This window comes from Ursus americanus, chromosome X (genome assembly GCF_024610735.1).
Source record: "Ursus americanus isolate L20-20 chromosome X, mUrsAme1.1.p, whole genome shotgun sequence".
NCBI lineage: Eukaryota > Metazoa > Chordata > Mammalia > Carnivora > Ursidae > Ursus > Ursus americanus.
In genome coordinates, this window is record NC_142164.1 from 55,819,613 (window position 1) to 56,107,970 (window position 288,358).

Sequence of the window (288,358 nt, forward strand, 5' to 3'; positions counted from 1 at the left end):
CACTCGATTCTGGCCTGCACATTCTTTGCTGAAAAATCAGCTGATAGTCTTATGGGGTTTCCCTTGTATGTAGCTTTTTTCTCCCCTTTTCTCTCACTGATTTTTAAATTCTCTCTTTATCACTACTTTTTCTTAAAGTTTTTGTTTAAATTCCAGTTAGGTAACATAGAGTGTAATATTAATTTCGTAGTGTTCTTATGTTCTTTCATAATATTGAAAGTGATTCAACATTTTCATACAACACTTTCACATTATCATAACAAATTCACTCCTTAAGCCCCACAAATCATTCTACCCACATCCCCTTTGGTAACCATTAGTTTGTCCTCAATAGTTTAGAGTCTGTTTCTTGGTTTACTTCTCTCTCTTTTCTCCCCCGTGCTCATTTGTTTTGTTTCTTAAATTCCACGTATGAGTGAAATCATATAGTATTTGTTTTTCTCTGACTGACATATTTCACTTAGCATAATACTCTTTAGCTCTATCCACGTTGTTGCACATGGCAAAATTTCATTCTCTTTTATGGCTGAGAAATATTCCATTGAAGATATATATAATCTTTATCCATTCATCATTTGATGGACACTTGGGTTGTTTCCATAATTTGATTATAGATAATGCTGCTGTCATCATTGTGGTGCAAGTATCCATTTGAATTCGTATATTTAGTAGTGCAATTGCTGGATTATAGGGTAGTTCTATTTTTAACTTTCTGAGGAACCTCCATATTGTTTTCCACAGTGGCTGCCTGAGTTCACATTCCCACCAACAGTGTAAGAGGGTTCCTCTTTCTCCACATCTTCATGCACACCTGTTGTTCTTGTGTTGTCATTTTTTGTCATTCTGACTGGTGTGAGGTGTTATCTCATTGACTTGCATATCCCTGATGGTGAGTGGTGTTGAACATCTTTTCATGTGTCTGTGGGTTATCTGTGTATCTTCTATAGAAAAACGTCTATTCATTACACAAAGAAATAGAAAAAGATTCCATGGTCATGGAATGGATTAGGGGAGAACAAATATTGTTAAAATATATATACTACCCAAAGCAATCTACACAGTTAATGCAATCCCTATCAGAATACCACTAGAATTTTTCATAGAGCTAGAACAAACAACTCAAAAATGTGTATGGAACCACAAAAGGTCATGAATATCCAAAGCAACATTGAGAAAGAAATGTAAAAGTGGAGGTCACAATTCTGGACATATTAAAAATCTGTAGTATTCAAGAGAGTATGGTACTGGCACAAAAAGAAATAGACATATAGATCTATAGAACAGAAAAGAAAATCCAGAAACAAACTCTCAACTATATAGTCAATTAATCTTTGACAAAGCAGGAAAGAATATCCAATGGAAAAAAGACAGTCTCTTCAACAAAAGGAGTTGGAAAAACTGGACAGTGACATGCAAAAGAATGAAACTGGACCACTTTGTTACACTGTACCCAAAAATAAATTAAAAATGGCTGAAAGACCTAAAAGTGAGACAGGAAACCATTAAAATCCTAGAGGAGAACACAAGCTGTAGCCTCTTTGACATTGGTCATAACAACTCCTTTCTAGATATGTCTCCTGAGGCAAGGGAAACAAAAACAAAAATAAACTATTGGGACTCATCAAAATAAAAAGCTTCTGCACAGCAGAGGAAATAATCAACAAAACTGAAAGGCAACCTATGGAATGGAAGAAGATATTTGCAAATGCATATCTCACAAAGGATTAATATTGAAAATATGTTAAGTTCTTCTAAAACTCAACACCCAAAAAATGAATGATCTTATTAAAAATGAGCAGAAGACATGAAGAGACAATGTTCTTTATCACTACTTTTTGCCACTTTCATTATTATGTGTCTTGGTGTGGACCTCCTTGGGTTGATTTTCTTTGGGTCTCCTTTTGCCTCCTGGATCTGAGTGTCTATTTCCTTTCCCAAGTTTGGGAAGATTTCAGCTATCATTTCTTTCTTCACATACATTTCCTACCTCTTTTTCTCTCCCTTCTCCTTCTGGGAGAAGTCACTGAGTTTCCTTAACCTATTCTCATTTTTTATTATTCTTTTTTTGTTTTTCCTGTTCAGCGTCATTGCTCTCCATTAACCTCATTTACTGCTCCTTAATCCAATCTTCTGCTTCCTGTAGTCTACTATTTATATCCTTTAGTGTGCTTTTAATTTTAGTTATTGAGTTCTTCATCTCTAACTGGTTATTTTTAAATTTTCTTTTTTTGTTGTTGTTGCAGGTCTCACTGAGATCCTCTACCTTTTCTCAATTTCAGTATCTTTATGACCAATACTATGGATTCTCTATGAGGCATATTCCTTATCTCAGTTTCATTTAGCTCTTTTGCTTTGATTTGTCCTGTTCTTTCATTTGGGACATGTTCCTCTGTCTCCTCATTTGTCTAACTCTCTGTGTCTGTTTCTATGTATTAGGAAAGTCAGCTACATCTCCTGATCTTGAATGTAGTAGCCTTATGAAGAAGGCTTGAAGTGCCCTGTAGTACAATGTCCCATGCTCCCCAGAAGCAGGCACTTCAGAGGCATCTCCTCTCTATGTTGCATCTGCCATACTATTGAGGCTGATTCATATTTGCCTTCAGCCCAGTAGTCTGCAATGTTTCTTTTTGCTATTGTGGGCAGAGTTTTGTCACTGTGCTGTTAAGGGGCCAGTCTGGCACTGTCTTGGGCTTATGTAACATCAGACCAGATGCTTTCCCTCAGCCTGTTTGCCAGAACTATGGTTGGACAAACTGTAGGTGATTTCCTTGTGTTGTCCCCTTAGAGGCTTTCATTGGTGGACAGGGACTAGAATCAGACGAGATATCTGTCCTTTTGGGGTTACAGTGAGTCCAAACTGCAGGGTTCTTTATTTGTGCTGCCCTCTGTGAGGTTTTTTTGGGTTTTTTTTGTTTTGTTTTTTTGTTTTTTTGTTTTTTTTTTTTTTGGTGGTCAGGACCGGCAGTCAGATCAGACGTCTGTCTCCAGGCCATGGTGGAAGCTACAGTGGAAATAGCGTGTGTGGTTTCTAGAAGCAAGATCACGGAAGAGTAGGGGACCTAGTTTCATCTGGTCCCTTGAATTTAGCTAGATGACTATCAAATCATTCTGGACACCCATGAATTTAACCTGAGATGTAAGAAAAGAATTGCTGGAATTCTACAAGTAGAAAAGTGACCACATTTTGCAAGGTAGGAGGTGCAAAGAAGTGAATCTGAGGGGAGATATCAGAAGATAAATAGTGGGGGTAGGGAGCCTCTGGAAGCTTGCTACAGGAAAATGACATAGCCTCAGAAAACAAAAGTGGAACCCTTAGAAATCTGCTCCAGTGAGAGATATCCCTGCCTGAAAGGCGCTCACTTGGTGAAGAGGGGCTGAATCCTAGGTGGGACAGTGTGGTCTCAGGATCCCCAGAACCACAGAAAAATGGGGGAATCTGAGCTGGTAGAGTTCCCCAGCATTGGAGCTGGGAAACTGGCTCAGGTCAGTGAGCTCAGGATAGGGCTCTCAGCTTGGTTAACCATAAACAGTGAGCTGTGGCCACATCGGGTGACCACTCTCCCACTCTGCAAAGGACAGGAATGCAGCGACCCTCCATCTTCCCCTAAGAGGATCAGTGTGGGTGCACACCACAGGAGTCTGCAGAGTTTGGCACACACAAAAGTGAAGACCACTTATCCCTGAGGGGTTACTGAAGAGAGGGGGACCACAGTCTCTTGGCTCTGGAGCTGGAAATCAGGGTATGGCAATTTTTTATTTCAATCCTCTAAAGAGCCATGGAAAGCCTTCAGGAAACAAAAGCCACACAGGCAACCAAAACAAGCTTGCACTGAGCCAGGCCCCCTGGCAAGGGGTGGTGCAACACAGCCCAGGCAAAGACACCTGAGAATCAGTGCAACAGGCCCCTCCGCTAAAGACCAACTAGAAGAACAGTTGAACAGCAAGTTTATGGTCCACATAGGACTGTAAAACTCCAGCTCTAGGGGCGCCTGGGTGGCACAGTGGTTAAGCGTCTGCCTTCGGCTCAGGGCGTGATCCTGGCGTTATGGGATTGGGCCCCACATCAGGCTCCTCCGTTATGAGCCTGCTTCTTCCTGTCCCACTCCCCCTGGTTGTGTTCCCTCTCTCACTGGCTGTCTCTATCTCTGTCAAATAAATAAATAAAATCTTAAAAAAAAAAAAAACTCCAGCTCTAGGGGAAAATAGTATATAGAATTCAAGGTTTTTTTCTCATGATTCGATAATCTTTCAGTTTAAAATTTTTCATTTATTTCTTTTCTTTTTTTTTCCTTTTCAACTGGTTTCTTATTTTATCAACTCTTTTTTCATAAGTCTTTTTTTACCTTCATTTTTTACATTTACATTTTATAGATATATTCTTCATTCTTGGCTTCCTTTCACTCTATTCAATTTTATTTTGTATATATAAGTTCCTCTTTCTTTACAATTTTGGGGTTCAGTGTCTTCTAACACACAGACCAAAATACACTCAGGACCAAGTGAATCACCCTGTTTTGTCCAACCTGTGAGATTATATTCTCTATCCCCCTTTTTTCTTTTTTCCTTTGTTTTTCCTTCTCTTTCCTTTTCTTTTCTGGTTTCTGACATCTTCAGATTTATCTAGTGCATATTTCGTTTGGGTTGTGGTGGATATTTTTGATAGTGCTCACTCATTCATCCATTCTTCTCTGGGCAAAATGACTAGAAGGAAGAATTCACAACAAAAGAAAGAACCAGAGGTAATATTCTCTGCCACAGATCTAATCAATGTGAATATAAGTAAATTGTCACATATGGAATTCAGGATAATGATTAAAAGTTACTAGCTGAGCTTGAAAAAAAGCATAAAAGACACTAGAGAACATTCAAATGCAGAAATGAGATCTAAGGGGCACCTGGGTTGCTCAGTCAGTTAAGTGTCTACCTTGGTTCAAGTCATGATCCCAGGGTCCTGGGATTGAGTTCTACATTGGGCTCCTTGCTCAGTAGGGAGCCTACTTGTACTGCTGCCTGCTCCTCCCCCTGCTTGTGCTATCTCTCTCTCAAATAAATAAATAAATAAATAAATAAATAAATAAAATCTTTAAAAAAAGAAAGAAAAGAAATGAGATTTAATGAGGCTGAAATTAAAAATGCTCTGAGATGCAGTCTAAATTGGAATCTTTAACAACTAGGGTAAATGAAACAGAAGAGAGAGTAAGTGAAATAGAAGACAAGTTGATGGAAAGCAAAGAAGCTGAGGAAAAGAGAGAAAAACAGCTAATGAACTATGAGGGGATATTTTGAGAAATTAACAATGCCATGAAATGAAGAAAATATTCAAATTATTGGGGTCCTTGAAGGAGAAGAAAGTGAGAGAGGGCCAGAAAGTATATTTGAGTAAATCATAGTTGAGAACTTCCTTAATCTGGGAAGGAAACAGACATTCATGTCCAAGAGGTAAGGAGGACATCTCCCCAAATCAACAAAAATAAACCAATATACCAACATATAGTAGTGAGGCTTGCAAAGTTCAGAGATAAAGAGAAAATCCTGAAGGCAGCTGAAGACAAAAGTTTCTTAATCTACAGAGGTAGGAACATTAGACTGACATCAAACCTATCCCCAAAGACCTGGCAGGCCAGAAAGGGCTGCCATGATATATTCAGGGAACTAAATGAGAAGAGTATACAGCCAAAAATACTTTATCCAGCAAGGCTGTCATTCAGTAATGGAAGGAGAGATAAAAAATTTCCAGGGTAGACAGAAACTGAAAGATTACGTGACCACCAAAATAGCCCTGCAAGTAATATTAAGTAATATTAAGGGAGATCCTGTAAGTAAAGAGAGAGCCCAAAAGTAACAAACCAAAAAGAAACAGAGACAATGTATAGGAACAGGGTTTTTAAAGGTAATAAAATGGCACAAAATTCATATCCTTCAATACTTATTCTGAATATAAATGGGTTAATGCTCCAACCAAAAGACACAGGGTATCAGATTGGATAAAAAAGCAGGACCCATTAATATGCTGTCTACATGAGACTCATTTTACACCCAAAGATACCTCCAGATTGAAAGTGAGGGGATGGAGAATGATTTATCATGTTAATGGATCTAAAAAAAAAAGTTGGAGTAGCAATCCGGATATCAGACAAGTTGCATTTTAAACCAAGGACTGTGGTAAGGGATGAAGAGGGACACTATATCATTATTAAAGTGTCTATCCAACAAGAAAATTTAACAATTATAAATATTTATGCTCCTAACTTTGTAGCCCCCAATTATATCAATCAGTTAATAATGAAAGTAAAGAAACACACTGATAATAATACAATAATACCAGGGAACTTCAACAACCCACACACAGCAATGGACAGATCATCTAACCAGAAGAACAATAAGGTAACAAGGGCTTTGAATGAAACCTTGGACTGGAAGGACTTCACAGATATATAAAGAGCAATCCACCCTAAGGCAATAGAATACACATTCTTCTTGACTGCACCTGGAACATTTTCCAGAATAGATCGCATATTGGGTCACAAATGAAGTCTCAAACAGTATGGAGGTTCCTCAAGAAGTTAAAAATAGAGCTACCTTATGACCCACCAATTTCACTACTGTATTTACCCTACAGATACAAATGAAGTGATCCGAAGGGGCACCTGCATCCCAATGTACATAGGAGTAATGTCCACAGTAGCCAAAATGTGAAAAAAGCTGAGATGTCCATTGACAGATGAATGTATAAAGATTATATATATATATATATATATATATATATATATATATATATATATATTACTCATCCATCAGACAGGACAAATACATACCATTTACATCGACATGGATGGAACTGGAGGGTATTATCCTTAGTGAAATAAGTCAGACAGAAAAGACAATTATCATATGGTTTCACTCATATGTTGAATATAAGACACAGCATATAGGATCATAGGGGAAGGTAGGGAAAACTGACTGGGATGTCATCAAAGAAGGAGAAAAACCATGAGAGACTTTTAACTATAGGAAACAAACTGAGGGTTGTTGGAGGTGAGGTGGCTGGGGGATGGGGTAATTGAGTGATAGGCATTAAAGAGGGCCTGTGACGTAATGAGTACTGGGTGTTATATGCAAATGATAAATTATTGACACAACATCTGAAACTAATGATGTACTATATATTGGCTAATTCAATTTAAATTAAAAATTAAAAAGAAGAAATAAGAAATAGCGTGTGTGGGTATCCTCCCCTCCTTCCAGGTCAAGAGTCACTTTGGAGTTGTGCTGGCTACTTTCTGGAGCTGCTTGCAGGATGAGATCTACAGCCACTTTGAAGGGACTTCTGCTGAGTGAGGTGGTTTGATGTGACAAACCAGAGAAGAGCATAAAGGTGGAGTACATGTTGATAACAAGGAATGAGCTGGTCTCCTTGCAGAATAAGATCTGGAACAGCTTTGGAGGGAGCCCTGCTGAGTGGGGCAGGTTGGGTGGGGAAGTAAGGTAGAGAACATACAGAGAGGGCATGCTGTTATCAAGCTAGGTGGCCAGTGTGAGTGCTTGTGCCAGTTCATGTAGTTGTCCAGATATCTAGACTGGGGGCTAAGGAGAAAAATGGTGCCTGCCAGCTCTTTTGTTCTTGGAGAACTCTTATAAAGATCCTTGCCCCTCTGGCACATATTCTGAGATTAGTAAATGAATCTTCCCGTATACCCCAAGCAGTTTTCAAACTATTGCTTGTATGCTGTATCTCCTGGGTTGTTTGTTACACTGTTTCCTTAAGGATACGGACTGTTTTCTACAGCCCCAGGCTCTTCCAGAACCAAGCCTACTGATTTTCAAACTTGCCAGTGTTAATTCCCACTTACTGTAACAACTCAGAAAGTTAAGAACCTGTGGTTTTCAAAGCCAGATTTTTTGGGGATTTATCTTCCCAGTGCAAATCTCCTGTGCTTGGGGTGCCTGGTGTGTTATCTGTTCCTCCCCCTTCTTTGTGCTGTGTCCCTCCATTCTGTGGTTAGTCTTGAAGATTTGTTTGGTACTAGACAGTGTCTTTGCCTTTCCTACCATTTTTTAATACAGCCTACTCTCTATAACTATGTACAGTCTGTTCTGGTAGTCTTTGGGTCTATTCCTGGGTTAGTTACACTGATGGGGGTGCTATCTATGTGCATGAATGGGATGAGGTAAGCTTAGGATCTCCTTATTCTGCCATCATCCCCTGAAGTCTAATAAATTGGTAATTTTAGACTGTGGTAATTCCAATGGATCAGTGGAACAAGATTATATAAGCTGAAGACTGAATAAGTTGTGGGGACATTAAACCTATGAGTGTAGAAAACTCTTTAAAGAAACTTGCTTATTGGGGGAAGAGTTAAGATGACAGAGGAGTAGGGGACCCTAAGTTTGTCTGGTCCCTCCAATTCAGCTAGATTGTTTTTAAGTCTTTCTGAACACCTAAGAAATCAATCAGAGATCTGAGAAAAGAAATGCTTCAATTCTACAAGTAGAAAATCAACCACTTTTTGGAAGGTAGGGGGTGTAGAGACTTGAATCTGGGGTGATATATCTGAGGCTATGGCAGAGGGGAGGGAGCCTTCTTAAAGAGGCTACCACAAAGTATTATAAGCAGCAGAGTGCAAAATCAGTACTTTTAGAAGTCTGCTACAGTGGGGTTCATCCTTGGCATAAAGGTGCTCAGGTGGCAAAATGAGGCAGAATACCAGGTGTGACATCACGGTCTCAGGATACCTAGGTTCTCAAGAAGAATGGCTGGTGCGTGAGTGCAGGAGAGTTCTCAGACATAGGAGTGGGAGGCTGGCTGAGAACAGTGAGTCTAGGTGCCAGCTTTCTGCACTATGTTGCTATAAACTTTAAACCACTGCGTGGTTGTGGGACCACTTTCCTGGGAGGGGTCCAGCAAAAGGCAGAAGCTGGTGAGACCCCACTCCCTCATGAAGGAGGAGCAGCATGGGTCCAAACCACAGGAATCCTAAAATTTGGAGTTTTAATACTCAGTAGTATGCCTGAGACAAAAACACTCCAACACAGGCCATGTGTACAAAGAGTTTTGGTGGAAACCAGGGAGACAAGAGTGATTGACAGCTTTTCCATGAGGGATCACTGAAGATTGGGGTGTGTGAACTTTCAGCTCTGGGGCTAGGGAGCAGGTTGCAACCATATTCAACCAGCCCATGGGTGCTGAAAACTTTCAGGGAGAGAAAGAGTGCCACATGGTGGAATCCAGAGCCACTTACATGGAGCCCTACCTCTGCAAGGGAGGCACATTTGTGGTAGGGGAAGTGCACCTGAGAATCAGCACAACAGGCCTTTTCCCCAGAAGACCAGCAGGAACAACTGGCTAGCACCAAGTTTACTGATCATAGAGGGCTGAAAAGCTTTACCTCTTCAGGAAAACAGTGTATAGCATTCTTTGTTTTGTTTTTTAATTCTTTAGTCTTTATTAAATTTTCAGTTATTTTCTTATTTTTTCAAATCTTTTTATTTATTAATTTTAATTTTTATGTATATATGTATTAATTTTTGTTTCTTTCATTTTATTTTATTTTAATATATATGTTTTACATTCTTTCTTATTTGGGGATCTAGTTTCTATTAAGAAGCAACCAAAGTACATCCAGGATCTAGGTTTTTCTTTTGCTTTGGTTTTGCTTCTGTTTTGTTTTGGTTTTGGTTTGTTTTTCTGTTGTCTTTGTTGTTATTGTTGCCTTTTCTCCTTCTTTTCTTTTCTGGACAAAATAATGAGATGGAAAAATTCACCCCAAAAGAAAAAAGGAGATAGTACTCACTGCCAAGGATTTAATCAATAGGAATATAAGTAAAATGTCTGAACTAGAATTTAAAACAACAATTATAAAGATACTAGCTGGGCTTAAAAAAAGATAGAAGACACTAGAGAATCCCTTACTGTAGAAATAAAAGAACTAAAATCTGGTCAGGGCAAAATTTTAAAATGCTATTACCAAGATACAGTCCCAAGGGGAGCCTATAAAAATGAGGATGAATAAAGCAGAAGAGGGAACCAGTGATACAGAAAATAAAATAATGGAAAATAAGGAAACTGAAAAGAAGAGAGAAAGAAAACTGTTAGATTATGAAGGAACATATACGGAGCTCAGTGATTATATAAAGTGAAATAATATCCATATAACAGGGGTCCCAGAAGATGAGAAGCAGGAGAAAGAGGCAGAAGGCTTACTGGAACAAATTATACTTGAGAAGTTTCCTAATCTGGGGAAGGAAACAGCATTCAAGTCCAGGAGGCACAGTGAACCCTCCTCAAAATCAATAAAAAATAGGTGAACATCTTGACGTATAATAGTGAAACCTGCAAATTTCACAGATAAAGAGAAAATCCTAAAAGCAGCTTGGGACAAGAGGTCCTTAACTTTCAAGGGTAGACACATAAGGCTAGCAGCAGACCTGTCCACAGAGACCTGGCAGGCCAGAAAAGACTGGCATGACATATTCCACATGCTGAATGGGAAAAATATGCGGCCAAGAATTCTTTATCCAACAAGACTATCATTCAGAATAGAAGGAGAAATAAGGAGTTGCCAGGACAAACAAATCTAAAGGAATTTGTGAACTAGCCCTGTAAGAAATATTAAAGTGGATCCTTTGAAGGAAAACAGAACCTCAAAGTAAGATAGACCAGAAAGGAACAAAGAGAATCTACAGGAACAATGACTTTACAGATAATACAATGGCTCTAAATTCATATCTATCAATAATTACTCTGAATGTAAATGGACTAAATACTCCAATCAAAAGACATAGGGTATCAGATTGGATAAAAAACAAGACCAACTGATATGCTGCCTACAAAGACTCATTTTAGACACAAAGACACCTCCAGATCAAAGTAAGGGGATGGAGAACCATTTATCATAATAAAGGACTTCAAAAGAAAGCTGGAGTAGCCATTCTTCTATTAGACACAGTGGATTTTAAAACAAAGACTATAATTAGAGATGAAGAAGAACACTATATCATAAAAAAGGTTCTATCCAACAGGAATATATAACAATTGTAAATATATATGCTGCTAACTTGGGAACAGCCAAATATGGAAACCAATTAATAACAAAAATAAGGAAACTCATTGATAATAATACAATAATAGTAGGGTATTTTAACATCCCACTCACAGCAATGACATCTAAGTAGAGGGTCATTCAAGGAATTTGAATCACACTGGACCAGATGGACTTCAGGTATATTCAGAGTATTTCATCCTAAAGCAGCAGAATACACATTCTTTTTGAGTGCACATGGAACATTCTCCAGAATAGATCACATACTGGGTCACAAATCAGATCTCAACTGATACAAAAAGATTGAGATCATATCAAATGTATTTTCAGATCACAATGTTATAAAACTTGAGGTCAACCACAAGAAAAAATTGGGAAGGACCACAAATACGTGGAGGTTAAAGTACATCATACTGAGGAATGAATGGGCCAACCAGGAAATTACAGAACAATTGAAAAATACATAGAAGGAAAGGAAAATGAAAACATGAGTTTGGAACCTTTGGGACATAGCAAAGGTAGTCCTAAGAGGGAAGTATATATTGCAATACAAGCCTTCCTCAAGAAACAAGAAAAGTCTCAAATACACAACCAAACCTTGCACTTAAAGAAGCTGGAAAAAGAACAGCAAATAAAGCATAAACCCAGCAAGGTAAGAGAAATAATAAAGTTTAGAGCAGAAATTATGATATAGAAATCAAAATAACAGTAGAACAGATTAATGAAACTAGGACCTTATTCTTTGAAAGAGTTAATAAGATTGATAACCACTAGCCAGACTTATCAAAAAGAAAAGAGAAAAGGCTCAAATAAGAAAAAAAAAAAAACCATGAACAAAAGAGGAAAGATCACAACCAACACCAAATAAATACAAAAAATTATATGAGAATATTATGAGCAATTATATGCCAACAAATTAGGCAATGTGGAAGAAATGGATACATTCCTAGAAACAGATAAACTACCAAAACTGAAACAGGAAGAAAGAGAAAATCTGAACACACCCATAATCAGCAAAGAATCTGAATCAGTAATCAAAAAATCTCCCAACAAAGAAGAGTCCAGGGCCAGAGGGCTTCCCGGGGTAATCTACCAAATATTTAAAGAATTAATACCTATTCTTTTGAAACGGTTCCAAAAAAATAGATATGGGAACAAAACTTCCAAATTCATCCTATGAGGCAAGTGTTACCTTGATTCCAAAACCAAAGACCCCACCAAAAAGAAGAATTACAGACCAATAACCCTCATGAACAAGGATGCCAAAATTCTCATCAAGATACTAGATAATAGGATCCAGGGGCGCCTGGGTGGCACAGCGGTTAAGCATCTGCCTTCGGCTCAGGGCGTGATCCCGGCATTATGGGATCGAGCCCCACGTTAGGCTCCTCCACTATGAGCCTGCTTCTTCCTCTCCCACTCCCCCTGCTTGTGTTCCCTCTCTCGCTGGCTGTCTCTATCTCTGTCGAATAAATAAATAAAATCTTAAAAAAAAAAGATACTAGATAATAGGATCCAACAGTACATCAAAAGGATTCTTCACCACGACCAAGTGGGATTTATTCCTGGGCTACATGGGTGGTTCAACATCCCCAAATCAATGTGATACACCCCATTAATAAAAGAAAGGACAAGAATCATATGCTCCTATTAATAGATGTATAAAAAGTATTCGACAAAATACAGCATCCTTCCTTCATAAAAACTCTCCACCATGTAGGGATAGAAGGAACATACCTCAATATTTAAAAAAAGCTATATATGAAAGACCCACTGTGGATATCATTCTTAATGAGGAAAGACTGAGTGCTTTTCCCCTAAGGTCAGGAACAAAATAGGGATGTCCACTCTCACCACTGTTGTTCAAAATAGTACTAGAAATCATAGCCTAAACGAGCAGACTACAAAAAGAAATGAACAGCATTCAAATCAAGAAAGAAGACGTCAAACTTTCACTCTTGGCAGATGACATGATACTTTATGTAGAAAACCCAAAAAACTCCACCCAAAAATTTCTAGATCTCATACAAGAATTCAGCAAAGTTGCAGGATATAAAATGAATGCCCAGAAGTAATTTGCATTTTTATACAACAGTGAAGCAGCAGAAAGGGAAATCAAGGAATTGATCCCATTTACAATTGCACCCCAAACCATAAGATTCCTAGGAATAAACCTAACCAAAGAGGCAAAGGATCTATACTCAGAAAACTACAGAACACTCGTGAAAGAAATTGAGGAAGACAGTAAGGCATGGGAAAATATTCCATGTTCCTGGATTGGAAAAACAAATATTGTTAAAACAAATATTATCTATGCTATCCAAGGCAATTTACACATTCAGTGCAATCCCTATCAAAGTACCATCAGCGTTTTTCAGAGCTGGAAAAAACCTAAACTTTGTATGAAACTAGAAGAGACCCTGAATAGCCAATGTAATGTTGAAAAAGAAAACCAAAACTGAAATGGTCAAGAGAATATAGTACTGGCACAAAAACAGACACATAGATCAATAGAACAGGATAGAGAATCCAGAAATGGTCCCTCAACTCTATAATCAACTAGTCTTTGACAAAGAGGGAAAGAATATCCAATGAAAAACAGAACAGTTTCTTCAACAAACGGTGTTGGGAAAATTGGCAGCCACATGCAGAAGAATGAAACTGGACCACTTTCTTACACAATGCACAAAAATAAACTCAAAATGGATGAAAGATCTAAATGTGAGACTGGAATCCATCAGAATCCTAAAGAAGAATGCAGGAAGCAACCTCTTTAACCTCAGTTGTAGCAACTTCTTGCTAGACACATCTCCAAAGGCAAGGGAAACAAAAGCAAAAATGAACTATTGGGACTTCGTTGGGGTAAAAAGCTTTTGCACAGCAAGGGAAACAGTCAACAAAGCTAAAAGGCAGTCTACAGAATGGGAGAAGATATTTGCAAATGACTTATCAGATAAAGGGCTGGTATCCAAAATCTATAAATAACTTATCAAACTCAACATTCAAAAAAAATCCAGTCGAGAAGTGGGTAGAAGACATGAACAGACATTTCTCCAATGGCTAACAGACACTTGAAAAAATGCTCAAAATCACTAGGCATCAGGGAAATAGTAATCAAAACCACATTGAGATACCACCTCACACCTGTCAGAATGGCTAAAATTAACAAGACAGGAAATAGCAGATATTGGCCAGGATGTGGAGAAAGTGCACCGCTCTTACACTAATGGTGGGAATGCAAACGTATGCAGCCACTCTGGAAAACAGTAGAGGGGTTTCTCAAAAAGTTAAAAATACAACTCCCCCCGACCCAGCAATTGCACTCATAGGTATTTATCCAAAGGATACAAACAATATTTTTAGGGGCACATGCACCCCAATGTTTATAGCAGCAATGCCCACAATAGCCAAAATATGGAAAGAGACCAGATGTCCATGGGCAGATGAATGGATAAAGAAGATATGGTATATATTCATGTATATGTACATATATGTATACATACACACACGAATATTACTCAGCCATCAAAAAGGATGAAATCTTGCCATCTGCATTGATGTAGATGGAACTAAAGTGTATCATGCTAAGCAAAATAAGTTATTTAATAAACAACAAATACCATATGATTTTACTCATATGCGGAATTTATGAAACAAAACAGATGAACATAAGGGAAGGGAAGGAAAAATAGATTAAGACAAAACAGAGAGGGAGACAAACCATAAGAGAATCTTAACTGTAGGAAACAAACTGAGGGATGCTGGAGGGGGCGGTGGGTGAGGGGATATGGTAATTGGTGATGGGTATTAAGGAGTGCACTTGATGTAATGAGCACTGGGTGTTGTATGCAACTGATGAATCATTAAATTCTCCCCCTGAAACTAATAAGTATATGTTACCTATATGAATAACCTATATGTTACCTAAATTGAATTTTAATAAAAAATAAAAAAAGATGAAATTATAAATGTAGGAAAAATATAAAAATCCAACTTTGTGAATGCTTATTATATGCCAGGCTTTGCACTATTTTAAAAATTGTTTAGTGTTTTTAATAAATGAAAAACTCACCTTGTAAAGAAAAGAAAGTTGGTTATTATGTAGATGGAGATCATAGTGCAATAACCAGAGGAGGCATCAGATTAAAAGAAACCATGTTTGTTTGTTTGTTTGTTTGTTTGTTTAATATAGAGACTTAAGCATGTTTCAGTGTTATTGGGAAGAACTTGTAGGGAGGTAAAGGTTTAAGATATATAGGAGAGAGAAAGAGAAAGTGAGTTTAGGATGGGGTACTTGATGGCGTGGTAACCCTGAAATATCAGGAAACAGTAATATCAAGAACATATATTACGTGGAGGTATTAAGCTTAGACCACAGGTGTGTCACCTCTTCCATTGTGATAGAAGGGGAAGAGGAGAAACTGAGTACCAAGCAAGTATGCTTTTAGCTAGCATGGCAGAAAATTTAAGGAGTTCTCATAAGATGGTTTGAATTTCACCACATAGCAGAAAGTGAGATTATCTGAAGAGACCATAGAACAATGGGGAGCTACTTCTTAATGGGTACAGACTGTTTGGGGGGATGAAAAATTCTGGGAAAGATGGTGATAGTTGCACAACATTGTAAGCGCACTTAATACCACTTAATTGCACATTTAAAGATATAAAATGGTTTAAAAAAACTAAAAAAAAAGAAACAATGGAGCAGAGAGGTGGTGGTGGTAGGAGAGTAGAGGTTTGAAATGCCTATTGAAAGAGAGGGAGATAGGAAGATGACTGGACGGCATTGAAAGCAAGTAGAGATTAAAGAACAAGAATTTGCATTAGACCAATTTATAATTTTCTGTAATAACGTTCAGGAGTTCAATATAGTAAGGCCAAAGAGGTGGACATTTGAATAGATATATCTTTGGAATTTATCATGTGGATGCTACATAAGGACAATGAATAAGAAAGGTGATGGAATTGACAAGAGAATAATTGAAGTGATAAAAATGAAATCTAGGCTGGATTAAACAGTTAAGATAGGGATAGTCTCTTGACTATTCTACTTTTCCCCTCATTGTATTTTCAGGGGAGTTGTAGTTCAAGAAAGCAGGCAGGCAGTGGAATTATTCAGTTTCTTTAGTCACCTTTATTGCATAGCATAGCCACTGGATATGCTGTATAGCCTTATCATAAGAACAAAGACAGAAATTGTTTCTTGAATAGAAATAAATGTTATACCTAAGATACTAAAGCTTTGAAACTAAGATTTTAATGGGAAGAGCTTGGCAAATCAGAGTGGCCAATATGTAAGAATCTTGTATAGCAGAGTAAGTATTATAGCAAAAGTGTAATTTTTAGACCTAGATTCTGGAGATATGAGGCAAAGTGCTGGTGGTAGTTTTGTATGTTGCTCCAGCTCTGGCTTGGCTGGGTATGTCCAGTTGACATAAAGGCATAAGAACAGTGGGAAAAGTAGAATTTGATAGGACTTGGTGGAAGATATAATAAAATGGGTCAAAGAAAGTGATGATTCATAGATGGTAGAATGTTACAGTTGAGAGAAAGAAAGAGGGTGAAAGATAGGAAAGGTAGAGTTATGGGGAAGATATGTGAGTTCTGTTTTGGACTTGAGGAATCTGTAGTAATGATTAACAATCGTGTAAACATTTCCAGTAATAAGTTGGAGACTAGATGTTGCCTGAAGTTCTCACTTTAGCTATCATCAACACAGATGTGATAGAAGCCATGAAAATAAATGAAATTTCTAAGGTAAAGAATGAGAAAAAGACAAAGGGCATTAAAAACTAAGTCCACAGAAAGATGTAGAAGAAAGAATAGCCAGTGAAATAAATAAAGAATGAGTATATGAAGGAAAGGCAAATAATCAAGATAGATACTGTTATGGAGGAAAGGGAAGAAAGAATCTCAAGATGGAGGTGATGGGCTACAATGTGCTGTGGAGAGATAATATGGATTTCCTAAAAAGTGAACCCTGAGAAAGCAGTTGTCTTAGTTTAGTGTAAGTAAAAATTGAAGTGGTATAAATAGGGAAGAGGTTACTTAGACAAAGGTAAAAGCTTATGTGGACCATTTGAAAAGTTTGAGAATAAATGGGGAAAATAAAAGAGGTAGTAGCTAGAGGGAGCAATATGATTACATAATAGTTGTTTTCCAGGTGGGTTTACCTATGCTTCCAGAAATTTGTTAAGGAATAAAATATTTGATTATTTTTATATGCATGTTCTGGTTATAAAATCTAGTTATTCAGTAAATCCATCAAGCCATCAACCAATGTACAAAGCCAATAGATCTTCAGTTGGTTGTGCATTGGTACTAGAATATTAATGCTACAGACATGTCTGTTCGTGTTTTAACATTTATAGTATACCCTGACAATATTTTTCCTTAATTGGATTTTTAGAATGCATTCACAAGAGTTTATATGGCAGTATAGATGATTAGATTATAAATACACAGCTAAGTTTGGGAATTTGGAATACTAATGGTATTTAATGTTTAGAAATAACAGTTCCAAGGCTTAATTCGTAGGATTTGTTTTATTGGTCCTAATTTCTGAACCCAAGAAGGCAAAAATCTGCATCAATTTTTATAAACATAGTTTATCAATAAATAGTTCAGCTCTGTAAATATATTTTGAGGCTGAATAGAGAAGCTATATTATTTTGTTTTATTGTTCAGTCAGAGTAGGATAGTGGAGAAAGTGATGAGTAGCCACTCTGTTGGAAATTAGCTTTTGTTTTTGTGTCTCATTCTTCATTGTGTTTTTCCTTTACCAGAGTGATGGGTAGTGGAAAAGGCACAGCCTTTGGGCTCAGATTTCAATTTCATTGTGAGCTATGCTGCTAATTAGTGGGACACTTAACCTCTCTAAACCTGTTTTCTTACCTGCAAAATAGTAATGATATTTATTTTGTTGAGTTTTCAGCATTTAATGAGGTAACTTATGTAAAGCGTCTAGCGCATTGCCTGCCCTCAATTTTTTTTTTATTTTCTTCTTACAGTTTCTTCTTCAAACTTAACTACTCTTGTCTATAAAATTGGGTGCTATTTTCATTGTTTTATTCATATCAGCTATAATGCTTATAGCCAATTATTAATTCAGTCCAGGGTCACTAACAATCATGAATTTGATGGTCTTGGTAGTTGATTCTAATAGCTAATGTAAGGAAATGTTTTCAAAGTGTACCTTTGAAGGATAAGAAAAAGGACAACGTCATATAGTAGTCATAATATTTACTTCTAACAAGACAAAAATCTTTTTTTTCTATCACATTACATTGTTGGAGCAAGTTGAAAAGGAAGGAGATAGAGACACATTAGGCTGTTGGAGAGAAATGTTCTGTCACTTATCCATTCTTTACAATAAAGATCTGCCTTTTCAGTAATACACTTTGAAATACTCATCTCTAAATGTTTCTTTTTAAAAGGGATAAAACCTGTTTTTCAATCTAGTTATTTGGTGGTATTTAAGTAAAAATAAAAATAGAATATTTTTAAATATTTGAATAAAATTTAATAATTGATAATAGCCCATCTCTAATTCAATACCAGCTGCCTCAAATCTTTTTTAGAAGTAGGTGTGGTATATAAAGTATCATGTCATCTGGAACACTACATCAAAAATTAATGATGTACTGTATGGTGACTAACATAACATAATAAAAAAATTTAAAAAAAAGAAGTAGGTGGGTAAAAATTATAAATAAATAAAATAAAATTTCAGTTGAGCTATCCTCTGTCCTACATAAATCCAAGTGCTTAAAATTGCAAATTAACTTTACCTGGATCTATACTAAAGAAACTAAAGTACTAAGTATCTTTTCAATTGGCAAATATTTTTAATCTTCCCCAACCCTTAATACTTTGGTGTAATCTATTTTAAGTTTACCACAAACTTACATTAACATAGTAATACACTGGTTTATTATAACTTAATATGTATTGAATGTTAATGACATAGTAGACACAGTCCAAGGCAATTACTCGTGTTGATTATTTGTAGCATCTAAATTTTGTAAAATAAGAGACTAATTATTGATAGAAAGGTTATGACCAGTTGGCTGGTGGTGCAGAAGGCCTGAACTGAGGTGAAAGAGTATATATTTTTTAATGATTTTTTATTATATTATGTTAGTCACCATACAGTACATCCCTGGTTTCCGATGTAAGGCTCGATGATTCATTAGTTGTGTATAACACCCAGTGCACCATGCAATACGTGCCCTCCTTACTACCCATCACCAGCCTATCCCATCCCCCCACCCCCTCCCCTCTGAAGCCCTCAGTTTGTTTCTCATAGTCCATAGTCTCTCATGTTTCATTCCCCCTTCTGATTACCCCCTTCTTTATCCCTTTCTTCCCCTATCGATCATCTTAGTTCTTATGTTCCATAGATGAGAGAAATCATATGATAGTTGTCTTTCTCTGCTTGACTTATTTCACTTAGCATTATCTCCTCCAGTGCCGTCCATGTTGTAGCAAATGTTGAGAACTCGTTCTTTCTTATAGCTGAGTAATATTCCATTGTATATATGGACCACAACTTCTTAATCCAGTCATCTGTTGAAGGGCATCTTGGCTCCTTCCATGATTTAGCTATTGTGGACATTGCTGCTATGAACATTGGGGTGCATATGGCCCTTCTCTTCACTACGTCTGTATCTTTGGGGTAAATACCCAGTAGTGCAATGGCTGGTTCATAGGGTAGCTCAATTTTTAACTTTTTAAGGGACCTCCACACTGTTTTCCAGAGTGGCTGTACCAACTCGCATTCCCACCAACAATGTAGGAGGGATCCCCTTTCTCCACATCCTCTCCAACAATTGTTGTTTCTTGCCTTGTCTATTTTTGCCATTCTAGCTGGCGTAAGGTGGTATCTCAGTGTGGTTTTGATTTGAATTTCCCTGATGGCTAATGATTTTGAACATTTTTTCATGTGTCTGTTAGCCATTTGTATGTCTTCATTGGAAAAGTGTCTGTTCATATCTTCTGCCCATTTTTTGATGTGTTTATTTGTTTCTCGTGTATTGAGTTTGAGAACTTCTTTGTAGATCTTGGATACCAGTCCTTTATCTGTAGTGTCATTTGCAAATATCTTCTCCCATTCCGTGGGCTGCCTCTTAGTTTTTCTGACTGTTTCCTTGGCTGTGCAGAAACTTTTTATCTTGATGAAGTCCCATAAATTCATTTTATCTTTTGTTTCTTTTGCCTTTGGGGATGTGTCATGAAAAAGGTTGCTTTGGCCGATGTCGTAGAGGTTGTTGCCTATGTTCTCCTCTAGAATTTTGATGGATTCCTGTCTCACATAGAGGTCTTTCATCCATTTGGAGTTTATTTTTGTGTATGGTGTGAGATAGTGGTCAAGTTTCATTCTCTTGCATGTAGCTGTCCAATTTTCCCAGCACCATTTATTGAAGAGACTGTCTTTTTCCCACTGGATGTTTTTTCCTGCTTTATCAAATATTAGTTGCCCAAAGAGCCGAGGGTCCATTTCTGGGCTCTCTATTCTGTTCCATTGGTCTATGTGTCTGTTTTTGTGCCAGTACCATGCTGTCTTTGTGATCACAGCTTTGTAGTACAGCTCGAAATCCAGCATTGTGATGCCCCCAGCTTTGTTTTTCCTTTTCAACAGTTCCTTGGAGATTCGGGGCCTTTTCTGGTTCCATACAAATTTAAGGACTGTTTGTTCCAGTTCTTTGAAAAATGTCCTCGCTATTTTGATCGGGATAGCATTGAAAGTGTAGATTGCTCTGGGTAGCATGGACATTTTAACTATGTTAATTCTTCTGATCCATGAGCATGGAATATCTTTCCATCTTTTTATGTCTTCCTCAATGTCTTTCAAGAGTGATTTATAGTTTCTAGAATCTAGGTCCTTTACGTCTCTGGTTAAGTTAATTCCAAGGTAACGTATGGTTTTTGGTGCTATTGTAAATGGGATGGATTCCCTAATTTCTCTTTCTTCGTTCTCGTTATTCGTGTATAGAAATGCAACTGATTTCTGAGCATTTATTGTGTATCCTGCCACGTTACTGAATTGCTCTATAACTTCTAATAGTTTGGGAGTGGCTTCTTTTGGGTTTTCCATATAGAGTATCATGTCATCTGCAAAGAGAGACATTTTGACTTCTTCTTTGCCGATTTGAATACCTTTGATCCCTTTTTGTAGTCTGATTGCTGTTGCAAGGACTTCTAGTACTATGTTGAATAATAGTGGCGAGAGTGGGCATCCTTGTCGAGTTCCTGATCTTAAGGGAAAGGCTTCCAGCTTTTCCCAATTGAAAATAATATTTGCAGTAGGCTTTTCATAGATGGCTTTTATGAGATTGAGAAATGTACCTTCTATTCCTACACTCTGAAGGGTTTTAATCAGGAAAGGATGCTGTATTTTGTCAGATGCTTTTTCGGCATCGATTGAGAGGATCATATGGTTCCTGAGTCTTTTCTTGTTGATATGATGTATCACGCTGATTGATTCACGAATATTGAACCATGCTTGCATCCCAGGTATGAATCCCACTTGATCGTGATGGATAATCCTTTTAATGTACTGTTGGATTCTATTAGCAAGTATCTTGTTGAGGATTTTGGCATCCATATTCATTAGGGAGATTGGTCTGTAATTCTCCTTTTTGAGGGGGTCTTTGCCTGGTTTGGGGATCAAGGTAATATTGGCCTCATAGAATGAGTTTGGTAGCTTTCCTTCTGTTTCTATTTTTTGAAATAGCTTTAGGAGAATAGGTATTATTTCTTCTTTGAATGTTTGGTAGAGTTCCCCAGGAAAACCGTCCGGGCCTGGAGTTTTGTTATTTGGAAGGTTGTTTATCACTGACTCAATTTCTTCATAATTAATTGGCCTGTTTAAGGAATCAATTTCTTCTGGTTTCAATCTTGGTAGTTTATAGGTTTCCAGGAAGGATTCCATCTCTTCCAGATTGCTTAGTTTATTGGCATATAGCTGTTGATAAAAATTTCTAATAATCCTTCCAATTTCAATGGTGCTCGTCGTGACCTCTCCTTTTTCATTCATAATTTTAATAATCTGGGTCCTTTCTCTTTTCTTTTGGATAAGTCTTGCCAGTGGTCTGTCAATTTTATTGATTCTCTCAAAGAACCAGCTTCTAGTCCTGTTGATCTGCTCTACTGTACTTCTGGTTTCTGCTTGATTGATTTCAGCTCTAATTTTGGTCAACTGCTTCCTCGTGCGTGGATTAGGCCTGTCCCTCTGTTGCTGTTCCAGCTTCTTGAGGTGAGAATATAAAAACTGCATTTTAGATTTTTCTATTCTTTTGAGTGAGGCTTGGATGGCTATGTATTTTCCCCTTAGGACTGCCTTTGCAGTATCCCATAGGTTTTGGACTGTTGTATTTTCATTCTCATTGGTCTCCATAAATTGTTTAATTTGATTTTTGATTTCCTGGTTTATCGAGTCAGTCCTGAGCAGGATGGTTCTTAGTCTCCAAGTGTTTGAGTTTCTTCCAAGTTTTTCCTTGTGGTTGAGTTCCAATTTCAGAGCGTTGTGTTGTGAGAATATGCAGGGGATAATTTCAATCTTTTGGTATCGGTTGAGACCTGTTTTGTGTCCCAGAACATGGTCTATTCGTGAGAATGTTCCATGGGCATTAGAATAGAATGAGTATTCTTTGGTTCTGGAGTGTAGTCTTCTATATATATCTATGAGGTCCAACTCGTCGAGTATGGCATTCAAAGCCTTTGATTCTTTGCTTAGTTTTTGCCAGGGTGTTCTGTCTATTTCTGATAGTGGAGTGTTGAGGTCCCCCACTATTAATGTATTTTTATTTATATGTCTCTTTATTCTGGTTAAGAGTTGGCTTGTGTATCTTGCTGCTCACCTGTTGGGGGCATATATATTTATAATTGTCATATCCACTTGTTGAATACTTCCCTTAAGAATAATATAGTGCCCTTCTGCATCTCTAACTATAGTCTGTAGTTTAAAATCCAATTTATCTGCTATGAGAATTGCTACCCCAGCTTTCTTTTGAGGTCCATTTGCGTGAAAGATGGTACTCCATCCCCTTACTCTCAGTCTGCATGCATCTTTGGGTTCGAAATGAGTCTCTTGTAGACAGCAAATGGATGGGTCATTTCTTTTTATCCAATCTGCAACCCTGTGGCGTTTTATGGGATGGTTCAAACCATTTACATTAAGACTGATTACTGAGAGATATGATTTTAATAATGCCATGTTGCCAGTAAAGTTTTTGTTTGTATTGGCTGTGACTTTCTGTTCTGTATCACTCTTGGGGCCTTTTTACTTTTATAGAACCCCCCGTAATATCTCCTGTAGGGCTGGTTTCGTGGTTACAAAATTGGTTAGTGACTGGCGATTCTGAAATGTCTTTATTTCTCCATCAATTCTGATTGACAGCCTTGCTGGATAAAGGATCCTTGGCTGCATGTTTTTCTCTGAAAGAGCTTTAAATATGCTCCCCCAACCCTTTCTCTCATTCCAGGTCTGTGTAGACAGGTCTGACGTAATTCTGATGCCTTTGCCTTGGTACGTGAGAAATTTCTTTGCCCTGGCCGCTTTCAATACTGTATCCTTGGATCTAATATTTGCGAATATGCACTATGACGTGACGTGGCGTAGGTCTGTCGTGGTTGAGCTTGGGAGGGGTCCTCTCTGCCTCTTGGACACGAATGTTTGTTTCCCTCGCTAGATTAGGGAAGTTTTCAGCTACAATTTGTTCAAATATCTCTTCTAGACCTCTGTTTTTCTCCACCCCCTCGGGGATGCCGATGATTCTAACATTGGATCGTTTCATTGAGTCAGTAATCTCCCGTAACCTACATTCGTGGGCGTGGATTTTTTTAAGACCATCTTCTATTTTCATTTTTTCCTCTATTAACCCATCCTCCAATTCACTAACCCGTTCCTCTGCTTCTGCGACCCTGGCCATCAGAGCCTCTAGTTTTGCCTGCATTTGGCTCATAGAATTTTTAATTTCTGCCAGATTCGCTCTCATTTCTGTCCTTAGGGATTCTATATTCTCAGTAACCTTTTCGTTAATAGTTTTTTCAATTCTACTCATCATTTTGACCATCGTTACTCTGAATTCCATTTTTGATAATTTGGTTACATCCATATCCATTATTTCTGTGGCAGAGGCCACAGACTCACTGTCTTTTCTTTGCTGAGGGGGGCTTCTCCTTCTTGTCATTCTGATGAGGAGAGGTTGCGGGGTTTCCAGAGCCCAAATTATTGACTGGGTCCCAGGCCGTGCCCCTTGTTTTATAGGGATCTTAGGGATGTGGGCTTCTTCTTTAAATATTTTATTTATTTATTTATGTGGCAGCCAACCAGCGAGAGAGGGAACACAAGCAGGGGAGTGGGAGAGGAAGAAGCAGGCTCCCAGTGGAGGAGCCCGATGAGGGACTCCTTTCCGGAACGCTGGCATCACTCCCTAAGCCGAAGACAGGCGCTCAATGACTGCGCCACCCAGGCGCTTGAGTTGTGGGCTTCTTGATTTTTCAGCCTGCCTTCTGTGTTCTGGGGGAGGGGCCTGCCGCGCCGATACTCAGGCAACCCTGTTTGGGTAGAGTCTCCGTGTCCCCTGCGAGGGGGGATGGCGATGGGCACTCCCTGAGCCGGTATTTCCAGGCTTTTGTTCTCTGGTGGCTTTCCCTGGCAGTTTGCTGTGCCTCTTCTGAGAGTCAGAGCAGCAGCGGCCGAATTTCAGCCTCTGTCACAGAACAGAGGGATTGCAGCCCGTTCTCTACTAATGTTCTGGCCACTTTAACTCTGTTACTGTTGGTGCTGCTCAACCCTGCAGCGTCCCAGGATGTGCGCCCCACACCCGGCGTCCCAGCCCTCACTTCCAGAGCCGGCGCGTCTCTGTCCTTTGTGTTTCTAATGCCGCCAGCCGCCAGCCGCCAGCCTCCCCGCGCACGCTCCGGGAAGCTCCCGGTCTCAGTCTGGATCCAGTGAGCGCACCAGGATTCCGGTGTTCTGCGAGATGCCTGGTGGCGCACGCACCCAGCTCACGGTCTCAGTCTGCTGTTTTGCGGGTGCCATCCGTGAGCCCCGCCTGCTCTCCCGTGCAAGTGGCTACCACTTCCCGGTGCCCGAACGCGGCAGCTCCCTCCCCCTTCCATTTATCTTCCGATATCTGTGCACAGTTTCATGGCTCCCCGCTTCGTACCTCAATACTCAGCGCTGGAGATGTTCATTTGTAGAGATCCAGATGCGTCTTCCTGCATCTCAGGCTGGTTCCATGGTTGTTTAGGCTGGTCTGGTACCTATCCAGCTCGACTCGGAGGACCGGCTGAAAACGGTGTCTCCTACTCCTCCGCCATCTTAACTCCTCTCGCGAAAGAGTATATTTATGACAAGAACTGCCCATGGATAAAAACAGTTCTGAAATGGGAATGCCAGGAATTTAAGTGAGAAAGAGTAAGTGAAGATCCTGGGAGAAAATAGAGGGAAAGAGAATAACTCAGCCCATTTTCTCCTTCCATACCTGAGGGATATGTAAAGGTAGGTTCTGTAGGGTGTGGAGACCCACTCAACCTTTGTTCTACATTCTCTTCCTCTTGTCCAAGACAAAGAGTTGACCGAAAAAGTTCCATTATTTTTAAAAATTATTGTTGTGGTCAGTGTAAAATTCTGCACTCCAAGAGAGCAAGAGTGAGGGTAAGATTTATTCTGTAAGTTTTCCCCCCATTCCTTCCCCTCTTCATCCCCATTTATTGAATTGCCATATTTCTCTGCTCCACTGTTGCTCCACCCCAAGTCACATGTTTGTTGTTTTTTGGTTTTTTTTTTTTTTAGTCCGTACTCCAGGCATAACACACTTAGAGACAGTATCCACTGTGATGCATAATGAGTTCTAGAAGGACACATTGTGGAGCTTCTGGCTGCAGGGACGACTCCAATTTGAGCCTGTGCTGTTGTCTTTCATTCTTCAAAAATCAGCAGAAATATGAGAATCAGGTAAGAGCTTCCAGTAACAAGTCTTTGGTTTTATTATGCTATGATTAAGGGGCAGAAGAGTGAGAAATGTTGAATGTCTTAGTGTCTTGACTGTATGTGGATCTACTCAATAGGTGTATCTTGTTTGAAGCTTTCTCTAAGAAATTATACCAGTCCAAAGAATTCTGCCTTTGTTCATGTGGGGGATTAGGGAGGTGGGATAAGATTGGGATTCCAAACAACTTTGACAAGCTGGAGTTGGTAAATAAATAAATAAATAAATAAACAAACAAGATTAGATCTATTAAAGACAAGTTCAATTAAGGAGGAATACCAGATTACAGAAATGAGTACAAGATGGCACTAGATTGGTCATGTATAAGTATAGCAAATAATGACCTTGGCACTGTGGGAGTTGTAGGCCAAAAATGCCAGTAATAGAACGCCATATGGTTGAAAATGGTAAATATTAACTCATATATAGATATATAGATATAGATATATTAATAACATGAAGAGACTGAGATATAATCTTCTTGGTATATTCTGAATTAGGTTTTTATCATGTCTTCCATTATAGATGAGATGTAGAGTATTTAGAGAAGGGCCTGGGTAATCTAGCCAAAGTGATTCTTTTGAAAGATTTAGAAAATTTCCCTATAATAGAATCCTTAAGAGAACTGAAGGGTTAATTTAACCACAAGTCTAAAATAGCTGGAAAGATACCATATAAAAAGCTGAAGGGATGGATTGGGCAGCTGTTCAATATATCCACTCAAGTCAGACCAGAAGAGATGAGCTTTAATTATAGTGTGGCAAATCAGAAGTTTGCTTTGATGTAACCCCTCTCCTCATTTCACAGTACGGAAAAGTAAAATTCTTTAGAAGTAAAGATAGATTTAAAATTTTCCCTTTAACATTTCTCTGAATAGGGCAAACAGCTAACTTTATGAAATGATTCTTTCAGATTGGCCACATGGCAAATGGATCTATTAGCAGATTTTTATAAAGCCTTTTAAGTAATAGAAATCTGTTAAAGTTTATTCACCTTGGTTTCAACAGTTCAAAGGGGAAAATTAGATTTCTAAACATTCATTTTGTTTCTCATTATAATTATGGTAGCATTTGCCCTCGGGGTGTCTTAAATAGCTTCATAGATGTTATGATTTGCCAGACCTCTTGTACCAACCTTTATTTCCACTTTTCAGTGTACCTACACATTTGACATTTGTTTATTCTGACTTCCTAGGCTGTGTGTTAGCAACAACAACAAAAAATTGTATATGTGAAAATATTTCTATTTAATCATCATATTTCTAGTTTATCAGATTATTCTAGTTATTACTTAGTTTCTACTTTTAGAATTTTTCTCCATGCCCAAAGTAGATGTTTGTGAATATTGGCTGAGATAAAGTGAGGTGCTAAGCTGCCCCTCAACTCATTTTTTATTATGTAATTACATAAATTCTCATAGCATAAAGTTATTTAAAGAGATAAATGAAAAATTGGAGAAAAGTAATAATTTTTAATGTGCTGCTAACTCACTGAGTGTATACTATTGGGCACTGTGGTAGGCATGCTAAAGGAATATTTATTTTTCCTTATTCCAATTTCACCATAGCTATATCTAAATGCACCAAGGTTGGATAACCAAATAACTGGTCATCTCAGGCAATTAACAACTTGTTTGGAATTAAAGATACCTAACACTGGTTTTGACTAATTTTTTCACTGAAATTTTCAGTGGAAATTTTTGTCAATTCATTGTGTCACCCAATGTGGAGAATTGCAGCAATTCTCCACACGATTTAAACAAAAAGATGGCCTCTTTGACTTCAATTATAGTACCTGAATTTTTTTTTAAGCAGGCAGAACTTTGAACTTTACTTGCCATAATACATTTGTTATAATATAGACTTTTTTTCATAATAATATTTTTATTATATTATACTATTCACCATACAGTACATCCCTGGTTTTTTATGTAAAGTTCGATGATTCATTAGTTGCGTATAATGTTTTAAACAAAATGTGAATTTGCTTGAAAACTGGAAAGAGTGTTGGTGTTAAACATTTGCAAATATAAATTGTGTTCAGAAAGCTGCCTAGATACTCAACTTCTGAGTTGGTTAATATGTGTCTGAACATTAATTGCAGTAGTGCTAACTAATGCAGTGCATAGTGTACTGAGTCTTGATAAGAAAGTCATTGTTTGAAGACAAATAGAAATCCAAATTATCTTTGTGAAAACAAGTTTACTAGGAAAGGAGAAAAGATGACAGAGATTATAAGCTGTCTCTTGTAGTTACAGGTGTGGTATTGTACCAAAAATGTGTAAGGAAAATAGAGATTCTAAAATTCACGTGTGAAGTAGCAGCAAGTCAAATTCAGAGTGTACTAAAAAGTGACTACAAACAGTAGTGGCTGAATAGTTAGAGAATCTTTCCTTCTCTACAAACATTCATCTTTACTTCAACATCAGTTAATCAAAACTATGAGCAGAAGGAAGGCAATAATAGTCTTTTATTGCTGAACAGTGCTTTAAAGCAATAGAAAATGCAATATAATTAATTTATCATTATTACCTAGCAAGTCAGAAAAACAGGAAAGTAAATCAACCTAGATAATGTGACTATAGAACAAATTGTAGATTCAAGAAATTTGGAATTTTGAAATTGAAGTCACCTGTATAATCACAAAACACAGACCACAAGACTATTTGAATTTTGCCCCAGTGTGAATAATATAAATTAGTAACAGAATGGACATACATTTGCAATAATTAACCATTAATATGGCATCCTCCATCCCCATCTCCCCCAACTTCAAATGCTAGTAGGCATTTTCATACATTATTGTCTATAATCCTCACAACTACTCTACAAGACGGGTTTAATTACATAAATTCAAAAATTGAGGAAATGGAAGAGAGTTTAAGTAACTCTCCCAAGGTCACAAAGCTAATATTTGGTACAAGCCATAATTAAAATCCAAGTCTGTAAGATGGTATATCACACTGCTACTTGTTGGTGAGCAGAAGGATATATAGAGAAGTAGCCATTAAAACAATTCTTGGTGAATATATGTAACATTTAGAAATACATTTATTGTGTTATGAAGGTTTATTTGGAATCCAATTGTAATATTGCTAGCTGAATGATTTTACGCAAATCATTTTAATCTGGGCCCACTTTTCATCATTTATAGAAAATAATGTAAATCTATAAGGCCTTTCCTTGGCACTTCCATCTATATAATGTTTATGATTTAATCAAAGCCTTTCTGCTTTCAAGATAGTAGGAGACATAGACATGTACACAGATAAGTACAATAAGAGAGATATGTACAAGTTAAAGAGGTAACACAAAGGATCGATATTTATTCTTCCGAACATTTACTGAGAATTTATTGTATGCTAGGCACTGTGCTGGATGATAGTGTTATATAGTGGTGAGATAAATCAGACGTGTTTATGCCATTTTATAGCTTGAATTTTAGTGGGAAAATCAGATAATAATAAAATAATCTCAAAAATATGTGATGTTATCAGGACAAAAAGGGGAAGAATTTGACCTAATCTGTTATGAAGGCTTCAGAGAAGAGGGATTGTTTCAATAGGCTATGACAGAAACTTAGGGGTCATTTGAGTAGCTAAGGAGGAGAAGTGGGAGGTACAGAAATGGCTTATACAAAGACACATAAGCTTAAGCAGTATGGCATAGTTAGAGAAATATAAGACATAAATGGAGATTTATCAGAAGATAAGGCTAGAAAGATATACCACTACCAGTTTATAGCAGGACTTTAATACTAAGTTTAGATTTAATCTTAATGTAATGGGCAGTCACTGAAGACTTTCAAGCCAGAAGATGACATAATTAGGTATATGTGTTAGGAAGATCATCTCACTTTTCCTTCAAAGTCCAACTTAAATCTTAAATTCTAAAAAGGCTTCTTAGGTTTTCTCAACATAACAAGAATGAATCTTTTCATTTTCCACAGCATAAAATCTACTTTCTATCAATATTACTGACATATGAGTCTGTCTCCCACATTAGTTTGCAAACTTCTGAAGGTCAGGATTTGTCTTGGTCTTCTCTATAACACATCTGGGGGGAAAGATGCATGTGGGGAGGCAGAGAGAGATGAAAAGAGAAAATTCTCAGAAGCTTTAGAAGCTATACTCCCAGCACAGATTCAGGAAGCAAGTTAAGAAGACTTCTTGGAAGCTCTTAAAATAGTCTAGGTGAAAAAATGGTGAGTAACTGAACTGGGACCAGTAAAAGGAGGAATGGAGAGGAGAGAACAGATCTAAGAGATTCATTCATGCATGCATTAGTTCTTTCACAAATATTTATTGAGCACCTTCTATGTGCCAGAAACCAATTTAGCTATTGAAGATACAGCATTGAATAAGGCAGATATAGTTCCTGCCCAAAGAAGTTGGATGCAGTATAATAAGGTGATTCAAAGCACTGGCTATGTAATTGCTCAAATTAGAACCCAGGTTCTACTACTCCTTAGTTGTACAACCTAGGACAAGTTACTTAACATTTCGAAGCTTCCTCATCTATTAAATAGAGATACAAATGTCACCTGCATTATAGCAAATTCTCAACAGATGTTAGTAAAAATTATTATTAATAACTGATACAAAAGTGAAATAGAGTGCTTTGAAAGTGCTTTGGAAGTGTCAGGAGATTCTAACCTAGTGGAAGGAGTGGAGTCAGAAAAATACTTCTTAAGGAAAGGAAGGAGGCAGTTATATTAGGAACCCACAGATGAATAGAAATTAGCTAAGCAAAATTTGAGGCATGGGGAAGAAGGTGGGAAAAAGGTCAGTGTAGCTAGAATTTAGTAGTAAAATGAAACTGGAGACATACATAAAGCCTGATAGGCCACTGAAAGGAGTTTGAATTTTATTTTTAAGGACATTGAAGGTCCAGTGAATATTATCAAGAAAAGAGATAGGTGTTATTTGCACAGAACTGACCAAACTTGCCAACTGGATGTTGGAATGAGGACAATGAAGGAGTTAAAATAACTACAATGTTTCTAGCACAAATGACTATGCAAGATGAGATCATTAACAGAGCTAGAGCACACAAGACCAGTAGTAGGATTTTTATGAAGGTGAAATAATTAATTTGGTTTGTGACTCATTGAATTTGAGATGACTGAGAAATTTTATGCAAAGATGTTTAGCAGGCATTTAGAGATCATATTTAGAGCCCAGGACAGTGGTCTGACTGAAGATATTGATTTAGATGTTATCAACAGGATGGTTAAAGCCATGGGAGTGGATGATTGATGGGGATTGATAAAGAGAGGGAAATGAAAGGAAAAAATGTCCATATTTTAGAGGTTCTCAGAAAAAGAGGGGTTATCAGAGAAGATTGAGGAAGCGTCAGAAGTTTATAATGGAACCTAAAGGATATATTGGGAGAGAAGCTAATATGAAATATAGTAAAGCACAAACATATTTTATCGTCTTTCAGACACAATTGGAAATGGATTATCCTGTCGAATGCTTGGTGCGAGCATTTTGGCATAAACGTTTATAATACATTTTACCTTGATGAAATCTGTAATCTCCAGTTGTCTTTCAAAAGTCATCCCAGCTCCAAACTCACCTTTCATTTGTTCTATTCTGGGAAATTACCATTAATTCTTGAGCAAATAATTTATCTCAATTGAGTGCTAAATATTGCTAATTTCTATCATTTAACCACCTGGATAATTATACGTGGATGGAAGAACACAGGGAAAGGGTAGAACAGGAGATCTACCAAAGAAAATAGTCAAATTGTCAGAGTAAATTTTATGGTCATAGACAGAAACAATGGCGTACTTTTCAGAAACATTATGTACAATGCATTCGAAAGCATACACACACACACACATACATACATACATACAAAGCCACCTTTTGCTCCAACATGAAGAAACTATATTTAGTTTCTGCAAAGCAACAGGATTTCTCATGGCTAAGGACTTTTGCACATGCTGTTTCCTTTGCCTAGATTATCCTTATCTCCACTAATTTTCCTTTCACCCTCCTCTCTCTCCTTCATACTCAGGTCACACACACACCATGTCAAGCACATCCCCATTTCCCCTTAAAGACTTAGTGGAGAGAAAAGCTGTGGTGCTGTGGAGGGGAGGGAGCCCTTTGTATGGAGCAGAGTCAGGGAGAGAGGAGAGAGCAGGAGAGAGAGCGACACATTATGGTTCATGCAAGAGGCCATGGTGTGGGGATCCTCTGGATCACACCTGGAGAGAATGCTCCCCTTCCTGGAGTACATTTGGAAGAGGGTATATTGCCTCTCCAAGGATGAAAGGCCTACCAGGTGCCATTGAGTGGCCGTTCAACAGCAAGGGACAGAGGCACATGCAAAGAGTAGATAACCTGGTCACAGCTTCCCACTGTGCTTCACCATAGACTCCTGGCACCTGTATGGCTGTGTGACTGCTTTTTGGAACAGAACTGTGCTGGGCTCCATGCTGCAAGGCTCTTCTCCAAGGGAGGGAAGGAGTCCACACCTTGCCAGTCCTTTAAGATTTAGAGTTTTGAATCCTGTCTACCGGCCAGAGATAAAACACAGTAATACTGTGGCATTGATGTGTTGACAGCCTGGGCACAGACAGGTTGCGGGCAGGGATCTGACAAAAGCCTGGGACACAGGTGGGGAGATTGTTTGCATTTCTGTAAGAGCCTCCTGAACAGCAGTGGTGGCGAGTTCCCCTCCCTGGGGACAAGAAGGCAAGGTGATGCCATCTTCCACATCCTCCAGCCCCCCAACACCCCGCCCACCAGCACAGTCTGACTTCAGAGAGAAACACAGTGCATTCAGTGGAGGCTGAGTCACTTACACTGAACCCACTCCCCCACCCCCCTGAGCCCCGCAGGGGCTTCTTTATGATGGCAGGTCTGACTGTGAGCCACCACAGCAGGCCTCTCCCTCAGAAGACCAACACAGGTCCCCTCATGTACTAAATCTACTGACCATAGAGTGCTCCAAAGGGTCAGTTTCAGTTCTGGTGGAAATAGAACCAGGCTTTCTTTTTCCTTTTTTCTTTTCTTTTATTATTTTATTTTATTTTTTATTTTTATTATTTTATTTATTATTTATTTTTTTAAAACTTGGAATCAGGCTTATAATTTCTTCTCGTTTGCTGTTTTTTTTAAAATTTTATAATAATATTTTTTATTATATTATGTTAGTCACCATACAATACATCCCTGGTTTTTGATGTAAAGTTCCATGATTCATTAGTTGCGTGTAACACCCAGTACACCATGCAATACATGCCCTCCTTACTGCCCATCACCAGCCTATCCCATTCCCCCACCCCCTCCCCTCTGAAGCCCTCAGTTTGTTTCCCAGAGTCCATAGTCTGTCCTGCTTCATTCCCCCTTCTGATTAATCCCCCTTTCTTCATCCCTTTCTTCTCCTACCGATCTTCCTGCTAAGATTCTTATGTTTCATAGATGAGTGAAACCATATGATAATTGTCTTTCTCTGCTTGACATATTTCACTTAGCATTATCTCCTCCAGTGCCGTCCATGTTGCAGCAAATGTTGAGAAATCGTTCTTTTTGATAGCTGAGTAATATTCCATTGCATATATGGACCACATCTTCTTAATCCAGTCATCTGTTGAAGGGCATCTCTAAGTACCAGTCTAATTTAAGGAACACTTTCTCCCATGACAATGTTAAATATTTTATTTTTAAAATAGACTATTTAAAGAATAATTTTAAGTGCATAGCAAATTAGGGAGATTATACAGAGATTTCCCGTATGTCTCTTTCTTGTATATATGCACAGCCTCCCCAACTATCAACATTCCATATCAGAGTGGTACGGTTTTTACAATTGATGCATGTACACTTAAACAGCATCATCACCAAAAGCCCACGGTTTACTTTAAGGCTTACTCTTGGTATTATACATTCCATTGGTTTTGACAAATCTATAATGGCCTATATCTGCAATTGTAGGATCACTAGAGAATAGTTTCCCTATCCTAAAATGCCTCTGTGCTCCTCCTTTTCATCCTTCCCTATCCATTAATCCCTGATAACCATTGATCTTTTTATTGTCTTCATTAATTTACATTTTCCAGACTGCCATATAATTGGTATTATTTAATATATAACTCTTTCAGATTGGCTTCTTTCACTTAGTAATATGTATTTGAGATTCTTCTATATCTTCATGGCTTGATAGTTTAATTCTTTTTTCTTTTTTTTAAATTTTTAAAATAGACTTTTAGGGGCCCTTAGGTGGCTCAGTCAGTTAAGCATCCAACTCTTGTTTTCAGCTCAAGTCATGATCTCATGATCTCATTGGTCCTGAGATTGAGCCCCACAACAGGCTCAGTGGGGAGTCTTGATGATTCTCTCCCTCTGCCCCTCCCTGACTCATGCTTGTGCTCTCTCTCCAAAATAATAAATAAATAAATAAATCGTTAAAAATAAAATGAAATAAAATAAAATACTTTTATTTTTATAGCAGTTTTAAGTTCACTGCATCATTAAACAGAAAATACAGAGAGTTCTTATATATGCCCTGTGCATACATGTACAGCCTCCTGTACTATGAACATCCTATACCAGTTTTGTACATTTTTTACAATCAATGAATCTTTTTTTAGATTCCTGTGCAGTTAATATGCAGTATTATACTAGTTTCAGGTATACAATATAGTGATTCAATATTTCCATATATTACTCAGTGATCATCAAGATAAATGCACTCTTGATCCCCTTCACCCATTTCACCCACCCTGCCACCTACCTCCCTTCTGGTAACCATCTATTCTCTACAGTCAAGAGTCTGTTCCTTGTTTTGCCCTTTCTCTTTTTTTCCTTTTTTAATTTTTTTGTTTTGTTTCTAAATTCTGCGCATAAGGGAAATCACATGATATTTGTGTTTCTCAGACTGGAACTGGCTTATTTCACTTACCATTATATTCTCAGGATCCATTCATAAACTTAACCAAAGAGGTAAAAGATCTGTACTCTAAAAACTATAAAAGACTGATGAAAGAAATTCAAGATGACACAAACTGGAAAAACGTTCTATGCTCATGGATTGTAAGAACAAATATTGTTAAAAGTAATCTACACATGTAATGCAATCTCTATTGAAATACCAACAGTACTTTTCACAGAACTAGAACAAAAATCCTTAAATTTATATAGAACAACAAAAGGCCTTGAATAGACAAAGCAACCTTGAGAACGAAAAGCAAAGCTGGAGACATCACAGTTCTGGACTTCAAGCTATATTACAAAGCTGTATTCATCATTAATTGGATCCTTTTATTTTCTGTTGAGGTTACAGAATTCTTTATACATTCCGGGTATAAGGATTTTGTCATATATGTGATTTCCAAATATTTTCCCCAATTTTAGCTTATATTTTCATACTCTTGATAAGATATTTGCAGAACAAAATATTTTACTTTTGATGAGATCTAATTTATCAATTTATTGTTACCTGGATCATGGCTTTGGTTTCATATTTAAGAACTCTTCACCTAAGACTTGAGATGCTAAGTCAAAGATTTTTCCTGTTTATTTTTAAAAGTTTTACAGTTTTTCCTTTTATTTTACTTTTTCAAGTTTTATTTATTTATTTATTTATTTATTTATTTATTTATTTATTTATTTATTTAGAGAGCATGAGCAGTGGGAAGGGCAAAGGAGAGAGGGAGAGAGAGAAGCTCAAGCAGATTCTGTGCTGGACACAGGGGCTCGATCCCAGGATTCTAAGTTTGTGACATGAGCTGAAATCAAGAACACCCAGGTGCCCCTATAGTTTTTCATTTTATAGTAAGATTCATAATCAATTAATTTGTTGTTGCTTTTTATTTAGTACATGCTAGCATGGTAGTGTGACAAGGATGTTTCTCTGTTGTCCCTGTTCAGCCTCAGTCTTAGGCAGACTTGTGTCCCTGGATTTCCAGAGTGTTTTCTCAGTGATACTGCTTCTCCTTTACATGGCAGCCAAATTTTACCTTATATCTTTGTGAGCTTTGAGGAAATATTTTTGCCCATTCCCATTGGTAAGAAGTCTCTAATTATCTGTGTCTAGGACAGTTTCCTTTCTCTCTTCTAAGAAATAGAGGGATTTTTTTTTCTTTTACCCTTCCTTGGAAGCAGTGGGTATTCACAAGTTTCCTAAGCATCCATATGTGCTACCCCCCCCACCACTCAGTAACATTTGTGCAGTGTTTTTGCTTTTCCTGCAACAATGGCTGTCCTCCTCTTCCAGGCCTGCGAAGTTCATCAGGAGGGCTTTATCTGATATTTTACCCTGCCACCCATCTTTCTCATGATCACCAGACATAAGTCTGTGGACAACAGCCTGAGAGTGGATACCAACTTCCCTTGTCTCTGCAATTTCAAGAATTTCTATGATGTCATGCTATTCCACATTTGGCTTTAGGCAATTCATTAAAATATTTAACTCAATTATCCTTACTGCTTTATTGTACCCTATGTCTTGTACCCTGGTGTTCTGCTATAGGTGAACCAATTTGCATTCCGTCTGTCCTTGGAAGTCTTGTCTTTGGATTTGGGGCTATTCTATTGCCCTTTGACATCAACTTTCATGGGTTCAAGAAATGTTATGATTTTGTTGCTTATTTGTCTTTTTTGTTGTTGTTAGGGTAGGAGTGATGCTCTTTCAATCTTTTCTACATCCTAGGTTGAAGTGGAATTTTGGTTAATATCTTCTTAAGTAATCAATTTTCTTAAAGAATATTGAAGGAAAGGACATATATGAGTTTCCTTTGGTATCATACCTCCTTGTGTATAGGCCCAATTATCTATTCTAGGTCTAAGGTGTATTGCAATGTTAATATTTTATTATTTTAAAAGTCTGCAAAATCTTCCTTGATTTAATTTATAGTATTTGTGTTTTTAATATGTTTTTCTCATTTAAATGTCATATGATAAATAACAAAGAATTTTTAAGGTATCATATTTGAGTCAGTTTGAATACCGTCCATTTAAGTAAGATTTTAACTTATTTTCTTCAAATGGATTAAAATTCATAAGATAAGAAATAGCATTGATGGATATCCAAGTAAGGGTAGAGTTCTAAAAATAGAACTACCATATGATCCAGCAATTTATCTTCAGGATATATACCCAAAAGAAATGAATTCAGTACTTTGAAGAGATATCTGCACTCCTATATTCATTGCAGCATTATTCATAATAACCAAAATGTAGAAACAGCCTGTCAATCAGTGAAGATAAAGAAAATGTGATATTTGAAATATTATCTAATTATGAAAAAGAAGGAAATCCTGCTATTTGTAATGACATGGATGAAGTTGGAGGAAATTGTGCTAAGTGAAATAAGCCAGACACAGAAAGAAAAATACTGGGTGTTCTTACTTACATGTGGAATCTAAAAAAGTCTAATACAAAGCAGCAGAAAGTAGAATGGTAGTTACCAGGGGCAAGAAAGCAAGGAAATGGGGAGATATTGAGTGAAGAATACAAAGTAGAAGTTATGTAGGATGAGTAAGTCTAGAGATTATCCACAACATGATGACTATTGGTAATAATACTATATTTAATACTGGAAATTTGCTAGGAGAATAGATTTCAGGTGCTCTCATCACACACAAAACATGGTAACTACGAGGAAATGATATGTTAATCAGCTTGACTATAGTGATCCTTTACGTGTATTTGTATATGTATACTAAATCATCATATTGTATGCATTAAGTATGTACAATTTTTTGTTTAAATAAATTTTAATCTTGCTTTAATTAAATTTCCATTTAAATATACTGAAAGTTTTAAAAAGCAGAGAAGTTAGGTGGAAGCTGTTTTGCCTTTAAGAACTTCCAATGCTTATATAAGATGTATTTTATAGGAACATGTTAAGAAGTTGTAACATTATTTTGTATTACATTCACTTTGAAAACATGTTGAGACTAGACTTTAGGTAAGTTCAATAAATAATTTAGGAGCTAAATGAACTCTGACTCACTAAATACAGAAAGGAAATAATGAAAATGATTCTCAGTTTCAGGATGAAAACCAATTCTTAGTTTGAAATGTCTTGATTTATCCACATATGTCTAGACCTCCTTGGGATTATGGACGTCTCTGTTACTCCAAAATAGGTAAAAATACATACTCCTTTCATCTGATAGGGGGTCCAAATATTTCTTAGGAAATTTAAATAATCCTCCCCCCCAAGTTGCTAGGGATTCAATTTTATATAAATGTGTGGCCTTCTTGAACATTCAGAATTCTAACAAGGAGTGGTGCTGTAAGTAGAAACAAACTGAGGGCTTCAGAGGGGACGGGGGTGGGGGATTGGGATAGGCCGGTGATGGTTATTAAGGAGGGCACATATTGCATGGTGCACTGGGTGCTATATGCAAATAATGAATCATGGAACATTACATCAAAAACTAAGGATAAACTGTATGGTGACTAACATAACAAAATAAAAATTATTATTAAAAAAAGGCTTACTTAGGTGAGATCAAGCTTAGAATCAAAGCAACAACTCTTCCAGGGAGCGATCCATGTACCTGAATTTGTCTTGATCCTTTTATTTTCTGCAGCCACCTCTAAATTTGCCCATTTTCCTACTTGAATACCTAAAACAGGGCATCAGACAAAAGTCATGTTTTATTATATTCAACTCTGTACACTAACAATAAGTTATCAACATGCCAACTGTTTTTATATGGTCTTAAAACGTCTCAATAGGGTTTGTACCTTCTATAAATTCTCCTTTGAATGTTTATTTTTAAATGTAAATTTACATTTACTTTCCAAGTCTCTATTCATATGTCATATAAGTTCAAAAGATCTGAAATTCAAATGAATTATTTAGTTTTTTTTGAACAAAATTACTCTAAAATACCTGTCTCTTACTTTGGCTAATTATAACATAAAAAGCAGTTGTTCTCAAAGTGCAGACCTCAAACCAGCATTAGAGAATCCCTGGGAACTTGGTGGAAATGCAAACACTCATTTTTCAACCCCAATTTATTGAATTAGAAACACTGGGATTCAGCAATCTGTGTTTTGACAAAGTCCTGCAGAAAATTCTGATGCATACTTACCAGTGACTTAAGAGTATGCTATTAATAAGACCATGACTGTAAGCCTAAAATTATCTCATTCAGTTTAATGTAAATTTTATTTAGACACCTTAAATACTTGGAGAACCTAGTAAGCTGGTTTGATTGGGCCTAGGGAAACCTTTTATCATTACTTCACTTATGGGAACTCTAATCACATGTTTTATTGTAGGTGAAGACAGTTTTGTGAATTATATGCAAAAAACATTCTGAAACTAATTAAATTGGTTGTTACACACATTTATATATTTTAATTGCTTTACAGATTTATGAGTATGTTTGAAGTTTGTATAGAGTAACATAGATACTCCCATATTCTTAATCAGTGAATGGTCACCCTATCTCAGAAGGAACTCTCCTCAACAAGGTTCTAAGATTTGTTAGGGACCCATAGGAAAATTGTGAGTTAGGGAAGAGACATCAAGTAACTTGTCAAATTGGCTAACTCGACCTTTGTGAACAATGCTGTGAAGGACATGGGCAACCAGATTGTCTTTACATGTGGTATATTCCTTTGGCTTACAAAAATGTATCCCTTTTGTCAACACTGATTGGTTATTACATTTATTTACATCATCCTTGGAATTCATTTCCTGTCATTCTATCATTTTGGCAAACTTATTAGTAAGATCAACTGTTTTTTTCCTCAGAAGATGGCATTATAACCAAATATGTTGACATGATTTGAAGAGATTTAGAAATAAAAAGAAAATAGATTTTACTGCTTGATATTTTCCTTATATGTGATATAGTGGAACACCTTTGTAGCACATTCCATTATTACAAATTAATGAGTTGAAGCTAAATCATGACATGTAAGTATCTTTCATAAATATCTTAAGAGTTAGACTACAAATCATGGTTACTACTCTTCCTAATCTCTAGTATTATTAAGGGATTTCACTTTTCATGTACTATAAACTGTAGTTCTGTCCAAAGAAGAACAACTATTAAACGATGGTCATATTTATCATTTATTTATTGTTTAATCTCATTAAATTCAACAAAAAGGCAATAATGAGCTTACATTTGATAAGTAAGTGTGAATTGAGTCCCCTTTGAAGTTTATTTGTAGAAGGCCTAAAGCTATTTATTATTTTTAGAGAATGAAAGTTCTCTGGCACTCCTAAGGAATTATCTAAAGATTGTATTTGTTCAAATTTAAACACTTAAAACTTCTCTGTTTGATGAATCCATTTTTATAATTTATGTCTGAATACCTTCAAAATAAAATGTTTGAATATTTTCCTAATAGTGCTTTTATGTTCTTTGTTGGCTCACCACTTTCCGGCTATTTGGGTTATAAACTTTGGGGAAATAAGCATAGAATACGAGTGACTAAGTGGCTCTTTCTATAATTATACTCCAAATATGCATTACTTTGTAAATGCTATGGTTTAGAAATCAGAACCATAGTGTAGAATCTGTGGGTAGTCTGTGATCTGCTGATCAAAGGCTCTTAGTTCATATTTTATACCCCTGTGGTGGGGCCAAGAAGGTTTTTTATCTCCATATGGGTCAGTTAACTTTATTCAGTTAAATTACATGATGACTTATTTTCACCTTTGACCCTGGTAATCCAATGTGTGTCATTTATCACAGGGTAAATAAGTCTCTTTGAACATTTAAGTGTACTTTTTCCTTAGTTCTGAAAATACTCAGAACACATGCTGTAATGGTGGAAGAACCCATCTCATTACCTTTTGTGATGAACACTATATTATTTAGAAACTAGATATAGTACATCCCAGTTCCAGAGCCACCAAAATATTACTAAATATTGTGTAAATTTTTAATGTTATGCTCCAGTAATTGTAAATCCAAAGATACATAGGTATACAGAAAATTTCAGGCTAAAAATTTCCTTAAGACTACAGAGAAAGCAAGAATCTCTGCTTTGTATACTTTGCAGAAGACTGATACTTGGGTCTTCCTTTATACCTGCCTTTGTGCTAAATAAAGTCATCATGTTTTTTACCAAGAATCTAAGGACCTCTGAGCTTGTCAAAATTGTATATAACAGGTTCTGGTTACTAGTAACTTAAAATCAGACAATATGTCTTTGATAAAGGGAATCAACACAGAGCAAATAAGCATTAAACTCTGCAAAGTTAAGTACCGTCATACATTTTTATGTTAGCCCGTAACTTTAACACACTGTCTGGCTAGAGTAGAAAAATATTGTTTGTCCATCCAATGTATTGAGTACCAGACATACGCTGTGAGTATAGAGCTTAATAAGTTAATTCACTAACATCAAAGTCTCGAAGTTTGTTAGTAAAGAAAATTAAAGAAGTTGTTGAAACAAGGGTATAGAAAATGTTTTATGGACGTAAAGAGGAATGGGTGACTAATTTTCCCCAGGTATGAGTGTAAGGGGGGTATGGAGAGGAGAAGATAATATCAGAGGGGTTTCACAGAGCAACAGAGTGGGGTAGAAGTTTTGGCATCAAGTAGATGTAGTTTTAATTCTAGAATTTCCATTTACTATCTGTGAGGTCTTGGTAAAATCACTGAACATTTTCTAGGCTCAGTTTCCTCATCTGTAAAATACAGTAATATAATTTTTTTACAAATTGTTATAAGGGCTAAATGAATTCATGAAGAGCATATACTTGGAGCATAGTGGGCTCTCAGTAAATAGTAGTTGTTAGTATTGACTGCTTAAAAATAAGTTGCTTAGGGAGACTTGGATAGGGAAGATACAATAAGATGTGCATAGATCTGACTGGAATTTGAGGGGGTAGATGAAGCTGGAAAGATAGAGGACAGTTGGTGAGAACATCTGCATTCAGAGCTAAAAAGTGTCAGTATTTTACTAGAGATAATGGAGTATCATTGAGGAATTTTGATTCTTGGGCTTCCAGTGAGGAGGATGGATTGGAGAAAGAGTATAAATTTAGAGTCAGAAAGACAAGATAATAGGAATCATTAGTATCACTAGTTCAAGAACGTATTCTATGAGGTGAACTGAGGCAATGACAATGGGGGGATGGAGCAGACATTTAAAAAAATATTTGAGATAGACATAAAGAACTGAAAGAACTGAGATAGACATAAAGCAGACAATTAAAAAAATATTTGAGATAGACATAAAGAACTGAAAGAACTGAGAAACAGGAATTTATTAAAATCCTTGAGTTGAGAAAGGGGTTTTCATGTTCTGAAATGAGAGAGATGTATGTGTGTATATAAGCTAAGAGGAATGTTAAATGAATGAGCATATATGAAGGCTAAATTTAATATAGAAACAAATACATTCATTGTGGAATATTACTTAGCCATAAAAAGAATGAAATCTTGCCATTTGCAACAACATGGATGGGGCTAGAGAGTATTATGCTAAGTGAAACAAGTCAGTCAGAGAAAGACAAATACCATATTATTTCACTCATATGTATGTGGAATTTAAAAAACAAATGAGCATAGGGGGAATAAAGAGGCAAACCAAGAACAGACTCTTAACTATAGAGAACAAATGGAGGGTTACTGGAGGAGAGGATGGGTTAAATAGGTGATGGGTATTAAGTAGGGTACTTGTTATTATGAGCACTGGGTGTTGTATGTAAGTGTTGAATCACTAAATTCTACACCTGAAACTAATATTACACTGTATGTTAACTAACTGGAATTCAAACAAAAATTTGAAAAAAAAAAGAAATATATTCATAGTGAGAAAGCTTCTTGATATAGTTGATGTGGTGTATTTATCAAATGCATGAAACAATAATAGGAAAGGATGCATTAATTCATTCAGCAAATATTTACTGAGCTCCATTATGTTCCAGGCAGTATGCTAGGTGCTCATGGGAATAAACAAACAAATATAGACAGTATGTTGATTGCTGTTAAGAAAAAAAAGCAGGGGGTGGTTAGGGAGTTATGGGGATTGCGTTGTAGAAAGGACAGTCATAGAAGCACTCTGAAGTGACATTTGAACAGCAAACTAGGTGAATGGTGGAGGTCATTAATTGCCTGGAGAAGTCCAGGCAGGGAGCACATTGGTTGGGGTTGAATCAAGAATTCAGTTTTGAATGGATTTTGTTTGAGATACATATTAGATCTAAGTAAAATAGGCAGTTGCATGTACAAGTCCTTACTTCAAGAGTTTATGGTTGGAGATAAAATTTGAGAGTTCTCAGCATACAGATGATATTTCAAGCCAAGGAACTGGATGGATTATGGAAATACCTAGGCTGTTGGGAAAGATAGAGGTGGAGAATGGAACCCTGAAGTTTCTACTTCTAGAGACTAGGGAAATGAGGCATTGTCCAGCAAAGGGCACTGAGAAGAAATGGCCATTGACTTAGGAGGAAAAGGAACAGTTTTGTTCTGGAGACCAAGTGAAGAAAATGTTTAAATAAAGAGGGAGTCATAAAAAAAATAATGGAGTCATGAACTGCATCAAATGCTAATGAGTGGCTCAGCAAGTTAAGGTGAGTAACAACAATGCATTTTTACTGATGGGAAAGGCCAGTAGAGGCACAAAAATATATGATGCTAAGGGAAGTGGTGATGGAGAATTGCAGAGCAAAGCCCTTGAGTGGCAAGAGGGGATGAGATCCAATGCTCAAAATGGTGGGCCTTATTTAAGAACACTGTCAGTTCAGCCAAACAGGAATTTATGCAAGTGTGTGCACATGCACATTTTCATTGTTTATAGCTCCATGCACCCACTACTTTGGAAGTTTTCACTTTTACAGAACGATATTTGTAAAGCTCACTCTTTTCCCTGGGATTTTAAGCAGTGTAGGTGGGAGGGCGCCTTCAGTGATCCTTGTTTGCAATTCAGTGCCAACCTCTGTGGTCTGCTTTTCACTTACATAGTGCTGGACATCAGATGGTGAAATAAATCGAGGACACAGTTCAGTGTTTTCCTCGAGCACAACGCAGCAGCCCTAGGTGTAGTAGTGGTGAAAGGGTGCTTGCTTTTTACACATACCATTAGAAACCTCTCCAATGTACTGAGCCGCCTTGTGGCTGTTACCTTTGCTATTTTAAGTCTCTTTGAAGTGCCAAAGGTGGAATCACTTTTTTACGCTGGGTTCTGAAGTGTTTCGATAAAGATCTTGATCATCTCCCGTCTATGAGACTGTACTTTATTTATCTCAGTTATAACGCTAGCTCCTAGTACAGCGTGTAGCTCAGAGCACCAAAGCAGAAAAGGTTCGATTGGAAGAAGAGAGAAAATTGATTATTACTTTCACTACAGGTCCAATACCTTCAGAGCGGGGTGGGGCGTGAGATTAGCTTTGTACATTCTGCCTTCAATGCCACAAGTGGAGTCCAATAAGTGGCATATTTGTGTGTATGTGTGTGAACACTAGATACATTGAATGTCATCAATACTATGGAAATGCTGAGAAGGACAGGGGGTGGAAGAGTTAGGGAGTGCAGGTGTACTAATTTATTTTAAACGCATTTTCTTCCTGCCTCCAGCTTCTGGAAGCCCAGTGTACACTGGACTAAAATCTCCGCTCCACTATTCGTCACTATACAAAAATGGGTGTGGTTCAGTGTACAGGACACCTGCTTTTGTGAGGCCTGCAAGCAGATATTCCTGGAGTCCTCTCCTGACACTTAACTCCTCCAATGCTCCAGAGTGTCTCCCAGGTCCCACATTGATTTGGGGAATCTTCCCGCCTGCAAGCCGGCTTCGCAGACTTAAGAGGGCCTGCTGAGCATGTGTGAACAGCGACGCGCATGCTCTTTGTAGTGGGCAGGTTTACTGCAGCGCCAACAGTGGCTTTTACTACTCTTCTCCCGCCTCCCAGCCCAGCGCGTCCTTCTCTTCTCTTTCCCACCCCCAACCACGCGGTCCTCCGTATTCACCCCCGCTCTTTTTTCCCCACACCCCTCTTCACCCCAGGCTGGGGAATCTCCACTGACGTTCGGGTGACGCTGCTGTGCTGCAGCTGCGGGGGGTGGGGGGGTGGGGGGTGGTTCCCGGCGCTGCACAGGTAACGCCGCCGCTGCCGCCATATTGACGGAGCTGGGTACGGGGAGGGAGCCCTAGGAAACCGGGTGGGGGACAGTCAACGAACGACAGTCGCGGTGGCGGCAGTGGTGAGCACAAGCTGAGTGGAGCTCTCCGTGAGGTAGCACAGAGTTTTCTTGTATATGGGGAGCAGCTGCCCGCAGCGGCGATCCTCCTTTCACAGCCTCTGAGGGCACCCTGCCGCTAGGTCGCTGAAGGAGGGGCTGGGGGTTCCGCTGGTGGCGGCGGCGGCTGGCAAGCTCCAACGACGGGATGCGCGGCTGCGCCAGTGGTTGGCAGCTCCTGCTCAAGTGCTCCTGAAGGGGCGATGCTACCGTTCTCTCCTCAGGACGAGCTCTGGAACCAAGAAATGGAGGTTTTCGGAGGCGGCGCGAGCATCGGCGAGGTTAGTGTGGTGGCCAAGGGCTGGAGCCACCCCCCTCCTTCCCTCAGGACCCTGGCTGGAGGCCCGAGAGAAGGTCGTGGGGCTAGGGAGCGGGGTGCCCAGGCAAGCTCCCTTGAGGCTGCGGAACGGCGAAGCACGCACTACCCCAACTGTGCTTTCGGTCGGGAGAAGACGGGCTAGGGCGTGGGGAGTCGGAGCAGCCTTGGCGGCCCGGGCTCGGTCTTAGAAGGAGCTCCTGCCTCTCGGGCCACGCTGAGTTGTGACTAAGTTTCTTCACTTTGAGACCTGAAGTGGGACTGGGGAATGCGCCAGAGCCGCGCCTGGTTCAGCACATTCTCTTTCTCTGCTGCGCCAGGTTTGCTCTCGGACCACTTTCGCGGATAGCGGCTGACTCCAGCTAGCTGTGTGAACCCGAGTACTTTAGGAACCCAGCGTAACAAAAACACACCTAGGTGACAGAATAACTCTGGGGACATTTGTTTATAGGGATGTGTGCTCCTTACTTAGCTTTCTAGTTTCTCCATGGCATGTTGTGGGTTTTGTAACAACCCAAGTGGCGATTAACTGGAGCCCAGGTTTCTTTGTTGACATTGTTCAGGTGATATTCTGTGGTCCCCTCAATTCTACCACCCTCTTCCTCCTGTCCTTTTTTCCCCAACTGCTGTCCTCACCCCGTTGGTCGGTAAAAGAAAACACAAAGTAAACCCTAGCCCTTATAAGATGAATCTTTGCAAGACTTTGAGGTTCAACCAGAAAATTTTGGTTTTCCTCTCTTCCCGCTCTTCTGAACCTGTTCTGGTTGGACTTAGGTCAGCTGTGCAGTGGAAACTAAGATGTGCACAGGTATTCTGTTTTTAGTGTTATTGCTGTTGTTAGAAGCGGGCAGCATTTAAACTCTAAAACTGAGCCTTTTGGGATAGAAAGATCCTTTTCTAATAACTTAATGGACTGACAGCTTAATACTCCAGTACAGCCCACAGTAGACCTCATAAAAAGTCTTGAATGCCAAATTGATTCGCAGTAGGTTATTTTGAGGTAGGACTGGCAATCACAGTCCTCCACATCTCAGGATGTTAATTTGTTTTCAAGTACTTGCACCATCCTTAAAAATATATTTTGGACCGTTCTCTGTTTAAATCATTCTGTTTTCTTTTTCGCATTTCCAACTAAATTGGGGTTAAAATTCCGTGCCAGGATAACATTTAACAAGAAATGTAATAAAAATAAATTCAGAAGGAGTCTAAAGTTGAACACTCTCCACTATAGTAAATATTTTACTAGTAAACTAAGCAGTTCTAAAATGCATTTTAATATTCTACATCTCTTAAGAACAGGATAAGTGAAGAAAGGTAAATTCTTCTTGGAATATAGGGATGTTTCATACTTGCAAGAATTTTCTAGCAAGACCATTCAAAGCGAGAGGAATTTTATTTTATTCACGTATATAATCAGTTGACTTAAAGTCTCAGGTATCTGGTATATAAAAAGTTAAATGCTTTTATATAAGGATGCGGTGGGAGATGGAGAGCCTTTTGCATGCCTACTATTTTATTATTTTTGTTAAATTTGAATGGAGAAATGTTTTGAATCGTAATTACCACATACGGTGTTTTTATTTTTTGCAGTATGTTTTACGTATTATATAGATTTAACAATGGGTCTCTCTAACTCATCAATTTGGAAAAATACCCAAGTGGAAATTGTTAAATCTTGTAAAGTAAAACAAAAGGTGAAGGTAATGTGGTGAAGATAGTATTTCTGCCTCCTTTGTCTAAAACAGTTATGATTGAGTAGATTTAATGCTTCAAATGACTTAGTTAAAAATATTTTAGGTGAAAACTAAATGCTATTATCTGAACAGACCTATTTAGCATGTAAAAGAGGTTTTTTTGTTGTTCGTTTATAACAGTATTCTTTCGATAAGAAGGAAACAATTTTACCTCCCAGACTTTATTTTTTTAATTTTTTAAAAGATTTATTTATTTATTTGAGAGAGAGAGAATTGGCTTGAGCACAAGCCAGGATGGGGCAGAGGGAGAGAATCTCAAGTAGATTTCCTACTGAGAGCAGAGCCCAACATGGAGCTCAGTCTCATGACCCTGAGCTCATGAACTGGGCCAAACCCAAGAGGCAGACACTCAACCGACTGAGGCACCCAGGTGCCCTCTCCCAGACTTTCTTTCTTTTTTTTAAATTTTTTATTTCAATTCAACTTAATTAACATATAGTGTATTATTAATTCCAGAGGTAGAATTTAGTGATTCATCAGTTGCATATTACGTCAAGTGCCTTCCATTTTAATGCGTGTCACCCGGTTATCCCATCCCCTCACCCACCTCCCCTCCAGCAACCCTCAGTTTGTTTCCTGTAATTAAAGTCTCTAATCGTTTGTCCCCCTGTCTGATACTGTCTTATTTTTCCTTCCCTTCCCCTATGTTCATCTGTTTTCTTTCTTAAATTCCACAAATGAATGAAATCATATGAGATGTGTCTTTCTCCGACTGACTTTTAATTACATGTTTGTTGATATTGGCTTTAGAAATGTTAACCCTTCAGCATGAGCCTTGCCTCCGCAATCATGATAGTTGTTAGGACTAAGGGTGCTTTCATTGTAGAATACAGTTTTTGAAAATGTGTTGGAATCCTTAAAGAAAATGTGAGTGAGACTGTGTTAACTTTAATGTCAAAGAAAGTCATTTCTGTCAGTTTTTGTGTGTGTTGAATCCTGGTAAAATTAAAGATTATGTGCACTATTACATACTGCGGAATCTTTTTCAGTATCTATCTTTTACTTGTATTGTTTCATGGGCAATTGTTAACCTCTGAATTATCATTCAGAAGTGTGAGGATTAGTTGTTTGAGACTCTGAACATGCTTTCTCAATAGTAAAAAGTTATTAACAGTTACATTTTTAGACCAATGCACAGTGGGGAGTTATAATGATGAAGAGCCAACCACTGTTTGTAAAATTGTCCTGTGGAAAAATGTGTTGGAGGTTCGAAATAAGAACTAGCGTGGTTCCAGTGAGAGGTGGAAAATGGGCCTTAAAAGGGGAAATATGGGTTCTTTTCGTTACTGGGAAGAAGGTTCTTGGGAGAGGGTAAATAAGATAAGCAAGTAGCTTTGGTTGTGAAAGCTCTTGCAGGGACTGTCTCAATTAGGTGTACTAGGAATAGGGACTTCAAAGAGCATCACCCCACAGGAAGACACAATTTTAGCTCTTGACTGGATTTTGTCAGGATGAGGGAAGAGGTGTTACTCGAGGTATGATTGGGTATTGGGCATTCCTGGGTAAGGGTTATAAAGAACAGCCTGATGTAGTAAAGTGAACTTTTCATGAGTTAGTGCTATGTACATTACAGTATGCATTTAGTTGGTTGGTTGGTTGTTTTTTGGTGAGAGAGTGCTTGCTTCCTGAAGGAGGAATTGATTATAGTTTTCAAATTCCATATTATATCATATCAAATTGTATTGTAATTGGTACTTTATTAATTTTTCTCCCAATTTTTTATTTAAATTCCAGTTACTTAACGTACCATGTAATATTAGATTCAGGTATAGAACTTAGTGATCAACACTTACATAAAACATCCTGTGCTCATGACAAGTGCCTTCCTTAATACCCATCCTCTATTTAACCCATTGCTCCACCCACTTCCCCTCAGGTAACCATCAGTTTGTTCTCTATAATAAGGATTCTGTTTCTTGGTTTTCCTCTTTTTTACCCCTATATTTTTTTGTTTTGTTTCTTAAATTCCACATATGAGTGAAATCATATGGTATTTGTCTTTCTCCGATTGACTTATTTCACTTAGCATAATACTCTCTAGCTCCATCCATGTCCTTCCAAATTATTTTTATAGCTGAGAAATATTTTTTGGCTGAGAAATATTTTTATAATATTTTATATCTTATAATATTTTATAGCTGAGAATATTCATACACACACACACACACACACACACACACCGCATCTTCTTCATCCATTCATGGATACTTGGGCTGTTTCCGTAATTTGGCTATTGTAGATAATGTGGCTATAAACATTGGGGTTCATATATCCCTTTGAATTAGTATTTTTGTATCCTTTGGGTAAATACCTAGTATTGTAATTGCTGGATTGTAGGATAGTTCTATTTTTAACTTTTTGAGGAACCTCCATACTGTTTTCCAGAGTGGCTGCACCAGTTTGCATTCCCACCAACAGTGTAAGAGGGTTCTCCTCTCTATGCATCCTCACCAACATCTGTTGTTTCCTGTGTTGTTAATTTTAGATACTCTGAATGGTGTGATATCCTATCTCATTGTAGTTTTGATTTGTATTTCCCTGATGATCAGGGATGGTGAGCATCTTTTCAAGGTGTCTGTTGGCCGTCTGTATGTCTTCTTTGCAAAAATGTCTATTTATAAAAAAATGTGTATTTATGTCTTCTCATTTTTTTAAAGATTTTATTTATTTATTCGACAGAGATAGAGACAGCCAGCGAGAGAAGGAACACAAGCAGGGGGAGTGGGAGAGGAAGAAGCAGGCTTATAGCAGAGGAGCCTGATGTGGGGCTCGATCCCAGAATGCCGGGATCACGCCCTGAGCCGAAGGCAGACGATTAACCACTGTGCCACTCAGGCGCCCCTGTCTTCTCATTTTTTAACTGGATTATTTGTTTTTTGAGGTATTGAGGTTTATAAGTTCTTTATATATTTTGGATACTAACTCTTTATTGTATACACCATTTGCAAATATCTTCTCCCATTACCTAGGTTGTCTTTTAGTTTTGTTGCTTATTTCCTTCACTGTGCAGAAGCTTTTTATTTTGATGACATCCCAACAGTTTTTATTTTCTTTTGTTTCCCTCGCCTCAGGAGACTTATCTGAGTAAGAAGTTACTACAGCTGATGTTAAAGAGGTTACTGCCTGTCTTCTCCTCTAGGATTTTAGCGGTTGCCTGTCTCACAGTTAGGTCTTTAATCCATTTTGAATTTATTTTTGTGTATGGTGGAAGAAAGTGGTACAGTTTCATTCTTCTTCATGTTGTTGCCCAGTTTTTCCAACCCATTTTTTGAAGAGACTCTGTTTTTCCATCAGATACTCTTTTTAGAAGATTAGTTGACTATATAGTTGGGGGTTCAATTCAGGGTTTTCTATTCTGTTCCATTGATCTATGTGTCTATTTTTGTGCCAGTACCATACTGTCTTGATCACTACAGCTTTGTAATATGACTTGAAGTCTGGAATTGTGATGCCTCCAGCTTGCTTTCCTTTTTCAAGATTGCTTTGGCTATTCAGGGTCTTTTGGGGTTCCATACAAATTTTAGGATTGTTTATTCTAACTCTGTGAAAAACGTTGTTGGTATTTTGATAAAGATTGAAGTAAATGTGTAGATTGCTTTGCCTGGTATGGACATTTTAACAATGTTTGTTCTTCCAATCCATGAGCATGGAATGTTTTTCCATTTCATTGTGTCCTCTTCAATTTCTTTCATCAGTGTTTCATAGTTTTCAGAGTACAGGTCTTTTACTTCTTTGGTTAGTTTTATTCCTGTCCATCTTACGGTTTTTGGTGCAATTGTGAATGGGATCAATTTCTTGATTTCTCTTTCTGGTGCTTCATTATTAGTGTATAGAAATGCAACAGTTTGCTGTATATTGATTTTGTTGTGTGACTTTACTGTGACTTTACTGAAGTCCTGTATCCATTCTAGCAGTTTTTTGTTGGAGTCTTTCAGGTTTTCTGTAGAGAGTATCATGTCACCTGCAAGTAGTGAAAGTTTGAGTTCTTCTTTGCCAATTTGGATGCTTTTTAATTTCTTTTTGTTGTCTGATTGCTGTGGCTAGGACTTCTAGTAGCATGTTAAATAACAGTGTTAAGTGTAGACATCCCTGACTTGTTCCAGACCATAGAGGAAAAGCTCTCAGTTTTTCATATATGACCTTTATTATGCTGAGGTATGTTCCAACTAACCCTACTTTTTTGGGGGTTTTTATCATGAATATATGTTGTTTGTCAAAAGCTTTTTCTGTATCTATTGAAAGGATCGTATTGTTCTTATCCTTTCCTTTATTAATGTGGTGTCTCACCTTGATTAATTTTTGATTATTGAATGACCCTTGCAGCCCAGGAATAAATCCCACTTGATTGTGTGAATGATTCTTTTAATGTACTATTGGATTCAATTTGCTAGTATTTTATTGAAAATTTTTGCAACCATTTTCATCAAGGTTATTGGCCTGGAGTTTTCTTTTTTAGGGAGTCTTTGGTTTAGGAATCAGGGTAATGCCAGCCTCATAGAATGAGTTTGGAAGTTTTCCTTCCATTTCTATTTTTTTGGATAGCTTGAGAATAGGTATTGACTCTTTAAACGTTTGATAGAATACCCCTGTGAAGCCCTCTGGTCCTGGATTTTTGCTTGTTGGGAGATTTTTGATTACTGATGGAATTTTTTGCTGATTATTGGTCTCTTCAAGTTTTCTATTTCTTCCTGTTTCAGTTTTGGTAGTTTATATGTTTTTAGGAAGTTAACCATTTCTTCCAGGTTGTCCAATTTGGCATGTAATTTTTCATAATATTCTCTTATAATTGTTTGTATTTCTGTGGTGTTTCTTGTTATTTCTCTTCTGTCATTTGTTATTTTATTTATTTTGTTCCTTTCTCTGTTTTTTTTGATAAGTCTGACTAGAAGTTTATCAATTATATTAATTTTTTACATAGAACCAGCTCCTGATTTCTTTGATCTGTTTTATTGTTTTCTTAGTTTCTGTATCATTTATTTCTGCTCTGATATTAATTTCCCTTCTTCTGCTGGCTTTGGGCTTCATTCATTTTTCTTTTTCTAGATCCTTTATATGTAAGGTTAGGTTTGTCTACATGAGATTTTTCTTCCTTCTTTACTAAGCCTGTATTGCTATATGCTTCCCTCTTATGACTGTTTTTGCTGCATCCCAAAGGTTTTGGACTATTGTGTTTTCATTTTCATTTATTTCCATGTATTTTGTTGTTGTTCATTGATTTCCTGGTTCACCCATTCATTCTTTAGTAGCATATTTTTTTACCTCCGTGTATTTGTTGTCTTTCCAGATTTTTTCTTGTGATTGACTTCCAGGATCATATTGCTGTGGTCAGAAAACATGCATGGTATTATCTCAATCATTTTGTATTTTTTTGAGGCCTGTTTTGTGACATAATATGTGATCTAGTCTGTAGACTATCCCATGTGCACTTGAAGAGAATGTGTATTCTGCTGTTTTAAGGTGAAATATTCTGTATATATCTGTTAAACCCATCTGGTGCAGTGTGTCTTTTAAAGCCATTGTTTCCCTCTTGATTTTCTGTTTAGATGATCTGTTCATTGATGTATAAGTGTAGTTTTGAAGTCTTCTACTATTGTATTATTATTATCAGTGAGTTCCTTTAAGTTTGCCATTAATTATTTTATATATTTGGGTTATTCCCATGTTTGGGGCATAAATATTTTTAATTGTTAGATCTTGTTGGATAGTCCCCTTTATTATGATACAGTACCTGTCTTCATCTTTGGTTATAGTCTTTGGTTTAAAATCTAGTTTGTCAGATACAAGTATTGTTACTCCAGCTTTCTTTTGACATCCATTTGCATGATAAATATTTTTCCATCCCCTTTCAGTCTACAGGTGTCCTTAGGTCTATAATGAGTTTCTTGTAGGCAGTATGTAGATGTGTCTTTTTTTAAAATCTATTCTGACACCCTATGTCTTTTGATTAGAACATTTAGTTCATTTGCATTCAGAGTAATTATTGATAGATATGTGTTTAGTGCCATTTTAGTATTTGTTTTGTCATTGTTTCTAGAGATTTTCTCTCTTCCTTTCTTGTCTTTGTCACTTTTGGTCTTTCTTTTCCACTCAGAGTTCCCTTTAATATTTCTTGCAGGGCTGGTTTAGTGGTTACGAAGTCCTTTTGTTTTTGTTTGTCTGGGAAACCCTTTATCTCTTCTTCTATTATGAATGATAGCCTTGCTGGATAGAGTATTCTTGGCTGCAGATTTTTTCCCATTCAGCACTTTGAATATATCATGCTACCCCCTTCCAGCTTCCCAAGTTTGTTTTGAGAGATCTGTAGCTAGACTAATGGGTCTTCCTTTGTAATTTAGACACTGCTTTTGTTTTGCTGCTTTTAAGATTTTTTCTTTGTTATGTTTTACAAATTTAATTACAATATGTCTTGGTGCGACCTGTTTTTGTTGATTTTGATGGGAGTTCTCTGTGCCTCCTGGATCTGGATATCTGTTTCTTTCCCCACATTAGGAAAGTTTTCAGCCATTTTTTCCTGAAATAAATTTCCTATCCCCTCCTTTTTTTGTGTCTTCTTCCTCCAGGACTCCTATAATATGAATGTAATTATGTTTCATGGAGTCACTGAGTTTCCTAAGTCTATTCTCACATTCCATAATTCTTTTTCCTCTTTTGTTCAGCTTCATTCTTTTCTTTTCTTTTTTCTTTTCTATATCACTTATTCATTCCTTTGCTTCTTCCATCTTTGTATTCTCTGCATCTAGTCTGTTTCAGATCTCAGTTACTGCATTTTTCATTTCTGACTGTTATCTCTGCAGAAGAACCTCCCTAAAGTCTGCCTTCTTTTTTTCAAGCCCAGCGAGTATCCTTATGATTGTTGCTTTAAATTCTCCATTAGGCATGTTACTTACATCTGTTTTGCTTAGATCTTTTGCCATGACCTTATCTTGTTCTTTCATTTGGGATAAATTTCTCCATTTTGTCCTTTTGTCTTAGTCTCTGTCTTCTCTGTGTTAGAAAAGCCTGTTATGTTTTCTGATCCTGATAGTAATGACTTTATGCAGAAGAATTCATATAGTGTCCAGGGTCTGGTGCTTTGGGAAGTGTCTCCGGTGTGTGCTGTATGTGGTCTGCTGTTATGTTTTGGCTGCTCTTTCAGGCCTGTCTGCAGAGGCTCTCCTTGCCTGCAGTGGGCAGTGTCTGGTCCTTGGCCAGAGTGTGGTGAGTTTTAACTAGGTGTGCTCTGTTTGCTTGATAAATGAGTCCTGATGCTACTTCCTCTAGAACTGAAGTCTTGCAAATCTCTATGGGCAGGGATTTCTGCTGGTCTTCTGGGGAAGAGGCCCACTGCACTGGGACAGAGGCAAACTTGACCTAAAAGGTCCATACTAGCAGAGTACAGGGGTGTGGAACCTGGCGTAAACAAGTTAGGCTGCCAGTATTGGCTCTGTGGTGTGGAATGTGGTCCTGTGTTTATGCTGAGGAGTGGGGGAGGGAAATGGTGTCAGCCAGCTCCTTTGTCCCTGGAGTGGGGTCTCTGTCCTTGATGCTTTCAGAGAATCACCCTGGGAGGAGCAAATAGTCTCCCTGCTGTGTGTCCCATGTACCCCTCCACATCGCTGTCTGCATGCTGTCTCTTTTGGGGCTGTTTTACTGCCTTCTCTCCAGGAGCAGTGCAACACCCTAGGTTCTATCCCAGCCAACCGTGGAGACTTTCAGAACTCCAGGCTCTAGGGCGGTGATGTTGTCAGTGGCCTGTGCCAGTCCTCTGAGAAAGTGTTTCAGTGTGCTGGGATTGAGGGAGGCTTGACCTGGAAGTGCAGTTGTGCCAGAGCGCAGGGGAGTGGGGCTCTGTGGGGGCCTAGCTGCCCTTGGCACGTGGCTCTGTGTTTATGCTGAGGGGTGGGGAAGGAAAATGGATGAGGCATGTCTGTGAATGCTATCTCTCATGGAGGAGCTCCTAGAAGAGTCAATAATCTCCCCAATATATGACCCAGGCAGTTCCTCAGATCACTCTTTCCACCGTGTCTTCCCCACGGGGTTGTTTGCCTGCCTTTCTCCAGGAGTAGCACAGCATCCTCAGGGCTTTATCCCAGACTAGCCTGCTGACCTTTATAACTCCAGTCTTCAAGCCCTGCTGGTTGCAAAAACTCATGAAAATCAGCTCTTTTCATTTTTCCAGCCAGTGACTTTAGCGAAGTGTTATCCTTATGAGTTCCCCTGTATGCTCCTCTCTCTCTCCTCTTTCTCTGGTACCGTGGTCCCCTCCCCTACACAGCACAGGCAATCCATTTCTCCCAAAACCATGTCTTCTCACTTCCTGTCTTCTTCAGTGTGGCTTCTTCTCTCCCTTTAGTTGTAGAGTTTTGTCAGTCTTCAGGTTGTTTTTCTTGGGTATTCAGAGTGAGTTGATAGTCATCTAGTTGTGTTCTAGGGAGGAGAAAAACCTAGGGTCCTCCTACTATGCTGCCATCTTCATTTTTGTAATTGGTAACTTCCATATTATTTCTTTAGCCTAAACACTGCCTTTGTTTAAAGAAGTTAATTTGGAGAGTAATAAAGTTCACTGATAAAAAAAAAGTTTGGGATTAAAGGCACAGACTTGAAATATTTAACCAGAATGGCAAATATATGGCAGATTGGGAAAAAGTGCTAATTTTAATTTAATGAGTCCCTGTAGTAATAGAGGAAAGAACATGGGGTTTGGAGACTTCTTAATCTGAGTTCTAATCTCACCTCCCAAGTCATACTAGATAGATGACCCAATGCAAATTACCTAACTTCTCTGAGGCTAAGTTTCTTCATCTGTAAATGGGGAAAAAAAATCTTCAAGCATTGTTATATAAACAAATTTATTCATTACTGGGCTTAATACAGTTATCAAGGTGCTTTGAAAACAAAACAAAATGAAACTGTATCTTTCAATACAAAAATGAGGACATATATCTTTTACAATGCAATTGTTTTATGGAAGGGGAGAAATAAATTCAATATTATTTCAGCTTGACCAGCAAATTTTGTTTTTAGTTTTTATAGCAGTATTATGCATACATAATTAGCCTTTTGATGCTTTGGATTTTTTGTTAAGATGAGGGTGTGTAGGATAGCAACAGAAATTTGTCTAGATTAATTTCTTGGACAACATAGTCTGTTTAATTACAAAATGCTGGGAGTTGTTTTATAGATAGTGAATACAGTTTAACTGAAAAGGGTGTAACCTTCTCATCAAATTAAACCATGACTATTTTTGTTAAAAAAAAAAAAAACAAACAACCCTAGGGGCACCTGGGTGGCTCAGTCCTTAAGCATCTGCCCCTCAATCATTAAGTGTCTGCCTTAGGCTCAGGGCTTGATCCCAGTGTCCTGGGATCGAGCCTCGCATCCGGCTCCCTGCTCTGCTGGGAGCTTGCTTCTTCCTCTCCCAGTCCCCCTGCTTGTGTTCCCTCTCTCACTGGCTGTCTCTGTCAAATAAATAAATAAAATCTTTAAAAAAAAACCCTTAAAGATAACAGAATAAATAAAAGGTGTTTTGCATATAGTAGGTCTCTAGTACACAGCAGTTCCTTCTCTTTTCCCATAGTCATCATAATTCCCCTTTCCCTGCCCTTCAACTCTGAATTATTGTCACCTATATTAAAACCTTGGGATTTAGATAGCTGTGGTCATAGCCCCCAGCTTTCCCTATTATAATCAGTTTTTCTTAAGACTTTCTTCCTATATCTGACCATTTCATTGATAGTAATCACATTTGCAATCGCAGATAGGGTAATTCAGGGATAAAATATGAAGTTTGGAGCACTATGAGGAATAAGAGACAATTCCATTTGCTGTAAGTGGCTATTGAGTTGTTTCATTGACATTTACTTTTTACTTTTTTTTTTCCTTTCTGAACTTTTGCCATGGTAGGAATTGGTTCAGTTCATTAAGTGTTTATAGGGTACAAGGCAGTGCAGTACATAGTACTGTAATGTGAAATGTCTAAAGATATACCACCTTGAGTTTCAGTCCACTCCCATGGGTTTACATTTAGGTAGGCAAGGTAGACATGTGTGGAAACTCATTATATGAATCACAAGACCATCAACAATGAGGTAGTTGTGGAAGTGGTTTAGGGGTAGATCTGGTAATGCCTTGTTAAAGAGGTGGAATTTGAACAGGGCATTAGAGATTGGATAATATTTTCACAGACACAGATGAAAGGAACATATATATTTTTTTTAGGTTTTAGTATTGCTTTAATTTTGCACCATAAAGAATATGTCAACTATCAATTTTGAGGAGATACTCATAATCTAAGAAAATTTTGTTTTTATTTTTTGAATAGTTTTTATAAATCATGAATTGATGTCAAGTTGTTTTTTTTTTATTTTTGATGTCAAGTTTTTTTTTTAATGTTTTTTTGTTATATTATGTTAGTCACCATACAGTACATCCATGGTTTCTGATGTAAAGTTCGATGATTCATTACTTGCATATAACACCCAGTGAACCATGCAATATGTGCCCTCCTTACTACCCATCACCAGTCTATCCCATTCCCCCACCCCCCTCCCCTCTGAAGCCCTCAGTTTGTTTCTCAGAGTCTATAGTCTCTCATGCTTCATTCCCCCTTCTGATTACCCACCCTTTCTTTATCCCTTTCTTCTCCTACCGATCTTCCTAGTTCTTATGTTCCATAGATGAGAGAAACCATATGATAATTGTCTTTCTCTGCTTGACTTATTTCACTTAGCATTATCTCCTCCAGTGCCGTCCATGTTGCAGCAAATGTTGAGAAATCATTCTTTCTGATAGCTGAGTAAAATTCCATTGTATATGTGGACCACAGCTTCTTAATCCAGTTATCTGTTGAAGGGCATCTCGACTCCTTCCACAATTTAGCTATTGTGGACATTGCTGCTATGAACATTGGGGTGCATATGGCCCTTCTCTACTACGTCTGTATCTTTGGGGTAAATACCCAGTAGTACAATGGCTGGGTCATAGGGTAGCTCAATTTTTAACTTTGTAAGGGACTTCCACACTGTTTTCCCGAGTGTCTGTACCAACTTGCATTCCCACCAACAATGTAGGAGGGATCCCCTTTCTCCACATCTTGTCCAGCAATTGTTGTTTCTTGCCTTGTCAATTTTTGCCATTCTAACTGGCGTAAGGTGGTATCTTAGTGTGGTTTTGATTTGAGTTTCCCTGATGGCTAATGATTTTGAACATTTTTTCATGTGTCTGTTAGCCATTTGTATGTCTTCACTGGAAAGTGTGTTTTCATATCTTCTGCCCATTTTATGATTTGTTTATTTGTTTCTCGTGTATTGAGTTTGAGAAGTTCTTTGCTGATCTTGGATACCAGTCTTTTATCTGTAGCATCATCTGCAAATATATTCTCCCATTCCGTGGGCTGCCTCTTAGTTTTTTTGACTGTTTTCTTGGCTGTGCAGAAGCTTTTTATCTCGATGAAGTCCTACAAGTTCATTTCATCTTTTGTTTCTCTTGCCTTTGGAGATGTGTCATGAAAAAGTTTGCTTTGGCTGAGGTCATAGAGGTTGCTGCCTATGTTCTCCTCTAGGATTTTGATGGATGCCTGTCTCACATCAAGGTCTTTCATCCATTTGGAGTTTATTTTTGTGTATGGTGTGAGAGAGTGGTCAAGTTTCATTCTTTTGCATGTAGCTGTCCAACTTTCCCAGCACCATTTATTGAAGAGACTGTCTTTTTTCAACCGGATGATTTTTCCTGCTTTATCAAAGATTGCTTAACCAAAGAGCCGAGGGTCCATTTCTGGGTTCTTTGTTCTGTTCCATTGGTCTATGTGTCTGTTTTTCTGCCAGTACCATGCTGTCTTTGTGATCACAGCTTTGTAGTACAGCTTGAAATCCGGCATTGTGATGCCCCCAGCTTTGTTTTTCCTTTACAACAGTTCCTTGGCAGTTCGGGGCCTTTTCTGGTTCCATACAAATTTAAGGACTATTTGTTCCAGTTCTTTGAAAAATTTCATTAGTATTTTGATCGGGATAGCATTGAAAGTGTAGATTGCTCTGGGTAGCATGGACATTTTAACTATGTTAATTCTTCTGATCCACGAGCATGGAATATTTTCCCATCTTTTTGTGTCTTCCTCAATGTCTTTCAAGAATGATTTATAGTTTCTAGAATATAGATCCTTTACATCTCTGGTTAAGTTAATTCCAAGGTAACGTATTTTTTTTGGTGCTATTGTAAATGGGATGGATTCCCTAATTTCTCTTTCTTAAGTTTCATTGTTCATGTATAGAAATGCAACTGATTTCTGAGCATTGATTTTGTATGCCGCCACATTACGGAATTGCTCTATAACTACTAATAGTTTGGGAGTGGATTCTTTTGGGTTTTCCATATGGAGTATCATGTCATCTGCGAAGAGAGACATTTTGACTTCTTCTTTGTGGATTTGGATACGTTTTATCCATTTTTGTTGTCTAATTGCTGTTGCAAGGACTTCTAGTACTATGTTGAATAATAGTGGCAAGACTGGGCATCCTTGTTGTGTTCCTGATCTGAATGGAAATGCTTCCAGCTTTTACCCATTGAGAATGATATTTGCTGTAGGCTTTTAATAGATGGTTTTTATGAGATTGAGGAATGTACCCTCTATTCCTACACTCTGAAGGGTTTTAATCAGGAAAGGATGCTGTATTTTGTCAAATGCTTTTTCTGCCTCTATTGAGAGAATTATTTGATTTTTGAATTTTTCTTTCTGGATAAAATCTAAGACACTGATCGATTTGCGAATGTTGAACCACCCTTGCATCACAGGAATGAATCCCACATGGTCATGATGGATAATCCTTTTAATGTACTGTTGGATTCTATTAGCCAGGATCTTGTTGAGGATTTTGGCATCCATATTCATTAGGGAAATTGGTCTGTAATTCTTCTTTTTGATGGGGTCTTTGCCTGGTTTGGGGATCAAGGTAATATTGGCCTCATAGAATGAGTTTGTTAGCTTTCCTTCTGTTTCTATTTTTTGAAATAGCTTTAGGAGAATAGGTATTATTTCTTCTTTGAATGTTTGGTAGAGTTCCCCAGGAAAACCGTCCGGGCCTGGAGTTTTGTTATTTGGAAGGTTGTTTATCACTGACTCAATCATTTCATAATTAATTGGCCTGCTTAAAAAATCATTTTCTTCCTGTTTCAGTCTTGGTAGTTTATAGGTTTCCAGAAAGGCCTCCATCTCTTCCAGATTGCTTAATTTTTTGGCATAAAGCTGTTGATAAAAGTTTCTAATAATCCTTCCAATTTCATTTGTGTTGGTTGTGACCTCTCCTTTTTCATTCATAATTTTATTAATTTGGGTCCTTTCTCTATTCTTTTGGATAAGTCTTGCCAGTGGACTGTCAATTTTATTAATTCTTTCAAAGAACCAGCTTCTAGTTCTGTTGATCTGCTCTACTGTACTCTTGGTTTCTAATTCATTGATTTCTGCTCTAATCTTGGTCAACTGCTTCCTCGTGCGTGGATTAGGCCTGTTCCTCTGTTGCTGTTCCAGCTTCTTGAGGTGAGAATATAAAAACTGCAATTTAGATTTTTCTATTCTTTTGAGTGAGGCTTGGATGGCTATGTATTTCCCCCTTAGGACTCCCTTTAAAGTGTCCCATAGGTTTTGGACCATTGTGTTTTCATTACGTTGGTCTCCATAAATTGTTTAAATTGATTTTTGATTTCCTGGTTTATCAAATCATTCCTGAGCAGGATGGTTCTTAGTCTCCAAGTGTTTGAGTTTCTTCCAAATTTTTCCTTGTGATTGATTTCCAATTTCAAAGCGTTGTGGTCTGAGAATATGCAGGGAATAATTTCAGTCTTTTGTTATCGGTTGAGACCTCTTTTGTGTCCCAGAACATGGTCTATTCTTGAGAATGTTCCATGGGCATTAGAATAGAATGAGTATTCTTTGGTTCTGGGGTGTAGTGTTCTCTATATCTATATCTATATCTATATCTATATCTATATATCTATAATGTCCAACTCATCGAGTATGGCATTCAAAGCCCTTGTTTCTTTGTTGATTTTTTTCATGGGTGTTCTATATCTTTTTTTTTTTTAAGATTTTTTTTTATTTATTTATGTGACAGAGAGACAGCCAGCGAGAGAGGGAACACAGCAGGGTTGTGGGAGAGGAAGAAGCAGGCTCTTCATGGAGGAGCCTGATGTGGGACTCGATCCCGGAACGCCGGGATCACGCCCTGAGCCGAAGGCAGACGCTTAACGACTGAGCCACCCAGGCATCCCATGGGTGTTCTATTTCTAATAGTGGAGTGTTGAGGTCCCCTACTGTTAACGTGTTTTTGTCTATATGTCTCTTTATTCTGTTTAAGATTTGGTTTGTGTATCTTGCTGCTCCCCAGTTGGGGGCATATATATTTATAATTGTCATATCCACTTGTTGGATAAATCTTTTAAGAATAATATAGTGCCCTTCTGTGTCTCTAGCTATAGTCTTTAGTTTAAAATCCAATCTGTCTGATATGAGAATTGCTACCCCAGCTCTCTTTTGAGGTCCTTTGGCGTGAAAGATGGTATTCCATCCCGTTACTTTCAGTCTGAATGTATCTTTAGGTTCAAAATGAGTCTCTTGTAGACAGCAAATGGATGGGTCATGTCTTTTTATCCAATCTGCAACCCTGTGGCGTTTTATGTGAGCATTTAGGCCATTTACATTGAGACTGAATATTGAGAGATATGATTTTAATGATGCCATGTTGCCAGTAAGCTCTTTGTTTCTATACATTGTGACTTTCTGTTCTGTATCACTCTTGGCCCTTTTTACCTTTATAGAACCCCCCTTAATATCTACTGTAGGGCTGGTTTTGTGGTTACGAAATTGGTTAATGCCTGGCTATTCTGGATGGTCTTTATTTCTCCATCAATTCTGAATGACAGCCTTGCTGGATAAAGGATCCTTGGCTGCATGTTTTTCTCTGAAAGAGCTTTAAAAATGCCCCCCTAACCCTTTCTCTCATTCCAGGTCTGTGTACACAGGTCTGATGTAATTCTGATACCTTTGCCTTGGTATGTGAGAAATTTCTTTGCCCTGGCCACTTTCAATACTGTATCCTTGGATCTAATATTTGTGAAATGCACTATGACGTGACGTGGTGTAGGTTTGTCATGGATGAGCTTGGGAGGTGTCCTCTCTGTCTCTTGGACATGAATGTTTGTTTCCCTTGCTAGATTAGGGAAGTTTTCAGCTACAATTTGTTCAAATATCTCTTCTAGACCCCTGTTTTTCTCCATCCCCTCTGGGATGCTGATGATTCTGACATTGTAACGTTTCATTGAGTCAGTAATCTCCCGTAATCTACATTCTTGAGATTGGATTTTTTTAAGTCCGGATTCTATTTTAGCTTTCTCTTCTACTAATCCATCCTCCAATTTGCTGATATGTTCTTCTGCCTCATTCACCCTAGCCGTCAGAGCTTCTAGTTTTGCCTGCATTTGGCTCATAGAATTTTTAATTTCTGCCAGATTCGCTCTCATTTCCACCCTTAGAGATTCTATATTCTCAATAACATTTTCGTTAATACTTTTTTTCAAATCTACACATTATCTTGACCATTGTTATTCTGAACTCAATTTCTGATAATTTGGTTATATCCATATCCATTAGTTCTGTGGCAGAGGCCACAGACTCATTGTCTTTTCTTTGCTGGGGGGACTTCTCCTTCTTGTCATTCTGATGAGGAGAGGTTGAGGGGTTGTCCAGAGCCCAAATTATTGACCGCGACCCAGGCCGTGAGCCCTTGTTTTATAGGGATCTTAGGGATGTGGTCTTCTTGATTTTTCAGCCTGCCTTCTGGGGGAGGGGCCTGCCCCGCCGATACTCAGGCAACCCTGTTTGGGTAGAGTCTCCGTGTCCCCTGTGAGGGGGGGATGGGGATGGGCACTCTCTGAGCTGGTATTTCCAGGCTTTTGTTCTCTGGTGGCTTTCCCTGGCGGTTTGCTGTGCCTCTTCTGAGAGTCAGAGCAGCAGTGGCCGATCTCAGCCTCTGTCTCAGAACAGAGGGATCGCGGAACGTTGTCTACTGATGTTCTGGCCACTTTAACTCTGTTTCTGTTGGTGCGGCTCATCCCTGCACTGTCCCGGGATGTGCGCCCCACACCCGGCGTCCCAGTCCTCACTTCCAGGGCCAGCGCGTCTCTGTCCTTTGTGTTTCTAACACCGCCAGCCACCAGCCGCCAGCCATCCCCGCGCGCTCCCGGAGCTCCCGATCTGTCTGGTTCCAGTGAGCACACTGGAGCTCCGGTTTTCTGTCTGGTGGTGGCGCGTTCCCCCGCTCATGGTCTCAGTCTGCTGTCTCCCGGGTGCTGGTCCGGGCGTCAGCCTGCTCCCCCGTGCAGGTGGCTACCGCTTCCTGGCGCCTGAATGCGGAGGCTCCCTCCCCCTTCCGTTTATCTTCAGATATCTGTGCGTGGTTTTATGGCTCCCCGCTTCATACCTCAATACTCAGCGCTGGAGATGTTCATTTGTAGAGATCCAAATGTATCTTCCTGCGTCTCATACTGATTCCGTTGATGTTCAGGCTGGTCTGGTACCTATCCAACTCGACTCAGGGGACCGGCTGAAAAAGGGGTCACCTATTCCTCTGCCATCTTAACTCCCTCTCTCAAGGAACATATTTCTGATGCATGGGGATAATATAAGCAAATGCATGGAGGCTTTCTTGGAGGAAGGAGAATCTAATATTGCTAGGATATAAGTCTGTGATGTGAGAGTGAAGACATAGTGTGAAGTGAGGTAGGGGATGTGCTAAAGGTAGGCTAGGCCCTCATCGTATGGGAGTTTTAAAGCCAGTTTAAGGGTTCAATGTTAATTTGTAAAGTGGAGCTACTAAGGGTTGTTGAGGCCATGAGTAATATCACCAGATCCATGCTTTGAAAAATAAGTGATGTTGGTGTGTAGGATGGGTTAGACTGGGGGAGAGACTGAAGGTGGGCAGTACCAACGAGGAGGCTATTGTATTAGTAGAAATATTAGTGAGATTTTTGAATAGGGCAAAAGGGGAAGAAAAGAGGGGACTGATGGGATAGAGCTCGCAAAGATAAACTAATTAGAATTTGACAACCGATTAGAAGTAAGAGGGAAAAAAACAACAACAGATATTACAAATGTTTTGATAAGACTTAATTTAACAGATTTAATGCATGCCAGCCAATATAAGTATCTGTGTTAGCCACTGAACTAATACCAAGATAAGTAGATCTTTGCAGCATAGGGAGATAGAAAGCTAAATGAACTTTCTCCTCTCTCATATTGTATTGAACAAGAGAAAACCACTCTGATGATTTCTTAGTATGCTTAAAATTTTTACTACTACAGGCAAATGTATTAATTACTTAGCCAAGGGGGGGGTGTTCATGCTTTTTAAATTATCCTTAGACCTGTAATTCTTCCTTCATCTCAAATAGTCAGCAGCCCGTGGGTGCAGAGGGCTGTTCTGAAAATAGTGTTCAGGGCTACTTTCTGGAATGTAGAAAAGAGAATAGGGACATCTGTATTTCTTATGGGCTTTCACCAGGTTTATTTGGAATAGGAAGTGGGAGGGGCCAACAGGGTCCTGCTCTATCCACCACAGGTGCCTTACCAGTTTCCTCCAGAGCTATTTTCCTTTAAAACAGTCTGGTCTGGAAATATTCCAGTTAGTTCCTTCAGGAAAGGACCTTTATATTTCCCTACCTTGATTATTTCATTAAGAGAGCTAATCATTATCTTTCCATTCCATAACATTGCCTGACTTGGTGCTGTTGCTATTGTGGACCATATTGTTGTTTCAACACCACCCCTCTTTATAGCCTCCTTGATCTCTAATGTTGAGAAGGAAATAAAAGATTTTTTCCCTTCCTGAAAATTTCTTTATTGGTGGATACTGTCATTGTCTTTAGCAGCAGTTTTGAATATGTGGTAAGCATTTGGAATATTGAACTAAGCTTTTAGTGTGTTATTAGAATTTGTTATATAATATTTACACATATATGTTATTTTCAAAGATTATTTACTCTTGCTGATAGTTTTCTTTCTTTGTGTATTTTGTTTTCTTCTGGTTTGTTTTTAGGTGTGAAGTAAGAAAGGAGTTGAAAGGGGGAAAGACTTAGAGCTAAGCTTAATCGAGTTTTTGTAAATAATAGAAATGTTTTCTGAATTGTCCTGGAGGCATTCTATGTAACTGATTTTGCTGCTTGATTTCGACCTATATCTATACATTTGAAGTAGGTCCTGCTGTGTGTGTGTGTGTGTGTGTGTGTGTTTGCACAAGTGAGAAAGAATTTTACTTATACCTTGCTTCATTTCACAGAATCTTTGAGATGGTTTATAGGAAATACAATCCAATAACAAAACTATTTTGATATTTAGGAAAACATAAAGTAGGAGATGTATGGAAGGAATAGAGAATAGGGTTGCAGCGTGAAAAAGAACACAGGTAAGCAGGCTCTAAGGGTCTACTATACATTTAAAATATAGTTGAACTGCAAATTTGGCCTTGAATTTCCTTGGGGAGGTAGTACTCAACTCTGACCGTATGTCACCTAGGAATTTTAAAACCGTTGTCTGTGCTAGTGCCTCAGAGAGATTGATATTTTACTGATCTGATGGGGTCCTGGGAATCATTCCTCAGATGATTATGGTGTACAGCTGAGGATAAAGAACCACAGCTCTAGGCCAAAGTAAAAAGAGAAATTGTCATATAATTCTTATTATCCTATAACAACAATAATAAGCATATTAGTTAAAAGCTAGCAGTTAGCTCTAAAATAAATTTTCTGTGATTTGTAAGTTTTTCTGCATGTTTCATTTTGTTGTTGTTTTAAGATATGGCTGGGGTATTGGGAGTATTTGAGCTGTCTTATATTCTCTTGCTGTGTAGTTTTGAGGAACATGCTTTCCCATAGAGTAAAAACAAAATGTAAGTGTCCTAGCTGAATTTGTTATTGCTTAATCTTGATGTGGAGGTTAAATGAACTGTGTACCTTATTACCAGCTAAATAAGGAGATATTGACTCTGTTTTCAATAAAATATCCCAGCAAATAGTCTAACAAAAATTTCAAAGGCCTTGGATAATTATTCTTATCATTGGATTTATCTGCCTTGCCTATAAAGTGGATGGAGACAGACTTTAAGAGGAATATAGTAATTCTTTTTTCTTTTTTTAAAGATTTTATTTATTCCTTTCACAGAGAGACAGACGGCCAGCGAGAGAGGGAACACAAGCAGGGGGAGTGGGAGAGGAAGAAGCAGGCTCCCAGCAGAGCAGGGAGCCCGATGCAGGCCTCGATCCCAGAACCCTGGGATCACTCCCTGAGCCGAAGGCAGAGCTTAACGACTGAGCCACCCAGGCGCCCCCAGAATATAGTAATTCTACCACCTCATGCAATTTTTTTTTAACTGAAAAGACATTGGAACCCATTCTATCTTAAATGTTTCTAAACTTAATTAAGGGAGAAAAATATGACATTTATTGAGCATGTATTTAATCTCTTCAGTTTTATTCACTCTTCAAAATAGCTTGGTAAGAAAAATGTGTGTCTTTTTAACAGATGAGAATAAGACATATAAATTAGTGGGAGGCATATTTGGAATTTAAATCTAGATTATTTTAATAATTTCATTCTCTTTCCTCTATACATTGTTGTCTTTCCCCACCATAAAGATAATATTAAATATAAGGAGAGGATATAGACAAATTGTTGGTAACCATATCAGATCGATAAATCAGATCTGCCGACTTAATAGCCATATCTACTCAAAATTACACAGGACTGAAAATATCTAAAACAATTTTGAAAATGAAGACTAAAATTCAAGGAATCAGTCTATATGGAATTTTAAGGTTTACTATATTACTGCAAGTAATTAAGACAGTGTGATATTGATGGAAGTATAGATACATAGATCAATGGAACAAAACAGGGAACCCAGAAATAGATCGACACAAATATGTTTTAATCAGGAAAGGATACCATATTTTCTCAAATGCTTTTTCTGCATCAATTGAGAGGATTATACTGTTCTTGTCTTTTAGTAATGTGTTCTATCACATTGATTGATTTGAGAATGTTGAACCACCCTTGCATCCCAGAAATAAATCCCACTTGGTCATAATGGATAATCCTTTTATTGTACTGTTGGATCCTATTGGTGAGGATCTTGGTGAATATTTTGGCATCCATGTTCATCAAGGTTATTGGTCTGTAATTCCCCTTTTTGATGGGCTCTTTGTCTGGTTTTGGGATCAATGTAATGCTGGCCTCATAGAACAAGTTTGGAAACTTTCCTTCTGTTTCTGTTTTTTGAAATGGCTTTAGGAGAATAGGTATTATTTTTGCTTTAAAGTTTGGTAGAATTCCCCTGGGAAGCCATCAGGCCCTGGACTCTTGTTTTTGTAGACGTTTTTGATTACTGCTTCAATTTCGTTACTGGTGTTTGGTCTATTCACATTGTCAGTTTCTTCCCATTTCAGTCTTGGTAGTTTATAGGTTTCTGGGAAGGCATCTATTTCTTCCAGGTTGCTTAATTTATTGGCGTATAGTTGCTGATAATAATTTCTAATAATTGTTTCAGTTTCCTTGCTGTTAGTCGTGATCTCTCCCCTTTTATTCATAATTTTATTAATTTCGGGCCTGTTTTCTTTGGGATAAGTCTGGACAGTGGTTTATCGATCTTATTAATTCTTTCAAAGAACCAGCTTCTAGTTATGTTGATCTGCTCTACTGTATTTCTGGTTTCTAAATTACTGAACTCTGCTCTAATCTTTATTATTTCTCTTCTCTTGCTGGCTTAGGCTTTGTTTGTTGTTCTTTCTGCAGTTCTTTAAGTGTAAAGTTAGTTTTTGTATTCTGGATTTTTCTATTTTTTTGAGTGAGGCTTGGAAGGCTATGCATTTTTCCCTTAGGACCGCCTTTGCAGTATCCCATAGGTTTTGACCTATGTGTTTTCATTCTAATTGGTTTGCATGAATTAATTTATTCTTTAATTTCCTGGTTGACCCAAACATTCTTAAGCAGGATGCTCTTTAACTTCCAAGTGTTTGAATTCCTCCCTATTTATTTATTTTGTAATTGAGTTCCAGTTTCAAAGCATTGTGGTCTGAGAATATGTAGGGAATAAACTCAGTCTTTTGGTATTGGTTGAGACCTGTTTTGTGACCCAGTATGTGGTCTATTCTGGAGAAAGTTCCATGTGCATTTGAAAAGAATAAGCATTCTGTTGTTCTGGCGTGTAGTCTTCTGTATATATCTACGAGGTCCATCTGGTCCAGTATGTCATTCAAAGCTCTTGTTTCTTTGCTGATTTTCAGCTTAAACGATCTGTCTATTGCTGAGAGTGGAGTGTTGAGGTCTCCTACTATTAACGTATTATTATCTATATGTCTCTTTATTCTGATTAATAGTTGGCTTATGTATCTGGCTGCTCCCATGTTGGGGGCATAGATATTTTTAATTGTTAGATCCTCCTGTTGGATACACCCTTTAAGAATAATATCTAACTACAGTCTTTAGTTTAAAATTTAATCTGTCTGATATGAAAATTGCTACCCCAGTTTTCTTTTGAGGTCCGTTGGCAGGAAAAATGGTTCTCCATCCCTTCACTTTCAGTCGATGTATTTTTAGGTTCAAAATGAGTCTCTTGTAGACAGCATATGGATGGGTCATGTCTTTTTATCCAATCTGCAACCCTGTGCCGTTTTATGGGAGCATTTACGCCATTCACATTGAGAGTGATTATTGAGAGATGATTTTAATGTTGTCATATTGCCTGTGAAGTCTTTGTTGTATAGATTGTAAATTTCTATTCTGTATCACTCTTGGGTTCTTTTTACTTTTATAGAACCCCCTTTAATATTTATTGTAGGGCTGGCGTGGTGGTCACATATTCCTTCAGTTTCTGTGGAAGCTCTTGTCTCTCTATCCATTCTGAATGACAGCCTTGCTGGATGAAGAATCCTTGGCTGCATGTTCTTCTCACTTAGTGCTCTGAATATGTCTTGCCAGCTTTTTCTGGTTTGCCAGGTCTCTGAAGACAGGTCTGACGTTATTCTGATGTTCCTCCCTCTGTACGTGAGGACTCTCTTCCCCCTGGCCGCTTTCAAGATTGTTTCCTTGGATCTAAGATTTGCAAATTGTACTATTATGTGACGTGGTGTTGGTCTGTTCTCATTGATCTTGGGAGGGGTCCTCTCTGCCTCTTGGACACGAATGCTTCTTTCCTTCACCAGATTAGGGAAGTTCTCAGCTATAATTTGTTCAAATATCTCTTCCAGACCTCTGTCTTTCTCCACCCCCTCGGGGATGCTGATGATTCTGACATTGGAACGTTTCATTGAGTCAGTAATCTCCTGTAGTCTTATTTCTTGAAAGTGGAGTTTCTTAAGCCATGTTTCTTCTTTTTCTTTGCTATCATCTCATTATTTAATTCACTAATTCGTTCTTCTGCCTTGTTTACCCTTGCCATCAGAGCATCCAGTTTATACTGCATTTGATTCATAGCATTCTTTATTTCTGCCACATTCACTCTCATTTCTGCCCTTAGAGATTCTATATTCTCATTAATATTTTCATTAATATTTTTTTCAAGCCTACACGTCATCTTGACCATTGTTACTCTGAACTCCGTTTCTGACAATTTGGTTATATCCATGTCCATTAGTTCTGTGTCAGAAGCCACAGTCTCTGTTTTTTTTTCCTTTGTTGTGGGTTCCTCCTCCTTTTCATTCTGGTGAGGTATAGTTGCCGGGATGTACAGAGCCCAAATTATTGACCAGGACCCAAGAAGATGCACTTGTTTTATAGGGACCTTAGGGATGTGGGCTTCTTGTTTTTTCAGCCTGCCTTCTGGGGGAGGGGCCTGCCATGGTGATATTCAGGCAACCCTCTTTGGGTAGAGTTGCCCTGTCCCCTTTGCGGGGGGGGGGGTGGGCACAGTGAGAACTGGTTTTTCTGGGCTTTTGTTCTCTGGCGGCTTTCCCTGGCGGCTTTCTGTGACTCTTCAGAGGGTCAGAGCAGCAGTGACCATATCCAAGCCTCTGTCTCAGAACAGAGATCGCAGTCTGCTCTTCACTGAGCTCTCCTGGCCAGTTTAACTCCATTTCTGTCAGTGCTTCTAAAAACCCCGCAGCATCCCGGGTTGTGCGCCCCGCAGCTGTTCTCCCAGTCCTTGCTCCCAGGGCTAGCATGTCTCTTCCCTTTGTGTTTCTAACACTGCCATCCGCCCCCGGTTCCCACCCACGCTCCTAAGCTCCCGGTTTCAGTGTGGCTCATGTGCGTGCTCCAGAGCTCTGGTTTTCAGTCTGGTCACGTGTGCATTCCCGAGCTCCCAGTTTCAGTCTGTTTTGCACACGCACTCTGAGCTCCCAGTTTTCCCAATTTGGTATTCTTAAAGCAGGATGTTTATTCATGAGTATGTATGTACCTTTATGGTTTGGAAGATTCTTTCCAATTTGACCAAAAATGATTCCATCATTATTTTAAAGGTAATCTTCCCACAATTGTATGACATGTTGAAACTAAAACTATTAAATCAGTAGCATATCATGATGTAGTAGTAAGTTTTGATTCACAAATGTTTTATTTTGTTTATAGGTAGCATCAGTCATCTTTGGTGAATTATTAATTAAAATGTTTCATATAGTTTTTTGTGTTTTTTTGGCAGGAAAACATTTACACATCAGGCATTTATTGAGCACATGTCAGACACTGCCAGCTGCTTTAAGAACATTATATTAATCTTTATAACAACCCTAAGTTGCTTATTTTACAGATGAAGAAATTTAGACTTAGAAAGGTTAAGAAACTTTCTCAAAGCAGTAAAGGTAGAGTTTTAGAATAGGAATCTAGACTTGCTTGACATTAAAACATTGCTCTTTTTAAGGTACTACTACTATGCCTCTTTCATGAATAAAGCACAGTATCTGCCCTCAAAAAGCTTTAATTCTAGCTAGATATGGCAAATAATTTACCTGTCATGGTAGAATTATTATTTTATTACTTTCTAAATATTTATTTATTTATTTATTTATTTATTTATTTATTTATTTATTTTAAAGAGTGCATGCTCACATGCACACAAGCAGGGGGTGGGGCACAGGGAGAGGAAGAGAGAGATTCCTCAAGCAAACTCCCAGCTGAACAGAGAACCCGATATGGGGCTTGATCCCAGGACCCTGAAATCAGACCTGAGCTGAAATCAAGAGTTGGATGCTTAACCAACTGAGCCACCCAGTCATCCCTATTTTATTATTATTTTTATAGTATTTAAAAATTGTTACACAACAGAAAATTTACCATCTTAGCCAGTTTTAAGTATATAGTTCAGCAGTATTAAATACATTCATATTGTTGTACCATTGATCTTCAGAAATCCTCATCTTGCAAAACTGAAACTCTTTAATCATTAAATAATTACTTCTGCTTGTCCTCTCTTCCTAGCCCCAAGCAACCACCATTCTCATTTCTGTCTCTGAATTTGACTACTCTAGATATCTCAAATAAATGGAAGCATATAGTATTGGTCTTTTTGTGACTGGTTAATTTTACTTAGCATAACATCTTTAAGATTCATCTGTGTTGTAGCATGTGTCAGGACTTACTTCCTTTTTAAGGGTGAATAACATTCCACTGTGTGTATGTACCAAGTTGTTTATTCATCTGTTGGTAAATACTTGGGTTGTTTACACCTTTTGGTTTTTATGAATAATGTTGCTTTGAACATGGTATAGAAATATCTCTTTGAGATCCTGCTTTCAGTTCTTTTTTGTGTATACCCAGAAGTGGGGTTGTTTGTTATAGTCATTTCATTTTTTTTTTTGAAACTGCTATACTGTTTTTTATGGTAGCTGTACCATTTTACATTGCCATCAGCAGTGCTTAAAGGTTCCAGTTTCTCCATATTCTCACCTGTGGTGGAATTATTTTGAAAAAGCAAATCCTAGGATATGTTCTTTCTGGTCTCACTGCATTTTTATTTTGGTAACTTCTTTCATAGCAGCAAAGCTGCATTGCTGATAATTTTTGTTCAAAGGGATAACTCCAAATACACTGAAGTATTCATGATTGTTAAAGGAATGTGTCATTATGTTCTGTATACTGTGCTTATTAAATTAGTAATTGATTTTTCAGAAAACAGGTTTAGAAGTAAAAAATATAACTGTTCAATCTTAACTAAAACCGTAATTAATTAGGTAGCCCTATTAGTTGTGTTCTATTTAACAGGAATTTGGCCCTACTGGATTATTTTTCCTAGGTCATTTACTAGCATGTAATTTACAGTTTCATGGCTACCAAATGAAGACAAAGACATGAATTTAATAAGTAACAGTATAGTCTAAAAGTATTAAATAGTAAAATTTTTTTCTAGGAAGTTTTAGGGTGGGATTTTAAATCATATACACTTTTGTCCAATGGTAATATTGAGTTTATTAAATATCCATTGTTGCATAACAAATTCCCCTAAACTTTGTAGCTTAAACCAAGACACGTTTATTATTTAACAGTTTATATGGGCCAGATGCCCAGGCATTGCTTAGCTAGATCTTCTCTTAAGGTCCCACAGTTTTCAGTTGTCCTGTATTGTTATCTGGAGGCCTGACTGGGTAAGAACCTGCTTCTAAACTCCCTCAGATTCTTGGCAGAATTCCTTTCCTTTCAGTTGTAAGACTGAGGACACTGGCTTCTTCCCGGGTGTTAACTGGAGGCTCCTGTCAGTTCCCAGAGATTGTCATGCTTTATGGGCTTCCTCAGCATGACCACTTACTTCAATCAAGCCAGCAAAGAAAGCCTCCAGAGCCTTATATAATGCAACATAGAAGTGAAATCCCATCAAGTTTGCCATATTATGTTGATTAGAAGCAAGACACATGTCCTGTCCACTCTCAAGGTAATAGGGGATATACAAGGGCATGAACACCAAGAGACAGGGATCATGGGGGCCTATTTTAAATTCTGTTTGCCACATTGATCAACTGGGGGGTTTCTTTCTTCTTTTTTTTGGTTTTATTGTCTTAATTCAATCTGTAGACATAATTTTATTCTAGGCAGGTACGGGCCACCTCTAAGTTTAGATCTAATTTACTGGAGTTATGTAAATGAAATGAAAAAAAAAACAACTAAAGAACTCTTCTTTCCAAATCTTTCAGTGGTTAACCTGTAAAAGTGAAGATTATTTGATAGCGAAAATTTTCCTTAGATGTGAATTTCTTGAATTTTAACATTAGGTACCACATAAATATAATACTTTTGTTTACTGTGTGGAATTTGGGGATTCTGGAGACTACCTGAAAGCTTATAATACTATCAGGTTTATTGTGAAGACTGGTGTCCTGTGTATATTTTGTTAAACATTTACATCACCCATATTTCTTCTCACATTGTAATTTGTTCTTCCTTACTTATCTCTCCATTTCCTTCTTCAGTATATCTTTAAACACCAAGGCACGAGCTCTATCAGTCCTGAATTTAACTCTGTGAAACAGGTATATGCTTAATAGAGTTATCATGGTTAGATAATAATTCTTTTACAAAATTATGTGTACTGTTATGTTCATTTTCCCATACCACCTCCAATTCTAAGGATCTGAAGGGAAAAAGAAAAATTTTTTCTCAGTTCAGTTTTCCATGATGAGATGTTTCTATCACTAGTTATAAGAAATGATTGGTTTGAGATGACCCATGTGATTTTCTGAGATCAGGTGAGTACTGCAACTCAGTTTAGTATTACTGTTTTCCCAGAATCTTTTTTTCTCCAGAATCTTTTAAAGTGATCTATTTAATTATTTTCTGAGAAAATGAAAATAGTTTTAAAGAATTGTTTACTAGGCTCTGATATGAGAGTCTGTTTACTTGAGTTTTGGAGTATCTGAATAAGTTATTACCTTATTGTTGCTAAGCTTCCCAGAATCTTCTATACAAAATGGTTTCTTTCCTATTTGGCCCTTAATTGGTAGAGACAGCATGTCTGATTATCGCTTCAAATAACAAATTTTATTTTTGAAATAAAGGTTTATTGTCCTAGAGAATTCTGAAAATATTTTTGTTTTCATACATGTGGAAATGACTTAAATTTTAGTAAATATTAGTGAATGCTGAGGTCCTCTATAGGAATGAATATTCTTATATTGAAAACCTCATACCTTGTTGAAGTTCGATGAGGCGAGAGCAATGGAATGTTCTGTTGTTAAAGATTTCTGTAGACTGAAATGATTTTTAGTATGCTGGGATCTCTGACTCATTTGGATTAATTTTATTTCTAGTTTTTTCAGACCTAGAAATTCATGGTAAATTTGTTATAAGATGTTCTGAAAAGGAAGTAACCAGTAACTAAGGTAACAGAGGAAAGCAGTATTACCTTTTCTATGGATAATCCTGATAGTCATTTTGTAGTAAAATTTCAGTTATCGGGACTCTGCCTTAATATTGGTTTGTGAACTGTTCTGCTGAATGTACCTCTTCCTATATGTTAGTGATGAATCAGTCACAGTTTTTTTTTGTCTTTTTTTATCCCCCATAGTATTATATGTGTCTTTGAGGTAAGATAGTAGATAGTGGTACTATTTATTGAAATTGGGAACCCTGAAATAAAGCAGATTTTTATGTGTGTTTGTGTGGGGATATAACCAATTCCGTTTTTGTGTTTGTTATTTTTGAGAGATGTGAGATAAGGAAGTGGAAATGTCAAGTAGGCTGTTGGGTATATGGATCATGAGTTCAGGAGAATAGTCTCTGAGTAAATGTGAATCATGTCAGTAAATTAACTGTTTGGGGAAAGAATGTAGAGTGAGATGAGAAGGTGACTCAAGTCCATTTCCTGAGGATCTATAATGTTTCATGGATACTGAAAAAGAACAAAGACATTAGAGTAAAAAATAATGAGTGTGATATCACAGAATCCATAGACTCAAATAGGAATAAGTGGTCAACTGCAACATCAAGAGAAGGAATCTGTTTGCAAAAGAGACATCATTGGTGACTTTATTTGTTACTCATTGGGTTGTTTTAGGAGAAAGATGCTATGTCCAGGGCTCCTAGGTGGCTCAGTTGGTTAAGCATCTGACTTGGCTTGGGTCACAGTCTCAGGGTCCTGGGATCGAGCCCCATGTCAGGTTCCCTGCTCAGCATGGAGTCTGTTTGTCCTTCTCTCTCTGCCCCCCCCACTCATGCCCACACACTCTCTCTCAAATAAATAAATAAAATATTTAAGATAAAAACGAGAAACAACACCCCCCCCAAAGGAAGATGTTCAGTTTAAGATGGCAACATAAGAAGATTCTTTTTTTTTTTTTAAAGATTTTATTTATTTATTTGACAGAGATAGAGACAGCCAGCGAGAGAGGGAACACAAGCAGGGGGAGTGGGAGAGGAAGAAGCAGGCTCATAGCGGAGGAGCCTGATGTGGGGCTCGATCCCATAACGCCGGGATCACGCCCTGAGCCGAAGGCAGACGCTTAACCGCTGTGCCACCCAGGCGCCCCAACATAAGAAGATTCTGAACTCACTTTCTCCCATGGACACATTAAATCTATAATTACACATGACATAATTCCCACTGAAAAAGAACTGAAAACTAGCTGAACAGCTTCCTCTACAATGAGAAATAAAAGTGCCACATTGAGACAAATAGGAGAGGTAGAGATGGGGTCTCGCCAATAACCCCATCTCTGGTACAGCAATGAATGATAGTGAGGGGTCTCACAGGCCCAGAGCCTCTCCCTGGTGAGTGAGGGGTTTGTGCCCCACATTGGGCATCCCAACCCTTGGACCATGCACCAGGGAGACAAGGTCCCCAGAACATCTGGCCTTGGGAACCAGTGGCACTTGCACCCAAGAGACCAGGGAGTCTGTGGGGATCTGAGATATGCTTTTATAGGGGCTTGCTCATGGATTCATTTATCCTGGGAGCCAGGGCAAAGCAGTTTGAGAGATGAGTGGATTACATGTGAAGGTAATTCAGTTGCTAATCTTAAAATGTCTGCTGGAGGGGCAGGGCTTAGTTGGGATTTTCCTCCAAGATAGAAATGCTGGAGAGTACCTTTTTTTTTTTTTTTTTTGCATTCTTCCATTAGCATAGGTGGTGTGTGGATACAACCTTGCTAAAGCTAAGGACCTGTTCTTATCCAGTATTACTTAATTGTGCACATCCCCCACTGCTAGTTCTCTTTTCCTGCCTTGCTAAATCCATGGGGCGCTGCACCATATATTTTACACTGTCACTAAAAGTATAGGCATGACCTGCCCCCAACAATCTTTCCTGGCTTCAGTAAAGCCATAGTCATGACCCTCCCGCCCCGACTCCTCCAGTGCTCCTCTCAGGACTTCTTAAAACCATGAACATACCCCACCACTAGGGTCTCTTTTCCAGCATTACTAAACCTGTGGGCATGCTCTGTTCCCAGCACTCTTTCCTGGCCCCACTAAAGACATGGGCATACCCTGACCCCAACACTCTCCTGTAACCTTGCTAAAGCTGGTGGATGAGTGTATTCCACACAGGGGATCCTTTTGATTCCCTGTCTCTGGTGATCAGAGGAGATTGCACTCCTGGATCTTGCGGCATGATAACAATATGAAAGATGGTTCTGGGCAGGGTACAATACCCGGGGGACTATACAGACAGCAAACTGAAACACACCTCCTGTCTGCACATGAAAAAGACCCATTTCACCTGCAAAGAGAAACAGTTTGACTTCTTTGCCAATTTGAATACCTTTTATTCCCTTTTGTTGTCTGGTTGCTGTTGCAAGGACTTCTACTACTGTGTTGAACAATAATGGTGAGAGTGGGCATCCTTGTCGTGTTCCTGATCTTAAGGGAAAGGCTTTCAGCTTTTCCCCCATTGAGAATGATATTCGCTGTAGGCTTTTCATAGATGGTTTTTATGAAACTGAGGAATGTACTCTCTATCCCTACACTCTGAAGGGTTTTAATCAGGAAAGGATGCTGTATTTTGTCAAATGCTTTTCCTGCATCAGTTGAGAGGTTCATATGGTTCTTGACTCTTTTATTGTTGATATGATCCATCACACTGATCAATTTGTGAATGTTGAACCACCTTTGCATCCCAGGGATGAAACCCACTTGGTCATGATGGGTAATCCTTTTAATGTACTGTTGGATCCTATTAGCTAGGATCTTGTGGAGAATTTTGGCATTCATATTCATCAGGGATATCGGTCTGTAATTCTCCTTTTTGATGGGGTCTTTGCCTGATGATCAAGGTAGTACTGGCCTCATCGAATGAGTTTGGTAGTTTTCCTTCTGTTTTTACTTTTTGAAACAGCTTCAGGAGAATAGGTATTATTTCTTCTTTGAATGTTTGATAGAATTCCCTGGGAAATCCGTCAGGCCCTGGACTCTTGTTTTTGGGGAGGTTTTTGCTCACTGCTTCAATCTCTTCATAATTAGTCGGTCTGTTTAAATAATCAATTTCTTCCTGTTTCAGACTTGGTAGTTTATAGGTTTACAGGAAGGCATCCATTTCTTCCAGGTTGTTTAATTTATTGGCATATAGTTGTTGATAGTAGTTTCTAAGGATTCTTCCTATTTCTTTGGTGTTGGTCATGATCTCTCCCCTTTCATTCATAATTTTGTTAATTTGGGTCCTTTCTCTATTCTTTTGAATAAGTCTGGCCAGTGGCTTATCAATCTTATTTATTCTTTCAAAGAACCAGCTTCTGGTTTTGTTGATCTGCTCTACTGTGCTCCTGGTTTCTAATTCATTGATCTCTGCTCTAATATTTAGCAATTGCCTTCTCTTGCATGAGTTAGGCCTGACATGATACTCTATATGAAAAACCCAAAAGACTCCATCCCCAAATTACTAGAACTCTTAGGACAATTCAGTAATGTGGTAGGATACAAAATCAATGATCAGAAAGCAGTTGCGTTTCTATACACGAACAATGAGACTGAAGAAAGGGAAATTAGGGAATCGATTCCATTTACAATAACACCAAAAATCATACAATATCTCGGAATTAACTTAACCAGAAGACGTAAAGGATCTATATTCTAGAAACTACAGATCACTGTTGAAAGAAATTGAAGAAGACAAAAAGATGTAAAAACATTTATGCTCATGGATCAGAAGAATAAACATAGTTAAAATGTCTGTGCTACCCAGAGCAATCTACACTTTCAGTGCCATCCCGATCAAAATACCAATGACATTTTTCAAAGAACTGGAACAAATAGCCCTTAGATTTGTGTGGACCCAAAAAAGGCCCCAAAATGCTAAGGAAATGTTGAAAAGGTAAAACAAAGCTGGGAGCATCACGTTGCCTGATTTCAAGCTATACTACAAAGCTGTGATCACAAAGACGGCATGGTCCTGGCACAAAAACAGACACATAGACCAGTGGAACAGAATAGAGACTCCAGAAACAGACCCTCGTCTCTATGGTCAACTATTCTTTGCCAAAGCAGGACAAAACATCCAGTGGGGGAAAAATAGTCTCTTCAATAAATGGTGCTGAGAAAATTGGGCTGCTACATGCAAAAGAATGAAACTTGACCACTCTCTCACACCATACACAAGAATAAACTCCAAACGGATGAAAGACTTTGATGTGAGACCAGGATCCATCAAAATCGTAGAGGAGATCATAGTCTGTAACCTCTTGGACATTGGCCACAGCAGCTTCATTTATGACATGTCTCCAAAGGCAAGGGAAACAAAAAAAAATGAACTTTTGGAACTTCATCAAGACAAAAAGTTTCTGCACAGCAAAGGAAACAGTCATTAAAACAATGAGGCAACCCACAGAATGGGAGAAGATATTGGCAAATGACACTACAGATAAAAGGCTGGTATCCAATATCTACAAAGAACTTCTCAAACTCAATACACTAGAAACAAAGAATCAAATCAAAAAATGGGTAGAAGATATGAACAGGCACTTTTCCAATGAAGACATACAAATGGCTAACAGACATGTGAAAACATGTTCAAAATCAATAGCCATCACGGAAATTCAAATCACAACCACATTGAGATACCACCTTATTCCAGTTAGAATGGCAAAAATTGACAAGGCAAGAAACAACAAATGGTCGAGTGGTTGCGGAATAAGGGAAACTCTCCTACATTGTTGATGGGAATGCAAGTTGGTATAGCCACTTTGGAAAACAGTGTGGAGGTTCCTCAAAAAGTTAAAAATAGAGCTACCCTATGACCCAGCAATTGCACTACTGGGTATTTATCCCAAAGATACGGACATAGTGAAGGGAAGGGCCATATGCACCCCAATGTTCATAGCAGCATTGTCCACAATAGCTAATTTGTGGAAGGAGCCGAGATGCCCTTCAGCAGATGAATGGATAAAGAAGATGTGGTCCATATATACAATGGAATATTATTCAGCCATCAGAAAGAATGATTACCCAACATTTGCTGCAACATGGATGGGACTGGAGGAGATTATGCTATGTGAAATAAGTCAAGAAGAGAAAGAGAATTATCATGTGGTTTCACTCATTTGTGGAACATAAGGAATAGCAGGGAGATCGGTAGGAGAAGGAAGGGAAGAATGAAGGTTGGGGTAAACAGAAGGGGGAATGAACCATGAGAGACTATGGACTCTGCGAAAAAAACTGAGGGCTTCAGATGGGAGAGGGATGGGGGATCGAGTTAGGCCAGGGATAGGTATTAAGGAAGGCACATATTGCATGGAGCAGTGGGTGTTATATGCAAAAAATAAATCATGTAACACTACTCAAAAACTAAGGATGTACTGTATGGTGACTAACAAAACATAGTTAAAAATTTTTTTAAAAAGGAAGTAGTTCAAAGAAAAAAAAAAAAAGAAAAGAAAAAGGCCCATTTCATTGTCCTAAGACTTCAACCTGAGGGATGGGCTTCTTCTTGGCAACAAATCTAAAGGGTACAGAGAAACTCGCAAGGAATGAAGGCATGGGGACACCATCTGTGTGTCTTCCCTTTGCCTGGCCACAGCTCACTGGTGCCCCCAAAAAGGAGCTTATATGGTTCTCTGAAGCCCTGATTCTTGCAACATTCACCTAGGGACGAATCCAGATTTCCTACTCTGGAGGTGAGTAGGGTCTCTGAGTGTGGTCTGACTGTTTATCTTTGCATAGTTTAGATGCTGCTGCCTGAGGAACTGGCTTTCATTCAGCCTAAATCTAGGTTTTGAATGAGGTCACTCCGTTTCAGAAACTGTCTGGTTTTAGTACACCCTCAACAGGTGGGATCCATTAAATCAGGCTACTTAGATAATCACAAAGCATTGAAAGGTAGTCAAGAGCTAAGGCAGGATTGAATGATAAGGTTCATCTTCTAGACAAAGACACTCCTTCATGACTGTGAAAGGTAGCTGTTTTGCCTAATGCATAAACACAAAGTCATGCAAAATGAGGAAGCAGAATGTGTTCCAAACAAAAGAACAACACAAAACCTCAGAAAAAGACCTTAATAAAATGGAAATAGGTAATCTTCCTGAGAAGTATTCAAAATGATGGTCATGAAGATACTGAACTTGAGAGAAGAATGGATGAACACAGTGAGAACTTCAGTAGAGATAGAGAACATAAGGAAGTACCAAACAGAAGTCACAGAACTGAAGAATTCAGTGACTGCACTGAAAAATACATGAGAGGGTTTTAGTAGCAGAGTGGATAAAATAGAAAAATAAATCATTGACTTGGAAGATAGAGCAATAGAAGTATCCCAAAGCAACTACAGCAACAACAAAAAGTGCAGATAGTTTAAGAGATTCATGGGAAAAGAAGTGGAATAATATTTATATTATAAGCGTTCTAGAAGAAGGAGAGAGGGAAAGCGGCAGAAAATTCACTTGAAGAAATGGAGGCTGAAAACTTTACTAATCTGGGGAAGGTAACAGACATCCAGGTCCAGGAAGCCCAGAGAGTTCCAAATAAAATGAACCCAAAGAGGTCTGCAGAGACACAGTGTAATTAAATGTCAAACTTAAAGAAAAAGTATCTTAAAAACAGCAGGAGAAAAGTTAGGTGCAAGGGAACCTCCATAAGTCTGTGGGCTGATTTTTGGGCAGAACTCAGCAGGCCAGAAGGAAGTGGCATGATATATGCAAAGTGCTAAAAGGAAAGAACTTCCAGCAAAGAATACTGTACACGGCAAGGGTATCATTCGGAACTGAATGAGAGATAAAAATTTTCCAGGGGGGAAAAGAAAAAAAAGCTCAGGGAGATCATCACCAATGAACTGGTCTTACAAGAAATGTTAAAGTATCTTCTCTAATCTGAAAAGAAAAGGCACTAATAACAAGGAAACATGAAACTAAAAAAAAAAAATCTCCTTGTTAAAGGAAAATATATAGTAAGGTAGTGGATTAACCACTTATAAAGCTAGTATGAAGGTTAAAAGACAAAAATAGTAAAATTAACTATACAATAATTAATTAAGGATACCCATATTAAAGATATAAAATATGATATGAAAACATAAAACATGGGGGTGGTTAAAAATGTAGAGTTTTTACAATGTGTTCAGATTTAAGTGCTAATAACTTAAAATTGACATCTGTATATAAAGACCATTATATGTGAACCTCATGGTAACCACAAAGAAAACACATTAGATACACAAAAGATAGTGATAAAGGACTCTAAGCATAACACTAAAGAAATTCATCAGAACCACAAGGGAAGAGATCAAGAGAATTGTAACAGTTGGAAAGACAGCACTTGGCAAGCCCCAGGGCACTACACATAGAGCAGACCGAAAACCCCAGTCTTCCTGTATAAAGGCCCATTTACCTAGCCTGGAGCTTCAGCCTAAGGAAAAGGTTTCTGGTTAGCCACATATCTAGAGGCTAAGGGAGCATAGCCAGGGAATGTAAGCAGGAAGGCACCATCTTGCGCACTCCATTGGCTTTGCTACAACTTGACAAGACTTCCCAGAAAAGAGCTTATATACTCATCTGGAGCCCTGAGTTTTGAAGCTGTTTTCCAGGGGACACCTCCAGATCTCCTGGTCCAGAAGCTGACAGGGATTATTGTTATGGCACTGCAGAACTGTATATACTTACATTAAAAGCTGCTGCCTGAGAGTCTGGCTTCCAGTCAGCCTGAAACTAAGTGCTAATTGAGGTTCATCCACTTGGATTATTGACAGGTCTTGACATTCTCAGCAATGGGGGCATATCAAGAATAAATCAGGTGGTTTAGACAATCATAAAGGTGCAAGAGATGACTAAGAGCTAGGGCAAGGTTGAACAAGAAGGATCAACACCTACTCAAGGTCACTTCTTCAAGGCTGAGAGAGGTAGCTGTTACACCTAAAAACACACACATACAAAAGTAAAATGAGGATACAGAGAAATATGTTCCAAATGAAAGTAAAGGACGAAACCTCAGAAAAAGACCTAATATGGAAATAAGGAACCTACATGATAAAGAATTCAAAGTAATGTTCATAAAGATGCTTACTGATTTAGGGAGAAGAATGGATGAACACAGAACTTCAGCAAAGATATAGAAAAGAAGTACCAAACAGAAGTCACAGAGCTGAAGAATACATTAACTGCCCTGAAAAATACATGAGAATGGTTCAATAGCAGTCTAGATAAAATAGAAAGACAGTTCAGTGAGCTGGAAGGTGAAGCAACAGATGGAGTGGAAAGAAGAAAACACAATAAAAATAAATATGAAGATAGCTTAAGAGACCTCTGGCAGAACATCAGGCAGAATAACATTCACATTATAGGGGTCTCAGAAGGAGAAGAGAGTTAGAAAAAGGGACAGAAAACTTATTTGTAGAAATAATGGTTAAACATTCCCCTAATGTAGGGCAAGAAGCAGACATCCAGGTCCAGGAATCCCAGAGAATTCCAAGTAGAATAAACCCAAAGAGAGCCACACCAAGACACATTATAATTAAAATGTGAAAAGTTAACTATAAAGAGAAAATCTTAAAAGCAGCAAAACAACTTGTTACATACGAAGGAAATCTTATAAGGCTATCAGCAGATTTCTCAGCAGAAACATTGAAAGCAGAAGGGAATTTCAAAGTGACATATTCAAAGTGCTGAAAGGAAAAAAAAAAAAAACAAAAATAACCAAGTAAGAATATTCCACCCAGAAAGATTATCATTGCAGCTTTGAAGGAAAGATAGAGTGTTCCAGACAAGCAAAAGCTAAAGGAGTTCATTACTACTAAATCAGCCTTACAAGAAACATCAAAGGGACTTCTTTACTCTGAAAAGAAATGACAGTAGTTGATAAGAAGAAAACATAAAAAAATAAAAATCTCATTGGAAGAGACAAATAGAGAGTTAAGGTAATGGTTAAGTCATTTATAAACTTCTATGAAGAGTGAAAGGAAAAAAAAGTAGTAAAATTAAAACTATGATCATTAGTTATGGGATTTATAAAATATAAAGATATAAAATGTTACATCAAAACCATAAAATGTGGGGAGTAAAAATGTAGTTATGGAATGTGTTCAAATTAAGTTGCTATTAACTTAAAATAGACTGTTATATACATAGGATCATATATGTGAACTTCATGATAGCCACAATGCAAAATCTGATAAAGGAAGTTTTCACCTTTTAATGTTTGTGAGGCCTGGTCCCTGGTTCCCCGGGAAGCTATACTTCAGTATTTACCAAGGTCAAAATTATTTTGCAAAACCTGAAAGCATGGGTTCTATTTCTGGCCCAATCACACATTAAACATCTGCTGCATTAAAGAAAATAACCAAAATGGAACATTCTGAACACCAAAGATAAGAAAATGTAAGAAACTTCCTGGTTCCCATAAGATTAAATTCATACAGCCCAGCATATACTAGAAGCTTAATGTCTATAACTTTCTGATATGTTCTTTCTGTAATAATTTGTGACTGTTTATGTAAAAAATGTATATAACCCTGCACTAAATGTTTCTGTACCGTATTGAAGTAGTCGCTTCTTTGTGAAGAAGATTGTTTATACCAGACAGTCCTCACTTGAGCTTGAATAAAACTTTCTTTCTTTCTTTTTCTTTCTTTCTTTCTTTCTTTCTTTCTTTCTTTCTTTCTTTCTTTCTTTCTTTCTTTCTTTTTCTTTCTTTTTAGAAATTCTTAAAGGGTTGTTCATTTTGTGTCAATAAAACACAAAAAATGTAGTGTAGGGAGTAAAACTGTAGAGTTATGGAATGTGTTCAAATATAATTTGCTATCAACTTAAAATAGACTTATTTACATAGAATCATATCAGGAGTGAACCTCCTGATAACCACAATGCAAAATTTTAAAGTAAATACACTAAAGAAAGTGGAAAAGGAGTCTACATATTACACTAAAGGAAGTCATGAAACCACAAGGAAAGAAAGAGAAAGAGAAGAAAGGAACACAAGGGAACTATAAAAACAACCAGAAACCTTGGAACAAAATGACAGTAAGTACATACCTATCAATAATTAGTTTAAATGTAAATGTACTTCAATCAAAAGAGAGTGGCTGAATGTGTTAAAAAACAAAAACAAAACAAATCAAAAAGACATATCTGTATACTTCCCATGAGAGATTTACTTCAGAAGTAGGGATACACACAGACTAAAAGTGAAAGGATGGGAAAATATTTTTCATGGAAATGGAAATGAAAAGCAAGGTGGTATAGCTACACTGATATCAGACAAAAGAGACTTTGAAACAAAGGCTATAGTGAGCAACAAAGAGAGACTGTACATAATGATAAAGGGGTCAAGAAGATCTAATACTTATAAATATATATGCACCCAAGGTAGGAGCACCAAAATATGTAAAAGCAAATGTTAACAGGGAGAAATTATTAAATGAAGAAATTGACAGCAATACGATAATAGTAGGGATTTTAACATGCCAGTTATATCAATGGGTAGATTATATTCAGACATATATGAAACCTTGTTTCAGTAAGAAAACATTGGTCTTCAATTATCATTAGACTAGATGGACTTAATAGATACATACAGAACATTCCATCCAAAACCAGCAGACTACTTCTGAAGTGCACATGGAATATTCTCCCAGATAGATTACATATTAGGCTACAAAACAAGTCTCAATAAATTCAAGAAGAATGGAAAAATATGAAGCATCTTATCTGACGACAGTGGTATGAATCTAAAAATTAATTGCGAGAAGAAAACTGGAAAAACTACAAATACATGGAAATTAAACATGTTACTGGACAACTATGGGGTCATAGAAAAAATCAAAGGAGAAATTTAAAAAATATATTTAGAGATAAATGAAAACAGAAATACTACATACCAAAACCTATCAGATGCAGCAAAGAACTCAGAGGGAGAGTCATAGCAATAAAGGCCTACCTCAAGAAACAAAAGAAATCTCGAGTAAATAATTTAACTTTATACCTAAATAAACTAGAAAAAAATCCCAAAGTTAGCAGAAGGAAGGAAATAATAAAGGAAATAAATGAAATAGAGACTAAAAAGACAATAGTAAATTTCAATTTAATTAATAGCTGATTCTTTAAAAAGATAAAATAAATAAAAACTTTAGACTTACCAACAAAAAAAGAGGGCTCCAATAAGTAAAATCAGAAATGAAAAAAAGGCTACAAGTGATAACATAAAAATACAAAGGGTCATAAGAGATTATTATGAAGAATTATAATGAGACAAGCTTTAATCTGATACCAACACCAGACACATAGACTTAAAAAATATATATATAGGCCAATATCCCTAATGAAACGAGATGCCAAAAACAGCCATATGTTAGAAAATGAATTCAACAATACATTAAAAGGATCATATGGGGTGCCTGGGTGGCACAGTCGATTGAGTGTCTGATTCCTGGTTTCCGCTCAGGTCGTGATCTCAGGGTCCTGGGATCAAGCCCCATGTTGGACTCCCCACTTGGGGAGTTTCTGGTCCCTGTGCTCCTCCACTTGCTTGTGCTTTCTCTTTCTTTCTCAAATAAATAAAATCTTTTAAAAAAAGGATTATACATCATGACCACATGGAATTGATTCCAAGGATGTGTGGATGATTCAACATCTAAAAATAACATGATAAGCTGCATTCAATAATGAAAGATAAAAATCATATGATCCTCTCAGTAGATGCAGAAAAAGCATTTGACAAAATTCCAACATTTATTTGTGATAACTCTCAACAATGTGAGCATAGAGAGAATGTACCTCAATATAATAAAGGCCATATATGGCCAACTGACAGCTAACACTCGACAGTGAATAGTTGAAAGCTTGTCCCTTAAGATCAGGAATAAGACAAAGATGCCTATTCTTACCTTTATTCAACATGGTATTGGAAATTCTTTAAAAAAAAAAAGATTTTATTTATTTATTTATTTGACAGAGAGAAAGACAGCCAGCGAGAGAGGGAACACAAGCAGGGGGAGTGGGAGAGGAAGAAGCAGGCTCCCAGTGGAGGAGCCCGATGTGGGGCTTGATCCCAGAACCCCGGGATCATGCCCTGAGCCGAAGGCAGACGCTTAATGACTGAGCCACCCAGGAGCCCCCAACATGGTATTGGAAATTCTAACCACAGCATGTAGGCAAGTAAAAGAAATAAAAGCATTCATATTTGTAAGAAAGAAGTGAAACTGTCACTATTTGCAGATGACATGATGCTATATATAGAAAACCCTAAAGACTCCACCACAAAATTATCAGAGCTAATAAGAAAGAAATCAAGGAAACAACTCCATTTTCAGTTGCATCAAAATGAATAAAACAGGGATAAATTTAACCAAGGAGGTGAAGACCTGTACACTGAAAAATAGCAAGTATTGATGAATGAAACTGAAGAAGAAACAAATAAATGGAAAGATATTCTGTGCTCATGGATTGCAAGAATTAATATTATTGTCCAAGGTACCCCAGATATACTACAGATTCAATGTAGTCCCTATTAAAATTACACTGAAATTTTTTACAGAAATAGGACAAATAATTCTAAGATTTGTATAGAACCACAAAACCCTGAATAGCCAAAACAGTATTGAGAAAGAACAAAGCTGGAGGTATCATGCACCCTGATTTTATTTATTTTATTTTATTTTAATTTTATTTTAAAGATTTTATCCACCTATTTGAGAGAAAGAGAGGGAGAAAGGGAGAGAACGAGTGGTGGGGAGGGGCAGAGGGAGAGAGAAAAAGAAGCAGACTCCCTGCTGAGCAGGAAGCCCAACGCAGGGCTTGATCCCAGGACCTGGAGATCATGACCTGAGCCGAAGGCGGACACTTAACCCACTGAACCACCCAAGTGCCCCCATGCACCCTGATTTTAAAATGTATTGCAAAACTATAGTAATCAAAACAGTATGGTATTGGCATAAAAACAAACACATTGATCAATGGAATAGAATAGTCCAGAAGTAAAAGCACCAATATATAGTCAATTTATTTATTTACAAAAGTGGCAAGAATACACAATGGGGAAAATGCAGTCTCTTTAATAAATGATGTTGGGAAAACTTGACAGCTACATCCAAAGAATTAAAGTGGAACACTCTCTTATACTATATACAAAATTAACTCAAAATGGAATAGAAACTTTGCTGTAAGACCAGACACGATAAAAATCCTAGAAGAAAACTTAGATGGTAATTTCTTTGATCAGTCAGTTTTTTAGCAATATGTTTTTTAAGATGTGACTCCAAAGGCAAGGGAAGCAAAAGCAAAAATAAACAGGTGGGACTACTTCAAACTAAAAAAACTTCTGCACAGCAAAGGAAAACTGACAAAAAAATGAAGAAAAGCAACCTACTGAAAGAACATATTTGCAAATCATATAACTGGTAAGGGGTTAATATCCAAAATATAGAAAGAACTCATACAATTCAATTACAAAACCAAACCAAAATAAAACAGTTTTAAAAAATTGGCAGAGGGGGGCGCCTGGCTGGCTTGGTCAATAGAACATGCAACTTCTAATTTGGGGTTGTAAATTCAAGCCCCATGTTGGTTGTAGAGATTACTTAAAAAATAAAATTTTAGGGGCGCCTGGGTGGCTCAGTCGTTAAGTGTCTGCCTTCAGCTCAGGGCGTGATCCCAGCGTTCTGGGATCGAGCCCCGCATCAGACTCCTCTGCTGGGAGCCTGCTTCTTCCTCCCCCACTCCCCCTGCTTGTGTTCCCTCTCTCGCTGCCTGTCTCTCTCTGTCAAATAAATAAAATCTTAAAAAAAAATAAAATTTAAAAAAAATTTTAAAAATAGGCAGAGGATCTCAATAGACACTTTAACAAAGAAGGCATACTGATGCCCAAGAGGTATATGAAAATATTCTCAATGTCACTAATTTAACAGGAAAATGCAAATCAATTCCAAAGAGATATTATCTAACACCTTTGGGAATGGCTGTTATCAAAAAGATACCCAGTGTTTGGAAGAATGTGGAAAAAACAGAAACCTCATATGCTTTTTGGTGGGAATATATATAGGTGCAGCATCTATGGAAAATAGTATTGAGGTTTCTCAAAGTAGGTAGGATCCAGCAATTGCAGTACTGGGTAACATTGCAAAGAAAATGAAAACACTAATTCAAAACGATATTTCCACTTCTGTGTTTATACATCATTATTTAAATAGCCAAGATATGGGATACCTAAGTGTGCATTGATGATGAATGGATAAATAAGAACTCATGTATGTATACACACACCCACACACACACAATAGAATATTACTCATCCATAAAAAATAATGAAATCCTGTCATTTTCAACAGCATGAATTGGCCTTCAGGGCATTATGCTAATGAAATAAGTCAGACATAGACAAATATTGCATGATCTTATGTACATGTGGAATAAAAATAAAACAAACAAAACCCAGATTCATGATACAGAGTACAGATTGGTGGTTGCCACAAGGATAGGTTATTGGGGAAGCATAATTGTTGGAGGAAATTTAGAAGTACCAACTTCCACTTATAAATAACAAATAAGTCATGTGTATATGATGTATAGCTTAGGATTTATAGTCAGTAATGTATTGAATTTGTAAGGTGGTAGATGGTAACTGGACTTATTTTTGTGGCCATCTTGCAATATATGCACATGTGAACTCACTATGTTGTACACCTGAAGATAATACAATATTGTATGTCAGTTATATCATAAAAAACCAAAAAGCTTCTACACAGCAGAATATTAGTATATTTACAGATAGGCAAAGCTATCGCCACAGTTTTAGAACTTTTTATCACATCATAAAGAAACATTTTACCCTTTATCTGTTACCCCCATTTCCTAATCCCATACCCCTAAGACAACTAGATTACTTTCTGTCTCAATAGATTTTTCTCTTTTCAAAATTTATATGAATGTATTTGCCATTATTTAAATAATTCTGTATCACTTCTGGGATGTTGATATGGATTTTAGATCTTCTCACATTTTACATGTCTCTGAGGCTCTTGTTCATTTGCTTTTAATCATTTTTCATTTTCTTCTTCATATTGGTTAATTTCTATTGCTATATCTTCAAATTTATTTCCTCTGTCATCTCCATTTTTTTTATTGAGCCAACCCAGTACTTTTTAAAATCATTTATTATTATTTTTGTCTAAAATTATTTACACTTTTTATAGTTTACACTTTCTTTTTTTTATAATAATTTTTATTATATTATGTTAGTCAACATGCAGTACATCCCTAGTTTTTGATGTAAAGTTCCATGATTCATTGCTTGCGTATAACACCCAGTGCACCATGCAATACGTGCCCTCCTTGATACCCATCACCGGCCTATCCCATTCCCCTACTCCGTCCCCTCTGAAGCCCTCAGTTTGTTTCCCTGGAGTCCATAGTCTCGCATGGTTCATTCCCCCTTCTGGTTACCCCCCACCCTGTCTTCTTCCCTTTCCTCTCCTACCGATCTCCCTGCTATTCCTTATGTTCCACAAATGAGTGAAACCATATGATAATTGTCTTTCTCTGCTTGACTTATTTCACTTACCATAATCTCCTCCAGTCCTGTCCATGTTGCTGCAAATGTTGTGAAATCGTTCTTTCTGAAGGCAGAGTAATATTCCATTGTATATATGGACCACATCTTCTTTATCCATTCGTCTGTTGAAGGGCATCTCGGCTCCTTCCACAATTAGCTATTGTGGACAATGCTGCTATGAACATTGGGGTATATATAGCCCTTCTCTTCACTACATCTGTATCTTTGGGGTAAAAACCCAGTAGTGCAATTGCTGGGTCATAGGGTAGCTCTATTTTTAACTTTTTGAGGAACCTCCACACTGTTTTCCAAAGTGGCTGTACCAACTTGCATTCCCACCCACAGTGTAAGAGGGTTCCCGTTTCTTCCATCCTCTCCAACATTTGATGTTTCTTGCCTTGTCCATTTTTGCCATTCTAACTGGTGTAAGGTGGTATCTCAATGTGGTTTTGATTTGAATTTCCCTGATGGCTAATGATTTTGAACATTTTTTCATGTGTCTGTTGGCCATTTGTATATCTTCATTGGAAAAGCATCTGTTCATATCTTCTGCCCATTTTTTTATTTCATTATTTGTTTCCTGTGTATTGAGTTTGAGAAGTTCTTTGTAGATCTTGGATACCAGCCTTTTACCTGTGGTTTCATTTGCCAATATCTTCTCCCATTCTGTGGGTTGCCTCTTTGTTTTGATGACTGTTTCTTTTGCTGTGCAGAAACTTTTTATCTTGATGAAGTCCCAAAAGTTCATTTTTTCTTTTGTTTCCCTTGCCTTTGGAGACTTGTCAAGAAAGAAGTTGCTGTGGCTGATGTCGAAGAGGTTACAGCCTCTGTTCTCCTCTATGATTTTGATGGATTCCTGTCTCACATCGAGGACTTTCAACCATTTATAGTTTATCTTTGTGTATGGTGTGAGAGTGTGGTCATGTTTCATTCTTTTGTATATAGCTGTCCAATTTTCCCAGCACCATTTATTCAAGAGACTGTCTTTTTTCCACTGGATGTTTTTTTCCTGTTTTGTCAACGATTAGTTGACCATAGAGCCGAGGGTCCATTTTTGGAGTCTCTATTCTGTTCCATTGGTCTATGTGTCTGTTTTTGTGACAGTACCATGCTGTCTTTGTGATTACAGCTTTGTAGTATAGCTTGAAATCCGGCAATGTGATGCCCCCAGCATTGTTTTTTCAACATTTCCTTGGTGATTCGGGGTCTTTTCTGGTTCCTCACAAATTTTAGGATTCTTTGTTTCAGCACTTTGAAAAATGTCACTGGTATTTTTTCGGGATGGCATTGAATGTGTAGATTGCTCTGGGTAGCATAGACATTTTAACTCTTTATTTTTCCTATTCATGAGCATGGAATATTTTTCCATGTTTTTATGTCTTCTTCAATGACTTTCATCAGTGTTCTGTAGTTTCTTGAGTATAGATGCTTTACCTCTCTGGTTAAGTTAAATCCAAGATATCGTATGATTTTTGGTGCTATTGTAAATGAAATCGATTACCTAATTCCTCTTTCTTCAGACTCATTGTTCCTTTATAGAAATGCAACTGATTTCTGAGCATTGATTTTGTATCCTGCCACATTACTGAATTGTTGTATGAGTTCTAGTAATTTGGGGTGGAGTCTTTTGGTTTTTTCATATAGAGTATCATATCATCTGCGAAGAGAGAGAGTTTGACTTCTTCTTTGCCGATTTGAATAGCTTTTATTCCTTTTTGTTGTCTGATTGCGGTTGCAAGGACTTCTAGTACTATGCTGAACAATAATGGCAAGAGTGGGCATCCTTGTCGTGTTCCTGATCTTAAGGGAAAGGCTTCCAGCTTTTCTCCATTGAGAATGATATTTGCTGTAGGCTTTTCATAGATGGTTTTTATGAAATTGAGGAATGTACCTTCTATTCCTACACTCTGAAGGGTTTTAATCAGGAAAGGATGCTGTATTTTGTCAAATGCTTTTCCTGCATCAATTGAGAGGTTCATATGGTTCTTGACTGTTTTCTTCTTGATATGATCCATCACACTGATCGATTTGTGAATGTTGAATCACCTTTGCATCCCAGGGATGAATCCCACTTGGTCATGATGGGTAATCCTTTTAATGTACTGTTGGATCCTATTAGCTAGGATCTTGTGGAGAATTTTGGCATCCATATTTATCAGGGATATCGGTGTATAATTCTCCTTTTTGATGGGGTCCTTGCCTGATTTGGTAATCAAGGTAATCCTGGCCTCATCAAATGAGTTTGGTAGTTTTCCTTCTGTTTTTACTTTTTTGAAACAGCTTCAGGAGAATAGGTATTATTTCTTCTTTGAATGTTTGATAGAATTCCCTGGGAAATCCGTCAGGCCCTGGACTCTCGTTTTTGGGGAGGTTTTTGCTCACTGCTTCAATCTCTTCATAATTAGTCGGTCTGTTTAAATAATCAGTTTCTTCCTGTTTCAGACTCGGTAGTTTATAGGTTTACAGGAAGGCATCCATTTCTTCCAGGTTGTTTAATTTATTGGCATATAGTTGTTGATAGTAGTTTCTAAGGATTCTTCCTATTTCTTTGGTGTTGGTCGTGATCTCTCCCCTTTCATTTATAATTTTGTTAATTTGGGTCCTTTTTCTATTCTTTTGAATAAGTCTGGCCAGTGGCTTATCAATCTTATTTATTCTTTCAAAGAACCAGCTTCTGGTTTTGTTGATCTGCTCTACTGTGCTCCTGGTTTCTAATTCATTGATCTCTGCTCTTATATTTATCAATTGCCTTCTCTTGCGTGGGTTCGGCCTGTTCTTCTGTTCCAACTCCATCTTCTTAAAGTGTGAATATAAGGAGTGCTTTTTAGATTTTTCTATTTTTTTGAGTGAGGCTTGGATGGCTATGTATTTTCCCCTTAGGTCTGCCTTTACAGTGTCCTATAGGTATTGGACCGATGTGTTTTCATTCTCATTGGTGTTCGTAAATTGCTTAAGTTCTTCTTTGATTTCCTGGTTTACTCAATCATTCTTAAGTAGGATGGTTCTTAGTTTCCAAGTATTCGCGTTTCTTCTAAATTTTTCTGTGTGCTTGAGTTCCAGTTTCTAAACATTGTGGTCTGATAATGTGCAGGGAATAATCTCAGTCTTTTGGTTTTGGTTGAGTCCTGTTTTGTGACCCAGTATATGGTCTATTCCAGGGAAAGTTCCATGTGCTTATAACTTTTTATCATTCCATTCGCGTGTGTTTATTTCTTTTCAAGTGTGTATATTTTTAACTAAGAAGCATAGTTATAATAGCTGCCTAATCCTTGTCAGATATTTCAACCTCAGAGTTATTCTGGAATTGATACCTGTTGATTTTAAGTCTGCCTAATTAGGTTCAAGTTATGTCTCACTCTCTCTGTCTGACGCTTCCAACATTAAGTATGTCTTCAGATTTTTTGGGTCAGAACTCTGCATGCACTAACTCAGTAGTTAGTTTTTGACCTGATCAGTGGTTTATGTTGCAGTTCAGTTTTTAAGCCCTTTGTTAGACTTCTTTGATTCTATTCTACACACATGCAATTTGTTGTGAGACCAGTAATTGTGTCTGTTCGTACACAGAATTAGGGGATCTCCTTTTCCCTTTCTATCTTTTTCATGATATCTTCTATGGATTCTCCAATTCCCATGGGCCCTTCCTGATTCCTGTCAGCAGAACTGATTTTCTCTCAGAGTTTTAGTCTTTCATGATGTCACACAGGTTTGTACTGTTAGTGCTGCCCTTGGGATGAAGTGAAGGAGAGTGTGAAAAAATCACAGGAAATAATAGGAAATACCTCCTCTCACACACACTTTTTTTCCATTTAATCATATGAGCCTCTTTTCCTGGTCTCTTTGATCAGATAGGTTTTCTCTTGATTGGGGCTTGCCTTGGAGCAGGACTGGGAAAAAAGAAAACGTGTAATTCTTATGTTCAATAGCTCAAAAGTGTGTCTTTTCCTGTGCCTTTTTCCAGAAAGTGAGGTTTTTCTTGGAAATATTGTTCATTCCCACTGTGGAGTTCCATGACTCTGTCAGTCTTTTCTTGGGTCAAAGTCAAGAGATAAAGTTTTTAAATAAACCTACAAAACTCACCATAGTGCTGGTTATTCTTTGAATTTTGTTCTCCCTCCCTAATCTGCTTGCTGTTCTTTAATCTTTAGAGTCTGCAGATAGTCATGCCCATTTTTAATTGAATTGGTTTTGGTTTTTTGTTTGTTTGTTTTTTGGTTTGTTTTTTTTTTTTTTTGGTGTTTGGCTGGGGACAGTATTACTGAAAGCACAAAAGTCATATGTTTAGTATATGTTAATAAATCATAACAAAGCTCTAAATAGTATGAGATGAAACATACAGTTCTGAAAGTTAAGGATTCTCAAGAACAATCTGGAAACCATATTAGTAATGTTCCTATTCTAAGTACCTTCTATGTGTCCTTTGACATTTTGTGTTTCAGTCAGTGTGGATCTTGTTAGAGCATGATGGGAAATGCCTGGGGTTATATTATTCTTAGTTCTTACTCTTGTTCTAGTAATCCTGAACTTCAGTTTTTGAACAATATTTTTCAGGTGAATGGTCTTCAAATGGTTGATGAGCCAATGGAAGAAGGAGAAGCAGATTCTTGCCAAGTAAGTACTTTCATTAACCCACTGTGCTACATTTTTAAAATATAAGGAAAGAGAATAAAGGGAAAGGAGAAAATCACCTGTCAATTAAAGAAATTTATTTAGGTAAGTTAATAATAAGCAAATTCAATTATTAATAAAATAATAGCAGTTTAAAATATAGGACTTTTTTGTCAGAAATTTTTATATGGAAAATTTTTAAAAGACTTTATCGAGGTATAGTTTATATGCCATGGAATTCAGCTATCTTAAGTGTAATAATGAATGAAATTTTTACTTACTAGTATATGAGTAACTGGGTTACTTAAATACAGAATCTTCTGAATTAAACTAAAGATTACCTTCAACTTTAGGGTAGAAAATAGATGTAGTGTAGAAATATTTAACCTGATGTCATTTAAAATCCATTTGCTGGCTTTGAAAAAGTATTACATCTAAATTATTTAAGAATTTTCTAACTAGTTTTGTTTAATTTATTTTAAGATTTTTAATTTATTAGACAGAGAGAGAGTGAGAAATAGAGAATGCATAAGCAGAGGGAGCAGCAGAGGGAGAGGGAGAAATAGGCTCTCCACTGAGTAGGGAGCCCGAAGCAGGACTCGATCCCAGGACCCTGGGATCATGACCTGCGCTGAGGGCAGACACTTAACTGACTGAGCCACCCAGGCGCCCATCTAACTAGTTTTAAAGACCATTTAGCTATTGGGCCATTATACCAGGTCTATGTTCTAGTCCCTCATTTTACAAGATCTAGTTTTACAGAAGGGTTTTCTTAAGATTTTAAGAAGGGTCTGAAAAAGATGTAAATCCACATTTATTTTGTTATTTTATGATTATCATTTCAATAATTTTTTTCATGGAATTATGGATTGTTTAAGCTGGAAGGAGCCTCAGAGACAATATTTTGTAATAATCCCATTGTATAGGTAAGGTTTTTGAGACCTTGAGAGGTTGTGATTTATACTAGGTCGTCAAACTAACAAGTAGCAAAAGCGAGACTTACGACCTGGTGTGCCTCATGTTAAGTCATCTGGGTATTGTGTAGACTCAAGGAAGTGGAAAATAAGAAAAGCATCATCCTTCTCTTATTTAGTTATGCATAAAATCAACCTTGATGCACTTTTTTCCCCCTGAAACTGGTTTATAAGAGGATTTTTTTCAGATAGGACCAGCCGAGTTAAATTGGGTTTGTCCAAGATTCTTCTTTGAAATAGTCTATGTAAAAATTCACTATCTCAGCAGGTTGTGATCATGTAACAATAATCTTAGTTCTGATTAACAGATAAAATGTCATTATTTATTTTGCAATTTACTTAATATAAATAACACGTTAATTTTGAGTTTAATTAAATATAAGCTTCTATCAAAATCATCCAAGGCTTTCTCTACAGATCATATGTACTAAGAAGCATAGTAATGTTAATAGTTTCTAAAAGATAAAGTATAGGAAAATAGAAAAGGCAGTAGGGAAGGGTATATTTTAAAATTAATAAATTAACAGGGAAATACTATGCCCCACACCATAGGAGGCAGAAAAAAATGTGTGTGTGTTCATGTGCACATATATGTGTAGTCAACATAAACACATAGATGTATATATAGGGTTATTGTCAAATGTTTAGCCTTCCCTGATTCTAAAAAAGAATCAGGAACTATACTTTTAATGGAAAGACAGTAAAAATATATAGTGATCAATGCTAATGTGATCTTAATTAGTCACCTTCAGTGGTTAGAAAGGGGAAATCTGAAGTTTTGGAGAATCAGGGACCTAGAATCACTTCTAAGGATTTTAGGTTTTTTAAAAATACTTTTATTTATTTATTTAAAAAGAGAGAGAGTGAGCAAGCGCAAACAAGCAGGGGAAACAGCAGGCAGAGGGAGAGGGAAAAGCAGGCTTCCCGCTGAGCAGGGACCCTGACATAGGGCTCGATCTGGGATCACGACCTGATCCAAAGGCAGATGCTTAACTGACTGAGCCACCCAGGTGCCCCAGGATTTGATTTAGTTTATAGCCTGAGTTATCTGAACTTGACTCTGTGATGGTTTGCTGTGTGATGGTTTACTTACTCATTTGGTATCAGTTAAATTATATGAGTGATAAGAAACACTGACCATATAAATTTATCTCTTTGATTAATGTTTTTGTATATAGGATTTTTGGGGATGTGGTTGCCTATTCCAGTGTGATGCTGGGAGCTGTATGTTTTTTTGTGGTTGGCGGTTCTTTTTCATTTGTTTGTTTGTTTGTTTTAATAGTGGAGAGTTGTAGAGATTGCTCCATGATGCATAGATTCTTTAAGCAGTATTCTTTAAATTTGAACTTAGGAATTGCCTATGTTGCCTGATGCTATTTTGTTATTGACTGATTTAGACAGCTAATCCACTTCATCTCACTTATTGTAGCTTTGGAGTTTCATGGTCATCTGATCGCTTTTCTTCAGTTAAAACAGGCAAAATTAAGTAAATTGCTTCTCACACTCCAGATATCTATATCTGTATATATCTAGCATATGATTAACAAAACTAAATTATAGTTAGTATAATTTTAATATGTCCAGATTAGTAATAATGAACTTTTCCATTTCTCAAGCAGTGTTCATATTTTGTAAGCATTAAGTGATAAAAGATATATGATATCATATTTCACTACCTAGTCCCCGATTTCTCCCAACAGTGTCCAGGTTAGAAAAAAAAAAGATGTCATGATTCTTCTTTAGTAGATTACAGACATGAATTAATTATTTTATGTTGTCAAAATAAGTAGAGATGTTTTATATTTGGTAGTTTATGATCCATTCATATTTACTTTTAAAGTTTGTATGGAATGGTTATTACTACCTCAAATAAAATACAAATTTTTAATGCTACCAATGTTTTAGGAATTTCAAAAGAAGAAGTACTTAACAATTAGATTTTTGTTCACTACATTAGTACACCATCAGCAGTGTGTTTAGTCTCTAAATTGATAAATATTTTTATTACCCAGAAATATAATTGTTATATTTATCTGAAAATGTACATAAAAAATGATTTCCTGATATTTTGAAACCCTATGTTTCTAATTATAGAAACCATTCTTGATATGTGTCTGTCTTAAGAATCCCTTAAGAAATATTCTTTTATTTTTTTAATTTTTTAAAATATTTTATTATATTATGTTAGTCACCATACAGTACATCCCTGGTTTTTGATGTAAAGTTTGATGATTCATTAGTTGCTTATAACACCCAGTGCACCATGCAATACGTGCCCTCCTTACTACCCATCACCAGCCTATCCCATTCCCCCACCCCGCCCTCCCCTCTGAAGCCCTCGGTTTGTTTCTCAGAGTCCATAGTCTCTCATGCTTCATTCCCCCTTCTGATTACCCCCCCTTTCTTTATCCCTTTCTTCCCCTACCGATCTTCCTAGTTCTTATGTTCCATAGATGAGAGAAACCATATGATAATTGTCTTTCTCTGCTTGACTTATTTCACTTAGCATTATCTCCTCCAGTGCCGTCCATGTTGCAGCAAATGTTGAGAAATCATTCTTTTTGATAGATGAATAATATTCCATTATATATATGGACCACAACTTCTTAATCCAGTCATCTGTTGAAGGGCATCTCGGCTCCTTCCATGATTTAGCTATTGTGGACAGAGCTGCTATGAACATTGGGGTGCATATGGCCCTTCTCTTCACTCCGTCTGTATCTTGGGGTAAATACCCAGTAGTGCAATGGCTGGGTCATAGGGTAGCTCAATTTTTAACTTTGTAAGGGACCTCCACACTGTTTTCCAGAGTGGCTGTACCAACTTGCATTCCCACCAACAATGTAGGAGGGATCCCCTTTCTCCACATCCTCTCCAACAATTGTTGTTTCTTGCCTTGTCAATTTTTGCCATTCTAACTGGCGTAAGGTGGTCTCTTAGTGTGGTTTTGATTTGAATTTCTCTGATGGCTAATGATTTTGAACATTTTTTCATGTGTCTGTTAGCCATTTGTATGTCTTCATTGGAAAAGTGTCTGTTGATATCTTCTGCCCATTTTATGATTTGTTTATTTGTTTCTTGTGTATTCGAGTTTGAGAAGTTCTTTGTAGATCTTGGATACCAGTCTTTTATCTGTAGCATCATTTGCAAATATATTCTCCCATTTTGTGGGCTGCCTCTTAGTTTTTTTGACTGTTTCCTTGGCTGTGCAAAAGCTTTTTATCTTCGTGAAGTCCCACAAGTTCATTTTATCTTTTGTTTCTCTTGCCTTTGGAGATATGTCATGAAAAAGGTTGCTGTGGCTGATGTCGTAGAGGTTGCTGCCTATGCTCTCCTCTTCACAGACAACATGATACTCTATATGGAAAACCCAAAAAAATCCACTCCCAAACTATTAGAAGTTATAGAGCAATTCAGTAATGTGGCAGGATGCAAAATCAATGCTCAGAAATCAGTTGCATTTCTATACACGAATAATGAGACTGAAGAAAGAGAAATTAGGGAATCCATCCCATTTACAATAGCACTGAAAAGCATACGTTACCTTGGAATTAACTTAACCAGAGACATAAAGGATCTATATTCTAGAAACTACAAATCACTCTTGAAAGACATTGAAGAAGACACAAAAAGATGGAAAAATATTCCTGCTCATGGATCAGAAGAATTAACATAGTTAAAATGTCCATGCTACCCAGAGCAATCTACACTTTCAGTGCTATCCCAATCAAGATACCAATGACATTTTTCAAAGAACTGGAATAATTAGTCCTTAAATTTGTATGGAACCAGAAAAGGCCCCGAATCGCCAAGGAGGTGTTGAAAAGGAAAAACAAAGCTGGGGGCATCACAATGCCGGATTTCAAGCTGTACTACAATTGTGATCACAAAGAAATATTCTTTTATAAGTGTGTGTTACTTAAACTCATGTGTAGCTATAAGGAGGAAGTCCCTTAATTTGGGGTGCCTGCTTCTCATAGGGTGGATTTTTCCTTCCTTTCTCTTTCCATTCTGGACATTTATCCTTGCTGTGCTTCAATGTTTTTATTCCCTTGCAAATTTGGTCCTTACTTCTGCTTTTTATTCATTTAGCATTTAAAAAAAATTGAACCCTTGGAAGTGAAGGTAGCAGAGTAGTAGGGGGACCCTATGCTTACCTCATCCCTTGAGCACAGCTAGATAAATATCAAATCATTCTGAACATCCAGGAAAATGATCTGAGGACTGAGAAAATAATCTGCACAACCAGAGTGAGAAAAGAGGCCACATTTTGGAGGGTATGGAATGTGGAGATGTGATTTGGGGGAGAAAAGAATCATGGTACTGTAGAGGGAAGGAACCCTGATCAGGGTGATGGGAGAGAGAGAGAGAGAGAGAGAGAGAGAGAGAGAATATGGATGCAGGGCATTGCAGAAAAAACATTCCCCACAAAAAATTGATGGGGAAAATGAGGGGCTGATTATCGCAAATTTTTACAAGCAGTGGAGCTCAAGATCTGAAGTTTTAGAAGTCTGTGCCATTGGCAGTGTGGAGCCTGATGGGCATAGAGGTGCTCCTGTGGAGAAGGAGGAAGTGGGAAGTTCAGGAGCGGACAGTGTGTCTGAGGATCCCCTGAGTCACACTGGGAGAAACAGTTCGCATTCTTTGAGTGCATTTGGGAGAGGTGGCACTGCCTCTCCACAGACAAAAGAGCCCTTGGGCAACATTGAGCGGGCCTGTTCATTAGTATAGGAACAGAGACACCTACTGAGGTCAGCTAACCTTGATGCTGGCTTTTTGCTGTGCTTTACCATAAACTCTATTGCCCTACATGTTCTTGTGACTGACCTTTTGGAAAAAACCCAAACCAGCCACAGCTCAGTGAGACCCTCTCTCAGAGCATCAGCATGGGTCCATGCAGTGCCAGGTCCCTGAAATTTGGAGTTTTGAATCCCACCTGGCATGCCTGAGATAAAACACAGGAACGTTGTGCCACCTGGTGGGCAGAAGGCTCAGACACAGACAGGATAAAGATAGGGATCTGAGGGATGCCTGCGACAAACTAGGTGAGATTGTTTGCTCTTCTGAGAGGGCTTCCTGAATAGTTGCGGGCATGAAATTCCCTCTTCAGGGATGAGAGAGCCGGGTGATGCCATTTTTACCCCTGCGCATCAGCAAGGACGGACTTCAGTGAGCAGTGCAGTGCCCAGGGTGGAAACTTGCACCACTTATACCAAGCCCCACACCCCTGTGTTCTCCAAGTGCTTTTCTGTAGTTGTTACACTGAGGCAAGTGTATCTGAGACTTGGAGAATCAACAGGCCCCTCCCTTAGAGGACCAGCACAAACTACCCAATTGCACCAAGTCTACTGACCACAGATGGCTGCAAAGATGTAGCTCTAGGGGAGATAGGATCTAGCCTCTTTTAACAAGGAGACTAAAACACACCTAATTAAAACTTGCTACACAGTGGACAAGGTCCAAGCACTCCCTACTGCAGACAAGGAGAAAATCTGCAGGGACTGACCTGAGGGAAACAGCAGCCAAAACACAACAGCAGAGTGCACACAGCCTACACCAGAAACAGTTTCTGAAGTACCTGTTCCTGGAAGCACTAGGACCTCTTCTTAATATAGCTAATACTCTCAGGAGCAGGAAGTATAACAGACTTTCCTAACACAGCGAAGACAGAGAGCTACACAAAATGTCAAAATGGAGAAATTCATCCCAAAAGAAAGAACAAGAAGTCAAGGATAGGGATCTCATCAAAACAGATAAAAATAATATGCCTGAACCAGAATTTAAAACAACAGTCATAAGGATACTAGCTGGGTAGAGAAAAATGTACACGACACCAGGGGTCCCTCACCACAGAGTTAAAAGACCTAAAATCTAGTCCAGCCCAAATAAAAAATGCTGTAGCCAAAATGTGAAACTGACTGGATGTAATGACCACAAGCAGGGAGCAAGCAGAAGAACAAACAAAATGATAATGAAGGTAAAGTTGTGGAAAATAATAAAGCTGAAAAGAAGAGGGAAAGAAAAATATTGGATCACTAATGTACACTTAGGGAACTCAACAACTATATGAAGCATAGTAACATTCATATCATAGGAGTCCCAGAAGAAGAGAGTGAAAAATGGGCGGAAGGTTTTTTTGAGGAAATTATAGCTGAAAACTTCTCTAATCTTGGGAAGGAAACAGACATCCAAATTCAGCAGGCACAGAGAACGTCCATCAAAATTAAAAGCAAGCTAACACCAAGATAGATCATACTTAAATTTGCAAAATATAGTGATAAAGGTAAAATCCTGAAAGGAACAAGACAAAAAGAAGTCCCTAACTTACAAGGAAAGACAAATAAGGTTAGCATCAGATCTCCCCACAGAAACATGGCAGGCCAGAAGAGAGTGGCATGATATAGTCAACATGTTGAACAGGAAAAAAAATATGCAGCCAATAATACTTTATCCAGCAAGGCTGTCATTCAGAATAGGAGATATAAACAGTTTCCCAGATAAAAACTAAAGGAGTTTGTGACCACTAAACCAGCCCTCCAAGAAATATTAAAGGGGACTCTTTGAGTGGGAAAGTAAGACCAAAAGCAACAAAGACTAGAAAGGAACAGAGAACATCTCCAGAAACACCGACTTTACAGGTAATACAATGGAATTAAATTTCTATTAATAATCACTCTCAATGAAAATGAAGTAAACTAATCAAAAGTTATAGGGTATCAGATTGGATAAAACAAAACCAAACAAGACCCATCTATTAGCTGCCTAAAAAGAGACTCATTTCAGACCAAAGGACACCTGCAGATTCAAAGTGAGGGGATGGAGAGCCATTTATCATGGTAATGGATGTCAAAAGAAAGCGAAAATAGCCATACTTATATCAAACTAGATTTTAAACCAAAGACTGCAACAAGAGATGAAGAAGGGCACTATATCATAATAAAGGGGCCTATCCAACAAGAAGACCTAACAATTGTAAATATTTATACCCCCAAATTCAGAGCACTGACATATATAAATCAAATAATAACAAACATAAACTCATTGAGAATAACACAATAATAGTAGGGAACTTCAACACCTCACTTACATCAATGGACAGATCATCTAAGCAGAAAATCATCAGGGAAACAATGGCTTTGAATGACATACTGGACCACATGGACATAACTAATACATTTAGAACATTTCATCCTGAAGCAGCAGAATACACATTCTTTTCACGTGCACAGGAACCATTCTCCAGAAAAGATCACATACTGGGTCATGAATCAAGCCTGAACAAGTAGAAAAAGATTGAGATCATACCATGCATATTTTCTGACCACAATGCTATGAAACTGGAAGTCAACACAGGAAAATTTTTGAAAAGACCACAAATACATGGAGGTTAAAGAGCATCCTACTAAAAAAGGAATGGGTTAAAAAGCATGAATGGGTTAATCATAAAATTAAAGAAGATGTAAAGTACATGGAAGCAAATAAAAATGAAAAGACGATGATCCAAAACCTTTGGGATACAACAATAGCAGTCATAAGAAGGTAGTATATAGCAATGCAGGTGTACCTCAGGAAGCAAGAAAAGTCTCAAGTACACAACCTAACCTTACACCTAAAGGAGCTAGAAAAGGAACAGCAAAGAAAGCCTAAATCCAGCAAAACAAGAGAAATAATAAATATTAGAGCAAAAATAAGTGATATAGGAACAACAACAACAAACAGTTGCAGAAATCAATCTAACTAGGAGCTGATTCTTTGAAAGACTTAATACAATTTATACATCCCTAGAAAAAACTTACCAAAAAAGAAAGAGAACATGCCCAAATAAATAAAATCATGAATGAAAGAGGAAAGATCACAACCAACACCACTGAAATATAAACAATTATGAGAATATTATGAAGACGTATATGCCAAAAAAATTTGGCCCCTGGAACAAATGGATAAATTCCTAGAAACATATAAACTACCAACACTGAAAAACACTGAAACAGGAAGAAATAGAAAATTTGAACAGACCCATAGCCAACAAAGAAATTGAATCAGTAATCAAAAATCTCACAACAAAGAAAGGTCCAGGGCCAGATGGCTTCCCAGGGGTATTCTACCAAACATTTAAAGAATTAATACCTATTCTTCTCCAACTATTCCAAAAAATAGAAATGGAAGGGAAACTTTCTAACTCTTTCTATTAGGCCAGCATTACCTTGATACCAAAACTAGGCAAAGATCCCACTAAAAAGAGGTACAGGCCCATATCCCTGATGTACATGGATGCAAAAATTCTGAACAAGATACAAATCAAATCCAACAGTACATTAAAAGAATTATTTGCTGTGATCATTTGTATCTATTTCCGGCTGTAAAGTGGTTCAGTATTCACAAATCAATCAATATGATACACCACATTAATAATAGAAAGGACAAGAACCATATGATCCTCTCAATAGATACAGAAAAAGCATTTGATAAAACACAACATCCATTGTTGATAAAAAAAACTTCAACAAAGTAGGAGAATAGGTAATATACCTCAATGTCCTAATGGCCATATATTAAAGACACACAGGTAATATCATTCTCAATGGGGAAAAACAGAGTATTTCCGCTATGGTTAGGAACAGCACTGGGATGTCCTCTCTCACCATTGTTATTTAACATAGTACTGGATGTTCTAGCCTCAGCAGACAACAAAAAGAAATAAAGGGCATCCAGATCAGTGAGGAAAAGTCAAACTTCCACTCTTTGCAGATGACGTGATACTCTATGTAGAAATCCTGCAAGACTCCACCAAAAAATGTTAGAACTGATACATGAATTCATCAAAGTCACAGGATACAAAATCAAGTACATTTGCATTTCTATACACCAATAATGAAGAAGCAGAAACAGAAATCAAGGAATTGATCCCATTTACAATTGCACCAAAAACCATAAGATACCAAAGAATAAACCTAACCAAAGAGGTAAAAGAAAGGTACTCTGAAAACCATAAAACTCTAATGAAAGACATTGAAGATGACACAAAGAAATGGAAAGACATTTCATACTCATTCACTGGAAGAAGAAACATTGTTAAAATGTCTATACTACCCAAAGCAACCTACATATTTAATGCAATCCCTATCAAAATACCACCAGCATTTTTCACAGAGCTCGAAAAAACAATCCTGAAATTTGTATGGAACCAGAAAAGACCTGGAATTGCCAGAGGAGTGTTGAAGAGGTAAACCAAAGCTGGGGGCATCACAATGCCTGACTTCAAGCTATAGTCATCTTCAAGCTGTAATCATTAAGACTGTACAGTGCTGGGACAAAAACAGACACACAGATCAATGGAACCTAGCAGAAAACCCAGAAGTGGACCCACAACTATATGGTCAATTAATCTTCAGCAAAGCAGGAAAGAATATCCAATGGAAAAAAAGACCGTCTTTTCAACAAATTGTGTTGGGAAAACTGGACAGCCACATTCAGAAGAATGAAACTGTACCACTTTCTTACACCATACACAAAAACAAATTCAAAATTTATGAAAGATAAAAGACCTAAATGTGAGACAGGATACCATCAAAATCCTGAAGAACACAGGCAGTAACCTCTTTGACATTGGCTTTATCAATTTTGTACTGTACATTTCTCTTGAGGCAAGGGAAACAAAAGTAAAAATGAACTATTGGGACTTCATCAAGATAAAACTTCTGCACAGTGAAGGAAACTAAAAAGCAGCCTACAGAATGGGGGAAGATATTTTCAAACGACATATCTGATAAAGGGTTAATATCCAAAATCTATAAAGAAATTATCAAACTCAACACCCAAAGAGCAAGTATTCCAATTAAGAAATGGGCAGAAGACATGAATAGACTTTTTTCCTAAGAAGACATGCAGATGTCTAATAGACCCATGAAAAATTGCTCAACATCACTCATCATCAGGGAAAGACAAATCAAAACTACATTGAGATACTGCCTCACACCTGTCAGAATGGCTAAAATTAACAATACAGGAAACAACATATGTTGGTGAGAATGTGGAGAAAGTGGATCCCTCTTACACTGTTGATGGGAATGCAAACTGGTGCAGCCACTCTGGAAAAGAGTACAGAGGTTCCTCAAAAATTAAAAAATATAACTGCCCTATGACCCAGCAATCACACTATTAGGTATTTATGCAAAAGATAGAAGAATGCTGAGTTGATGGGGCACATGTACCCCGATGTTTATAGCAGCATTATCAACAATAGGCAAATTGTGAAAAGAGCCTGTGTTTCCTTCAGCTGATTAATGAATAAAAAAGATGTTGTATATGTATACAATAGAAGATTACTCAGCTATAAAATGAATGAAGCTTGTCATTTGCAATGACGTGGATGGTGGTAGAGTGTATTATGCTAAGCAAAAATAGAGAAAGATAAATACCATATGGTTTCACTCATGTGGAATTTAAGAAACAAAACAGGCGAATATAGAAGTGGAAGAAAAAAAATATAGGGAGACAAACCATAAGAGACTCTTAACTATGGAGAACAAACTGAGGGTTGATGGAGGGAGGTAGGTGGGGGAATGGGCTAAATGGGTGATGGGTATTAAGGAGGGCACCTGTAATGAGCCCTGGGTGTTATATGTAAGTGAAGAATAATTAAATTCTACTCCTGAAAACAATATTACAATATATGTGAACTACTAGAATTTAAAGAAAAACTTGAAAAAAACATAATGCAGTATAAAAAATACTGATAATGTGATAAGGGGAAAATTTCTGCAAAAAAAAAAAATTCAAACCCTGGTACTACAGATATGCAAAACTCTTTGATAAACAATTATTGTTCATCTAAATATTGATGCCTAGCCAATAGAAGGTGTAGTTATGCTATACCACAAGAGATGCAAAGATAAATAGTATAAATAACTCAATAACTTCAATTTCTGTAGACATTTTGTGGATTTCAACAAATCTGAAATAGATAGGGTAGGTTTTATTGCCATATTATAGATGAGGGAATTGAAGAGCTGATCCTAGTAAATAGAATAATCTAAGCCAAGTGGGAACTAGCTTGCCACCCTTGTTTGGTTTTCAGTTAGTACAAATTGATACTATTTTCCTAACCTAAATATTCTGTAATTACTTTCCAATATGTACATTATTTGAGGTGTTTTGTTCACCGTGGTCATGTTTTGACATTTACGTTTTATTACTGTTAGGCCTCTTTCAAAGTATGCTGATACTTAGCTTTGTTTTCAGTGATCCTGGATTATTCACTGCATGAGAAGAGTACATCAAACTGCTTTCCCAGATCTTTGCATGTACATTTTAAAAAATCCACAACTACATGCTCTGGAATTTCTGGGTGATCAAGAATTCTGGAATTTCTATCTACCCAGAAATATAGCAAATGTTTGAACAGATGGATATTGCATTGTTACATAAAACCCAAACAATTATGCTTTAAAAATTTCTCTTCTTTATTTTCACTTTTTTATTTTAATTCCAGTATAGTTAACATACAGTGTTATATGTTTCAGATGTACAGTACAGTGATTCAACAATTCCATATATCACCCAGTGCTCATCATGACAAGTGCCCTCTTTTTTCCCTGTCATCTATTTCACCTATCCCCCACCACCTTTCCTCTGATAACCATCAGTTTATTCACATAATTAAGAGTCTGTTTCTTGGCTTCTCTCCCTCTCTCTTTTTTTTCCCTTTGCTTATTTGTTTTGTTTCTTAGATTCCACATATCAGTGAAATCATATGATATTTGTCTTTCTCTATCTGACTGGCTTACTTTACTTAGCATTATACTTTCTAGGTCCATCCTTTTATTTTGTTTTGACCTGTTTTCTGGTGGTATCTATGTTTAGTACCATAGTCCTAGGAAGTAGTCATAATAGCATTATATAGTATGATTTCCTAATAAATTTTCTTCAGCTTCTCTTTCACATTAACAGGTGATTTCAAATCAGTTGTCAAAAGATTGGAGCAGTAGTGTATTTGGCAGTTTGTTTTGTACTCTATCAGTATATTTTTCCAGTGTTACAGCATTGTTGGGCCCCTGAATTAAAAAGATGATTCACAAATTGTAGAGGTCAGAGCATACTATTTTGGTTGTGAGTGAGCCTTCATAATTTTTATATTTATCAACAATTACTATGATATTCAAAAACAACAACAACAACACTAACTCACAATCATTCTTGTCTCAATTTGTCATATGGTGTTGGAAATAACTGTGGTTCCTATTCACAGTTATTAGATCTTAATTTCACAGTAGCAACTTTCTTTATAGAGATCAACTATAATTAGGTACTATGTATAAGTTTGCTAGGGCTGCCATAACTCGCTACCACAGACTAACTTGTTAAACAGCAAATTTATTTTCTCACAATTATGGAGGCTAGCAGTTCAAGATTAAGATGTTGGCCAAGTTGGTTTCTTCTGAGGCCTCTTTCCTTGGCTGTAGATGGCTGTCTTCTCCCTGTGCTTTCACATGTTTTTTCTTGTGTGTGTGTCTATGTCTTAATCTCCTCTTCTGATAAGAACAGCAGTCATATTTGATAAGGGTCCATCCTAATGTCCTTATTTTACCTTAACTACCTTTTTTAAGGCCCTGTCTCTGAATAATTACATTCTAAGGTACTGGGGGTTGAAACTTCAGCACATGAGTTTTGAGGGGAAACAATTCAGCCCATAACATATTGTGTACCTTTTGTTTCATTAAAGGATGTGATATATCTGACAAAATTTGTTATCCACAAGTCCACATTTTATCTCTGTGTCCCCAGTGGGTAGCACAGAGCCTAATACACGTGCTCTATGAATGTTGTTGATTTTTCTGAATGAGTGAATAATTAAAAGATGGTTTGTATGGGAAGATTATGTAATAAATCACAACTTTATTATACCTGGATAGAGAAAATTTTTTGAAGATGATTCACTCTTAGGAGAAAACAAATGGATTGCTGATAGGTACATTACTATCTTATTTCAGGCTAGAATGCTACCAGTCTAAAGCTTTTGGAATGGTGCAGAACCAGAAGAAAGTGAAATAGAGGAAGGAAGGAGGGCTGCAGATGACACAAAAATAATGTTTTAATAGTAAATATCAGTAAGTATAGCCTTGGAGAGGCTGAGAAATGTTAGGCAGTAGACAAGAATGGGCTGGGGAGGAGATGAATAAGAAAGACCAATATTGGAAATGGTGACACAGAGAGTATCAGATAATTTGACATTAAAAAAAAGAGTACACGCAAATTATAAAACACTTCTGTAATAAGTAGCCATGTGTGTATGTGTGTGTATTTGTGTGGATATCTATATTTATATACCTATATAACTGTATCTTAGAAGCACCTAAATAGTACTTTTCAATCCTGAACATGTATCAGAATCATCTGGGGAGGTTTTCACAAATGTTATATCTCACCCTAGTTCTACTGAACCATAACCTTTGAGGGTGGGACTCAAACATAAGTATTAAATAAATATTTATTTTACTAGTGATTTTTATTTGTAGCTAGAGCATTGTAAGCTACTGTTTGCTTAAAGGCAAACTGGCCATAATTTAGTAATATAATGCATAGTAGTTGCTTGCTCAGGAACATATGTTTTTATTAGAGAAGACAGATGGCCAAAGAGTAAGTTAATATCAGCATTTTTAAAAAAGTACAGATTCTGGAGTCATTATGCCATTCATTTATATTGAGTACAACACAGTATAATAAAAATACTGACCATGAATAATCTGGAAAAATGTTTATATTCCTCACACTTTAAGGAAAAAATGCTTATTTCATTAAATTTGGAAATAAAGTCAGTTCTGTTCAAAACTGACAAAATTCCATTATCCAGAATGGACTTCCTGTTTCCCTATTTCCTTTATGTATTAAAAAATTAATTCTGGATACATACTTTTCTGTTTTTTTTTCAAGGCATTTAAAAATAATTTTGAGGGTTTTTTTTTTTACTAGTTAATCTTTAAAATATTTCTTTTTACAATTGAGAATAAGCTGATGGCTGCTGGAGGGAAGGGTAGCTGGAAGATGGGCAAAATGGATGAAGTGGATTGGGAGATACAGGCTTCCAGTTACGGAATGAATAAGTCATGAGAATAAGAGCTACAACATTAGGGAATATAGGCAATGGTATCGTAATAGTGTTGTATGGTGACAGTAGCTACACTTGTGGTGAGCATAGGATATCATATAGGATGATTGAATCACTACCTTGTACACCTGAAAGTAATGTAACATTGTGTGTCAACTGTACTCAAAAAACAATAAATACTATATACATATATGTGTGTGTATATATATATATATATATATATATATATATATATACATATGTGTGTGTATAAAAATTAAAACAAGTTTTTCTTCATTCCCTTTTTATGAAATTGTGTGGATTTCTGTGGCTGTCCGCCCCCATAAAATCAAACAAGTATTGTGGTAAGCCTTAGGAATGCAGAGATGAATGTGATAATACCTGAATTCAGGAAGCTTACAGTCTAGTGGGAAAGAAAGACAAGGTAGTGAGTTATTAGGAAACAGTGGAACAATATTTTATGGTGGCTATCCACTGGGAAAAGTGGTCTTTTCTAATCTAGTAGCATTTTCATGTTGGAAACTTCTTATGGTAATGCTGCCAAAAATTGAAAGACATATTTTTAAAGGATGGGCATCTGTGGATTTTAATTAAGAGAAGAAGAGACATTGGGCAGACACTTTCATTTGGAAGACATTCTTAGGTTTGGTGAAACTAACTAGAGTATAGTTGTTTCCTTGGTGACAGTAACTAGAATAGACTACAGTTGTTTCCTAGCTCTGAACATTTTTAAAAAACCTAATGTCATCATGACCCATGTTTATAATGATGATCTTAAATGGCAGAAACTAAAGTACTTATACATAAAAATGCTGTACTATGTTCAACATAGAATCACAGATTTGTGGGAACCTTAAAGACCCATCTAATATAACCTGTGGGTCATGTGAGTATAGTGAAGTAGAATAGTTTGTGACTTGGCCGGGGCTGCTTACCTTATGCATGGCAGAGCTAGGAGCAAAACTTAGTCTCCTGACTCTTCTACTAGTGTTCTTTCAGGTGGAGAAAAATCCCAGTACATGTTTTTATTATATGCTCCAAAGACCAGTAATACATTCATAGTATTTGGTGAAAACGCCTTTAAACATAATATTAAGAGTATACAGTCTGATGTTGCTTTTGGTATACATGTATTCTGTTGGAAAGGTGCATACAGATACGCTGTACTTTAATCCCAGAATGGTAGCTGCAAAGCATATGTATTTTCATTAAAAAAAGTTTTTTACTTTTTTGGGGAAACTCCCTCTCATAGCTACTTAGGAGTCTGCTGAAATACTATTTTAATGTATAATGCATATCCATGGACATACTTTTAGAGCTGATTCTTCATTTCTGGCTGATTAGTGGCTACGGATACCTAACGCTAAAATTCCTTTGCCTACCCTCATGAGAGAGTGAATGTTTGACTACTTGTGTAACATGGAAGTTATTTTAACTGCCATGAAGTCTAGTTTACTTGGGATTCTGCTCATGGCCACTTTGGCCATAGTCAGTATTTATTAATCAGTCAATCAATGCATGAATTGATTGAGAATATTCTTGACATCCAGACCAGCATTAATATGGTGTTCTGGAAAGCTACCAAGACTTCTAGACATTGTGATTAACTGGTCATGTGAACTTAAACTCTGTGGGCCTCAGTTATTTCCTCTATACAGTTAGAATGTTAGATACTATATCCCAGCTCTTATTATTTTGTGATATGTAATACATTTGAGGTTTTTTTCATACTAGCTACTGTGTTTCTCTAGGGACTAGAATTACACCTCACTTGAGTGTAATCTTAATCTTCACAGCTGAATAGAGTCCTACATCAAAAAGCAGAAACATTCCCTGGGTGGCTTCTTTTCTGCCTGACCTAGGTGGTAGGAAATCTGGCATATAATTAAGTTTCAATAGAAATAGGGTCATGGCCTGGAAACATTTGTTTGGGCTTTGCAGATTTTGTTTGCCTATAGCCAGTTTTTCTTTTCCATGTTGTAGCTGGTTGGACATTTAAACATTTATACATTTATATATCACTAACTACTTTAAAGGCTACTGAAATTCCATTTCAAAGAACTTTTGAAGCTTACATATTTTGCCATGACCTATAACTTACAAAGCTTTATCTGTCTCTTGACTCTCAGCAGCCACCTTATAATTTATACTCCAGGGAGGGTCTTTTGTTTTTTAAGTAGGCTCCACACCCAACGTGGGCCTTCCTTGAACTCATGACCCTAAGATTGAATCACATGCTCTATGAACATTAAGAATTGCATGCTCAACCAACTGAGCCAGTCAGGCACCCCTCCAGTGAGGGTCTTAAAACTGTTAGTTGTTGATGTTTTTCTTCTTTCACTACCTAGTTGGAAGGGAAACCTGAAGCATAGATTTTATATGTTTATATTTACATGCAATTATATAATAGGGGTGGTGGTATATCTGTATGTGTTAGAAAATAGGGAAGTGAATATACCGGTAGCCCATAAAATTCTGTGTTAAGGTGAAAGGGTCAGATAGTCAGTTAATTTCTGGTGTGATTTCTGGTGCTAAATGGAGCTGATCATTAGACGTTGCAACTGGATTTGAGTGTTGTTTGGATTTCTTTTTACAGGATGAAGGAGTTGTTAAAGAAATCCCTATTACTCATCATGTTAAGGAAGGATATGAGAAGGCAGATCCTGCACAGTTTGAGTTGCTCAAGGTTCTTGGTCAGGGATCCTTTGGGAAGGTAATAAATGCTTTATTCCACAGTTTTGTTCTCTTCTAAACATTCAACCAAAAAAATGTACACATAGAAATTTGGAAAATATGCCATTTCTAAATTTGTCAAAGGATACACACAAAGGTAACTCTGTAATTTTACTCCTTTTATTTCTGTTGTACTCTTAGTCCCATTTCTTTATACTTGTCTATAACAATCAGTGTTTTCCAGTACCATGGGCCCACTCATTTCATGCTATTTATTAGCTGCCTAAATCAAAGTAGTTTGATTTTTTTTAAAGTCTTCCTTGTTTCTCTGTTCATATGCTGGCATGATCACAGCTTGCTTTTTCCTAGTGATTTTATCTATATTCCTTAGCTCTATCACAAAAGTCAGAATGTATGTACCAATTCATATATGAGTGCATGAATTCACCTATCATCTGTTAAAGCAGTATGTATGTAAATTACAGCAGGGGCAGGTACTGGGTGACATATGGATGATGTGAAACTCCTGCCTTCAAGGAGCTTAAATTTCAAGGGAGAAAGCAAAATTGAGAAAGATTAACTCTGAAATCATTATTAAAACTGTTTATTAGGTGCTTACTGGTATATGATTCTCAGAAAGGTATAGGTCTAGTTCTTGACTTTTGTACAGCTAACATCTAGGACATGAAAGTTACTGTACACACACAGTAATTAACAGCCCTTAAGAAAATAACAACAACAACAACAATTTAAGGGGGAAAAGATAAGGAGAAACTACTAATTTGAGGGTAGCTGGAGATTTAGTTTCAAAGGGGAAAAGTAGGGCAACTGAGCATGATTATTATGATCTGAATCATTTTAAAGAAAGATGTTTATTGAACATCCAGTATGTGCACATTTGTAAAAGCAGTATTAGTGAATATAAAATTAACATTGACTGTCTTAAAGTAACCTGATATCTGTGTGGTATAGAATGTAACATATGAAATACAGAGAAATGTTTTCAGGACACAAAAAAGACAAATTGGGGTAGATTATGGTTTGACAGTAAACTGGTACAGGAGGTGTATGAAGACGAGTACTGAAGTACTGGGGAGAATAAAACTAGAAGGAGCTTTTAATAGATTGTGTGTGTGGGGTGTGTTTATAGAACTTACCTGTAGAGTAGGCATGTGCATTTTGCATACCTATGTTTTTTTTTAATTTCTAAAAGTACAGTATTCTCTTAATTATTTTACATTGTATTTTTATGATGTTAATTTTAGAGGAACAGAGATGAAGTTCTTTCATATCCCAAATGTATAAATGCTTAAATATCAACTTTAAAATTTCACCAGGCAAATATTTCAAGCCATTAAAAGTCATTGTTTTCTCATTTGATATGTATATTTATTCATATGTATATTTATCTATATCCAGCTTTGCTCCAGAAATGATTTAAGGTTTTCATAGATAAATATCAAATAAAATAAAATTTAAAATAAGTGGAGAAGATGATTACAGCAGGAAAGATTAGATGAAGCCAGTGATATAATCTTGTCGTTTACAAATGCATGTCATAAAAGCCTATAAGTCTTCTAGAAGTGGGACCAAAATGAAGACTTAAAATTTCTGGCAGCCATTAAAAAGAAGTTGATACTTTCAATTGCATAATTATTGACTGTATCTTTAAAGCTGTAAACAGATCTAACAGACCAGAAATTTTTTTTTCTCATGGGGCTTCATAAAGAGAATACAGTATAACATAATGTAATATCTTCAATAACATCTTCATATTAAATATAGCAACATGTGGACAAGTTGTCAGTGTAGTCCTTAAACTCAGGAAATATTCAGCTTTGTGCAGGAACTTCAGCTTAACGAGGATATCATAGAAGCCTTTTTAAAAATTTGTAATACTAAAATACAAAGTAATGATCTTCATGTAGTTCATCAACCAATGAAATATTAAGGAGGTGGCTTATTTTTTTTCCCTCAGATGTGAACCTTTTCGCTTGTCAGTATTACATCATTTACATGGGCAATGGATGGATGTGACTTGTTTATATTCAGAACCTATGCAGGAATTTGGCCAAGACTGCAAATCAGAGAAGTGTAGGAGAAATTCCAAGAAACTTTGGGCTGTGGCCTTATTTAGTTGTCTGCAAAAGTTCTATTGTTAAAATGCAATAAATGGAATTTTGACCTATATAAAGCCTTGCAATTAGATATCTTTGTAGCATATTTAATAGGAGAAAAACAGTACTAAAATCATTTTAAAATTGTATTTTAAAGAAGCTTACATTATCATCATGAAATAAGCAATAAGTAAAATTATACTTGGTATAATGCTATTAATGATCATTAATGTATGGATTGAAATGTAGTATACCAAAACAGTTTACATTAATTATTTTAAAACACAATCAAATAAAACACATGAAAACATGTCTGAAATTGTCAGACTAGCTTTCCTTGTATTCCACATGCCAAGTAATATTTATACAAAGCATACCTTTTAACATTCATGGATTATAATTGATTTTACTTATGTGATAATACAGTATAGGACTTAAAAATGAATTTTTTAAAAGATTTATTTGAGAGAGAGAGTGTGCACGTGCAGGCATACGAGGTGGGGAGGGGCAGAGTGAGAGAATTTTAAGCAGACTCTATGCTGAGTGCAGAGCCAGACCCAGGGCTTGATCCCACCACCCATGAGATCATGACCTGAGCTGAAATCAAGTCAGATTGCTCAACTGCCTGAGCCACCCAGCTGCCCCTAAAAACAAATTTTTGGAAATGTTAAACCCTTGCCCTCTTGAGTAATTTTTAAGAGATAATTTAAAAAATATGTTTACATCGTAAAATTTCTTGCAGTTTGTTTTTTCTCTTCAATCAATGTTAACGCTGTGTGATCTTTAATTTTACATGAACAAAGACTTACTGAGTACTTCTTAATGGAAAATATAAAAGTCCATATGACCAAAGAGGTATGTTGGAGTAACTCACTGACTCATTTTTTTTCTGAACTGTTTCCAAGAGTTGAATTAGTATGACTGTAAAGAAGCCTCTTTGATCAGGATAGATATGTTTTTAGATATAGTAGTTTGAAGCCATGCAACTTCTTCTGTAGTTGATCAGGGGAAGAGAGCAGACTGAGAGGATATTTTCTTATGCTACTTCAGTCCATCTAAGACCTGAAAAGAACAAATCAGGTCATGAACAAATAAACAAGTATTTCTCTAGACTATGAATGGTGGCTTCAATTAGATGCCATATTAGGACAGTAGTGAGTGTTAGAAGAGCTAGGGAAAAAGTGACTGCTTTGTGCAAGTGTCTTCCTGAAAGTCTGGACCATTTTTATTTCTTTCTTCCTTGCTTCTTTTTGCCCTCTATATTCCATTCTTTTCATCCCTACCAAACGCTATGTTTTAGAACAGTAGTTCTCAATGTGTGTGGTCTGTACTCCTGGGCATCCATAAGACACTTTCAGGGGGTCCTCAAGGTCAAAACTACTTTATAATAATACTAAGATACTATTTGTAAAACCTCTGGCACCTTGACACAACCAAATCAGTGAAGACAAATTATGTCAGTAGTCATTGTATTTACTACTGTGTACTCGGCAGTTAAAAAAAAAAATGCAAGGTTTACTTCAAAATGTCCTTGATGAGGTGTTAACAATTATTAAATTTCTCAAATACCAACACTTGAGTACACTTCTTTTTAATATTGTGTGATGAAATGAGAAGTATACATAAAGCACATCAGCTGTATACCGGAAGCTGCACACCAGCAAAACAAAGCACTTGTGTGATTTTTTGAGTTGTAAGCTGAACTAGCCATTTTTTCCCATAGAACACCATTTTTACTTGAAAGAATGACTGACATGGTGCCTGGGTGGCTCAGTCAGTTAAACATCTGCCTTGGGCTCAGGTCATGATCTCAGGGTCCTGGGATCAAGTCCCACATTGGGCTCTCTGCTCAGTGGGGAGTCTGCTTCTCCCTCTCATTCTCCCTTTGTGCTCTTCTTCTCTTTCTCTCAAATAAGTAAATAAAATCTTAAAAAAAGAAAGAATGACTGATAAACTATGGTTACTTAAACTTGGGTATTTGGTAGATGTTTCCTCAAAAAGGAATGTAAGTGGTCCTGTTATTTCAAGGAAACAACTGTCATTATTTTTGTCAATGATAAAATTTGAGCTTTGAAGCAAAAAATTAGCTTTGGAAAATTTTTATTTTACACTGTGAGCTTGATGTCTTAATATTCACAAAACTTCTGATGACAACACTGCTGTTTAACATTTGGAAGATTTGCATAACTCAGTGAAGTGATATTTTTGAGATGACCAGCACATGATATTATCAAACTAGATAGTACAAAATCCATTCAAAGTATAAGGTAGACCAATGGATTATTATGTAACAAAATATGGACAGTTAATTGATATGGTTTCAGATTCTCTGTTGTAACTAACTGTTAAGAAACTGCCACTTTTTAATTTCTTCTGTCATATCAAAGAAGAATAAGCACAATTATGTGAAAAAGCTATCCCTCTTCTATATACATATCGGTGTGAGGCCTGGTTTTCTTTCTCTACTTCGAGCAAAACAACTTAATTGCAACAGATTGAATATAGAAGCAGATACAAGAATCTCACTCTTTTCTGTTAAGCCAGGTATTAGAGATTTGCAAAAATGTTTATTAATGTCACTCTTCACATTATTATTATTTTTTTTGCTTTGGAAAATACAGTTATCTTTAGAAAAGTATTTATGCTCACATGTAACGAGTTTATTGTTTTTTAATGAATCAATACATAGATGTTTTTCTCTGTTTTAGTTTCTAATATGGTAAATATCAATAGATGTTACCCACAAAAAACTCCAAAAACTCTGTGGAGTCTTCACTAATTTTTAAGATTATAAAGGTTTTCTGAGACCAAAAGGATTGAGAACTGCTTTCCTTCAAGAGTCTGATAAAAATAGTTCTCCTACATGTGGTGGAGTCATCATTCATGAAATGACTTCACTCCTTTGTAGTCATTATATTGGTCACATGATATTGATTAGGAAAAAGGAAACTGGGTATCTGAAACTTTTGAGTCTGGTGCTTAGGGTTAATGCAATTTGTATAGCTGAAGAGTGTGTGTGTGTGTGTGTGTGTGTGTGTGTGTGTGTGTTGTAGCAATTCAATTAATCTGTTTTTTTCTTTTTTTTAAAGTTTTTATTTTGATTCCAGTTAGTTAAAATATAGTGTAATATTAGATTCTGGTGTACAATATAGTAATTTAACACTCCCTTACAACACCTGGTGCTCATTACAAATGCACTCCTTAATCCCCATCACCTATTTCACCCATCTCTCCACCCACCTCCCCTCTGGTAACCATCAGTTTTTTCTCCAAATTTAAGAGTCTGTTTCTTGGTTTGCCTCTCTGTTTTTGTTTTTGTTTTCCGTTTGCTTATGTTGTTTCTTAAGTTCCACCTATGAGTGAAATCATATGGTATTTGTCTTTCTCTGATGAATCTTGCTTAGAATACTACTCTCTAGATTCATCCATGTTCTTGCAAATGGCAAGACTTCATTCTTTTTAATGTCTGCATAATATTCCTGTGTGTGTGTGTGTGTGTGTGTGTGTGTGTGTGTACACACCAAATCCTTTTTTTTTTCACATCTAGGATTAGGGGTTGGTTCAGGGCCAGAGTAAGGGTTAGGGTTAGGGCCAGGGTGAAATTATGCACCTATTATTCTGCAGTTCAGAGACCTCTGCAGAGAGATAAGTTTAGGGTTAAGGTTAGGCTACAGTTAGGGTTACAGGTTAGGGTTAGTGTTTGGATTAGGATTAGGTCTTCACTTAGAATAATACTCTCTACCTTGAACCATGTCTTTGCAAAAGGCAAGATTTCATTTGTTATGGCTGAGTAATATTCCACTGTATCTATGTATCAAATCTTCTTTTTCCTCAGATCAAGGATTAGGGTTCAGTTTAAGACTAATGTAAGGGCTAGGGTTAGAGTTAGGGCTAGGGTGAGGGAATGTGCCTATTATCCTGCAGTTCAGAGACCTCTCCAGAGTGATCTGTTTAGGATTAGAGTTAGGGTTGGGTGTTAGTGGTTAGCAATTAGGGGTTAGGGTTAGGGTTTGGGTTAGGTTTACATTTAGAGCTAGGATTAGGGTTAGAATGAGGCTGTGTCCCTCTTGTCCTACAGTTCAGAGACCTCTCCAGAGGTTAGGTTTAGGTTTAGAATTAGATTAGAGGTTGAGTTTAGTAGTTTTGGTAAGGGATAGAGTTAGGTATAGGGACAAGATTAAGGTTAGGGTTAGGGTTTGTGTTTGGCATCCTGCAGTTCAGAGACCTCTCCAGAGAATAACCTGAATTCTCTGGGGTGAAAATAAACAAGGCAGCCATCCACGGAGCTGAGGTAAAGAGGGGATTTGGTGTTCTAAATACTCTTTAAGTGGAAATTCAATTGGTCATTCTGTTTTTGTTCCTTTTGGGTCTTTTTACCTTAAGTTTTCATTTAAATTCCTGTTAGTTAACATACAGTGTGATACCAGTTTCAGGTATAGAATTATTGATTCAAACACTCAGTGCTCAGCACAACAAATGCCCTCCTTAATCCCGATCACCTATTTAACCCATTCCCCTGCCCACCTCCCCTCTGGTAATCGGCACTTTGGTCTCTGTTATTTAAGAGTCTGTTTCTTGGTTTTTCTCTCTTTTTTTTCCCTCTACGTCCATTTGTTTTGTTTCTTAAATTCCACTTATGGTGAAATCATATGGTATTTTTCTTTTTCTGACTGTCATATTTCGCTTTAATACTCTCTAGCTCCATCCAGGTTGTTGCAAATGGCCAGATTTCATTTGGTTTTATGGCTGAGTAATAATCCATTGTGTATATATACCACCTCTTCTTTATCCATTCATCAGTTGATGGACATTTGGGCTCTTTCCATAATTTGGCTATTGTTGATAGTGCTGCTGTAAATATTGGGGTACATGTATCACTTCAAATCAGTGTTTTTGTATCCTTTAGTAAATACCTAGTAGTGCAATTGCTGGATCATTCTATTTTTAACTTTTAACTGGTGGTTCTATTTTTAACTTTTTGATGAACCTCCATACTCTTTTTCAGAGTGGCTGCACCAGTTTGCGTTTCCACCAACAGTGTACGAGGGTTCCCCTTTCTCCAAATCCTTGCCAACACCTGTTGTTTTCTTGTGTTGTTAATTTTAGCCAATCTGACTGGTGTGAGGGGATGTCTCATTGTAGTATTGATTTGTGTTTCCCTGATGATGAGTGATATTGAGCATCTTTTCTGTGTCTGTTGGCCATCTGGATGTGTTCTTTGGAAAGATGTTTATCCATGTCTTCTGCCCATTTCTTAACTGGATTATTTCTTTTTTGGGTGTTGATTTTTTATAAGTTGGTTATATACTTTGAGACTATCGCTTGCAAATATCTTCTCCATGTTATAGGCGACCTTTTAGTATTGTTGATTGTTTCCTTCACTATGCAGAAGGTTTTTATTTTGATGAATTCTCAACAGTTTATTTTTGCTTTTGTTTCTCTTGCCTCATGAGACATATCTAGTAAGAAGTTGCAATGGCTGATGTCAAAGAGGTTACTGCCTGTGTTTGCCTCTAGGATTTTGATGGTTTCCTGTCTCATATTTAGGTCTTTAATCTATTTTGAATTTTTTTTGTGTATGGTATAAGAAAGTGGTACGTTTCATTCTTTAGCATGCTACTGTTCAATTTTACCAATACAATTTATTGAAGAGACTTTTTTCCATTTGATATTCCTTCCTGATTTGTGGAAGATTACTTGATCATGGACTTGTTGGTTCATTTTTGGATTTTCTATTCTGTTCCATTGATCTGTGTGTCTGTTTTTGTCCCAGTACCATACAGTCTTTTTTTCTTTGTTAAAGATTTTATTTATTTATTTGACAGAGAGAGAGACAGCCAGAGAGAGAGGGAACACAAGCAGGGGGAGTGGGAGAGGAAGAAGCAGGCTCCCAGCGAGGAGCCTGATGTGGGGCTCGATCCCAGAATGCTGGGATCACGCCCTGAGCTGTAGGCAGATGCTTAAGGACTGAGCCACCCAGGCGCCCCACAGTACCATACAGTCTTGATTGCTACAGCTTTGTAATGTAACTTGACAAAGTCCAGAATTGTGATGCCTCCAGCTTTGCTTTCCTTTTTCAAGATTGCTTTGGCTATTCAGGGTCTTTTGTAGTTCCACACGTTTTAGGACTATTTGTTTGAACTTTGTGAAAAATGCTGGTGGTATTTTGATAAAGATTGCATTAAATATATAGATTGCTTTGGGTAATATAGACATTTTTTTTAATGATTTTTTATTATATTATGTTAGTCACCATACAGTACATCCCCGGTTTCCGATGTAAGGCTTGATGATTCATTAGTTGTGTATAACACCCAGTGCACCATGCAATATGTGCCCTCCTTACTACCCATCACCAGCCTATCCCATTCCCCCAACCCCCTCCCCTCTGAGGCCCTCAGTTTGTTTCTCATAGTCCATAGTCTCTCATGTTTCATTCCCCCTTCTGATTACCCCCCCTTTCTTTATCCCTTTCTTCCCCTACCGATCTTCCTAGTTCTTTTGTTCCATAGATGAGAGAAACCATATGATAGTTGTCTTTCTCTGCTTGACTTATTTCACTTAGCATTATCTCCTCCAGTGCCATCCATGTTGTAGCAAATGTTGAGAACTCGTTCTTGCTGATAGCTGAGTAATATTCCATTGCATATATGGACCACAACTTCTTAATCCAGTCATCTGTTGAAGGGCATCTCGGCTCCTTCCATGATTTAGCTATTGTGGACATTGCTGCTATGAACATTGGGGTGCATATGGCCCTTCTCTTCACTATGTCTGTATCTTTGGGGTAAACACCCAGTAGTGCAATGGCTGGATCATAGCGTAGCTCAATTTTTAACTTTTTAAGGGACCTCCACTCTGTTTTCCAGAGTGGCTGTACCAACTTGCATTCCCACCAACAATGTAGGAGGGATCCCCTTTCTCCACATCCTCTCCAACAATTGTTTTTTCTTGCCTTGTCAATTTTTGCCTTTCTAACTGGCGTAAGGTGGTATCTCAGTGTGGTTTTGATTTGAATTTCCTTGATGGCTAATAATTTTGAACATTTTTTCATGTGTCTGTTAGCCATTTGTATGTCTTCATTGGAAAAGTGTCTGTTCATATCTTCTGCCCATTTTTTTTGGAGGTTTTATTTTTTATTTATTTTTTTAAATGATTTTTTATTATATTATGTCAGTCACCATACAGTACATCCCCGGTCTCCGATGTAAGGCTTGATGATTCATTAGTTGTGTATAACACCCAGTGCACCATGAAATACGTGCCCTCCTTACTACCCATCACCAGTCTATCCTATTCCCCCACCCCCCTCCCCTCTGAGGCCCTCAGTTTGTTTCTCATAGTCCATAGTCTCATGTTTCATTCCCCCTTCTGATTACCCCCCCTTTCTTTATCCCTTTCTTCCCCTACCGATTATCCTAGTTCTTATGTTCCATAGATGAGAGAAATCATATGATAGTTGTCTTTCTCTGCTTGACTTATTTCACTTAGCATTATCTCCTCCAGTGCCATCCATGTTGTAGCAAATGTTGAGAACTCGTTCTTTCTGATAGCTGAATAATATTCCATTGCATATATGGACCACAACTTCTTAATCCAGTCATCTGTTGAAGGGCATCTCGGCTCCTTCCACGATTTAGCTATTGTGGACATTGCTGCTATGAACATTGGGGTGCATATGGCCCTTCTCTTCACTACGTCAGTAGTGCAATGGCTGGATCATAGGGTAGCTCAATTTTTAACTTTTTAAGGGACCTCCACACTGTTTTCCAGAGTGGCTGTACCAACTTGCATTCCCACCAACAATGTAGGAGGGATCCCCTTTCTCCACATCCTCTCCAACAATTGTTGTTTCTTGCCTTGTCTATGTTTGCCATTCTAACTGGCGTAAGGTGGTATCTCAGTGTGGTTTTGATTTGAATTTCCTTGATGGCTAATGATTTTGAACATTTTTTCATGTGTCTGTTAGCCATTTGTATGTCTTCATTGGAAAAGTGTCTGTTCATATCTTCTGCCCATTTTTTGATTTGTTTATTTGTGTATTGAGTTTGAGAAGTTCTTTGTAGATCTTGGATACCAGTCCTTTATCTGTAGTGTCATTTGCAAATATATTCTCTCATTCTGTGGGCTGCCTCTTAGTTTTTCTGACTGTTTCCTTGGCTGTGCAGAAACTTTGAATCTTGGTGAAGTCTCACAAATTCATTTTATCTTTTGTTTTTCTTGCCTTTGGGGATGTATCATGAAAAAGGTTGCTTTGGCCGATGTCGTAGAGGTTGCTGCCTATGTTCTCCTCTAGAATTTTGAGGGATTCCTGTCTCACATAGAGGTCTTTCATCCATTTGCAGTTTATTTTTGTGTATGGTGTGAGAGAGTGGTCAAGTTTCATTCTTTTGCATGTAGCTGTCCAATTTTCCCAGCACCATTTATTGAAGAGACTGTCTTTTTCCCACCGGATGCTTTTTCCTGCTTTATCAAATATTAGTTGCCCAAAGAGCCGAGAGTCCATCTCTGGGCTCTCTATTCTGTTCCATTGGTCTATGTGTCTGTTTTTGTGCCAGTACCATGCTGTCTTTGTGATCACAGCTTTGTAGTACAGCTTGAAATCCGGCATTGTGATGCCCCCAGCTTTATTTTTCCTCTTCAACAGTTCCTTGGAGATTCGGGGCCTTTTCTGTTTCCATACAAATTTAAGGACTATTTGTTCCAGTTCTTTGAAAAATGTCCTCGGAATTTTGATCGGGAGAGCATTGAAAGTGTAGATTGCTCTGGGTAGCATGGACATTTTAACTATGTTAATTCTTCCGATCCATGAGCATGGAATATCTTTCCATCTTTTTATGTCTTCCTCAATGTCTTTCAAGAGTGATTTATAGTTTCTAGAATATATGTCCTTTACATCTCTGGTTAATTCCAAGGTAACGTATGGTTTTTGGTGCTATTGTAAATGGTATGGATTCCCTAATTTCTCTTTCTTTGGTCTCGTTATTCGTGTATAGAAATGCAACTGATTTCCGAGCATTGATTTTGTATCCCGCCACATTACTGAATTGCTCTATAACTTCTAATAGTTTGGGAGTGGCTTCTTTTGGGTTTTCCATATAGAGTATTATGTCATCTGCGAAGAGAGACATTTTGACTTCTTCTTTGCCGATTTGAATAACTTTGATCCCTTTTTGTCGTCTGATTGCTGTTGCAAGGACTTCTAGTACAATGTTGAATAATAGTGGCGAGAGTGGGCATCTTTGTCGAGTTCCTGATCTTAAGGGAAAAGCTTCCAGCTTTTCCCCATTGAGAATAATATTTGCAGTAGGCTTTTCATAGATAGCTTTTATGATATTGAGAAACGTACCTTCTATTCCTACACTCTGAAGGGTTTTAATCAGGAAAGGATGCTGTATTTTGTCAGATGCTTTTTCGGCATCGATTGAGAGGATCATATGGTTCCTGAGTCTTTTCTTGTTGATATGATGTATCACGCTGATTGATTTGCGAATATTGAACCACGCTTGCATCCCGGGCATGAATCCCACTTGATCGTGATGGATAATCCTTTTAATGTACTGTTGGATTCTATTAGCAAGTATCTTTTTGAGGATTTTGGCATCCATATTCATTAGGGAAATCGGTCTGTAATTCTCCTTTTTGAGGGGGTCTTTGCCTGGTTTGGGGATCAACGTAATATTGGCCTCCTAGAATGAGTTTGGTAGCTTTCTTCTGTTTCTATTTTTTGAAATAGCTTTAGGAGAATAGGTATTATTTCTTCTTTGAATGTTTGGTAGAATTCCCCAGGAAGGGGCGCCTGGGTGGCACAGCGGTTAAGCGTCTGCCTTCGGCTCAGGGCGTGATCCTGGCGTTATGGGATCGAGCCCCACATCAGGCTCTTCCGCTATGAGCCTGCTTCTTCCTCTCCCACTCCCCCTGCTTGTGTTCCCTCTCTCTCTGGCTATCTCTATCTCTGTCGAATAAATAAATAAAATATTTAAAAAAAAAATTAAAAAAGAATTCCCCAGGAAAACCGTCTGGGCCTGGAGTTTTGTTATTTGGAAGGTTGTTTATCACTGACTCAATTTCTTCATAATTAATTGGCCTGTTTAAGAAATCAATTTCTTCCTGTTTCAATTTTGGTAGTTTATAGGTTTCCAGGAAGGATTCCATCTCTTCCAGATTGCTTAGTTTATTGGCATATAGCTGTTGATAAAAATTTCTAATAATCCTTCCAATTTCAATGGTGTTCGTCGTGACCTCTCCTTTTTCATTCATAATTTTAATAATCTGGGTCCTTTCTCTTTTCGTTTGGATACGTGTTGCCAGTGGTCTGTCAATTTTATTGATTCTCTCAAAGAACCAGCTTCTAGTCCTGTTGATCTGTTCTACTGTACTTCTGGTTTCTGCTTGATTGATTTCAGCTCTAATTTTGGTCAACTGCTTCATTGTGCGTGGATTAGGCCTGTCCCTCTGTTGCTGTTCCAGCTTCTTGAGGTGAGAATATAAAAACTGCATTTTAGATTTTTCTATTCTTTTGAGTGAGGCTTGGATGGCTATGTATTTTCCCCTTAGGACTGCCTTTGCAGTATCCCATAGGGTTTGGACTGTTATATTTTCATTCTCATTGGTCTCCATAAATTGTTTAATTTGATTTTTGATTTCCTGATTTATCGAGTCATTCCTGAGCAGGATGGTTCTTCGTCTCCAAGTGTTTGAGTGTCTTCCAAATTTTTCCTTGTGATTGAGTTCCAATTTCAGAGCGTTGTGTTGTGAGAATATGCAGGGGATAATTTCAATCTTTTGGTATCGGTTGAGACCTGTTTTGTGTCCCAGAACATGGTCTATTCTTGAGAATGTTCCATGGGCATTAGAATAGAATGTGTATTCTTTGGTTCTGGGGTGTAGTGTTCTATATATATCTATGAGGTCCAACTCGTCGAGTATGGCATTCAAAGCCTTTGATTCTTTGCTTAGTTTTTGCCAGGGTGTTCTGTCTATTTCTGAGAGTGAAGTGTTGAGGTCCCCTACTATTAATGTATTTTTATTTATATGTCTCTTTATTCTGGTTAAGAGTTGGCTTGTGTATCTTGCTACTCCCCAGTTGGGGGCATATATATTTATAATTGTCATATCCACTTGTTGAATACTTCCTTTAAGAATAATATAGTGCCCTTCTGCATCTCTAACTATAGTCTGTAGTTTAAAATCCAATTTATCTGCTATGAGAATTGCTACCCCAGCTTTCTTTTGAGGTCCATTTGCGTGAAAGATGGTACTCCATCCCCTTACTCTCAGTCTGAATGCATCTTTGGGTTCGAAATGAGTCTCTTCTAGACAGCAAATGGATGGGTCATTTCTTTTTATCCAATCTGCAACCCTGTGGTGTTTTATGGGAGAATTTAAGCCATTAACATTAAGACTGAGTACTGAGAGAGGTGATTTTAATGATGCCATGTTGCCAGTAAAGTCTTTGTTTGTATTGGCTGTGACTTTCTGTTCTGTATCACTCTTGGGGCCTTTTTACTTTTATAGAACCCCCTGTAATATCTCCTGTAGGGGTGGTTTCGTGGTTACAAAATTGGTTAGTGACTGGCGATTCTGAAATGTCTTCATTTCTCCATCAATTCTGAATGACAGCCTTGCTGGATAAAGGATCCTAGGCTGCATGTTTTTCTCTGAAAGAGCTTTAAATATGCTCCCCCAACCCTTTCTCTCATTCCAGGTCTGTGTAGACAGGTCTGACGTAATTCTGATGCCTTTGCCTTGGTACGTGAGAAATTTCTTTGCCCTGGCCGCTTTCAATACTGTATCCTTGGATCTAATATTTGCGAATATGCACTATGACGTGACGTGGCGTAGGTTTGTCATGGTTGAGCTTGGGAGGGGTCCTCTCTGCCTCTTGGACACGAATGTTTGTTTCCCTCGCTAGATTAGGGAAGTTTTCAGCTACAATTTGTTCAAATATCTCTTCTAGACCTCTGTTTTTCTCCACCCCCTTGGGGATGCCGATGATTCTAACATTGGATCATTTCATTGAGTCAGTAATCTCCCGTAACCTACATTCGTCGGCTTGGATTTTTTTATGAGCAGCTTCTATTTTGGGTTTTTCCTCTATTAACCCATCCTCCAATTCACTAACCCGTTCCTCTGCTTCTGTGACCCTGGCCGTCAGAGCCTCTGGTTTTGCCTGCATTTGGCTCATAGAATTTTTAATTTCTGTCAGATTCGCTCTCATTTCTGTCCTTAGGGATTCTATATTCTCAGTAACCTTTTCGTTAATAGTTTTTTCAATTCTGCTCATCATTTTGACCATCGTTACTCTGAATTCCATTTCTGATACTTTGGTTACATCCATATCCATTATTTCTGTGGCAGAGGCCACAGACTCACTGTCTTTGCTGGGGGGAGGCTTCTCCTTCTTGTCATTCTGATGAGGAGAGGGTGCGGGGTTGTCCAGAGCCCAAATTATTGACTGGGTTCCAGGCCGTGCCCCTTGTTTTATAGGGATCTTAGGGATGTGGGCTTCTTCTTTAAAGATTTTATTTATTTATTTATGTGGCAGCCAACCAGCGAGAGAGGGAACACAAGCAGGGGAGTGGGAGAGGAAGAAGCAGGCTCCCAGTGGAGGAGCCCGATGAAGGACTCCTTTCCGGAAGCCGGGATCACGCCCTAAGCTGAAGACAGGTGCTCAATGAGTGCACCACCCCGGCGACCGGGTTGTGGGCTTCTTGATTTTTCAGCCTGCCTTCTGTGTTCTGGGGGAGGGGACTGCCACGCCGATACTCAGGCAACCCTGTTTGGGTAGAGTCTCCGTGTCCCCTGCGAGGGGTGATGGCGATGGGCACGCTGTGAGCCTGTATTTCCAGGCTTTTGTTCTCTGGCGGCTGTCCCTGGCGGTTTGCTGTGCCTCTTCTGAGAGTCAGAGCAGTAGCGGCCGAATTTCAGCCTCTGTCACAGAACAGAGGGATTGCGGCCCGTTCTCTACTAATGTTCTGGCCACTTTAACTCTGTTACTGTTGGTGCTGCTCAACCCTGCAGCGTCCCGGGATGTGCGCCCCACATCTGGCGTCCCAGCCCTCACTTCCAGAGCCGGCGCGTCTCTGTCCTTTGTGTTTCTAACGCCGCCAGCCGCCAGCCGCCAGCCACTCTGCGCGCGCTCTAGAAGCTCCCGGTCTCAGTCTGGATCCAGTGAGCGCACCGGGATTCCGGTGTTCCCGTGAGGTGCCTGGTGGCGCATGCACCCGGCTCATGGTCTCAGTCTGCTGTTTTGTGGGTGCCGTCCGCGAGCCCCGCCTGCTCTCCCGTGCAGGTGGCTACCGCTTCCCGGTGCCCGAACGCGGCAGCTCCCTCCCCCTTCCGTTTATCTTCTGATATCTGTGCACGGTTTCATGGCTCCCTGCTTCGTACCTCAATACTCAGTGCTGGAGATGTTCATTTGTAGAGATCCAGATGCATCTTCTTGCATCTCAGGCTGGTTCCATGGTTGTTTAGGCTGGTCTGGTACCTTTCCAGCTCGACTCGGGGGACTGGCTAAGAAAAACTGGGTAATATAGACATTTTAACAATATTTGTTCTTCCAATCCTTGAGCATGAAATGTTTTTCCATTTCATTGTGTCCTCTTCAATTTCTTTCATCAGTGTTTCGTAGTTTTCAGAGTAGAGATCTTTACCTCTTTGGTTAGGTTTATTCCTAGGTATCTTATGGTTTTCGGTGCAGTTGTAAATGGGATTGATTCCTTGATTTCTCTTTCTGCTGCTTCATTATTGGTGTGTAGATATGCAACGGTTTTCTGTATGTTGATTTTGTATCCTTTGACTCTACTGAACTTATTTATCTAGCACTTTTTCGTGGAGTCCTTTGGGTTTTCTAGAGTATCATGTCATCTGCAAAGAGTGAAAGTTTGAATTTTTTGCTGATTTGGATGACTTTTTATTTCTTTGTGTTGTCTGATTGTTGTGGCCAGGACTCCCAGTACTAAATTAAATAACAGTGATGAGAGTGGACATACCTGTCTTGTTCCTGGTGGTAGAGGAAAGTTCTCAGTTTTTCCCCATTGAGGATGATATTAGCTGTGGGTTTTTCATGTATGGCCTTTGATTTTGAGGTATGTTCCTTCTAATCCTACTTTGTTGGGGGTTTTTATCATGAATAGATATTGTAATTTGTCAAATGCTTTTTACACATATCTTGAAATGATCATATTGTTTTTAACCTTTCTTTTATTAATGTTATATATCTTGTTGATTGATTTATGAATATTGAACCAACCTTGCAACCCAGAAATAAATCCCACTGGGTTGTGGTGAGAGATTTTTTTTTTTAAGATTTCATTTTTAAGTAATCTTTGCATCCAATGTGGGGCTTAAACTTACAACCCTGAAATCGAGGGTCACATGCTCTAACAATTGAGCATGCCAGGCACCCGTAATTTTTTTAATCTGTTGTGGATTCATTTTACTAGTAATTTAGTGAGAATTTTTGCATCTCTGTTTATCTGCAGTATTGGCCTGTAGTTTTCTTTTTAGTGGTGTTTTTATCTGTTTTGGTATCAAGGTAATGCTGGCCCTAATAAAATGAATTTTGAAGTTTTCCTTCCTTTTCTGATTTTTGGAATAGTTTGAGAAGCATATGTATTAACTCTTCTTTAACTATTTATTAGAATTTGCCTGTGAAGCCATCTGGTCCTGGACTTTGGGTTGTTGGGAGTTTTTTGATTACTGATTCAATTTCATTGTTGGTAATTGGTCTGTTCAAGTTTTCTATTTCTTCTTGTTTCAGTTTTTGTAACTATATGTCTCTAGGAACTTATCCATTTCTTCCAGATTCTCCAATTTGTTGGCATAGTTTTTCATAATATTCTGTTATAGTTTATATTTCTGTGGTGTTGGTTGTTACTTCTCCTCTGTCATTTGTGATTTTTTTTTAACTTGGGTCCTTTCTCTTCTCTTTTTGATAAGTCTGACTAGAGGTTTATCAATTTTAATTTTTTTTCAAGGAAGCAGCTCCTGGTTTCATTGATCTGTTCTATTATTTCGTTGTTGTTGTTGTTTAGTTTCTATATCTTTTATTTCAAAGCAGTGAGCAAATTAGTAAAAGTTGCTTTTTTTAACTAATAAATAACTCCTGAAAATTTTAATCATATTTATTTTCATAACTGAGGCTTTTTAAAAACTGCTTTTAATGAGTCATAATCTTAGTTTGAAAATATAAGGTAGTGTTAGTAATCTTAAAGAGTTTAATTTGTTTTTTGTGATAATTTGCCATCTTGTTTCTTCAGCCTGGCAGCAGATATAATTGCCTCTGATTTCTTACTGGTAACTTCTAAAATGGACCAATAAGGAAGTAGAAATGAAGGTATAAAATTAACAGTCCTCACATTTCTTTGGTCTTTAGTAAGGTAACAAAAAGGTGCTTGGGTATTAAAAGTAGTTCCCTTAGATCAAATTGCCTTTCATTATGTTGCTTATCTCGTACATCACAAACTTCTTAAAGTCATGACCATGTCATCTATTTTAAAAGTTTTCTTTCCTACAGTAGTATGTATGATAGTGTGGTTTACTAAATGAATGAAAATGAGCAACCATTAACCAAGAGTGTAATTTATAGAGATAAGTATATCTTTATAAAATTAAAGAAAATTCATGGACATATATATGTGCTAATGTGTATAGCAAGAATGTCTTGAAATATGAATTTTACTTTTTTAAAAAAATTCCTCTGTTAGGTTTTTCTTGTTCGAAAGAAGACTGGTCCTGATGCTGGGCAGCTCTATGCAATGAAGGTGTTAAAAAAAGCTTCTTTAAAAGGTAGAAAATTACAAAGCTTATTAAAATAGAATTTGATAAAGCTTGTTTTAAGAAATATGCTGTGTATTGCTTGTATATATTGAGTAGACTCAGTTTCCTTTAAACATTAGTAAGTGTTATGGTTTTCTAGCCTGTAAGTGATATTTCTAGGTTTGATATTGGCATATGCTCTAATTTAGTGAGACTGTACCCTGGTAAAAATTTAATCCTATAAAAAGTGACACATTTTATTTAATATAAAGTGAACTTATTTTAGTAAGCTATATTCTTTTAAGATTCTTTTTTTTTCCTGTTCCATCTGTGTTGGTTTTGCATATTGAAAAAGCACAACCACCTGGATACACTTACATACACCATCTTCTAGGCTGTGATAGCAATAACACTGTGCTCAGTTTTAATCGGTAAACTCATTTGAACAATTGGAGACCAATATATAATAAATACATATTAGCCAAATACCTATTTATGTCACTTTAATCCATCTAGATCTAAACTAAATTTGTTGGCTTTCTGAGAATATGGTAATTACTGTCTAGGAATATATAGATTGCAAATTTAAACACTTATAAAGTTATATTTTCATATTTTTGTTTGCTGAATTATTGATGGGATCGCTACTGAAATTTTATATAGAACAGTAATATATTCTACCCTTCTATAATTTTTAGTTCGAGACAGAGTTCGAACAAAGATGGAAAGGGATATACTGGTGGAAGTAAATCATCCATTTATTGTCAAATTACACTATGGTATGTAATTTCTTTTTAATTTATGGAATTAGAGAATTAAGATTTCCTTTCCAACAGTAATATAACAGGAAATAAATACTTTAAAATAATTTAATACATTCAACTATGTATCTGAATCTTTTATCTGAAAAAAGAATAAGAATCGATATCCAATTTTGAATTGTATTTTCTGTATCTGTTGGTTAATTTGTCTAAGGTAATAAGATAGTATCTTCTGATTACTTGTCTGGTGGTATTTCTTTACTCTGCTAGGCTGTGCCTTTAATGATCTCAGGCTATAAACTGTGATAATTTATTCAAAGCATCTGATGTTTGGATGTGTTTCTCTTACATGCTCATAATGAGCATATTAATTTATTTCCTAGCTCTGTTGAAGAGGAAAATGTAGTTACATTAGTCCATTTGAGTTATTCTTTCTTATACTTTGGGGAAGAGGGATACCAGTAAGAAGCAGTAAATATAATGAAAGAACATGAGTTTGGAGTCAGACAGTTCCAAGTTTGAATCATGGCTCCATTGATAATTTAATGCATACATGAGATTGTGAAGTTTGGCTTTCCTGGAGAATTCAAAGGTATATACATCATTAAATCACTGATATATTCTGTGATGTCACTTTGAGCTTTTAAGATTTAAAAAAGTAGCAGCTATTGATTTTATTCTTAGGAAGTTTTGAAAAATAATACATTAAAATAAGTACTAAATTATTTTTATAAAAAAAAATCTTTAGAAAATTTCCACCCATTATTCTTTCACTCCCTGTTACCCTAAATGGAAAGTAGTAGTATCTAAAGTCCCACTTCCTTGAATCAATAGGATAACATTACATTAATCAGTAAATACCAGTTGTGTGCAAAACACTTTATTGAATGCAGTAGGCTCTAGAGGTGAAACAATCTCTGACTCAGAAAACTTATCTATTGGAACACAGACATGTAAACAAATTAATTGTACAAATCAAAATGGAGTAAGTGCCATAAGAGAGACATAAATAAAGAACAATGAGATCTCAAAAGTAGTAGCAAGTAATTCTTACGGAGAAGAGCGTAAGGAAGCTATGGAATGTGAAAAGAGAGAAATCCTTAAGAGAGGAAAGCTTGATGGAGGAGGTATTTTTGCTGAGCTTAAAAGAATTAGTAGATTCTCAGTCGGTAGGGAGGTGGAGTTCAGGCAGTTTGCAGTAGAACACGATGCTCCATAAATCAGGACAATGATGGCAGTAGAAGTTTCTGTGTAAAACCACATGTAAAGTTGATTATGTTCTAGGAAGGAACTTACAGCTATTTCAGCACTAAATTCGATTTTGAGATAATGTTATCCAATAACATTGGACCATGTGAATAAATGCTTAATTCCTTTATAGTGTTTAATGATAAAACTCTAAACATATATATTAATTAAAAATTATACTAAGGTTGTTAAGCCTTTAAGATTCTGTTAATGTTCTGTTACTACATTCTAATTTATAATTAGCATTTCAGACTGAAGGGAAGCTGTATTTAATACTGGATTTTCTCAGGGGAGGAGATGTCTTCACAAGATTATCCAAAGAGGTGAGTATCTGTAAATTTTTACTATATTTTATTGAAACAAAACTAAGAAAAATCATTTGTGTTCTGCTAATTAATTTTTTCTATAGAAATTTTAAATAATTATTCTGTTTGCTTCACTGCATAGTATTTAGTTGATGTGTCAGTTAATGGCATTTTCTGTCTGCTTGTCATTTAGATCATCTCAGTGTGCTACTCATTATTTCTTTAGGCACAAGGTCAGTATAAATAACTGGATGAAATAGATAGGGGCAAGCCTAGGATTTTGGCTACTCAAGCTACCAAAATGCCTCTGGGAGTAGTGTTCAATTTATTCTAAAACAGCTTTATGAAGGTATAATTGACATACAATGAGTTGCACATATTAGAGTGAAAACTTCGATAAAATTTGATATTTGTATATACCTGTGAAACCGTCATCACAATCAAGATAATAAGCTTATCTGTCATCCCCAACCATTTTCTTGTGCCCCTTTGTAATGCCTCCCTTCCACCCTGCCCCTACTGAATCTGCTTTCTGTCATTGTTTGGTTTACATTTTCTAAGACTTTATATAAACGGAATCATATAGTGTCTATTCTTTTTTGTCTGGCTTGTTTAACTCAGAATAATTATTTTGAGATTTAGCCATGGTGTTGTATGTATCAGTGGTTCATTCACTTTCATTGATGAATAGTACTCCGCTGTGTGGATATACTACCATTTGTTTATGCATTAACTTATTGATGGATATTTGGGTTGTTCGCAGTTTTTGGATATTACTATAAAGCTGCTACAAACATTCATGCACAAGTGATTGTATGTACATATGTTTTCATTTTCATGGTTATGTTTTCATTTTTCATGATGAAATACCTAGGAGTATAATGACTGGGCTATTTGGTAGGTGTATGTTTTAACTTATTTTAAAGGCACTTATCAAATTGTTTTCTAAGGTAGGATTATAATTTTTACATTCCCACCAGCAGTGTATGAGAGTTTCAGTTGCTCCACATCCTTGCCAACCCTTAATATGGTCACTGGTCTTGTTTTGATTTTGGACATAAGTGTGTAGTGGCACCTTATTGTGGTTTTGAATTGCATAGTCCTAATGACTAACGATGTTGAGCATCTTCTCATGCACTTATTTTGGCATCTATTTATCTTCTTTGATAAACTGTCTTTTTAAATATTTGGCTCATTTTTCTTTAAGTTGTGTGTGTTCTGAGTTTTGAGAGTATATATTTTGGATGGTAAGTCCTTTATAATATGTGGTGTTTGCAAATATTTTCTTCTGTTCTGTGGTTTGTCTTTTCATTCTCTTTAATACTGTTTTTCAAAAGCAGAGCTTCTTAATTTTGATGAATTCCAGCTTATAATTTCTTTCTTTTATGAATTTGGTGTCCTATTTAAAGAATATTCGCCTAATCTCAGGTCACATAGATTTTTCTATGTCTTCTAGACATTTAATAATTTTAGGTTTTACATTTAAGTTTATAATCCCATTTTGAGTTTATTTTAGTGTATGGTGAAAGGTATGTGTTGAGGTTGAAGTCCTTTTCTTTCTTCCTTTTTTTTTTTTTTTTTTTTTTGCGTATACATATCCCATCATGATTCTAGCATCATGATTAAAAGTCTGTACTTTCTTCACTGAATCACCTTGCATTTTTGTTGAGAATCAATTGACCATATATATGAAGGTCTATTTCTGGACATTCTATTTTGTTGTTTGGTCTATTTGTTTATCTTTATTACACCACCACTTGATTTCTTAATTACTGTACCCTTATATGTACCCTTATAATATGTCTTAAAGTAAGTTAGTGTAAATCCTTGAGCTTTGCTCTTCTTTTTCAAAGTTTTTTTTGCCTCTTCTAGGTCCTTTGTATTTCCATATCAATTTTAAAATCAGCCTTCCACTTTCTACAAAAAAGCTTGCTGGGATTTTGACTGGGATTGCATTGACTCTATAGGTCAATTTGCAGTTAATTGACATTTTCACAATACTGAGTCTTCGATCCATGAATATGATTTTTTCTCCAGTTTTTGAGTCTCCTTTAATTTCTCTCAGCAATGTCTTGTCATTTTCAGTGTATAGGTCTTGAACATTATTTATCAGATTTATCTCTATTTCCTTTTTTAAAATGACATTGTAAATGGAATTGCTTTCTTATTAATTTTCAAGTTTGATGGAAATACATTTTTTTTTTTGCCTATTGAACTTGCATCCCACAATTTAACTGAACTTACTTATTACACCTGATGGCTTTTTTTTTTTTTTTTGGTGGATTCCATAGACTTTTCTATTTATAGCCTACAAACAAGGAGTTTTTACTTTTTTTTCCTTTATGGACATCATTTACTTCTTTCATTTGTGTTTGTTGCACTGGGTTCACCCTCCAGTTCAGTGTTCTACATAATTGGTAAGAGCAGACAGTCTTGCCTTATTTCTGATCATAGGGGAAAAGCATCATTTTAGCATAGATTACAAAGTTCAGTATAGGTCTTTTTACATGTTCTTTATCAGGTTGTGAAAGTTCTCTTCTGTTACTAGTTTGTTGTATTTTTATCAGGTACGTACATTAGATTTTGTAATATTCTTTCAGTGCAATTATTGAAATATTATGTTTTTTTCTTCTTTAATCATTTAATAGGTGAATTACATTGATTGTCAAATGTTGAAGCAGTCTTGTCTATGGATGAATCCCCCATGTAGACATGGTGTATTATCTTTTTTTGCATATTGACGGATGATATTTCCTAAATGTTTTTTCAGATTTTTTACATTTATTTTTATGAAAGATATTTAACTATAGAATTCTTGTATTTTTTATGTCTAGTTTTAATGCCAAAGCAATTCTGGTTTTATAGAATGAGTTGAGCAGTGTTTTCTCCTGTTCAGTTGTCTAGAAGAATTCATTGCAAAATTGTAATGCTAAGTGAAATAAGTCAAGCAGAGAAAGACAATTATCATATGGTTTCTCTCATCTATGGAACATAAGAACTAGGAAGATCGGTAGAAGAAGAAAGGGATAAAGAAAGGGGGGTAATCAGAAGGGGAAATGAAGCATGAGAGACTATGGACTCTGAGAAACAAACTGAGGGCTTCAGAGGGGAGGGGGATGGGGGAATGGGATACGCTGGTGATGGATAGTAAGGAGGGCATGTATTGCATGGTGCACTGGGTGTTATACGCAACTAATGAATCATGGAACTTTACATCAAAAACTAGGGATGTACTGTATGGTGACATAATATAATAAAAAATATTAAAAAAAGATTATCATTTCTTCTTGATAAATTGACCCCTTTATTATACTGTTTTACATACTAGCTGTACCAATTTACATTACTACCAACAGTTCACAAGCTTTCCATTTTCTCCACATCCTCCTCAACACTTACTATTTCTTGTCTTTTTGATGATAGCCTTTCTAACAGGTGTGAGGTAATAACTCATCATGGGTTTCATTTGTATTTCCCTGATGATTAGTGACATCTCTTTTGAAAATATGTCCATTCAGATCCTCTGCTCTCTTTTTTTTTATTGAATTGTTTGATTGTTTTTGGTGATGAGTTGGCAGGAGTTCTTTATATATTTTGGATAGTAATACCTTATCAGATATGTGACTTGCAAGTGTTTTCTTTCCATTTAGTACATTGCCTTTTTATTTCATTGATGTTTTTCTTTGCTTTGCAGAGGCTTTTTAGTTTGATGTGGGCCCACTTGTTTTTGTTTTTGTTATCTTTGCTTTTGGAGTCAGTTAAAAAAAATCAAGACTAATGTCAAGGAGTTTACTTCCTAGTTTTCTTCCAGAAGTTTTATGGTTTCAGGTCCTGCATTTAACTGTTTAATCCATTTTGAGTTAATTTTTGTGTATGGTATAGGATAATAGTCTAGTTTCATTCTTTTCATGTGGCTGTCCAGTTTTCCCAACTCCATTTATTAAAGAGACTATTTCCCCCCTTGTATTTATCTCCTTTGTCATAAAATAGTTGACCATATATGTGTGATTAATTTCTGGGCTTTTTATTCTGTTCTGTTGAGGTACATGTCTGTTTCTATGCCAATACCATACTGTTTTGATTAGTATAGCTTTGTAATATAGTTTCAAATCAGGGTGCTTGATAACTATAATTTTTATATTTTCTTTTTCAAGACTGCTTTGGCTATTTGGGGTCATTTATGATTCCAAACAGATTTTAGAATTGTTCATTCTATAATTTTTTGAATAATACCACTGGGATTTTGGTAGGGATTGCATTGAATTTTTGGTAATATGGGCATTTTAACAATATTAATTCTTTCAGTCCATAAGTTTGGAATACTTTCCATTTACTTGTGTCTTCAGTTTTTTTTTTTCTTTCATCAGTGTTTTGTAGTTTTGAGTGTACAGGTTTTTCACTACTTTGGTTAAGTTTGTGTCTAGATATTTTATTCGTTTTTTATTCTAAATTTTCTTATTATTATGTTCAATTAGCCAACATATAATGCATCATTAGTTTTTGATGTTGTGTTCAACAATTTATTAGTTTTATATATACATATATACATTTACGTATAATGTAAATGGATAGTTTTCTTAATTTATCTTTCTGATAGTTCATTATTAGTTTATAAAAATGCAACAGATTTTTCCATGTTGATTTTGTACTTTGCAAGGTTACTGACTTTGTCGATTAGTTCTAACACTTTTTTTAATGGAGCCTTCTATGTTTTCTATATACAAAATGATGGTATCTGCAAATAGTGACAGTTTTACTGCTTCTTCCCAATTTGGATGCCTTTTTATTTCTTTTTCTAGTCTAATTGTTCAGGCTAGGATTTCTAATACCTATGTGGAATAAAAGTGGAGATAGTGGACATCCTTATCTTGTTCCTGATCTTAGAAAGCTTTTTGCTGTTGACTTAATGTTAGCTGTGGACTTATTATGTTGAGGTATGTTCCCTATACACCAACATTTTTGAGAAGTTTTACCCAAATGGATGTTGAATTTTGTCAGATGCTCTTTGTGTATCTAGTTACATGAGCATATAATTTTTATCTTTTATACTGTTAATGTGGTGTATCATGTTGTTTGATTTGTGGAAGTGGAATCATTTTTATATCCCAGTAATAAATCCCACTTGATCATGATACACAATAACTTTGATGTATTTTTGAATTTGTTTACTAATATTTTGTTGAGAATTTTTGTATCTATGTTTATCAGGGATATTTATGTTTTTCTTTTTCTTCCTTTTGATTTTTTAGTGTCCTTGTATGGTTTTATTACCAGGATAATGCTGACATCATGAAATGATTTTGGAAACTTTGCCTCCACTTCAATTTTTTGAAATAGTTCTAGGATAGGTATTATCTCTTCTTAAATGTTTCGTAGAATTAACCTGTAAAGGTGTCTGGCTTTTGTTTGTTGAGATTTTTTTTTTATAAAAGATACAATTTTATTTATACTAATTGGTTAGTTCATATTTTCTCTTTCTTCTTCATTTAGGCTTCAATTATGATAGGATTCCAGGAATTCACCATTTCTTCTAGGTAGTCCAATCTCTTGGCTTTTAATTATTCATAGCAGCCTCATAATGTACCATATTTCTGTGTTAACAGTTGTAATATCTCCTTCATTTCCTTTTTTTTTGTTTTTGTTTTATTTCTGTTCTTGCATTTTTTAAATTTTATTGTATTTAAATTCAATTAACATGTAGTATATCATTAGTTTCAGAGGTAGAGGTCAGTAATTCATCAGTTGTACGTAACACTGAGTGCTACCTATATCACCTGCCCTCCTTAATGCCCATCACCCAGTTACCCATCCCCCCACCCATATGCCCTCCAGCAACCCTCAGTTTGTTTCCTATAATTAAGAGGCTCTTATGCTTTGTCTCCTTCTCTGATTTCATCTTATTTTATTTTTCCTTCCCTTCCACTATTACCCTCTGTTTTGTTTCATAAATTCCACATATGAGTGAAATTATATGAAAATTTTCTTTCTCTGATTGATTTATTTTGCTTATCATAATACTTCTCTAGTTCCATCCATGTATCTTGCCAAATGGCAAGATTTCATTTTTTGATGGCTGAATAATACTCTGTTGTATATATGTACCATATCTTCTTTATCCATTCATCTGTTGAGGGACATCTGAGCTCTTTCCATAGTTGGATATTGTGGACATTGCTGCTATAAACACTGGGGTGTGGGTGCTCCTTTGGATCACCACATTTGTATCCTTTCAGTAAATACCCAGTAGTGCAATCGCTGGGTCATACAGTAGCTCAATTTTTAATTATTTGAGGAACCTCCATACTGGTTTGCAGAGTGGCTGTGCTAGCTGCATTTCCACCAACAGTGTAAGAGGGTACCTCTTTCTCCACATCCTCGCCAACATCAGTTGTTTCCTGACTTGTTAATTTTAGCCATTCTGACCAGTGTGAGGTGGTATCTCATTGTGGTTTTGATTTGTATTTCCCTGAAACTATGCGATGTGGAGCATTTTTTCATGTGTGTATTGGACATGTGTATGTCTTCTTTGGAGAAATGTCTGTTCGTGTCTTCTGCCCATTTCTTGACAGGATTATTTGTTTTTTGGGTGTTGAGTTTGACAAGTTCTTTTACATCTTAGATACTAGCCCATTATTTGATGAGATATTTCAAATATCTTCTCCCATTCTGTAGGTTGTCTTTTAGTTTTGTTGACTGTTTCCTTTGCTGTGCAAAAGCTTTTTATCTTGATGAAGTCCCAAAATTCATTTTTGCTTTTGTTTCCCTTGTCTTTGGAGATGTGTCTAGCAAGAAGTTGTTGTGGCAGAGGTCAAAGAGATTGCTGCCTGTGTTCTCCTCTAGGATCTTGATGGATTCCTATATCACATTTAGGTTTTTCATCCATTTTGAGTTTAGTTTTGTTTATGGTATAAGATAATGGTCCAGTTTCATTCTTCTATGTGTGGCTGTCCAATTTTCCCAACACCATTTGTTGAAGAGACTGTCTTTTTTCTATTGGATATTTTTTCCTGCTTTGTCAAAGATTAGTTAACCATAGAGTTGAAGGTCCATTTCTGGGTTCTCTATTCTGTTCAATTTCTATGTGTCTGTTTATGTTCCACTACCATACTGCCTTGATGACTACAGCTTTGTAATATAGTTTGATGTATGGCATTGTGATGCCCCCAGCTTTGGTTTTCTTTTTCAACAATCCCCTGGCAATTCGGGGTCTTTTCTGGTTCCACACAAATTTTAGGATTTTTTGTTCCAGCTCTGTGAAAAATGTAGATGGTATTTTTTATTTAAATTCAATTAGCCAACATATAGTATATCATTATTTTCAGATGTAGTGTTCAATAAATCATCAGTTGCATATAATACCCAGGCTTATCACATCACATTCCTTCTTTAATGCCTATCACCCAGTTTGTCGATGGTTATTTTGATAGGGATTGCATTGAATGTGTAGATTGCTCTGGGTAGCATAGACATTTAAAAATATTTATTCTTCCAATCCATTAGCATGGAGTGTTTTTATAGTTCTTTGTGTTTTCCTCAATTTCTTTCATAAGTTTTCTATATTTTTCAGAGTATATGGGTTCCTTACCTCTTTGGTTAGCTTTATTCCTGGTTTCTTATGGTGTTTGGTGCAGTTGCAAATAGGATCAATTCCTTTTCTTTTTCTTTTGTCTTGTTAGTGTATAGAAGTGCAACTAATTTCCGTGCATTGATTTTGTATCCTACCCCTTTTCTGAATCCCTGGATGAGATCTAGCAATTTTTAGGGTGACTCTTGAGTGTTCCATATAGAGTATCATGTTATCTGTGAAGAGTGACATTTTGACTTTCTCTTTGCCACTATGGGTGGTTTTATTTCTTTTTGTTGTCTGATTGCTGAGGATAGGACTTCTGGTACTATGTTGAACTACAGTGGTGAGAGTGGACATCATTGTCGTGTTCCTGCCCTTAGGGGAAGGTCTCAGTTTTTCCCTGTTGAGATTGATATTTACTGTGGGCTTTTCGTAGATGGCTTTTATGATATTGAGGTATGTTCCCTCTATCCCCACACTGTGGAGAGTTTTAATCAAGAAAGGATGCTGTATTTCACCAAATGCCATTTGTGCATCAATTGAGAGGATCATATAACTCTTGTCCTTTCTTTTATTAATGTGATTTATCATGTTGATTGATTTATGAATGTTGAATGTGAATGTGTATAAATAAACCCCAAATTTCTTTTTGATAAGTCTTGCTAGGGGTTTATCAATCTTATTAATTCTTTAAAATAACCAGCTCCTAGTTTCATTGCTCTGTTCTACTGTTCTCATTGATGACTCAAATGATCAATCAAATCTCATGGATTTCTGCTCTAATCTTTATTGTTTATGTTCTCTGGCTTGGTTTAGGCTTTGTTTGCTGTGCTTTTTTCAGGTCCTTTAGATGTAACAGTAGCTTGTATATTTGAGACCTTTCTTGTGTCTTAAGAAAGGCCTGTATTGCTTTATACTTCCCTCTTAGGACCACCTTTGCTGCATCCCAAAGGTTTTGAACTCTTGTGTTTTCATTTTAATTTGCTTCCATGAATTTTTTAAATTCTTCTTTAATTTCCTTGTTGATTTATTCATTGTTTAGTTGTTGCTTTTAACCTCCATGTTTTTGTGATTCTTCCAAATTTTCCCTCTGACTGAGTTCAAGTTTTAAAGCATTGTGGTCTGAAAATATGCAGGGAATAATCCCAGACCTTTGGTACTAGTTGAGTACTGATTTGTGACCAAGTATGTGATCTATTCTGGAGAATGTTCCATGTGCAATTGCGAAGAATGTGTATTCTGTTATTTTAGGACAAGATGCTCTGAATATATCTATGACGTCCATCTGGTCCAGTGTGTTATTCAAAACCCTCGTTTCCTTATTGGTCTTCTGCTTAGATGATCTGTGTTGTTGTGAGTGGGGTGTTAAAGTCCCCTAATATTATTGTATTATTATCAATGTGTTTCTTTAATTTTGTTATTAATTGATTTATATAATTGGCTGCTCCTATGTTAAGGGCATAAATATTCATATTTGTCAGAGTTTCATGGATTAAACCTTTAATTATTATATAGCATCCCTCTTCATCTCTTAATACAGTCTTTGGTTTAAAATCTAATTTGTCTGATATAAGGATTGCTACCCTAGCTTTCTTTTGATGTCCATCAGTATGAGAAATGGTTCTCCACCCCCTCACTTTCGATCTGGAGGTGTTTTTAGGTCTAAAATGAGTCTCTTGTAGGCAGCATATTGATGAGTCTTCCTTTTTTATCCCATCTGATACACTGTGTCTTTTGATTGGCACATTTAGTCCATTTATATTCAGAGTAATTATTGAAAGATATGAATTTATTGCTATTTTATTACCTGTAAAGTCACTGTTTCTATAGATTGTCTCTGTTCCTTTCTGGTCTTTGCTAATTTTGGGCTCTCTCTTAACTCAAAGGATCCCCTCTAATATTTCTTACAATGCTGGTTTAGTGATCACAAATTCATTTAGTTTTTGTTTGTCCTGAAAGCTCCTTATCTCTCCATCCATTCTGAATGATAGCCTTGCTGGATAAAGTATTCTTGCCTGCATATTTTTCTCACGTAGCACGTTGAATATATCTTGCCAGTCCTTTCTGGCCTGCCAGGTCTCTGTGGACATGTCTGCTTCCCTTATATGTCTACCCTTGTAGGTTAAGGACATCTTGTCTCGAGCTGGGTTCAGGATTTTCTCTTTATCTCTGAAATTTGCAAACTTCACTATTATATGTCAGAGATTATATGTTTCCTTGTTTTTATTGATTTTGATGGGGATTCTCTGTGCCCCCTGAACTTGAATGCTTGTTTCCTTCCCCAGATTAGGGATGTGGTCAGCTATAATTTGTTCAAGTAAACTTTCTGTCCCTCTCTCTTTTTCCTCATTTTCTGGTACCCCTGTTATTCAATATTATTGTGCTTTATGGAATCACTGATTTCTCAAAGTCTCCTCTCATGATCAAGTCATTGTTTTTCTCTCTTTCTCTCAGCTTCCTTACTTCTTCATTTTGCCTTCTGTATCACTGACTCTCTCTTCTGCCTCATTTGACCTAGCAATTAGAGCCTCCATTTTTGACTGCATCTCAGTAATGGCATTTTAATTTCAGCCTGATTAGATTTTTGTTCTTTTATTTCTGCGGTAAGGTATTCTCTAGTGTCTTTTATGCTTTTTTAAAGCTCAGCTAGTATCTTTATAATCATTGTTTTGCTTTCTATTTCTGACATCTTATATTCATATTGATTAAATCTGTGGCAGAGAGTACTACCTCTGGTTCTTTTGCTGTGAATTTCTCCTCCTAGTCATTTTGTCCACAAAATACAGGAGGAAAGAGAGAGAAGGAAAAAAAAGAAAAAGAAAAGAAAAAGAAAAACAGCAATGACAGCAGTAATAATATAAACAACAACAAGAATATCTTCAGGAAGTTATTCTGGTATATGCTGTATACACTCTACTGTTGTGTTTTGCCTGCTCTTTCCCACTGGTCCTTCCTCTACAGAGTTTATCCTTGCTTGTAATAGGGAGTGTTTGGTCCTTTACACAAGCTGACTTACCCTCCTAAAGATGCTCCTGACAGGTCAGTGGGGAGGGGTTTATTGTAGGGGACTTCAGCCTCCACTAGAGGCACTGTGTTTCTCTCTGCTGGTGGGTGAGAGGTGGGCGGGGTGGTGGAAGAGGTAGATAGAATAAGACATCATCTCTCCCTCTTGTCCCTAGGGAGTGGAACTCCTGGTATCTACTGCTCAGGAGGCCCTCTTAGAAAAGCCATCAATCTCCTGTGACCTGGACTCTCCTCAGTCCCTTACCCTAACCTGTTTCTGGGTTGTTGGCATAACCAGAGCCACAGATCTCCTGTATTTTATCTCTGGCCAGTGGCTTGTTTTAAATGGCCTGGTGATGTGCATGCCCACTCCTATCCCCTAGCTGGTAGGCTCAGGGCATACCCACCTGAAAAGCCTTCACACAGTGCGTGTGCAGAGGCTTGAGTTTATTGTAATGCTCAGTGAAAGCATGTTATCAGTTGTCTACACTTAAACTACTCTCTTTGTCACATAAAAGCCATTGCAGAGCTTGAATCTATTGTGGCAGCCAGCAAAAAGTGGCAGCCAGGTTATTCACGTTCTGCTCCAGTCTCTGTGGTCTGCTTAGTCAGTCCTAGAAAAGCAGGTGTTTGGCATGCACACAGAGATTTGAGCCTGTGTGCTCATATCACAAAATTAAGAGCCTGTGTGCTCACACCCTCTGCACGCCCCTCTGACACCACCGCTGAGCTCCACTCAGTGGCTCCCCAGCTGTCCCTTTTTCTCTGGAGTGGACAAATATGCTCCTCCAAATGCCCTTCAGGAAGGGGAGCAAGCTCTCCCTGAGCAACCCAGGGATCCACTCTCCATGGCTTTTTGTGTGGTTACAAGCCATTGCAATCTTTCCAACTTTCTCCCTCTTCCTGACTTTGCTCCATGAACTGCATTTCCTCCCCTTTCCAGCCGCGTGCCTTCCCAATCCCCCAGTTCAGGTCTCTGAACCTCATCTCTACTAAATTCTCTCACTCCAAGTGTGTAGATTGTTTCTGTACCCCTCAGATTCTCTTCGTAGTTGTTCAAAATAGTTGAAGGTTGATCTAGTTGTATTCAAAGGATGAAGCAAGTTCAGAGTCCCCCTACTACTCTGCCATCTTGGAACTCCCCTCTCTCCTTCATTTCTGATTTTATTTATTTGAGCCATTTTTCTTTATTTTTTTGGTGAGTCTAGATAATATTGTGTCAATTTGGGGCACCTGGGTGGCTCAGTCAGTTAAGCCTCTGCCTTTGGCTCAGGTCATGATCCCAGGGTCCTGGGATCGAGCCCCGCATCAGGCTTCCTGCTCACTGGGGAGCCTCCTTCTCCCTCTCCTGCTCTCCCTGCTAGTGTGCTGTCTCTCCTTCTCTCTCTCTCTCTCTCTCTCTCTCTTTCTCTCTCTGTCCAATAAATAAATAAAATCTTTAAAAATTTTTTTTTTAAAAGTGTCAATTTGTTTTATCCTGTCATTGCAAATGGCAGGATTTCGTTCTTTCTTATGGCTGAATAATATTCCATTGTACAAATATATACCACATCTTCTTTATCCACTCATCTATTGATGGACACTGGGGCTGATTGAATAATTTTACTATTGTAAGCAATGCTGTGTGCATAGGGGTGCAGCCTCCCTTTGAATTAGTGGGGTGATTTTTTGGTTTTGTTTTTTTGTGTAAAGAACCAGACCAGTGCTGCGATTACTGGATCATAGGATATTTCTATTTTTAACTTTTTGAGGAGCCTCCATAATGTTTTCAAAGTGGCTCCACCAGTTCATATTCCCACCAACAGTACATGAGGTTTCCTTTTTCTCCACATCCTCACCAACACTTGTGGTTTCTTGTTTTTAATTTTAGCCATTCTGACAGGAGTGACATGATATCTCATTGTAGTTTTGATTACATTTCCCTGATGTTGAGTGATGTTGAACATATTTTCATGTGTCTATTGGCCATTTGTATGTCTTTTCTGGAGAAATGTCTGTTCACGTATTCTGCCTATTTTTTAAATTGGATTATTTGTTTTGGGGTTGAGTTGTGTTGAGTTGTATCAGTTCTTTTTGATAAGTTGTTATTGAAATTCCAGTTAGTTAACATACAATGTAATATTAAAGGATACAATATAGTGATTCAACACTTCTATACAATACCCCATACTCATCAAGATATGTGCCCTCCTTAATCCCCATAAACTATTTAACCCATTCTTCCAGCCACCTTCCCTCTGGTAACCATCAGTTCTCTAGAGTTATGAGTCTGTTTCTTGGATTGCCTCTCTCTCTCTCTCTCTCTTTTCCCTTTGCTTGTTGCTTTTGTTTCTTATTTCCACATATGAGTGAAATCGTACAGTATTTGTCTTTCTCTGACTTATTTTGCTTAGCATAATATTCTCTAGCTCTATCCACCTCATTACAAATGGCAAGATTTCATTCTTTTTTATGGCTGAGCTATTTCCTTCATATATATATACCACATCGTCTTTATGCATTCATCAGTCGATGAACGCTTGGGCTATCTCCATAATTGGGTTATTGTAGGTAATGCTTGTATAAACATCAGGATGTATGTATTCCTTTGAATGAGTATTTTTTTTTAAATTTTATTTATTTATTTGACAGAGACAGGCAGCGAGAGAGGGAACACAAGCAGGGGGAGTGGGAGAGGAAGAAGCAGCCTGATGTGGGGCTCAATCCCAGAACGCTGGGATCACGCCCTGAGCCGAAGGCAGACCCTTAACGACTGCGCCACCCAGGCGCCCCCCTTTGAATGAGTGTTTTTATATGCGTTGGGTAAATACCCAGTATTGTAATTGCTGGATCATAGGGTAGTTCTATTTTTAACTTTTGAGAAACCTCCACACTGTTTTATAGAGGGATATTAATTCTTTGTATATTTTTGATACTAGCCCTTTATAAGGTACATCATTTGCAAATATCCTCTCCCATTCCATAGGTTGCCTTTAGTTTTGTTGATCATTTACTTTGCTGTGTAGAAGCTTTTTATTCTGATGTACTCCCAATAGTTTTTGATCTTATTTCCCATGCCTCAGGAGACATATCTAGTAAAATTGTGCTACAGCTGTTCAGAAAAATTACTACCTTTACCCTCTTGTAGGATTTTTATGGTTTCAGGTCTCACATTTAGATCTTTAGTTCTTTTTGTGTTTATTTTTGTGTATGGTGTAAGAAAGGGTCTAGTTTCATTCTTTTGCACATAGTTGTCCATTTTTGCCAACAGCATTTGTTGAAGAGACTATCTTTTTCCCATTGCGTATTCTTTCCTCCATTGTCAAAGACTAATTGACTGTATAATTGTGGATTCATTTCAGGCTCCCTATTCTGTCTATTGATCTATGTGTCTATTTTTGTGCCAGAACCAAACTGTTTTGATTAGTACAGCTTCGTAATATAACTTGACATCTGGAATTGTGATACCTCTAGATTTTGTGGTGTTTTTTTTTTTTGTTTTGTTTTTTGTTTTCTTTGACTATTCAGAGTCTTTAGTGGTTCCATACAAATTTTAGGATTATTTCTTCTAGTTCTGTGAAACACACTGTTGGTATTTTGATAGGGATTGCATTAGATGTGTAGACTTCTTTGGGCAGTATAGAAATTTTAACAATATTTGTTCTTCCAATCCATGAGCATGGAATGTCTTTCCATTTCTTTTTGTCTTCTTCAATTTCTTTCATCAAAGTTTTATAATTTTCAGACTACAGGTCTTTTACCTCTTTAGTTGATTTCTAGATATTTTATTGTTTTAGGTGCAATTGTAAAATGCATTATTTTCTTAATTTCACTTTCTGCTGCTTCATTATTATTGTATAGAAATGCAACACATTTCTTCACATGTATTATATAACCTGTGACTTTATTGAATTTGTTTATCGGTTCTAGTCATTTTCTGGTGGAGTCTTTCAGGTTTTCTACAAAGAGTATCATCTCAACTGCAAATACTGAAAGTTTTATGTCTTCCTTCTGATTTATATTCCTTTTATTTCTTTTTGTTGTCTGATTGCTGTGGCTAGGACTTCCAGTAATATACTGAGTACAAGTGGTAAGAGTGGACATGCTTTTCTTATTCCTGATTTTAGGGGAAAAGCTCTCAGTTTTTCCCCATTGAGTATTTGTTTGCTGTGAGTTTTACATATAAGCCCTTTATTATGTTGAGGTATGTTCCCTCTAGACCTCATATGTTAAAGGTTTTTATTATGAATGGATATTGCAATTTGTCAAATGCTTTTTCTAAATCTGTTGAAAGGATCATGCTGTTCTTAATTTTCTCTTATTAATGTGGTGTATCATGTTGATTGACTTTTAAATTGAACCATGCTTGCAGCCCAGGAATAAATACCACTCTATCATGGGGAATGATTTTTTTTTTAATGTACTGTTGGATTCGATTTGCTAGAATTTCTTTGAGAATTTTTGTATCCATGTTCATCAGTGCTATTGGCTTATAGTTCTCTTTTTTAGTGGAGTGTTTATCTGGTTTTGGTATCAGGGTAATGCTGGGCTCATAGAATGAATTTGTAAGTTTTCATTCCATTTCTATTTTTTGGAATATTTTGAGAAGAAAAGGTATTACGTTTTCTTTAGATGTTTGATAGAATTCACCTGTGTAGCCTTCTGGCCCTGGACTTTTTTTTTGTTGGGAGATTTTTTGATTACTATTTAAATTAATTTGCCGGTTATCAGTCTGCTCAAGTTCTCTCTTTCTTCCTGTTTCAGTTTTGGTAGTTTATGTGTTTCCAGGAAGTTATCGTTTTCTTCCAGGTTGTCCAATTTGTTGGCATATAGGTTTTCATAATATTTTCTTTTAGTTGTATTTCTGTAGTATTATTTCTCCTCTCTCATTTGTGGTTTTATTCATCTCAGTCCTTCTCTTTTCTTTTTGATAAGTCTGGCTAGCGGTTTATCAATTTTATTATTTTTTTCAAGGAACCAGCTCCTGGTTTCTGTTTTACTTATTTATTTTTTTTACTTGCTGTATCATTTATTTCTCTTCTTATCTCTCTTATTTCTCTTCTGCTGGCTTTAAGCTTTGTTTGTTCTTTTTCTAGCTCCTTTAGGTGAAAGGTCAGGTTGTTTATTTGAGACTTTTCTTGATTCTTCATATAGGCCTGTATTGCTATATATCTCCCTCCTTGGAGTGTTTTTGTTACATGTGAAATGTATTGTTTTGTGAAATGTACATGTAAAATGTTACATGTGATATGTATTGTATGTGTTTTCATTTTCATTTTTTTCCATATAATTTTAATTTCTTCTTTGATTTCCCAGTTGACCCATTCATTCTCTAATAAGATGGTTTTTTAACCTATATCTGTTTGTGGTCTTTCCAAAATTTCTTGTGGCTGACTTCAAGTTTCACAGTGTTGTGGTGAGAAAATATGCATGGTATGATCTCAATCTTTTTGTACTTTAGGGCTGACTTGTGACCCAGTAGGTGATGTATTCTGCAGAATGCTCCATTTGCACCTGAAGATAATGTGTATTCTGCTGCTTTAGGATGAAATGGTCTGAATATTTCTGTCAAGTCCCATCTAGCCCAGTGTGTCACTCAAAGCCGTTATTTCCTTGTTCATTTTCTGCTCAGAAGATCTGTCCATTGATGTAAGTGATGCCTTAATATGCCCTACTATTATTGTATTATTATCAATGAGTCCCTTTATGGTTGGTTGGTTGGTTGGTTGGTTTGGGGGGCAGCAAAGCAAGGTTTATTGAGTAATAGTAAAGCAAAGTTCATTGAGTGATAGTATAAAGCTCCTGAAGAGGGAGGGGACCCGATTGGGTTGCCCTTTTATGTTTGTTTTTAATAGTTTTATATATTTGGGTGCTCCCAAGTTGGGGGCATTAATATTTACAATTATTAGATCTTCATTTTGGATAGACCCCTTTATTATGATATAGTGCCCTTCTTCATATCTTGTTATAATCTTTGTTTTAAAGTCTAGATTTTCTGATGTAAGTATTACTAGTCTGCCTGTCTTTTGACCTCCATTTGCATGATAACATTTCTCCATCCCCTCACTTTCAATCTATAGGAGTTTTGAGGTTTATAATGAGTTTCTTGTAGGCAGCATATTGATGGATCTTCTTGTGTTTTTTTAATCCATTCTGACACCCTATGCCTTTTGATTAGAGTTTTAATCCATTTAAATTCATAGTAATTATTGATAGATATGTATTTAGTGCCATTTTATAACTTGTTTTCTCATTGTTTCTGAAGATTTTCTCTGTTCCATTCTTGTCTTTTCACCTTGGTCTTTCCCTACCATTCAAAGAGCCCCCTTTAATATTTCATACAGGGCTGGTTTAGTGGTCACAGTGTCTTAGTTTTTGTCTAGGAAACCCTTTATCTCTCCCTCTATTCTTAGTGATAGCCTGAATGGATAGAGTATTCTTGGCTGCAGATTTTTCCCCACTCACGACTTTGAATATATCATGTCTCTCCCTTCTGGCTTGCCATGTTTCTGTTGAGAGATCTGCAGCTAGCCTTAGGGGTCTTTCCTTGTGAGTTGGGGACTGTTTTTGTCTTGCTGCTGTTAGGATTTTTTCCTTTATCACTATATTTTGCAAATATAATTACAGTATGTCTTGATATTGACCTGCTTTTGTTGATTTTTGTTGGGCGTTCTCTGTGCCTGCTGCATCTGGATATCTGTTTCTTTCCCCAGATTAGTGATGCTTTCAGCTATTATTTCATGAAATAAATTTTTTGTCCCCTTTTCTCTCTCTTCTTCTCCTGGGACTCCTGTGGTATAAATGTAATTATGTTTGATGGAGTCAGTGAGATCCCTGTCTCTACTTGTGTTCCATAATTCTTCTCTCTTTTGTTCAATTTGATAATTTTCCATTATTTTATCTTGTATATCACTAAAATGTTCCTCTGCTTCTTTAATGCTTGTTTTCATTGCATCCAGTCTGTTTCAAATCTCAGTTATTGCATTTTTTTCATTTCTGACTGTTTTGATTCTTTTATCTCTGCAGCAACGGCCTCCCTAATGTCTTACATTCTTTTCTCAAATCCAGCAAGTATCCTTAGAATTGTTGCTTTAAATTCTCCATCAGGCATGTTACTTATATCTGCTTCACTGAGATTTTTGACTGTGACCTTTTCTTGTTTCACTGAGATGAATTCCATCTTGGAATTTTTACTACATCTGTGTCTTCTATATGTTAGAAAAAGCTGTTATGTGTCCTGCTTCTGAGAGTAATGGCTTTATGCAGAAGAGATCATATAGTGTCCAGGGCCTGGTGCTTCAGGGAGTATCTCTGGTGTGTGCTACATATACTCTCTTGCTGTGTTCTAGCACTCTGTCCTTCAGGCCCATCATTTGGAGAGGCTCTCCTTGTCTGCAGTGGGCAGTGTTTGGTCCTTGGCCAGAGTGTGGTGAGTTTTAACTAGGTGTGCTCTGGTCTGCTTGATAAATGAGTCCTGATGCTACTTCCACTAGAACTGAAGCCTTGCAGAACTCTCTGGTTGGGAGACATGCTATGGGCAGGGGTTTCTGCTAGTCTTCTGGGGAAGAGGCCCTCATCCCTGGGACTGTGGCTGACTTGACTCTGAGGGGCAGGATCAGCAAAGTTCAGGGGTGTGGTTCTTTGTTTAAGCAGGTTAGGCAGCCTGTGTTGCAGCTTTGTCACCCAAGGTGGTTCTGTGTTTATGCGTGGGGCAAGGGAGGCAAATGGCACCAGTCTGCATCTTTGTCCCCAAGGAGGGGTCTCTGTGCTTGCTTCTCTCAAGGGAAGCACCCTGAGAACAGTGGACGGTCTCCTCTCTCTGTGTCCCAGCCACCCCCCAGATCAGTGTCTTCATGTTGTCTGCCTCTGGACTGTGTGCCTGCTTTATCCCAACCAAGCCCTCAGATTTTCAAAACTCCAGGCTCTAGGCAGGTGGTATTGGCTGAGGCCTGCAAAGGTTCTCCCAAGGAGGGTCTTGCCCTGCTGTGACTGAGGGAGGATAGACATAGAAGGGTGGTAGTGCCAGAGTGTAGGGGCGTTGGTCCTGGAGCAGGCAGTCTAGGCAGCAAGCATAGGAGCCAAGCTGACTCTGTTAGGCGACTTTGCCTTTATGCTGAGAGGGAGGGGAAGAATTTGACCCCTGCTGGATCCTTGGTCCCTGGAGAGGCATCTCCCTGAACACTACCTATCAGAGACATGCTCCGAGATAAGCAAATAATCTCCCCACTCTGTGTCCCAGTAGTTCCTCAGATTGTTCCATCTGCCCCCAATTGTTTGCCTGACTCCTTTACAGGTGTAGGGAAGCACCCTCAAGGCTGTATCTCAGCCAAGCCTGCAGACCTTTAAAACTCCAGTTTTCAAGCCTGCTGGTCCCCAAAACTCAAGAAAATCAACCCCTCTTGTTTTCCCAGCCAGTGGCTTTAAGGAAGTGTTCTCATTGTTCATTCCACTGTGTGCTCCTGTCTCCCCTTTCTCTTAGTTTCCCCCCTTTTCATAGTACTCACTTATAATTGTTTTTATTTCTGTGGTATTGGGTGTTATTTTTCCTCTTTCGTTGGTAATTTTGTTTATTTGGGGCCTCTCTCTCTCTCTCTCTCTTTTATGAGTCTGGTTAGAAGTTTACCAATTTTCTTGACCTTCTCAGGGAACCATCTCCTGATTTCATATCTGTTATATTGCCCTTTTTTTTAGTTTCTATATCATTTATTTCTGCTAAAATCTTTATTATTTCATTCCTTATGCTAGTGTTGGGTTTTGTTTGTTCTCTTTTTCTGGATGTTTTAGGTGTAAGGTTAGGTTGTTTATTTGAGATTTTTCTTGCTTCTTCTGGTAGGCCTGTATTGCTATTACCTTCACTTCTTTACCTGCTTTTGCTGCATCCCAAAGATTTTTGGATCATTGTTTTCATTTTCATTTGTTGCCATGTAATTTTTTAATCTTCTTGAATTTCTTGGTTGACCCATTCATCATTTAGTAGCATGTCATTTAACCTCCATGTTTTCATGAGACGTGTTTTGTGGCCTAATATGTGATCTACTCTGGAGAATATTCCATGTGTACTTGAAAAGAATGTGTAGTCTGCTGTTTTAGTGTGGAATATTCTGAATATATTTGTTATATCCATCTGAATCAGTGTGTCATTCAAAGCCACTGTTCCCTGGTTGGTTTTTTCCCTCTCTCTCTCTTTCTTTCCCTCTGTTTCTCTGTCTCTGTCTCTCTCTCTGTCTCTCTGTCTCTCTCTCTCTCTCTATATATATATATATATAATGCATTTTTTACTCCCTCTGCCACATATTATGTTTTGATGTAACATTTTACATCTTTTTGTGTATCCCTTAACCGATTATTGTATTTATCTTTATTTTTACTACTTGTGTCTTTTATTATTCACAATACCGTTGTAAACAATTAACCCACTACCTTTATTATATACAGTAGTCCCTCATTATGTGCAGTTTTTCTTTGTTTGGTTTCATTTACCAATGGGAATCCATGGTCCAGAGGTAGATAATCCTACTTAAAACATATCCTCAGAAGGTCAGTAAGCTAGTGCAATGGCATAATGCCTGTGTTATTCCCATTACTTCATCTCATCTCTTAGGCATTTTATCATCTCAAATCATCACAAGAAAAAGGGTGAGTGCAGTACAGTAATTATTTTGAGAGGGAGACTGCATTCATGTAACTTTTATCACAGTATAATGTTACAATTGTTCTTTTTCATTATAAGTTATTGTTGCTTATCTCTTACTATGCTAAAACTAAGTTAAACTTTATCATATATATATATATATATATATATATATATATATATATATATATATATATATATATATTGAATAAACATAGCATGTATAAGGTTTGGTACTACCTTCAGTTTCTGGAGTGTGTTGGAACATACCTCTTGCCCATAATGGAGGGGGGGACTCCTGCATTTACCTCTATTAATGAGACTTATACTTCCACATGTTTTCTTGTTAATAATTAATACCCCTTTTTTCTGCTTAAAGAAGTCCCTTAACATTTCTTATTAGGCCAGTTTAGTGGTGATGAACTCTTGCGTTTTCTTATCTGGAATACTCTTTATTTTTCCTTCAATACTGAATGTTAATCTTACTGAGTAGAGTATTCTTGTAAGGTTTTTTTTGTTTGTTTCTCTGTTTGTTTTGTTTTGTTTTGTTTTTCCTTTCAGCTCTTTGAATATATTATGTCACTGCCTTCTGGCCTGCAAAGTTTCTGTTGAAAAATATGTTGATAGTTCTATGGGGTTCCCTTGTGTGTAATAAGTTGTTTTTCTCTTGATACTTTTAAGATTCTCTTTATTTTTAACTTTTGAAATTTTACTTATGTGTCTTTGTGTGGATCTTTTTTGGGTTTTTTCTTATTTGGAACTCTGTGGGCTTCCTTTATCTAGATGTTGTTTCCTTCCCCAGGTTAGAGAAGTTTTCAGCTATTGTTTCTTCAAATAAGTTTTCTGCCCTTTACTCACTCTCTCCTCCTTCTGGGACCCCTATAACGTGAATGTTATTCTGTTTTATGTTGCCCATAGGACACAAAAGCTATCTTCACTTTTTTAAATTATTTTTTTTTTCTTTTCTGCCCTTTCGGGTGAGTTCAACTGCCCTGTCTTCTAAATAACTGATTCTTTTGTATGCTTCATCTAGTCTGCTGTTGAACCCCTCTAGTATATTTTTTCAATTTAGTTATTTTATTCTTCAGCTCTATGATCTTTGTTTGGTACTTTCTTATATTTTCTATCTCTTTGCTGAAGTTTTCACTGTATTTCCATTTTTCACTATAGTTTGTTGAGCATCTTTATAACTATTACTTTGAACTCTTTATTAGGTAAATTACTTATCTATTGTTACATTGAGTTTTTTTTTTCCCCCGAGCTTTTATCTTGTTCTTTCATTTGGAACATATTCCTCTATTCCCTCATTTTGCTTGGCTTTCTCTGTCTTTATGTATTAGATGAAACATATACTTCTCCCAGTCTTGAAGGAGTGTTCTTGTGTAAGGGATGAACCTTATCTTTCAACCATACCTGAGCTCATGGTTGTCTCTTAAACCTTCGTGATTGTTGGGGCACCTGGGTGGCTCAGTCAGTAAGGTGTCCAACTCTTGAGTTTGGCTCAGGTCATGATCTTACAGTTGTAAGGTCAAACCCCACATCCAGCTTTGCACTCAGCATGGAGTCTGCTTGAGATTCTCTCCCTCTCTCTCTGCCCCTCACCTCTCTCTCTTTTTTTTCCTCTCTCTCTCTCTCTCTCTCTCTGTCTTTCTCAAAATAAATAAATAAAACCTTTAAAACAAAACTTTCCTTATTGTCAAAGCAGCCTGATTTATTCTTGATAGGTCCCAGTTGTTGATGTGCTAAGACCTGTCAGTGTTCCAAATGGAAAGATCTCAGTCAGCACCTAGTTTCAGGCTGATTGAAAACCAGATCCTCTGGCAGAAGTTTTAAAGCATGCCAATATATACATTACTTTGGACTGCAGTTGTAAACCCTGCTATCCTCTAGACCAGGCAATCTAGAGGGGGTCCCCTGGGCAATAGTTGCAAAAATTAGAGCTTCATATGAGTGTATAAGTTCCTTTCTGTGAGGTATCAATGAGTTGGAGCAAGCCTGAGGGAGGGCACAAAGATGGTGTCCCCTGGCCTATGTTCTTCAGTCCACCTCTGTAACCTGTAAATGTGTGGGCCTTTTACCATTTCTTGTGAAGAATCGGTTTAGCTAGTTTTCAGGTCTCTGTCTTTAATTTAAAGATTTTATTTATTTATTTGAGAGAGAGAGAGCACACAGTGTGAGAGAGAGAGCATGAGCAGGGGGAGGGGCAGAGGGAGAAGCAGGGAGCAGGGAGCCCAATGTGAGGCTCAATCCCAAAATGCTTGGATCATTACCTGAACCAAAGGCAGACACTTAACTGACTGAGCCACCCAGGCACCCCTCAGGTCTCTTTCAGAGGGAAGTTTTCCATATGTAGCCATAGATTTTGTGTGTCCATGGGAGGAGGTGAGTTCAGGATCTTCCTATATGGCACTATCTAGGACCCCCCTTCATTGCCTTATTTTTAATTTAATTGTTTTTATCTATAACACTTTTTTGTGTTACTTTAGTAGTTGTTTTAGTGTTCATAGTATAAATCTGTAACTCAGGAATCGAAATCTGAGGTCTCAGGCCAAGTATGGCCAGTTGCTTATTTCTATAAATACAGTTTGACTGGAACACAGCCACATCCATTGGTTTAAGTATTGTCTATGTCTCCTTTCATGCTTCAATGGCAGTGAAATTCCATGGTAATTTTTTATTGGATGATAGGCTTTATGAATTCATTTTTCTTGTTTTCTGGATACTATTACTTTTTTTAACGATTTTATTTAATTGATAGAGAATGAGAGAGCAGAAGCGGGGGGGGTGGCAGGCAGAGGGAGAGGGAGAAGCAGGCTCCCTACTGAGCAGGGAGCCCGATGTGGGGCTGGATCCCAGGGTCCCGGGATCATGACCTGAGCTTAAGGCAGACACTTAACTGACTGAGCCACCCAGGCACCCCTATGGTTTTCCTCTAAGTAGTATTTAGCTTTGTTCTTGGATGCAGTTAACCTTTTGAGTCTTGCTTTTAAAGCTTTGTTATGTGGGACCAGAGCAGAATTTAGTCTATAATTAATTTTTCGCAATACTGAAGCATGACCCTTCATGGTACTCTAAATCAATACCCTGTGAATTATGAAGTTTTTCACTCTCACTTTTGAGAATAGGACCTATCCTGTTACTTTGTGAATTCTGTAGATTCTTGTTTTTAATCCCTTAGGATTACCTGGGCTCAAGTAATTTCCTCAGATCCATGATTGACAATTTTTATTGGCTGGATGGCAGACTTTATGAAATTAATCTTGTTAGGTGATCATATTTTTGTATTCTTATAAATTTTGAGATTTGTTCTGGAATATAAAACTAGTTTGATTTTTTCAGGTTGTTAAACTGGACCAGAACAGCATTTAATCAGGGACTAATTTTGTACCACTCTGAAGCAAAACACTTGGATTACTCTGCCAAATACCCTGTGAATTATGAGGTTTTCTGCTGTGGTTGGAGGTAACAGGAAGTATTCCTGGCCCTGTGTAAGTTCCATAGAATAGTCCTCTAATCCTGTCATTGATTGTTTCTCAGCTCAGGATAACAGAATACAAGTTTATATTGTGTCCTAAACATTTCTCTGCTAAATATTTGAGGGAGACCTCTACATAACTCTGTAGTTCTCTTTCTCTCTCTGAAATTCTCCTTTCTATATTCTATCTTGTGAATTCTATCCTTCTTGTCTCCCTAGCCTCTCATTAACTCAGGGAGTCTTACAGGCTCTGCCTGACTTGGCCCTCCTTATGCAGCTGCTTAGAAACTCTTTCTAGGTAATAAGGTAGGACAGCTGTAGGGCTTACCTTATCTGTTTCCCATTTTTCAGTATTCAGTGTCCTTTGTTAACTGATGGCTAATGTCTTGAAAAGTGTCATTTCATAGCTTTTGTACTGTGTTTTAGTTGTTTCAGACAGGAAATGTATCCTGCCCTTGTCTACTTCATTTTGTCTTAAAGTGGTAGTCTGGGAATAGCATTTTAATTGGGTAATAGTGTTTCAACATCTCACTTCCAGAATTAAGACGTTCAGTGCAGGAGAGCGATTATTGATTCCCAGAGCTCTGGAACTTCCTGTGAAAAAGGAACTGTATGCTAGCCCATGCTTAAGTGGCTAAGGTCTCTGGCTTGTATCTGTCTATATCCAGTGCAGAACATGCCATGCATGAACATAGACTATGATCTTGGTATATTGTTTATTATAGAACAGAATTCAGTTTATGGTAGGGTCTATCTAGGACCCCTTTCCAAGGAGGGTTATAAAAGTCCTTGTTAAAAGCTGGTCTCAAGACACAGAATGACAACAGTGAAACAAGGCCCCAAAATTCATTATTTCTTGTGTTATAGTGTAGAAGTTTCAAGAATGTGTTTGAGAAATTTTTACTTGTAGTCATTTCTAATTTTCTCAGAGATGCAGTCAGTAAGTTTTGATTCCTAAGTCTGGAATATTAGGTAAGAGCAAGCATTTTAAATGCATTTCCCAAAAGACAATAAATTAGTATATTCATTGAACAGGCTTTTAGAAAACGATGTTACTTCTATAGACAACTTATTAATAGGAAGTTGTTTTTTGGGGGGCGCCTGGGTGGCTCAGTCATTAAGCGTCTGCCTTCAGCTCAGAGTGTGATCCCAGCGTTGTGGGATCGAGCCCCACATCAGACTCCTCCGCTGGAAGGCTGCTTCTTCCTCTCCCACTCCCCCTGCTGTGTTCCCTCTCTAGCTGGCTCTCTCTATCCCTGTCAAATAAATAAATAAAATCTTAAAAAAAAAAAAGAAGTTGTTTTTTGGTTATACTTCACTTATGTATACAAAAAAAAAACTGTTATGTCACCCAAAATGGGTCATATTCTTCATAACTTAGTAAGACTTTAAAAAGTATTTTTTGTAGGTGTTAAAGAATATTATAATGTATGTTATATATATTTTAAAGGGAACAGTACCTCCCCAAATTTCTCTCCCCCAAACACCTCTCCCCCAACACACAAACACACAAAACTCTTAAGCCATGTTCTATTTTGCTAATATTAAGAAAATATATTTGGATGAATGGCTGATAATTATAAAGCCACCAATTTTTCCAGAATTAATTTATAGGTTTAAAAATTTTTTTCAAGCAAAGTCCCAATAGGAATTTTTGTTTGTTTGAAAGTGACAGAATAATTTTTCCAGCTTACCTAGAAAAGTAAACAAATGAAAGAAAAACTAAGACATTTTGAAAATAACACCCTTTTCTTGCCCTACCTCTCGTTTAAAACTTTGTAAAGCTGCTGCTATAAGCAGAACATCAAAATATCAACACAAGATTAGACATATACTGTAAAGCCCCAAAATATTCAGGTATATATGATTTACCATGTGTTATTATGATAAAGGATGAATCACAAGTTAATGGCAAAGAGATTGATTGTTCAGTAAATAGTATTTGATAGATCGGTTAGACATTTCAGAAAAAGATCATTTTAAATTTTCATCTCTACTATACAAAGATAAATTTTACTTAAGAGTTAAATCTGGAAAAACAATTGTCCTAAAAGAAAATGCAGCCAAATGTGTAGTTGACCACTTAATGGAGGTTTCTCCTTAATCATTAAAATAATGAAGGAAAATCGTACATAAATTTGACTACATCAAATTAAGAATTCCTGAATGTCAAAAACAAGCACAGAATGGTGAAAATACTTACAAGTAATGTGATGGTGAACCGACATTTTTAATATTTAAAGGGCTTATGACAATTGAAAAAAATTGAAAAAAAAAACAGTAAGTAAATAATGGAAAATAGGCGAAAACATTACCGATAATTCACTTACAAAATAGAAAGGCCTAAAGGACATGGAAAAATTTTTAGCCTGGGTATCAAAATTTAAATTAAAACAATTGGTGGCATTTTTGTGTATCGAATTAAAAATATTTTTAAAGAGTAATATTCATTGCTATTGTGGATGTGGTAAGACAAATGCTTTCATAAATTGCTGATGGGAGTAAAAGTTATTGTAAACTTTTTGGAAAATAAATTTATTCTATATGTCAAAATCTTGGACTATTTATTTTCACAGACGCAGTATTTCCTTTCCTGTTTTATTTCTTAGGAATCCTTTTTGGGGAAATAATCATAAATATAAAATATATATATGCATATTACAGAATTTTTTAAAACAATGAAAAACTGGAAATAATCCAAATGAACACTTAGGTAAATTATGGTAAATTAGTATGTTGATATTGTGCAGCTATTGAAAACTATAAATAAATTTTAGAGATATGGGAGAATGCTTTCGTTATAATATTAAGTAGGGAGAAAGGAAGCCACTAGATAGTTTATATACTGTGATCTTAAATATGCTAAAACACACATGCATTCATACATACACAAATGATTTGAAGAGCAGACAACAAAAGACTAGCAGTGCTTACAAGGTGCTTGGGTTTAGATGATTTTCTTTCATGGGTTCATTGGTGATAGGATGATTAGTAAATAAGAAAGCATTAATAGTAGTGAAACTAAAACCAAGTTGAAACATAACATATAGTGGAAGTGGCTTCTGAGGAAGAGGTAGTTCTTAGAGATAAGTATTCCTGAGTTCAAATTGTGGGCCTGCTTCTTATTAGCTATGTTATTCTAGCTATTCTGAGTCTTTTTCTCCAGTTGTAAGGTGGTGATAATAATATACCTCATAGTGTTGTTTGAAAGGTTGTAATAACATAATGAATGTAAAGTTATTGGCACGTAACTGCTACTTAGTAAGTTTTTTATTTGTGTCTATCATGAGGCTTTTCACAGAGACAGCTTCATCACAAAATAATATGCTTGCCATAAAACTGTAACCTGGACAAAGTTTTTTCTTTAGAGATAGAAAGATTTTTGTTTAGAATTTTCTTATGTGTTAGGTTTAAATGAAAAATTTGGTTAGCCTTCCTGAGAGGTTAAATAAGTAACAATTTTTTTTTTTTTTTTTTTTTTTTTTACTGGTGGCGAGATTTTATTCAAGATGTTTCTCTTGTCAGCTTTTTCTCCGTGATTGCTCAAGTTCCAGTTTTGATGGAGCTGGTTAATAATTCTTTTTTTTTAACGATGAAAAGGGTATTTTATTATGCATTATAAATATGTTTTATAACAGTAATATATGCTCTTGGTTTAAAAGAAATTTTTTGAATGTTTTTTTATTATATTATGTTAGTCACTATACAGTACATCCCTGGTTTCTGATGTAAAGTTCGATGATTCATTAGTTGTGTATAACACCCAGTGCACCATGCAATACGTGCCCTCCTTACTACCCATCACCAGTCTATCCCATTCCCCCACCCCCCTCCCTTCTGAAGCCCTGTTTGTTTCTCAGAGTCCATAGTCTCTCATGCTTCATTCCCCCTTCTGATTACCCCCCTTCTTCTTAATAAAGTACCAAGTGAAAATTATGTTTTTATAACTTTACCATTATAATATTCAAATGAAGTCCCTGGAACTTAGATAATGCATGATCTTTGTTTTTTCTATAGATCATTTTAAAAAGTAGGTAGAGTTTCAAAATTTATCTTTAACTGCTCATTCTCTGCAATTTTACTAGTAACCAGAGTCTGTATTATGTAATTCAATGGCCATAATTCTAAATGGGCAAGTCAGTTGTAAGATTTAATGATGTTTCATTCAAATTTTGAGCTTTTCTAATAATTCAGAGATTTCTGTAGTGAAAATAACCAATTTCTAGACAAATTATTTGTTTTGCCAATCAGAAGCCTTTGATAAATCTTAAAAATTATATCCAATGGGAAAAAATTACATCTCATGTTTGAGTAGTGCCTAATTTTGTGAGTAAATTTAACACTCATGAATGGATATGGATGTAAACCTATAATAATTATACCTCATGGTTGCACACATAGCATTTTGTAATTTACAGAGGTTTCTTCCACATAAACTAATTTGACTCTTCAGTGTAGAAGACATGTAAATTCCATAATATGTTTTAGGAAAATTTACTTTAAAACAGTTAATATTGAAGAGAAGCATTCTTAAAGAGTTTAGTTTCATCTATCTACTTCTTTTATTTTTTTTTTACTTAACCTAGATTTGTCTGTTTATTGGTTTTTAATGAAGTAAATTTTAAAAATTCAATATTGAAAAAAGAATCAAATGGTAAATTATTGCATTCTAGGTTCTGTTTACAGAGGAAGATGTGAAATTCTACCTGGCAGAACTGGCCCTTGCTTTGGATCATCTGCACCAATTAGGAATTGTATATAGAGACCTGAAGCCAGAAAAGTAAAGCTATATTCTCCTTATGAATCCCTGTTACCAGTATTTCTATGACTACTTTTTTTCCCATTAAGTCTTTTATTTATTTTATTTAAAAATTATATGTAAATATATATGAATTATACAATTATATGAAACTTACTTATAAAAAGTAATCTTTATGAGATACCCATTGATTTTATTTTCCCATTGATTTTAAATTAATCATTTAAATATTTTCCAGTATATCAAATAGATATTATTTTAAAGTTTATGATTTTTATATAAATGTCTTATATAAAAATATTTTATTCCTTCTTGGTGAATGTGAATTTTGATTTACAGCATTCTGCTTGATGAAATAGGACATATCAAGTTAACAGGTATGCAGATTTTCTTATTTTACCCTAAGCCTATTTTATATTTTTCTGTAATTTAATATATATTTTTCTAGGCCTATTTTCTTTTTTCCTTGACTTGTATTTTATTCATCTCTTTAGTGAACTAAAATTCATTTGAAAGGTAGATAAGAGCTCCAAATATGTTCTAATTATAATACCAAAAAATTATAAAGTTAGTATCCTAATTAACAAATGACCTGTGGCTTTCTAGATTAAAACACATCATCTTAGTTTTAGTCTAGACTGAAAGATTTATCATAAGTAGTTATCATATTTGAAATATAGTGAATTATAAACTTTTAAAACAAGCGTTTCAGAATCAGAGGTTCATTTTTTTTTATTTGTGAAAATGTTCTATTTTTCTTTATTTTGAATATTGAGGGTTTACTATAATACAAGGTGCTAATCCTCACAGGATTCTTAAGTGTAAAATATCTTTATTATACCATTTTTAAAATCTTTTATTTTTAAATAATTATAGATTCACAATAAGTTGCAAAAATAGTACTGAGAGGTCCTGTCTACCCATCACCCAGCTTCCCCCAATGGTGACATCTTATAAAACTGCAATGTATTGTCAAACCCCAGAAATAGATTTGTATAATGCAGCTCACTGGACCATATACTTTACTTGGATTTCACTAGTTTTTGCATGCATTTATTTTTTTGTTGTTGTTGTGTATAATTCTATGACTTTTTATCACATGTACAGATTTGAATACCACCACCACAATCAATATGCAAAACTGTTTTACAACTACAAAAGAACTCTCTTGTGCTGCCCATTTACAGTCATGCCCTCCCTCCCCCTCCCCTAACTCCTGGCAAAGACTTATCTATTCTACATCTCTAGTTTTGTTATGTTGAGAATAACATGAATAGAACCATACACTACCCATCCTGGGCATTTGTCCTAGAGAAATAAAAACTTATGTCCACATAAAAACCTATACATGAATTTTCATAGCAGCTCTATTTATAATAGCCCAAGACTGGAAATGTCCCAAATGTCCTTCAAAGAATGAATGGATAAACAAACTGTGATACAACCATACAATGGAATACTACCCAGCAGTAAAAAGGAAAGAACTCTTGATATATGCAACAACTTGGATGGACTCAAGGGCATTATGCTGAGTGAGCCAATCTCAAAAGGTTACTTATGTTATAAATAGATAGTAAAATCTTTATTTAATTATCAGAATGTTAAAATGAAGATGTGGTCTTTACAGAGAATTTTGGACCAGTACACTTTAAAGGTAAGTTGCTTTAAATTCCTAAGTATACTGCTTCAATGTAAAAATAAATTATAAAGCTGTTAACTTGAAAGCTCGGGCAGATGTGACAAAGTTCTAATAAAGTTTAGTAAATCTTTTTGATTCATAGTCTGATTCTCTTTTTCATAGCAGCATAGATTTAAAGGGATTGAAAAAGGAAAAGGAAAGAAAAATAATAGGAAGAGAGAACAGTAGAGTTTTAAAATTTTATATATTGTACAATTTTTATTTTATAGCAATCAAGTTTTAGTTACAATGCTAATTAGAATTTAATTCTTTTCATTTTAAAAAATAAATTATACCTGTTTTGTCAGGGGTTAAGGAAGGGAGGTCAGAAAAAAGTAGAATAAATCCTACCTATATCTCTTTTCTACATTAAGGTTAATTGGGTGAATAATGATGTCAGATTATTTTATATTTAGTCTTGTAATGTAAATTCTCCTTTTATAGCTTTTGGACTTAAACTGGCTAAGGAGGAAGGATTAGTTAGAGTAAATGTAAACTTATAAGCAAAAGACAGAGGCTTATAACAGGAAGAAAATGTGAAATATATATACATAAGTATATGTATATACTTATACATATACAATAACACCCAGTGCACCATGCATATACATATATATATATAACAATTCGATCTATTTTCCTTAAAATGGTGTAAATATTTCTTTAAATTATACAATAATAAATATTAGACAAGTTACAGTTTTATAATTATAGCCTAGTTCAAAGTTGTGTAATGAGTAATAAACATATGGATTTAACCTCATACCATTCCAGTAAGGTTGGTTAAAGTGTGACCATTCACAGCAAATATTCTAATACTTTACTTTTATTTTTTTCATTATTTCCTTTAACTTATTTTCTTTTTATTTTCTTCCTTTCTTTCTCTTTGTTTTCTTTTTCTTCCTTTTGTGTGTCTTTTCCTCCTTTCTCCTCTACCTCTTTTCCTCTTGTCCTACCTATCTCCTTTCATTTTGAATACTACAGTCAAAAGTACCAGATTGATTGCTGTTTGTCATTGATAGCAGTGGGCTATAGTGATTTAGGAATGTCTCATCTAGGCAGGGTCTTTCCCAACATTGTTTCTTCTTAGGCTTACGAGGAAGAATTAGGAGATTTTCCTTAATCGTAAGAGAGGGGCAATATCTTTTTACCTGTCTGCTTTAAAAGTCCTCTAGATAAAAGAATAGACCTAATGTTTAACATTTTACTCTAGAACGGCAGTGGACTATACAAAGGTTCCTTGATATGACTGTGGTTTGCACCTAATTGACCTCATACCAAGCGTATGATTGTATAGCAGAAGATCAACAGAATGGGATGAATACCCCCAAAATATCTGTATATAAATGTCAATATATTATCTATATTGTTTTTCTGTCTTTTTTTTTTTTTCTGTAACATCCCACCTCATAGTCTATACAATTGATTTCAACTATCTGTGGTTGCTATAATGTGTTTTTGGAGGGACATAATTCAGGGTAATTTCTATAAAGAGAAGGGAGAAAAAATATACAGTGTCAGAAATTTATATCACACAGTACTTGAGCTGGATATTTAAGAATGTATATATAAAAATAATTTTAATAATATGGTTATCTGCAAATTAGTCACTGAGATTACTTTTATTCATAAATACTCATGAAATTATTGTTTTCTAGGCATGCTTTTAAAATTTGAAGTCTTAGAGTCATTTAAGGTTACAAAGATATACTGCCCCCCCAGAAAAAAAAGCCTTTATATATCTGATTTCTGTATTTTGTTTTCAAATTAGTGGCTTGGAAAAATAACTGATTAACTTATATCTTATTTAATCTTGTAGCTAATTCTTATTGTAAATTTTTTTGTCAATTGATTGCTGAGCAAATTCTAGTGTTAAATGTCAGTTTTGTCAGAGAAAGTACAGCAGAGGACCTCTATGGAGTGGTATAAATCTCTGAAAGGTAATGGAGGATAAGAAAATTCTCTTCCCTTTCTCCTCCTCTCTGGAATGGCCAAAGAAGCCAATGTTCTTCTCTACAAGGTATGTTGTTTTATTCAGCTGAACTGACCTCGAAGACTAGCTTTTATTACATTTAATCTTTGAAATGGAATGTGCAAGAGTTTAAAAGTCTCAAAATGTAGAGAAATAAAGTAGTACACTGAAAAGATTTTTTTAAATTATAGTAAAAACCATAATGCATTCGAGTTATTATACAAGGGTAAGTGATTTTTAAATGAAACTATTGAGCATGGTTAGAAAATTAATTTTCAGAGACCCTAAAATTAATTATTGGTATTTTATTTTAAGAGACCAATATAGGACTTATAGTTTTACTTTCATTTATAGAATTAAGGTATAATTTACATAGAGTAAAACTCATTCTTCAGGTCTTTGTGGTGATGGAATTATTCTTTATCTTGACTACATCCCTGTCGATATTGTGGTTGTGATATTGTAATATAGTTTTCTAAGATGTTACCATGGGGGAAACTGGGTAAAGGGTAAATAGGATCTCTTGTAGTATTTCACATAACTGCATGTGAGTTTGCAGTTGTCTCAAAATATAAGGTTGAATTTTTAAAAATCACTTTTTATCTATAGTTCTGCAAACTTTGACAGACACATTTAGTTTTATTCCCACCACCAACATACAGATATAAAACAATTCTGTCACTGTACACAATTTCCCCATTATAAGTTAATCCTCCTTTTTACCTTAGACAAATATCAATCTAATTTCTGTCCCTAAGGTTTTGCCTTTTCCATGATGTAATGTAAACAGAGGCATACAGTAAATAGTCTTTTGAGTCTGGCTTCATTTACTTAATATAGTGCATTTGAGATTAATCTATATTGTTGCATGTTTCAATTTATTTTTTATTGCTGAATTGTGTTCCATTTTATGATGATGCCATGGTTTGTTTGTCTAATCCCCAATTAAGGGGTATTTGGCTTGTTTCCAGTTTTTGGCAATGAGGAATAAAGCCACTGTGCATATTCATGTGCAGGTTTTATGTGAACATAAATTTTTAATTCACTTGAGTAAATACCAAAGGAGTGTGATTGCTTGGTCATATGGTAAGTGTATTTTTAACTTAGTGAGAAACCTCCAAACTGTTATCCAAGTGGTTGCATCAATTTGCATACCCATTAGCAACATATGAGAGCTCTAGTTGCTCTGCATTCTTGTCATTACTTGGTATTGTCAGTATTTTTATTTTAGCTCTACTAATAGGCATGTAGTAGTATTCATTGGGGTATTAATTTGAATTCCCCTAATAACTAATGACAATGAGCATCTTTTCATGTATTTATTTCTTTGGAGAAGTATCCGATCAGATCTTTTGCCCATTGAAAACATGTGGATTGTTTTCTTATTACTGAATTTTGAGTTTTTTAAATATATTCTGAATACAAGAGCTTTATCAGATACGTAGCTTGCAAATATTTTCTCCAGTCTGTAGCTTCTTTTTTTCTTCTCTGAACATTATCTTTTGAAGAGCTTTTTTTGTTTGTTTCTTTTTTATAATATTTTTTATTATATTATGTTAGTCACCATACAGTATATCCCTAGTTTTTGATGTAAAGTTCCATGATTCATTAGTTGCGTATAACACCCAGTGCACCATGCAATACGTGCCCTCCTTACTACCCATCACCAGCCTATCCCATTCCCCCACCCCCCTCCCCTCTGAACCATGAAAGACTATGGACTCTGGGAAACAAGCTGAGAACTTTTGAAGAGTTTTAATTTTGATAAAGTCCAGCTATCAACTTTTTTTCTTTTATGAATTATAGGTTTGATGTTTTATCTCAGAAATCCTTGCCTAATGCAAGATCACAAAGATTTTCTCCTTTTATTCTTTTGAAAAAATTTTTTTATTTTAATGTTTTTTTATTATATTATGTTAGTCACCATACAGTATATCCCTGGTTTCTGATGTAAAGTTCGATGATTCATTAGTTGCGTATAACACCCAGTGCATCATGCAATATGTGCCCTCCTCACTACCCATAACCGGTCTATCCCATTCCCCCACTCTCCTCCCCTCTGAAGCCCTCAGTTTGTTTCTCAGAGTCCATAGTCTCATGCTTCATTCCCCCTTCTGATCACCCCCCCCTTTCTTTATCCCTTTCTTCCCCTACCGATCTTCCTAGTTCTTATGTTCCATAGATGAGAGAAATCATATGATAATTGTCTTTCTCTGCTTGACTTATTTCACTTAGCAGTTTTAGGTATATTAATATCCTATTGTGCTGGCACCATTTGTTGAAAAGAACTTAACTTTCTTCATGGAATTGCTTTTACACCTTTATCAGAAATCAATTGACAATATATAGCCAGTTCTAATGCAGCACATGTGATCTTAAAAAAAATCATTCCACTATGAATAATTACATAATTAAAAGCACAGGGCTTAATGGTGAAAATGGAGTTAGGGGTTTAACACTCAAATATATAACCAGACACACAAAAGAAAGATAGGAATTTGATAAAAATGACAGCATTGTTTTACACATTCTCAGTGTTTAAGAATATATAAATACTACAGTAAGTAGGAACCTTACTTTGAAAAAAAGATCCTGAAATTTGCTTGTAGAATTGTTGTCAGAAAGTTTACAGTGTGTTATTGTGAAGTAGTAGAAGATAGGTTTTCTGGAATTGGGAGGAAGGTTATAACACTACAGGTGGACAGAAGTGGCTCATAATACACATGGTGAGCTGAAATAGCTGGCAGATGTTTGGTGTATGTGCATGTATCTATTTCTACCTGGCTTGCTTCAGCTAGGTATAGTTTTAAAGTGTCTCACCTAGTGTTCTCTTGTAGACAAAATTGCACATAAACCACACATAAGTCAACCCCATTTGGAATTTGTGTTGTCCTGAAATTCTTTCCCAATGTATCAGTCACATTGGAACAAATTTGCATTTTCAAAACAAGCATTATAGAAGCATATGTGTTAGTCTATTCTTGGACACTGTCCTTTTGCATTGATATATATCAATATGTATATCAATATATATTGTCATATATATGACATATATAGGTCTAGACTTTCTTCAATGCCACACTTTCTTGATTACTGTAGCTTTATATTAAGTATTGAAGTGAGGTAGTGTAAGTCATTCATTGTTTTTTTCTTTTAAAATTATTTTGGCTATTGTATTTTCTATAGTCTTTTTATATAAATTTTATGTTTAGCTTTTTGATTTTTGCAAAAGAAATCTTGCTGGGATTTTTATTAAAGTTTCATTGACTCTAAAAGTTTTATTGTCTCTGTAGATCAGTTTCTACAAGAATTGATATCTTTAACATTGAATTTTCCAACCATGCATGCAATGTGTCTCTCCATTTATTTATATCTACTTTGATTTCTTTCATCAGTGTTTCTAGTTTGCAGCATACAGGTCTTACATATACTTTGTACATTTATACCTGTGGATTTCATGTGGGGGTTTTTGGTGGTATTATAAATGGTAATTTTTGAATTTCAGCTTCCAATTTTTCATTGCTAGTACATAGGAATAAGATTGATTTTTATATATTAGTACCTTTAGCTCTTGAAAGCCTTAAACAAAAATGGAAGCTCACCAAAGCCAAAGCATAATTTGCTTTTTCAGTGTTTTAAAAAGTGTGAGTTACTTTCTCCTTTTTGTCTTAGTCTGTTTTAAAACTTAGATCACTATGACAACTTTGATTTAATTGTTGACCTCTCAAAGTTGCTGAATGATATTCTTAGACATAAAAACATGTATTTTGATAATGAAATTTAACTTAGCAACCTTTAATTGCTCTTAAAGAGTGTCATTATGAAATACAGGCTTCATTCCATTATTTGTCTCACAGGGAGGTTTCTTAAGAGTAATTATAGGCCATCCATGAATACTTTTATTTCTTTTGGTATTTTCTGTTTTTTGAATATCTTCAGATATATATTTTGTGTCATATTGTTATTATAGATTTTGGACTCAGCAAGGAATCAGTAGATCAAGAAAAGAAGGCTTACTCATTTTGTGGTACAGTAGAGTATATGGCTCCTGAAGTAGTAAATAGGAGAGGCCATTCCCAAAGTGCTGATTGGTGGTCATATGGTGTACTTATGGTAAGTAATGTTATCTTTTTAATTATGCCAATATAAAATTAATATTTAGAATTTTAATTTAAATTTTGGAGTGGGTCAGGTGAGAATAGAGTTTTGATAATCCATGATTACTAAAAAACTTGTGACTGGCTAGCTGTTATACAGTAAGAATTAAGGTTTTGGTACTCTGATTTCTTTTAAAGTTCCTAGATAAAAAGGTAAATGGCCACATTCTTTTATAAGCTATTCAGATTTAAAACTTAGAAAAAGCCTTTCCAGATTTTAGATTTCAGAATACTATGTTTAACTGTCACATGGTTTTCAATTGGGTATCACAGAATTTAGCATTTTGCCATAAACTACCTTATTGTCACATTGTTTCATGCATGTCCCTAGAAAGATTGGAAACTTCTTGAGGAGAGCAATCATGTTTCATACTACTTTTCATTTCCCATGGTGGAATATAGTGGGCATACAACTCACTAATCTGGTATAAATTAAGAATAGAACTTGCAGTATTAAGTAGGGTGATAAATGAATAGCTGTTGAATCAATTTACTTGTATAATCCATCTTGCTGATAATCCATTTTGCCTATTACTACTGAATGATATACTATATGACACATTAATATATTAGTGCCCATTATAAACCTGGCCTTTGGGGAGGATAGTGGGGTAGGAATAAACTGGAAGTACAATATTTGACATTTTTCATAACCTAAGAAGGCTTACAATCTGGTTGGGGAAGCAATTGGAACAGCTAAGTAAACTGTCTGACAGTTTAGCTTAGGAATTCAGGCAAGAAATCATATAAGTTGATTTAGGAAAAGTGGAGGAGGTGGAACTTAAATCCTGAAGCATGGATAAAATTTAAATAGCTCTAAGTCAGAAAGTATAGTATTGTGATCATATTAGCAAAGAACTGGAGTACCAATTAGAATATTAGAATAGTAGTGGAGAATGAGGGTGAAGGTGGAGGAAATGAGACTATAAGCCTATAAACATATGCATGCAATTCTCTGAGTAGTAGGAAACTTTTGTAGATTCTCTAACAAGATGGTAATTAAAGAAAAAAATGTATTTTAGGAAGGAAGGAAGAAGTGGCTGATCTTAATACCTGATTTAATGTCACAGATGAAAGAGAAGGAAAGGGTCAAAGATAAAGACACCTTTAAAATTTATGAACTTTAGGGAGTTGAAAGAATGGAAGTTCAGTAGAAAAGGGATAGTTGGAAAGGAGAGCTGGTTTTGGAATTGGATAAATAATTTATAACATGTTGCATAGGTGACTGTAGGTTTGTGGTTAACCCCTTGGTGGTAATAAATTAGGAGAGGGAAGTGGAGAGAGGATCAGAATCATCTGGAGACTTAAAAAAAAAAACACTACTCAGTCAGCCAATATACAGTTTAATTAAGGGGGGAGGTGTGATTCCAATATAATATCCTTCTTCCTTTTGTCCTTGCCATTACCACCTCTACTCCTCCAGTCCCCAGTGGAGAACCATAACTTTAGGTTTGGAGGCAGGGGATTGGAACTTGAGAACAATGATCCCTATATACTATACTTTCTTTTTTCTTATTTCCCTTTCTGTGACTTCTACCCCTACTTCTTCAGGTTCCAGTTGAGAAACATTACTATAGATTTGGGAGGGAGAACTAGGACTTGAGAGAGGTTGAGGCTAGAACAGATTTGAAAGTCATAAGTGTATAGGAAAGAGTGGAATGGATAAGCTAACTCAGATTGTGAATTCAGGTAAATGAGCAGAGGACTGAAGCGAAAGCCATTATTGAATCCAAGTTCAAGATTTAAGTATTAGAGATATATGTTGGCTTACTGACATAATAATAAAAAAGAATGAAAAAAAAAGATTTAAATATTAGAGATATAAAAAGTTTTTAGATCTAGTCTTTTTTATACCATTATTTAGTATTCTAATTACGTTGCAGTTAAATTTCTTAGGGAAAATGTTTTTTATGCCATGCACAACTGTCTCAAAAAATTGGTGTTTGTGTGTAGCTTCTTGTTCTTTTTTGATTGCTTTTTTGGGGGGACGGTGAGGAGAATGAGAATGGTTAAATCTTTTTTTCTTTTTATTTCACTAATGACTACTGATGTTGAACATATTTTCAGGAGCTTATTGGCCTTTTGTAGAAATTCTTTTAAGTTTTTATTTAAATTCCAGATAGTTAATATACATTAGTTTCAGTTGTACAAAGCATGTATGAATTTGAAATGGTTCAGTGCTTATTTTTATTTTCCATTCATTGTTAAATGTTTGCTTTAAAAGCATATTTTTGTTTTAAAAGAAAATGCTGTGTGTCTATTTTCAAATTGCTTTGGTTTTGGGAACTTAGCCAGATTAGACAAGACTGAAAAAAATTGGTTGGTTTCATTTCCTACAGGTCACCTATCAGTTGGGCTATATGTAGTGGGGTACCAGAAGTGTAGTTCCTTAATTGACTTAGTTTTCTCATCGTATTTTGACCTATCATGTAGATCCTACATGATTTGATGATCTTGTATTACATGTCTCAATTTTTTTCCTAAAGAATTTAATTGTATATTCTAAGTTCTGCTAAATTATGTGTTACTTTTTGTTTGTTTTAGTTTGAAATGCTTACTGGTACTCTGCCATTTCAAGGTAAAGACAGAAATGAGACCATGAATATGATATTAAAGTAAGTGTGAACATTATTTTTTTTTCTTTTGAGAAAAATTCCTTGCTTTCAGTTTTCAGAAACTTGTTTTCAGTTGACACAAAAGAACGTTTTTTCACACTCTTTTGTTTTCTTCTACCATTATTAAAGGGACATTATTTGTCATTGTTAAAGCATTCTTTTAAATTCTTAGATTTGTCAATTTTTAAAGTATGGCTAGATTTAAGTGAAATTTTTGAAAATCTTCTTTTTCAGAGCAAAACTTGGGATGCCTCAGTTTCTTAGTGCTGAGGCACAAAGTCTTCTAAGGATGTTATTCAAAAGGAATCCAGCAAATAGATTGGGTATTCTTTATTGTCTTAGCATTTTTAACAATATATTGCATGCTTTGGGAGGATAATTTTAACTTTGTTTTCTGGCTTAGTTCATTTACTGTTGTGATATATTTATACCTAGAAGTTTGCATTTTGTATATACATAGATCCAGTAAATTCTGTTGTGTCCATAATTTAAAAATGGAGTGGTCTAGTTATTCAGAACTTCTGTTTAATATATCATTATGTATATCATGTGGATTACCTCTTCTAAAATAATTCGCAGAATTATCCCTTATATAGGTAATCCTTTTGGATATTTGAATGTAATTATTTTGTCCAGTGGTCTTCAAGGTAAATATGTCTGTAGTCTCTCATTATTTGGCCACTTACTGGTTACCTTTCCCTGGATCCAGATGTGATCCTATAATTTTATTTATGTATTTGTGTTAAAATTTCAATATCACTTTATTCTGTTGCCCTTCTTAATTTGGCATTGAGATACAAGGTCATAAGTTGAATTGTGAGGGAAGGAAAATATATTTAAATTTTAGTTATATGTTAAACATTATTTTGATTTAACTTGGAAGGCATTTCAGTATTTCATGATACTTTATGTGCTTCAGTGTGAACATCAGATATATTTTATCATATTAAATTGAAAAACACAATGAAATATCTGATAAGAAATCAAAAATTTTCACTGCAAAGAATCTATGAAATGTGTATAGTCTTGTACAGATAATAAACAGAGAAGCCAGGTAGAAAGCTTAAAAAATTATACCAGTGAAAAATTATTTTTTTTATAGGTTCAGAAGGAGTTGAGGAAATCAAAAGACATCTCTTTTTTGCAAATGTTGACTGGAATGTAAGTTCAGTAGAAACTTTCTTGCTAAGTGACTTTAATATGAACTAACACTGAAGAATAAAAGGGTTATATTTGGACTTTGTTGATAAACTTAATTTGTTTCTCTTTTTTTGGTGTGAGATTTTTATTTAGAGGTATAGTTGTCATAGCAATTACCTTGAGCCAGTAGATGTGTGAATGATACTTAGTAAATTTTTGTTATTCATATGTTTTACCTATTAAATGTGGTTACTATTCTCCCCTATTCTCTGTTGGGGAATGTGAAGGAGGGAGAAAAAGGGGTAATGGTGTGAATGATAAGGCAAATTCTTAAAGAAAATGAATTCTAATTCATTTCTCTTTCTCCTTCACATTCCCCAACTGAGAATAGGGGAGAATAACCACGTTTAACCAGTAAAAAACTTCTGTACAGCAAAGGAAACAATCAACAAAACTAAAAGGCAACTTATGGAATGGGGGAAGATATTTGCAGATGACATATCTGAAAAAGGGTTAGTATCCAAAATATATAAAGAACTTATAAAATTCAACACCCAAAAAATGAATGATCCAGTTAAAAACTGGGCAGAAGACATGAATAGACATTTTTCCAAAGACATACAGATTACCAGCAGATACATGAAAAGATGCTCAACATCACTCATCATCAGGGAAACGCAAATCAAAATTACGATGAGATATCATTTTGTATCAGTTAGAATGGCTAAAATTAACAACACAGGAAGCAACAGGTGTTGGCCAGGATGCAGAGAAAGGGGAACCTTCTTATACTGTTGGTGGGAATGCAAAGTGGTGCAGCCACTCTGAAAACAGTATGGAGGTTCAAGGAAAAGTTACAAATAGAACTACTGTATGGACCCAGCAGTTGCACTATTAGGTATTTACCCAAAGGATGCATAAATACTGATTCAAAGGGATATATGCACCCGATGTTTATAACAGCATTATCAAGAACAGCCAAATTTCCAAATTTGGGAAACAGCCCAAATGTCCATCGACTGAATGGATAGAGAAGAAGTGGTATATATATATATATATATACAATAGAATATTACTCAGCCATCAAAACGAATGAAATCTTGCCATTTGCAATGACATGGATCTAACTAGAGTGTATTATGCTAAGTGAAATAAGTCAGTCAGAGAAAGACAATTATATGATACCACTCATATGTGGAATTTAAGAAACAACACAAATGAAAAGGGGCGGGGGAAGAGATGCAAACCAAGAAACAGACTCTTAACTATAGAGAACAAACTGAGGGGAGGTGAGTGGGTGGGAATGGGTTAAACAGGTGGTGGATATTAAGGAAGGCACTTGTTATGATGAGCATCAGGTGTCATGTGTAAGTGATGAATCACTGAGTTCTACACCTAAAACTAATATTGCACTGTATGTTAACTAGCTGGAATTTAAATTAAAAGCTGGAAAAATGATTTTTTTTGTAATTGTACAACTGCATAATATAAGCCATTAGTATTAATACCCTGAAAGGCCACTTAGTGGGCATGCTGCATGGGAGTCTGCCCTTTGTCATAGGTGTGTGCATCCCTTCCCTGGTATCCTTATATCCCCTTGTGATTTTTTTTCTAATGCTTGTCTGCTCTTTCTTTCTCCTTAACTGGACAACTTCAGATTCCTTTTGTCCATCATTCTTATATCTAAACAGTTTATGTTCATTGTTCTTAATTTAAATAAGAAAAGAATGGATTGTTTATATATTATATAAATAAAAATCAAAGGACAACTGCAGATTCCTTTTGTCCATCATTCTTATATCTAAACAGTTTATGTTCATTGTTCTTAATTTAAATAAGAAAATAATGGATTGTTTATATATTATATAAATAAAAATCAAAGTAATTCTTTATTTTTCCCCTCTATGGGACTGTGGCCTTTTAAGAAAGCAGATTTTTTAAAGAAGGTAGTAGATTTTCCTATATTTTAAGATGTTTTAAATGTTATTTCAAAAACAAATGTTAGGAAGTTAAATTGTTAGACAAGATTATAATTTTAAATTATATAATAAGAGCCCTAAACAGTATGTTTAAGACATATTTTTGTGTAACAACAAAATATTTTAGGTGAAATATATACTTCTTAAGATAATCTATTAGTTTTGAAATTCTTGAATGTTATTAGTTATTTCTGTATGGTCACATTGTAATATATTCTACATGGTTATTTTACCAGTGAGAATTCAAGTCAGTTTTTGATATCCAAAATTGAACATCATTCCTTGTGAATGCAACTTTTGGCATCACTGTTGTATTTCCTGGTCTCATTTGACTGTACATTATCTCTCAAATTTTTAGAATTTGGTTAACAGGTATCCAAAGCCTGTTAAAATTTTGTTTATTAAATTGTGAGTCTTCTGTTAAGGACTGTAAATATCATGTTCTGCTTTCCATTAGAAAATATAATTTTAAAGTGTTAATATGATTTTGTGTTACCCTGTTTTTTCTTCTAGAAATTATATAGAAGAGAAGTTCAACCTCCTTTCAAACCTGCTTCCGGAAAACCAGATGATACTTTTTGTTTTGATCCGGAGTTTACTGCAAAAACACCTAAAGGTAATGCATGTTTATATGTAACATCAGGGCTTTCATTCAATTAGATTGTTAAAAATGAACTAGCTTCTTAGGTAAAACTAAATAAATTTTAAGTTTGCAGAGGGTTGGTTTGCCCTATATGAAAGTGTGGATCGTATATACATCATTGCTTGGGCATCTTTCAAACAGAGGAATTAAATAGGAAATATTTATCAGGGAATCGAGGGCTAGAGAAAAGGGTAAAATTTTTTCATTCTTGTTTTAAAAGTCCTTTGACATGCTAATGCATTATAGGGTAAGGGATAGGAGGTAAGATGAGATATATCACTGACTCTTACAATTTATAATTTAATGAGGTCTACTTACAGTAGCATCTATTTCATGCATTAATTCAACAAATATTGAAGACCAACAAATATTGAAGGTACTAAGCAGGGAAGATGTAGCAGTGAACAGAACAGGCAAAGTACAGTCCATGGGGCTTGCATACTAGCTAGCATGGAGAGACAGACAATATGCAGTAAATCAAACACATGATATACTATGTCTGATGGAAACATTTAATGGTTTCTTTTATTTTTAAAGAAATGCTAACATTTCATATCATAGTTTTCTGTGTAGTTCTAACTAAATATAATTATTTGGACATTAGATTCTCCTGGTTTGCCAGCTAGTGCTAATGCTCATCAGCTCTTCAAAGGATTCAGCTTTGTTGCAACTTCTGCTGCAGAAGAATGTAAAATTACTCCTGTCACAAGTGCAAATGTGTTACCAATTGTTCAGGTAAATTCCACTTAATCAGGTGATTTGGTGTAGGGATAACTATTTCTTTCAGTTATTGCTAAAGGATTTACAATAACTTTAAGTGATTTTTTATTTATTTTTATTATGTTCAGTTAGCCAGCATATAATACAAGTTTTTGTTGTAGTGTTCTATGATTCATTAGTTGCATATAACACCCAATGCTCGTCCCCAAAAAATGTTCAACATCGCTAGCCATCAGGGAAATACAAGCCAAAACCACAATGAGATATACCACCTTACACCAGTCAGAATGGCTAAAATGAACAAGACAGGGAACAACAAATGTTGGCAAGGATGTGGAGAAAGGGGAACCCTCTTACACTGTTGGTGGGAATGCGAGCTGGTACAGCCACTCTGGAAGACAGTATGGAGGTTCCTCAAGATGTTAAAAATTTTAAGTGATTTTTAACTTCTTAATTTATCTCTGTGTATAACATGATTTAAAGATGTCTCCATATGTTTTGGAAAAAAGCATATAGTAGTAACCTTTAATTATATTTATGTAATCTCTTCTGGCAAGAAAAATGTAATGGCAGTGTATAAACTAGTTGGTTTATTGTATTGCCTTTGGGGATCTAGAAAACCTAAAATTTAGGATCAGCAAAGAATCTCTTTAAACCATTTATAAATACTGATAAAACTTCTCTATAATGAATTTTTAAAAAGATTTCAGATTAATGAATATTTAGGAGAGAAGATAATAAATGTGAAAATATTTCATTCTCTTTAATATTTTACTATAAAAAAACAGATAAATGGAAATGCTGCACAATTTGCTGAAGTATATGAGTTAAAAGAGGATATTGGTGTTGGGTCCTATTCTGTTTGCAAGCGATGCATTCATACAGCTACCAACATGGAATTTGCAGTGAAGGTATTATCTCTGAGCCTAACTTGTTTGATTTAATATATATATATATATATATATTAAATTTTATATATATTAAATTTTATATATATTAAATTTTATATATTAAATTCTAGTTAGTTAACATATATGGTAAAAATTGTTTTAGGTGTAGAACTTAGTGATTCTTCACTTGCATATAACACCCAGTACTCATCATAGATGGGGGAAAAGTCTTAAGACTGAATATTTTCATTTGAATTTCTTTCTAAGACTTTATTTTGGAGGAATGGTATATTTCATGAATGTCTTGTTTTAAATAGTTTTATTGTAAAATAGTATGTTATGATTATGCAATTGTGACAATTACTGTTACATTTGGATTACATTATCTGTTGGTATAGTTTCAGTTAAGTGGAATATAATGTTAAGGAAAGTGTTCTTTTTTTTTATTAAGTTTCAGTTATAGGAAATTTTTAAATGTTAAAATAATATGAAACAAGCATCACTCTTGAGTTTTAAGTATTTGCTTAAAATATAACCAAATTGAAAATATTTCATTCATTTTTACACAAAGAAAATAATTTGGTTTTCTCTGAAATTTTTCTTGACTTATTTCTTAGATCATTGACAAAAGTAAGAGAGACCCCTCAGAAGAAATTGAGATTTTGATGCGCTATGGACAGCACCCTAACATTATTACTTTAAAGGATGTAGGTATTCAAAATCTATATCAGCTAAGCTAATGAAGTTATGGCTTGACACTTTATTTTCTTTTTGCAACTTTTCATGTTTATGGTATATTCTACTTTTAAGCTACAAAATCTAAAAAATCTTAAATTAGCCACTTCAATTCTTTTTTCCCCCCTGTGATTCTGTACTTCTACCCTTCTTATACCACATCAAAAAGGAACTACAGTGGTTGCTAAATGACAGTATCCTGATGGCTTGAATATATTCTGACTGGTCAACTAATCAACATTATAACTGTACCATTTATTATCCTGTAGTACTATAAATATAGAAGATATAAGAGATTTAGAATCTGCCAAATTCTAAAATATTTTACTTTCTTGCTTATATAGCAAATGGCTATAGCATTATGGATTGTTCCTTGAGTGAAATAGTATTATGCATTTTGATTTGTAATCTTTAAGCAGTCTTTATAGATATAGATATAGATATAGATATAGATATAGATATAGATATACACACATACACACACACACACACACACATCTGTGTACACAAACATCTCACATGCCCTGAATGAAAGGGTACACATATTTTTTCTTACTTATTCTCCTTAATATAATATTTGAATTCAACAGATATTTAAGATACCATATCAGATAATGGACTGTGAGGATATTTATAAAAAATATATTTACTGCAAGAAGGAAACTTACTATTAGTAGGGAAGAGAAGTGGCTATAATATAATAAAAAATGAGATAGATGCTATTTGAGAGACACAGAGTTCTATTGTTCCACATATATCATTTGATGAAGTGTAATGTACAACTTCAAAAGTTAATACAATTATATATTTAACATGGCCTCAAGACTGTGTAGGAGGTTGTTTAGCCATTTTAATCTTCAGTGTAGCCTGTACTATATTAACAGTAAGGGATCAATGTGCTTTTTTTTAACAATAGAGGTTAACTAGAAAAGGAAAGTAAACATAATGTCAAAATTTCAGAATTATAATTATAAATAATAATTTTTTTTTTTTAGGTTTATGACGATGGTAGATATGTTTACCTTGTTACGGATTTGATGAAAGGAGGAGAACTACTTGACCGTATTCTCAAAAAAAAATGTTTCTCAGAACGGGAAGCTAGTGATGTACTGATTGTAATAACTAAGACAGTTGACTATCTTCATTGTCAAGGAGTAAGTTGTAGTTATATTCTCCCCTTCAATTTTGGGACTTATATATCTTTATAAAATTATATCTAGGAGATGCCACTCAAAATGAATTTTCCCATAACATGTATTTCTATAGAGAATATCCTAATAAAATTCATAATATAGTGAAAGTTATAGATTTAGGAAATTGGGTAATATTTTATTAATTCTCTTCACTCTTCCTGTTGCCCTGATTTAAGAACATACTAGTTTTAAAGTGGTTTGAATTATATAAATATATCTAACCTTGACTTTGAAATTATTAAACCTAATCAAACTTAAAAATCAAACAAAATAATTATCCAAGGATATGTTGTGAATATTATTCAAATTATGCTGTATCTAACATACAAATTTCTGGCAGTAAAAGGACTGTATATCTTTTTTGGGGGGTATAGTTGACACACTATGTTACATTAGTTTCAAGTGTACAACATAGTGATTCAACAACTCTATACATTATGCTGTACTCGCCACAACAGATGTAGCTACCATCTGTCACCATACAGTGCTATTACATTACCAGTGACTGTATTCCCTATACCATACTTTTTATTCCCATAACTTACTCATTCCATACCTGGAAGCCTGTATCTCCCACTCCCCTTCACCCGTTTTGCCCATACCTCCATCCACTCTCCTCTGGAAACCATCATTTTGTTTCTGTATTTATAGGTCTGATTCTGCTTTTTGTTTATTTGTTATTCACTTGTTTTTTAGATTTCATGTGAAAGTAAAATTATATGGTATTCGTCTTTCCCAGTCTGACTTACTTCTCTTAGCATAATACCCTCTAGGTCCACCCATGTTGTTGAACATGGCAATATCTCAATTTTTTTATGGCTGTTCAATAATATCCCATTACACACACACACACACACACACACACACACACACACACACACACACATCCCATCGTCTTTATCCATTCTTCTATGGACGGACACTTAAGTTGCTTCCATATCTTGGCTATTGTAAATAATGCTTCAATAAACATAGGGGTGCCTATGTATTTTTCAATTAGTGTTTTGTTTTCTTTGGGCAAATATCCAGTAGTGAAGTTATTAGATGGCATGGTATTTCTATTTTTAATTTTTTGAGGAGCCTACATACTGTTTTCCACAGTGGCTATACCAGGTTACATTCCTATCAACAGTGCTCTAAGGTTCCTTTTTTCCACATCCTTGCTAGCACCTGTTATTTCTTGCCTTTTTGATTCTAGGCATTCTGATAGTTGTAAGGTGACATCTCATTGTGCTGATTTACATTTTCCTGATGATGAGTGATACTGAACATCTTTACATGTGTATATTGGCCATCTGTGTGTCTTCTTTGGAAAAATACCCAGAGGACTGTATATCTTGACCCTTGCCAACCCCTACTCCAAATACAGTAACAAATTTGGATTCTAAGCATTTGAAATATTAATATATTAAAATTTTTGGTGGAGGAGCAGGCCTGTTATTTCATTTCCTATGTCTTTATGAAGAGAACAAATGAATTAAGTTATGAAAAAAGGTCAACTTTTATTATATACAACTATACAAGGAAACAAAGTCACAAATAATTTAAAGTTTGAATCAGTTGTAATAGTACATATGTAATCACTTAACTATAAAAAATTTAAAAATGCCCTCCTTAATACCCATCACCAGGAGGGAACATACTGCATGGTGCACTGGGTGTTATACGCAAGTAATGAATCATGGAAATTTACATCAAAAACTAGGGATGTACTCTATGGTGACTAACATAATTTTTAAAAAATTGAAAAAAAATCTGGCAATTTAGCTTGTAACTCAAATCTAGTAGAACAATTTAGAGGTGAAAAATCCTAATAATTTAAATTTATGGTATGGAAGTATATCTATCTATCTATCTATCTACATATATGTATATAAATATGCCACATTATAAAACAATTTAAAAATAAACAATTCGGAATTGGCACAGTGAAAATTCTAAAGGGGGCTTTCTTATAATTAAGAAAAAGAAGCCAGTACTTAGTGTGTGTTTTAAGAGAGTATATTTTAAATATTTTGAAAAATACACTGTAAACTGCTGAAGGAGTAATTCTATTGTAATTTAATTCCTTGATTGTCTTCATCAACACTCTCTAAAAAAGGGTGACCAGGATTTTTGAGACAAATCAAATAACTATTTTTTCTTTATTGTTTTAGAAACCTTTGGATTCTTACATCATTTAAATAAATCAATGATAGACATATATTGAGTATTTCTACATGCCAGGCATTGTAAAATGTGTTGCAGATTCAAGCATAAGTAAGACATGGTCCTCGTCTTTTAAAAAATTTGAGTATACTAAAATGCTGATTAAAGATAGAACTAGAATAAAAGAAGTGGAATATTACTAGGACAGTCATCACATAGAGAATTTCACAATATTTTCCCTTTCTAGCATTTCATTTGGTTCTCATTGTTTCTGTTTTTCTTTTTTTTAATAATAATATTTTTTATTATATTATGTTAGTCACCATACAGTACATCCCTAGTTTTTGATGTAAAGTTCCATGATTCATTACTCGCGTATAACACCCAGGGCACCATGCAATACGTGCCCTTCTTAATACCCATCACCTGCCTATCCCATTCCCCCCGGCTCTGAAGGCCTCAGTTTGTTTCCCAGAGTCCATAGTCTCTCGTGGTTCATTCCCCCTTCTCTTTACCACCCTTTCTTTTTCCCTTTCTTCTCCTACCGATCTTCCTACTTCTTATGTTCCATAAATGAGTGACACCATATGATAATTGACTTTCGCTCCTTGACTTATTTCACCTAACATTATCTCCTCCAGTCCCGTCCATGTTGCAGCAAATGTTGAGAAACCATTCCTTTTGATGGCTGAGTAATATTCCATTGTATATATGGACCACATCTTCTTAATCCAGTCATCTGTTGAAGGGCATCTCAGCTCCTTCCACGATTTAGCTAATGTGGACAATACTGCTATGAACATTGGGGTGCATATGGCCCTTCTCATCACTGTGTCTGTATCTTTGGGGTAAATAACCAGTAGTGCAATGGCTGGATCACAGGGTAGCTCAATTTTTACCTTCTTAAGCGACTTCTACACTGTTCTCCAAAGTGGCTGTACCAACTTGCATTCCCACCAACAAAGTAGGAGGGATCCCCTTTCTCCACATCCTCTCCAACATTTGTTGTGTCCTGCTTGTCTAATTTTGCCATTCTAACTGGAGTAAGGTGGTATCTCAGTGTGGTTTTGATTTGAATTTCCCTGATGCCTAATGATTGTGAACATTTTTTCATGTGTCTGTTAGCAATTTGTATGTCTTCATTGGTAAAGTGTCTGTTCATATCTTCTGCCCATTTTTTGATTTGATTATTTGTTTCTTGTGTATTGAATTGGAGAAGTTCTTTGTAGATCTTGGATACCAGTCTTTTTTTATTATTATTGTATGTTAGTCACCACACAGTACATCCCTGGTTTCTGATATAAAGTTCGATGATTCATTAGTTGCATATAACACCCAGTGCACCATGCGATACATGCCCTCCTTGCTACCCATCACCAGTCTATCCCATTGCCCCAGCCCCCTCCCCTCTGAAGCCCTCAGTTTGTTTCTCAAGAGTCCATAGTCTCTCATACTTCATTCCCCCTTCTGATCACCCCCCCTTTCTTTATCCCTTTCTTCCCCTACCAGTCTTCCTAGTTCTTATGTTCCACAGATGAGAGAAATCATATGACAATTGTCTTTCTCTGTTTGACTTATTTCACTTAGCATTATCTCCTACAGTGCCGTACATGTTGCAGCAAATGTTGAGAACTCGTTCTTTCTGATAGCTGAGTAATATTCCATTGTATATATGGACCACAACTTCTTAATCCATTTGTCTGTTGAAGGGCATCTCTGTTCCTTCCATGATTTGGCTATTGTGGACAGTGCTGCTATGAACATTGGGGTGCATAAGGCCCTTCTGTTCACTACATCTGTACCTTTGGGGTAAATACCGAGTAGTGCAATGGTTGGGTCATAGGGTAGCTCAATTTTTAACTTTTTAAGGGACCTCCAGACTGTTTTCCAGAGTGGCTGTACCAACTTGCATTCCCACCAACAATGTAGGAGGGATCCCCTTTCTCCATATCCTCTCCAACAATTGTTGTTTCTTGCCTTTTCTATTTCTGCCATTCTAACTGCCATAAGGTGGTATCTTAGTGTGGTTTTGACTTGAATTTCCCTGATGACTAAAGATTTTGAACATTTTTTCATGTGTCTGTTAGCCATTTGTCTGTCATCATTGGAAAAGTTTCTGTTCATATCTTCTGCCCATTTTATGATTTCTTTATTTGTTTCTCACATATTGAGTTTGAGAAGTTCTTTGTAGATCTTCGATACCAGTCTTTTATCTGTAGTGTCATTTGCAAATATCTTCTCCCTTTCTGTGGACTGCCTCTTAGTTTTTTGGACTCTTTCCTTGACTGTGAGGAAGCTTTTTATCTTGATGAAGTGCCACAAGTTCATTTTTTCTTTTGTTTCTCTTGCCTTTGGAGATGTGTCATGAAAGAAGTTGCTGTGGCCGTTGTCAAAGAGGTTGCTGCCTATGTTCTCCTCTAGAATTCTGATGGATTCGTGTCTCACATCGAGGTCTTTTATCCATTTGGAGTTTATCTTTGTGTATGGTGTGAGAGTGGTCAAGTTTCATTCTTTTGCATGTAGCTGTCCTATTTTCCCAGCACCATGTATTAAAGATACTGTCTTTATCCACTGGATGTTTTTTCCTTCTTTGTCAAAGATTAGTTGCCCAAAGAGTCGAGGGTCCATTTCTCGGTTGTCTATTCCGTTCCATTGGTCTATGTGTCTGTTTTTGTGCCAGTACCATGCTGTTTTTGTGATCACAGCTTTGTAGTACAGCTTCAATTCCAGCAACGTGATGCCCCCAGCTTTGTTTTTCCTTTTCAACAATTCCTTGGTGATTCGGGGCCTTTTCTGGTTCCACACAAATTTAAGGGATATTTCTTCCAGCTCTTTGAAAAATGTCATTGGTATTTGGATCCGGATGGCATTGAAAGTGTAGATTGCTCTGGGTAGCATAGACATTTTAACTATGTTAATTCTTCTGATCCATGAGCATGGAATATTTTTCCATTTTTTTGTGTCTTATTCAATGTCTTTCAAGAGTGATTTGTAGTTTCTAGAATATAGATCCTTCATGGCTCTAGTTAAATTAATTCCAAGATAACATATGATTTTTGGTGCTATTGTAAATGGAATGGATTCCCTAATTTCTCTTTCTTCAGTCTCGTTGTTCATGTATAGAAATGCAACTGATTTCTGAGCATTGATTTTGTAACCCGCCACATTACCGAATTGCTCTATAAATTATAGTAGTTTGGTGGTGGATTCTTTTGAATCTTCCATATAGAGTATTATGTCATCTGTGAAGAGAGACAGTTTGACTTCCTCTTTGCCAATTTGGATACCTTTTATCCCTTTTTGTTGTCTGATTGGTGTTACAAGGACTTCTACAACTATGTTGAATAATAATGACGAGAGTGGGCATACTCGTCGTGTTCCTGATCTTAAGGGAAAGGCTTCCAACTTTTCCCCATGAGAAGAATATTTGCTGTAGGATTTACATAGATGGTTTTTATGAAATTGAAGAATGTACCCTCTATCCCTACACTCTGAAATGTTTTAATCAGGAAAGGATGCTGTATTTTCTCAAATGCTTTTTCTGCATCTATTGAGAGAGTCGTATGGTTCTTGACTCTTATCTTGTTGATATGATCTATCACACTGATCGATTTGCGAATGTTGAACCACCCTTGCATCCCAGGGATGAATCCCACTTGGTCATGATGGATAATCGTCTTAATGTACTCTTGGATCCTATTAGCTACGATCTTGTTGAGAATTTTGGTGTCCATATTCATCAGGGATTTCGGTCTGTAATTCTCCTTTTTGAAGGGGTCTTTGCCCGGTTTGGGGATCAAGTTAATATTGGCCTCATAGAATGAGTTTGGTAGTTTTCATTCTGTTTCTTTTCTTTGAAACAGCTTCAAGAGAACAGGTATTATTTCATCTTTGAATGTTTGGTAGAATTCCCCGGGGAATCTATAAGGATCTGGAGTCTTCTTTTTTGGAAGGTTTTTGATCACTGTTTCAATCTCTTCATAATTAATCAGTCTGTTTAAAAAAATCAATTTCATGCAGATGACATGATACTCTATATGGAAAATCCAAAGACACCACTCCCAAACTATTGGAAGTATAGAACAATTCAGTAATGTGGCGGGTTACAAAATCAATGCCAGAAATCAGTTGCATTTCTATACACGAATAAGGAGACTGAAGAAAGAGAAATTAGGGAATCCATCCCATTTACAATAGCATCAAAAACCATACGTTACCTTGGAATTAACCAGAGAAGTAAAGAATCTAGGATATTCTATAAATTACAAATCACTCTTGAAAGACATTGAAGAAGACACAGAAAGATGGAAGAATATTCCATGCTCATGGATAGGAAGAATTAACATAGTTAAAATGTCCATGCTACCCAGAGCAATCTACACTTTCAATGCCATCCTGATCCAAATACTGATGACATTTTTCAAAGAACTGAAACAAATAGTCCTTAAATTTGTATGGAACCAGAAAAAGCCCTGAATCGCTAAGGAACTGTTGAAAAGGGAAAACAAGCTGGGGGCATCACAATGCCAGATTTCAAGCTGTACTACAAAGCTATGATCACAAAGACAGCATGATACTGGCACAAAAACAGATACATAGACCACTGGAACAGAATAGACAACCCAGAAATGGACCCTCGGCTCTTTGGGCAAGTAATCTTTGATAAAGCAAGAAAAAACATCCAGTGGAAAAAAGACAGTCTCGTCAATAAATGGTCCTGGGAAAATTGGACAGCTACATGAAAAAGAATGAAACTTGACCACTGTCTCACACCATACACAAAGATAAACTCCAAATGGATGAAAGACCTCGATGTGAGACAGGAATCCATCAAAATCTTAGAGGAGAACATAGGCAGCAACCTATACGACATCGGCCAAAGCAACCTTTTTCATGACACATCTCCACAGGCAAGAGAAACAAAAAATAAATGAACTTGTGGGACTTCATCAAGATAAAAAGCTTCTGCACAGCCAAGGAAACAGTCAAAAAACTAAGAGGCAGCCCACGGAATGGGAGAAGATATTTGCAAATGATGCTACAGATAAAAGACTGGTATCCAAGATCTACAAAGAACTTCTCAAACTCAATACGCGAGAAACAAATAAACAAATCATAAAATGGGCAGAAGATATGAACAGACACTTTTCCAATGGTGACATACAAATGGCTAACAGACACATGAAAAAATATTCAAAATCACTAGCCATCAGGGAAATTGAAATCAAAACCACATTAAGATACACCCTACGCCAGTTACAATGGCAAAAATTGACAAGGCAAGAACAACAATTGCTGGAGTGGATGTGGAGAAAGGGGATCCCTCCTAGACTGTTGGTGGGAATGCAAGTTGGTACAGCCACTCTGGAAAACAGTGTGAAGGTCCCTTAAAAAGTTAAAAATTGAGCTAACCTACGACCCAGCCATTGCACTACTGGGTATTTACCCCAAACATACAGACTTAGTGAAGAGAAGGGCCATAAGGACCCCAATGTTCATAGCAGCATTGTCCACCTAAGCTAAATCATGGAAGGAGTCGCGATGCCCTTCAACAGATGACTGGATTAAGAAGTTGTGGTCCATATATGCAATGGAATATTACTCAGCTATCAGAAAGAACGAGTTCTCAACATTTGCTGCAACATGGACGGCACTGTAGGAGATAATGCTAAGTGAAATAAGTCAAGCAGAGCAAGACAATTATCATATGGTTTCTCTCATCTATGGAACATAAGAACTAGGAAGATCGGTAGGGGAAGAAAGGGATAAAGAAAGAGGGGTGATCAGAAGGGGGAATGGAGCAGGAGGGACTATGGACTACGAGAAACAAACTAGGGGCCTCAGAAGGGAAGTGGGGTGGGGGAATGGGATACACTGGCGATGGGTAGAAAGAAGGGCACATATTGCATGGTGCACTGGGTGTTATACGCAACTAAGGAATCATTGAACTTTACATCGGAAACCGGGGATGTACTGTATGGTGACTAACATAATATTATAAAAAAACATTTAAAAAAATCAATTTCTTCCTGTTTCAGACTTGGTAGCTTATAGGTTTCCAGGAAGGCCTCCATTTCTTCCAGGTTGTTTAATTTATTAGCATAAAGCTGTTGATTAAAGTTTCTAATGATCCTTCCTATTTCATTGGTGTTGGTTGTGACCTCTCCCTTTTCATTCATCATTTTATTAATTTGGGTCCCTTCTCTATTCTTTTGACTAAGTCTTGCCAGTGGCATATGTATCTTATTTATTCTTTCAAAAAACCAGCTTCTAGTTCTGTTGATCTGCTCTACTGTGCTCCTGGTTTCTAATGCATTGATCTCTGCTCTAATCTTGATCAACTGCGCTCTCGTGCATGGATTAGGCCTGTTCTTCTGTTGCTGTTCCAGCTTCTTGAGGTAAGAATATAAAAACTGTATTTTAGATTTTTCTATTCTTTTGAGTGAGGCTTGGATGGCTATGTATTTTCCCCTTAGGACTGCCTTTGCAGTGTCCCATAGGTTTTGGACCATTGTGTTTTCATTCTCGTTGGTCTCCATAAATTGTTTAAATTGATTTTTGATTTCCTGGTTTATCGAATCATTCTCAAGCAGGATGGTTCTTAGTTTCCACGTGTTTGAGTCTCTTCCAAATTTTTCCTTGTGATTGAGTTCCATTTTCAGAGCACTGTGGTCTGAGAATATGCAGGGAATAATTTCAGCGTTTTGGTATCAGTTGAGACTGTTCTGTGACCCAGCATATGATCTATTCTGGAGAATGTTCCATGGGCATTCGAAAAGAATGAGTATTCTGTTGTTCTGGGGTGTAGTGTTCTTTATATATCTATGGGGTCCATGTGGTCTAGTATGCCATTCAAAGCTCTTGTTTCTTTGTTGCTTTTCTGCTTAGGTGATCTGTCTATTGCTGATACTGGAGTGTTGAGGTCTCCTACTATTAACGTATTTTTATCTGTATGTCTCTTTATTTTCGTTAAGAGTTGGCTTGTGTATCTAGCTGCTCCCCTGTTGGGGCATAGATATTTATAATTGTCATATCCACTTGTTGGATACATCCCTTAAGAATAATATAGTTTCCTTCTGTATCTCTAACTACAGTCTTTTGTTTAAAATCCAATCTGTCTGATATGAGAATGTCTACCCTAGCTTTCTTTTGAGGTCAATTGGCATGAAAAATGGTTTTTCATCTCTTTGCTTTCAGTCTGAATGTATCTTTAGGTTCAAAATGAGTCTCTTGTAGACAGCATATGGTTGGGTCATGTCTGTTTATCCAATCTGCAACCCTGTGGCGTTTTTTGGGAGCATTTAGGCCATTCACATTGAGATTGATTATTGAGAAATGTGATTTTAATGATGTCATGTTGCCTTTAAAGTCTTTGTTTCTGCAGATTGTAACTTTCTCTTCTGTATCACTCTTGGGGCCTTTTTACTTTAATAGAACCCCCCTTAATATCTCCTGTAGCGCTGGTTTCGTGCTTACGAATTTGTTCAGTGTCTGGTGATTCTGGAAGGTCCTTATCTCTCCATCAATTCTGAATGACAGCCTTGCTGGATATAGGATCCTTGGCTGCATATTTTTCACTGAAAGAGCTTTAAAAATGCCCCCCCCAACTCTTTCTCTCATTCCAGGTCTGTGTAGATGGGTCTGACGTAATCCTAATATTTTTGCCTTTGTACGTGAGAAATTTCTTTGCCCTGGTCACTTTCAATACTGTATCCTTGGATCTAATATTTGCGAAATGCACTGTGACGTGACATGGCGTAGGTTTGTCGTGGTTGAGATTCGGAGGGGTCCTCTCAGCCTCTTGGACACGAATGCTTATTTCCTTTGCTAGGTTAGGGTAGTTTTCACCTACAGTTTGTTCAAATATCTCTTCTAGACCTCTGTTTTTCTCCACCCCCTCAGGGATGCCAATGATTCTGACATTGAAACGTGTGATTGAGTCAATAATCTCCCATAACCAACATTCTTGAGATTGGATTTTTTTGAGCCAAGTTTCTATTTTAGCTTTCTCTTCTACCATCCCATCCTCCAATTCACTAATTCGACCTTCTGCCTCATTTACCCTGTCCGTCAGAGCATCTAGTTTTGACTGCATTTAATTCATAGCATTTTTAAATTTCTGCCAATTTTGCTCTCCTATCCGCCTTTAGAGATTCTATATTTTTGTTCATATTTTCGTTAATACTTTTTTCAAGTCTACACATCATCTTGACCATTGTTACTGAGAACTCCATTTCTGAAAATTTGGTTATATCCATATCCATCAGTTCTGTGGCAGAGGCTGCAGACTCATTATCTTTTCTTTGTTGGGGGTGGGATTTCTCCTTCTCGTCATGCTGATGAGGAGAAGTTGAGGGGTTGCCCAGAGCCCAAATTATTGTCCAGGACCCAGGCAGTATGCTCTTGTTTTATAGGGACCTTAGGGATGTGGGCTTCTTGATTTTTCAACCTGCCTTCTGGGGGAGGGGCCTGATGCACTGATATTCAGGCAACCCTGTTTGGGTAGTCTCCCTGTCTGCTGCGAGGGGGGATGGGGGTGGGCACACTGTGAGCTGGTGTTTCCAGACTTTTGTTCTCTGGCGGCTTTCCCTGGCGGTTTTCTGTGGCTCTTCTGAGAGTCAGAGCAGCAGTGGCCAAATCCCAGCCTCTGTCTCAGAACAGAGAGATCGCAGTCCTATCTCCACTGAGCTCTTCTGGCCACTTTAACTCTGGTTCTGTTGGTGCTGCTTAACCCTGCAGTGTCCTGGGTTGTGTGCCCCTCAGCCGGCGTCCCAGCCCTCACTTCCAGGGCCGGCCTGTCTCTGTCCTTTGTGTTTCTAACACTACCAGCTACCAGCCGCCCCCATGCGTGCTCCGGAGCTCTGTTTCAGTATGGTTCGCATGTGCTCTGGAGCTCCGCTTTTCAGTTTGGACGCGCACGTGTTACCAGGCTCACAGTCTCTGTCTCCTCTCTCGTGGGTGCCGGTTCGGGATTCTGGCCCACTCCCCAGTGCAGGTGGCTACTGCTTCCCGGCGCCCGAGCATGGCGGCTCCCTCTCCCTTCCGTTTATCTTCCTATATCTGTGTGCCGATTCATGGCTCCCTGCTTCGTACCTCAATACTCAGTGCTGGAGATGTTCTTTTGTAGAGATCCAGCTGTATCTTCCTGCGTCTCAGGCTGATTCCGTGGGTTTTCAGGATGGTCTGGTACCTATCCAGCTCGACTCGGGACCAGCTGGAAAAGGGGACCCCTACTCCTCCGCCATCTTAACTCTCCCTTCTGTTTTTCTTCTGAGAGTTTCATGCATTGAAAATGGTTTTGTTTTGTTTCATTGATATAATAGCCACTTTATTTTTAATAGTTCTTTTATATTTATTTTGTGAATTTTGAATAATACATTTTTATTACAATATAATTGCATATAATATTATGTAAATCTAAAGAGGTACAGCATGTTGATTTGATACTCTTATGTACTGTAACATGATTACCACCATGGCATTAGTTAGCACCTTCATCACATCACATGTAATAATAGCCACTTTAAAGTCCTTGTCTGTTAGGTCCAATGTGGTTCATCTTAGAGTTGGAATTGATTGATTTTCTCTTTTCTTGAAACTGTGTTCCATTTTCTTGGTTCCTTGTATATGAGATAATTTTGGATTATATATTATACATTTGAATACTAAGTTATGGAGATTTTTTGTATTGTTATTTTTTCTTCAATGATTATTGTTTTGTTTTGGTGGATAATTTTCTTGGAAGGGTTTGCACTGAAAATTCTGCTTTTGGGGCAGCAGCTCTGGTCTCTGTATCTTTTATCTTTGTTTGAATTACATTGAGCCTCTTCTGTACATTTTTGATTCAGGGTCAGTTCTAGCTCTGTTCCTGACAGAATTCCTCCTGAACATTCACTGTTTCCTAGCATCTCTTTTCTGATCCTCCCAGCCAGAAAGACTGTGGGCTTTTCCACATGTGTTTTCACCATCACTGTGTGACATAGGAAGTGCACTTAACCCTAGACTAAAAAACACAGATATGGGAACCTTACTTATAGCTCCATATATTCCCTCCTTCAACAAACTGTTTACTTCCCATCAGAGTCTGTCTGCTTCTATTCATTCTCCAGTACCTTCAGGTAGTTATTTTTTAATTATGTTCAACTTTTAGAGCTGTTTACTGTGGAGAGGAGAGTGTTAAGTAGGGTCTTAATCTATTATTTCCAGAAGTGGAAGTGAGAATTTAGTTTTGATATTTTGAGGTTGGAAATGGTTAACAAAACTTATGGCTTGAATAGAAACTGGAACATTTATTGGACAGAGATAATTTCTTCTGTATACTTCAGGTTGTCAGGGCTATCATGATTGGAGAAAGTGCCATTTTCAAAATTTTATGATTTTGAAAGATCCTCTCCTGGAAAACCTTTTAGTGTTTTATTTCATAGATGTTTAGTTCACTATAGAAATGTAATGGTTTTGGTTTTGTTTTTCTTTTATGTTCAAGGTTGTTCATCGTGATCTTAAACCTAGTAATATTTTATATATGGATGAATCAGCCAATGCAGACTCCATTAGAATCTGTGATTTTGGGTTTGCAAAACAACTTCGAGGGGAAAATGGACTTCTCTTAACTCCATGCTACACTGCCAACTTTGTAGCACCTGAGGTATTCTTTAAAACTTTAGTATTGCCCTTTTGTTCTTTTCCTTTAGTTGAATATATATGATGTCATGTATATGTTAAAATTTGATAGGTAAAAAGCTGAGTAATCTTATCCTTTCCCAATTATAAAGCTCTTTAAATCAGTGAATTATGATAACCTCTAACATAAATATTCAGACTAGTAACTAGCATCCAAAAACAGCCTGAATATATAATCATCAGACTACTCTTTTCTGTTGGGTTATGTACTAGCATCAGAATCATACACTTTTAGAGCTGGAAGGGAGAATAGAGATAACCCCATCTTCAACATATTAAATATTCTAAGTGAAGAAACTGAGGCTCAAAGTACTTTAAAAAAGTTTTTCAAGACCCAGCATTTACTTAGTAATAAAGCCAGGGTAGATTTTCAGATATTTCAGTTTCTGCTGAACAAGAGGTAATTTATATTATTTAACATTATACATTATACATAAGGGCAATACCACCCCTGATTGTCTTTAAGATCTAATTCCTGGAGAAAACAGCTTCACAGGGATTTTTATAAGCAGGGGGATTTTTCTTGGCAAATACCACTCATATGTAGATCTTAGAGGGAAGAGTCAGGAAAGGTGAGTCAGGGGAGATTGAGGGGTATAGGTTTCACATTTATCAAACTCCAACAGTCAGTTCTGATACTGGGGATGGGAGCTTTGACAGTAGCAACTCCCACAGCAGTGAAAGTATGGTTGATCAAAAATGAATTGGCGGGGCACCTGGGTGGCACACCCGGTTGGGCATCCAACTCTTGGTTTCAGCTAGGGTCATAATCTCAGGGTCGTGGCATTGAGCCCCAAGTCAGGCTCCAGCTCAGCACGGAATCTTCCGAAGACTCCCTCTCCCTCTACCTCTGGCTCCCCCCCTCCACTCTCTCTCTAAAATAAATTTTAAAAAATGAATCAGGGATGGCACTGGCCATATAATTTCTTTGTTTATAAATTAGAAACTGTTCTTATATGTTATGAATAATGCTAAACTCTATGAATTATATGTTCAGCCCAAAGCAAAATACACAAAAAGTTTCAGGTTTTAAAAATTGAATTTTCCAAGTCAGAGAAAATGAATAAAATAATTTGAGGATAAATTCCTATCTCTTGTGCAATTTTCTGATTTTTTATATCAAATACTATCCCTTTCAAGATAATAATTCACATCAGCTATAGCAAGACATTCACATATAAATATCAACAAATCTGTATTTTAATAAGTATATATTAGAAAACTATTTTTATTGAAGTAAAATTAGCATACAGTGTTATTGGTTTCAGGTATGTAAAATAGTGTATCTAATAATGAAAATAGAAATATAGAAAATAGAAAAATAACATTAATACTAAAAAATTCCCAAGTTAAAATTTAATGTATTCCTTTAAGATGTTGATGTTGAAGAAGGATAACACCAACTTTACATGTTTTTTATAAGAGGTTTGCCATATAAAAATTATGTACCTAGAGAATGTATTTTAATCTATACTTTTTATTTTTTAATAATAATATTTTTATTATGTTAGTAACCATACAGTGCATCCCTAGATTTTGATCTAATGATTCATTACTTGTGTATAACACCCAGTGCACCATGCAATATGTACCCTCCTGAAAAGCCATCACGAGCCTATCCCATTCCCCAACCACCCCACCCGAAGTCCTCAGTTTTTTCCGAGTCCATAGTCTCTAATGCTTCATTCCCCCTTATGATCACCTCCCCTTTCTTTATCTTTCTTCTCGTACTGATCTTCCTACTTCTTATGTTCCATAAATGAGTGAAACCATATGATAATTGTCTTTCTCTCCTTGACTTATTTCACGTCGCATTATCGCCTCCAGTCCCGTCCATGTTACAGCAAATGTTGAGAAATTTTTCTTTTTGATGGCTGAGTAATTTTCCATTGTATATATGGACCACATCTTCTTAATCCAGTCATCTGTTGAAGGGCATCTCAGCTCCTTCCATGATTTAGCTTAAGTGGACAATGCTGCTATGAACATTGGGGTCCTTATGGCCCTTCACTTCTCTACATCTGTATCTTTGGGGTAAATACCCAGTAGTGCAATTGCTGCATCATAGGGTAGCTCAATTTTTAACTTTTTAAGGCACCTCCACACTGTTTTCCAGAGTGGCTGTACCAACTTGCATTCCCACCAACAATGTAGGAGGGATCCCCTTTCTCCATATCCTCTCCAACAATTGTTGTTTTTTGCCTTGTCTATTTCTGCCATTCTAACTGGTGTAAGGTAGTATCTCAGTGTGGTTTTGATTTGGATTTCCTTGATGGCCAATGATTTTGAACATTTTTTCATGTGTCTGTTAGCCATTTGTATGTCTTCATTGGAAAAGTGTCTGTTCATATCTTCTGCCCATTTTTTGATTTGTTTATTTGTTTCTCGTGTATTGAGTTTGAGAAGTTCTTTGTAGATCTTGGATACCAGTCTTTTATCTGTAGTGTCATTTACAAATATCTTCTCCCATTCCGTGGGCTCCCTCTTAGTTTTCTTGACTCTTTCCTCGGCTGTGCAGAAGCTTTTTATCTTGATGAAGTCCCACAAGTTCGTTTTATCTTTTGTTTCTCTTGCCTTTGGAGATGTGTCATGAAAAAGATTGCTGTGGCTGATGTCCTAGAGGTTGCTGCCTATGTTCTCCTCTAGGACGTTCATGGATTCCTGTCTCACATCAAGGTCTTTCATCCATTTGAAGTTTATCTTTGTGTATGGTGTGAGAGAGTGGTCAAGTTTCATTCTTTTGCATGTAGCTGTCCAATTTTCCCAGCACCATTTATTGACAAGACTGTCTTTTTTCCACTGGATGTTTTCTCCTGCTTTATCAAAGATTAGCTGCCCAAAGAGCCGAGGGTCCATTTCTGGGTTCTCTATTCTGTTCCATTGGTCTATGTGTCTGTTTTTGTGCTAGTAACCTGCTGTCTTTGTGATCACTGCTTTGTAGTATAGCTTGAAATCCGGCAATGTGATGCACCCAGCTTTGTTTTTCCTTTTCAACAATTCCATGGTGTTTCGGGGCCTTTTCTGGTTCCACACAAATTTAAGGGCTGTTTGTTCCACTTCTTTGAAAAATGTCATTGGTATTTTGATCGGGATGGCATTGAAAGTGTAGATTGCTCTGGGTAGCATAGACATTTTAACTATGTTAATTCTTCTGATCCATGATCATGGAATATTTTTCCATCTTTTTGTGTCTTATTCAATGTCGTTCAAGAGTGATTTGTACTTTCTAGAATATAGATCCTTTACGTCTCTGGTTAACTCCGCGATAACATATGATTTTGGGTGCTATTGTAAATGGAATGGATTCCCTAATTTCTCTTTCTTCAGTCTCATTGTTCGTGTATAGAAATGCAACTGATTTCTGAGCATTGATTTTGTATCCCGCCACATTCCTGAATTGCTCTATAGCTTGTAGAAGGTTGGGGGTGGATTCTTTTGGGTTTTCCATATAGAGTATCATGTCATCTGCGAAGAGAGACAGTTTGACTTCTTCTTTGCCGATTTGGATACCTTTTATCCCTTTTTGTTGTCTGATTGCTGTTTCAAGGACTTCTAGTACTGTGTTGAATAATAATGGCGAGAGTGGGCATCCTTGTGGTGTTCCTGATCTTAAGGGAAAGGTTCTCAGCTTTTCCCCATTGAGAATGTTATTCGCTGTGGGCTTTTCATAGGTGGTTTCTATGAAATTGAGGAATGTACCCTCTATCCCTACACTCTGAAGGGTTTTAATCAGGAAAGGATGCTGTATTTTGTCAAATGCTTTTTCTGCATCTATTGAGAGGATCATATGGTTCTTGACTCTTTTCTCTTTGATATGATGTATCACACTGATTGATTTGCGAATGTTGAACCACCCTTGCATCCCAGGGATGAATCCCACTTGGTCATGATGGATAATCCTTTTAATGTAGTGTTGGATCCTATTAGCTAGGATCTTGTTGAGAATTTTGGCGTCCATGTTCCTCAGGGAAATTGGTCTATAATTCTCCTTTTTGATGGGGTCTTCACCTGGTTTAGGAATCAAGGTAATATTGGCCTCATATATTGAGTTTGGTAGTTTTCCTTCTGTTTCTTTTCTTTGAAACAGCTTCAGGAGAATAGGTATTATTTCTTCTTTGAAGGTTTGGTAGAATTCCCTGGGGAATTCATCAGGCCCTGAAGTCTTGTTTTTCGGAAAGTTTTTAATAACTGCTTCAATCTTTTCATAATTAATTTGTCTGTTTAAAAAATCAGTTCCTTCCTGTTTCAGACTTGGTAGTTTATAGGTTTCAAGGAAGGCATCCATTTCTTCCAGGTTGTTTAATTTATTGGCATAAATCTGTTGGTAAAAGTTTCTAATGATCCTTCCTATTTCATTGGTGTTGGTTGTAACCTCTCCCTTTTCATTCATAATTTTATTAATTTGGATCCTTTCTCTATTCTTCTGACTAAGTCTTGCCAGTGGCTTATCTATCTTATTTATTCTTTCAAAGAACAGCTTCTAGTTCTGTTGATCTGCTCTACTGTGCTCCTGGTTTCTAATTCATTGTTCTCTGCTCTAGTATGATCAACTGCTTTCTCATGTGTGGATTAGGGCTGTTCTTCTATTGCTGTTCCAGCTTCTTGAGGTGAGAATATAAAAACTGCATTTTAGTTTTTTCTACTCTTTTGAGTGAGGCTTGGATGGCTATGTATTTTCCCCTTAGGACTGCCATTGCAGTGTCCAAAGGGTTTTGGACCATTGTGTTTTCATTCTCTTTGGTCTCCATAAATTGTTTAAATTGATTTTTGATTTCCTGTTTTATCCATTCATTCATGAGCAGGATGGTTCTTAGTTTCCAAGTGTTTGAGTCTCTTCCAAATTTTTCCTTGTGATTGAGTTCCAATTTCAAAGCACCGTAGTCTGAGAAGATGCAGGGAATAATTTCAGTGTTTTGGTATCGGTTGAGACCGTTTTGTGACCCAGCACAGGATTTATTCTGGAGAATGTTCCATGTGCATTAGGAAAGAATGAGTATTCTGTTATTCTGGGGTGTAGTGTTCTGTATATATCTGTGAGGTCCATCTGGTCCAGTATGTCATTCAAAGCTCTTGTTTTTTTGTTGATTTTTTGCTTTGGTGATCTGTCTATTGCTGAGAGCGGAGTGTTGAGGTCCCCTACTGTTAACGTATTATTATCTCTATGTTTCTTTATTCTGGGTTAGAGTTGGCTTGTGTATCTAGCTGCTCCCCTGTTGGGGGCATAGATATTTATAATTTTCATATCCACTTGTTGGATACATCCCTTAAGAATAATATAGGGTCCTTCTGTATCTTTAACTACAGTCTTTAGTTTAAAATCTAATCTGTCTGATATGAGAATGGCTACCCCAGCTTTCTTTTGAGGTCCATTGGCATGAAAAATAGTTCTCCATCCCTTCACTTTCAGCCTGGATGTATCTTTAGGTTCAGAATGAGTCTCTTGTAGGCAGCATATGGTTGGGTCATGTCTGTTTATCCAGTCTGCAACCCTGTGGTGTTTTATGGGAGCATTTAGGCCATTCACATTGTGAGTGATTATTGAGAGAGATGATTTTAATGATATCATTTTGCCTGTGAAGTCTTTGTTTCTATAGATAGTAAATTTCTGTTCTTTATCACTCTTGGGGTCTTTTTACTTTTATAGAACCCCTCTTAATATTTCTTGTAGGGCTCACTTGGCTGGTCACATATTCTTTCAGTTTCTGCTGCTCTTGGAAGCTCCTTGTCTCTCCATCCATTCTGAATGACAGTCTTGCTGGATAAACGATCCTTGGCTGCATGTTATTCTCATTTAGTGCTCTGAATATGTCTTCCCAGCCCTTTCTGGCTTGCCAGGCCCCTGTAGAGATGTCTGACATTATTCTGATGTTCCTACCCCTGTAGGTGAGGATTCTCTTCCCCCTGTCCGCCTTAAATATTGAATCATTGGATCTAATATTTGTGAATTGTACTATTATGTGTCATGGTGTCTTTCAGTTCTCATTGATCTTTGGAGGGTTCCTCTCTGCCTCTTGTACACGAATGCTTGTTTCCTTCATCAGATTAGGGAAGTTCTCAGCTACAGTTTGTTCAAATATCTCTTCTAGACCCTTTCTTTCTCCACCCCTTTGGGGAATCTGATGATTCTCACATTGGAACATTTCATTGAGTCAGTAATCTCCCATAATCTACATTTTTTGAGACTGGAATTTTTTGAGCCATGTCTCCGTTTTTACTTTCTCTTCTACCATCCCTTCTTCCAATTCACTAATTCGTTCTTCTGCTTCATATTCCCTCGCTGTCAGAACGTCTAGTTTAGACTACATTTGATTCATAGCTTTTTAAATTTCTGCCAGATTCACTCTCATTTCCGCCCTTAGAGATACTATATTCTCGTTCATATTTTCATTAATTTTTTTTCAAGCCTACACATCATCTTGACCATTGCTACTCTGAACTCCATTTCTGACAATTTGGTTATACCATATCCATCAGTTCTGTGGCAGAGGCCACAGTATCTGTGTCCTTTCTTTGCTGAGGGTTCCTCCTCGTCATCATTCTGATGAGGAGAGATTGTGGGGTTGCCCAGAGCCCAAATTATTGACTAGGACCCAGGGAGTGTGCACTTGTTTTATAGGGACTTTAGGGATGTGGGCTTCTTGATTTTTCAGCCTGCCTTCTGGGGGAGGGGCCTGCCGTGCTGATATTCAGGCAACCCTGTTTGGGTAGACTTGCCCCATCCCCTGTGAGGGGGGATGGGAATGGGCACACTGTGAGCTGGTATTTCCAGGATTTTGTTCTCTGGCAGCTTTCCCTGGAGGTTTTCTGTGGCTCTTCTGAGAGTCAGAGCAGCAGTGGCCATATCCTAGCATCTGTCTCAGAACAGAGAGATTACAGTCTGCTCTTCACTGAGTTCTCCTGGCCACTTTAACTCTGTTTCTGTGGGCATTTCTAAAAACCCTGCAGCATCCCAGGATGTGTGCAGCACAGCCACTCTCCCAGCCCTCGCTTCCAGGGCTGGCACGGTTCTGTCCTTTGTGCTTCTAACAACGCTAGCCACCCCGGTTCCCACACGTGCTCCCCAGCTCCCTGTTTCAATCTAGTTTGAGTGTGCACTCTGGAGCTTCTGTTTTCGGTCTGGTTCATGCGTGTTCCTGGCTCAGGGTCTCTGTCTGCTTTCTCACGGGTGCTAGTCCGCGAGTCCGGCCCAATCCCCAATGCAGGTGGCTACTGCTTCCTGGGGCCCGAGCGCAGTGGCTCCCTCCCCCTTCCGTTTATCTTCCTATATGTGTGCACGGATTCATGGCTCCACGCTTCGTACCTCAATAGTCAGCGCTGGAGATGTTCGTTTGTAGAGATCCAGATGTATCTTCCTCTGTCTCAGGCTGATTTCATGGGTGTTCAGAATGGTCTGGTACCTATCCAGCTCGATTCAGAGGACCAGCTGAAAACAGTGTCCCCTACTCCTCTGCCATATTTTCCCCCTCTCTGCAGTCTCTGGTTTAAAATCTAGTTTGTCTGATATAAGTATGGCTATTGTTGCTTTCTTTTGACATCCATTACCATGATGAATGGTTCTCCATCCCCTCATTTTGAATCTGCAGGTGTCCTTTGGTCTAAAATGAGTCTCTTTTTAGGCAGCTAATAGATGGATCTTGTTTTGTTTTGTTTTATCTAATCTGATACCCTATAACTTTTGATTAGATAATTTACTTCTTTTTCATTGAGAGATTATTGATAGAAATTTAATGCCATTGTATTACCTGTAATGTAGGTGTTTCTGGAGATGTTCTCTGTTCTTTCTAGTCTGTTGCTTTTGGTCTTACTTTCCCACTCAAAGAGTCCCCTTTAATATTTCTTGGAGGGCTGGTTTAGTGGTCACAAACTCCTTTAGTCTTTATCTGGGAAACTGTTTATATCTCCTATTCTGAATGACAGCCTTGCTGGATAAAGTATTCTTGACTGCATTTTTTTTCCCATTCAATAAGTTGACTATATCATGCCACTCTCTTCTGGCCTGCCATGTTTCTGTGGGGAAATCTGATGCTATTTGTCTTTCCTTGTAAGTTAGGGACTAGTTTTTTTCTTGTTCCGTTTAGAATTTTACCTTTATCACTATATTTTGCAAATTTAAGTATGATCTATCTTGGTGTTAGCTTGCTTTTTTGATTTTGATGGATGTTCTCTGTGCCTCCTGAATTTGGATGTCTGTTTCCTTCCCAAGATTAGGGAAGTTTTCAGCTATAATTTCCTCAAAAAAAAACCTTCCACCCATTTTTCACTCTCCTCTTCTTCTGGGACTCCTATGATATGAATGTTACTATGCTTCATATAGTTGCTGAGTTCCCTAAGTGTACATTAGTGATCCAATATTTTTCTTTCCCTCTTCTTTTCAGCTTTATTTTCCACAACTTTATTTTCTTTATCACTTATTTGTTCTTCTGCTTGCTTCCTGCTTGTGGTCATTACATCCAGTCAGTTTCACATCTTGGCTCTAGCATTTTTTATTTTGGCCGGAGTAGATTTTAGGTCTTTTATGTCTGCAGCAAGTGACTCCCTGATGTATTCTGTGCTTTTCTTAAATGCACCTAGTATCCTTATGATTGTTGTTTTAAATTCTGGTTCAGGCATATTACTAATATTATCTCCTTCAATTAGCTCCCTGGCCATGACCTTGTTCTTTATTTTGGGATGAATTCCTCCATCTTAGCATTTTGTCTAGTGTTTTATCTTTTCTGTGTCTTAGCAGAGCCTGTTATTCTTCCTGCTACTAAGAGTAATGGCTATATTAAGAAGACGTCCCATACTGTGGGGCCTGGTGCTTCAGGTAGTATTTCTGCTGTATGCTCTGTGCCGTCTGCTGTTGTGTTTTGGGTGCTCTTTTCCTCAGGTCAGTCCCCTGCACAATTTCTCCTTACCTGCAGTGGAGAGTATTTGCACCTTGTCCAGTGTGTGTCGAGTTTTAAGTAGTTGTCTGCATGTTAAAAGAAGCCAAATCCTATTTCCACTAGAGCTGAAGTTTTGCAGTATTCTATGGTTAGTTGATTTGGTGTGTGCAGGGGAGAAGGGGTTGTGCTGGTCTTTGTGGGGAGGGACCCACTGCTGCTGTGGCTCTCAGGCACACTTGCCCTAGTGAAAAAACATCTTCAGAGCACAGGAAGACAGGGCGTGGTATAAGCAGCTCAAGTCTCCACTATGGTACCTGTGCTGCTCACTGAATTCCATCTGTGCTGATGGGCAGGGGGAGAAATGATGTCAGACTGTTCTCTTGTCCCCGGAGAAGGAAGTTCACACCCACAGCTGTCTAGTTCACCCACCCAGTAGAGTGAACAATCTCTCCCTGGGGGGCCCAGGAATCCCTCAGATCTTTGCCTTTGCTTTGTCTGTGTCTGAGCCATTTGCCCACCTGGTGGAGCAGTGATCCTGTGTTTTATCTCAGGCATGCCAGCTAGGTTTCAAAACTCCAAATTTTAGGAACCCAGCATGGCCTGGACCCATGCTGTTCCTCTGGGGAAGGATCTCACCACACTGGCTGGTGCTGGTTTGTCCCAGAAGGGCAGTCGCATGAGTGTACAGAGTTTTGGAGTTTATAGTAAAGAACAGCAAAAAGCTGGTGTCCAGGTTAGCTGCCCTCAGCAGCGGTCTCTGCTCTTATGCTAATGAGTGAGGCAGTGCAATGGGGCCTGCCAACTCTTTTGTCCCCTACGTGGCAGTGCCACCTCTCCCCAGTGCACACCCAGGAGTGGGATCTGTCTCTCCCAGTGAAACCTACGGGACCCCTCAGCCCCTTTTGTTTTCCCAGTCAGTGGTTTTGGGGAAATGTTTTTCTTGTGCAATCCCCTTTGAACTCCTCACGCTTTCTCTCTCCTCTCTGTCAACAGAGCTCCTTCATTCTGAACCACCTATGATTCTTTTCTCCCCCAAATCACGTCTCTGCACCTCCTACTTCCATGATGAGGCCTCTTTTCTCCCTGTAGTTGTGCACTTTGTTCTGTCCATCCTCCCATTGATTTCTTGGGTGTTCAGAATTATTTGATATTTATCTAGCTGTGTTTGACAGATGAGACAAGCATAGGGTCCCCTTCATACTCCACCATCTTAACCCCTTTCCCTGTACTAGTGAAGGTTTTCAGGTGGGCACCTGGAGAATACTTCTCCATAACTAGTGTTTCAACTATCTTTGGGTAGTATTTCTATTTTCAGAATACTTTGAAAGGTTTATTATCAAGTGCTGAAGCTTCTGCTAGTAATAAATTAATATTTCTAATTTTTATGAATGAAATTCAGAGGTTTTAGGTACAATTTGTTTCTAAAATTTCAGACCTTTTCAAAAATTAGTAATAATGTATATGAAATGCATTATCTTTTAAACTAGAATCAGAAAGATTCAATCCATGCAGATATTTGAATAAATAATAGCATTTATGCAAGTATAAATTCACTATTTCATCATAGTAAATAGAGTCCTTATTTGCTAAGAGATATTCTAATTAGTACAATTTTCTCTTATTAATAAGGAAGAATTATTTGTTCATTTTTTGATATGTATCAATCAACATCCTAAGGTTTAATTCATTGATGTCCTTTTCTACTATTATGTGTTGCAAAAATTAATATATCTCTGGAAATACTTTATTCTTTATAAAAGTAAACACATGATATTTTTTACTAATATTTAATGTGTACTGAAGTCTAAAAATGATCCTGACTTAAAGGAACCTACAATAAATTGGATGGAAGTTGTCTGATGTGAGTTGTTTAGCAATACCTCATCATTTATTAGAGCCTTTGTGGTCCCTACTATTATTTACCTAAGCCAGTTATATAGGTATTTCGATATTAGCTTTTTTAAAAAATATTTTATTTATTTATTTGACAGAGACAGCCAGCAAGAGAGGGAACACAAGCAGGGGGAGTGGGAGAGGAAGAAGCAGGCTCCTAGCGGAGGAGCCTGATGTAGGGCTCGATCCCAGAACGCTGGGATCACGCCCTGAGCTGAAGGCAGATGCTTAATGACTGTGCCACCCAGGCGCCCCTGATATTAGCTTTTCAAGTTTGCATGTTTGTTCTTCTAAGTACACTTTGACCAGGAAAAAACTATATCTTCAATTTTACATCAGATAGATACTCGTTATTCATGTCTGGTAATTGTCAAAGCCAAACACTAATATTTTTAGATTTTTTATAAATAAAATGTCCATGCCACTGCTTATACAATTTGCCTTGTTAGTGCATTAATAATAGTTATATTTTGCTTTTATACCTAAAAGCTTTAGAAGTGGGTTTATTTATTTTTATATTTTTAAGTTTTTATTTAAATTCCAGTTAACATACAGTGTAATATTAATTTCAGGTGTACAATATAATGATTCAGCATTTCCATATAACACCCATAGCTCATCACAAGTGTGCTCTTTAATCCCCATCAGCTATTTAACCCATCCTGCCATGCACCTTCCCTCTGGTAACCATCAGTTTATTCTCTGTACTTAAGGGTCTGCCTTGCTTTGCCTTTCTGTCTCCTTTTTTCCCCTTTGCTCCTCTGTTTTGTTTTGTAAATGTCACATATGTGTGAAATCACATGCTATTCATCTGTCTCTGACTGATGTATTTTGCTTAGTATAATACTCTCTAGTTCTATCCATGTCATTGCAAATGGCAAGATTTCATTGTTTTTTATGGCTGAGTAATATTCCACCGTGCCTCTATATAGCTTCTTTATCTGTTCATCAGTTGATGGGCACGTGGACTATTTCCATAATTTGACTGTTGGAGATATTAGTGCTGTAAACATTGGGGTGCATCTATTCCTTTGAATTAGTATTTTTGTGTCCTTTGTGTAAATACCTAGTATTGCAATTGCTGGATCACAGTGTAGTTCTATTTTTAACTTTCTGAGGAATCTCCAAACTGTTTCCAGAGTGGCTATACCAGTTCACATTCCCACCAACAGTGCAAGAGGGTTCCCCTATCTACACATTCACAAACACCTGTTATTTTTTGTATTTTTGATTTTAGCTATTCTGACAGGTATAAGGTGATATCTCATTGTAGTTTTGATTTGTATTTCCCTGATCATCAGTGATGTTGAGCATCTTTTAATGTGTCTATTAGCCATCTGTGTCTTCTTTGGAAAAATGTATATTCATGGCTTCTACCCATTTTTAAATTAGATTATTTGTTTTTTGGGTGTTGAGTTCTATAAGTTCTTTACATGTTTTGGGTACTAATCCTTTATTGCATATGCCATTTACAAATATCTTCTCTCATTCAGGATGTTGCCTTTTAGTTTTGTTGATTGTGTCCTTTGCTGTGCAGGTTTTTATTTTGATCTAGTCCCAATAGTTTATTTTTGCTTTTGCTTCCCTTGCTTCCAGAGACATGTGTAGAGAAAAGTTCATTTTTTTAATGTTTTGAATTTAAAGTCAAATAATTAACATATAACGTGTTATTGGTTTCAGAGATAGAGTTCAGTGATTCATCTGTCTTGTATAATACCAACTGATCATTATATCAGGTGCCCCCCTTAACGTCCATCACCAAGTTACGCATCCCTCCACACCCCTTCCTCCACACCACTCCCCACAAGCTACACTTAGTTTGTTTCCTATTTAAGAGTCTCTTATGCTTTTTCTCCCTCTCTGATTTCATCTTGTTTTATTTTTTCCTCTCTCCCCCACGATCCTCTGTTTTGTTTCTTAAATTTCACATATAAGTGATATCATATGATAATTGTCTTTCTCTGATTCACTTATTTTGCTTAGCATAATACCCTCTAGTTCCATCCACGTTGCAAATGTGAAGATTTCATTTTTTGATGGCTGAGTAGTATTCCATTGTGTGTGTGTGTGTGTGTGTGTGTGTGTGTGTGTGTGTGTGTGTAACATCTTTATCCATTCATATGTCACTGGATATCTGGACTCTTTCCATAATTTGGCTATTGTGGACATTGCTGCTATAAACTTTGGGTACAGGTGGCCCTTCAGGTCACTATATTTGTATCTTTGAGGTAAATAACTAGTAGTGCAATTGCTGGGTTGTAGAGTAGCTCTATTTTCAACTTTTTGAGAAACCTCTGTACTGTTTTCCACAGTGGGGGTACCAGCTTGCATTCCCACCAACAGTGGAAGACCCTTCCCCTTTCTCTGCATCCTCGCCAACATCTATCATTTCCTGACTTGTTAATTTTAGCCATTCTGACTGGTGTGAGGAGGTATCTCATTGTGGTTTTGATTTGTATTTCCCTGATGACAAGTGATGTGGAACATTTTTTCATGTGTCTGTTGGCCATTTGTATGTCTTCTTTGGAGAAATGTCTGTTCATGTCTTCTGCCCATTTCTTGATTGGATTATTTGTTCTTTGAGTTTGATAAGTCCTTTAAAGATTTTGGATACTAGCCCATTATCTGATATGTCATTTGCAAATACCTTTTCCCACTGTGTTCTCTTTTGGTTTTGGTGACTGGTTTGTTTGCTGTACAAAAGCTTTTTATCTTGATGAAGTCCTGATAGTTCATTTCTGCCTTTGATTCCCTTGCCTTTGAGACGAGTCTAGCAAGAAGTTGCTGAGGCCGAGGTCACATCGGTGGCTGCCTGTGTTTTTATCTACGATTTTGAAGGACTCCTGACTCACATTTAGGATTTTCATCACTGTTGAGTCTATTTTTATGTGTGGTATAAGGAAATTGTCTAGTTTCATTCTTCTGCTTGTGGCTCTCTGATTTTCCAAACACCATCTGTTGAAGAGACTGTCTTTATTGTATTGGATGTTCTTTCATACTTTTTCAATTATTAGTTGACCATAGAGTTGAGAGTCCATTTCTGGGTTTTCTATTCTGTTCCATTGATCAATGTGTCTGTTTTTGTGCCAGTACCATACTTTCTTGATGATTATGGCTTTCTAATTCAGCTTGAAGTCCGGAATTGTGATGCCACCAGTTCTGGTTTTCTTTTTCAACATTCTTTTTGCTATTCAGAGTGTTTTCTGCTTCCCTACAAATTTTAGGATTATTTGTTCCAGCTCTATGAAGACAGTTGATGGTGTTTTGATATGGATTGCATTGAATTTATAGATTGTTCTAGGTACCATATACATTTTAAAAATTTCTTCTTCCAGTCCATTAACATGGATAAATTTTTCCATTTCTTTGTGTATTCCTCAAATTTTTCATGAGATTTGTCTTTTTTTTAAATCCTATGAGACTTTATTGAACAGCTACAGTACATCATTAGTTTTTCATGTTGTGTTCCATGATTCATTGTTTCTATATAACACCCGATGTTCCATGCAATACGTGCCCTTCTTAATACGCATCACTGGGCTAGCCCATCCCCCCACACCCATCCCCCCTAAAACCCTCAGTTTGTTTCCCAGAGTCCATAGTCTGTCATGGTTCATTCCCCCTTCTGTTTACCCCCCCTTCGTTATTCCCTTCCTTCTCCTACTGTCCCTGCTATTCATTATATTCCACAAACGAGTGAAACCATATGATAATTATCTTTCTATGCTTGACTTATTTCACTTAGCATAATCTCCTCCATTCCCATCCATATGATGCAAATATTGGGTAACATCACTCTTTCTGATGGCTGAGTAATATTCCATATTGTATTCATGGACCACATCTTCTTTACCCATTTGTCTGTTGAAGGGCACATCAGCGCCTTCCACATTTTGGCTACTGTGGACAATGCTGCTATAAACATTGGGGTGCGTATGGCCCTTCTCTTCACTACGTCCATATCCTTGGGGTAAATACCAATAGTGCAGTTGCTGGATCATAGGGTAGCTCTATTTTTAACTTTTTAAGGGACCTCCACACTGTTCTCAAAGTGGCTGTACCAACTTGCATTCTCACCAACACTGTAAGAGGGTTCCCTTTTCTCCCAATCCTCTCCAGCATTTGATGTTTCTTGCCTTGTCAATTTTTGCCATTCTAACTGGCATAAGGTGGTATCTCAGTGTGGTTTTGATTTGAATTTCCCTGATGGCTAGCGATGTTGAACATTTTTTCATGTGTCTGTTAGCCATTTGTATGTCTTCATTGGAAAAGTGTCTGTTCACATCTTCTGCCCATTTTTTAATATGATTATTTGTTTCATGGGTGTTGAGTTTGAGAAGTTCTTTATAGATCTTGGATACCAGCCTTTTATCTGTAGTGTCATTTGCAAATATCTTCTCCCATTCCATGGGTTGTCTCTTTGTTTTGTTGACTGTTTCCTTTGCTGTGCAGAAGGTTTCAATCTTGATGAAGTCCCACAGGTTCATTTCTTCTTTTGTTTCCCTTGCCTTTGGAGACATGTCATGAAAGAAGTTGCTGTGGCCGATGTCGTAGAAGGTGCTGCCTATGCCCTCCTCTACGATTTTGATGGATTCCTGTCTCACATCGAGGTCTTTCATCCATTTGGAGTTTATCTTTGTGTATGGTGTGAGAGAGTGGTCAAGTTTCATTCTTCTGTATATAGCTGTCCAATTTCCCAGCACCATTTATTGAAGAGACTGTCTTTTTTCCACTAGATGTTTTTTCCTGCTTTGTTAAGGATTAGTTGCCCAAAGAGCCGAGGGTCCATTTCTGGAATCTCTATTCTGTTCCATTGTTCTATGTGTCTGTTTTTCTGCTAGTACCATGCTGTCTTTGTGATCACAGCTTTGTAGTATAGCTTGAAATCTGGCAATGTGATGCCTTCAGCTTTGTTATTCTTTTTCAACATTTCCTTAGTGATTCGGGGTCTTTTCTGGTTCCACACACATTTTAGGATTGTTTGTTTCCAGCTCTTTGAAAAATGTCATTGATATTTTGATCGAGATAGTGTTGAAAGTGTAGATTGCTCTGGGTAGCATAGACATTTTAACTATGTTTATTCTTCCAATCCATGAGCATGGAATATTTTTCCATCTTTTTGTGTCTTCTTCAATGTCTTTCATGAGTGTTCAGTAGTTTCTAGAGTATAGATCCTTTACCTCTCTCGTTAAGTTTGTTCTGAGGTATTTTATGGCTTTTGATGTTATTGTAAATGGAATGGATTCCCTAATTTCTCTTTCTTCAGTCTCATTGTTCGTGTATAGAAATGCAACTGATTTCTGAGCATCGACTTTGTATCCTGCCACATTACTGAATTGTTGTATGAGTCCTAGTAATTTTGTGGTGGAGTCTTTTGGGTTTTCCACATAAAGTATCATGTCATCTGCGAAGAGAGAGAGTTTGACTTCTTCTTTGCCAATTTGAATACCTTTTATTATTTCTTGCCTGATTGCTGTTGCAAGGACTTTCAGTACTATGTCAAACAGTAGTGGTGATTTTGGGCATCCTTGTGGTGTTCCTGATCTTAAGGGAAAGGTTCTCAGCTTTTCCCCATTGAGAATGTTATTCGCTGTGGGCTTTTCATAGGTGGTTTCTATGAAATTGAGGAATGTACCCTCTATCCCTACACTCTGAAGGATTTTAATCAGGAAAGGATGCTGTATTTTGTCAGATGCTTCTTCTGCATCAATTTAAAGGCTCATATCTTTCTTGTCTCTTCTCTTATTAATGTGATCTGTCACACTAATCGATTTGCGAATGTTGAACCACCCTTGCATCCCAGGGATGCATCCCACTTGGTCGTGATGGATAATCCTTTTAATGTACTGTTGGATCCTATTAGATAGGATCTTGTTGAGAATTTTGGCATCCATATTCATCAGGGATATCGGTCTGTAATTCTTTTTGATGGGGTCTTTGCCTGGTTTTGGGGTAAGGTAATACTAGCCTCATAGAATAAGTTTTGTAATTTTCCTTCTGTTTCTATTTTTTGAAACAGCTTCAGGAGGATAGTATTATTTCTTCTTTGAATGTTTGGTAGAATTCCCTAGGGATTCCATCAGGCTCTGAACTCTTGTTTTTTGGGATGTTTTTGTTCACTTCTTCAATCTCTTCACGATTAATTGGTCTGTTTAGATAACCAATTTATTCCTTTTTCAGTCTTCGCAGTTTATAGGTTTCCAGGAAGGCATCCATTTCTTCCAAGTTGTTTATTTTATTGGCATATAGTTGTTGATAATAGTTTCTAATGATCCTTTCTATTTCCTTGGTGTTGGTCATGATCATGACCTTTCATTCATAATTTTATTAATTTGCATCCTTTCTCTGTTCTTTTTATTAAGTCTGGCCAGTGGCTTATTGGTCTTATTAATTCTTTCAAATAACCAGCTTCTAGTTTTGTTGATCTGCTCTACTGTAGTTCTGGTTTCTAATTCATTGATCTCTGCTCTAATCTTAATGAATTGTCTTTTCACGCGTGGCTTAGGCCTGTTCTTCTGTTCTATCTCCAGCTTCTTAAGGTGAGAACATAAGGACTGCTTTTTAGATTGTTCTGTTCTTTTGAGTGAGGCTTGGACGGCTATCTGGTTTCCCCTTAGGACTGCCTTTGCAGTCACACATAGGTTTTGGACCGTTGTATATTTGTTCTCACTGGTTTCCATAAATTGTTTTAGTTCTTCTTTATTTTCCTGGTTTACCCAATCATTCTTAAGCAGGATGGTTCTTAGTTTCCAAGTGTTTGAGTTTCTTCCAAATTTTTCCTTGTTATTGAGTTCCAGTTTCAAAGCACTGTGGTTTGAGAATATGCAGGGAATAATCTCAATATTTTTGATTACTACTTCAATTTCTTTCCTGGTTGTGGGTCTGTTCAGGTTTTCTATTTCTTCCTGTTTCAGTTTGGTAGTTTATATGTCTCAAGTAGTTTATCTGTTTCTAGGAATGCATCCATTTCTTCCAGATTGTCTAATTTGTTGGCATATAGTTGCCCATAATATGTTCTTATAATTGTTTGTATTTCTTCGGTCATGTCTGTGATCTTCCTCTTTCATTCATGGTTTTATTTACTTGGGTCATTTCTCTTTTCTTCTTGATAAATCTAGGCAGGGGGTTATCAATCTTATTAATTCTCTCAAAGAACCAGCTCCTAGTTTCATTGATCTGTTCTACTCTTGTTTTCTATTTAATTGAATTCTGCTCTCATCTATATTATTTATCTTCTTCTCCTCTATTTAGGCTTTATTTGCTGTTCTTTCTCCTTCCCCTTTGGGTGTAAATTTTGGTTGTATATTTGAGACCTTTCTTCTTTCTTGAGAAAGTCTTATATTGCTGTATACTTCCCTCTTAGGATGGCCTTTGCTGCATCCCAAATGTTATGAATAGTTGTGTTTTCATTTTCATTTTTCCATGAATTTTTAAAATTCTTCTTTAATTTCCTGGCTGACCCTTTCATTCTTTAGTATGATGCTCTTTAACCTCCATGTTTTTGTGTTCCTTCCAATTTTCCTCTTGTGATTGAGTTCCAGGATCAAAGTATTGTGGTCTGAAAATATGCAGGGAATAATTTCAAACTTTTGGTATTGGTGGAGATCTGATTTTTGACCCACTATGTGATTTATTCTGGAGAATGTTCCATGTGCACTCAAGAAGAATGCGTGTATTCTGTTAATGTTAGAATGGAATGGTCTGTGTACATCTGTTGAGTCCATCTGGTCCAGTGTGTCATTCAAAGGCCTTGTTTTCTTGTTGATCTTCTGCTTGGATGATCTCTCCAGTGCCATGATTGAAGTGTTAAAGTCCCCTACTATTATTATATTATTATCAATGTGTTCCTTTAATTTGGTTATTGATTTGTTTATATAATTGTTTGCTCCCAAGTTAGGAGCATAAATATTTATAATTGTTATGTCTTCTTGTTTGAAAGACCCTTTAAGTATGATATAGTGTCCCTCTTCATCTCTTACTATAGTCTTTGGTTTAAAATCTAGTTCATCTGATAAGAGTATTTTTACCCCAGCTTTCTTTTGAGGTCTGTTAGCATGATAAAGTATTCTCCACCCCCTCAGTTTCAATTTGGAGGTATATTTGGACCTACAATGAGTCTCTTGTAGACAACATATAGATGGGTCTTGCTTTTTTTCCAATCTGAGATCTTGTGTCTTGATTGGAGCATTTAGCTCATTTACATTCAGAGTAACTATTGAAAAATATGAGTTTAGTGCCCCTGTATTACCTGTAAAGTCCCTGTTTCCATATATTGTCTCTGTTCCTTTCTGGTCTATGTTATTCTTCAGCTTTCTCTTCACTTACAGGACCCCCCCCCTTAATATTTTTTGCATGGCTGGTTTAGTGGTCACATATTCTTTTAGTTTCTTTTTATCCTGGAAGCTCTTTATCTCTCCTTCCATTCTGAATGACAGCCTTGCTGGATAATGTATTCTGGGCTGCATGTTTTTCTCATTTAGTACACTGAATATATCATGCCAGCCCTTTCTGGCCTGCCAGATCTCTGTGATAGGTCTGCTACCACTCTAATATTTCTATCCTTGTAGTTTATGGACCTCTTGTCCCGAGCTGCTTTCAGGATTTTCTCTTTGTGTCTGAGATTTGCATGTTTCACTATTATATGTCGGGGTCTTGACCTATTTTTACTGATTTTGAGGGGGGTTCCCTGTGCCTCCTGGAATTCGATGCCTATTTCCTTCCCAAGATTAGGGAAGTGCTCAGCTATAATTTGTTCCAATATACCTCTGCCCCTCTTTCCTCTTTTTCTGGGATCCCAATTATTATAATGTTGTTTCACTTTCTGGTATCACTTATGTCTCGAATTTTCCCCTTGTGATCCGGTAGTTGTTTATCTCTTTTTTTCTCATCTTCTTTATTCTGCATCATTTTGTCTTCTATATCACTAATTCTCTCTTCTGCCTCGTTTATTGTAGGAGTTAGAGCCTCCATTTTTTATTTCATCTCATTAATATCCTGTTTTATTTCAACTTGATTAGATTTTAGTTCTTTCATTTCTCCAGAAAGTGATTCTCTAGGGTCTTCTATGCTTTTTTCAAGCTCAGGTGGTATCTTTATAATGGATATTCTGAACTCTAGTTCTGATATCTTAATTGTGTCCATACTGATTAGGTCCCTGGCAGTCATTACTGCCTCTTGTTCTCTTTTTTGCAGTGAGTTTTTCCTTCTTGTCATTCTTTCCAGAGAAGAGTAGATGAAAAAGAGAACAAAATACTAAAATGGCAATAACAACCCCAGAGAAATATTTACTGAACAAATCAGAAGAGATCCGAAACGAAAAAAAAAATTTAAGAGAGAATATAATCAGACAGATGAACAGAATAGAGCAATACACTGGATCCTGTGTGTATTTTGGTCCATTTGCTAGATAAGTAGACCCCAAAATTGTACAGAAAGAAAAACACTTATATATGTACAAATATAAATTAAATACAATGAAAAGATGGAATGTAACTGTAAAAATTAAAATACAAAAAAAGAAAAAGTAAAGAAGGAATATATACAGACAGGTGAACAGAACAGAGCAATACAGTCTATCCTGAGTGTATTTTGGTCCACTTGTTAGAAGAAACTACATCGCAAAATTTTAAAGAAAGAAAAAACTTACATGTCTATGGCTATAACACCCTGAATGTGCCTGATCTCATCTAGAGATCTAGAGAAATGTTCTTATGGCCAGTGTCAAAGAGGTTATTGCCTCAGTTTTCTTTTAGGATGTTTATGATTTCCTATCTCACATTTAGGTTTTTAATCTATTTTTCGTCTGTAATCCATTTTGTGTATTTTCATGTACGGTGTTAGAAAGTGGTCCAGTTTCACTCTCTTGCATGTTCCTGTTGTGTTGTCCCAACACCATTTGTTAAAAACACTATTTTTCTCATTGGATATCCTTTCCTTATTTGTCAAAGATTAATTGACCATAGATTTCTGGGTTTCTGGGTTTTCTATTCTGTTCTGTTGAACTATGTGTCTATTTTTATGCTGCTATCATGTTATGTTGATCATTCTGATTTTGTAATGTAACTTGAACTTTGGAGTTGTGATGCCTCCAGCTTTGCTTTCCTTTTTCAAGATTGCTTTGGCTGTTTGGGGTCTTTTTTGGTTCCATATAAATTTTAGGATTTTTTGTTCTAGCTCTGAGAAAAATGCTGGTGATGTTATGATTGCATCAAGTGATTGCATGAAGTGTGTAGATTGCTTTGGGTAGTATAGAGATTTTTACAGTATTTGGTCTTGCAATCCATGTCATCTCTTTATTTTTCAACAGATGCTACTAACTTCATAGAGAAAACTCACATAAATATATAATAAATATGTTATTTGATATTATTATCACTAGCTCCAAGACACAGAACAGCTACCTGAACTATTGTATGAAAAATTAATGAAACCGTTCAGAGTGTATCAAATGTGTTTTTGTGATCCAGAAATATACTGCTTTTCCCAAAACATATAAGGCTTGGATGTAAAATATAAATTCATCTTGCTTTCTTGAGAGCATATATTATCTTACCATCCTTTGCTTGGTAAGGAGGCAGTTATCATAGGTATTAAAAGAACAATCTCTAGAGTAAGAATGCCTACTGTACTACTTACTAGTTTTGTGATGTTGGGCAAATTATATTTGCCTTAGTTTCCTCATCTTCAAAATAGAAATAGTAATATCTACCTTATAGAGTCAGTGTCAGGATGAAAAGACAGTATTGTGTATAGTATATATTAGGCTGTCTGTACAATATTAATGTTGAATTTTGATGTCTGTGGTTTTTCTAAGAGGAGGAGTAAAAACTCATTGGGATCAGGGATCATATCTTCAAGTTTTTGTTTTTGTTTTTGTTTTTAATGACCCATGTTACTCAGTCACCTTATTAATAGCCATTTACTCAGTGCTTGCTAATTGCAAAAGACTTTGCCTTTGATATTACATGAATCTATTATTGAAAAGATTTAAATGATCTAAGCTTTTACATTGTGAACAGTTGTGAGATTATTGGAAATACAACAACTGTGTTTTGGATGATAAAACTGAGTTTATACTGAGTAATACCAGATAATGTGTATTTCTTTCTCAGGTTCTTATGCAACAGGGCTATGATGCTGCTTGTGATATTTGGAGCCTGGGTGTTCTTTTTTACACAATGCTGGCTGGGTAAGAAACTTATATATTCAAAATAATACATGCTATAACTTGAATTTCATCTATATATCTTTATCTGTAAAGAAATGGACAGTGAATATAGCCTTAAGTAAAATGCTACCAACATTTTAAAATATCATCTATTGTTTATTTGTAAAATGCAAAAACATAAAGTAAGGTGTTTGATGAGGCACTATTCAGATACATAAATTCAAAGAATTTTCAACTAGAACTAAAACTTTTAAAAGTAAAGCACATATTTTTATTTTGATATTTTACTTTCAGTGCATTAAGGTTTGAAAATGTTTACTTGAACATAAAATAATTTCTTCTTTCAATGGGTACTTGCCCATTGAGCTTATTGGTACTGATTTAATTTTTAAAGTATTTGAATTCTGGCTCTCCTGGTGAAACAGATTAAGTAAGACTGAGCTTTCTAAAAAATATAAATAGCAAGAATACTAAACTACAGAAACATACACAGCAGCCTTCTCTTGAAAATATAAATACTAAAAAAATGTAATAATTGGATTATGTTAATGTTGGTAATTTACAAATAATATAAATGCTGTTTTACTCTTTATAATGAGTAGCACTTTTATTTAGGAATAAATATTTATGGCTGAGGAAAAAGGCTAGGTTTAGCAGTCTATTGCATAGAATAGAATTTGAAGAATTATAATGTAATTCTATAATACACTTAGGTGTGACTTTTTAAAGAAGGCATTTAGTATAATTTAAATATTCTTGATATAACAGGAGTGTTATAAATATGTTATGAATATTGTGACTGAATTATTTATTGACTTAGTGGTAATTACATATGTCACTGTATTCCAAATACTTATAGATATATACTTATGCAAAATATTTAGTTATAGATCACAGGAAGTACTACAGTTGAGTAGTTAAAGTTTATATATGAATTTCAGTTAGCCCTATTGTTTTCAAACCATGGGATACCATTTCTAGATTGCTGCTTTCAAATATTTACTTTATGACTACTAAAAAAGGATTTTGTGTGTGGGTATATGTATAGGTGTTTAGTGTTATCTCTACTTAATTGTTACATAAGTGAATTAAGGCATTAACATATTAAGATATCTTCCTCATACTTCTTAACCATAAGTCTTTCTATTTCCAAATTTGAATACCATTTTCAGTTCTACCTGTTAGAATGATACAAAACTGATCACTTTTATTATTCCATAATTAATTTTTAAACTACTTTAACTTTGTACAATCTATTTGTCTTCAACTATAGATTTTTTTTGTTATACTGATACAAATATTTAACCCATTGTTTGTAGACATTAATTAAAATATTGTTAACCTGTTCGCATGGATAATACTGATAAAATGCTAATGAGTAAATTTGAACTAATCAATAAATACATTCTAAATATATAAAATTGACAATTTCTACATAGTAGGTATATTTGGTTTGCTAATTTATGCCTGGGAGAATACAAAATTTGCATGTTTTATTCTGGTCCAATTTTAAGCCTATAGCTTTACACGAAATGCCACCTTTATTTTATTTTACATTGATTAACTGATCAAAGGAAAAAATATTGATGTAGGCAAGACTTTCTATTAAATAATTCTTTAGGATTAAGTTCATTGAAATATAAAATTTGATATGAAGAGTGAGGGAAAATATTAGATAATACTCGTAATTTGCTATAGTAAATATTTGTGTGTTGTCTTATACTCTTCACTTTCAATTTGATTTAATTTGTATGTTAGTTCCTAATGTCTATTAAAATCTATTTCATTAATAGCTACACTCCATTTGCTAATGGCCCCAATGATACTCCTGAAGAGATACTGCTACGTATAGGCAATGGCAAGTTCTCATTGAGTGGTGGAAACTGGGACAATATTTCAGATGGAGCAAAGGTATAAATCATAAATATCTTTGGTTTTGTTGCATTCATGTTAATTTGCTGAGATCTTTAAGTTATAGCCTAGCCTGTGTTTGCAGAGTATCTGATGGTGTTACATATCAGTATTTGTTTTTAAGTCATCTCACATTTATATGTGGATTGAACAGGATGAAAGCTGACTTTTTTTCTGCCATGCATCTGGGTGATATTTCTCTCATATCAGTTCATATGTGTTCAAGGAATATAAACTATTTTCAGTACTAACTGAAGCTAAAAATAGAAATCTACTGGAGAAAAATACATATTTAAAGCCAACTAGAGCTGATTTCTGCATTTAGTGTATTTTTACACATCATTCCTTCTTTAGCACAGACATTGACTAGTGATTATGCAGGCAGTTTTTAATGTTAACTTATTCTTTGAGAATATACAAACTTTTTATCAGTAACACCTAGATATTTATTATTGATAACTTAGAGCTGTCCAATAGAAATATAATGTAAGCCACATATGTAATTTTAAATTTTCTAGTAGCCACAATAAAAAGCAAAAATTAATTTTAGAATGTTTTATTTAACCTGGTATATCCACAATATATCATTTCAATATCTAACCAGTATGAAAAATTAGTAAGATATTTTGCATTCTTTTTTTTATACTAAGTCTTGAGAACCTGGTGTGTAGTTTATACTTAGAGCCCATATAAATTTGGACTACCAACATTTTTAAAAAATTATTTTTCTTTCTCATTAAATTTTTATTTGTGTATAGTTGACACACAGTGTTAGTTAGTTTCAGGTATACAGCATAGTGACTCAACAAGTTTATACGTTATGCTATACTCACCACAAGTTGGACTACCCACATTTTAAAAGGCTTAATAGCCACATATGGCTAGTGGCTGCCATATAGTAGGCAGTACAGTTTCAGTATAACTGGCCTTATTTAATTTAGGGGAAAAAAACACAATATTGCTTAAATCTTGACAATGAACACTTAACATTTATAATTCAAAAATTTTGAGTTTTAAAACAAAAATCCAAAGGTTGTCAGCATGTGGCTTATAGGGTCCTGAAGCTTTTAAGCTGCAGTTTGAAGTAGAAAACAATTTAAGAGAAAAGGAATTGCTTATATTTAATATCTGCTAATTATAAAACATAACTGTCTCAAGAATATTAGCTTATCTGTAGAGTAGATTATGGAGCAAATCTCATATCCTAATTATTATAGAGTAGATAAATCAGGGACTTGGTTGTAATTCCCTTTTAAACATTAGAGAAACACAGAAGGGATTATGTTTGGATCTTAGCCATGACACAAGTGTACTGTGTGGTATAGTAGAAAAAACACCTGATTGGAAGGTTGCCTTGGCCGATGTCGTAGAGGTTGCCTCTCCTCTAGGATTTTGATGGATTCCTGTCTCACATCGAGGTCTTTCATCCATTTGGAGTTTATTTTTGTATATGGTGTGAGAGAGTGGTCAAGTTTCATTCTTTTGCATGTAGCTGTCCAATTTTCCCAGCACCATTTATTGACGAGACTGTCTTTTTTCCACTGGATGTTTTCTCCTGCTTTATCAAAGATTAGTTGCCCAAAGAGCCGAGGGTCCATTTCTGGGCTCTCTATTCTGTTCCATTGGTCTATGTGTCTGTTTTTGTGCCAGTACCATGCTGTCTTTGTGATCACAGCTTTGTAGTACAGCTCAAAATCAGGCATTGTGATGCCTCCAGCTTTGTTTTTCCTTTTCAACAGTTCCTTGGTGATTCAGGGCCTTTTCTGGTTCCATACAAATTTAAGGACTATTTGTTCCAGCTCTTTGAAAAATGTCATAGGTATTTTGATCGGGATAGCATTGAAAGTGTAGATTGCCCTGGGTAGCATGGACGTTTTAACTATGTTAATTCTTCTGATCCATGAGCATGGAATATGTTTCCATCTCTTTGTGTCTTCCTCAATGTCTTTCAAGAGTGATTTATAGTTTCTAGAATATAGGTCCTTTACGTCTCTGGTTAAGTTAATTCCAAGGTAACATATGGTTTTTGGTGCTATTGTAAATGGAATGAATTCCCTAATTTCTCTTTCTTCAGTCTCATTATTCGTGTATAGAAATGCAACTGATTCTAAGCATTGATTTTGTATCCCGCCACATTTCTGAATTGCTCTATAACTTCTAATAGTCTGGGCGTGGATTCTTCTGGGTTTTCCATATAGAGTATCATGTCATCTACGAAGAGAGACATTTTGACTTCTTCTTTGCTGATTTGGATACCTTTTGTCCCTTTTTGATGTCTGATTGCTGTTGCAAGGACGTCTAGTACTATGTCGAATTATAGTGGGGAGAGTGGGCATCCTTGTCGTGTTCCTGATCTTAAGGAAAGGCTTCCAGCTTTTCCCCATTGAGAATGATATTTGCTGTAGGCTTTTCATAGATGGTTTTTATGAGATTGAGGAATGTACCCTCTATCCCTACACTCTGAAGGGTTTTAATCAGGAAAGGATGCTGTATTTTGTCAAATGCTTTTTCTGCATCAATTGAGAGGATCATATGGTTCCTGAGTCTTTTCTTGTTGATATGATGTATCACGCTGATTGATTTGTGAATGTTGAACCACGCTTGCATCCCAGGGATGAATCCCACTTGGTCATGATGGATAATCCTTTTAATGTACTGTTGCATTCTATTAGCCAGGATCTTGTTGAGGATTTTGGCGTCCATATTCATTAGGGAAATTGGTCTGTAATTCTCCTTTTTGATGGGGTCTTTGCCTGGTTTGGGGATCAAGGTAATATTGGCCTTATAGAATGAGTTTGGTAGCTTTCCTTCTGTTTCTATTTTTTGAAATAGCTTTAGGAGAATAGGTATTATTTCTTCTTTGAATGTTTGGTAGAATTCCCAGGAAAACCTTCCGGGCCTGGAGTTTTGTTATTTGGAAGGTTGTTTATCACTGACTCAATCTCTTCATAATTAATTGGCCTGTTTAAAAAATAAATTTCTTCCTGATTCAGCCGTGGTAGATTACACATTTCCAGGAAGGCCTCCATCTCTTCCAGATTGCTTAATTTATTGGCATATAGCTGTTGATAAAAGTTTCTAATAATCCTTCCAATTTCATTTGTGTTGGTTGTGACCTCTCCTTTTTCATTCATAATTTTATTAATTTGGGTCCTTTCTCTATTCTTTTGGATAAGTCTTGCCAGTGGTCTGTCTATCTTATTGATTCTCTCAAAGAACCAGTTTCTGGTTCTGTTGATCTGCTCTACTGTACTCCTGGTTTCTAATTCATTGATTTCTGCTCTAATCATGGTCAACTGCTTCCTCGTGCTTTGTATAGGCCTGTCCCTCTGTTGCTGTTCCAGCTTCCTGAGGTGAGAATATAAAAACTGCATTTTAGATTTTTCTATTCTTTTGAGTGAGGCTTGGATGGCTATGTATTTCCCCCTTAGGACTGCCTTTGCAGTATCCCATAGGTTTTGGACCATTGTGTTTTCATTCTCATTGGTCTCCATAAATTATTTAAATTGATTTTTGATTTCCTGGTTTATCGAGTCATTCCTGAGCAGGATGGTTCTTAGTCTCCAAGTGTTTGAGTTTCTTCCAGATTTTTCCTTGTGGTTGAGTTCCAATTTCAGAGTGTTGTGGTCTGATAATATGCAGGGAATAATTTCAGTCTTTTGGTATCGGTTGAGACCTGTTTTGTGACCCAGAACATGGTCTATCCTTGAGAATGTTCCATGGGCATTAGAAGAGAATGAGTATTCTTGGGTTCTGGGGTGTAGTGTTCTACATATATATATATATCTATGAGGTCCAACTCGTCGAGTATGGCATTCAAAGCTCTTGTTTCTTTGCTGATTTCTTGATTAGGTGATCTGTGTATTGCTGATAGTGGAGTGTTGAGGTCTCCTACTATTAGAGTATTTTTATTTATATGTCTCTTTATTGTGGTTAAGAGTTGGTTTGTGTATCTTCCTGCTCCCCTGTTGGGGCATATATATTTATAATTGTCATATCCACTTGTTGGATACATCTTTTAAGAATAATCTAGTGCCCTTCTGTGTCTCTAACTGTAGTCTTTACTTTAAAATCCAATCTGTCTGATATGAGAATTGCTATAGCTTTTTTTTGAGGTCCATTGGCATGAAAGATGGTATTCCATCCCTTTACTTTCAGTGTGAATGTATCTTTAGGTTCAAATTGAGTATCTTGTAGACAGCAAATGGATGGCTCATGTCTTTTTATCCAATCTAGAACCCTGTGGCGTTTTATGGGAGCATTTAGATTGAGACTGATTACTGAGAGATATGATTTTTATGATGCCATGTTGCCAGTAAAGTCTTTGTTTCTATAGATTGTGACTTTCCATTCTGTATCACTCTTGGGACACTTTTATAGAACCCCCTTAATATCTCCTGTAGGGCTGGGTTCATGGTTACGAAATTGGTCAATGACTGGCGATTCTGGAAGGTCTTTATTTCTCCATCAATTATGAATGGTAGCCTTGCTGGATAAAGGATCCTTGTCTGCATGTTTTTCTCTGAAAGAGTTTTAAAAATGCCCCCCCAACCCTTTCTCTCATTCCAGGTCTGTGTACACAGGTCTGACGTAATTCTGATACCTTTGCCTTGGTACGTGAGAAATATCTTTGCCCTGGCCTCGTTCAATACTTTATCCTTGGATCTAATATTTGCAAAATGCACTATGACGTGATGTGGTGTAGGTTTGTTGTGGTTGAGCTTGAGAGGGGTCCTTTCTGCCTCTTGGACACGAATGTTTGTTTCCCTTGCTCGATTAGGGAAGTTTTCAGCTACAGTTTGTTCAAATATCTCTTCTAGACCTCTGTTTTTCTCCACCCCCTCGGGGATGCCGATGATTCTGACATTGGAACGTTTCATTGAGTCCGTAATCTCCCGTAACCTACATTCCTTAGCGTGGATTTTTTGAGTCCAGATTCTATTTTAGGTTTTTCTTCTACTAACCCGTCCTCCAATTCACTGATACATTCTTCTGCCTCACTCAACTTGGCCGTCAGAGCCTCTAGTTTTGACTGCATTTGGCTCATAGAATTTTTAATTTCTGCCAGATTCGCTCTCATTTCCACCCTTAGAGATTCTTTATTCTCATTAACATTTTCATTAACACTTTTTTCAAGTCTACACATTATCTTGACCATTGTTACTCTGAATTCCATTTCTGATAATTTGTTTATATCCATTTCCATTAGTTCTGTGGCAGAGGCCACAGACTCATTGTCTTGTCTTTGCTGGGGGGGGGATTTCTCCTTCTCGTCATTCTGATGAGGAGAGGTTGTGGGGTTGTCCAGAGCCCAAATTATTGACAATGACCCAGGCAGTGTGCTCTTGTTTCATAGGGACCTTAGGGATGTGGGCTTCTTGATTTTTCAGCCTGCCTTCTGGGGAAGGGGCCTGCCGCACCGATACTCAGGCAACCCTGTTTGGGTAGAGTCTCCGTGTCCCCTGCGAGGGGGGATGTGGATGGGCACACAGTGAGCCGGTATTTCCAGGCTTTTGTTCTCTAGTGGCTTTCCCTGACGATTTTCAGTGTCTCTTCTTAGAGTGAGAGCAGCAGTGGCCGAATCCCAGCCTCTGTGTCAGAACAGAGATATTGCAGTCCGATCTCCACTGAGCTCTTCTGGCCACTTTAACTCTGTTTCTGTTGGTGCTGCTCAACCCTGCAGCATCCCGGGATGTGCGCCCCACACCCGGCATCCCAGCCCTCACTTCCAGGGCCGGCGCGTCTCTGTCTTTTGTGTTTCTAACACCCCCAGCCGCCAGCCTCCCCCCAAGCGCTCCCGGAGCTCCCGGTCTCAGTGTGGTTCCATTGGGCACACGGGAGGTCCGGTTTTCAGTCTGGTCGCGCATGTTCCCTGACTCACGGTCTCAGTCTGCTCTCTTGCTTGTGCCGGTCCACGAGTCCGCCCGCTCCCCCGAGCAGGTGGCTACCACTTCCCGGTGCCCGAACGCGGGGCTCCCTCCCCCTTCCGTTTATCTTCCGACATCTGTGCGTGGTTTCACAGCTCCCCCCTTCGTACCTCAATACTCAGCGCTGGAGATGTTCATTTGTAAAGATCCAGATGTATCTTCCTGTGTCTCAGGCTGATTCTATTGATGTTCAGGCTAGTCTGGTACCTATCCAACTCGACTCAGGGGACCAGCTGAAAAAGGGGCCCCCTACTCCTCCACCATCTAACCATTTTATCAGGGTAAAATTTCTTCTATAAATGCTGTATTAAGTAAAGTTCAGCTCCGCCCAAGGACCAAACACTGCCCACTGCACACAGGAGAGACTCTTCAAATGACTGGCCTGAAGGATAAAGCATCCAGAACACAGCAGCTGAGTGCCTGCAAAGCACACTAGAGACCCTCCCTGAATCACCAGACCCTGGACACTATATGATCTCTTCCATATAAAGCTACTCTCAGGAGCAGTACAGATAACAGGCTCTTCTAACACGGAGAAGAAGACAGACTTAGACAAAATGCCAAGACAGAGGAATTCATCTCAAATGAAACAAAATAATGTCACAGCCAAATATCAAAGCAAAACAGATATAAGTAATACACCTAATGGAAAATTTAAAGCAACGATCATAGGGATAAGTGCTGGGTTTCAGAAAAGAATATAAGACTTCAGGGAGACCCTTACCACAGAGATAAAAGAGATAGAAAAAGAAATGAAAAATGCAATAAATGATATCTGAAACAGACTGGATGCAATGAACACAAGGAAGGAAGAGGCAGAGGAACAAAAAGTGATACAGAAGATAAAGTAATGGAAAATAATGAAGCTGAATAAAAGAGAGAACAAAGAATTGTGGAACACAAAAATAGACTTAGGGAAATCAGTGACTGCATCAAACATAAAAACACTCATTTTATAGAAGTCACAGAATAAGAGAAAGGGGACAGAAAAAAATTGCTAGAACTGATAAATTAGTATAGTCAGAGGATACAAATCAATAGAAAACTGTTGCATTTCTATACACCAATCATGAAGCAAAAGAAGTAGAAATCAAGGAATTGATTCCATTTTCAATTGCACCAAAAGCCATAAGATACCTAGGAATAAACCTAACCCAAGAAGTGAAAGACCTGTACTCTGAAAACTACATTCTTGAGCGTGTTTTTTTTTTTTTGAGTCCAGATTCTATTTTAGCTTTCTCTTCTACTAACCCATCCTCCAATTTGCTGATACATTCTTCTGCCTCAATCACCCTGGCCGTCAGAGCCTCTAGTTTTGACTGCATTTGGCTCATAGAATTTTTAATTTCTGCCAGATTCGCTCTCATTTCCACCCTTAGAGATTCTATATTCTCATTAACATTTTCGTTAATACTTTTTTCAAGTCTACACATCATCTTGACCATTGTTACTCTGAATTCCATTTCTGATAATTTGTTTATATCTATTTCCATTAGTTCTGTGGCAGAGGCCACAGACTCATTGTCTTGTCTTTGCTGGGGGGGGATTTCTCCTTCTCGTCATTCTGATGAGGAGAGGTTGTGGGGTTGTCCAGAGCCCAAATTATTGACAATGACCCAGGCAGTGTGCTCTTGTTTCATAGGGACCTTAGGGATGTGGGCTTCTTGATTTTTCAGCCTGCCTTCTGGGGGAGGGGCCTGAAAACTATGAAACACTGATTAAAGAAATTAAAGATGACCCAAAGAAATGGAAACCATTCCTTGCTCATGAATTGGAAGAACAAATAGTGTTAAAATATCCATACTACCCAAAGCAATCTACACATTCAGTATATTCCCTATCAAAATACCACCCACATTTTCACAGAGTTAGAACAAACAGTCCTAAAATTTGTGTGGAACCACAACAGACCCTGAATAGCCAAAGCAACCTTGATTTAAAAAAGAAAATTGGACAGCTACATGGAAAAGAATGAAACTTGACCACTCTCTCACACCATACACAAAGATAAACTCCAAATGGATGAAAGACCTCGATGTGAGACAGGAATCCATCAAAATCCAAGAGGAGAACATAGGCAGCACCTTCTACGACATCGGCCAAAGCATCCTTTTTCATGACACATCCCAAAGGCAAGAGAAACAAAAGATAAATTGAACTTGTGTGACTTCATCAAGATAAAAAGCTTCTGCACAGTCAAGGAAACAGTCAAACAAACTAAGAGGCAGCCCACGGAATGGGAGAAGATATTTGCAAATGATACTACAGATAAAAGACTGGTATCCAAGATCTACAAAGAACTTCTCAAACTCAATACACGAGAAACAAATAAACAAATCATGAAATGGGCAGAAGATATGAATTGATACTTTTCCAATGATGACATACAAATGGCTAACAGACACATGAAAAAATGTTCAAAATCATTAGCCATCAGGGAAATTTAAATCAAAACCGCACTAAGATACCACCTTATGCCAGTTAGAATGGCAAAAATTGACAAGGCAAGAACAACAATTGCTGGAGAGGATGTGGAGAAAGGGGATCCCTCCTACATTGTTGGTGAGAATGCAAGTTGGTACAGCCACTCTGGAAAACAGTGTGGAGGTGCCTTAAAAAGTTAAAAATTGAGCTACCCTATGACCCAGCCATTGCACTACTGGGTATTTGCCCCAAAGATACAGACATAGTAAAGAGAAGGGCCATATGCACCCCAATGTTCATAGAAGCATTGTCCACAATAGCTAAATCGTGGAAGGAGTCGAGATGCCCTTTAACAGATGACTGGATTAAGAAGTGGTCCAGGGGTGCCTGGGTAGCGCAGTCGTTAAGCGTCTGCCTTCGGCTCAGGGCGTGATCCCGGCATTATGGGATTGAGCCCCACATCAGGCTCCTCCGCTAGGAGCCTGCTTCTTCCTGTCCCACTCCCCCTGCTTGTGTTCCCTCTCTATCTGGGCTGTCTCTAACTCTTCAAAAAAATAAAAATAAAATCTTAAAAAAAAAAGAAGTAGTGGTCCATATATACAATAGAATATTACTCAGCTATCAGAAAGAATGATTTCTCAACATTTGCTGCAACATGGATGGCACTGGAGGAGATAATGCTAAGTGAAATAAGTCAAGCAGAGAAAGACAATTATCATATGATTTCTCTCATCTATGGAACATAAGAACTAGGAAGATCGGTAGAGGAAGAAAGGGATAAAGAAAAGGGGGAATGAAGCATGAGCGACTATGGACTCTGAGAAACAAACTGAGGGCTTTAGAGGGGAGGGGTGCAAGAATGGGATAGACTGGTGATGGGTAGTAAGGAGGGCACGTATTGCATGGTGCACTGGGTGTTATACGCAACTAATGAATCATCGAACTTTACATCAGAAACCAGGGATGTACTGTATGGTGACTAACATAATATAATAAAAAAACATTAAAAAAGTAAAGAACCGCAACAACAACAACAACAAAAAACAAAACAAACAGTAAAACAAGACTCTAGGCACCACAGTTTCAGGCTTAATGTTATATTACATTCTCAGCAGTGTAAGAGAGTTCCCCTTTCTCCACATCCTAATACCTGGTGTTTCTTGCGTTGTGATTTTAGCCACTCTGACTGGTGTGAGGTGATATCTCATTGTAGTTTTTATTTGTATTTTCCTGATAATCAGTGATGTTGAGCATCTTTTCCTGTGTGTTGTTGTCATCTGGATGTCTTCTTTGGAAAAAATGTCTATTGCTGTCTTTGGCCTATTTTTTTTTAATTGGATTGTTTCTTGGCTTTTGAGTTTTTATAAGTGCTTTTTATATTTTGGATACTACCCTTTACCAGGCATGTCATTGGCAAATATCTTCTCCCACCCCATGGGATGCCTTTTAGTTATGTTGATCGTTTACTTCACTGTGCAGAAGCTTTTTATTTTGATGAAGTCCCAATAATTTATTTTTGTTTTTGTTTCTCTTGCCTTGGGAAACATATCTAGTAAGAAGTAGCTGTGGCTGATGTCAAAGAGGTTACTGCCTGTGCTCCTCTCTAGGATTTTGATGGTTTCCTGCCTCACATTTAGGTCTTTCATCCATTTTGAATTTATTTTTGTGTATGGAATAAGAAAGTGCTCCAGTTTCCTTCTTTTGCATTTTGCTGTCCAGTTTTTCCAACACCATTTGTTGAAGAGACTGCCTTTTTTCCATATAGTTGTGGGTTCATTTCTGGGTTTTCTACTCTGTTCCATTGATCTATGTGTCTGTTTTTGTGCCAGTACCATACTGTCTTGATTACTGCAGCTTTGTAATATAGCTGGAAGTCCACAATTGTTATGCCTCCAGCTTTGCTTGACTTCTTCAAGGTTACTTTGGCTATTCAGGGTCTTTTGTGGTTCCACACAAATTTTGGGATTGTTTCTTCTAGCTCTATGAAAAATGCTGGTGGTATTTTGATAGGTATTTTACAGGATGTGTAGATTGCTTTGTGTAGTATGGACATTTTAACAATATTTGTCCTTCCAATTCACAAGCAAGGAATGTTTTTTTTTTTTCCATTTCGTTGTGTCATCTTCAATTTCTTTAATCAGTGTTTCATAGTTTTCAGAGTACAGGTCTTTCACTTCTTTGGTTAGGTTTATTCCTGGGTATCTTATGGCTTTTTGGTGCAATTGTAAATGGAGTCAATTCCTTGATTTCTACTTCTGTTGCTTCATTATTGGTGTATAGAAATGCAACAGTTTTCTGTCTATTGATTTGTATACTGTGACTACACTGAATTTGTCAGTTCTAGCATTTTTTGGTAACATCTTTTAGGTTTTCTATATATAGTATCTTTTTTTTTCTATATATAGTGTCATGTCATCAGCAATTAGTGGAAGTTTGACTTCTTCCTTGCAGATTTGGATGCTTTGTATTTCTTTTTTTTTTTTTCTGATTCCTGTGGCTAGGACTTCAGTAACATGTTAAATAACAGTGGTGAGAGTGGACATCCCTGTCTTGTCCTGACTGTAGAGTAGCAACTTTCAGTTTTTCCCCACTGAGGATGATATTAGCTGTGCATTCTTCTTATATGACCTTTATCAGGTGTGGTATGTTGTGTCTAACCCCACTTTGTTGAGGGTTTTTATCATGAGTGGATGTTGCACTTTGTCAGATGTTTTTTCTGCATCTACTGAAATGATCATGTGGTTCTTATCCTTTCTTTCATTAATGTGGTATATAATGTTGATTGAGAGTAATGAACCACCCTTACAACCCAGGGATAAATCCCACTTGATCATGTTGTGTGCTCTTTTTAATGTGCTGCTGAATTTGGTTAGCCACTATTTTGTTGATAATTTTTGCATGTATAATCATCAATGATAGTGGCCTGTGTATCTAGGAATTTATGTATTTCTTTTAGGTCATCCAGTTTGTTGACACAAATTTTCATAGTATTCTCATGATCCTTTTTATTTCTGTGGCATCATTTGTAATGTCTCCTCTTTCATTTTGTATTTAATTTGTCTTCTTTTTTTCTTAGTCTACCTAAAGTTTTGTCAGTTTTATTTATCTTTTCAAAAACCCAGCTCTTAGTTCTCTTGATTTTTTTCTATTGTTTTTCTTTATTTCTGTTGTTTCTCTTTATTTCATGTATTCCTGCTTTGATATTTATTATGTCCTTCCTCCTGCTCTGGGGCTTTGCTTTTCTTTTTTTCTAGTTTTCTGAAGTATAAGGTTGAGTTATTTGAGAGCTTTCTTGTTTCCCTTTTTCTTTTTTTGTGATCTTTCTTTTTTTCTTAATGTAGGCATTCATTGCTATAAACTTTCCTTCTTAGACCTGTTTTTGCTGCATCCCATAAGTTTTGGCATGTTTTATTTCTGTTTTGGTGTATTTTAATTTACCATTTGATTTTTTCTTTGACCCATTGGCTATTCAGGAGTTCTATTGTCTTGTTATTTGGTTTTGGGGTTTTTTTTTTCAGACAAGAAATCTTCTGTCATACTGATCTTTTTTTCACTACATGTAACATCCTTTTTTTTTTTTTTTTAATCTCTATTTGCTTTTAAAGTTTTCTCTGCCTTGGATTTTGAGAAATTTGGTTTGGTGTCCTTGATATAATTTTCTTTATTTTTCTTGTACTTGGACTTCATCGAGGTTTTTAGACCTGTGGGTTTATGGTTTCTGTAAAATTTGGAAATTTTGGAAACATTATTCTCTCACGTGTTTTTTCTTCCTTTCTTTCCTTTTGGGACACCAATTGCATTTGTGTATTATGCTGCTTGAAGGTGTCTCACAGCTCACTGATGCTCTGTTCTTTTGTTTGTTTTATGCTGTGTTCTTTTTTGATAGTATCTATTGCTCTGTCTTTATCAATCTTTTTACCTGCCATATCAAATTTTCATTCATTTTATTTTTTTGTCTCACATTTTAGTTTTATCTCTAGAAATTTGATTTGTGACATTTTATGTCTTCTATGTCTCTATTTTTTTAAATATAGAATAGAGTTATAATAACTATTTTAATGTCCTTATCTGCTAATTCTAATATATATCAATTATGGGCCAATTTTGATTGATTGATTGATTGATTGATTGGTTTCTTCTCCTATGTTATCTTTCTTCTCTTTTGTATGCCTGACAATTTTTGATTAGAAGCCAGATATAGTGAATTTTACATTAGTAGTATGCTGGACACTTTTGTATTCTTATACATATTCTTGAGCTTTATTCTGGGGCACAATTAAATTAGGTGAAACAATTTGATAATTTGGGGTCTCCCTTTTAATATTTCTTAGGCAGGATCAGAGCAGTGTTTAGGGCTACACACTACTCAAGTTACTTCCAAGTACTCTACCAAATACTACACGAATTATGAGAATTTCCAGTCTGGCTTGTGAGAACAGGCAATATTGTCTACACTCATGAGTTCTGATTTCCCTCTAACCCTTTCAAATAGTTTTTCCCAGAGATATTGGTTTATCAGTAATCTGCTAAATAATTGAGGAAGACCTCTACGGGTCTCTGTAGTATTTTCTCTGCTCCTCTCACCACTCTAGTAGTCAGTCCTGCTAACTCTGTCTGCCTTGGTCTTCTCTGACTCTCAGTTCTGTCTCATTGACTCAAGAACCTGACAGGTACTGCCTGGGTTTCCCTTACCTATACAACAGTCTGAAAACACTCAGGTGGTAAGTTTGGGCAATCATAGGCTTACTTGATTTGTTTCCCATCTCTTAGGGATCACTTGTCTTTATTCCCTAATATCTGATCTCTGAAAAACTGTTGTTTCCTGTATTTTATGGTGTGTGTGTGTGTGTGTGTGTGTGTGTGTGTGTGTGTGTAATGGGGAGCGTTGTTTCAAACAGGTGGGTGAATCCAGCCTCTGGTATTCTATTTTGGCTAGAAGCAGAAGTCTCTGGACTATTGATCTTTCATCATTTTTTATGAATATTAGTTAGGTGTGTTTTATTGAAGTAATTCAATATTATTTTCTAAATTAATTCCCCATTCATTTTTACATATTTGTCCTTTTTCCAATAGATTTTTTTAATTGTTTTATTCTCCTACATTCTTTCATTGTTCTTCAAATTCTGATTTTACTACTTAGAGTCTTTAGTTTCACTGCTTATGCTATTGATGAAACGTTCACAATGATGAGTTTTTTTAAATGATGCTTGTTAAGGAGAGTTTACTTTTCCTTTTTCTAAAAGATGTTTGGTAGAGATAATTTATATTTAAAATTGTGGTTTTTTATTATAAGGTTATATTATATTTACAACTTGGTATTGTAATAGAGATAAAGTAAGCATATTCACAGTTAGTCTGTGAGAAACTTACGATACTCTAACCACTAGGATGCTAGCAGTCAGCTGCCAACTTTGAATTTATGTTTTGCTTTCTTTACTATTTTATACTTAAACCCTCAGCTATTGAGTGTGTTAACAACATGGGACCTTCCCTTCTATATTGTTATGATTCTACACATACCCTTATACTTTAGGGTCCAGCTTACCAGCAAAGATCAATACCTCTTTTCTCCTCGACTATTTAGCACATTGCAAGATAACCCCTGCTACTTTACATTTTTCTTCCTCCCTCACTAATCACATTCCAATTCCACAGATTTGGTATCCTCTGATTTAGAAATAAATAAGGGTTTACCATATATCAAAAAATCTGTTTGAAGATTCTGACAGTTAACTGTGCAGAGTATAGCTTTGGTTTTCCCTGCATATACACCAAACAAAACAGATCACAAAGCTACTGATGCTTTTATATTTTGAGAAAATGTAAAATAATATATTTTACTAAAACCTTTGGTGCTATATAGTTTCATATATGTGTATATATATTTTTTTCATCTTAATTTAGGATTTGCTCTCCCATATGCTACATATGGACCCACATCAACGGTACACTACAGAGCAAGTATTAAAACACTCATGGATAACCCACAGAGACCAGTTGCTGAATGATCAGCCAAATAGAAATGATACATCACATGTCATTAAGGTAAAACAAACATACTTTTATGCATCTCCTAAATGCTTAATAAAGCCTGCATGCCATTCACTGACAACACATACCTTAAATACCTTTATTTTTTAAAAGTCTATTTATAGATCTTTTTGTTTTTGTTTTTGTTTTTTTAAATAACAACCATGGATTCCTGTTAATCTTCTCTACCTATTGCCTTTCTGATGATAAACAAAAATTATTTGATTGTATTTAACTTGCTCGTGAGACACTGGGACTAGGAGTGTACTAAATGCAAGTTTCATATGGGAAGAAAATGTTGCTGTTGGTTCCTAAATTAATAACCAACCATTGGTGCAAATTCCCATATTTATAGACATTGAACCTAGACTTAAGATTTTAACATTTTATGCATTAATCTGTCGATGCATACTTAGGTTGTTTCCATGTCTTGGCTTTTATGAATAATGCTGCACTGAACATGGGAGCACAGAGATCTCTTTGAGAATAAATGAATAGTGGTATACATATATGCAGTGGAATATTATTCAGCTCTAAAAAGAAGATCCTACCATTTGCAACACCGTGGATGAACCTGGAAGACACGCTAAATGAAATAAGCCAGAGAAAGAAAAAAAAATACATAATCTCTCTTATATGTGGAATTTTTAAAAAGTCAATTATAGAAAAGCAGAGAGTAGAAAGGTGGTTACCAGGGGCAGGGAAGAGGGGAAAATGGGGATATATTAGTCAAAGTACAAGGTTGTAGTTATGTAGGATGAATAAGTCTAAGTATCTAATGTGTAGCATGATGACTATAGTTAATAATACTGTATTAAATATTGGAAATTTGATAAGAGTAGATTTCACATGCTTTCATCACAAAAAATAACTGTGTGAGAAGGTGACTATAGTAATCACTGTACTATGTATATGTACATCATAATATGTTCCATGTCTTAAATATATACAACCTCTATTAAAAATAAAATTCTGAGGGCTTTAGAGGGGAGGGGGGTGGGGGAATGGGATAGGCCAGTGATGGGTATTAAGGAGGGCACGTATTGCATGGTGCACTGGGTGTTATATGCAAGTAATGAATCATGGAACTTTACATCAAAAACTAGGGATGTACTGTATGGTGACTAACATAATATAATAAAAATTATTATTAAAAAAACTAAGGATGTACTGTATGGTGACTAACATAACATAATAAAAAAATTATTTAAAAAATAAGATAAAATAAAATTCTTACTACTGGGTATTTACCCCAAAGATACAGACATAGTGAAGAGAAGGGGCACATTTACCCCAATGTTCATATCAGCAGTGTCCACAATAGCCAAACTGTGGAAGGAGCCAAGATGCCCTTCAACAGACAAATGGATAAAGAAGATGTGGTCCATATATACAATGGAATATTACTCAGCCATCAGAAAGAACAATTATCCAATATTTGCAGCAACATGGATGGTACTGGAGGAGATTATTCTAAGTGAAATAAGTCAAGCAGAGAAAGGCAATTATCATATGAGTTCACTTATATTTGGAACATAAGGAATAGCATGAAGGACATTAGGAGAAGGAAGGGAAGGATGAAGGGGGGTAAACAGAAGGGGGAATGAACCACAAGAGACCATAATGGACTCTGGGAAACAAACTGAGGGCTTCAGAGGGGAGGGGGTGGGGGAATGGGATAGGCCAGTGATGAGTATTAAGGAGGGCACATACTGCATGGAGCACTGGGTGTTATGCAACTAATGAATCATGGAACACTACATCAAAAACTAATGATGTACTATGTGGTGACTAACATAACATAATAAAAATTTTTTTAAATAAAAATAAAATTCTTAAAATGTTTAAAACATTTCATGAATGATGAAAGGCTGATGAAAAGAATACATTTAATGTTTTAAAAATGTGTAAGAAGCATAGTCATCGAAATAAAAAAATATACAAGTAAGCAGGTATTAATTCATGAAGGAAATATCAGTGCATAGATCAAGTATATTCAAGTTATTTTCCTCAGAAATAAGGCTGTATTCTAGTTAAGTCTCTCATGATAGAATATGGAATTTTTTTGTTACCTCCAAGGATTGTTACTCAGTTTGTCTTATTTCTCATTATTTTAGGGCACAGTGGTCACCACATGTTCTTCCCTGACTCACAGGACCTTTCAACCAGTCCTTGAGCCTGTTGCTGCTTCAAACTTAGCTCAGCGACGGAGCATGAAAAAACGAACTTCAACTGGCCTGTAAGATTTCTAGTGTTCCTCAGCCATACTGGATGAAAAAAAAATTAAACGTGTGGCTTTTTGCCTAATCTTATATCAAAGGCATCGTATTCTGCTACATTACTTGAATATTCTGTTTAAACCTCCTTTTTTAGGGAGATGAGATTTAAAAAACACAGGTCCACAGTATCCATACAATGTTGTTTTGCAGTAGTCTCCAAGTGTTTAAGTATATAATTGGTGTCTACAAGGTCCTAACAATTTTTCTGCACACTAACTTGTAAAGTTCCTTTCAAATAAAGTTACTTTAATAGTTTTTCTGGTCTCATAAAATAATGATTTGGGGGATCATTAACAATAATCAGGATGCAAATATAATAGTATAATGCCAAGCAATGCCAATATTTTTTAACATCAGATCCTGAAGAATGGGCTTTTTAAAAAAGAAAAACAAACAAAAAATGTATTGTAGAAGCTTGTTATTGTGTACAACCAAAGGACTACATTCATTTGTGCTAATATGTGAACTCCTGATACGGTTGGTGCCAAAGTTTTTACAGAAGAATTAAATCACAAATTACGTGTGCAGACAGACCTGTATATTACCCGTAAATGTCCTCATCTAGAAATAAAGGTTTCCATAAGTCTTCTGTAAATTTTACATCTAATGGAATTGTACAATTGAGGAATTTTTTAGCCAAAGGCTTTATATTGGTGTTGTAATCTACTAAATAGGTTATAGTTAAGCCTTTGAAAATAAAGTACATGTGTTGCTACTACCTTCGTGATATGTAAGCTGAGTTTCAAGTTAATCAATTGGATTTAATCATTATCTTTCCCTTTTATAATGAGCTACACTGTTGCTTTTTGGACTTCCAAAATCGAATTACAGTGTAGCATATTAATTTACCTTGAATCCTATGGTAATATAGTTTAAATTTTATTGTCGTGGACTTAAGCACACGATACAGTATAATGCATTTCAGTAAACTTTAGACAATGCTACAAAGAGATAAACTGACATTTTGAAAAGGAAGCAATATTAATGATTTACACAAAATCTGAACACATTTTTAATCATATTTATAAAAATGTCTGACAAATTTGGTCTTATTATTGAATTTATGTTTCAGAACCACTGGGTAATATATATTGTTTTCTCTAAATGATGGAATTTTAAAGAATCTTTTCATGTTGTTGAAGAAAATACCATTACTACTACTACTACTACTACTACTACTACTACTGACAGAAACTCATGAATGTAAACTGGAGGATATTACAGTTTTGTTTAGTGAATATAAGTGAACTACTTGTATGTGCTAAATGTACTGTTTGCTGTGTATTTTATTTTGTTTAATTCTGAGAGAAAGTTGATTACTGAGCACTGAAGTATACAGTTTAGGCTAGAAGGCTTGCAACTTCAGTATTCAATAAAGGAAACTATACATATTCTCTTTATAATGTAAGTGATATATACTCTGTGTACAAAAATCTGTTTATTGGGTGTGATGTATAAAAGTATATACCCTTAATTTGAGGTGTCTTTTTGCAATAATTGAAAGACATTAAAAAAATCTAATGCCACATGGAAAACATTACTTAGAAATAGACTGGTATCATATCTTGTGAATTTTTATTGCCCAATTTGGCCTTCTCTTTCCCCATTTTGCTTTAATACTAGAAGTACTTGCATGTAATGATTTGTGTCCATATATTCTGACTTACTTTCTTCTTGTCATCTTGTTCGTGCTTTTATGCCTTCTTCTTATTGGAATTAATATAACAAACTAAGAGGTATGATTTTGGTGTTGAACTTTTCAGAACAGAGATACTATTTCCATGTATGCTTTTCTAGCAATAGCATTAGGGTAGTTGAAATTGGAAAATGAAAAATTATCACAAAATAACTTTCACTCTTTCCATAATCAATAGTTTTTAGAAGTAGCTGATCTTAGTTAATTTTTCAGTGAGGTTGCTCAGAAGGATAATATCATACAGTCTTTTCATGAAAGGAACACAGAAGTAAGCAACGAACAACATGATTCTTGATCGCTCAATGAGAAGTGACAAATTATAAAAGACACAGATATGCTAGTGGATTTTCCCAATAATTACATAAAAATTTCTGCTGGGAAGTTCAAAGTAGGTTAAAAACAGTAATTGGGACAACCCTATTGTAAGGGAAGTCTTCAAACTATATACCCTCATTTTGTAGAAGGAATCCAGGTAGGGATGTCTAATGATGTCCATTTTGGCTAGAGCAAAAAATGCAGATGTGAATGGGAGCTTTTTTGGTGGGGCTTCTATAAATGCTTAACCACTAAAATTCTTTCTATAAAATTTTAGGATATTGTGTTTTTTAATGGATTCATGAACAATTAATTTGCACTGCTTTTCTTTGTAGTTGATGGTTCTTGCTAGTATTTAATGATAGCACAATTTGGGGTTTTTATTGTTCTGGAAGGAAGAGGATATATTTTTTTCCTCAAATGGAAAATACCAGGTTTGCCCATATAGACTAATAATTTATTATCCTAAAGCACATATTATCATGAATAAACTCAGGAAACCATTGATAAGATAATTAAGATGTAGTGGTGGTGATTTTGTGGGGGAAAATGGTTTCAGTTATTTCATGAAAATCAAACTTGAGCCTATTTTGTTAGACCCAGAAATGCCTAAACTTTATTTTGTGTAATTTATTGCCATTGGTAATTACACATAGTAAAACATTTTGATAGAACCTCTGATTCACCCAAAGGGATTTCTTATGTGTAGGCAACCCACAAACTTAAGAACAGATGGTTGGTGTTTACAATGTCTCCTCATTGAAACATCATGTTAAGGTAGTACTGTCCATAGAAAGTTACTCATACTGATTGAATAGTATTTTCTTGACATTATGAGGCCCTTCATGTATGAAAAAGGAAAAGAACTGCTTAACTTGGACTTAAGATCAACTAGAAAGCTTAGGATTTAAACTAGGCAAAGTATGTCTGTGGCATTCTGTATATTCTCTGTCCCTGGCTTTCCAGTCCCTACATGCTATCCTACTTGAGTACCTCACAGAGGACTCCATGATTAAAGCTTACTCCAGAAGGATTATCTGCCCCAAAAGCACCTCACACCCTTCCCCTTCCCCAAATTAGAACTTCCATTCTCACAGAGCAGCTATATTCAGCTAAAAGGGTGAAAGGAGAGTGATCTCATTTAAATTAATTCTTTTTTTTTTGTTAGTGGCTAATAATTTTTCAAGGGAGATGCCTATTAATCTAATGAATTTCTAGTTGCTGGATTTTTAGGCTGTCTAACCAGACAAGAGTAATTGTATCAGTTGTTATCAGGGAAGATGTTTCTGGGCAAGAATTTACACAGTGTGCCCCATGATCAGATTATCTCATAAACTGTTTCTTTTATGCACTGCTTCATCCTTTCTACTTCTCAATATACTTTTTCTCTTCCAAGAAATTTCCAAGCTTTTTAATCACAATGAACTTATATGATAGAATGGTGTGGAGGGAGAGACAGTTGTTAAGTGCATATTTATCTGTATTCTTGTTTCTCATAGTACATAGCCTATAACATAAGGAGCCTCCAGCTCCCCCAGCCTCTATTCCTATTGTATTGATAAATAAGAGCATAGAAAGGTCGAATGCAAACTGTCAGTGGAGTCCAAGTCTGCAGATCCTTTGTCTACATTTCAGGACACAGAGATCCTCGATCTTCTCAACAAGAATGCAAGCCATATTAAGTCAACTGTAATTAAACTCCTTCAGAACATTTTCTTACATTTCAAAGCTTATTTAGGTATTTTTGGTGTGTATCTCAATATAAATGATTACTGAAATTAACAGAACAATAGTGTGCTATCTGCCTTCCTATGCAAGAGTGCAGTGGCATTGATAGTGGTTACTCACAAATAAATTATACTCATGATACACTGTTCCTGGTTTTATTCTTACAATATAATGAAGTCCATCATATCATTTGAATAAAATGATAATGCTTGATCACCTAAAATTCAGTTTGGTTGCTAATACTTGAAGGTATGTTAGTCCTAAATTGTAAGGATAAGTTTCTTTGAAATACGAAGAAAACTATAAAGGGAAAGTATTTTTAGGATATAGAAATTCAAGTTTGTTTATATATATTCCACAAATTATGTAAAGTTTTATTGACCAGCAAGAAATCTTAGCTAAATGCTTAGAAATAAATATATATGTGATTGGCAAGTTAGGATTTGTTCTATATTCACATTTCTAAACCTTGAACAATAGAGCTTCTTTGGATGACTGTTTAGACCTTCATACTATTTGTCAAATTATGTGAACTAATTTACTCTTCAAAGGGTGTTTACTAAACATCTAATTTTATGTAGAACAGTTCTAGATAATGTACTTAGTGCATTAGTTTATTAATAAATTGTCATAATGTGACCAATTGGATTTATTTGCTTTTTTCTTTCCTATCAAACTAATATTACTCAGGTCACATTTGAGTTCTCTTTTCAAATTCACTCTGAAATTGATACCACTAATAGCAGAAACTGTAAGTTTGTTTTTTAGTACAATAAAATTATTTTTAACATCACAAAAGCATTCTATCAAAAAAATCATCCATTTTAAAATTTATACAAGAAACTTTAAATATCCAAATGCCGGCGGGGTTTGGAAATGAGAATTTTGCATTAAATTCCAGAGTACAAAAAAAGAATATGGTTTTTCTGTATTTGATTGAAAAAAAAAAAACAAACACTAAGTACTGTTGGTAGTTGTGAGTTACATGGGGTTTATGCACAAAGAACAAAGTTTGAGGCTATAGTTACAATAAAAAATGCGTTGCCAACACTTTCCATATACTTAGGGATTCCTAAACTTATTTTCTGATATGGAAAATATATTTACGGGCATTTTATTACACTTCTCAAGGAAGGAATGGTGTTAAATAGAAATTGTGTGTACTTAAAAACTTAAAAGTTGCAATTTAAAAAAAGGTCCCAATTGTTCAGACAACTGTATTTTCTTTCTCTGACTACATTATGGAATTTATACCATCATTTATTTTATAAATGTTTTCTTTAAAGGACTGTTTCTTTTGACATTATGGTTTCTGTTGTACTTTTTTCATGTGAGATCAAATCCAGTAGTGCATTTTACAGTGTTTCTTTCCCTCACAGTGCTGCTAAAGAAATGGCTATCATTTTGAATTTACAACATGCCAAAGATGACATAGAAATTATATTTATTCTTGTTCTTGTTATAACTCTGTGAGCAACATTTATCACAATATCATGTTAAATTACTGGCATTCTCTGGGTACTAAATAAAAAGGCTGCAACTTTCTAACATTTTACAGTTGAACTTGCTTGATCATTTATAGATGTAAAACTTTGTCTGCTTTTATAAACACATACAGATTTGCAGATTTTATTAAAAGCTGTTAAATATTGTTTAGGAGCCAGTTGTTTAAAAAAAGTGTTTCAAGATATTTGTTTATGCATTTGCCTTGGTATTTCCTGTTCTGTATAATATTTTCCACTATAGTATTATTCTTCTCATGTTCCTAGAAGGCACGGTAATTTAAGAAAATGAAGATGAAAACTTACAATATTTTTAGAACTTATCAGAATACATTTGTCTTCAAGTTAGTTGAGGTGACAACATTTTCTACAATACAACAAATTAAAACCTTAGTCTCTGAGTATTGGAGAAATTATTTTAAGCTTGGTATCAAGTAGAATAACATAAATTCTGCCACTGTATTTGACCTCCGATTATTCAGATTCTGAGAAAAACACATTTTCTTTGTTAATAAATGCATTTTTTGTTTTATTTAACAGGTATATGTTGTGTTTCTGTGCCAGACACTACTACTAATTTAATTTTCTTCTAAAACAGATTTAAGTTGCTTTATAGTAACACACATGTAAGTAAGGCTATTAAAGTTGAAATGCAAAACCCATGCAAATGGAAAGCATGCCACCAGTCAGGGCTAATGGTTATTTTAATTAAGCATTGAATTTAACTCTGAGCTTCATGACAGGAAAGACAAGAAGAGAAACTCAGCAGGTTACATAATAAATATGTGACAAGAAGCAGGAGAATTCTGCAAGAGATTTTTAAAAATATTTTTAACATTTTTTTCATGGAAAAATACCATGCATGGGCAAAGTAAAAAACACATATATGTATATATGTGTGTGTGTGTATATATAGCAAATTGATTATCAGAATAAGTTTATTCACCATCTATCACCACATACCACATATAGATACAAATGTTTATTGTGATGAGAACTTTAAAGATCTACTCTCTTAACTTTTGAATATGCAATACAGTATTGTTAACTATAGTTACATGCTGTACATTTCATCCCTGTGACTTATTTATCTTATAGCTGAAAGTTTGTACCTTTTGAACACATTTTACCCCCCCCAAAATCTATTGTTTGAATATGTAGAACTTCAACATGTTTCCAAAAGTCAAAACTATACAGAAAGTTATACAATCAGACGACAAAAAGGGATAAAAGGTATCCAGATCGGCAAAGAAAGAGTCAAAATGTCTCTCTTTGCATATGACATGATACTCTATATGGAAAACCCAAAAGAATCCACTCCCAAACTATTAGAAGTTATAGAGCAATTCAGTAATGTGGCGGGATACAAAATCAATGCTCGGAAATCAGTTGCATTTCTATACACGAATAATGAGACTGAAGAAAGAGAAATTAGGGAATCCATCCCATTTACATTAGCACCAAAAACCATACATTACCTTGGAATTAACCAGACGTAAAGGATCTATATTCTAGAAAATACAAATCACTCTTGAAAGACATTGAATAAGACACAAAAAGATCGAAAAATATTCCATGCTTATGGATCGGAAGAATTAACATAGTTAAAATGTCCATGCTACCCAGAGCAATCTACACTTTCAATGCTATCCCAATCAAAATACCGATGACATTTTTCAAAGAACTGGAACAAACAGCCCTTAAATTTGTATGGAACCAGAAAAGGCCCCGAATCTCCAAGGAACTGTTGAAAAGGAAAAACAAAGCTGGGGGCATCACAATGCCTGATTTCGAGCTGTACTACAAAGCTGTGATCACAAAGACAGCATGGTACTGGCACAAAAACAGATACATAGACCAATGGAACAGAATAGAGAACCCAGAAATGGACCCTCAGCTCTTTGGGAAACATGAACTCAATCACAGGTGGAAATTGGGAAGGAACACAAACACTTGGAGGTTAAAGAGCATCCTGCTAAAGAATGAATGGGTCAACCAGGACATTAAAGAATAATTTAAAAATTCACAGAAACTAATAAGAATGAAAACATAGGTGCAAAATCTCTGGGATACAGCAAAGGCGATCCTAAAAGGGAAGTACATTGAGATACAAATCTCTCTCAAAAATTTAGAAAAATCCCAAATACACAAGCTAATCTTACATCTAAAGGAGCTGGAGAAAGAATAGCAAATAAAGCCTAAATCAAGCAGGAGAAGAGAAATAATAAAGATTAAAACAAAAATTAATGAAATAGAATCTAGAAGAACAGTAGAACAGATCAACAAAACTAGAAGCTGGTTCTTTGAAAGAATTAATAAGATCAATAAACCTCTGGCCAGACTTATCCAAAAGAAAAGAGAAAGGGGGAGGCGCCTGGGTGGCTCAGTTAAGCATCTGTGTTAGGCTCAGGTCATGATCCTGGGTCCTGGGATTGAGCCCCCATCCAGCTCCCTGCTCAGCGGGGAGTCTGCTTCTCCCTCTCCCTCTGCTCCTCCCCCTGCTCGCGTGCTTTCTCTCTCTCTCTCAAATCAATAAAATCTTTAAGGAAATAAAATAAAATGTTTGTAAAATTAATGCACAATGAAACAGGTATTTGGTTTATTAATTATTCTAAATGTTTTATTATGTAAATATGCTTAATATTTCAACATATGGGTGTGTGAAATAGCTACTGAAATGAAGTGAAGAGCCTGGCATTTTGATAACTACTTAGGACTTTTTGAAATGGAATAGGATACAGATAGATGCTCTAGAGATATTGGGGTTTTCAGGGCCAAGAACGGTATTGCAATTTTGAAAATAAATTGAGCTTCCTCTGCACATATCTGAGTGGTGATTGCTTGATTGGACAATTCAAATTTTGGTGACATTCTCTGTGATCGTTAAGAATCGTTGTACAGTTTAAAATTATACACTGGGTAGTCAATACTTTTGTTATGAAAATGAAATTGTTACTTCAAAACCATAGCAACATAAAAAGCCTGGGGCTGTTATGACCCCTAGTGGAGACAGATAATAATGCCACTAAGACTCGTGAAGAAATTAAAGTCTGAGCCATATTTTTAAAAGTATAACTGGAAGGCATTATGCTAAGTGAAGTAAGTCAAAGGAAAAAAATACTGTATGGTATCCCTTCTATGTAGAATCTAAAAAAAAAAAAAAAACCCAAGCTCATAGAAAAATAAATCAGACTTGGGGTTACCAGAGGCAGAGGGTGGAAGGAGAGATTAGAAAAAGGTGGTCAAAATGTACAAACTTCCAGTTATAAGATAACATAAGTGCTAGGCAGGTAATGTACAACTTGATTACTATAACTAGTACTGCTGTATTATATATAGGTATAGAATATATATGGGAATAATAAATAATGAGTTGTCATCAGAAGGGTAATTTTTCCTTTTTAATTCTTTCTTTTCTTTTTATCTGTTTGAGAAGATAGGAGTTAGCTGAACCTATTATGGTAAACATGTCATAATATATGTAATTCAAACCACCATGCTGTGCACTTTAAACATATGCAGTGGTATATGTCAATTATTTCTCAATAAAACTAGGGGGGAAATGTACAGAATACTGGAAGGGGACCTTACATATGTGTAATTATGTTTTGCAAAAGTCAGTGCAAGCATTATTTTAGAGATGGTTCAATGCTAAAAACAAAATATTTTAGGAATCCCAACAGAAGGGTTTGCTAAGAGGAGACATTCAAAAGATGAAGGGCCCTAAGACACTTATGATGCTTAAGGATGTCTCTATGAAGGAGCAACTGGAATCTCATTTGTTTGTGAATGTTTGAGATCTTTAGTGGAGGCAGAACAAGTTTTGACAAATCACCTTATGCAGAGACATTGCTAATTGAATGAAGGCAAAAATCACACACCCTCCATAATTTCCTGTGGGTAAGGCTCTGCACAATAGACATCATCCAGTTCCCCATGAGTCTAAACCAGGTTGCAGAAAAAGGAGTACATAAGGCCAATTTGGCCTAACAGGTGGATCTATGCACTGGCAACTGGGGGACATGTGGAAAGAGACCACCAGAAATGACACCCGAAAGTGGCACTTTCCTTTAGTGTCCTAAATGTAAGAAAGCTGTTGAGATTTAGAAAACTAGACTAACAAAAGAGAATAGACAAAAAGGAGTCTTATTCATATGTGAACACGTTGTGACAGAGGTGACACCCATACTGCAAAGGAAAAACATTCTTTGTCAATTACTGATGTTTGGTTCACTAGATATCCATATAGGTAAAAAAAAAATAAGTGAATCTTGACATCTAATTTGCATATACACAAAAGTCCATCCCAAATGGGTTAACTAAGAGTATGTTTATGACCTTACAGTTAGGCATTGAACATGTAGAATACATATACCAATAGCTGTTTTAGTGTCAGCTTCTCTACGAAATCTATTATCTGCATCACTTTTGGGACTCTTTTTATTGATTGATTTCCCCCCTCACTATGGGTTGTATTTTCCTCCTTCTTTGTATGCCTGGTAATTTTTTTTTTTTTTTGAGTATAGTTGATACACAAGGTTACATTGGTTTCAGTTATACAACTCAGTGATTTGACAAGTTTATACATTTTGCAGTGTTCACCACAAGTGTAACTATCATCTGTCCCATTCATTACATTGCTATTACAATATCATTGACTGTATTCCCAATACTGAACCTTTTATTCCTATGACTTATTTATACCATACCTGGAAGCTGTATCTCCCGCTCCTCTACCCCCATTTTGTCCAACCCTCCACCCCCCTCCACTCTGGCAACTGTTTGTTAGTTCTCTGTATTTATAGGTCTCATTCTGCTTTTTGTTTATTCATTTGTTTTTCTTTTTATCCCCTTAGATTCCACTTGTGAGTGGACTTATATGATGTTTGTCTTTCTCGGTCTGATGTAGTTCACTTTTACCCTCTAGGTCCATCCATGCTGTCTCAAATGGCAAGATCTCATCCCTTTTTTTTTTTTTTGACTGTACAATATTTTACTGTATGTATGTGCATGTATATACATGTCTATCATATTTTCCTTATCCATTTGCCTATTGGTGAACTTAGGTTGCTTTGATATCTTGGCTATTGTAAAAAATGCTACAGTAAACATAGGGGTGCATATATATTTTTTGAATTAATGTTTTCATTTTTTTATAAATACCCAATAGTAGAATTATTGAATTATATGGTAGTTCTATTTATGATGTTTTAAGGACCCTCCATACTGCTTTTCACAGTGGCTGTACCATTATACATTCCCACCAGCAGTATATGTGTTCCATTTTCTCCACATTCATGTCAACACTTGTTATTTCTTGTCATTTTTATTTTAGCCATCCTAACTGGCACAAGTGATATCTCACTATGTTTTTTTTTTAAGATTTTATTTATTTATTAGACAGAGAGAGAGACAGCCAGCGAGAGAGGGAACACAAGCAGGGGGAGTGGGAGAGGAAGAAGCAGGCTTCCAGCAGAGGAGCCTGATGTGGGGCTCAATCCCAGAACACCAGGATCACGCCCTGAGCCGAAGGCAGACGCTTAACGACTGAGCCACCCAGGTGCCCATCACATTTCCCTGATGGTTAGTAACGTTGCACGTCTTTCCATGTGTCTGTTGGCCATCTGTATGTCTTTTATTGGAAAAAAATGTCTATTTAGGTCCTCCACCCATTTTTAAATCATATTATTTGGGTTATTTTCTTGGTGTTATGTAAGTTATTTATTTATTTTGGATATTAACCCATGAATATATCATTTGCAAATATTTTCTCTCATTCAGTGCATTGTTTTTTTGTTTTGTTGATGGTTTCCTTTGCTGTGTGAAACTTTTTGATTTTGATGAAGTCCCAATAGTTTATTTTTGCTTTTGTTTCCCTTGCCTTAGGAGACGTATCTAGAAAAATGTTGCTACAGCCAATGTCAGAGTGTTTAGTGCTTGTGCTCTCTGCTAGGATTTTTATGGTTTCAGGCCTCACATTTAAGTCTTTAATCCATTTTGAATTTATTTTTTGTATAGTGTTAGAAAGTGGTCCAGTTTCATTCTTTTGTATGTAGTTGTCCAGTTTTCCCAGCACTATTTATTGAAAAGACTACCTTTTACCCCATACTATATTCTTGTCTCCTTTGTCATAGATTACTTGACATTATAATCATGGGTTTATTTCTGGCGTCCCCATTCTGTTCTATTGATCTATGTGTCTATTTTTGTTAGAGCACCATACTATTTTGATTACAAGATTTTGTGGTATATCTTGAAATCTGATAATGTGACACCTCCAGTTTTGTTCTTCTTTCTCATCTCAAGATTGCTCTGACTATTCAGGGTCTTCTGTGGTTCTGTACAAATTTTAGTATTATTTGCTCTAGTTATGTGAAAACTTCTATTGGTATTTTGAAAAGGATTGCTTTGAATATGTAGATTACTTTGGGTAATATGGACATTTTAACAATATTAATTCTTCCAAGCCATTAGTATGGACTATCTTTCTATTTGTTTTTCATCTCAATTTCTTTCATTAGTATTTCATAATTTTCAGACTACTGATCTTTCACCCTTGGTTAAGTTTATTCCTAGGAATTTTATTATTTTTGGTGCAATTGTAAATGGCACCATTTATCTTTCTGCTACTTTATTATTCATGTATCAAAATGCTACTGATGTCTGGGTATTAATTTTGTATCCTGCCAAGCTTACTGAATTCGTTTATTACTTCCAGTAGTTTTTTGGTGAAGTCTTTAGGACTTTCTATGTAGAGTATCATGTCATCTGAAAAGCATGACAGTTTAACTACTTTACCAGAATGGATGCTTCTTATTTCTTTTTCTTGTCTGATTGCTTCTAGTACTATGTTGAATAATCATAGCAAGCGTAGATACCCTTGTCTTGTTTCTGAATTTAGAAGAAAATTTCTCAGTTTTTCACCATTGAGTATGATGTTAGCTGTGGCATTTATTATATTGAGAAAATTATTCTCTCACTCCACTTTGTTGAGAGTTTTTATCATGAATAGATGCTGAATATTGCCAATATATTTTTTAAACAAAGTTTTTATTTAAATTCCAGTTACTTAACATACGGTATATTAGTTTCAGGCATACAATATAGAGATTCAACACTTTCATACAACACCCAGTGTTCATCACAGGAAGTGCACTCCTTAATCCCCATCACCAATTGAACCCACCTCCCCACCCATCTCCCCTCTGGTAACTATCAGTTTGTTCTCTATAGTTAAGAGACTGTTTCTTGGTTTGGTTCTCTCTTTCTCTCTTTCCCCTTTGTTTGTTTTGATTCTTAAATCCCACATATGCGTGGAATCATATGGTATTTGTCTTTCGTTGCCTGACTTATTTTGCTTAGCATAATACTCTCTAGCTCCATTCACATTGTGGCAAAAGGCAAGATTGAATTCTTTTTGATGTCTGAGTAACACTCCATTATATATATATATATATATATATATATATATATATATATATATATATATCACGTGTTCTTTGTGTTTTTTTTAGATTTTATTTAAATTCAAGTTAGTTAACATATAGTATATTATTAGTTTCAGGACTTAGGATTTAGTGATTCATCAGTTGCATTTAACACCCAATGCTCATTACATCAAGTGTCCTCCTTAATGCCCATCACCTAATTACCCCAATTTCCCACCCACCTCCCCTCCAGCAACCTTCAGTTTGTTTCCTATAGTTACGAATTTCTTGTGGTTTGCCTCACTTTCCTTTTTTATCTTATTTTATTTTTCATTCCTTTCCCCTGTGTTCATCAATTCTGTTTCTTAAATTCCACATAAGAGTGAAATCATATGATATTTGTCTTTCTCTGATTAACTCATTTCACTTAGCATATTGCACTCTAGTTCCAACCACGTTGTTGCAAATGGCAAGATTTCATTCTTTTTGATGGCTGAGTAATATTCCATTATATATGTACACACACACGCGTGCACACACACACACATATCACGTCTTCCTTACCAATTTACCAGTCCATAGACATCTGGGCTCTTTCATATTTTGACTATTATGGACGTTGCTGCTACAGACATTGGGTTGCATGTGCACCTTTGGATCACTATTTTTGTATCCTTTGGATAAATACCTGGTAGGAGGGTATGTGATGTAATGAGCACTGGGTATTATATAAGAAGCATGAGATACTATGGACTCTGAGAAACAAACTGGGGGCTTCAGAGGGGAGGAGGTGGGGGAATGGGATAGGCTGGTGATGGGTAGTAAGGAGGGCACGTATTGCATGGTGCACTGAGTGTTATACGCAACTAATGAATCATCGAACTTTACATCAAAAACCAGGGATGTACTGTATGGTGACTAACATAATATAATAAAAAAATATTTTAAAAAAAAGACTGATGAATCACACCTCTGCCTCTGAAACTAATACATTATATGTTAATTGAATTCAAATTGTCACCATGCACTGAAATAAAGCTCTCAGATACCAGTCTGAGCAGTCATACAGGGCTGCCTCTGCAAGGGAGAGTAGCAGCAGAAGAATTCTGCATGTAGCATTTATTTACTTACTTATTTATTTATTTAATCAGAAAAGCAAGGACAGATATATCAAAGCATGAGGAAGGAGTACAAAGAGATGGCAATTATCTTGAAGCTGAAGAGCAGGCTTATACCCTCCCCTACATGCAGGCACATAGGGAGGCAGTCATGGGATAAGGGAGGAATGGGATGTTTGTGCTAGCAATCACCTGAGGCAGGAAGGGGAGTTGAACTTTACTTTCTTTCATAGCTCTTAATCTATGCCCTGCCCCAGGAGATGATGGGATCCTGCTCCTACCAGGCCACTGCATTAAATAGCCTCAGAACAGGAACGCTGCTGACATTTCAGCTGCTTCCACAATCACCCTTTAGGGTTTACAATACATTTTCTAAGAATAACTCCACAGTTCCCCTTTTTTGTGTATTGGGATTTATAGGTGGGCTATCACAGGGGGTGGAGAGCATTTGTGTGGTCACTACAAGTGTGTATTGGGTCCTCCAGGCAGAACAGAATGAGCAGCTTGCCTTGATGTAACTATAATGAGAAAGAAAATCATTAAAAGCAGTGTAGCCATGTAAAACCATGAGGAGAGGTTGAGCCAAGAGAACCAGTTTTTTTGGATTGAGCCAGGTAGACATGTCATTGAGAATATGAATGGTAGCTTGTTGACTTTCTTGTTGGAGTTCCTGTATTTGTAAATCTTGCCATAAACACCCCAGGAGGTAACTAAAACATTACCCATAATTACCTAAAACTGAAGGAGAAAAAGGGGGGGGTGGGGAGGCCTATTAAAATACAACTGCTATAATAACTCTTTTGACCAAAATCTATCTATAACCTCTTTAAGATTAGTTGTCAATGACAAATACAAATCTTCAAAATCTTCTACACAAATATTAGTAAAAAAAAAAAAGTCATCAGAGCAGGCAAATTTAACTTGTTCCACCTGCCAGAGACACAATTTGAATTCAACTATTTTTTTAAATATATAGTGTTATACGCAACTAATGAATCATCGAAATTTACATCAAAAAACCAGGGATGTACTGTATGGTGACTAACATAATATAATAAAAAATATTATTACAAAAAAATAAACAAATATATAAACTAGTTAATTTTGTATTGTACCTGATTTATGGCAAAATTTTTGGAATAGAAGCTATAGGGTCTCTGTGTCTGTCTTTGTGTTTATATATGTCTATGGATGAGTGTTATGTATATGTGTGTGATTTTTCTCTACCTCTGAATGGTATTGCCAAAATTAATTTATATTAAAAGTTTTCTTTAATTGGCTTAAGAAAAATAAATGCTTAACAAATTAAATACTTCTAAACTCTAAGAAATATAATAGAAACTGATCCAATGACTTTCAAGTTTACATGATCTGGGATAACATTCAATAAATAAAAGATAGTTATGTTGGTTTAATTAAAATGGCTTCAGAGTTATCAGCATTAAACACAAAACAGATATACAGTGTTTATTCCACCTGAGTTTATTAGTCAAATAAGCTCATTTTATCCTGTTTCAAAATTTGTCATGATGGTTAGCTATATTAGTGTCTTATAACATTTTCATAAGTAATATAAATTTAATTGCTAAGAATCAATAAATTAAATTTACGTGAGGTAAAAATTTTAAGTGAACTTTTCAACATCAGTTATGTTTTGTGATATGTCTGTCTACTTAAATAGTTTTGTCACCAGCTAGACTCCAAGATCTGACCTTCATTGACTATTATACTCATTGACCTTTGTCCCACTTTTTCTCTTAAGCTCTTCTTTCCAGCTTATCTCTTTTTTAAAGATTCATTTATTTCTTTGATGGAGGAGGGGCAGAGAGGGAAGGAAAGGGACAGACAGACTCCACCCTGAGTGCATCCCCACACAGAGCTCAATCTCATGACACTGAGATCATAACTTGAGACAAAACCAAGAGTCACATGCTCAACCAACTGAACCACCGAGGCTCCCCTCCAGCTTATCTCTTAACTCAGGCAAATGGAAACTGAAACCACCCCTCTAGCAATAGCAATTGCCCTGACAAGACCTCCAGCCAACTCACACCACCCAGGCCAGTTTGAGAGTAATCCCCATCTTGTACCTGCACAGGTGGATCATGGAATGATCTCTAGATTGACCAACAACTATCTTTACCTCATTATAATGCTAAAATATCTGCCCAAGAAGGAGCACAAACTCATCCACATAACATGCAATATATGTGTAAGCATGTTTCCTTAAGGTGGATGCACAGCCTTATGCACACCTCTACATATGATGGCAAGGTTTCCCTATCTAAATTTTCATCCTAATCCTAAATAAAAGGAATCCATGCATCCCTTGCTTGGGAAGACATAACTTTGGAAGTTATTCCCCATGACCTCCTTATTTGCTGCAAATGAAGTTTACTTTGTGCGACAACTTTGCCTGGTGTATCTGTGACTGACCAAGCAGCAAACTCATGGTGGTTTGTTTACAGTTTCCCATATCTCTTCAGTAACTTATACCCTTAGAGTTTTTCTAAATTAAGTTGAATGATGGAAATTATTTCAATATCTAGATTATTTCTAAATAAGATAAAATACTGAAACATTAATTACTGTACATAGTTTTATTGACTTCCAGCTTTATTACAGAGAAACTAAAAATATTTGTGTGTGTTAGCAAATAAATATGTCCAGTACTATGTTAAAATTATAGTAAAAAATCATATGCTTCTAGAAATTATGAAATATAGTTGTAAATTTGTCAATCTACTGAAGCCAACATAACAGATCACAGTTCATAGATTTTTATGACTTTTTGTTTTAACATTGTTGGTTCTTTAAAATTTTGGGTTTCTTTTCAGATTTAAGGAAAACTTTATTCTCTTAAGCTATCTATAACTTACCACAATTTGGCAAAGTAGCAAAATTGAAACAATTTTTTTGTCCATGCTGATCTCTCTAGAATTTGAACTTTCAGTGCGTATTCTTATTTTTATGGAAATATAGTTATTTGCATGAATTCAATAAGAATCTCTTCTTCTTATAATAGGACATAATTGGAAATTGGCTCTATTACCAAGTCTCTGACTAGAATGTCGTATCTGGGAGAAATATGCGTGGACTCAGATATGACTAGACATCTTTAAGGAACTAAGGTTGACTTTATGAAGCCAATAAAGCCCCATGGAAAAACTGGCCTGGTACTTTGCTGCCAGGGTTCTCAGCAGCTTTACCAGGTGAGTAAGAAAGGACATTTCCTAGCAGGCCCTGGAATCTCAGGATATTTTAGGGACCTCAGGAAGATAAGAACTTACCTAAACCCATAGATAATGCAGACACTCTGATAGCAAATCTTTGGCTTGCTATTATTATCAAGAGACTTTTAAGAGTCCACTCTGACATTCCTTGTGAAAATGTCCAGCAGAGCAGACATAAAAGAGCCTATATAGTCAATCACTGTTCTTGCTGCAGTTGTGTAAATAATCAGGCCAAGTTTAATGAAACTGGATTTATTTTGCAAACAAATCAGTCTTACTTCAGTTATCTTTGATTGAAATGGGAGTGAGTATAGAAGGAAAAATATGTTCATCGGAAAGCTATACTACACCTTTCTGGATATCAGATTCTAGTCCTCTTGTTTTTGAAATTTTGTTGCTTGTCTATAAACTGGATTGGAGGCTGAATTCTAGTTTTCTGCAGTTCCTGGCTACAAATCTCCAAACAAATTTTTGTTTTTATTATGTTACATTAGTAACCATAGGGTACTTCATTAGCATTTGATGTAGTGTTCCATGATTCATTCTTTGCATATAATACCCAGTGCTCATTGCAGTAAGTGCCATCCTTAATACCCATCATTGGGCTACCCCATACTCCCACACCTCCTCCCCTCTGAAACCCTCAGTTTGTTTCCAGGAATCCACAGTCGCTCATGGTTCATCTCCCCCTCTGATTTTTCCTGCTTCAGTTTTCCCTTCCTTCTCCTAATATCCTCCATGCTATTCCTTATGTTTCACATAAAAACAAAACTGTATGATAATTGCCTTTCTCTGCTGAACTTATTTCACTTAGCATAATCCCCTCCAGTTTCACCCATGTCGATGCAAATGGTAGGTATTCATCCTTTCTGATGGCTGAGTAATATTCCATTGTATATATGGAATATATATACATACGTCTTCTTTATCCATTCATCTGTTGAAGGACATCTTGGCTCCTTCCACAGTTTGGATATTTGGGGCATTACTGCTATGAGCATTGGGGTGCATGTGCCCCTTCTTTTCATTACATCTGTATCTTTGGGGTCAATACCCAGTAGTGCAATTGCTGGGTCATAGGGTAGCTCTATTTTTAACATTTTGAAGAACCGCCATACTGTTTTCCAAAGTGGCTGTACCAACTTACATTCCTGCCAACAGTTACTTACATTCCTCTCCAACATTTGTTGTTTCTTTCCTTGTTAATTTTTTCCATTCTAACTGGTGTAAGGTGGTATCTCAATGTGGTTTTGATTTGAATTTCCCTGATGGTTAATCATGTTGAACGTTTTTTCATGTGTCCATTAGCCATTCATATGTCTTCTTTGGAAAAGTGTTTGTTCATGTCTTCTGCCCATTTTTTGACTTGATTATTTGTATTTTCGATGTTGAGTTTGAGAAGTTCTTCGTAGATCTTGGATACCAGCCCTTTATTTGTAGTGTCATTTGCAAATATCTTCTCCCATTCCATGGGTTGCTTCTTACTTTTGTTTACTGTTTCCTTTGCTGTGCAGAAGCTTTTTATCCTGTTGAAGTCACCAAAGTTAATTTTTGCTTTTGTTTCCCTTGCCTTTGGAGACATGTCTTAGAAGAAGTTGCTGTGGACAATATGCCAAGGAGGTTACTGCCTATGTTCTTCTCTAGAGTTTTGATGGATTCCTGTCTCACATCAAGGTCTTTCATCCATTTAGAGTTTATTTTTGTGTATGGTGTAAGAGAATGGTCAAGTATCATTCTTCTGTATATAGCTGTCCAATTTTCCCAGCACCATTTATTGAATAGACTCTCTTTTCCATGGATATTCTTTCCTGATTGTCAAAGATTAGTTGACCATAGAGTTGAGGTCCACATCTGGAGTCTCTATTCTGTTCCATTGATCTATGTGTCTGTAGAGTGAAGTCAGGCATTGTAATGCCCCCAGCTTTGCTTTTCTTTTTGAACACTTCTTTGGTGATTCAGGGTCTTTTCTGGTTCCATACAAATTTTAGGATTGTTTTTTCCAGCTCTTAGAAAAATGGCATTGGTATTTTGATTGGGATGGCATTGAAAGTATAGATTGCTCTAGGCAGCATAGACATTTTAACAATGTTTATTCTTCCAATCCATGAGCACGAAATGTTTTTCCATCTCTTTGTGTCTTCTTCAATTTCTTTCATAAGTGTTCTGTAGTTTCTAGAGTATAGATCCTTTACCTTTTTGGGTAGGTTTATTCCAAGATATCTTATGGTTTTTGGTGCTATTGTAAATGGAATCAATTTTCTAATTTCTCTTTCTTCAGTCTCATTGTTCGAGTATATGAAAACAACTGATTTCTGTGCATTGATTTTCCATCCTGCCACATTACTGAATTGCTGTATGAGTTCTAGTAAATTGGGGGTGGAGTCTTTTGGGTTTTCCACATAAAGTATCATGTCATCTGCGAAGAGAGAGAGTTTGACTTTTTCTTTGTCAATTTGAATACCTTTATTTCTTTTCGTTGGCTGATTGCTGACTGCTAGGACTTCTACTACTATGTTCAATAATAATGGCGAGAGTGGGCATCCTTGTCATGTTCCTGATTTTCATGGAAAAGCTCTCAGCTTTTCCCCATTGAGAATGATATTCGCTGTGGGCATTTCATAGATGGTTTTTATGAAATTGAGAAAAGTACCCTCTATCCCCACACTCTGAAGAGTTTTAATCAGGAAAGGATGCTGTATTTTGTCAAATGCTTTTTCTGCATCGATTGAGAGGACCATGCAGTTCTTGTCTCTTCTATTATTAATGTGTTCTATCACATTGATTGATTTGCGAATGTTGAACCACCCTTGCATCCCAGGAATAAATCCCACTTGGTCGTGATGGATAATCTTTTTAATGTACTGTGAATCCTATTAAGCAGGATCTTCTTGAGAATTTTGGTGTCCATACTCATCAGGTATATTGGTCTGTAATTCTCCTTTTTGATGGCGTCTTTGCCTGGTTTGGGGATCAAGGTAATACTGGCCTCATAGAATGAGTTTGGATGTTTTCCTTCTGTTTCTATTTTTTGAAACAGCTTCAGGAGAATAAGTATTATTCCTTCTTTAAATGTTTGGTAGAATTCCCCTGGGAATCCATCAAGCCCTGGACTCTTGTATTTTTGGTCTTTTGATTTTTTCGTTTTTGATCACTGCTTCAATTTCCTTGCTGGTTGTTGGTCTATTCAGATTGCCAATTTCTTCCTGTTTCAGTCTTGGTAGTTTATAGGTTTCCAGGAAGTCATCCATTTCTTCCAGGTTGCTTGGTTTATTGGCATATAGTTGGTGATAATAATTTCTAATACTTGTTTCTATTTCCTTGGTGTTAGTTGTGATCTCTCCTCTTTCATTCATAATTGTATTAATGCAAAGTAATTTTTCTAATTTTTCTCCTATCCTTCTGACTTGGAATTATTAAAAATGTCACCTCTTTCCTGAAGCTATGCAAGCTAAAGTTTGACAACTTAATAAAAACTTCAGAGAAACTGATGTAGGAAACAAAGGGAGAAGGAAATGTAGATAAAATTAAATCTCCTTATAACCTGCAGCCCATTGACAAATACTTGAGTTACGCAGGTTATAACATTCCCCCAGGATCCTGAGTCATCTTTAGCATATGGAAGTCCTTTTGGAACTTCCTTATCTTTATTTCTTCCAATCCCAAAGTATATAATCCGTTGCTTCTCACAATCCTGGGGCAGCAGGGAGCAGCAGGCAGCAGGGAGCAGCAGGCATCAGTGGCAGCAGCTCTTTCAGATCACAGGTCCTGCCTCATGCTTTAATAAAACCACCATTTTGCACTGAAGATATCTCAAGAATTCTTTCTTGGCCGTCAGCTCCAGACTCCACCAACACAACAACATTCAAAGAAACTACATCAAAATCAAACAGCTCATGTACAAACTGTCTTTGTTCCTATTACTATGTGCACCCCTCAGAAATATTACCAGAGACATTCAAACTGTAAAACAGGATACTCTGTTAGATTGCCACTGCCTGTCCTCATTTTATCTGAAGATGTTTTGAGCATGACAATTAGAAATCTCAACTGACCAATTTAGACTGGGTTTATATTTGGCTCTGATAATTATGGTGAAGGATAGTTGGAAGAAAGGCAGGCAGGGGCAAGGGGTTCCCACCCCATGAGGAAACTACCCTTAAAAGATTTTATACCACCCTTGAAGGAGCCCTCCACCCTTTCCCATGTAATAGGTAGATGACAAAAACCCGATTGGGTGACAGGCTCTTGGGGGGGGGGTAAATCAGATTAATACAGCCCACCAACAAGCCCATCAAAACCCCTAGACTTAGAAACTCTGGTGGCAACCCTCTTGGGTTCCCTCGCTCTTCAAGAGATTTGCACTATCACTCAAACTTTACTATTGCTCAATAAACCTTGCTTCACTGCCCACCACTTTTCATCTGGTCTACCTCTTCATTCTTCAAAGCAGGGTGACCAAGAACCACAGGCAGTAAGGAGAAGAAATCCTGTAACAATTAGTCCTTGCTTTCCTTTTGTTTTCATAGAATTGATTCTTATTACATGCCTGGTGTATGTATTTGTACCATATAAGCCTAACTTTGGGATCTCACCTGCCTCACTGCTTCCTGAAATGAGACATGACTCTTTAACTGAACTGACCTATACTCAGGACTAAAAGACTGGTTCAAAGAGATATGGAGCAATCTAACGACTCAGGTCAGGTTCAAACCTACTTACACCATATGTCCCAAGATGTTAAAATATTCCACAATATTACCCAATCTTTGAACAGATTCCTTGGGCCCCTGACCTATTTTCATGACTGGAAACTTGGAAGTTTAGGACAATGGCTTGCTTATATACTTGTTATAGGATTTGCTATTGAAATCCTGTTTCAACATGTCCTTTCTTGTTTACAACACACCCTACCCTTGACATTCAGCATATCTTCTACCCAGGCCATGAAAAGCCTTAACGTTAAATCTGATGCCTCCAGCATCACAGGGTGGATTATAGTGTAAAACTTAACATTGATTTTTCTTTTTTGTGATGCAAGCACCTGATTTAAACTTTGATTGCTGAGGCATGCACTTCAAAGGGGCATCCACTTCAAAGATGGCTATCTGAATGAACACATTGCCAGCCACATGATGTGATTAAGAGCCAAGTTACTGCCCCTCTCCACCAGCTCCTTTGATTTCCATAACTAGCCATTTGGGCTGCTTGTTTGTTTCTTTCTTGTTTTGTTTTTTGTCACTTCCCATGCTTTAAATTCCCACTCATATTTTAAATTTACTACTAAAGAGTGAACCTGTGAAACCCCCAGCATCCTCTCTTGAATCCAATTAAAGCCGAACCCCAGGCCTGTGCATGCTGTCTCTACCCCCTCATAACATTGCTGTGTGGCACCAGGTGTGCTGTGTAAATTCCAGGATTTGGAATCAATAAATTTGTCTCTTTCAAAGTTTCCTAATTATTATTGTTGAGGATATCTTGCAATCATAAGCTCCTGGTTAGTCTGGTCCAGGCACAGTATTGGTTATTGATAACTTGAAACCAGCACAAAACAATTCCTTAGCATATCATTCATAGTTGTTTTAAATTCCCAATCTGATAATTCCAATATTTTTGCCATGTCTGGTTCTAATGTTTGTTTTTCTCTTCAAATTATGTTTTTCACCTTTCAGTATGTTTTATAATTTTTGCCTTATAGCTGAACATAATGTAAAAGGTAAAAGGAGCTACTAAAAACAGGCCTTTAATAATGTTGTGACGAGGAGTGGGGTAACGGGAAGTGTTCTCTAATATTGTGATTATTCTCAGTCTTTTAGTGGGCCTATGCCTCTGGATTGTAACTTCACAAGTGTTTTACATTTTTTTCTCTCCCTTTAGGTGGAACCAGATGGTTAGAGTGGGCTGGAGTTAGTTATTTCCCTCCTTGCACGTGGATGGCCAGAGCTGACTATATTGGGTACTTTGTTAGGTTCTATTTTTTATATAATATTTTCATTATGTTATTCACACAGTACATCCGTGGTTTTTGATGTAAAGTTCGATGAACACATTGCCAGCCACATGATGTGATGTATGGTGTAAGAAAGTGGTCCGTTTTCATTCTTTTGTGTGTATCTGTCCAGTTTTTTCAAAACCATTTATCAAAGAGACTATCTTTTTCCCATTTGGTATTGTTTTCTGTTTTGTTGAAGATTAAGTGATCATATAATTGTGGGTTTATTTCTGGGTTTTCTATTCTGTTCCATTGACCTGTCTATTTTGGGGCCGGTACCAACTGTTTTGATCACTACAGCTTTGTAGCATAACTTGAAGTCTCGAATTGTGATACCTCTAGTTTTGGTTTTCTTTTCAAAATTGTTTTGGCTGTTTGGGGTCTTTTGTAGTTCCATATAAACTTTGGGATTTTTTTCTTCTAATTTGTGGAAAATGCTGTTGGTATTTTACTAGGAATTGCATTAAATGTGTAGTGTGCTTTGGGTAATATAGACATTTTTTTGATGATTTTTCTTTTTCTTTTTAAAATTTTGTTATTTTTTAATAATAATATTTTTTATTATATTATGTTAGTCACCATACAGTACAACCCTGGTTTTTGATGTAAAGTTCCATGATTCATTAGTTGAGTATAACACCCAGTGCACCATGCAGTACGTGCCCTCCTTACTACCCATCACCAGCCTATCCCACTCCCCCATCCCCCTCCCCTCTGAAGCTCTCAGTTTGTTTCCCAGAGTCCATAATCTCTCATGCTTCAACCCCTCTTCTGATTACCCCCCTTTCTTCGTCCCTTTCTTCTCCTACCGATCTTCCTACTTCTTATGTTCCATAAATGAGTGAAACCATATGATAATTGTCTTTCTCTGCTTAACTTATTTCACTTAGCATAGACATTTTAACAATGTTCTTCCAATTCATAAGCACGGAACATTTTTTTCCATTTCTTTGTGTAGTCTTCAATTCACTGCATTAATGTTTTATTGTTTTCAGATAGAGGTCTTTCACACCTTTGTTAGGCTTTTTCATAGGTATTTATTATTTTGGGTGTAAACATAAAGAGGATTGTCTTCTTAATTTCTCCTTCTGCTGCTTTACTCTTAGTGTATAGAAATGCAAAAGAATTCTGCACAGTGATTTTGTATCCTGTGACTTTACTGAATTCATTTATCAATTCTAGTAGTTTTTAGTGAAGTCTTTGGGTTTTCTCTATATAGTATCGTGTCATCTGCAAATAATGAAACTTTAACTTCTTCCTTACTGATTTGAATGCCTTTTATTTATTTTTGTTGTCTAATTACTGTGGCTAGGATTTCCAGTAGTATGTTGAATAAAAGTGGTGAGAGAGCACATCCTTGTCTTGTTCCTGACCTTAGGGGGAAGCTCTCAGTTTCTCTACAGTGAGTATGATGTTCTCTGTGTTTTTTCACATATGGCCTTTATTACATGGAGGTTTGTTCCCCTCTAAACCTACTTTGTTGAAGGTTTTTTTTTTTCTTTTTTATCATGAATGGATGTGGTACTTTTTCAAATGCTTTTTCTATGTGTTTTGAGAGGATCATATGGTTTTTATCCTTTCTCTTATTGATGTGATGTATCCCATTGATTGATTTGCAAATATTGAACCACACTATCCTGGGACTAAATCCCACTTGATTGTAGTGAATTATTTTTTTAATGTATTGTTGGATTCTGCTTGTTAGTATTTTGTTGAGGACTTTTTTTTTTGTATCTATGTTCATCAAAGATACTGGCCTGTAGTTCTCTTTTTTTAGTATTTTTATATGGCTTTGATATCAGCATGATATTGGTGTCATAGAATGAATGGAAGTTTTCTTTTCTCTTCTATTAGAATACTTTGTGAAGAATAAGTATTAACTCTTCTTTAAATATTTGGTGGAATTTCTCTGTGAAGCCATTTGGTCCTGGACTTCTGTTTGTTATGTTTTTGATTACTGATTTAATCTCCTTGGTGGTAATTGGTGTGGTCAAATTTTATATATTTCTTACTGCTTCAGTTTTGTAGTTTATATGTTTCCAGGAATTCATCCATTTATTCTATGTTGTCAGTTTGTTCACATATAGTTTTTCATAATATTCTCTTAAAATTGTTTGTATTTCTGTGGTGTAGTTAGTTCTCTTTTTTCACTTGTGATTTGGTTTATTTGAGTTCTCTCTCTCTCTCTGAGTTTAGTTAGAGGTCTCTCAAGTTTGTTGAACTTTTTATGAACCATCTCTTGTTTTCATTGATCTGTTCTATTGTATTTTTAAAATATTCTTTATCATTTTTCTGCCTTTACTCTTTATTTCCTTCCTTCTGCTGGATTTGGGTTTTGTCTCTGCTTCTTTTTCTAGCCCTTTTAGGTTTAGGGTTAAGTTGTTCATTTAAGATTTTTCTTGCTTCCCTGAAGTAGACCTGTACTGGTATAAACTTCCCTCTTCTAACAGCTTTGCTATATCTGAGAGGTTTTTGATCTTTGTGTTTTCATTTCCATTTTTTCCGTGTACTTTTTAATTTCTTCTTTGATTTCTCTGGTTGACCCAGTCATTCTTTAGTAGCATTTTTTTCTACCTCCTTGTATCTGTGCTCTTTCCAGATTTTTTCTTGTGCTTGATTTCTAGTTGCATTGTGTTGTGGTCAGAAAAGATGCATGGTATGACTTTGATTTTTTTTTTTTTTATTTAGTGAGGGCTGTTTTGTGACCTAATGTGTGAATGTATTCTGGAGAATGTTCCATGTGCCCTTGAAAAGAATGTGTATTCTGCTATTATAGGATGGAATGTCTGAATATATATGTTAAATCCATCTGGTCCTGTGTGTCCTTCAAAGCTATTGTTTCCTGGTTTATTTTTTGTTTCAATAATCAGTCCATCAATGTAAGTGGGACGTTGAGTACCTTACTATTATTACATTACTATTGATTAGTTCCTTTATGCTTGATATTAGCTGCTTTAATTATAAGGGTGCTCCCATGTTGGATGCATAAATATTTACAATTGTTCTATCTTCTCGTTTCTTTGTCTGTTTTATTATTATATACTGTACTTTGTTTTTTTTTTTTTTTCCGAGAGTTTGTTTTGAACTCTAATTTGTCTGATAAAAGTACTCAGGCTTTCATGTGGTATCCATTTGCATGATAAATGTTTCTTCATCCCTTCACTTTCAATCTGTTGGTGGTATCTTTATGTCTGAAATGCATGTCTTGTAGGCAACATAGAGATGGATTTTTTTTTTTACCCACTCTGTCAACTTACATTATTTGATTGGAGCATTCAGTCCATTTACATTCAAAGCAATTCCTTTTTTTAAATGTTTTTTTGTTACATTATGTTAGTCACCATACAGTACATCCCTGGTTTCTGATGCAAAGTTCGATGATTCATTAGTTGCGTATAACACCCAGTGCACCATGCAATACGTGCCCTCCTTACTACCCATCACCAGCCTATCCCATTCCCCCACCCCCCTCCCCTCTGAAGCCCTCAGTTTGTTTCTCAGAGTCCATAGTCACTCATGCTTCATTCCCCCTTCTGATTACCCCCCCTTTCTTTATCCATTTCTTCCCATACCGATCTTCCTAGTTCTTATGTTCCATAGATGAGAGAAACCATATGATAATTCTCTTTCTCTGCTTGACTTATTTCACTTAGCATTATCTCCTCCAGTGCCGTCCATGTTGCAGCAAATGTTAAGAACTCGTTCTTTCTGATAGCTGAGTAATATTCCATTGTATATATGGACCAAAACTTCTTAATCCAGTCATCTGTTGAAGGGCATCTCAGTTCCTTCCACGATATGGCTATTGTGGACAATGCTGCTATGAACATTGGGGTGCATATGGCCCTTCTCTTCACTACGGTTGTATCTTTGGGGTAAATACCCAGTAGTGCAATGGCTGGGTCATAGGGTAGCTCAATTGTTAACTTTTTAAGGGACCTCCACACTGTTTTCCAGAGTGGCTGCACCAACCTGCATTCCCACCAACAATGTAGGAGGGATCCCCCTTTTCCACATCCTCTCCTGAAATTGTTGTTTCTTGCCTTGTCAATTTTTGCCATTCTAACTGGTGTGAGGTGGTATCTTAGTGTGGTTTTGATTTGAATTTCCCTGATGGCTTATGATTTTGAACATTTTTCCATGTGTCTGTTAGTCATTTGTATGTCATCATTGGAAAAGTGTTCATATCTTCTGCCCATTTTTTGATTTGTTTATTTGTTTCTTGTGTATTGAGTTTGAGAAGTTCTTTGTAGATCTTGGATACCAGTCTTTTACCTGTAGTGTCATTTGCAAATATCTTCTCCCATTCCGTGGGCTGCCTCTTAGGTTTTTTGACTGTTTCCTTGGCTGTGCAGAAGCTTTTTATCTTGATGAAGTCCCACAAGTTCATTTTATCTTTTGTTTCTCTTGCCTTTGGAGATGTGTCATGAAAGAAGTTGCTGTGGCCGATGTCGTAGAGGTTGCTGCCTATGTTCTCCCCTAGGATTTTGATGGATTCCTGTCTCACATTGAGGTCTTTCATCCATTTGGAGTTTATCTTTGTGTATGGTGTGAGAGTGGTCAAGTTTCATTCTTTTGCATGTAGCTGTCCAATTTTCCCAGCACCATTTATTGAAGAGACTTTTTTCCACCAGATGTTTTTTCTTGCTTTGTCAAAGATTCCTTGCCAATAGAGCCAAGGTTCCATTTCTGGGTTCTCTATTCTGTTCCATTGGTGTATGTGTCTGTTTTTGTGCCAGTACCATGCTGTCTTTGTGATCACAGCTTTGTAGTACAGCTCGAAATGTGGCATTGTGATGCCCCCAGCTTTGTTTTTCCTTTTCAACAGTTCCTTGGAGATTCGGGGCCTTTTCTGGTTCCATACAAATTTAAGTACTATTTTTCCAGTTCTTTGAAAAATGTCATTGCTATTTTGATCAGGATAGCATTGAAAGTGTAGATTGCTCTGGGTACCATGGACTTTTTAACTATGTTAATTCTTTCGATCAATGAGCATGGAATATTTTTCCATCTTTTCATGTCTTCTTCAATGTCTTTCAAGAATGATTTGTAGTTTCTACAATATAGATCCTTTACGTCACTGGTTAGGTTAATTCCAAGGTAACGTATGGTTTTTGGTGCTAGTGTAAACGGGATGGATTCCCTAATTTCTCTTTCTTCAGTCTCATTATTCGTGTATAGAAATGCAACTGATTTCTGAGCATTGATTTTGTATCCTGCCTCATTACTGAATTGCTCTATAACATCTAATAGTTTGGGAGTGGATTCTTTTGGGTTTTCCATATAGAGTATCATGTCATCTGCTAAGAGAGACAGTTTTACTTTTTCTTTGCCGATTTGGATACCTTTTATCCCTTTTTGTTGTCTGATTGCTGTTGCAAGGACTGCTAGTACTATGATGACAAATAGTGGCAAGAGTGGGTATCCTTATCGTGTTCCTGATCTTAAGGGAAAGGCTTCCAGCTTTTTCCCATTGAGAATGATATTTGCTGTAGGCTTTTAATAGATGGTTTTTATGAGATTGAGCAATGTACCCTCTATCCCTACACTCTGAAGGGTTTTAATCAGGAAAGGATTCTGTATTTTGTCAAATGCTTTTTCTACATCTATTGAGAGAATCATGATTTTTGGCTTTTTCCTTCTGGATAAAATCTAAGACACCGTTTGATTTGTGAATGCTGAACCACCCTTGCATGCCAGGGATGAATCCTACTTGGTCTTGATGGATAATCCTTTTAATGTACTGTTGGATTCTATTAGCCAGGGTCTTGTTGAGAATTTTGGCATCCATATTCATTAGGGAAATCGGTCTGTAATTCTCCTTTTTGATGGGGTCTTTGCCTGGTTTAAGGATCAAGGTAAGTTGGCCTCATAGAGTGAGTTTGGTAGCTTTCTTTCTGTTTCTACTTTTTGAAATAGCTTTAGGAGAATAGGTATTATTTCTTCTTTGAATGTTTGGTAGAGATACCCAGGAAAACCACCCAGTCCTGGAGTTTTGTTTTTTGGAAGGTTATTTATCACTGTTTCAGTCTCTTCATAATTAATTGGCCTGATTAAAAAATCATTTTCTTCCTGTTTCATTCTTGGTAGTTTATAGGTTTCCAGGAAGTCCTCCATCTCTTCCAGATTGCTTAGTTTATTGGCATAAAGCTGTTGATAAAAGTTTCTAATAATCCTTCCAATTGTATTGGGGTTGGTTGTGACCTCTCCCTTTTCATTCATAATTTTATTAATTTGGGTCCTTTCACTATTCTTTTGGATAAGTCTTGCCAGTGGTCTGTTGATTTTATTAATTCTTTCAAAGAACCAGCTTCTAATTCTGTTGATCTGCTCTACTGTACTCCTGGTTTCTAATTCATTGATTTCTGCTCTAATCTTTGTCAACTGCTTCCTCGTGCATGGATTAGGCCTGTCCCTCTGTTGTTGTTCCAGGTTTTTGACGTGAGAATATAAAAAGTGCATTTTAGATTTTTCTATTCTTTTGCGTGAGGCTTGGATGGCTATGTGTTTCCTGCTTAGGACTGCCTTTGCAGTATCCCATAGGTTTTGGACCGTTGTGTTTTCATTCTCGTTGGTCTCCATAAATTGTTTAAATTGATTTTTGATTTCCTGGATTATCAAATCATTCTTGGGCAGGATGGTTCTTAGTCTCCAAGTGTTTGAGTTTCTTCCAAATTTTTCCGTGTGGTTGAGTTCCAATTTCAAAGCATTGTTGTCTGAGAATATGCAGGGAATAATTTCAGTCTTTTGGTATCGGTTGAGACCTGTTTTGTGACCCAGAACATGGTCTATTTTTGAGAATGTTCCATGGGCATTGAAGAGAATGAGTATTCTTTGGTTCTGGGGTGCAGTGTTCTATATATATCTATGAGGTCCAACTCATCAAGTATGGCATTCAAAGCTCTTGTTTCTATGTTGGTTTTCTGCTCCAGGGGCTCTGTCTATTGCTGATAGTGGATTGTTGAGGTCCCCTACTATTAACATATTGTTATCTATATGTCTCTTTATTCTGGTTAAGAGTTGGCTTGTGTATCTTGCTGCTCCCCTGTTGGGGGCATATATATTTATAATTGTCATATCCACTTGTTGGATACATCCTTTAAGAATAATATAGTGCCTTCTGTGTCTCTAACTATACTCTTTAGTTTAAAATCCAATCTGTCTGATATGAGAATTGCTACCCCAGCTTTCTTTTGAGGTCTGTTGGCATGAAAGACGGTTTTCCATTCCTTTACTTTCAGTCTGAATGTATCTTTAGGTTCAAAATGAGTCTCTTGTAGACAGCAAATGGATGGGTCATGTCTTTTTATCCAATCTGCAACCCTGTGGTTTTATATGGGAGCATTTAGGCCATTTACATTGAGACTGATTATTGAGAGATATGATTTTAATGATGCCATGTTGCCAGTAAGGTCTTTGTTTCTATACATTGTGACTTTCTGTTCTGTATCACTCTTGGGGCCTTTTTACTTTTATAGAAACCCGCCCCCTTAATATCTCCTGTAGGGCTGGTTTCATGGTTACGAAATTGGTCAATGACTGGCGATTCTGGAAGGTCTTTATATCTCCATCAATTCTGAATGACAGCGTTGCTGGATAAAGGATCCTTGGCTGCATGTTTTTCTCTGAAAGAGCATTAAAAATGCCCCCCAACTCTTTCTCTCATTCCAGGTCTGTGTAGACAGGTCTGACGTAATTCTGATACCTTTGCTTTGGTACGTGAGAAATTCCTTTGCCCTGGCCACTTTCAATACTGTATCCTTGGATCTAATATTTGCAAAATGCACTATGACGTGACGTGGCGTAGGTTTGTCATGGTTGAGCTTGGGAGGGGTCCTCTCTGCCTCTAGGACATGAATGCTTGTTTCCTTTGCTAGATTAGGGAAGTTTTCAGCTACATTTTGTTGAAATATCTTTTCTAGACCTCTGTTTTTCTCCACCCCCTTGGCGATGCCAATGATTCTGACATTGTAACATTTCATTGAGTCAGTAATCTCCCGTAACCTACATTCCTGAGCGTGGATTTTTTTTGAGTCCAGATTCTATTTTAGCTTTCTCTTCTACTAACCCACCCTCCAATTCACTGATACGTTCTTCTGCCTCATTCACCCTGGCCGTCAGAGCCTCTAGTTTTGACTGCATTTGGCTCATAGAATTTTTAATTTCTGCCAGATTCACTCTCATTTCTGCCCTTAGAGATTCTATATTCTCATTAACAGTTTCGTTAGTTCTTTTTTTCAAGTCTACACATCATCTTGACCATTGTTACTCTGAATTCCATTTCTGATAATTTGTTTATATCCATTTCCATTAGTTCTGTGACAGAGGCCACAGACTCATTGTCTTTTCTTTTCTGCGGGGGATTTCTCCTTCTCGTCATTTTGATGAGGAGAGGTTGCGGGGTTGTCCAGAGCCCAAATTATTGATGGGGACCCAGACCGTGTCCCCTTGTTTTATAGGGATCTTAGGCATGTGGGCTTCTTGATTTTTCAGGCTTCCTTCTGGGGGACGGGCCTACTGCGCCGATGCTCAGGCAACCCTGTTTCGATAGAGGCTCTGAGTTCCCTGCTAGGGGGGATGTGGATGGGCACACTGTGTGCCGGTATTTCCAGGCTTTTGTTCTCTGGCAGCTTCCCTGGTAGTTTGCTGTGCCTCTTCTGAGAGTCAGAGCAGCAGTAGCCAAATCTCATTCTCTGTCTCAGAACAGAGGGATTGCAGACCGTTCTCCACTGATGTTCTGGCCACTTTAACTCTGTTTCTGTTGGTGCTGCTCAACCCTGCAGCATCCTGGGATGTGCACCCCACACCCAGCGTCCCAGCCCTCACTTCCAGGGCTGGCGCGTCTCTGTCCTTTTTGTTTCTAACACAGGCAGCCACCAGCTGCCAGCTGCCCCTGTGTGCTCCAGAGCTCCCAGTCTCAGTCTGGTTCCAGTGAGCGCAGTGGAGCTCCCTTTCGGTCTGGTGGCGCACTTTCCCTGGCTCATGGTCTCAGTCTGCTCTCTTGCTTGTGCCGGTCAGCGAGTCCGACCGCTCCCCCATGCAGGTGGCTACCGCTTCCCGGCGCCCGAACGTGGCGGCTCCCTCCCCCTTCCATTTATCTTCTGATATATGTGCTCGGTTTCACAGCTCCCCACTTCATACCTCAATACTCAGCACTGGAGATATTCATTTGTAGATATCCAGATGTATCTTCCTGCGTCTCATGCTGATTCCGTGGGTTTTCAGGATGGTCTGGTACCTATCCAACTTGACTCAGGGGACCAGCTGAAAAAAGAGTCCCCTACTCCTCCATCAAAGCAATTCTTGATAGATATGCATTTATTGCTATTTTATTACATGTTTTGTGACAGTTTATTGTAGATTTTTTCTGACCGTTTCTTCTCTATCTCTCTTTTGTGGTTTGTCTTCTTTAGTGATATATGCAGATACCTTACTCTTTATTTTTTGCATATCAATTACTGTTTATTTATTTGTGGTAACCACTCAGTTTATATATAAAATCTTCTGCATATAGCTGTCTATTTTAAGCTGATAGTTAATTTTTTAAACTCATTGTTCACTCCTCTGCCCTCCACATTTCAGATATTTGGTATCATATTTTACAATCTTTTATTTTTTGAATACTTTGACTAATTTTTATAGAAATACCTACTTTTTATTGTTTTTGTATTTTTTACTTTTTATGCTTTCACTTATGGTCTTTCTGTTTCAGTTGAAGAGTCCCCTTTAATATTTCTTAGAGGGCTGGTTTAGTGGTCATGAACACCTTTGATTTTTGATTGTCTGGGAAACTCTTTATCTTTCCTTCTATTCTAAATGATTGCCTTGCTGGTTAGAATATTCTTGGCTGCAGATTTTTCCCTTTCAATACTTTGAATATATCATGCCACTCCTGATAACGTTATGGGGTTTCCCTTGCATGTTACTGTTTTGTTGTTGTTGTTGTTGTTGTTGTTGTTGTTGTTTGTTTTGTTTTGTTTTCTGTGTATTTTGCCAATTTTGTTACAATATGTCTTGTGGATCTGCTTTTATTGGTTTTGTTGGGGGTTCTCTGTGCCTTCTAGATCTGGATATCTGTTTCCTTCCCCACATTAGGGAAGTTTTCAGCTATTATTTCTTCAAATAAGTTTTCTGTCCCTTTTTCTCTCTCTTCTTCTGGCACTCCTATAGTACAAAGCGTGTTATGTTTGATGGAGTCACTGAGTTTCCTAAGTCTCTTCTTGTTTTGAATAATTCTTTTTTCTACCTTTTTTTCAACTTGGTTACTTTCCATTACTTTATCTTCTAGGTCATTGATTCCTTCTTCTGCTTCTTCTAGCCTGCTGTTCATTGCATCAATGGTGTTTCTAATCTCATTTATTACATTCTTCATCTCTGATTGGTTCTTTTTTAATCTTGTGTTGAGGGTCTCACTGATATCTTCCACTCTTTTCTCAAGTCCAGTGAGTATCCTTGGAATCGTTGCTTTAAATACTCTATGAGGCACATTACTTTAATCTGTTTCACTTAGATCTCTGGCCATGACCTTGTCCTATTCTTTCACTTGGGACAAATTTCTCTGTCTTCTCATTTTGTTTGTCTGAGCTTGTTTCTCTGTGTTAGGGAAGTCAGCTGTCTCCTATTCTTCAAGGTAATGGCCTCATGAAGAAGAGTTCCTATAGTGTCCTGATGTGTAGTGTCCCTTGTTCTCCAGGGCCTGGTGGTTCTGGGAATATCTCCAATGTGTGCTCTGTGTGCTCTACTGGTTTGTACTTGCCATGTTATCCTTCAGGCCAGTCATCTGGAGAGGTTGTCTTTGCCTGTTGTGGACGGTGTTTGGTCCCTGTCCTGAATGTGGCACATTTTAACTATATGTGCTCAGGTCTGCTTGTGAAATACTTGTCCCACTGCTGCCAGTACTGAGGCTCTGCAAAACTCCTGGGCTGGTATATATGATGTTGGCAGGTTTTGGGGAGAACAGGAGACCTAGCTGACTTCTTTTTGGGGAAGGGGTCCACTGAACGTTGTCTGAGGCAAGCATAGCTGGGAAGGGTGATTCCACTAGAGTGCAGGGTAGAGCTTGGTGTAAGCAAGTTAGTTAGCGAGTGTCATTGCTTTGCTAGTTCCCACAGGTTGACCTGTGCTTCTGCTGAAGAGAGGGAAATGGTTGACTGTCAGTTCTCTTGTTCTTGGAGGGGGTCTCTTTGTGAATGCCGTCTCTCTGAAACAAGCTCTGAGATGAGCAAATAACCTCCACACTGTGTGCTTCAGGTGCTCTTCAGATCACTCTTTCCTGCTGTATGTCCATGGGCTGTTTGTTGCTCCTTCTCTCCAAGAGCAAGCCCAATGTCCCCTGTACTCTACCCCAGCCAAACCCACTGATCTTCAACTTCCAAGCTTTAAACCCCACTGGTTGCAAGAATGCAGGAAATCAGCCACTCTCACTTTCCAAACCAATTGCTATGAGAATCCACTTTCCCAGTTTGTTCCCTTGTGTGCTAGGCTCTTTCTCACCCTTCTTTGCAACTTTGGCTATCTTCCCATCACATCAGCCATGATCTGTTTCTCTCCCAAATTGCATCTCTGCATTTCCTACCTTTTTCGATGTGGCCTTTCTCAACCTTTCATTTAGAATTTGTTCTGCCGGTCTTCAGGTTGATTTCTGAGGCATTTAGGATGATTTGATAGTTATCTAGTTATAATCATTGGATGAAGTGAACCTAGGAACCTTCTACTGCACCACCATCTTCCCCTCCTAACATCTCAATAAAATAATTTTCCATACTCATTATAAACCCCATTAGCTGAGGAAGCCTGAATATCCTGTTTCTTGCATCCCAAAATACCCCAGCAGGGAGCAAGCACCAAATAGTTTGGGCTTTGGGTCTTCTGGGTCACTCGTTTGCTTAAGCGTCTGCCTTCAGCTCAGGTCATGATCCGAGGGTCTTGGATCAAAACCACATTGTGTTCCGTGCTCAGTTGGGAATCTGCTTCTCCCTCTGCCCCTCCCCCTGCTAGTGCTCTCACTTGCTCTCTCACTATCTCTCAAAAGAATGAATAAAATCTTTAAAAAAGATATAAATAGTTTGGGTTTCATTCCATTACATAAATATCATGAAAACAATTCCTTTTTTTTTTTTTTACTTTTTAAACTTTTAAATTTTTAATTTTTTAAAAACTTCAATTTTTTCTAATATATAATTTGATTATGTATGAAATTTCTTTTCACAAAATTGATTCTATTTCAGGCTGCAAAACCTTATTCATTCATTCATTCATTCATTCATTCATTCATTTTTATCCTGCAAAAAAATTAAATGACTGACTTTGCTGTCCTAAGAGGGAAGAAGTCTTATTTTATATCTCAGAACTTCCAGTCAATGGCTTCTCCTAAAGTAGGTGCTTAAGAAATGTTTCTTTTGATTCATCTTCAGTGGATTCTGGGGAGATCCCTGCAAGAGTTAGCAATTACAATGTTAGAGGAGGAGTACAAAAAGTGGGATTCAATGAAGGGAAGCATCCTTTCTTCTTTAAGGAGGAATGGGCCAGTAAACTGCCATCCAGTGAACATCCACTGTGAGCAGGTGCTGAGGCATGAGGTTATGAGAAACACCTGTTGTCTATTTAATAGATCACTGAGTACCTTGACTCATTTTGTTTGAAAATAATCATTCTTTTAAAAAATATTGTATCAACTTCACCTGCCCTTGAAACTTATCAAGTTGGCTGAAGTGTGAACTTGAATTCTACAGCTTATATCCCCTTGTTTTTATTTGAATTATCTTTCCTCCCATCTGGCTGTTTTTAAGCCCATTCTTTTTGGTCAACTTGCCACTCTTGGCCATATGATGGTAGCATGCCCTAATGTATTGCAGTAGAGGTCCACTGATGCATTGCCTTCTACAGTTAAAATGGGCAAAAAATGTTCTGCAACTGATTGCTCAAGTTTTTTTGTTTATTTGTTTGGTTTTGTTAAATGAGAAAGGTCCAGACCCTTAGGATCTGCTTATATTAGGAGACTTTCTGAAACAACTCACAGTTCTGATTAAAATTGTTGGTTAACTTTAAGTTTTTCCTTGAGGGAGGTACTCATTTTTTAAAAATTTACTTTTTATTTTATTATAATTGCTTGTCATCATAAGTGTACTCTTTAATCCTCATCCCTTATTTCCCCCATGCTCCCACTCACCTCCTTTCTGGTAACCATCAATTTGTTCATTATCACTAAGAGTTCCATTTCTTGGTTTCTCTCTCTCTCTTTTTTTCCCCTCTGTTTATTTGTTTTGTTTCTCAAATTACACATGAGTGAGATCATACAGTATTTGTTTTTCTCTGACTGACTTACTTCACTTAACATTATACTCAGTAGTAGGAGAGACATGTTTTATCCTCTTGAATTGTTCCCTACTGGATATAATTATATCTGTTTATTTTAGGATTTTAGGACTTTTCTTGTAATATATAAGCTCACTTAGTGATTTGCTGTACGTAATTGGTGGTCAATCATCCAAAGTGACTTAATGACTAGTTCTACAATTGGGATGAAAACAGCCAATGCAACTTTTCATGCATATGTTGGTAGCAATGAGGCCATTAAACAAGGTTATTAAATTATCTTATTTTCAAGAGAGATATGCAATACCATAGATAAAATTTCTCTGTTAATCATCTGATATTTGATATCCACTCTTCATTCAATAATAATTTATTTTATTTTATGTATTAACAAGGTTTTTCTTTATTATAATTCTTACATAATAAAAATGCATGTTTATGGTAAAAAAAATTAAACATGAAGATGTGTAAAGGAGAAAATGCAAATCTCTTTTCCTCAAATTCCAAGCCCCAGAGATATTTGCTATTAATAATTTGGCATATATTCTGAGCAAAGAGGAAGAAAAATCCTATATATGGTGATTTTCTTTGTTCATTACAAAATTAAAATAACACACACTATTTTTGGTGTGTATTATTGCATATGTCTGTATATGAAGTATATAGTTTCACAAGTTTTGGTTTTACTTTTGAAACCAGAAATAATTTAAGTCCTAATCCAAAAATAATTTAAGTCCTAATTTGAGCTGAACACTGCAACATGAGAAAACTATGCAGAAATGCATATTCCTACTTTGTTAAATATGTAAGTCTACATCCCACGACTAATCCTGTTGTAGAAATTTTTGACTTGTGTTTGCAGTTTGTCTCCTTTGTGCGTGACTGTATTTTCCCCTAGTGATGTTGGCTTGCTTCATCTCTCTTGCTGTTTTCGTTCTGGACATCCTTTGGTAGCTGAGGACAAAATCTAATCAGCTACCTCAGAATCTCATTATTTATCTTCTCACTTGACTTGGTCATGCCAGCCATAGCAATTCATAAAATGGGGGAGATAAGCATTTTCATAAACCATTGCTTCAAGGGGCCCACCTGGTAAGCAGAGGTGAAAGAAGAACCTAAACTATAAACAGAGATGTGTTTCTTTCCAGTTACTACAAGTAGTGGTGGACTTCACTACTCCTTATTTAGAAGTGCACCTTGCTCTAGTCTTCATTACTCATGAGAGGCTTAAAAGTAAAAACCAAACCAAAACAAAACAAAACAAAACTTGTTAAATTGTAACTGCCATTCTTTAAAGACAACCAGTCTTTAAGTTGCCATTTGGCCTGAGAAAGTAATGATATTTTCTTGTCAAGTTGGGGGATATTATAGGTATTTCCTCATAAGGCAACTCAGTACTGCTAAACAGGCTATTATGTTTCCCTGTTATCACCACTAACAGTAAGTCTCTTTTTTTAAATTTTTTTATTATATTATGTTAGTCACCATACAGTACATCGTTGGTTTCTGATGTAAAGTTTGATGATTCATTAGTTGCGTATAACACCCAGTGCACCATGCAATACGTGCCCTCCTACTACCCATCACCAGCTTATCCCATTCCCCCATCCCCCTCCCCTCTGAAGCCCTCAGTATGTTTCTCAGAGTCATAGTTTCTGATCAAGATTTAATGTGGCTGGGCTTACACTTTATTAAGATCACTTTGGCAACAGTATAGAGTATGAATTGGATTGGAGCAAAAATAGAGGCAGAAAACTGTGGCAAAAGTCCATGAAATAGAACCTGAAAAATTGTACTAGGACAAAAATGGTAATACTGAAGATGGTAAAATATCAGAGACATCATAGAATTACGCTCAACAAAGAAGTGATAACACCAATTCATGTTGTCGACCAAATAAAAATCTCAGCATCATACTTGACTTTTTCTTCTCCTTACAACACCCTGTCAATCATTAATTTTTTCATTTTTATCTTTTATTTATTTTTAAATAATAATATTTTTTATTATATTATCTTAGTCACCATACAGTCCATCCCTAGTTTTTGATGTAAAGTTCCATGATTCATTGGTTGCGTATAACACCCAGTGCACCATGCAATACGTGCCCTCCTTACTACCCATCACCAGCCTATCCCATTCCCCCACCCCCCCTCCCCTCTGAAGCCCTCAGTTTGTTTCCCAGAGTCCATAGTCTCTCATGCTTCATTCCCCTTTCTGATTACCCCCCTTTCTTTATCCCTTTCTTCTCCTACCGATCTTCCTACTTCTTATGTTCCATAAATGAGTGAAATCATACGATAATTCTCTTTCTCTGCTTGACTTATTTCGCTTTGCATTATCACCTCCAGTGCCTTCCATGTTGCAGTACATGTTAAGAAATCGTTCTCTTTGATGGCTGAGTAATATTCCATTGTATATATGGACCACAAATTCTTAATCCAGTCATCTGTTGAAGGGCATCTCGGCGCCATCCATGATTTAGCTATTGTGGACAATGTTGCTATGAACATTGGGGTGCATATGGCCCTTCTCTTCACTACGTCTGTATCTTTGGGGTAAATACCCAGTAGCGCAATGGCTGGGTCATAGGGTAGCTCAATTGTTAACTTTTTAAGGGACCTCCACACTGCTTTCCAGAGTGTCTGTACCAACTTGCATTCCCACCAACAATGTAGGAGGGATCCCCTTTCTCCACATTCTCTCCAGCAATTGTTGTTGTTGTTTGCCTTGTCAATTTTGCCATTCTAACTGGCATAAGGTGGTATCTTAGTGTGGTTTTGATTTGAATTTCCCTGATGGCTAATGATTGTGAACATTTTTTCATGTGTCTGTTAGCCATTTGTATGTCTTCATTGGAAAAGTGTCTGTTCATATCTTCTGCCCATTTTATGATTTGTTTATTTGTTTCTTGTGTATTGAGTTTGAGAAGTTCTTTGTAGTTCTTGAATGCCAGTCTTTTATCTGTAGTGTCATTTGCAAATATCTTCTCCCATTCCCTGGGTTGCCTCTTAGTTTTTCTGACTGTTTCCTTGGCTGTGCAGAAGCTTTTTATCTTGATGAAGTCCCACAAGTTCATTTTATCTTTTGTTTCTCTTGATTTGGAGATGTGCCATGAAAAAAGTTGCTGTGGCTGATGTCATAGAGGTTGCTGCCTATATTCTCCTCTAGGATTTTGATGGATTCCTGTCTCACATCGAGGTCTTTCATCCATTTGAAGTTTATCTTTGTGTATGGTGTGAGAGTGGTCAAGTTTCATTCTTTTGCATGTAGCTGTCCAATTTTCCCAGCACCATTTATTGAAGAGACTGTCTTTTTTCCACTGGATGTTTTTTCCTGCTTTGTCATAGATTAGATGCCCAAAGAGCTGAGGGCTCATTTCTGGGTTCTTTATTCTGTGCCATTGGTCTATGTGTCTGTTTTTGTGCCAGTACCATGCAGTCTTTGTGATCGCAGGTTTGTAGTACGGCTTGAAGTCCATCAGTGTGATGCCCCCATTTGCTTTTCCTTTTCAACAATTCCTTGGTGATTCAGGGCCTTTTCTGGTTCCACAGAAATTTAAGGGCTGTTTGCTCCAGTTCTTTGAAAAATTCCATTGGTATTTTGATCAGGATAGCATTGAAAGTGTAGATTGCTCTGGATAGCATGGACATTTTAACTATGTTAATTATTCCTATCCATGAGCATGGAATATTTTTCCATCTTTTTGTGTCTTCTTCAATGTCTTTCAAGAGTGATTTGTAGATTCTAGAATATAGATCCTTTACCTCTCTGGTTAAGTTAATTCCGAGATAATGTATGATTTTTTGTGCTGTTGTAAATGGAATGGATTCCTTAATTTCTCTTTCTTCAGTCTCATTGTTCGTGTATAGAAATGCAACTGATTTCTGAGCATTGATTTTGTATGCCGCCAGATTACTGAATTGCTCTAAAACTTCTAGTAGTTTGGGAGTGGATTCTTTTGGGGTTTCCATATAGAGTATCATGTCATCTGCGAAGAGAGAGTTTGACTTCTTCTTTGCCGATTTGGGTACCTTTTATCCTTTTTTGTTGTCTGATTGCTGTTGCAAGGACTTCTAGTACAATGTTGAATAAGAGTGGCGAGAGTGGGCATCCTTGTCGTGTTCCTAATCTTTAGGGAAAGGCTTCCAGCTTTTCCCCATTGAGAATGATATTTGCTGTAGGCTTTTCATAGCTGTTTTTTATGAGATTGAGGAATGTATCCTCTATCCCTACACTCTGAAGGGTTTTAATCAGTAAAAGATGCTGTATTTTGTCAAATGCTTTTTCTGCATCTATTGAGTGGATCATATGATTTTTGGCTTTTTTCTTGTTGATATAATCTATCACAGTGAGAGATTTGCAAATGTTGAAACACGCTTGTATCCCAGGGATGAATCCCACTTGTCATGATGGATAATCCTTATAATGTACTGTTGGATTCTATTAGCAAGGATCTTGTTGAGAAATTTGGCATTCATATTCATCAGGGAAATTGGTATGTAATTCTCCTTTTTGATGGAGTCTTTGCCTGGTTTGGGGATTAAGGTAATATTGGCCTCATAGAATGAGTTTGGTAGCTTTCCTTTTGTTTCTATTTTTTGAAATAGCTTTAGGAGAATAGGTATTATTTTTCTTTGAATATTTGGTAGAATTCCCCAGGGAATCTATCAGGCCCTGGCGTTTAGTTTTTTGGAAGGTTTTTAATCACTGTTTCAATCTCTTCATAATTATTTGGTCTGTTTAAAAATCAATTTCTTCCTGTTTCAGTCTTGGTAGTTTATAGGTTTCCAGGAAGGCCTCCATCTCTTCCAGATTGCTTAATTTATTGGCATAAAGCTGTTGATAAAAGTTTCTAATAATCCTTCTTATTTCATTGGTTTTGGTTGTGACCTCTCCTTTTTCATTCACAATTTTATTAATTTGGGTCCTTTCTCTATTCTTTTGGATAAGTCTTGCCAGTGGTTTGTCAATTTTATTTACTCTTTCAAAAACCGGCTTCTAGTTCTGTTGATCTGCTCTACTGTGCTCCTCGGTTCTAATTCATTGATCTCTGCTCTAGTCTTGATCAACTGCATTCTTGTGCGTGGATTAGGCCTGTTCCTCTGTTGCTGTTCCAGCTTCTTGAGGTGAGAATATAAAAACTGCATTTTAGATTTTTCTATTCTTTTGCGTGAGGCTTGGATGACTATGTATTTTCCCCTTAGTACTGCCTTTGCAGTATCCCATAGGATACTTGTGAACCCTTGTGTTTTCATTCTCGTTGGTCTCCATAAATTGTTTAAATTGATTTTTGATTTTCTGGTTATAGAATCATTCTTGAGCACGATGGTTCTTAGTCTCCAAGTGTTTGAGTTTCTTCCAAATTTTTCCTTTTGGTTAAGTTCCAATTTCAAAACATTGTGGTCTGAGAATATGCAGGGAATAATTTCAGTCTTTTGGTATTGGTTGAGACCTTTTTTGTGTCCCACAACATGGTCTATTCTAGAGAATGTTCCATGGGCATTAGAATAGAATGAGTATTCTTTGGTTCTGGTGTGTAGTGTTCTATATATACCTATGAGGTCCAACTCATCGAGTATGGCATTTCTTTGTTGATTTTCTGCTTAGGTGATCTATCTATTGCTTATAGTGGAGTGTTGAGGTCCCCTACTATTAATGTATTTTTATCTATATGTCTCTTTATTTTGGTGAAGAGGTGGCTTCTGCATCATGCTGTTCACCTGTTGAGGGCATAGATATTTATAATTGTCATATCCACTTGTTGGATACAACCTTTAAGAATAATATAGTGTCTTTCTGTATCTCTAACCACAGTCTTAAGCTTAAAATCCATTCTGTCTGATATGAGAATGGCTTCCGCAGGTTTCTTTTGAGGTCCATTGGCATGAAAGATGGTTTTCCATCCCTTCGCTTTCAGTCTGGATGCATCCTTAGGTTGAAAATGAGTCTCTTGTAGACAGCAAATGGATGGGTCATGACTTTTTATCCAATCTGTAAACCTGTGTCATTTTATGGGAGCATTTAGGCCATTCACATTCAGAGTGATTATTGAGAGATAGGATTTTAATGATGTCATGTTGCCTGTAACGTCTTTGTTTCTATAGATTGTAACTTTCTGTTCTGTATCACTCTTGGGGCTTTTTTACTTTTATAGAACCCCCCTTAGTGTCTCCTGTAGGCCTATTTCATGGTTACAAAATTGGTCAGTGTCTGGCGATTCTGGACGGTCCTTATCTCTCCATCAATTCTGAATAACAGCTTTGCTGGATAAGGTATCCTTGGCTGCATGTTTTTCTCTGAAAGAGCTTTAAAAATGCCCCCCAACCCTTTCTCTCATTCCAGGTCTGTGTAGACAGGTCTGACGTAATCCTAATACTTTTGCCTTTGTACATGAGAAATTTCTTTGCCCTGGCCACTTTCAATACTGTATCCTTGGATCTAATATTTGTGAAATGCACTATGACGTGATGTGGCATAGGTTTGTCATGGTTGATTATGGGAGGGGTCATCTCTGCCTCTTGGACACAAAAACTTCTTTCCTTTGCTAGATTAGGGAAGTTTTCAGCTACTGTTTGTTCAAATATCTCTTCTACCACTCTCTTTCTCCACCCTCTCGGGGATGCCGATGATTCTGATATTGGAACATTTCATTGAGTCAGTAATTTCCCGTAACCTACATTCTTGAGATTGTATTTTTTTTGAGAAAATTTTCTGTTTTAGCTTTCCTTTCTACCATCCCATCTTCCAATTCACTAATTCGTTCTTTGGCCTCATTTACCCTGGCCCTCAGAGCGTCTAGTTTTGACTGTATTTGATTCATAGCCTTTTTAATTTCTGCCAGATTCGCTCTCATTTCCACCCTTAGAGATTCTATATTCTCGTTAATATTTTCATTAATAGTTTTTCAAGTCTACACATAATCTTATGCATTGTTACTCTGAACTCAATTTCTGATAATTTGGTTATATCCATATCCATCAGTTCTGTGGCAGAGGCCACAGACTCATTGTCTTTTCTTTGCTGGGGGGGATTTCCCCTTCTCATCATTCTGATGAGGAGAGGTTGCGGGTTTACCCTGAGCCCAAATTATTGACCAGGACCCAGGCAGTATGCTCTTGTTTTATAGGGACCTTAGGGATGTGGGCTTCTTGATTTTTCAGCTTGCCTTCTCGGGGAGGGGCCTGCTGTGCTGATACTCAGGCAACCCTGTTTGGGTAGAGTCTCCCTGTCCCCTGTGAGGGGGGATGGGGATTGGCACAATGTGAGCTGGTATTTCCTGGCTTTTCTTCTCTGGTAGCTTTCCCTGGTGGTTTTCTGTGACTTTTCTGAGAGTCAGAGCAACAGTGGCTGAATCCTAGCCTCTGTCTCAGAACACAGAGATTGCAGTCCGCTCTTCACTGAGCTCTTCTGGCCCCCATCCATCACTTCCAGGGCCAGCACATCTCTGTCCTTTGAGTTTCTAACACCGCCAGTCTCCAGTGGCCCCTGCACGGGCTCCCAAGCTCTGTTTGTGTGGTTCGCGCGCACTCTGGAGCGCCAGTTTTCAGTCTGGTCGCGCGCACTCCCAAGCTCCTGGTCTCTGTCCAGTTCCAGTGAGCGCTCTGGAGCTCCGGTTTTCAGTTTGGACACGCGCACATTCCCAGGCTCAGGGTCTCAATCTGCTCTCTCATGGGTGCCAGTCCACGAGTCCATCCGCTCCCCAGTGCAGGTGGCTACTGCTTCCTGGCGCACAAGCACGGTGGCTCCCTCCCCCTTCTATTTATCTTCCGATATCTGTGCGTGGATTCACGGCTCCCCTCTTCATACCTTAATACTCAGTGCTGGAGATGTTCATTTGTAGAGATCCAGACGTATCTTCCTGCATCTCAGGCTGATTCCATGGATTTTCCGAATGGTCTGGTACCTATCCAGCTCGACTCAGGGGACCAGCTGAAAAAGGGGACCCCTACTCCTCCACCATCTTAACTCCTTCTCAAGAGTCACCACTTTGACTGGGTAATTTAGCCTGATGAGCAAGAGGAGGTGGAGTTGCTTTGCACAATATAAGAAAAAGGAAATATCTGTGGGAGCCACGTGATCCACTTGGACTCCCTTGCCCAATTTTTACTATGACTGGAGTTTGAAAAAAGTATGATTCTTAGGGTCTCAGATCCTTCAGGAATCCAGTTTGAGATCATACCAACAGGTAAGGTAGCAATACCTATAGAAGCAATAGTTGGAGATGAGGGGAAAGATTGGACAGTGTAGGAGGTCAACCACTTGTGGCTCTAAGATTAACATCAGTGATGAAGGCTATCATTTTTCCAGTTCCTTTAAGTTTCCCTTAAGGAGAAGCCCGCAGGAACTCTGGAAGGGTGAGTATGGATAGAGAAGTGTACCTGTGTAGTGACAGTCATGGGAGTTTGCTGCTTAGACCTCACTTCAAGAAAGTTTCTGCTGTGAGGAGTGTAGTTACTTGATAGCCTCAAACTACTGCAAATTTGAGATCCACTAGCATGTAAGCCAAGGCTACTCTTTCACTGGATTTTTTCCAGTGAATGATTTAGCCCTGTGGGGGTACTAAATCCAGGATATTACTTAACAACACAGACTCCTCTAAAGAGCAGTATTTGTTTGTGGCTCCTCACTGGCCTGGTTGAGACTCTCTGAGCATAGTCTGAGGCTCTTCCTTCCCAGCTTTCCTTTTTATTTCTCCTTTAACATGGGTCAGAACTGCATGGTAATCTGAAGTTTCTCCCTACCCACTATTTCTCCTTTTCTCCTTTAGTCCTCACCAGTTTCCCTTAATACGTATTTTATACTTTTCATTATGCCTTAGCTTTGAATTCCTGGAGGATCACTGGTGTTCTAGGGGAGAAGGCCAAAGAGACAATTCAGGTGGAGGGTGAACTGTGTAGCTGCAATTTACCAACTGTTTTGGAAGTATTTAACCAATAATTACAGATCTATCATTGCATACTGGCTGAATATCAGTATTGGGTCTAAATTTAATCCCTGTTTCTCATTTGTTTATGTATTTCTCCAACATCACTTGTTATTTATAGGTAATCGTTTTTATTATTTTATTTTGTTTCCTTCCAGAGTTTCTTTAAGCAATGACAGCTAAATACAGACAGACAGACACACACACACACACACGCACACACGTTTTCTTTTCCTGCTTTTTAAAAAATACCATAGCTCTTACAGCATATACTCTCTTATTCACCTTGATTTTTTTCACTAAAACATAAGTCAGAGATCTTTCCATCCCACTACATAGAAAGCTTCTTTATTCCTTTTCTCATTCACACGTCATTCCATTGCAAAGAAGTACTGTTATATATTAAACCAATCACTTGTTGACAATTAATTGGATTGTTTTTAAACTTTTCCTATTTACATTGTTATCATAAAAAACGTTTACAATTTTTATCTGTCACTTAGGACATGTGTAAGATTATCAAATGGGTTAGAAAAATGACCCCTCTTTAAGAACTGGATCTGAAATCTGAGTAGATGGAAGTCAAGATGATAACAAAAGGCAGAAAGCAGACTGTATGCAATGAAGAAGGCCTTCATATTTGTATGTCTATAAATCTATCTGTTTATCATTACAATAGAATGATGTTTGTGTTTTCCCAAAATTCATATGTTAAAATCCTAATTCCCAATGTGTTGGTATTAAGGTGAGGCCAAATACCCCAAAAGTAGGGCCTTGGGGGGCTTTTGTGGATTACAGTCCTCACAAATGGAATTAGTGCTTTTATAAAAGAGGACCCAGAGCTCCCTAGTCCCTTTCAACTATGTGAGTAAGAAGGGAGGTCTATGAAACAGAAAGTGGGCTCTCACAAGACCCTGAACTTTCTGGTGCCTTGATCTCAGACTGCCCAGTCTCCAGAACTGTGAGAAATAATTTTTTTTTGTTTATGTACTACCCAGGTTATGGTATTTTTGTTGTATCAGTCTGAACACAGACTAAGACATCTATCTATCTATCATCTATCATCTATCTATCTATCTATCTATCTATCTATCTATAATCTATCTATCTATCTATCTATCTATCTATCTATCTAATCTATCATCTTTCTTTCCACAACCCTTTTCTGCTCTCAGGAATAAATGTGACAAGCATAGTACCGGAAAATGTAAAACAATTGACAAATGTACCTCTTTCAGGGTAACTTGCAGCTTATCATTAAGTAAGTGATAAACTAAAGAAAAAAGTGTCTAAAGGTAAGTTATTACATTTAGAGGTCTGTATATGTATGGAGGAAGTGGGGGTTAGTGTCTACATATAGCTATTTCTTTTAAGGGCATAAAAGATCTGGTTCCTTCCCTCAATTCTTTGTTTACTTTTTTCTTGATGCTAAGTAAAAGATAGATAGAACACAACATGATAAGGGTATCCAAAGGAAGATTACATTTTAACCTAAATTCAGAAATGTTTCTAAATTAAAGTTTCAGGACATGAGGTAAAACACTACAGCAATTTGGCTTGAGTAGTTCAAGCTCTTAATAAATAAAGCATATACCTTTCAAATCACTTTTATAAATTACATGAAAAAATCAGCTCCTGGGACTCATGGAAGACTTTTTAAAATTTATTACAGTTCCACAGAAGTAGAAATGCTCATTTGAGAGTTGCCAGTATTTACTGTGGTAAGGCCATTCTGTGAAACCAAGTGCTCAGTTGTTTTTTAAAGCAGCTTATGAATCCACTTTGCTTCAGGCTGAGAAGAAAAAAAAGGGAAATTTTATTTGTATGAAGTATAGAGAGTTCCTGTTTTTTGAGAGACCACACCAAAACACATAATGTCCTAAGTGTAAGGGAACTTGGATATCATTTTTATTTCTTATTAAAGATGCAGGTCCCTGAACCCCACCCCAGACTTACCAAGTCAAAGTCTGAGATGATGTTAGCAATTTGAATGTTCAACAACTTCTCTGGGTGACCCTAACGTTTGTTGAGAAGTACTGAATACTCATCCTAAAACTAGCATTTGTGTAGGAACCAAGTCCTGTCAATGTACATTATGTGTCAAAGATCTCACAACTATTTTAAAGGGCTAGAACATTTAAAATTGATAATATAATATAAAAACACAAAATATATTTAATATAATTGAGAGTCATTCCAAATTCCATGACACTAATGTAAGTATATTCATATTTGCATATTACTGTTTATCTTTGCTCACAAACATGCAGATTTTTGCTTAGTTATGATCCCATAGTATTTTTTCCTGCTTCAGTCTTTTAATAGTATGTTACGAACTTTTCCCTTTAATTATCAAGGTTTTATAATTATCATTTCAATGAATGCATACTATTATATGTATTATATTTTACTAAACCATTCCTCTAATTGTATACATTTACTTTAATTCCAAAAGTTTTTCTGTTATAGACATTATTGCAATCAGTCTTTATTCCTAGAGTTTGTTTTTCCTTCTGCTGATATTTTTATTATAATACATTTCAAGTATTAGGATCACTGAGTCAAATAATATTGCCTCATTTATGACTCTTCCTTCACAGTTCCATGTAATTCCAGAGGAAGATTGAAGCAGTTTACACTGTTTTTCTTTTGCAGTCAGCAGTGAATAAATGTGCCACCATCCCTAAAGCCTCAACAGGTCTATGTAAGATATATATGTAAGATATTTTACATATATAATACATATAAAATTTGTTATATTTATAATTTTAGGTATATATAATTTTATTTGTATTTCATTATTAGATGAGAAATAATGTCATAAGATTGCTTTCATTACTAACCACGATCAATATTTTTTAATAATTTTGTTTCTTATACTTATTTATTTTCTCCTGTATATTTATATTTCTATTTCCTGGCCATTTGTTATAAGGATCTTTATTTTACTCTCAGAAATATGTCCTACCACTAACACTCTTGATTTACAGTTCAGTATTTTTTCCTACATCATGATGCTTCCAAAATAATTAGGATGGAATATTAACTGTGTTAAGCCTTAAATATAGGTAGGATAACTTTCATTTATATATTTGTGATTTGGGAGAAGCACTATAAATGCCACTTTGTAAAGCATTTCACATTAACCCAAACCCAAAAATTTGAAATTCATTTGTTTATATTTTGGCTTTAAGAATTTTTTAAAGATTTTATTTCTTTCTTAGAGAGAGAGAGGTGGGAGGAGCAAAGGAAGAGGGACAAGCAGACTCCATGCAAGGCTTGATCTCAGGTCTCTGAGACCATGACCTGAGCTGTAACCAAGAGTCTAACCCTTAGCTACCTGAGCCACCCAGGCGCCCCTTGGCTTTTAGATTTTTTTAAATGCTTCAGTTAAACTGTAGTTAACACTTGAAGGGTGACTGCTGTGGACTGAATATTTGTGTTCCCTTAAATTTCGTATTTCAATGCCCTAATCCCCAATGTGATGATATTTGGAGACAGAGACTTTTAGGGAGTAACTAGGTTTAGATGAGGTCATAAGGGTGGAGTCTCCATGATGGGATTGTTGTCCTTATAAGGGAATGAAGAGACCAGAGCTCTTTCTATGCCATGCAAGAATACATCAAGAAAGCGATGTCTAAAAGCCAAGAAGAGGTTCTTTACCATAACTCATCCATACTTGTACCCTAATTGTGGACTTCTAGCCTACCAAAATGTGAGAAATATGTGTTGTTTAAGCCACCCAGTCTATGGTATTTGTCATAGTAACCTGAACTACGACAGTAATCAAAATTAAGTTTGTAATACAGTAATAAGAAATTATTTTGACAATTCAGGGAATAATAAGTAAGTGGCAGAATTTTTTTCCATACAGGAAAGAGTTTTGAGTTTCTGGAACTTTCCAGAAAATGAAACATTGTCTAAGGAAGGGAGATCTTGGAATTTGAGTTTGCTCTTGACATCCAAATGTCAACAAGAAGGAATCAAAACTAATGGTGAGTGAAGGGAGATAGGTAGAGTAGTTGCATGTTTGAAGCACAGCAAAACAACAGCATATCAACAGTTATACAATAGGCAAGAAAAAAATCTTTTGAAATTACATTGTTAAAAAATCAAAGGTCTTCTTTCCGTTCAATTTATACTTTAGAATTAAAAAAAAAAAAGCTCATGTAGAAGCATCACAACCTTCTGCTGTTTTATGCCCCTTAGACTTTCATTATGCTTACTATGTCAGTTGCCAACCCTGTGTCCCTCTCACCGTTCACTTTGGATTCTGCCTGGAAATTCTGTGTTTTACTTCAGTTAATATCATCTTTCAATATCATACTGTTATTTTTGTATCTAATGATGTAATTTCATAGACTGGCCCTCCTATTAATTAGCTGGGTGTTCTTGGATAGAAACTTCTCCACTGTCTTTGCCTTTCAAAATATTTCTTATCTTTCATGACCCAGGTCAAATATCACCTTGATAGATAGCTATCTTTCTGACAGATAGCTTTTTTCACCCGTTTTGAATAAATGAATGAATGAATGAATGAACGAATGAACTGGGCACACTAAAAATTATACTATCCAGTATCATCTGGATTTTTAAAACTGCCTAGCAATTTTTTATTCATTTCTTGCTAATTTTCTAATAAATGTCATATTTATTACTTATTCAATAGAGTGCCACCCATTCTCTTCAGAATTTGAGATATATTAGTAAACAAAACAGAGTTTTGCCTCACAGAGATTACATTCTACCAGAGGATATACACAATAAACATGAGTTATATGATTAAAGGTAGCAAATTCTATAGAAAAAAAGTAGATGAGGTAAGGATTGGAGTGCAGGGGGTAGAGTTTGTTGCAATTTTAAATAATGAGGTTATATTATGCTCCTTGATAAACTGACATTGGAGCAAATATTTGAAGAAGAGATTTAGCCATGTGTAAATCTAAGGAAATAATATTCTAGGTAGAGGGGTATATCAGGGCAAGAACCTAAATAATATTCCTGAGATGTTCCAGAACAGCAAGATGGCCAAAGGAGCTAGGTCAGATTGATGATGAGGAAAATAAGATGAGATCAGAGAGAACATCAAGTCAAATTATCTAGGACTTTGTTGGCAATTGTGAGAATTTAACACTTATTCTTAGTGACATGGTGAAATATTAGAGGGGTTTTTTTTTTTTTTTTGCAAGTCAGTTTGTTTCTCTTAGGTTTAATTTAACACTGTCAATCCTAAACATAATCTTTATTAATTATATTGATGTTCAATAAACTGCACCTATTTAAATGGATAACTTGTTGAGTTTATATATGTATATATACATATCAATACTTGTCAAACTACTGCCACAATCAAGTTTCAGAACATTTCAATTGCTCCCAAAAGGTGCTATGCATCCCTTCATTGAAAGTTTTAGGCAGAGGAGTGACATAATGTGATGTACTTTTTCTACAGAAGAGAGATAACAGTGGCTGGGACCAAGTTGGTTAACGGTTGATGAGAGGTTGTCATATTTTAGTTTTTGAGTCAACCAGATACAACAAAGGTGGTGAAAGGAAAAGAAGAATCAAAGACGTCTTTGGTGTATCCTAACATTATTCTTGATCTTAATGTGCCTTGACTTAATGGGAAAGTCAAGTATTTGATAGCCAGCTATTATCAAGAGAGGAGAATTCTCTATTCTTTTTTTTAAGTTTTTATTTAAATTCTAATTAGTTAGCATACAGTGTAATATTAGTTTCAGGTGTACAATCTAGTGATTCAACACTTCTGTACAACACCGGTGTTCATCACAAGTTCACCTCTTAATCTCCATCACCTATTTAACATATTTTCCCACCCACCTCTCCTCTGGTAACCATCAGTTTGTTCTCTATAGTTATGAGATTGTTTCTTTGTTTGCCTTTCTGACAATTTTTCCTCATTTGCTCATTTGTTTTGTTTCTTAAAATCCACATGTGAGTGAAGTCATATGGTATTTGTCATTCTCTGACTGACTTATTTCATTTAGCATAATACACTCTAGCTCCATCCATGTCAGTGGATTTCATTCTATTTTATGGCTGGGTAATATTCCATAGTGTGTGTATTCTTTTTTTAATCATAATTTTCTTTTTTTTATTTTAATGTTTTTTTATTATATTATGTTAGTCACCATACAGTACATCCCTGGTTTCCGATGTAAAGCTCAATGATTCATTAGTTGCGTATAACACCCAGTGCACCATGCAATACGTGCCCTCCTTACTACCCATCACCAGTCTATTCCGTTCCCCCAACCCCCTCCCCTCTGAAGCCCTCAGTTTGTTTCTCGGAGTCCATAGTCTCTCATGCTTCATTCCCCCTTCTGATTACCCCCCTTTCTTTATCCCTTTCTTCCCCTACTGATCTTCCTAGTTCTTCAAGAGCTTTGAATGCCATACTCGATGAGTTGGACCTCATAGATATATATAGAACACTACACCCCAGAACCAAAGAATACTCATTCTATTCTAATGCCCATGGAACATTCTCAAGAATAGACCATGTTGTGGGTCACAAAACAGGTCTCAACTGATACCAAAAGACTGAAATTATTCCCTGCATATTCTCAGACCACAACACTCTGAAATTGGAACTCAACCACAAGGAAAAATTTGGAAGAAACTCAAACATTTGGAGACTAAGAACCATCCTGCTCAGGAATGATTCGATAAACCAGGAAATCAAAAATCAATTTAAACAATTTATGGAGACCAACGAGAATGAAAACACAACGGTCCAAAACCTATGGAATACTGCAAAGGCAGTCCTAAGGGGGAAATACATAGCCATCCAAGCCACACTCAAAAGAATAGAAAAATCTAAAATGCAGTTTTTAAATTCCCACCTCAAGAAGCTGGAACAGCAACAGAGGGACAGGCCTAATCCATGCACGAGGAAGCAGTTGACCAAGATTGGAGCAGAAATCAATGAATTAGAAACCAGGAGTACAGTAGAGCAGATCAACAGAACTAGAAGCAGGTTCTTTGAGATAATTAATAAAATTGACAGACCACTGGCAAGACTTATCCAAAAGAATAGAGAAAGGACCCAAATTAATAAAATTATGAATGAAAAAGGAGAGGTCACAACCAACACCAATGAAATAGGAAGGATTATTAGAAACTTTATCAACAGATTTATGCCAAAAAATTAAGCAATCTGGAAGAGATGGAGGCCTTCCTGGAAACCTATAAACTACCAAGACTGAAACAGGAAGAAATTGATTTTTTAATCAAGCCAATTAATTATGAAGAGATTGAGTCAGTGATAAACAACCTTCCAAAAAACAAAACTCCAAGCCCGGATGGTTTTCCTGGGGAATTCTACTAAACATTCAAAGAAGAAATAATACCTATTCTCCTAAAGCTATTTAAAAAAAATAGAAACAGAAAGAAAGATACCAAATTCATTCTATGAGGCCAATATTACCTTGATCCCCAAACCAGGCAAAGACCCCATCAAAAAGGAGAATTACAGACCGATATCCCTGATGAATATGGACACAAAAATTCTCAACAAGATCCTAGATAATAGGATCCAACAGTACATTAAAAGGATTATCCATCATGACCAAGCGGGATTCATCCCTGTGATGCAAGGGTGGTTCAACATTGGCAAATCTATCAGTGTCTTAGATTTTATTCAGAAAGAAAAATTCAAAAATTATATGATTCTCTCAATAGATGCAAAAAAACATTTGACAAAATACAGCATCCTTTCCTGATTAAAACCCTTCAGAGTGTAGGGATAGAGGATACATTCCTCAATCTCATAAAAACCATCTATGAAAAGCCTACAGCAAATATTCTCAATGGGGAAAAGCTGGAAGCCTTTCCCTTAAGATCAGGAACACAAGGATGCCCACTCTTGCCACTATTATTCAACATGGTACTAGAAGTCCTTGCAACAGCAATCAGACAACAAAAAGGGATAAAAGGTATCCAAATCAGCAAAGAAGAAGTCAAACTGTCTTTCTTCGCAGATGACATGATACTCTATATGGAAAACCCAAAACAATCCACTCCCAAACTATTAGAAGTTATAGAGCAATTCAGTAATGTGGCAGGATACGAAATCAATGCTCAGAAGTCAGTTGCATTTCTATACACAAAGAATGAGACTAATCATCATTTTCATCTTAAATAATGTTAAAATTTATGAAATACTTTTCTGAAGATCTATCTTTCTGATTTTCAGGAATATAAAATTAAAAAAGAATGTAAAAGTGGAATATTTATGTGATATTTTGAATGTTCCTATTTTCAGGGAAGACTACTTTGTTTTTAAGATTTTATTTATTTATTTGACAGAGAGAGACAGCCAGCGAGAGATGGAACACAAGCAGGGGGTGTGGGAGAGGAAGAAGCAGGCTCCCAGAGGAACAGGGAGCCCGATGAGGGGTTCAATCCCAGGACCCCAGGATCACGCCCTGAGCCAAAAGCTGAAGCTTAATGACTGAGCCACCCAGGTGCCCCAGGGAAGACTAGTTTCAAGAGAAACTACAGGCATCTTCATTTTTCTGAGGGAATGGTTTAAGTTCTATGGCAAAAATAGGCACATGTCTGTGTATCTTCATCATTTAGCACAGTGTTTAAAACACAACATTTGCTCAAGAAATATTTATTGACATAGGAAACAAAGAAATAAACATATATAACTCTACTGAATACCACAACTTACTTTAAACATAAAATTTCAACCTATAACATAACAAAATCGTGACCTGCTCTGACAATATCTCAAAGTTAATCTCCCAAAAATATTCATTAAACATCTCAGATATGCCAAACAATGTTCTGGACATTATGGTGAATAGAAAGGATTTCATCCTTGCCCTTGAAGTGCTTTCAGTCTGTTTGAAAGACAATATTAACATCAACTCAAACCATAAATAACAATATAACTGTTTCCATGTTTATAGGGGAAATTGAGCTTTGAAGAAAATAACTATGGGGGACAAACAATTACATAAGAAAATGAGAGCTATAGAAATTAAGATATAAAGGTAATAGTAACAGTAGTAGTCTTAGATTTGTATAGTGATTTAGAATTTACAAAACCTTTCCACACACTCTTTCTCATTTGAACCTAAAAACAATGTGTTATACTGAGTAGGTTAGGTACTATTATTCTTATTTCCAGATGACTTAATCGAAATTTTAAAATATGCTACATAACAGTGAAGTTATGTCTCAAACCTATTTTTTTCCTGTTCTCTGCAACTTAGAAATTGGTTGAATATAGAAGATAGTAGACAAAGATGGGAAAATACTCTAAGGATATAGATTTGGAAATACCTACAGAGATGTGAAAATTGAAGCCATAATAATAGATGAATTCTCTCAAGGACAATATGTAGAGAAGAGTGGAATAACTGAACCAAGAACTGAACCATAAACAATTTGAGTTGGACATGAGAGGAAGAAGTGACAGAAATGCAGATAGTTAAATAGTAGTCAGAAAGGAAAAGAAAAAAGAAAACCATAGTAGTTGAAATTGAGGGAAATTAAGGGAGGAGACACATTTCCAATGAATGCAAAAGGCCAAAATGGGTTAAGGGTGGAAACAAAGTCATAGTATTTAGTAAAATGTCATTACAGGGGACCATTAAAAGAATTCTTTAAAAAAAATTAGAGGAATATTCATGATGGTAGCATGGGTAGACCCTAAATTCATTTTGTTCCATGAACGCAAAATATGTACAGCTACATATGGAACAATTTTTCCCTGAAAAGGACCTGATAACTAGATAAACAGTGCCTCCAAAACAAAACAAAGAGACACATCAAGAGGGGCAAGGGAGCAGATAAATGGTCTTGCCCAGGACTCTACCTCACAGATGGTAACAATCAGAAGGAATCCCAAAAATGCTCCCTTGAGGAGTGAAGAGATTATACCTCATCATCAGTCATCATAACTTTGGGAGCTGGCATCAGAGAGATGATACCCCAAAATGTCTGGTTTTGAAAATCGATAGAAATTAAGACCAGGAGAATTACAGAACTATAGGGAACAAAGATCTCACTCTTAAAGGACTTGGTGCAAACCCATTTGTCCTAATAACACCAAAACGACAGATTGAAAAGTATCTAGACCATAAGTGACAAAGACCCATTTACTAATTTTAAGCAGCTTCCAAAGAGGCAGAAACATGCTGGGACTTTATCATGGGGCAGAAGCACTGGAGGATGTCATGTTTTGCAATCTCACTTTAACTTGCTTCTGAAAAAGACAATAGGGATCATTTTTGCTGCTAGCACCAGAAGGCTTGTGGGACCCATCCTTCACTGTAACCAGATGTCTGAGTGCCCCATGTACAACCCACCATGAAAGGAACCCAAGCTATAATGGGACCAAGTGAGTGCCCAAGCCCTGCCCAACCCATGCAGAGACCAAGGCACAACCAAGTGAGGCAAATACCCTAAGCCCAGTGCTAACTACACAACAACCAAGCCAAAATTAAGCTGGAAAAGGTCTCATATCCAGCCATCTCAATGCAGTGGAAGGGCCACAACTGGGCTAGCAAGTGCCTTGAGAACTAACCAACCCGTGAAGAGACTGAGCTACAATAACTTTGGGCAAATGCCCTTAGACCCACATTCCCTGTGCAGCAGACTAGCCACAACTTGAACAAATGCGGACTAGCCACAACTTGAACAAATGAGTTCTCCAAACCCTACTTAACCCACACAGAGACCAAGCTACAATGAGATGAGCAAGTGGCTCAAATTATTCTCTCCCTGTGCAAGGGGTGAGCTACAAACGGGTCAGGCAAAGGCTTCAAGCTCCACCATCTCTGTGCAGCAACTGTGACCTCCATGGGTATGTGAAACCCACAAGAGGTGCATGCATAGAGTACCTGGCTCTGGTGGCCAAGGAAGATTATACTCCTGG

At 36.7% G+C, this 288,358-nt stretch overlaps 1 protein-coding gene and 1 pseudogene across 5 annotated transcripts; both read left to right on the forward strand.

Annotated features, from left to right (window-relative positions):
- Positions 1 to 45,128: 45,128 nt before the first annotated feature.
- On the forward strand, positions 45,129 to 237,484 carry RPS6KA6 (ribosomal protein S6 kinase A6). 5 transcript variants are annotated; one of them, XM_087860312.1, is made up of 23 exons: positions 45,129 to 45,503; positions 94,733 to 94,792; positions 112,464 to 112,580; positions 130,368 to 130,449; positions 131,118 to 131,198; positions 132,672 to 132,751; positions 161,062 to 161,168; positions 161,487 to 161,524; positions 168,768 to 168,910; positions 171,499 to 171,569; positions 171,804 to 171,892; positions 172,672 to 172,730; positions 175,202 to 175,304; positions 175,936 to 176,066; positions 176,840 to 176,962; positions 177,559 to 177,648; positions 178,672 to 178,830; positions 191,501 to 191,662; positions 213,569 to 213,645; positions 215,418 to 215,535; positions 229,791 to 229,931; positions 232,034 to 232,155; positions 233,268 to 237,484. In XM_087860312.1, exons 1-23 carry the CDS (start codon positions 45,426 to 45,428, stop codon positions 233,278 to 233,280), a joined length of 2,244 nt encoding a protein of 747 aa, XP_087716438.1. In that variant the 5' UTR covers positions 45,129 to 45,425; the 3' UTR covers positions 233,281 to 237,484. The 5 variants fall into 5 exon arrangements, with proteins under 5 accessions (XP_087716438.1, XP_045661119.1, XP_087716439.1 ...); XM_045805163.2 differs by having other exon boundaries at positions 232,034 to 237,484; XM_087860313.1 differs by lacking the exon at positions 191,501 to 191,662.
- Positions 237,485 to 287,790: 50,306 nt separating this feature from the next.
- Positions 287,791 to 288,358, forward strand: part of LOC123778358 (proteasome subunit beta type-6 pseudogene) — a 4,642-nt pseudogene continuing 4,074 nt past the window's right edge.

Excerpts from the sequence above, each read along its gene's own strand:
- RPS6KA6 (XM_087860312.1), top strand. The coding sequence starts at position 45,426 with ATGCTACCGTTCTCTCCTCAGGACGAGCTCTGGAACCAAGAAATGGAG. Across the intron at positions 112,581-130,367 it reads GTCAGGGATCCTTTGGGAAG|GTTTTTCTTGTTCGAAAGAA; the intron begins GTAATAAATGCT and ends TTCCTCTGTTAG. Across the intron at positions 177,649-178,671 it reads ACATTATTACTTTAAAGGAT|GTTTATGACGATGGTAGATA; the intron begins GTAGGTATTCAA and ends TTTTTTTTTTAG.